The following is a 239815-nucleotide window of genomic DNA, read 5'->3' as shown; positions in this document are numbered from 1 at the left end:
CATTCAGCCAGCTCAGGAGAAGGCTGCTGCTTAATGAACTTCTGTAATAGGAACTTCAGCCTTTAGTAAGCAGCGTCAGCTAAATGTAGTTTCAAAACTCAGATGTAAATGAGAAAGCTTCCTACCCTGCAGTAGTCACCCTCAGGAGAAATAAGAGCATCATCCTGAACCAACAGCTGTAGGGCCATTGAAAAACAAACATTCAGGGAGTCACTGCAAGATTCCTCATAATGTTGCTCCCTCAAAATGAGTCTGAGCTCAGAAATCACAGAAGTGCTTCATAAGGTCTCCCAGTAGCTGAAATAACCTTGGATCCACCCACTGAAAAAAGATGAAAACCAAACTGTCCTAAGCTTATTGTTAATTTTCCATCATCCAGATTTTGTTTGCACAGCTTTAGTGCAGTCAGCCTGGAACACTTTTGCCCATAGGTCGTGATAGTGAGGCAAGTGCATTATTTTCTTTGCCATCTAAGTAAATACCACTTACTTTCTCACATGCTATTGCTGATCAACATCCATATGAACTGTCAATTGAAGCAGGGGCTCCTGCACTGCTCGACTATATCCTTCTGTCATCCTTGCCAACATCCTGGAAATACAAGTTTGTCAGCATAAACAAACAGCCAAGAAGAAATTACCCTGAGGTGGGCCCTTCTTAGCTCCTAACTGAGAGCTCACAGGAGATCAGTGAGCTATCGATGCACGTTTCTACACACTCTGTAAGTGCTATGTTACCAAATGTATATAAAAAAACAGAAATAGACCCAGGTAACAGACACGTGCCTTTAAGACAGTATTCACTAACATGTCTATTTAAACATTACAAATGAGAAATATGATAAAATATCAATTACAACTGGCTTTGTGTTATAACCCACCGCTGTTTCTACATGCAGCCAATTCAGTTCCTGAACAGCAAGAAGCACTGTGTCTTTTCCCAGCAGTTCCAGATGTGTTTCACCTGGACGTACTGCCCTCTATCCCACCTAGAGCTGCTCAGAACTTTAGATTTGATGCACACCCTTCAAGCACCAACCGACTTCATGCCGCCTCAGCTCTGCAGCTGTTTCCGTAGCATCAGAAGCAGAATTCAGCTGTCTTCATTTACTGCTTGCCTTGGGCTGCACACACTCCAGTGCTGGTAAAGCAAACAGAGCTGTATCTACCAGATACTTTCTAGATTCTTTCTTGTATGTAAGACCCACAATACATCACAGGCTGATATCTTCAGGGAGAGTACTGAGAAACAGCCCCAGCAATTGCTGTGGAAAACAGAGGGAAATAGGATCAGAGAGCAGAATTGCTTAACACGACTCATAGCAGGATTCAGAGCTGCCTCCTGTATATGAACAAACCACCAACCTGAGCCGGCAGCCACTGCCTCATAGCAACAAAAAACCTCACCTCCGAGACTATTTTTAAACCGCATTTAATAAAAGGGTTTCTTAGATATATAGAGGATATTAAGTAAATAAGTTACATAGTACATTACAATCACATCAGCAAGATTGCCTTTAGTGTATTAATATTTTATAAAAAAAAGCACACAAAAAATAAATTCAGTCCAGTCTATCACAACTGTACAGCAACAGGTAAATATATTTATATATGTACATTTCTAACATGTAACAGTCTTTTAAAAGGTGCCATAGGCAGCAAACACACAAAAGGAAGTGTCTGCTCACTTGCTAAAATAAAAGTAATATACTTTATTATAAAGCATTTGTACAGTAATTACAAAGGCCGACTGCTCCTGTACAGTACACCAAAGCTTTGACTACAAATTTAAAAACAACGTAAAAAGAATGAACTCAACAAAAAAAGTTCTTATCAAATCTGAGCTACAGGGGGAAAAATACACATGGAGAAGCTGCAGGAAACAGATCTTTAAAATACACATTTCTATAAAAATATACGTCGCTTTCGATTCTCGAGAAGTGTTTCTTGGGCTCAGCTGTCGGTGGAATTTTTTGCTCTCAGATAGAGAGCTCCTCACATGAAGCTCAGGGGCTGCCCCGACAACACTTGGCCTCACAGAGAACAAGGGCAAGAAAAGCAGCTGAACCCAAGTGAAGAATATACACAGAAACTCACCCCTGTGAAAATCAAACACAGTTTGTAGACACCGCTTCTTTGTCTCTTTAAAGCTTTATAAACTTCCAGACATACATTAGAAGATAGAACAGAGAATGCTCGCATGGGAAATGAGAAATGAGGTTTCTGGCAGAGGTAATCACTGGACTAAAAGTGCCTTTGTATGAAAGCAGATGAGACAAATACAGCTCTAGTCCTCCCCACTCACATTTCTTTTAGAACAGGATACAAATATACAGGAACTTTCCAAGACCGCTCCTTGAGAGAAAATTAAGTGGTACATAATAGCTAAGAGAGGGAGAGCTTGCTCCTCCTGGTTTAGGAAACACTTCTTCTTTTTTTTTTTTTTTTGGGATGATGCCTTTATGATAAGCTTGCTGCGAATATGAGAATCACCATGAAGTGTCAGGTTTGTGAAATGAGAAGTTTTGTAATAGCTAATCCAGATTCCATGAATTCCAAGACTAGGATGGGACTAAAAGATGAGTTACCTTTCAGTTTCAGAACGTCTCCCTTTTCCCTGCCTTCAAAGCAGCTGCCATCCTGCCTGGTCCAGCTGTCAGCGCAGCTGTTCTGGTGCCTCCAGCGTACAGAAGTGAGTTCTCCAGGATACTGCAGCCTGTTCAGTCAAGCTGCTCCGATTTTAAATGGGAAAGCATTCAATACGTTAAGATGCAGAGTTGCTCTTGCAGCCGGATAGCAAAACACCTGTAGCTATATCAGATATGCATCACGAGTGCATGCATTTTATCTAGCAATTATATACACATCATCTTATAAAATGGAGGTGCTATCCCCATGCAGAGCACAAATCTGAAAGGCTGAATTAATCTATCAGTAAAGAGCAGATGACACGGGCAGAAAGGCAAAAAACACACAACCAGGGCAAACGTGACCACTAGCCCATCTCTCACAGCATCTCTGCAACACCCAGAGCTGGCATCGAGATCCAGCTGGGCCATGGTTCGGAAATACAGCCACTACTACGTGTACAACCACCCCGCACTCTAAGGGACAAATACCAGCATGCAGCTACAGACCTGCAGCCTGTATCTTCTGTTTGTTCCCAGACAATGAACAGCTAACACAAAGAAACACCCTCCTTGTTCCAGCTCTGCCTGGGAGCGCACAGCACCTTTTAGACTAACAGCAAGAGTAGCGAGAATGAAGACCTGCGAAACTGCTTTCAAACAGAAAGTAATCTGCACGGGGCTTTCAAATGGACACACTGTCAGAACATCAGAACAGACTGATTAGTTTTTTAATCACAATTGGAGTAACACAGCCTTAAATTAACACTGCGCTGCAGTGAAGAGCCACTCAATTTTTCCCCTACACAGAATAATGTAATTAATTCCAGATCAGACAAATTCAGTTCAAATGCTTTGTCTACAGCAGATGGGTGTTTTGGTTTGGTTTTTTTTTCTGGCAGTTATATTCTGTGTTTGTTTGTTTAGTTTTGGAAACAACTCTGCCAAGCTTTGCTAGTTGGCATGATCCAATTCAGATGCCAGGTACACTCCATACTGCTTCTGTAAGCAGGTGAGCAGCAGGTTTAATGCTACTTTTATGTTTTTAACTAAGACACCTAGAGGAACATTTTCACTCATTACCATGACAAAAAAGGTTTTCTGCTGGCTACTAGCAATATGGAAACACATTTGTCGCCACTTACTTGGAATACGTAACTGCTTTTGGTCAGCCACGCTAGCTCATGTTTGTAGCAGCCATCCTATCCTCAGAAAAAGCTTTAGATTTCTTCTAGCAAAGGGTCTCTCTGTAATATCTTGCTGTTCTCTGCTACTGCAGTAGGGTGGGAGAGAAGTGATCAGTACTGGATTTGGTGCGTAATAAATACATAGTTTTAGTGCAATTAAAGACAATTCCTTATTTCTTCTTAGCACCTCAATTGCTTACACTTTGTGAGGCAAAACAACTCATTGACTTCCTAAAGCAGACAGAATCAGTGAAAGAGCTGCCTTTTTGGAACACACTAATAATGCTTACCTTAAAGCATTACCATGTCTAGCAAGATAAAACTGGTACCTAAAGCAGTAACACGATTTGCTTTAAATCTTTGTAGCTGATTTCACCTGTTAGTCATCTCCCATTGTAATCTGCTATGCAGTATCTAAAACTACAGCCAACTTGAAAACTGCTGGGGGCTGCAGCTGAGTGTGGGCTTGTTGTTACTCTGGCATACTTGAAGAAACTGAAAATACTGGGTGAAATGGAGGTGTTACACTGTTAAGGTAAAACAGAGACACGTATGGATTTCCTGCCCATACAGAGAACAGCCCACAGCTACTAATCTGTCTGTGTACTGTTTTCCTGGAGGACATCAAGGAGTTCTTCTAGCTCAGCATCCCACTTTCTAGCTGGGACTACACTGCTGTTCCACACTTCCCCTCACTTTTTGCTAAACAACTGCTCCTGATCCCTGTCTGAAACAAGACATGGAGGCAGCCATTGGTTTGTCCTGATATGAACAGTACGCTTTTTTTTTCCTTTTTCTTTTTTAAAAAGATTAAATAGTTGATTTTGCACTGTTTTACCAAGGACAGCAAAAGCATTTTCTGAAAATAGTTTCATTACCCTTATTTGAATTATCAGGTTTAGACAGATCTCTTTTCTCCAGCTTTAACAACCTTCATTTTGTTTCTCTCTGTGTGCCATTTCCACCTCTATCTCCATTTCTTCATTCTGTCCTCCCAGGACTTCCCAGCCTTGTAAGTGACTGCACACCATACTACAGCCGAGACCGCTACTCCAGGAAATCCATCCATCACAGCAGCATCTACATTGTTTTAAGCCCATTTTACATATATTCACAAGCCCTGCATGTTTCTGAGCTGATGCTCCACCCTGCAGGTCTCAGGATCTGGAAACCACTGGCAACTTCCCAGAAACATACTTCAGAATTTTAACTGCATCATCACTTTATACCGGAATTAATCCCAGCAGTAGAAGTGAGCCATGTATTCCAGCTGCTTCACTGACTGTGCTAGCACAGTGTGCTAAAGCTTATGTTCTCTCTGAAGGCCCCAGGATAGCAGCAGATGAGCTTTTTCTCTGATTTACAGGAGGAAAAAGATAATAACACTGAAAATCTTAGTAGGAAGACTGATACGCTCAAGCTTCTCTTTAATGATGAGTAGCTTTCAGTTCTTTGCAGTTTCTGAACGGATTGTAATGGTTTGTGACATGCCATCTGCTTCCACAGTCTTGTCTGCAAAACCCAGGGACATGCAGCAGTCATCCCAGCGCTGACAGGGTCACCTGGCTTCATTAGGAATGAACACACAGCATTGGTAGGAAATCAAATGCACACAGGCAGAACTGCCAACACTGAAAAAAGTGCAGTCTGTCTGATAACGCTACTGATTTTAAAAGTAGTAACTGTTTCTATTAAGTCTATACAAAGGCATATGTATGAAAAGAAAATATGGTACAATACACAGCCTCCCAGACTTGGACAGCGTGACCGTGGTTGCACAAAACTACCTGGGGCAGGAAAAGAGGAGCAGATGGCATGCTGAGTCAGATCATTTTCCATGGGCAACTTGACAAGTAGATACATTGCCTGACATTCATCCAGCAGCCCAAAGAGGCAAATTAAAATATAGTTTAAAAATATCAGCACACTTCATGTGCACTAACCCAGCCAGGATCCCCGCTTGGCCATGCACCACAGGAGCAGCATGCATGGGATGTGATGCACTGCTGGCACCCAGCAACTGCTGCCTCCACACACTGCGCTGAAGGAGCCAGAACAGGGAGCTGGGGCTGATCAACTGTGAGAGCAAGGAAGTGATCTAATTTTCTACATCTTTATGAAGTAAAGATGAAGAGGGCTATAAAGATGCACAAACCATTCCTGTGCAATCTATGTCACCCGGAATCCTTTTGCATCCTCTTAACTTCCATTTACCAGCAGGCTTTTGGTTGCTAGACCTTTTTTTGGCCATTAGCACGTGTCAGTTCTGAAGAGAAGTCAGCATTTCAGCCAACTAAGGGGGCGACAGAAGGACAGCCCAGCAGGCATGGCTGTCCAGCCACTTGCGTGGAGGTGAAAAGCCTCCTGCATATACAGTCACATACTGTTTGATAGGAAGTATTTGGAAAACAAGGGCTCAAAATGAGAACAGTTTCAAAAGATAAATCAGGGCTGCCACAGGAAATAAATGGATGTGTTGAGAGGTAAGAGCCATTCATTCACAGGAGGATTTAAGGAGCTTCATAGATATGAGAGTTCATTCCTCCCATCTCTGGGGTGCACACAGTCCAACACGCAGACAAGGTTCACATTCACTTTCACAAAACAAACTTGCTCCCCTTTAACCAAAGTCAAAACTGACAGCATTCATTTCAAATTGCACTTGTGAAACCCAGACTGCTTTCCAAGAAGTTTATCAAAGGCTAAATGCTTTGTTTTCCACCAGGAGACAACCCACAAGGCCTGTGACTACTTCTATCCCTTCAAGATACCTTACACCCATTGCTGCATTCTTAATAGCATGAAAGAAAACCACCTCAGGGTTCTCTGAAAAATAAAACTTCCTCTCAGAATGAGGAAGCAGATCTTTTCCATCCCACTTTTCTTTTTTGTGAAACAGAGGCCAAAACCACACACCGTCTTTCCACAAAACTTGCTGGCAGGCAGAATAAATGCTTAGAAAGGCAGGAAAGGGTAACAGGAAGAATAACTTCCTAAGAAAAAGAAACATCTAGAAATCACCGTTATCACAGTAACTGGATACAGTCACCACAGAGCAGAGCACCATTTTCTAACTCTGGTCTGGAAACCGTTGTATCCAAGAATCCTGTTGTCATGATTCCTGACAAGCACAAGAAGAAAGGTCTTACTGACCCCAGAGAACTTACTTCCACTGCAGGAGACATTGTTCAATTGTGTACCTCAGATTTGATTATAAATAGAATAGAAATCTTATTTGTTTTCTTTTTTAAATCCAAGCTGAAACAAATCTTCTTGTCTGCCACTCTGGCTTGGTCAGTACTGGCAAGGTGAAGTGGAACATGTGGCACGAGGAGGCTGCAGCACTGAAACTGAGACATGATGGCTCAGGTCAGAAAAGTGCAAGCAAAGAACGTGAACCACTGAGAGGGTATTAGGTCCAGCCTTGCTACTCCCTCCATTTCCAGCCTGCTGCTATATTTCTCCATCCTCATCTGAGCTCCCACTGCTGCTTCCACTGCTGTTGCTGCCACTCTCACTGCTCTCTTCCTGCTGGGCCTGGCTGTGGGCTGCTGCTGCTGCCTCCTCTGCTGCTGCTGCCGCCTCTCTCTCTTGCTGCTTCAGTGCGGCCGCCTTCTTCTCCTGCTCCGCATGGCTCTTCATGTGAGCACTGCGGCTCTTCACCTTGTAGAACACCCTGAGGAAATATAGGTGCATTAGCATTGGTCTCATTTACAGCTTCCTCCTCCATTAATTTACTGAAAGAGCTTTCCATAGCTACAGCCCCAAGTTCGCAAGCTTCAGCACAGGAACCAATGCTGGCACTGTAACAAAACATCTTCAGCAAACACCACTTCTGCCTCAGCGTGTGCCAGTGCACTGGTTGAAGTATTAGCAGGAGATCCTGAGCACTCTTGAGTTACTTGCTTTGATTCTTAATATATTTTTCAAATTTGGAGGGGCAACACTGGCATCTGAAACACACACATGCTGCTTAACACAACAGAACCCTGCTTTTTAGCCATTCCCCCTACACTGCAAAAATAAAATAAACATGGAAGTGGTCAGTTGCCATTCCAGAAAATTATCCACATAGCTGGAAACATTTGAGCTTTTTCTTCCCAATTCTGCACTACCATGATCTATCCCTCTATCTCTCACCAATAACTATTTTGACAAGTGTCACAAGACAAGTTTAGAGAGCATTATGAACCCTTCCCTGTTCCTTCTCTTCAAGCAGCCATCTGCCTTCTAACAGCTCTAACCTTTCCAGTACAACATGCTCTCTGAGGACACAGGGACAATATAGCTTTGCAGGGTCAGCCAAGTCTCAGGCATAGCAACAATTTGTTAACGGCCTTTGTGATTTAACTAGATGGAGATCTCATTTTCTTGCCATCCAAATACGACACACCACTGAAATGCAGGCAGCGTCTCATGCCATTTGAAGAACTGTCAGAAGGTAATTAGCCAAACTGAAGTACCTTAATATCAATATACCTGATATGAAAGACATCTCAAAGCTATAAGTTGTTAAAAACAAACAAATAAAAAAAAACGCAAACACTGTAAAAACCCCTAATCTGCAAGATTAAGTAGGGTAATGCCTTATTAAAATTATTGCCAGCCTCTCCAGCCTGCTGTACTGTAATTCCGTGACTACTGCTGGAAGCTGAGTTGCTCTTACCTGCCACACTTTTTACATGGAAACGTGTTTTCTGTGTTCTGGATTTTACTGGTAACATCTGATTTTATCTTCTGTTTTCGCCGCCTCCTCTGCACTGGAGCAGGAATAAGCTTTCGAGGCTTCATGGTCGTCTCCCTCGGCCTTCTTCCAATTCTGCCTGTAACAGTTGCCTCTCGACTCCTTATATTGGCATCACTGGCCTTCAGAGAGAGGGAAACATAAGGCAAACAAACCAAAACCCACTTCTCATTGTGGTCCCAAGTGTACATCAACTACAAATAATTAATTTGAGTTTCCTTGCCTTACTCATCTCAGTTCTTCCAGAACAGCACACTGTCTTGTTACCAGCAACACTCTAAGCTACCTCAGCCCAGCCCTTTCTCTGGAAGAAGACAGAAACTTCTACATCTTGAACTGTTGACCTGGTATTTTCTAAACAACTTACAGAGTGAAGATAGTATAAAAAGCACAATATGCACAATGCAGCACTTACTGTTAAATCATCATGTAGCATCTGTTCATCTTTGAAAAGGAGTGTGCTCTTCTTTCTATTATCCAACCCTTCCTCAGCCTCCTCTTCTTCCTCCTCTTCCTCTTCCAAGTGCCCCTGTTCTTCACTGAAAAAGTCCCTTCTGAGAGGAAGAACACGTGCAAACCTATGGGAACTCTTCACCAGAAAATAAGGGAACCGTTAATTTTGGTGTCTGCAAGTAAATGTCATTATGCAATACAGGACACAAGCTTGTCAGTCTGAACTCCACACTGGACAGATTGTTTTTGCTCTTGATTCTACTACCAAACAAGACAGCACATAAAATCAAACTTAGCCCAAGAGAGACGAGAGAAATTTAGGAAATTACCTTGATGTCAACTTCAGCTTCATCTCTCACAGTCTTCTCATTAGCGGCATCTATGTCCCCAAAAATTAAGGTCCCATTCCGACCAATTTTCACTTGTTTCTTATACGTGTAGTAGAATTCCACACACTGAGCCACTGTCTTGGTTTTTATCTGGTGTTCGGAAAACACAGAAGTTCAATGTATTGCATGGTTTTAAGAAAGTTTTTAAACAATCAGTAAGGGTGCAATAAATACACCCTGTGCTCTTCTTTCCCTAGCAGTCCCGATCTCACTACAACTGCTGTTAAACCCTTATTTACCATGTTCTCTTCTCCTGTGTGCCCCATCCCACAGCCCATTCCCTACTGCCAGTGCTATTCATTTTGAAGTCTACAAGACCAACTTCCCAAAGAAAAGCTGGTCAATGTAAAGGTGACAGAACCTGGCACTTTGTCTGCTTACTGCACCTCTTAGCATGTGAAACATTCCAACTGAGCTGTCAGGCTTGAGGGCAGCCTTTCAGTTTTATGGGAGAGTTTTATTTTACAGCAGCACTTCAGAGCAGACCAGAGCAGAATACCGTTCCAAAAATGGAAAGGAAGGTTTGCAGTACTTTCCTGTTTTGGCCACATGCATTTTACACACATACAGCAACAGACAATTATCAGTACAGGCCTATGACCGTCTACATATTCTTTATCGGGGATTATTTTGAAACTTGGGAGTATATTCTTAATTTCTAGACTATTATAACTTAAACGCATTTTGGATGTTTCATTCAGAGAAAACAAATACAGCTCCCGATTCTGTGTTTTAAGTCCTTCAAGTGCTTTCCTCTCACTGAGGTGTCATACCTCATGAAAAACACACAGGAACGATCATTTTAAATATCAGCGTCACAGCAAAAAGAACAAAATGATGCATCATTCACATATCCTTCTTTGGTCCTTTTCATCAGATTTGTTTCTGTTTAGTTTTATAAGCAAGCCCTTTAAGCTGTACTGGAACATTACCAGCATCTATAAATACACCCTGTGGAAGCGATATCTCTGCTATGTGGACTAATGGAAGAAATGCAGAAAGTACAAGGGTTGAGTAAACAACGACAGCAAAAAACAAACAAACAAGCCAACCCAACCCCTCCTGTTGTAGCTATCTCTGGTGGGATTTTGTGCTCATCTCTACAAAATCTTGTGTGCTCAATACTGACGTTTCAGAAATATCAGGATTTAATCTCCTGTGTTAAATGTTCAAACATGAGAAAATACCATTGCCATAAAAAACGACAGCAGTAAAACACTCACCAGTTTTTGGACCAAGAAAAAGTCTTTCTTGTAGATTGCAATGCCTTTGTTGAAAAGCTTCTTTTCAGCAACTTTCCAACTGTCTGATCCTGCAGATAAAAAAGTTGCAACTAAGTCCTTGCAATGTCAAACGTTAACTCTTCTAGCTAGTTTTTCTTAAAGAGTCCCTTTAAAAAAAAAAAAAAAAGGAATGCAGACATAGAAGGGTACAGTCTCACTTTGCACCTCATCCTACATAACTGCAGGCTGCTTTTAACCCTTCCCTTACTGTTTCACTTTGGCCCTCCTCTCACATCTTCATTTTAGATCTAGTACTCAGCCCTCCATGTTAACTCAGTTCAGCTCACTAAAACCAGCTACTTTGAAGAACTACAATATTTTTCAACTAAACAGCAAGCTTAACAGATGTGTTTTGTGGTGACTGAGTCATTAGATATGAGAAAAGGAAAATGGTAGGGGCAGGAGAACAGGATCTTCCCTTTCAGCAGCAATCCACGATACCAGATGAGACATAACAGCAAACAGTACTTGACAATTTATAACATCCTAAATATGTTAAGTATTCTAGCATCCTTGCTTCCAATAACAAACATTCTGGAATCTCCTCCTCCCTTATAGATATACCAAAGCAACAGCATTATAGCAGCAGTATGTAATAATGAATAAATGCAATTTCTGTACTTTGTGGCAGCAGCTATAAAATGTCTCTCTGTCACTTTGCATTAGGACTCTCAAGTGGCTACGGTCACTCTAGATCACTGAAATAGTGTCACACAGCCTAACAATTCCTAACTAGGTACGACACTAAAAAGACAGTTTATGGCTTATACATTTCACAGAAACAATGACAGGCATCAACAGCTGGCTGAGCTCTTCACCTCCTCCTAGCTTTCTTCAGCATGCTTCAGATCTCTTCCCTCATAACCCTTCTTAACTCCACTGCATGGAAATCCACGCCAGAGAAGCTGTGACCCTGAGGTTACCACAGTCTTTCCTTTAAGAACTAATTATTTTTCTGCATTCTCCATGGCTTAGTATAAGGGATCAGATTCCTTTTTCTCCAGCAAAGAAAACCAGAATTCACACATATGCAAAGTCATAGATGCACGTGTTCTAAGAGATGGAGTGTTTCTTACATTGTATCATGATTTGCACATGCAAAATTCCTGGCAAGTCATCATCTGACATACTTGGGAGAACTGTGGCCTTTAAATCTTATCATAACGTTACAGACTGTCCCAGGAGAAGAAGAAAATATGGAAGAAATCCCTTAAGACATACAGGCAGCACAGAGTTATTCTGGTTAGCAAACCTGTGTAGTGATAATCTGCCAGAGGATGGGTAGGTGATCGTACTGGCCCCTTCAATAGCAGCTTGGTCAGAGTTCCCTAAAATAAACAACACAAAAATTGAAAACAAAGATGTTGTAATTGTTAATCCACTCCTTTCTGGTAAGCTGATTGAAAAGAAGTTCTTCTCTTTTTCCTACATCAGAGTTAATACTTGTGACATGAAATGGGACAACTTTAAAATCACATTTTTGACTGTTGTAACAATCAGAAAGATCAATGTGATGGAATAGTGATACAAAAGATGTAATGAGAAAGGGACCGACACAATAGAAAGGTATTAGAAAAGAATAAGTTCACAGGGAGTGAACATAGTAGAGTAGTTCAAGAAGAATACTTTAGGGGCAGCAGCATCTCCAAGGGACATTAAGCAGTGTGAGCTAGAAGCAAGGGACAGAGTCTTCAAGGGGCTTCCATTCATTAAATAACAGGTCACCTGGCCTTCATTAAAATCTTTCACCACATCAAAGCAAAAAGGTGGGAAGACTCACCAGAACGCTTCCCTTTTCTTCATGTAAGAAATGCAGTGCCAGCTCCTGGTTGGTTCCACCCCCAGGAAAAATGCTTGAGCATGCAGCAGCTAGCAGGCTTTCCACTGTTCCCACAGAGATACCAAACAAATTCAGATTAGAAGATTAAAATCAAGTTTCCTAGAGAATTCACATGACTAATTATTTTTATTTTTTTTTGAAGCAGAATTACACATAACAGAAGATAAAACCAAGATGATGAGTGCATAAACCTTGCAGATTTATTTGGGTCAGATTTGGGCAAAGGAATTAATTAGACAGCAAGGTCACAGAGCAGAGTGCCACACACAGCACTATTTACATATGGAGATTTTTGCAACTCCTGTCTCCTTCACTGTTTTCCAATCTTCCTTCACCTCAGATTTTTTCAATCCCCTCTCAATTCTATGATCTATGCAAAGTTTCATTTCATAATACCCTTTTTATTATGAAAAAATTCTTCCAAGACCACCCACACTCCCTCTTCAGCATCTGTACATGCCACAGCCTGTGTGCACCAAAGGCAGACAGCTACTCTATCTGCTAACTAGCTGCCACGGCTCCTGCTTCCTCCTCCTGACTAGTGTCTACAACTTGATTTTCTCGAATTCTATTACACCTAGAGCATCTGTTTAAAAGCTAACTACACATGGCACTCAAATGTTAACCAAGACAAGGAAGTTTTGTTGAATGCAAGTCTATCTTTGACACAAAATAACGTTCTCATTTTATCTCAATAAAGAAAATCTTATCAACCATCGAGCCCCCACACACAATCCAGAAAAATAAGTTTTAGTCCTAAGATTGCTATTAAGACCATTTAAATATGTGTTGATAATTAGCAGCTCTATTTTAAGTTATGCCTACAGCAGACATGTGGTTACCTCTACTACAGCTGTAGTAGAGTGGCACTCAGACCTATGCATCAGCCTTCCCACATTCTTACCATTCTGTTGGGTGACTCTGTTGGTTTCCAGGTCGCCCCATGGCTGCCATACAAGCTCTGCTTTATGTTCATCAGCTGCTGCCAGAGATCTGTCTTGGAGTGAAGGGATTTCTGCTTGGAAGCGAGTTCCTACATTTATACGCCTGCAGAGAAGATAAGTCATGGTCAGGTAATTTCTACAATATCCAAACAGTCTACATCTCTTTTAAAAACACAAATTATGGAGAAACCAAAACTCAGCAAGCTCTGCAGTATAGCAAGAACAGGTACTGTACATTACAACTGAAAAGATAAGAGGTCTTATATTCACTATCAGTTTCCATTATCTTACCAATCAGTGGTTGGAATCATACTTAAAGTAGGGTCTCCTAATAACTGCTCAGAAAACTTCCTTGGCAGTAAGTAGGTGATGGTGAAATAACATTCAGATATAACTAACGTAACAGAGAAGCTTTATACAGAACACCACATACTGCCTGTCATCTTCCCCAAAACATCATCTCCAGTTCCAGTCAAAAGTGAAGTGCCAGGGATGCTGCCTAGTGGCATGGCATGGGGATAACAAAGGCAGCTGAAAATGTTCTACCTGTAACACCTGCAGTTTTAAGTGTTTCAGGGTGTCTAGAAAACTGATTCAACACAATAGATACTGCTTCTGAAAAATAATTCAATTTCATACATACTGAGAGTGGAAGCTGCATGGAGAATGAAGAACCCTAGAAAGAACTCAGTTTGGTTAGAGTATTTTACAGGTACAGAAGTCTATTAAAACTGTAGTTTTTCACTCATTCACCCTTTCTTGAACATCTACCTTCAGTCTTCTTGATTATTTTGTTGAAGAGAAAAATAAAATATACTGTCTGATTATCTTATTGGGGATATACAGCATGAGAGCAGAACAAAAAGCAAGAGATTTCATGCAATATTGATAAAATCTTGCTGAAAGAGAAAAAAAAAAAGCAAAATAAAAAACCCTCATACATCCTCATTTCAGCACACTGTGATGGACTACAAAATGATATTGGTATGGAATATTCTGCTCACTATTAGTCTCACCTGTTGGTATGGCATGCAGTTTTACAGCGGAGGAAAGGGCTATGGTTTCTGACCCACCCTAGAAGGCATAGCTACAAGTAACTGACTTTGCTGTCAAGTGGAAACAGACAAAAAGTCAGTTGATACTTAGGGAAATTTGGGAGATTTTATGTCCCCAGACAGCGACTCTTCTGGCCTCATTTGTGAGAGGGAGAGTAGCAGCTGGAAGAACCTGAGGAAAAGAATGCAAGCTAGGAGTGATATCTCAGAAATGACCTTTTATTCTAAAACTAAACATTGACTATTGTGTCCCTAAGCAGTAAGAGCCTATGTGTAGTAGTACCTGTAGTATCCAAATAAACCAAGATTTCCACCACAAAAGCTTAAGTAATCTGATTTAATATGGCCTGCTCCAAGTAGGAGCTTGGACCAAGTGACCTTCCAGGGTCCACCACAGCTAAGTTATTCCATGACTCCCTTTAACGTGGATGCCTAGATTTCAGTATAGCAAAAGCTATTGCTTATAATCAATGCTGCTGGGACACCTTGTGATACAGTTCCACGTGGCATAGTTCAGAATTGAGGCTAGATGAGGAGTGACTACAAGGAAGACTTAAAAGGAACTGAACTACAAGACTCCTAAGACACTCAGATGTGTGACACCAGCTGCCTATTAATCTACTTCACAGACTGAAGAATTAAGCTTCATTAGCACATTTCCTACTCCAAATCTCTGCAATCAAATAACCTTTTAAGAAGCATTAGCAGAAGGTCTGACAAAGCAAGCAATTAAAAACACAATATGTGGCAATCATAAGCTATAATCAGCTTCTAACAGGACCAAGGATGCAAACCAATGGATCAAATTGTGCTTTTTTTCCCCTTTTTCTTAAAATAATAATATTTTTTAAATGTTTCTGGACATCCTTCCTTTATAGAAGATGCACCCACATAACAGACCACAACACTACTGCACAAATTAGCACTGAAGCAGTAAACTAATTACTTTGACAACACAGAATGACATTACTTTGATTTTAATATCTAAAGTTTTCTAGTCTGCCTAAACATCTGTTCACTAAGACCCAAGATTACAAGATAGCTCTTTGCACACTAATGCAAGTTAATTTTCTTTTGCCAATAGGAAGTTCAAAGTCACGATGGCTTGAATTTTATAGTAACAAATTGGAAAAATTTCATCCACAGCTGAATCCACAGCCAATATTATGCCATTAACTTCAGCAATTTAAACCATCGGGGGCAACAACAAAACTTAGTAACATTATGCAAAGATGATCAAGATCTGCTGAGAAAACAAAAATGTCTGTTCAAGAAGAGGTTCACTTCAACCAACAACAAAACAATGAATTAAACTACTGTTAAAACAGATTAAAACCAAACCAAAATTAAATCATTAATAAGATATAAGATATAAAACATTAATAAGATATGCTGCAGTTAGAGCAGAGATTCCTGACTGCAGGAGGTCAGAAATGTAGAGTTACATGAATGTTATTCACATGACTATCGCTGTGCCATACATCTTTATGCTTAGATTTTGCAAGAGTTCAAGCAGAAATGGAACTATCTTGCAGTTCTGTAGGCCCTAATTCCAACTGATAACATTTCCAGAGTTTACAAGGGTTGTGCAGAGACACTCATAGCTCTGCTTTTCCTGACAGTTTTAGCAGAACTGGCACCAAGCCTAAAATTGTAACTGCAGTTTCAGTATTTTCAAATTGTTCTCTAGTGCCACTGGGTTTTAGTGTCTGAGCTTTCACAGCACACAAACAGCTAAAAAGATTAATTGAGCTTATTAGTTCAGGCCACACACTGCATGCAAGTGGCTACCATGCTTACAGACTGAGCTGGCCTAAGAGGGAACTAAACCACGTTCGCATTTGTGCTGAAGCTAATACGTACCACATGGGTAACTTGAAATCTGAGCAGCCAGTCTGAAATCTAACTATATTTGTCCTTATTCTTCTTTGACCTTTCACTAAAGGAGTATTATTTTCCCACTCTCAAACAATTATAGAGCTTCCAAATACATGTACATAAGAAAACGAGACACTGAATTCACTCAGCTAACCAATGCTATTTCAGCCCAGAGATGGCTCCATAGTAAAAGAAAGTAGGCAAAACCACCAGAATTTAAAAGTGCATTTGCCCAGATGTTATTTATTGCACAGAGTTGTTTTTTCTAAAAGGCCATTTATATTTTGAGTCACTAATAGGAATAGCTTTAATGTTTCTAAGAGGATATATCAACTATATATGGAGCAGGTCAAAGGTTTAGGAGTGGGAAGAGAAGCAGGTTTACTACCAGGCTAAGACTCTGCTGGGTACTTACGGTTCAATGCTGACTGGAGTGGCTTCTCCCACCACGGAAAGAACAGGAGGGGTCACCTCTGAACTGTCTGCAAGGCAAAGAAAGAACTGCTCAGACTCATCTCATGAGATATGTTCTTCACACAGCTTATAAATCTGTCAGAGGTATCCATATTTCAAAACAAGCACCCATATGCTAAACAATTTTAAAATGCCCAAGAAGAACTCACCTTTTACATCTTACAAATAACTACTTACTGCCCACTCAGCCCAAGATAATGACCGGCTGTTATAGAAAATGAACTGACTTTTCCATTCCTGAGAATGTCAGTAGGGGGTGTTGGAGATTACTTGTGAATGCATCTTAACATTTATGGACTGATGGAAGGAGTGCTGCAATCCCTTCATCCTAGCTACCCCAACTTCATCACCAATAAATCTTATTTTGACATACTCCAGAAGTCATGATTATCCTTCTATTGCTCCACAGTTCCTAAGCACAAATCAGACAAGGGAAGAAGGGAAAGAAAAAGTGGAACTTACTTGATCTAAGCAGAGTTCTGTGAGCACTTTTAGGAGTCATTGGAGGTGGAACCGGATGACCACTTGAAGAGAGGATAGCATTAAAATACAGCCCAGATCCTTCTCTCACTGGACTAAGAATTGGTGGAGGAGTGTAAGGAGGTAGTTCAAAGTTTCTATCAGAAGGATGGTCTGCCAGACGGACAGGTGACCGTAAGTGGCTCTGATATGGTGTAATATTAGAATAAACAGGTGGTGCAATAAAGGTGCCAGCTTTTGGTGGTATGAAGAGTGGCTCAGGTCTTGGGCGCTGCTTTGGTTTCCGGGCAAAGCCCTCTGCTTCATCCTTTGGAACAGCATGTTCGTGCTATTAGAAAAAGGTTACATAATTAATTTCATTATAAGCCCTTAAGTCACATGCAAAATTTCAGCAAGATTACAACATTCTTCCATATCAGCTCAAAATCTGGATAGGGATAGGGCAGCTGTGGAGGGTGGGTCTCAACAATTAGCAAAGGTAAAAGGCAGAAGACAGTGGGGAGCTATAAGGGAACTATTAGGTAGCAACACTATCTCTGAGTGTTTATGAAGCTATACTGCACAGGAATCACAGATGTATCTGCTTCAACCTTTGAAAAGATGGTGACAATTTGATGGTAGCTAGAAAAGAGCACACATAAGTGTGGCAGAATTCTGACACACATACAAAGTGGTATAAGATAGAGATAAGAGAATAGCAGAAAATATCAGTGTTCTCTTAAATGGTTGTGCATTAAATGCACAGAAACCTCCTTAGATGCCTGCCATTTATTTTTTGTATCAAAATACTATATTATACTTCTCAAGAGATGGATAAAAGAGTTTAGAAAACAAAAGCCCACCGACCACCAATACACTGAAAGGGAACACTCAAGTACTGATCTCCAAAACCTCAGAAAGAGATTTCAATTTCATAAGAATAAATCTTCAGCTTCCATTTTATTCATTCTTGGAGATATATACACACTACTCACAATTCATTACTAACTATACACATATGGAAAACGAATTCTTTTCTCAAGGAGACAAAATATTTCTTTTCAGTGTTATTGTCCATCTGGCTTTATTTACTCTACCGTTTAGCAGTAGAGCATTGGTTGAGTGTACTAGTAGTAGCAATAAAGTCACAAAAAGCCAGTGATACCTCAAATATATGGCAGCATTATGAAACAAAAAAAAAGAAACTAAACATTGTCCCATCCCAAGTTCAAACCATGAGACCAAACTACCTTAATAGAAAAGTTTGTGGGCAAAATAATACATAATTAGAACTAACAGCTATGGTTCTCTTTGGTTTCTTCACCTGCCCATACCTGATATGAGGTTTCCATGTTAGTATTACGATTAGATCGCCTCCGAGTGACTATCACAGAAGGCTTGCGTTCACAAGGAGTTCGATCGTTTGTTTGGCCTCTCTGGAGTTTCCCATCCTCAGACTTCTCTTTTTCAAGGTTTTGCAAGTCAATTTTTCTCACTGGCACAGATACAGGAATGATAAGAGGCACAAGGCTGCTGTCCTCCCGGGCTTTTTTGGGAGCTGGTGAAGAACTGGCAAATTCCACAACGCTTTTAGCAGCTGTAGGTCCTGGAGCTGCTATCAGCACACTTTTCTTCTCTTCTGGAGTATCCGATTCCTGAGAAGAAAGATAGATTACTTAAAAGTTCTGTAGTACTTGCATAATGAATCAGATGGTCTCTCACTTGCACAGTATATCAAATTTCTCAATGCAATTTGCAGGCTGAAAGGGATTTGAAAAGCATTATTGGAAGAAAAAGAATACTTGACAACAATATGATCAGCATTTGTTAGAATTAGTTGAGGATTCCCTCAAGTCTCAAACACTTTACCATATAACTTCCACAAAGGTTCTTCAGTTTTAGTAATGACTATAAGCTGCAAATTTTTAAGTTCAAATATTAGACTTCTGTACCAGAAAAGACTGAAACTTGGTAACATTAAATCTCTCATAAAGAAAGAAAGAAAAAAAGCTAGGTTTCTAGTGTATTTTTTTCCAATTTACTCAACAGAAGCAGCTTTCCTTATTTGTAAGCAGAGCCTTTGAGATTCGCATCCCAAACTGCCCAAAGAACTTTTGTTCAGTAGAATCAACAAAGCATAACTAGAAGTCAGCATGTTTTGCACTGGTGTTACAGCTTCCACATCTCTGATTACTTTTATTCATGGAAGTTCTAAAAAACTGAGCTTCCAGGATGTGAGAATGGATGATGAGTTACTGAACAGACACATGGGTACTGGAACACCAAGTAACTTCAGATACCATTAGATAAGCGATTTCTACTACTTCAAATGACTATCTGCACGTTCATTCCACTCTAGGACCACTCCTTCAAAGTAATTGCCAGTTCACTTGGAAGCCAGATGTCAAAGGACAAATTTCAACAACACCTCCCTTTGGGGATGCAAACGTCCTTCTCAAACTCCAGACAAGCATAATCTAGAAGCTGTAGAAAATGCTTCTTCAGGCACTTCAGAACATCTCTCAAACGTCATGCTCTGTTTGGAAAGCGATTATTATGCAAATTCATTCTCTATCAGAGTCACAACCTAATGAGGAATTTACGTGAACAGCTTTATGAAATGGAAACTAAGGCATATCATCTCTCAGGTACGATGAGAGATCATATGCCACTAAGAACACATAATCCTAATAAAAATCTTAGCATAAGAAGATTCTGTTGTAAGGTTTCAAAACCCTCCTGTTGTTTCAGTGTCGTTACAGATCAAGAGAGCTGGCTTTCACTGGAGAGTTAATGTACTAGCTTTAGCTGGTGCACAAATAACCAAACAGCTAGAAGGACTAGACTGAAGTCCCACTTCGATAATATATTTGTACTGAGAGAAGGGCAACCCCACTATCACAAGATGCCAGAGCTTGAAGCTGGAGCTCTAGACTCTCCAAGAGGCCTAAATCCAGGTGCTAAGCCTGGGCAAGTAAAATCAATCAGAACTAAGAGATTTAGGACTTCCTACCTGCAGGATATTTTATTAGAGTAGCACAGGAAGCTTTATCCCATAAATGGCACAGGAGTTTCAAAATTTGGCTGCTTCTTCACAGACTGGAGGTATCATCCCCCATTGTGTGACAATGAAACACAGAACTGATAAGTCACATTTGGCATCAGCTGGCACAGACTGTGCTGTAGAAGGAATTAATGAGCTTTGAGAACCTCCCTTCACTCCAGAACGGTAACTGGTAGCTTTGATTTTGGAGTAAAGCTGTTTATTTGAATAAAACTAAATTTTCTAAACAGTTTGCTTACACCCAGAGGTAGGCAAAAAGGAATCATCACACAAGGGACAGGACCATCATTTGTCAAATTGCTAGTGATTTTCAGCCAGTTCAGTATCCCTATTACAGAAGTGGTGGTAGGAGGGCTGCTGGACAACTCCAACAAGTGCAACCTGTTGCATTTCCATTTAGACTCTTGCATAAATACTGATGAATGCACTACTGGCCTAGAATCTTTCAGTAGATCTACAGAAACCCATCAGTCATTTTGGTACTGACCATGTGTACTCCTCAAGTCACCTCTAAAAGAAGTCACATGCAGCAGATATATTCAAAATGAAACAGTAATACTAAGAGTTGAGATTTCACTGCAATCTGTAAGCAGCAAAAAAAACAATTGAAAAAGGCAGACACTGTAGATGGGCAGCTCTGGTGCAAAGCATCATTTATGACACTGCACATATATTTTGATACTGCTGTCCAAAATAATGTTTTCACATATACATGCACCTTCTACACTGGAACATTCCAACAACTAATTGAAATTATGAATATATCTTCTTTCATCAATAATTTAATCCTATTGTCTTTGTCTTGCCACTGTGTAGGTCAGACTGAAGTTTGTATCACACCTGCTGGTGAACAGCTTGTTCAACTGGTACAAGAGCAAAAAGGATTCACGACAGTGACAGCCACTGGTCACTGTACAAGACCCCAGCTCTTTTATTCAAGAAGCATATATCTCTATGGAAAAACCAATCCCAGCCACAGGCAAACTAGGAAAAAAGAATATTGACAGAAGGGGGAAAAAAAGTAATAATTCCTTCCCTTTGTTGTCTGATTGGTCAGCAACTTGAGCAGCAAACCTGTAGGTAAAAGCAGCTCATGCTCTAACAGCTGTATTTCATCACTCCCTAGCAACAAAGCTCCCAAAGAAAAGTGTATCTTAACTTCTCCTAAGAGGGACCTGTTGAAAGATTAGTCTAACCACACCCAAAAGAAAACTGCAAAGCACACCTCATAGACAAACAACAAAAATGCTACCGCAACTTTCTCCTGTGCTAATGTTGAGCCTTGCCATCTTGCCAAACTGTATTCACACTGGACAGTTAGACTGATGGAACACTAAAAGGATAGTAGAGAATTACCTTGTCACTCAATACAATTTCTTCCCTGTTCAAGTCCTACAGAAAATCTACATGCAGACTTTGTCCTCAGATTTTCAAACTCTGAGCAGCTGCTGCTGGCCATTCTCATGAAAAAAAAGAAGGTACCCTTATGACCAGCACATCTTATTAAAGTAAATTAGGCTTCCTTAGGCTTTTAATTTATGTGAAATATTGAACAAGCAAATAGCATTAAGTCATTTTAGATAGTACAATTTAGAAACACCTCAACATCTAAAACTGAAAAATAGCAGGTAAGTAGTAGCCTTAACATAAAAGAGAATGGTCAAAAGATACTGAGCTGTTCATATTCGTCACCCTACATTCCTGATCAGCTTGAAGCCTAAGCAGAAAATATTTGGTTTTTTTAGTCCTGAACTAAAATTTCATTCAGTATTAGTGAAGTATAACTGCCCTTATGACTATACAGAGCTGTCCCTACTGCACTGCAGCACTTCTTGCATCAAGAGACAATCTGATCCTGCATAGCACATAAATTCATTTGCATTTCAGCCCTATTTTGTTGTCTAAAACAGCCCTCACACTACACTGGCTAGGAGATATGCCTTACCTTCTGAAGAGAAGCCAGCTCAACAGCTTTTTGGGCCAAAGTTAGCAAATTGGCTTCTTGAGAAACACGCCGTCTCCTTCGTGTACTCTGGATTACACCACCCCTAACACCCTGAAAGTCATTAGTTCTTGGAGTGTTTTCTTCTGCTGCTACTGGCTGTTTCTCTGCATCTCTGCCATTCTGAGCGATGGCATGCCTGTCCGTTTCCATCTGGCACAGTTCACTATTGGCTAGGACATCCTTCTGCCCCTGATCCATTCTCTTGGGATGTGAATAGCTACTTTTGTTATGGGTCAGTGATTCAAGTGGCTGCTGCAATGGGACTTCTTGCTGATGTGTTTGCCAGTGATGGAGAAATAAATTGCCAGATTGTTCTTCTGCCTGCTTGGAAGCTGTCACTTCTCCTGTAGATGTCATCAGGGCACCTTCTTTAGAGAGTCTCCGTGACCTTCTTGGAAAAGGAATCTGGGTCTGAGGTAGCACAGTCTGTTGGTTCTGCTCTGTTAGAGCCTTGAATAGTTCCTGGTTCCTCTCTGTTTGCTGAAACTGGTGTGCCATCATGTGATGCTGAGGTGCCGCAGCTGCCACATGAGGCTGTGCTATGGAAGTAGTTTGCTGTAGACCAAAAACTTGTGTGGCAGCCTGTTGTTGCTGCTGCTGCTGAGGATAGAAATTTTCAAACAGTTGTAGCTGGGGAAGAGCTTGCTGTTTTTGTTGAGCAGTAAATGCTGGAGTGGAAGAAGCTGGGGCTTCTTGAAAGACATGCAATAATTCAGGAAGACCTTGCTTCTGGCCTTGGTGACCAAATGCAAGCTGAAAAGGCTGTAATGGCAGACTTTGATTCTGCTGCTGCTGTTTCTGCATCTGATGAAAGGAATTCATTTGTGCTTGCTGTCTAACCAGAGCTTGCTGCTCCAGCTGAGCCTTCTGGGACATCATTTGTTGGACTGCATCTTCATACAAATCCATCTGAGACACAAATACTCCTTTCTCTTGATTTCTTTTAAGGGCTTCTGGGTGACCATAGAAGCCCGGGGCACCTGCATTGGCATGGGGTCCTTTTGGATTGCTCCCAAAAACCATACTGTGGTTCCACATTGCAGATGGAGACTGCCAGTGGGCATCGCCTCTCTCTGGCAACCTGTTTCCCATTAGTGAATTCTGCCATTTGACAGCTGTTACTGACTGGGACATCATCACTGATTCTCCCCTATCTTGACTGTAAACTGAGTTCATCAAAGCAACATTGCTGGGGGCACTTGTTAATCCTGCTGTGTGAGGAATCTCCATAGTTTGGGAGGCTGGAATATTCCCTCCGTGACCATAATACTGTCCTTCTTTAAGCTGCTGCTGCGGCTCTTTTGATGACGCAGTTATATCTTGCTCATTAAAATAATTAATTCGTTTCCCAGTCCTTTTGGTTGAAGACTTTTGCTGAGCCTGAAGATTCATGATTCAGTCTATTCTTCCAACTGCACACACCGTATTTATAATACACCCATCCCTGAGACTGGGGGAGAAAAGGCACATAAATCTCTCTTTTCCATTCAGTATTAGTAATAAGGGGCAGGAAAGAAGTCCAGATGAAAGTGCCTCCACTTCCTTTTTCTATGTGCGCTTCTCACGCTTCTTTTCACTTTTATCCTTTGTTGTTCACAGGTCAGTAGGGTCCACTTAGTTGTAGGTCCTGAAATAGAGAAGCAATTACAGTGAATCATTAACAGATAAATGGAATATAAAAACTCATGCAATAAGCAGTTATGTGCATATCTGTCCTATTTCTGACGGAAACAAAGATCTGGACAGTGTGTGTAAGAAATAATAGATATGACTTGCCAAGAGAATGTAAAACAATTTAGTTTTACAAAGTAGATATAATACATTTGCATGATGCAATACCCAATTGCACACAGGCTTCTGACTAATCAAACTCTAAATGCTTTTCTCTTAAACTCTCATCTGGACAATTAGCCAGGATAATCTGAACTCAAAAACACAAAACAAAACAAAACCTTCATGACTCACCAAAGAGAAAAATAATGTGTCAGGCCACATTTCCCAAAGACATTCAAACACACTAAGGCTGCAGCCAAACACACAGCAAGATGCTCCAGTGAATGTTTTGAAGAAAAGAATCAGGCAACAGCCCATCACCCCCTACTAACTCCCCATCATTATAGTTGCTTTCTGTCATGGTTTTGGCTGGGATAAAGTTAATTGTCTGTATGATGATGTGTTTTGGGTTTTTTGTGAAAACAGTGGTGATAGCACACTGATGTTTTACTTATGGCAGAGTAGTGCTTACACAGAGAGCCAAGGACTTCTCATGCTGACCTACACAGAGAAAGCTGGGGGAAACAGGAAGCTGGGAGGGGGCTCAGCATCAAACTGACTAGAGGGATTTTTCATATAACATGGCACTGTGCTCAACAGTAACTACTGGGGAAAAGAAAGAGGGAACATTCGCAGTGAAGTTTGTCTTCCCAATAAAGTAAAACATGCGATGAGCCCTAGTTTCCTGGGAGTGGCTGAACATCTGCCTGCAGATGGGAAGTTGTTAATGGATTCCTTGCTTTGTTTCACTTGTGCACCTGGTTTTTGCTTTATCTAGCAGATTGTCTTTATCTCAGCCTGCAAATTCTTCCACTTTTACTGTTCTGATTCTTTCCCATCCCACCTGGGGAGACTGAGCAAATAGCTGTGTGGTACTGAGCTGCCCACCAGGCAAGACAAACCACACTACTTTCCAATTCAGAACTACCTATCGGGCATCTACATGCTGCAGAAAAGGGCCTGCTCAAGCTTTAAGATGGTTTTTTTCAACAGCTGAAAGCAACTGCTCTTGCTCAGGTCACACTCGCGGCAAAGCAGTTCAGTTTTACATTTAGTGAAATTGTTAAACTGTGAACAAACAAGTAATGATAGGCAAGTCTCTGTTACTGTCTCTTCTTGATATACACTTCAAGACAGATTGTGCCAATATAATTCTGAAAGATTTGTAAGATATTTTAAGATGGATTTAAGATATTAAGACATTTATAGCATACTTTTTACCATAAAATCAAGCTTCCTTTGATGAATGAACTTAATTCTCAGGCATCAGAGGCGCAGGTACAAACAACAATTATAGCTCTGTACCCCTTCAGGGATTTTGCAAAACATTTGAGACTTTCCCACCTGAGCTCAGCTGGTCATCAGGAATTATGGGGAAAACCTTTAGTAAAGCATCACTTGTAAGTATCAACTAAATGGCCTTAAATCTCAGAGACCCGAAAGCATGAAAGAGAAACACTTTTTTTGACTGACGAAAACAGGTTTGCAAATTCCCTATTACTAAAATAATACACTTTATTCCAGAGTCACAAAGTGTTTTAGAAACAAACATGCAGTTTAGGGATCAACTGCAGGAGGCACCTCTTCTTCCTTTATATGAAAAGGCAGTTTTCCTATTTGTACTGTACGTACTGGAAGGAATTTTCAAAAAAGAACAAGGCTACTGCTCAGAAAAACTGTCCTTGAATTTCACAAATCTGCACAAAGCTGCTAAGATTAACACACACACTCCATCAAAACCTGAAATAAATCCTTTAGTCTCTCTGTATAAGATGAAAAATAATAAGAAAGAACTATACAGCACACTAAAGTTCAGTAACTTGAGTTTCCTCAAAATGGATACGGCTACAGTGCAGGTTTTATTACTATGGCAGAGTTGGTAGTGTGTCAAGGAGGAAAAGACAAAGGGTTTAAATTAACTTATGCAATTTCCACCTTGGAGGCCAGGCTTGGCTCTGGTTCTAGTGGAACCATAGGCCTGTGTTTCACAGAGCAGTGACTCACTTCCTCAGTCTGTTACATAGCTGTTCCCTCTGCTCCCTCCCCCTTCACCCTGGCTACAAACCATGGATCTCTGCCACCGCATATCACAGAGCCAGGGCGTTCCTTCCTTTTCTAAGTGCAACTTCTCAGCTCATTTTCCAGTCCTCTTTCAACAAGACTAAAGGAACTCTAGGAGAATTTATGGACGTGTGATAGAAAAATATACCTTTTGAATTGTAACTAGTACATCAATGAGTGAAAACTTACTTGATGAAATCCCATTTCAAAATGTCATGGTGAAAAGAAAAAATATTCCACAACAGGAAACTGGTTGCATGATAGCAAAAACGTGGAGGTGGAAATGTTGGTATATGCCTCCCAGGAGTGTTAATGTTATTCTTTCTCCTTGCTTTTTGTATCTCTGCTAGAAATTTATCAGAGCTAACAGCTTAATCACAGTACATGATTAATAACTACAATAGTGGATTACTATCTTACTTTCTGAGATTATTACGAAGTATTTTCCCCCCAACCCAATCTTATACCAGTTTTGTATCCACTGATGTTTGTGTGCTTTTCTATTGATCAGTCACATAATTATGATAGAAACAACAGCACTTTTTGTGTGTATCAGAACAATATCACTAGCTCAAATTTAAACCTGTAACACATTTAGAAGCTCTGCTGAAACACATTTTCTACTCTTTGAGGAAGAATATGAAGATAATTACCCAAAAGCAGGTATGCAACTTCAACTCTTATTTAACCCTTAAAAAAAGAAACAAACAAATCAACCAACCAAACCACCCACCACACCCCTGATGCACATCCTAGTAGAGATGGCTGAAGTTTGCAACCACCACCTTTAAAACTATCCAGAAGACCTTTAGCAACAGAGTTCTCTATTGATGCATCTCTGTGTTGCACAAAGAGACTTCTAAAAACATGGCTTGCCACTTACAGAAGTTACCTTGTTGCTCTAGAAGATCGTAGCAATTGAAGAACTGAAGTTACAGCAGTACAAAAACTGAGATAATGAAGCTGACACTACCAGAGAAGAAAAGTGTTACAGGTACTTTAAACTAAAGGAAGTGAAAATTCCAACTCTCCCAGCTGTGTGCAAAAATAAAGAAATTGTAACTGAGAGGTCTCCAACAGGAAGGGACTTAGTGCATTTAGTGTTAGATGATAATATATCACAACATTAATTTTTATGATTTCTTGTAAGTCATCTTAATAACAATAGTCCATAGTTTAAGCTGAAGTGATAATGTTCAAGATGCAGCATGACTGTTCTGCAGGAAAGCTCACATTTGGCAGCTTGATTGGCTGAGCACAGCTAGCTCTATGACTAAGCAGGCTTCCCTCCCTGAGTTCAAGGGATGAGCTCATATTATCATCATCCGAACCAATTACCTGCTCTGAGGTTTCGTTTTACTCTAATTTCAGCACAAGACTCAGACTGAAGTAGCAAAGTGACAGCACACTTCCAGGCTTAAGTGTGCTTTGGAGCAGTGAATCTCTGACAAGTTCTTACCTTCAAACAAAGCACAGTGCCAGTTCTGATACCATAATTCCCAGAAGATCATGTGTCTTGTCTCCAGAAATACTGAGTTGTTATGATACTCTGCATTGCTTTTACACTGCACAGAGAGAAAGCAAAACCTAATATCAGTACACTTAGTTTTAATAACTGTAAAATCTGGCACACAGTGTCACCAGTTACTTTCACTTCCAGGAACTCCTGGCATGTAAGAACAACTTCCAACTTTTCTTCAGAAAAATGCCAACTGGATGTCACCTTCCTTAGTACTGCAGATATTTTTAGATTTCTAAGGGTTGTGGGCTGGTTTTTTGTTTGTTTTGTTTTTTTGGTGTGTGTGTGTGTGTGTTGTTAAGCTTTTTCTTCTAGATTAACAGGAATGTCAGATTAGATAAACATATTCAATGGATACTAATGCAGTATTTCATGGAATGAAAGAACATACAGTAAGTTACCTGTGGCACATTACTGAGAGAAGTTAGAGTTAGCATTTTTGGCTAAAATTTCTCCAGCATATCTGCACTAGAGCACTATTAAAGAAAACAGAAAGCATAGAAAATCCGTCTCCAGTTTAGGAAACGTCATCTGGAAGATTTAAATATATAATGGGACTGAAGAGGTCTCTCAGTTAAATAATTTTAAGATGCATAGATCTGAGGAGTGCAGGACCTAGGCATTCAGAGCCACTCACTAGGCAAGCAACAGCCATCAGGTTCCAGTAATAGATTTCACTTAACAGAAAGCAGCTTCTGAAGAATTATTTAGGCATCCTATCCATTGCAACCATGCAATCACTATTTATCTTTGGCCTGGAGAGCTTATTATAAAAACTTTTTAGTTCCATGCATTTTTCTTAAACTAACATTAAGAGGTTATTAATTTGATGGACAAGCAGAAAATATCCCATTGTCATCACTTCTTATTACAAGTCTTTCTTTACATCTCTATTTAACACTTTTTCTCTGTATGTGTAACAAACACTCATCATTACTTCCTTTCTTTACATGCTATCTTCCATTAAGTACAAACATACTTCACAATTTCACATACCAACTTTGTGACTTCACACACTGAAGTAACATGAAACACTACTCTTCAATCTATCTGTTGAGGGCCGTGCAGTCCTGTGCTTTGCTCAGTTATCTGCCACACCTCCTACATTTGGCACGATAAGCAGGTTAACACTGTGCAGATTCCTCATGTCTTTTGGGATTGTTTGCAGGCAATGTTCTCTGACAGAGAATGGTAGAAATGACTTTGGAAAGACTGATTTCACCTTAAACCTTGGAAAAGCTAAGGAAGCAGAAAATTATAATAAATAGTAGAAAGCATCTTCTGTTTCACCACTATAATCCTAGCTTTTATGTATTTCTTTTTTCTTTTTTTTTTTTTTTAATGTGATAAACAAAAAATGTTCAGCCTCACAACCTCAGATCCTTGCAGGGAATCTGTCAAATTAGAGAAATGAGATCATTTCCCCTAAACAAAACCCTCCTGCTGCCAGCAACTCAAATTACTGATCTCCCCTTAGAAAGCTCAATTACTTAATGTTAATTAACAGATTCCAAGAATAACTGTTGCATTTAAGTCAAATGAAGAAAGCTAACCAGTGTCCTGAGAGAGCAATCTAGTAGTCCTGCTTGAACTTGCTCATCACATCATCAAATCCAGTATGTATTAAACTGGTAAAAATCATGACACACATTTTTTACTCATGAGGAACAGAGGGGAAGGAACTCACTTCTGAGATCATGCAACAAATCAGGACAAAAAAAAAAAAGAGAGATCAAGAACAAAATATTGAATACTAGTTATCAGTCCTCCTCCATACCAAGAAGGGTAAGAATAGGATGAGCTACTTACATTCACATAGTAAAGGCAAAGAAAATTGAACTCCTGCAGTGCAGTAGCAGGACAGAGATAATTCAGTGGGTGGGTTTTGTTTCTGGTTTTGTTTGTTTTGTTGGTTTTTAATATTTTTAAATGACTGGAGATTTATGGCATTTCACAAACGAGGTATTTTTCCAGTGAACAGAAATTGGTCTCTTATCAAACTGCCACAAATTGCAACAGTCTTGGGTTAAGACCCAAGGCAGTGATGAAAATATGGGACAATTTTTGTGTTTGGTAGAGGATTTGCAAAGCTTTTGCACAGCTTGTCCATGTCCTATGCATATGAAAACAGCTTCAGTCTCTCCCTCAGAAGCCTCTCCCACACACGTACTTTGACACATTTTGTTTCAGACAGCAGCATCAGAATTCCTACAGATTGTTTGCAGCCTCCCACTCACCACCTTCAGACACCTTCAGCAGGAAGGTTAACAGCACAGCTTTCCCACAGGTTGCCCTAGGAGGGAGCAAGGGAAACTAGAAAATAGACATTGCTTGTAACCTCAATAGAGGGCAAAGCACAACAATCTACCTGATAGATACAGGAAGGAGAAGGCTGAAAGCATCTGAGTAACAAGAAAGCCAAGTTCACGAAAGCCAAAAAGGTAATGGAGAATGATGGTTTAATGGCCCTTTCAGTGTGCTTTATGCAGTAGGGCATCTTCCACAGATGATTAGAAAGCCTGTCTCTGTAGTGAAAGGCGTGTTTTCCAGGAGTCTAGCACAACAGAAGAGCAGCAACAGAAGCTCAAAGTGAACAAGAAAAAATTGAATGGTCTCCAGTTTAAAAGATGACAGAAATAAGCCAGGTATCAGCTACTCCACCCTTCCTAAAAAGAGACTAATATTGAGAATTGTATCAGATGGAAGCCTTACAAATCAATGCCCCAGGAAATGGGAAGGCTAATTGTTTAAACAGCATAGCAAAAAAAATGAATGTTTTACAGCTTGCCCTTAATTGGAACTAAAGGATCAAAGGAAAATGGCTTCACAGGCAATGACAAGAAGCAAAAAAACAATCCAGAGAACTTGAAAACTTTCACCATTGCTTGAAGGGTGCCTGCCTGGGACTAGAACACACACGTCCAAGTGAACAGACATACTAAAGCCTTCTCTGGACAATGAAAGTTTTCACATAACTGGTCTATTTCTATTGCAGAGGAAGGCAGAAGCGCTGACTGACTTCCTCAGGCACAGCACAGTTAAGATGACTTTGCTAGCACTTCCACTTTCCCATTTTCAGAGGCTGGGAACTGATAAATATGTATTAAATCACTCAGCGTGCATTCAGATGTGAAATCCATTCCATTAGCTTTGTGACATGAAGCAGAGGAGAGAATGGCTGTGCTGAAGGAAGATCAGGTATCAGGTATTACACCACCTTGTGTGATGAACTGCTGATGCTATTTACGTCATTCCAGACACACAGCATTATCTGCTGATTATCTACAATGAGCAAAACAACACAGAATGTATAATTGACACATTGCTTGGGACAAATATGTGCACTCAAGAAGAAGGTACTAACTATACCAAACCAAGGAGAAATACAAACCCTACTGAAGTAAAATATTCTGGTCTACTGAACTGAAGGATGGTAGAGATTTGGAGCGGCAGCGAAAACAAGTCCTCAGGTATGTTATTTAATTGAGCAGTTTTCCTTTACATTTGAATGGTCCTAAAGATCACCCAAGCATGCACTTTGATTATATTTTGGCCTACTGCTTACACCTAAGGACATAATTTTTCCATTCTCCAACTAAGCATATTGATGTGTTTGACTACAAGGTATGTTACAGAGAGAAAGGCTATTTATTTTAATATCAATGTTTGGAAGCACCATGGATGTGTCTCAAAAGAAAATTTCCAGGTAACAGTTATATAAAGAAGGGAGTTCTGCATCTTCAAGGAACCTGACAAAATTAACCTATGGTTTGGGCTGCCCTCCTCAGTTCAAGCTGTAAGCTCAGCACAAGTCTTGGAGGATTGCTTTTCAATCTCTGTTATTTTCCACTTAGTTTTAAGAAGATGAAAAAGACACAAAAATCATCACAAAGAAAATATCTATTAAGAGCTGATTATTATTTTGTCCTTACTGGCATACACAAACATATCCACCAGAACAAAATCACACAGATGAGGAAAGACAGCTATTAAAGAAACAGAGTGGAATTCTAACGCTTAATAGACATAAAAAACTTAAACTATGAAGGGGGGAAAAAAACAACAAAAAATGAATCCATTTTTGAAGGAATTGACAATGTTGTTCCTAGCAGCTCTTAAAAAGGAACTACACTGAATACAAATTAGTTTCTTAGTTTAATTTATCCAAGCAAAAGTTTGACTGGTATTTCCAAAATAACTGAAGTTTTGCCTAGTGCTCATCCTGAGATAACAAAAGATCCATGATTTGCAGCAGATCCTTAGTTGTCGTCTTGCACTGTAGCAACATACAGTTCTCGGAGAGAACAATGAGAAAGAGACAGCTACGTAAACCAGACTTTTGTAAACAAAAATGCAGGAAAGCCCTTCTTGACAAATGGCTTTAAAACACAGGGCAGAATTACACTTTAACAAAATATATACAGAGAACATTCTAAAATTAGTTAATGTTTATAAACTGTGCTGAAGTTTGGAATATTAATTATAATCCATCATCGTGACAAATACCGTGAACTGAAATACTTTAAGCAGCCTTAGAGAGCAGAGAGAGCAATTAAGGAATATGAACCACTGCTTCCAGTCTTTGTAAAGTTACTCGAATGTCCTATGCCTTCCCACTGGAAACGGGTTAATAGTTCTTCTAATTGTAAGCTCCTAGATAGCTATTTTAAGCTTTTTTTTTCTGTTATGTTTGGAGCTGTCAGGGAAGGCAGTTGCTAGCAACAAAGAGAGCAATAGTCACTGCAACATACAGGAATTACGGAAGGCTCTCTAAAGTCAGAATGGCAGAGAGCAAGCCAAAAACTGCTCGTTCTCACATAGCTGACATAGCCACAGTGCATCCTTCACTCTACATACCTCTCCCACCACAAACACACCAGCTGCAGAACTGGATGGATACACCCCAGAGACAGACTAAATCCCTCTGCACTTTTGCCCTGGGTAGAAAATGCATGTGACCGCATTAGACTATAGCAAGAAAGACTGCTGCAGATTCAGTTATTTCCATCTTGATTTCTCTAGTACTCCAACACAAAGCCAGACAGACATCTAGGTGGCCCAGTATACAGAGACTGGGTACTTCACCCATTCCTTCAAGAGTTTGTAAGAGGTAAGAGCCTAGATATTATAGTAGAAGAGGAAAGGGAAGGTCAGAGAGATGGTACTTTCCATTCCCTTAAGCTTCTTCATGAGAAATACAAATGCACTTAACAGTTTGACTATAGCTCCTGGAAGACACGCACTATACCATCCAGCAGTCATCATCAGCTTCACATGGCTGGCTGGATGAAAAGCACAGGGAGAACTTGAGAGGATATGGGATCAAATTCCAGCTCTGCTACAGACATACATCTCAAGCAAACCACTTCAGATTCATTCATAACATGAGAATAATACCTGAAACCAAATACCTTGATATTCATTAGGTACTTTGAGGTAATAAAAGTGATATTATCTTTAACAGTACCTGCTAATACACCAGACAAAGATTCTTCCACAAAAAACTTAAGTGTAATTTGAGACATGATGCAATAGCATAACAATAACCGAAGAAGAGAGAGGAAGCCAAAAATATGAAGGCAAAAAGGTCACACGAATATTAACACACAGTTGTTCTTTTGTTATATGCCTCTCTCTGCACTACTCTGCTTAGAAATATACTTACCCAAGCTGGAGCAGTGCTGGTGACAGTTTGTCCACATCCACATCTGCAGCCAAACAGAAGCCAAAGACTACAAAGACTACTAAGAGCAGAGATAGAACTTCAGATTTCTAAAATAATGTATTTTAAGAAGTCTTGTCACTTTTGAGTACAAGAGAATCTCCTTATTGCACTGGTATGTTATGCTATGATCAACTGTGCAGCCAAGCAAATGGACATTAAGGAAAGACATGAGTAAATAAAGCCATCACAGAACTTTAAAGAATGAGGGGCCTTGAAAACACTCAGATGTTGTCTTCCTTAGTTGAAGAATCAGAGCATCATTCAGGCCCCTGGATTCAGAGCTCCCTGCCAGTCACCTGTCCAAAACCAGACCCTCCTCCATTTACAGTAAGGGATTTCAGTGGAGGAAAGAACAGATGGTTGGCACCAATGCTGGATTTAATCCAAAGTAAGATTCATCCATTCCTACAGTGTACTTACTGACCAAACCAGTGCTGTAAAGCACTTTGACAACCAGGCACAAGTGACACCAGTCTCAAACTTACTCAAGAGCAAAATCAGAAACTTCCAGAAATAAGCAGCTCTACAGCCTTAGTTGAAACAAAATGATCTGCCCTGCACTTAATAACTGGCATGGAAAAAAAACTGTTCAGTATCAGCACAAGGAAAAGCATCCTTTACTAAGAATCATTGCCAAAGTATTTTAAATTGAGCAAAGAACTCAATTGTTAGAAAAAGACAAAATTAAAGTCACAATGATTAAGTTAAACATGAAATGAAAAACAAAAGCTTTTGTGTTTATCCACCTGCACATGGAATTTTGTGAGAGTTAAGCAGATTAGAAATATAACACACATTTACATTTCCTTCTACATGTATATAGTTCACTTTGTAAACACATTCTAAATGAAGTTACAATATTCTGGGTCACCCACTCAATATTATGCTTTACAAACTATATTTGCTGAGGATATGACTGCCAATAAAACCAACAGTTAAGTCCCTTCTACTTGTGAAAAAACAGGCCATAAGTGAGACACATCTTACTGGAAAAGCAGGTAAGAGGATCAGTTCTAAGCAGTTGTCCTTTCCAAAATAAAATGCTAAATATTTAAAAATAATCATAATAAATTTCAGAACAACAACAACAAAGGGCTAAATATGTAATCAACTATTAAAGTGCATGGATTCTATCAACTTGATCCTCCTACACTGAAAAAAAAAGAAACTGTGAGACCAGTGCTCCTTTATAATCATACCACATCTGGCTTTTTTTCACCAGCAGGATAACACTCATCTCAAACAGATCACTAGTGCAACCTCCATCCCACAGCTCCTGATGACTTTACTATTTTTAACAGGTCTCCAAACAATAAGAAACAATGTCCAGCCTTCTGCCAGCAGGCTGGTGATTGTTACACAGAAACGGTTTGTTTTTCCAGTTGGAAAAGCATTTAGGATCCATGGACCAACTGAGGCAGGAAAGCATTCTACCAGATTTTACACTGAATATAATTTCAGTTTGAAGAAAGCAGTAAAAGGAACTTACACACAAACAACTTGCAGTTATTGGACCTACTTAATGTTTACATGACACTATGACAGAGCTAAAGCAATAGATTAACACCAATCATCCAACCTCGTCCTGTACCTAATGTGCAACATTCTGTATGTTTAGTAGGTACACACAGAGAGACAAAGTGACTTGCTGTGCACTAAAGAGTAAACATGTAGCCAGAAAGACCCCTCCGTTCAAGGCCAGGCTGGATGGGGCTTTGTGCAACCTGGTCTGGAAGGGGGTGTTCCTGCCTACAGCAGGGGGCTGGAACTACATGACCTTAAGGGTCCCTCCCAACCCAAACCATTCTATGATTCTAAGATTTTAAGACATTATTCTCCTGGAATTCCCTGATTTTCATTTGTTCCTCTGTTTAATCCTTCACATAGTGCAACTAAAGACAGCATCCACAAGATGTTAGATTAAGTGTCTTCATTTAGGGGAAGAAGTATAAAACACTACCAATTTATACATCCTCTAGAACTTTCCCCTTCTTTATGTCAATACTAAGGCTACTTTAATATCAAATTACAGTGAAGTACATAAAGGTTTGCCCACCCATATCTGTGGAAAACAGCATTTATGGCAGTATCATAGCAGAGACCTCTAACCAACCCTCAGTACAGATACAGTGCTCTGCAGTGCCTTTGTACAGCTCACAAGCTCTGCAGGGGGAGGACTCTGCCATTTCTGTGAGCATAATTGAATTGGTGGGGTTGTAGCTTTTTAAAAAACATAATTTTTTTTAATGACAACAATAGCCAAGGATACCCCCTCTTGTTATCAACAGCTTCATTTCTTGTGCTGTAGTACAGAAACTGGATTACAGAATGTTCTATTTTTTGGAGGTACATGGCCCCATAATCACAGAATAATAGCATCATATACTCTTTAATACACTTACTCTGGCAACACCTCAGTAAGGGAGGGAATTGCAATTATTCCCTTTTATAGAAGAGGACAAAGTCAGAGAGGGGCTAAGAAATGGTTTGTCTGAAGAGGTCTATGATAGAATATGGACTGCAGCTCAGGACACCTTTTAATCATCTCTAGTTTCTCATTCAGTTTGACATCCCATTCTTAGGTTGGCTAAAAGGTAAATGAAACTTACCTGAAACTTCTATTTCCATTTCAGTCTGCCCACGAGATACTACAAAATGCCATGATTAACAATACATTCAGGAATATAGCAATCAGTGCAGGTTTACTGTGGATCTAAGAATATTCTTCTGGCTTTTAATAGAGTTGCTACCTAGGAGCCATATATGCACAGTGATACACCAGTTTTGGCTATATTAGTGCCTAGCACTCACATGACCTATTCAGGTGCAAGTATGATATTAAGAATAATTTTGCCTAGGGATTAGGTAATAGTACTGAATAACCACATCACATGTCTGCATGCTGTAAAAAGTTAAAATGAGGAAAGAAGGGAATAAACTGATTTCTACCATGAATAATTTCTTTTTGATACATATTTTAATCTATTTTTACTATTATGATCATCACTGGCATAAAAACACATGCTTTGAATTCTGAGAAAGAAAAATTGAAGGGGAGCCCTCAAACCCTGTAAGGCCACAGTTCTAGTAATTAAATGACACATATAATCCTTTCTTCACAACCTCGTTCCCAAAAACCACTCCAAGGAGACAGAAGTTTCTTCTTTTCCCAAAGCCACCACATCCCAGGCAACACAGACAAGCAGTAGCTTTCAGGCACACAGGAAGCTCACACATATGGATTGCTCCTGCCCAGAGGGTACCCTAGAGGAGGTGAGCGCCCACCCCCCTGCATTCTCCGAATGTTTTGGTTAATCCCATCTCCGGGGAAGTTAAGACCACAACCGATGGTGTTTTTTTAGAATGAGCAGCAGCAGCAGCTCAGCCTGCCCGGAACTCACAAGGAGCTGAGGGGCTCTGAGGGGCCTGAGCTGTGCCATGGCACAAACAGCTACCTTCTGGCAAATGAAAGGGAGAAAGCTAAACCAGTGCTTTTGTAGGCACTTGGTTGTGAAATATAATGAAGCGTCATGGAGAAAAAAATAGGGGCATGGGTTTAAACACAACACACAAGAGATGAAAGTGTGTCTTGTTTTTCCCCTTTCCATAAAAAGCTAAGTATTTATAGCAGCTGCTCACTAAAATAAAAAGCCTTGAGAGTTATGTGTGAGGAATGTTAAGTCACAGCATTACATAGAAAGAACAAGTAATAATTTGGACATAAGTGTGATGAAATTCACCTATTACAGTAGATTAAGATGTTATGTCAACTCTGTTCTTAAATCTCTCACTACTCATATTCCTGGCTTTGTTCTCTCTCTTTGTTAAATATCTTGAATAATCAGCATGAAATTTTCCCTTGCGGATGAAACATGCTAAATCAGAGTAACCAAAGTACTGTCAGCCAGAAAAGCGAACAACAGAAAGAAACAAAAAACAAACAAAAATCACACTCATAGCCATCCGCATATTTTAAGACCATCTGGAAAATAAGTTCAGATGACAGAGCGACTTCTAAATTTACATCGTTTCTGAATCATGATCATGCAACCTTACAGCTTTGCTTAAGCCAACAAAGTTTCTACTCCTCAGGTATCTTGAGCTCACCTCCTCCAAGATGTATAACCCCGCATTTGGCACAAAGCTTCCCACCTGCCTCTGCACAGGAAACCCCCCTCATTGTGAAGCAGCTTCGGAGGCCCGGGGTTTCTGGCATTTTTCAAAGCTGAAGAATTTACTTATTCCAATTTTAACAGAGACCAATTACAAAGCTTTATTTCCATTCTTATTGTATCACAGAAGAAGCTAATGGGAGGACAACTATGAAGAAGAATAAAATACCACTATTCTGAAGCCACAAGTGTATTCCTCCCTGCAGATGCTCCGCCTCCTGCTCCTACATTCCCAGCACATTCTGTCCACTTTCTGGAAGGTCTGTCCACTTAAATATACCTACTTAGTTCCAAAAAGATATCACTGTTTCAGAAGATGTGAATCATCCAACTAAGCACCTGTAAGAACTATTTACTGTGGTTTCTAATTAAATTCTCTAAGTTTTAATTCCTCTCATTTATTTATTTAGTTCTATCTCACCTAAATGCAATAGGACAGTTTAGGTCAGCTGCAATCCTTAAAATAAAATAAAATAAGTTATTCAACACTATAATTACACTCCTCATCTAACTTTTAAAGAAATAAAGGGTTTTCCCACACCTTCCACTTATATTAATACATAAACTTAATTTTTACATGTAGATATTTGCACTGTGAAGAGGAGCAAACATTTATTTTCTTGTTGTGATAAGAACACTGGGTATCAAATTCCACCACTACATTGTAGGGGCTGCTTATAGCTTGAAAGATTTATTATGAATTCTTGAAAATCTGCTTTAATTTTTCATACACGTACCTCTCCCTAACATTCATTACATTTAGAGATGTGGGTTTTTAAGAGCAGCAGCAGGGAGAATAAAATAAAATAAAAAAAGCACAAAACATTTGTCTGTTGCTCAACTTCCAGTATCACTTCAGTACCACCCCAGTCAAATTCTAAAGTAAGCAGATCTGCAAGTCTAATGTTAAAAAAGGAAACTGGTTACCACATTTCAGCTTCTGAAGCTTTTTATACCTTAAGTAAGTAAAGTAACACTTCTGGTGGTTCTTGAATAAATAGTTTAAAATTAAAGCCATAGCAATAAAGATATTTTGCTTGCTTAGCTGCAGTAGTAAAACTTCCATCAGCAGAATACGAAAGCATTCTTTTCCTGTTCATTGCAAATAAGTAACTCTTCCATAATAATATCCACCTACTCTTTTTCTATCTATTTGGTGTACTTACAACGATTTCTACTACTGACTGAGATTTATCTGCTTCACTAAAACTGCCTAGGAATAATTTCTGCAGTCATTCTGGGGAGGAGTAAGAGGGGATGTGTATTTGTAAATAACACTAACATTTTCCTTCCTATCCCAACCAACAAACCCAGACAAACTGTATACATACCCAAAAATGATCAGCTTTCCAATTCCAGAATGCTGGCTTCAATTCCCTGGAGCAGTTTTGCGCATTAAATCAACATACTGTAAGAATAATCACTGGAGACCAACTTGCTACAGGCTGTAGAAGGCTGGCCTGCGGAGCGCAGAAAGCTCATGCTCCCATTTACTTCTGTAGCCATCTGTGGATTAATTGTAACAGACCTAAAGTTCCTCCCTTACTTCATGACTTGTCTCTCCCTAGATCCTTCAGCCTTTCAGACTCCCTAAGATGTCTATCTCATTCCTATTAGGCATCTTACAGAGTAGCGTTCTCAAATTGCTGATGCAAAACACTAGGGTAAGAATGAATTTTCATTTATAGCTCTCCACAGAGAAGTTTTTTCCCTTGTTGAGGCAAGCGCTGGCCTCAGTATGATTACAACCCATCTGTGCACATATCTGGTAGAAAAGTTATTTCCTTTTACAGTGGGTTATATTTATTTAGCTGTAGCACAGCTGCTCCAAAGCCACTTGGAGTCTAAAAGCATGCTTTTTCGACGTTGTGCTTCCCCATGAAATGCATCAGCTGCTGAACAAGAACCCAAGCCCCAGCCTAAAGAAACAGTATCTCTGAAAGGAGTTGTGTTCACCCCGCAGCTGAACTCACCAGTCCCAGGGGTCAGGAAGCACAGGCTGCCCTCAGAACCAGGCACCTGGCAGCCCCCCAGCCTTCTTAGGCTGCTGGCGTGACACGACCTGTGGCTGCTGTGACATGCAGGGCCCTTTCCACACATTTAGTCTCCCCCACCTGCCCCTGCCAGGCACTAAACATCCTGCAAAGACAAGCAAGGCGACAGACAGAGATCAGCAGCAAAAGCATGGAGTCCTGCATGTAGAGGCATCCTGGGATATCGTCATTTCATTTTGGTCCTAATTATGACTACTTGTTTTGCATTGCCATGAGTAATGAATTGTTTTTTTCAACTTCTGCATCAGAAAGGAAGTAAGCTTGCTAGAACAATAAATTAGACACAAGAGCCTCGTTACAACAGACTGTTCAGACTTTGCAGAAAGTGAATGATTTAGTTTTGTTTTGTTCTTCACAGATTAACTACTCATACATTACTACTCACAACCTTCAAGGAAAAAAAGCAGCAACAAAAAGTATCTCTCTCTACTGTCTCAGTCCTCAACTTCCAAGGCATGCAATGTATGTAAAGAAATTAAGACCTTAACATAATTGCAGCCTGATCAAAGGTGTTCTCCCTAACACTATCAGGACATTTTTGTCCCGCCATTGACTTTTTGTCAGGCAAGAAAGCAAGAATACTACTTGCAAAGCACTTTTTGAAGTCACAACAGTAAGGATCTGTGATCATTAATTAGCTTTAGTTTACTGTTTACTGTTTTCTCATAATGTTTCATACATAATGAAGTATTATCCCCCCAAATAAATAAGCCCTACACAAGCAGTCTGATCAAATTACACAGGCTTCAGCTTATTCATAGAATCCTTGCAGTAAATAGCAATTGTAGCACTCATTCATTTACATTTGGGAATGCAAATCACGTAAGTGAAGCATCCAGGGCTTCGTAGATTTTCTCACTTCCAGAAATTTAAGTTATCAAAAAAGCTATTAAGCAACATGAAAGTGTAACTACGTACATACATTTATATATACACACTATATATGTTTAACTAATAAGCTATTTGTTGTAATTCAGATCTTTGTGTAAAGTGATCTACAAAGGGGAGAAAACAGCAAAAAATTTTTCAGCATAACTTTAAAAATTATTTTTTAGAGTAACTGTGACAAAGAAAGCTTTAATTCCTATTTCTAGCAACAACTAAACCAAAATGCTGTGCAAATAAGTTATATGTTTACTAAAATTAAACTTAAAAATAGTACCGAGGATATGGGGAAGAAAAATCAACTCAAATACATAACATATTCTTCAGGAAAAAAAAGGTCATACCAAAACAATATCATCACTGCCTTCAATTCAGATTTGAGAATGAAGACATTTTTTTCCAGCAGCTGCACTTAAGAATAGTAAAGAACTGTTGCTGAACAGAGAAGCTGTCAGCTGACATCGTTCTGCACATCATGTTGAACTTTTCAGATCTCCCTTATTAAAAGAGATTATTCATATAATTGCTTGAAAGCAAAATAGACCACGGAAGTCCACCCAGCAGGCCAAATGGTAACCCCTGCTTTATTTCTTCAGCTGCTGCCATTTCTAAAAACTTTTTGCAGTAACACAGGAAAATTTCATCAGTGGCTCTTCCCATCAAAGCAATTGCTAAGTCATCTCTTCTCAAAATTCAGCATTTGCAAGAAAATCTGAACTGCTGCTGTGAGACCACGGTGAGTTGTATCAGCAAGGGGAGACAGAGTGATTACGAGGAACGAAAAGTTAAAGCTGCATTCATTACAACAGCTGTGAATAACGCTATCCGCAACGCACCTTCAAATAACTTATTTCAAATACTAAAGAAATTTTCAGTTAAACTGATGGCATAGTTGAGAATTTCTGACAAGATAAGAGCACAGAATACTGGAGGCCAGAAGAAAGCCAATTTTTATCCAACATAAACTCCGCATGACCTTGTATCAGTCCTCCATGCAAGGACTGCAGCAGCAGCACAGCTGGGAGGAACACACCGCAAGGAAGCTTTCTTGTTCATAGCCTTTCTTATGTTTTTCACCAAGTGGTAATTGCTCTGTGCAAGCCAGTCATGGGACAAGAACTTATAATAGGAAGGGCAATGTTTCTGCAACACTTCACAGTTGTTACTGTCAGTTTTTGATCCTGTTTGCAATGGTCTGTATAGCTGCTGTGATAAAGCTGTGCCAAAGTCGTACAAAATACAACCATGCTTTCCTGCATAGCCAGTACTTCTCTTACTCTTTGCAATCCAAGAGTATTTGTGTGCAAGACAGCTCTGCCTTTTCCACTTTGCAGCGGTTTGTACCCAGGACCAATTTCATACCCATGCTACAGCCATTCCCCAGGGAGGATCCAACGATAGTAAGGGGTTACAAAATAGCAGTCTACAGCCTAAAAGGGTTTTTTTTCACCCCTCTTTCAAACAAGACAGCCTACCTGCCTTCAATTTCTTGTTTGCAGAATGGTATCACATTTTCATAAAAATTTATCAACATTTATCATACACACATACACACACACAAAAAAAAAAAACAACCAAAAACAGTGGGAAAGCAGAGTTAAAATCTTCATTAAAGCTGCCACAGAGATATAGTAGAAAGAAACCTGATAAAATATTCACCAAGTTTCCTGCATTCAAAGTCACTTCTCCCCTTCACGCAGGGTCACTATGTCCTGCCAATTCATCAGCTCCCAAAAATAAACTAGTTGAGTAACTGAAGATATCAATAGGTTTCCTCATTCCCTCCATGCATCTAAACTGTACGGCACAGGCGACTATTTGAAAACAGTCAGGCATTCCACACTTCAACTAGAGCGATTCTCCCAGGCAAATTCTGTCACTTGCAATAACTCAGTTATAGCTGTCACTAAACACAGAACACCATTCCACATCCAAACACTGCTTTTCTCTCACAAATCAAGTCACACAGAAAGAACAGCTTTCTTAAGAATACTTTTTAAACACACTGCAAAACTGAGTTCTGTTGATGTTCACAATGAAAACTTAACACAGCAGCTGATAGGTCTAAATTAATCTTTGAAAAACATCCCAGAACCAAGCACCAAATGACAAAGCTCATCAACCTCTTCCATTTCTTCTATCTTTAGCATTTTTGATCACGCTGCCAAAGTTACACAGCTGAGAAACAAGAGAAAACCTCAGCATAGGAGCCAGACAAATCATTTAAGTGCACAGAACCATGGAGGTAACAGCTCTGTTCACTGACTGCCTGATTTACAGCCATGCGAGTAATCTGGCTAGAAAAAATCTCTATTCAGTCTGCTCCATACAGAAATTGGTGCCTCACTTTCAGAGAGGAAACCAGAAGTCTCAGTTCCACATTGCAGATTTCCTTAACACGTGTAGCGAAGGGACTAAGATTCTCTCAGGGAACAGAAAACCAGCCTTTTAACCAGGGTGTACAGAGATAGTTCAGTCAAAAGGGCCCATGTGTAAACTATGTGCAAACTCTCACGTGAATGAAAACGAGTTGCCATGCTATCTAAAGATTAGGTGTCACTGTCTGCTGGCAGCACACAGCACACACTCCTGGATTTAAAAGAGTGCCTATAGCCTTTTCTGAGCAACACAACCTCTTCTCTGTGACCCTCGGCACAAAAGTAGTTGACAACATTAACAGCCATGGCAGCTGTGAATTCAGACTCCCAAATCACACCTTGCCCTCAAAAGGACCCCAGCAAAGCAATTAGCTCCTCTGGGTGCAGCAGAGCCTCCTCCCCAGCCCCACTCTCCTCCCCGGTTATGCCCTTAAGTGCAATATCAAAGCATGGCTCTGTAGCCCCTTTGTTAGCAGATTAGGAAGACAATTACCTGCCTTGAAAGAAGGACGATAACAAGGCACAAATAATGTAAACTACAGTCAGTTTTAATGCATATTCTATAATACCAGTCAGCGTGTCCTCATTGCAAGGAGGGTTGTTTTTTCCTTGATTGTTGTTTTGGGGTTTTTTTGTTTGTTTGTTTTTGTTGTTTGCCTTCTCCTTCAACTCTGTCTCTGCTCATTGTTGCCTAACAGCTTGTAAATGTGTAGACTCACGTATTAGAAACAGCATATTCTGTGACTGGAAGACCTGATGACACTCTAGGTCAGGGCAAAGAGCGTGCTTGTCTAGGTTCCAAGTACATGTTCCTTACTGCTGACTATTTCAGTTTCAGTATAGGCGCCTTGTTGCATCTACAGACAGATAAAAGTCTCAATGGAATGACAAACGCAAACACTTCCCCCTCCCTCCAGCTACCTGTTGTTAACACTGTTTAAACCAGGAGATAAAATACTACAGGCACTCTGGGCTGATAAGAGACCAAGAGAAAGATTTTAGTCAAGATTTTTAAAGTCTAAACAATAGCTACAGGATTTCTACCAAGAAGCACGGCTTCTACCAAGCGTATGGTTGTTGTTTCTTAAACATTTTAACCCAATTAATACAATAGAAAGCACTCTCTAACTTCAATTTCCAGGCTGTGTCCCTGCAAACAGGTCTCCATAAGAAGTACCTGTGCAGTCACAGATCGTAACCTTCACTAGCAGATCAGATCCTCAAATTTGCTTTCAACAAAAGGGTTATCTAGATCACCTAAAGGTCTAAGAGTAGTCCACACCTTTGTTACATATTACTCAACTAAAATGGCACAAAGCTGCAGTGAAGCCATATAGGCACAGAACCAGAAAGAAAAATAGCATAACTGCGAATTTATCTGTCATAAAGCCTGAGAATTAGGAGCAGTCTCAATTAGCTCTCATGATGTAAAGAGCAGGAGAAGCAGCCTGTCTCAGAAAGATCTGAATCACTCTCACAAACATTCAACAGCAGATTTCTGCTCAGATTTTCAGCAGGAGACTAGAGAAAGCCTGAACATTTTATTCCTTAGCAAATTATTTTTCTGCATTAGACAACAAAGAGCTGCTGAAAACTTCTATGGTGTCTCTGCCTTTTGGTGAACTCGCATGTGAACCGGTTTGAATGCTGGAGTTTTCTTCTTTGCTGCTACACGTCATCCAACCCAGTGACAATCGGCACAAAAGAAGCAGCACCTTGCCAACACAGCTGTTTTACTGCCAGCTCCAAAGATCAGATTAGCTGTCTGTCTCTTAAAGCAACTATTCCCATCCATGTGGCCAAGGAATTGTTGATGTTGGCATGTATTTGGGCCACTGCCTTTTGCCCCCATACTTGCCTAATGACATCTCTGTCAGAGATGCCTTGTGGAGATATCCACACACTTGTTAAAAATCATCAGTACAGCCTGCAGGCCAATGAAAAGCCTCTGAACCATGCTCTTTTGTCTTTTTTGGAGGATGCTTTGCTCCTTCATGACAAACATGCCTGAGTTTTTTTCATTTGTTTGCCTCCTGTGCATGTAACTTCATATATATATTCTTACGTCACTCTTAGGCAAACAAACAGAAAACCATGCATCCTTGAACACATGTGCAAGCAGGCAGGTTAGCCTGTATTACAATGCCAGGACAGGCTACCTCAATGAGGAAATCCAGTCTTTTAGTGTGCAACTTATTAACAGTAGCAGCCGTTACTGAAGTGTTCGTCCAGCTGTAGAAGAATTCTGCACAAGAATTCAAATCAACATTTTGTTTATTTTCTGAACAAAGCTCTCTGTATCTTGATTCCCTGTTTGTAAAGGTAAGATAGCTATGTTAATTTCTGCAAATGAGAAACTTCAAATCTTCTTCAGATCGTATTTGTTCATTTTTTAAAGAAAGAATTATGAATGAAGCAATGATTTCAATTAAGTTGGTTGTGAGGCAGCCCATTATTTGCTTAAGTGTATAATCTAAGAGCAAGTATCACACATTCCAATCTCCCCAGGTTTTTATTACCTCAGTATGTCAAATGTTTACTCTTTTTGCAGCACGAATTCAGATTTAAAACGAATCGCTCATAAGGAGTTTCACATTCCTCAGCAGTAAAGGAGTATTTTACTACAGAACAACATTTTCTAAAGAAGAAGACTGCAGCAACAGCAAAAAAGTCAGCTAGTGTCATAGCTGAAATATTTCACTTTCACCAAACAACAAATAGTGCTAAGGCAAAAAAGGTAAAGAGTCAAAACAACTCTCATGCTTCAGTAGGAAAGAAGTTTCTAAACGTGTTTTGTATACTTGCATATATTTATTAAAAAATCATAGTAATAAAGATAATTTAAATACTGAAATTGAATTGGAAGAAATGAAGCCCATAAGCAAATGCAACACTTTTGCAGACACCCTTTATGTGCAAACGACTTTCCAAACACCCAAGGAGGATAATTTAAACTCTAATAATAAGAACGCAGTAATGCATTTTGATTCCTAGCTTTCATTCACAGTATATTCATACATTCCTCGCCCAGCATTTCAACATCCATTAAAACATACTTATTGTACAAATTTTGATGGAGAAAGACTACGTGATTTATCCACACATGTATTTGAAATAGGTATTTTCTAAAAATTTGGGAAATAAATCAACATCAACAGTTTTCCAAAAAACAGACATTTTAGTTCAATGTAACGAAGATTGTGTTACAAACATTCCCAATGTTTAGCATGTCACACGTAGGATAACATCTAGAGTTTGACAAAAAAAAGGTTCAACAACAGTAGTTCAACTTGGAATTTTCTAAGCCATGAAATGAAACTAAACAATAGGGGCAGGCAGTTTTCAGTGCCAGTTTCACACATTATGAACATCTCTGGCATCTTAAATTGTCATCATGGCAACCAGAATGCCTTAGGGCTGTGGCTCTCTTTCTTAGTAGGGATTTAATAGTGCTAGGACTTTGTTCTGAAATGATATAAAACCAATTACAAAACAGGAAAATGCTCCATAAATTCTTCACCACCCAAGCTCAGTAATTTCCCACAAACAAAGCAAACTTCACTTCCAGGAAGTGCTTGAAAGAATGAAGAATACATTGCCTAGGTAGAAACAAAACCTGAAAACATGACATTCTTAACAGCAAAAAGTCAAGTAAAATCATAGCGATATTTTTTATGGCACTTTGTTTTACTTTTCAATATCTGAAGTTACCTATTCACCACATCCCAACTGCAAAGCCAAAGCGGTATTTTAAAGTCTTCTCATTTAAACACTCTCAATAAAAAGACAAGAACAATCCTTGCAGTCAAAACTAATGCCTGTCTTGGCCACTAGAGCAGTAACAATACCAAACACAAATAAACACCAAATCAAGATGAACAAGAAAGATATTCAAGCTTGAAAGAACAGCTTTTCTTTACAAAAGGAACTGGGAACCAATTTTCATGTGCAAATATAGTATATAGCAGAGAAGAAGTAAGGTCTGAATGCTGACTTGATTCCAATTGCTTTCTCTTCGTATGCTAGTGCTGAACATGTAACAAATCAGTAAAATAAAGTCAGAAAATGTGCCACAACTGTTTTCTCAGCTCACTGCTTTATTAATAGCATTTAACTTGTTTCAGTCTTCATCAACACTGAAGTCAAACAATACAGAAAATTGCATTTCTCAAATTCTAAAGACTACAAGGAAAGTGTTTTTCCATGTTTTGCTGCAGACCTTTCAAGATGCTGTTAAATAAATAAAAATACTGACCACTTTCCTCCACCCTTCAAATTTTGCTTTTTCCCAGTTTTTATCTTCTTAATCAACAGCAGCTATCAATGCAACACGATGCATTCATGTAGTTAATGCTTAAAACGAACAACCATTTTAAAGATGTGAATTGCAAAGAATATCTATCTGTACATATTCCATACCGTAATATAGTGGATTATATTAATTTGGGCCTGGAAATGAAGTGGTTTTAAGTTGCATCAAACTCAATAAAAAGCATCGGTATAGAAAAGCACATAATTAAATTGCAACATTTATTTCTGCATCCCCACTTGCTCATTTGCTCCTGAATACTTGAATGTTGGCTCCAGGCCAAAAGCTTGCACTCACATTTTTTTCCAGTGAGGAGAATACAGCTTTTTCTCATAACAGTTTGTGTATTTTTCATCTGCTTGAGCTGATCAGCAGAGCACTCTAGAAGGGTACAGTTGGAGATCATTTGAAGCAGAAGTTAAGCAAAATGTTGCATAGCACCCATTGAGCGTCCTCGTGCTGGAAACACATGCCATTTGTGCACTGGGAGCTGCTGTAGCTGCCAAGGATCTTTCACACGGCATGCAAGCTGCTGGCATGCAATGCAAAGACTTAAATTATTGCTTGAGCAATCGCCTCTTTCATGGATCTACACATCGCACGACATGGGTTTGTTGGTCTGAATGCTGAAATCGCACCAGAGAGAACACATGATTCAAGCACAAACAACTCCCCTCTGACAGATAGTTCTGTGCCACTCTATCCCAGTTATTAGGGGAGGAGTTAAGGATGATATTTCCTTGAATTAGCAGCACGTCCTTCCCATTTACAAATTGCTCAGTGACAAGTCTTCCATTTGGAAGCTGACTCATTAACCTTGGCTTGCCCATGCCAGAATATGCCAGCTTTCTGGACATGTGTTGCAAAACTTGAATGCTTGCCTTCTGCCCCCACCAGTGTTTTGTATGATGAACACTGAGTAGTTTCTCTCTCCTTTTATGTCACTTGGCATACAACTAACTGCACTGGAAAAAATATGCACACTTACAGCACTTGATTTTAGCATACGCTGTAATTTAATGTAACCAATACTAAGATGTCATGCAATGCCTTATTTTTTTCTTCCCTCAACAAAAACTAGCAATGTCTTATCCCTAATAGGAGCCCACTGAACATCCTAAATCCATGGTTTGATCAGTAGGTCACAAGAGCAGCTGCTGAATATTTATCTAAGCTGAAGAGAATAACAGATGAATTTCCTGAGTAGAAAATCCCCAAGAATTTCTGAAATACATAGTAACCCCTCTTACCTTTGAAGACAGGAGCACAGACTAGTCAGATTGCCACTCAGAATTACAGCAGCCATTTGTCTCCCTTCTCTCCTGAGCCCCCACCCTTTCCCCACACCTGCTGCTCCCACCCCCAAGATGGCTGCTTCCAACAAGAGGTAGAGGCCCTCTGCTGAGGCGCCTTGAAGCTTGACAGAATAGCACAACAGGCTTGAAAACATCTGCAGTTCTGCAGCTACCACTTTTAGATGACGATAAGAATGAAAATGCAAAAGCATAAATTCACTTCTGGAAGGAGTATGTAGGATCTTGGAAGGCTCTTACTGCGCTATAGACTTCATCATTTCATATCATCACTATTCTCATGCACCTTGGTGGGGTAAAGGCTAGCATGGCCAAGCTCCCTTTTGCAAACAGGCAATAAACACATGCCTATGACTAATTCCCCTGAGTACCACAGGACAACTCACAGATGTAAAAGTTATCTCCTCACTTGTGTTCAAGTCCAAAGAACCCCAGCCGGAAATATTTTCTCAAACCACTTATACTGCGGAAAGCAAAAGCTAACATAAGGAATGACTGAACTGCACCACTACCACAAATGATGTAAGGAATACTTAAGCACAATTCTGGGTTTTCCCCAGAACAAAGAAAAAAAATCTACAAACAGAACTCCAGAACTCCACAGTATTGCAAAGATGGAAAGATATTTGATATTTGCTTGGTTTGTATTAAAATGTTCCATTAGAGTTACAGAAAGATCACTATGAAACTAAATTCGTTGAATGATAAGTCCGATGTTGTGGTTAATTAGCTCCATGCTAGAGAGAAGAAAAAAAGAAAAAGACAACAAAGCAAAACAAACAGATTTGGCACATCATTATTTTCTTCATTAGCAAAGTTACATATGCACAAAGCATTTAGATGGCAGTGTGAAGAAACTACCAACAGTAAGACAGTCTGTGCGTTTAACCAAAATAGTATGTTCTAATGGAATACCAAGAACTTCTAAAGCAACTTTCCATTTTTTATAGCAGTTTCCATTGCAGTGCTCAAGACAAGCCTTCCCAGCATCCATCACCTCCTCAGCAATGACAGCTAAAAACAATGTTTGCAGAAAATCTTCTCTAATTCTGGAAAGGCAAATTTCTGAATACCAGATCTGAAATCTTTTGCATCACACATTTCATAAATTCCAAGGACTTCCAAACAAAATTAAACTGATGGAAATTACAGGTAACCATTATCTTTGAAAATCCAATCTTAGGCACTCTCATTTGTATCTACAATGACTTTGCCCATCATTTTGATCACCTTTCAAAGTCTCAGTCAAAACCATCCTTCTGCAGAGTTTGTGGCACACTCCCAACACCTCATCCTATCTATCAGTTTCACTGCCAGCAAGATCACTAAGCAATATGAAACTCTTCATAAAAACCACTTAAGTTGAAACATCACGTTCAGAACTTATGTTCAGCCTTGCTTTGCTTTCAACCTCGTGATTTTCTGTGGTCTGACACAGAAACTCTCCTCAGTGCTCTTCTCTCCATTTCCACACAAGGCAGCTGAACTCAGCACAGAGATTTTTTTCCCCCACACCAGCAAACAAGAAAAAAGATGACATCAGAAATTACATGAAACCTGCAGGACTACGAGCAAACCTGACTGATTTTCACTTTCTGCACGATCACTTCAGAAAAGCAAACCCACAGATTCAACCAGCTTGCTGTGTCCCCTGAGATTGCAGGCACTACAGGTGGCATTTCTGCTGAGTATTTCAGAGCTGTGTCTTCTACAACCAGCCTCACTCCACTTCTTTTTCCCCACTTCTAATTCTTCAGCGAAGTCTATGAGGAACGTGGCAGTTCAATACAAAATAAATTCTCATTTTAGCATTTGCAATGCAAATCTACGTTTTGTTCAGCACAGAAATCTTGCACAATGGCCCATGCATACGTATTCGTTCCAACAATGCTGTCCTATGCAATCACTCTGTAATTACACACAGTCATAAAGCTGCTGCTGTTGCTGCCTGGAACTGCAGTCTCGCCCTCCAAACAACCTAATACCAGTCTCTGCATTAGGACATTTCTTTTCGCTCTTTCCCTCCCTTGACTGCCTGCAGCTCGCTCCACACAGCCCCTTCTACCGCACTCCAACTCAGGATGAAAACAGCTTCTTTCTGGTAACAGCCATGATGATTTATTTGTTTTAAAGAGGCTGCCAAGTTCAATCTCTGTCGAGCAGAAGGAATATTTCTTGCATTCTGAAGGCTGCAATCACACAAGACTTTAGAAACCAAAAATAAACCTCGCCTGGTAAAAAAACCATAAGTATTATATAAGACACTCACATATGTGCGTGGGTGTATTGTCAGCTCTGACTGGTAAACTGCAAAGAATCAGTCCTTCCCAGTTGCTGACAGAGAAAAAGCTGTACATTTAGGGGCACGGGATTTGCACAAATTATCTAATCAATTCCTCCCCACCCCCTCCGTTGCGTAAATCCCGGCAGAGAAACACAATCCGCGCACACGGCGAGCACCGCGCCCTACCGAGCGCCCCGAGTCACGGTGCTGCACCCGCAGCCCCCAGAGCCGCCCCAGCTCCGACACGGAGCCAGAAAGGGAAGCCCGGAGCCACCCGCCCTCCCGAGCAGCCCCACACACACGGACGGTCTTACCCAGCCGCAGCCGCATCCTCTGCGCGTCGCTGCAGCCGGGCGGCACAGCGGCCCCCCGAGCGCCCGCGGAGCTCCCGTAAGGGAAACACGAGCAGCTCAGCGCCCCAGCGCGGCCCCCAGCAGCGGGCGGCCCGGCACAGCTCGCCCGGCTGTCCCGGCCTCGGCCCCGCGGAGCTGCGCGGCCCCGGCGGCTGCACAGGTACTAGTGCAGCTCATCCTGCAGCCACAGCTCGCACCCCTAAATTAAAGCCCCGGGAGAAGCACCCCCGCTCCAAAATGGCAGGAGAACGGAAGCAACTCGTGCGAAGAAAATAAACCCGCGGAAAGCAGGAGAGGGAACAAAACGTGCTTCCTCACCTGCGCTGCGAGGTACGGCGGGCGCCTCCGGGGCTGCAGATTGCAACGAGAAAACACAGAAGGAAAGACCACCGAGAAAGAATAAAAGCGGAAAGAAAAAAAAAATCCACCAAAAAACTTTTTTTTTTGTTTCTTTCTCTCCGGGACTCAGGGAAAGCGTCACTTCCTAGTGCGGTAAGCGGGGAGGCTCCCGGGCCCGGGCTCCTCAACTCCTCCTCCTCCCGCCCTCCTCCTCCTCCTCCTCCCTCGCAGCCGCAGCGCGGCTCCCGCCGGCATTTCGCGTCGGTTGTGGCAGCTGCGGGGCCCTGCCCCTCCTGCGAGCGGGGAACAGGGGGAATCCCCGACAGCGACGAGAGCACGCAGCACCGAGTCGGAAGCGCAGCGCTGCCGTGCTCACAGCTGGCACAGCGTGCAGGCTCCGTGCCCTGAGCTCAGCGCCAGCACGACCCGCTGCCACCCTGCTCCGCGGCCCTGCTCCCGGAGCTAAGTACGAGCAAGCACAAATCCTTAAAAGGGCTTTGTTCTTAAGAAACCATTTATAGCAGAAATAACACGTTATTCCGTTTCCCCTTTTTAGGTCGTTTGCTTTTTCTTCAGAAGGAGCTGTAAGAGGGGAAAAACAAGGAAGGCAGAACGGACTCGCCGCTAATGCAAACCCTTAGGTCACATCGCTGCTGTTTGTAGCGCATTCCTGAAAATTAGCTTTACTAAAAATAAAAAGGGAATGTTATTTCCAAGTCGAACGTTTCCTGCAGTACTGCTGAGCTTTCTAAAAGCGTTCAGCTCGTCTGCTGGAATATGGCTTCCTCTGTTGCGTTGGGCTGAAAATAAACAGCAAGCTGGCAAATGCAGACACGCTGCTCCTCTTAAGGCAGGAAATAAAGCAGCTGCTTCGTCATTGCTCCCCCTGTAGACTGCCACCAATACTTGAGTTCAGAAGCAACCGAGAAAACTTGCAGAATTGAAAATAACACTTAGGCAGCAAAGATTCAAAGATTAGACTCTTGCTCGGTGAAATGTGCCAAGCAGTGTGAAAATGGCAAAGCTTTCCCTCCCAACGTGCACGTAGCCGTGTTTGCCATGTTTACCTTCCTCCAGGCTGGGATCATTGAGCACGTGCAGGCTGGCGTAGCGTTTTTTCAGGCCAGCAGGGCAATCTCATTTCTACCACCCACTGCTTTACAGAGCGAAATACACAACCAGTTTGTGTAGAGGACACTAGTTGGCATTTCTTTCACAATAATTCCTGGCTGCTGTGCAGAACTTTTCACCAGATGCATGGAAAGGGGAGAGCAGAGAAGCAACTTACCCATAGCTTATGAAGCATATCTGATGCATAGCTGGGTTTGTGCGATGAGTCCCAGGTCAGAAGTCTAATTACCACGCCCAATCTTTTCCTGCCACAGAACAGAGAACAACAGTGGGATGTGGAAGTGAGGAGCAAAACAGCAGCCAGAGGTACTTTCAGTAAAGCATTTTTCTTTCTTTCACAACTGAAGACATCATTTGACATAACACTGGCTTAATAAAACATTCCAGGAAAACTCTGCTGCCCTTAATGCATTTACTCTTCAAAAACCATCAACAATGACAGGCTTCGATTTGTTAATACAACCAACTGGTTTAATTTGCCCTAATACAGACTAAAAAGACAAATCCCATAATATGGAGTCATCTCCTTCTCTGTTACAAAATATTGGGCAATCTGTTTTCACCACAAGGCACATCATATATTGATAACATTGAAACCACTTAGCTTCTGCCGTGTGTGTGTGGGGAAAGTCTGCTATGACTATAAATCACAGTGTTGTAACAGTGAAATGTAGCCCTTCCTTCCGGCCAGAACACATACGTCTCATACTTCACCTGTTTAGGGTTTGGGAAGTGAAATGATGAGCAGTGTCCCATGTTTCACAATACATAATCACATAAGACCAGCAGACAATGCCAGGATCGTCACCATCTGGCTACAGATGCTAAGGTTGCACAAAGTACGGAGCGTGCTTCCTATGGTGGTATCTTAACACTGTTGTCCTTTGTCTACTGAATTGTATATATGGTAGCTAGCAATCTATTCCTTACTGCTCCAAAGGCAACGAAGTAACAGCAAGGTCAAAGCTGAAAGACACAGTAAGGTGCAAAACCTAAAGGAAGAGATTGTGCTTCTTCCTTAACATTCCAAGAAGGTTAAGAATAGACCAGCTTGTAGGGGCACCAGCCAGCTTATATGTCCAAAGTAGAAGAATCACATTTCAAAGACACTATGGAACAAAGAGTGCCTATAGAGTGGTCATTTCTGAGCAATAAACAGTATTATGAAGCGTTCTGTAAAGATTCTACTAATATACACTCTTCATTATTTTCCTCTGTTCCTTGTACTGTGTAGTCTTCACATCTCCAGAACCTGCCACTGTTTCTTCCTTGCATTAGCAGCTTTTGCTTTATGTCTCTTTTCCCCCCCTTATCTCTTTTACCTGCATATGCTGAAACTGTTTGCAGGCCGCACTTCTACCAATTTTACAGTGACAAAATTTAATACAAACATATTTCCTGGTATGTCATTATTTTATTACTACATTAAATCAGGAGATTAGACGGCTTCTTTGTCTTGTATGGACACATCTCATGCTGTAACAACATCGACTCGTATCATTAAAAAACTACATTGCAGTGAGTCAGAATTTGGATTAAAGGCTGCTTTAGGTACTTGTGTTTGCACAACTGGCTCATCCGCTCAGCAGGTGGCGCTCTTTCCACCAAGTCAGAGCAGGGACCGAGTCCTGTCCGCTTTCTGTTTAGTCCAGTTTAGACGTGCTCCAGCACTAAAGGAGCTATCAGTTCCCTCTGTAAACCGTCACTATAAGCTAATTAGAAGATGATTACACACAAATGCACTTTGGCCAGACTAAACCTTTGCTGTTGCACAGGCTGGGAAAGACAGGTCACTCAGCTCTACTGAAGACCATCTGGGGTTCCTGGCAGACACTGAAGTAAAAACAAGCCTGCAGTGAAGGCTAACAGCAACCTAAGCAGAAAAAGAAGCAGCCCAGAGCAGAGCTAGAACAAGGGAAATGATTATTCCCTTTAATTGATACGTGCATCTGGAATACTGATTCCAGTTTTGAGCACGCCAGTTTAAGAAATATGCTGCTCAAATTTATCAACAGTAAAGAGCCAGGACAGTCATGTGCTGCAGCAGGAGTCCCATGTGGCTGAGAGAACTGAGCATGTAAAGCGTGGAAAGAAAGCAGGCAGATAAGACTTAACACCAGCCTTCCAACATTGCCAAGCCTAGATCCTTTCATACACAATGTAGAGGAGTAGGCAAAGATTTGGCCTTTTTTTTTTTTCTTTTTGAGTTTGCAAAAAGGGAAGGATACTCTTGCATATCTATTTTACACTCCATATCAGAGTTTAAAATTAAAACTCTGGGCTTGCTTTGCAAAGCTTTGATTTGCTTAGTGAAAAAACATGTGTTTACAGAGTGTTTGTGTAAACATGAGGGAAAAGGAGGGACACTGTGGTTTAGAAAAGAGACCACATGCAAAGAAGTTCTTCACATTGCTAGAACACTTCTTTTAGAAGCTCAGACACCAGAGCAAGAAATACAATTCAATAATTTATCAAGTTTGAACCTATATGACAAGCTGAGAACCAGAATCAACAAAACCTCCTTCCTGGCTTTACTGGGTTATGTAGCCTTAAACATTTTGCAGTCCTTTCTATATTTATTACCATTTTCCCCAGAATCTCACATTCTCTCTCTTAAAAACAATAAGGTGTGGTAACATTATTCACTGTTAACAACTGAGAAAAAAAACATTTGGAGAAGAGCTGTGTGCTTCAGGGTCAGGTTCCAGGGCCAGGCATGTCTGCAATGCAGATGCAGTGTCACTCAGGCAGGGCCGCATACAAGAACATAAAGCAGATCTCGAGCAAATATGACAGAAGCCAACCCCAAGGCTTCATTTTGTGGGTAATTTCCACTAAGGCTTCTACCCTTTTCCTCTCAAGATGACTAGATGAGCTATTACAATTGGCTTGGAATACAGGCAGACAAACCCTTAGAAGCACTCAGGGTCCAAGAAGATGAGCTAGGAACCCACCAACAAAGCATGGAGAAAAGAAATGCTGAGAACTAATATTCACAGCTTGACTGAGCTCAGGGTAACAACAGAAATAAAGACTGGAATTAGTAATTACAAGGTAGACTTTCCTTTACAAAAACAAAATTCTATGCCCACAAAAGCAAGTATTATCAGCACTACTGACATTATTAAAAACAAAACTCATTGTTAAGTTTGCATAGCACACAGTCTTCCTGTTATGTATACTCCTAATGTACAATTCAGAATCACATATGTTGGTGTAAATACGTGTGTGTGTGTGTGTGTGTGTATACATATATATATGCACCATTAAAGTCAGCTCTTATGGAGAACATGAGTAGGGAACTTCTGAGCTTCAGCAGCTGATATATGGCACAGACTCAAAGCTCACTTCAAATGATTTGACACTGATAACTGTTCAAGCTCACATCCCAAACAAACTGTAGTGTCACTGTAGCTGTAATAACTCAGTGCCATTGCAATTTAACAGAAACACATGCAATATAAATACAGGAGCAAGGTGGAAATAAGAAAGCAATCTTGTACATGTAGCATACAGTACACTGTTCAACAGGGATTCCATTCCTATTTCATCCCATAAGGAAATTATATAAGGAGAAGAGGCTCTAAATCCATCACAATGGCAGATATCAACACGTTTAAGACTTCTGCAACAGATATATACAAAATAGAGAGGGTAATGTGGAACCATGTGATTACGCACCTTGATGACCCAGCCTACTCCTCTGCTTATTAATCCCTATTTTCTGACCCTGCATGTTTGCTTGTGCTGGCAGCAAACATCTGTGCTAATCAGATGTGCAGAGGTTTTCTGCCACCACAGTTACCCTGCAGTATAGCTGGCAGATTGCTGCACAGCTTTTATTCTTTTCAAATTCAGAAGCAAGTTGGATCACCGACTGTCACACCTGCATGCCAGATTCATTTTGTCACTACTCCAAACTGCATTCCAATGCCAAATTGTGCTCCCCTGTACTTTTAACTCTGTTATAAAGTACAGTGTGTTTGATAATACAGAAAACTTGCAGGTCCTTCTCCAGCTCCTTAAAGCCACAGAGGACTGAGAGAATAGGGGCAACTGCAAGGAGCTAATGTAAGAGATCTGTGGTAGAACAGAGAGGAAAACATGTGATCTGTGAAGGCAACAACTAGAAAAAGGTATTGAAATACCAAGCAGGACCACTCACTCTAGCTAAATGTACTCGTTTGATTTACAGCAGAATTAGTTTCTTTGCTCTTTCTTCACACACAGTGAGGTGTCTTTGAGTACCACAAGAAGTAATGGTGGTACTCGGAATGTAGGTTTGTTTAGTTTTATTAAGATGCATGAAAAACATAGGGTGACTGAGCAGTAGGTTGTCTGACACAGAGCTCTGATACTCAGACAGCATCTTAATTGCTGCCAACCAGATGCACCAAATAAAACATGTTATGCAAGTATCGCTTAATTGACTCAGACTTGTCAGTTACCAATACCTCTAAAAGAAAAACCCCATTGTTATTCTGCAGTTTCTTAGCTGAGAGTCAAACAGTTGTCACCTGAGTGTCAAACATCCAACAAAATACTACCCATAATAACAGGAGGCAAGCAAGGCTTCATAGAATAGTCATTGACACCATTAATTCCTCCTAGGCCACCTGCGCTTACTGATCACTCTTCCTCAGAGGAAACAGATGAAAAACTTTGCAAATGTCTATTTCCAGGTCAATGGAATAAAACAGCTGATTTGCTGATATCCAAGTTGCTAATAATTGAGCGATAACAACCAGATGACATTCCAGAAGGGAATGTTCTTTCATTGAATGGGTGAGAAGCATTCTGCAAATATTCAGCAGCCCAAAGGAAGCTGTGTTCAGAGATTTGGTTATCTTAAGAATGTGTCTTCTGTTACCTCAAGGCTTCAAAAATCTGTAGTCCTCTTTCACAAGACAGTACTTGTTATTGATTTATTTTACTAACAGAAGAACTTACCTTAAAGCAAATGCTATTCTTCAAGACGCTCTGCAGATGGTCTCCTGCATGAACACAAATAAAAAACAGTAGTTTTGAATAATGAAGTCTGTTTATATATCAAAGCCTTCCTAGCATCATAAAAATTGTAAGCAACAGAGCAAATCCAGATCCTACCTATGCCTCTTGGCCTATCAGAACCCATGTGAAAAAATCTGAGATGAAGACAAAGAAAGATGAGTTGTGGCATCAGTTACCGCTAACACTGGCAATCACTTATCTGTATATTTCCCTGAACAGGTGGAGCCCACTTAGTGATTAGAAGACACTATCCTCATAAGGCAGCTGTAAAGAATCCCCACAAATGTCTCTGCCTTAAGCTAATGCTCAGTTCACCTGTGGCCCACTGTGAACTTTGTTTCTTACTGCTAAATGGGACTTGCATAGCAAAAACTACAATAGCAGAGACAATCAATAAGCAGACAACCTGAGGATGATAGCTTGCTTTCCCCAGCCGTCCTACCTTTCCTGACATTTTTTGTAGCCAATAGTTCTCACAAATCACCTTTAAACTGCATTGTACAACATAATATATCACTGATATAAAATCAGATAAAGAGCTGTCTGACCTCAGATTAATTTCTTTCTTTTTAGCTCACATGTGAGATTATTACACAGACAGTCACTACAAATGGCTGTAATGGCCTAAGATAAGACATATTTCTTACGCAGCCCTTGCTCCCCTCCTGTCTTCCCAGGCAGGCCTGTTTAGCTGATAGATGCTCTAGCAAGAACACATATCCATTTGCTTTGGAGAGTCTGCTCTGGTGATGCAACTCCTATTTCTCACCACCACATCACAGTCTTGACTCACTTTCTGCAACACTGTGTCAGTGATGCTGTAACACTTTTTTTTGGCAGAATTGTTATAATTTATCCATTAATGGTTATTACAAACAAACAATCAGTACCAGCAACTAAGGAGCTGTCCTCTAAACAAGTCAGGAAATGGAATGCTATAGCAACATGGTATCAAAGATGGTAAGAAGAAACCAAAGACTTCCTAGGCAGCTCTGCTGCCCGCAGTCAGGCTGAGGAGTCTGGTGTCATTCAGATCTTATGCATATCCCAGGGAATTTTGATAGCCAAAACTTCCCTTACATAATCAACATCTGTATTAATCATCTTCTACCTACTTTAGTGACACTAATTAACAAGAACATTATGAATTACCTGTGAACAATGAAGCGTGTAAAAGCAAATTATTTCTACATGCTCTTGCCAGTATGATCCAAGAGCCCAGCAAATCTTGGGAAATTAACAGAATTACCTGGTGCTTAAAAAGCAATTAAGTTCACAGTTTGGGTGGAATATATAAGATTTTCTATGTTAAGGGCAGACAAAAAGACTATTCACAGTCGGATGGTTTTGAAGAAAGAACAAAAAGCCTCTATAGCTTGATGTTTTGAGTTCTGCTTCAACTGTTAACACTAACTTCAACAAAACCAATAGGAATATTGTCTTAACCATTCTGAAACAGATAGCTGTCTATAAAAACAGGCAACAGCTGGGATTTTTGGAGCTAAATAGTCTTCTTTCCTTTTTTTGTACAGAGAAAACCTTGAATCTGGAAGAACATCTGTGCAATGAAGGAAGGGCCAAACTCAGATGAATGACATTGCTGATCTGGGTGCTCAGCAATAGCTTGTCAGCAAGGACCATAGCTATCTTCCAGCTTAACCATGTCCCCAGTTTCACCTCTGCCCCATCTCTGATTGAATTTAAAACAGTGACACCTAGGTTGATTTAGCCTTGTTTGTATGTGGTAATATATGTATTATGTAATAGCTATTCCACAATGGCCTGCCTTCATTGACAGTTTTATTTGACACTAAAGGTGACTCTCTGAGGTTTAGCTTAGTCTGAGGTAGGTGAAGCCAAACCACAAAAAGGCATTCCTAACATAGAACACATATCCACAAGGCAAGTCAGTGCAGAATGGCTACTGCACTTTAAATTCACACCTAAGATTATTTCCCAACTTCACTTCCAAGCAAGCAGCAGTCAGTGAAGAAGAGGGAGTATAAGGGTTCAGCCAAAACTGCAGGTGACTGCTGTAACACCTTTCACAATAACCTTGTTTAGAGAGGATACAAAGCCACTGCAGGCCAGGCAAGACAAAGTGGGCTTGTCCAGAGATTTTCACTGCTCACTTAAATACTTCATGTAAACACAGAAGTCATTAAAGAAGTATTGCCATTGTATAATATATAGGGAAAAAAAATGCACCTATGACCATATGAAGTGGTTTTCATCAGTATTCTTTCAACTATCAATAGTCATCAAGTTACAGTACAATAACACGTAACATGTAATCTTTTCCTGTTTGTTCCTTAAATGACACACAACATTACAGGAGTAACTATTACAGAAGCCAACGCTACTTTCTTGCATGTACGAGGCAGGTGAGTAGTCATCATTAGTAAAGGCCATCCCTGTACAAGATACATCCCATCAAAAGCACAGAAAAAACTTCAGCCTTGAAAACTTACTTTGAGAGTTAGTGCTAGCGATGGTGTTGGTCTCTCATTAGTCCAACTGATGTTACTGAGAAAATAATATGGAGGTGTAAGTCTTCTTGTTACTCCAGTACCAAGTACATTACTTCACATCACGGAGAACATGTTGTTATGTTGGCACAAATGAGATGGTTCTCTTGGACATACTGAAACACCATGGCTGATGCTATAGCAGAAAGGCCTTGCCTTCACGCACGAGGCAGAGCAGTCACCAAGACCATTAGCTGGAAGAGCTCTCCAAGCCCTTTTAGTGGTAGGTTTGCACAACACAGCAGCTTCCAGGGACACAGTGCCCACTTCACAGAGCAGGTTGCCTTTCCCACAGAGCAAGTCATCCCCACAGCTGTGTGGGACAGGCCTGGGGACGTGCAATGAGAGCCCTGCTTCCTCACGGCTCATCCTCTTACTCGGGCCCTTTAAGTAGAGGCACGCGGCGCGCAGGCTCTGTGCGCATGCGCAGGGGGCGTGTGGCTCGGCCTGCTCTTCACGCGGTGTTTCCGCCCTTCAATCGGTGTTTTCCTTTGTAGGAGTCCAGTGTGAAATCGCTGCAAAAGCAGGGATGATTATACAAAGAGTAGTGCTGAACTCACGCCCCGGTATGTATTTTATTGCAATAAGGGAGCAGTGTGTATGTCATGGTTGCCTAATAGTCTGAAGTGGTGAGAGTAGAAGCAGAAACTAACTTCAGATTTGCGTATCTTAATACAGTATGCAACAATAAACAAAGTTTGTTATGAAGTGTATTTATCTAATCTCCACATACAGACTTCTGAATTCTTGGTTGAGAAAAATAATGTATAATGTATGGGAAAACCCTGGGAGTAGAGACTCAGTGTCTCTTCATTAGCCTTTGGAGATAATTCTTGTAGAAATTAGTCCTCAATAGTCAGGAGGGTTTAACTGAGCATTCTGGAATGTCTGTTCTGGCTGTGTCTTCAGTTTGGGTGGTGGGAGTATACCTGCTTAAATCTCAGTCTGCTGTGTTAGCTGATAGTTTTATACCTGTGAACAGAGACAAGCTAATGTATTGTAAAAGGGACTACTGTAATTAAAAATGCCTTCCCTATTGATTAAAGGAAGCTTTGCATTGATTCGCTTATTTTGCTAATTCTAGGTAAGAATGGAGTGCCAGTGGCTGAAAACTTCAGACTGGAGCAAAGTACAATACCAGACACAGTGCAAGAGGGACAAGTACGTGTTAGAACCCTGTATCTCTCTGTGGATCCATACATGGTAGGTGATGAGCTTACAACGAAGCCAGAAACTGGTTAAAAATTACCTTAAATTCTGTACCTGTTATGATATTTAACACAGAAGTTAATGGTTGTTAAATCTCTAGTATAACATGGGGAAATAGAGAGAAAATATTTCCAATGCCAAGTGGTTTTGTAAAGCATCTCTTTGTGAGGGATGCTGTAAATTTGTTTTGCTGTTCTCCAGTGCATAGAGATGGACTAAATGACTTCTGGCTGTTTTTCACAATCCTACATTTCTGTGATTTGTGCAGTTGTGTGTATGTATGTGGGAACCTTGCCAGCTCCAAGCCAGTTGTCTTTGTTATGAGGCTGACTTTCAGGCAGTGTTTGTAGAATGTGTTAACTTTGGTAACACTGGTGAAGGAGATTAAAATGACCCTTCCCTTTTGTACTGAGTGAATAAGCAGGGGAAGAAAGATCTAAGAGAAAATTGTGAATATTTGGGGGTTACTGAGAGATTTTTGAGTAGCCCATTGTGTCTGGTGTTTTNACACATCTCATCCCCAGCTTCATTTGAACTTCTTATAACCAAGTGATGTGTTCCACCAGAGCTTCTCATTAAAGTCTTGTCTTTCAGCGCTGCCGAATGAATGAAGATACGGGTTCAGATTACCTCCTGCCTTGGCAGCTGTCTGAAGTTGCCGATGGTGGGGGCATTGGGGTTGTGGAGGAGAGCAAGCATAATAACTTTGCTAAAGGAGACATCGTCACTTCCTTCAATTGGCCCTGGCAGACAGTGGCCATTCTGGATGGAAGCTTGCTACAAAAGGTACAGAAAACCCAGATTGTCACCATTTTATTTTCATAAATCTGTATATTTTTAAAAGAGTAATTAATGATACTATTTCTGAGTCAAAACCAAGTTGGTATTAATGAAGAAACCCATTCTCAAATGGCAGATGAACTCACAGTCTGAAAAATCTGCAACAGTTTTCTCTGCTTTTAACAAAGAAAAAGGCGAATTCTTTTGCTGGCTGTCAGGCGTTCCCGTATTATTTCATTTGCTGTGTTTTTAATAAGCTTCCCCAAGGTTGCTTCTGTTAATTAATTCTGTTATCCTAATTCTAGGCAGATCTACTCCTGATATATGGAAGTGTAGTCACGAAAGGTTTTTGGCACATTTAATTCAATTTATTTACCAACGTGTTATTGAAAGCTTGTACTTCTTCCATAGAAGGTAGGGTATTTGATATTAACTTGGATGTGGAGAGGTAAAAGTACATTAGTTATGTTGTGTTGATCACATAAAAGAGAAAATTACTGTATTTTAAGCATGTACATTTTCCAAGAAATTTCCATTAAGATCCTTTTGTGCCACTGATCTGCAATCCTAATGTTTGATAACGCTGCTATTCTGTCCTTTGTGCTAACAGAGGGATAGTTTGCCATTGCCTGAGACTTCTCATCTCCTGGGCACTTTTTGATATTTCCATCACTGAAGCTCTTGTGAGTGATTTTGCTCACAACCTTTTTATAAAACTCTGGATGTATAATCTTTGTCTCATTTCATATAAACTTGTTGTTAAGGTAGAACTAGTTTATAGCTAGCTTATCTCTGTCTGTTGTACCCTGCCTTGTAAATATCCTGAATTAGTCTCGTATCATCAATGAAATAACAAACAGCAAAACCTCACCTTAGAAGAAATGAACAACACGTGATTTTGCTTTGTAGGTTGTTCCTCAACTTGTGAATGGACGCCTTTCCTACTTTCTTGGTGCAGCTGGATTGACAGGACTGACAGCCTTGCTAGGTATAAGAGAGAAAGGCCATGTGGCTGCGGGTGCCAATCAGACCATGGTGGTGAGTGGAGCAGCCGGTGCCTGCGGTTCTCTGGCTGGCCAGGTAGGTTGGCTGAAGACACAAAGGGCATGCAGTTATACTAAAACTGTGTTCTGGAACACGATGATTAGTAAACATACAGATAAAACCATTACAAATGCAAACAAGTATAACTTCATGGGAAGGTTCACAGATTTGTCTCACACTCTCACTAAGAGATTTTAGGTATAAAACTCAGGTTTCCTGAAACTGGGATAGCAGAAAATGGTCCAAGTTGAATGAAGTGGATACTATAAAAACATACACTCAGTGTACATTTTTTATAGTAGTCTGCCAATTGGAGACAGTCTTTGAGTTGACTGGCAACTTCCTTTTTTCCTATATTATCAGTTGCAGTAAATATTTCTTCACATTGTCTCTCCAGTACTGCTAAGTGTTGGTAATTCTACAGTCAGTGATTTGGAAAGACAGCATAATTCTGTTGGGAACTGCCCTTTCTCTACATGTGAGGGACAAACAACAAAAGGCACTTTTGCTGCAGTTATGTCACATGGGATGGGAATGTACACTACACTTTACTGTCTTGAGTTTAGTGGGATGAGACATTCCTAATGTTTATGTGTGGGGAAGATGATCAACTTATCTTCAATGCTTTGTTTTGTTTTGTTTTAACAATAGATTGGCCATCTGGAGGGATGCTCTAGAGTAGTGGGTATTGCTGGCACAGACGAAAAGTGCTCCATTTTGGTCTCAGAAATGGGGTTTGATGGTGCTATCAATTACAAGAAAGGGAATGTGGCACAGCAGCTCCGTGAACTCTGCCCAGGTGGTGTGGATGTTTACTTCGACAATGTTGGTGGAGACATCAGTGATACAGTTATAAGCCAGGTGATTATGCCGACTATCAGCTTTATACTCATCCTTCTCCAAAGTCTGTGTGCCCAGCTTTGAATTAAGCTTGCAGTGCAGCAGAATAGGCTTTCCACTTTGTTGATCTAATTTTGGTACTGATCCTGATAAGAAATCAAACATTTGACATCAGTGCCTGTTCCTTGGGTTAGCAGTACAGTACACTAGTGAAAATAGTGTTTCTACTTCTGATCACTTGCTTCTTTGGCCAGGAGACAGAAACATTCTTAAAACATTCTCTGTTAGTGGAGTAATCTTTTAGTACTGCTTTACTGTCAGCTCTGCTGGACCTCTGTAAGTGCTCTTGACCAGCCCTCTTTCATGTTAACATGAAACAAGTTTGTGTTCCATGGCAGAGAGGTACAGACTGCAGTGCTGTCTTTGGGATCTCTAAATCACAGCCTGTATCCAGCTTCCTTTGCCTTATTACTCCCCCTCCTGACAAAAAAAAGGCACATGGTAAAAGAAAACTACTTATTATATTCCTCCTAGTTAATGCTACATATACTGCATAGCATGTTTTTCCACTCTTTGTCTGCATTTCTCTATTTAATGGTTGTCATGGGTGACTGGGACTGAAATTCTCTTTTCTAGGAGAGGTGACTAAGGACACGCGTGAAAATTTTGTGATGTATTCTAGCACATCTCTAGAAAACGTTGGTTATGAGACCAATATAATTTGTCTCACTTTGTGCTGTCCCAAATAGATGAATCAGAACAGCCATATCATCCTGTGTGGACAGATTTCTCAGTATAACAAAGATGTGCCTTATCCTCCTCCATTGCCTCCTGAAACAGAAAAAATACAGAAAGAAAGAAACATTACAAGGTACATTTCTCCTTTGGAACTTGTGACCGGGCTCTAAGTGGATTGCTTACAGATTTTGTGAGCCTGATGTTCAGAAGATAGACTCTAGATCCACGCCAGACACGCGTAATTGCAACAGAATGTTGCAATACTAAAAAAACTAAAACCATAGCATTGTTAAATTCTTTCTTTTACATTTGTCCGCAATGGCATAAAAATGGGAAAGGATAATGTTACATGTTAACATAGATTTGTGATTGCTTAATTTAGTCTTGGAGTCTCTGAAAGATTCTTCAAAATAAGGGAATGTGTTACCATGGTTCTGTTCTCAGATGTTTTGCAACACGCTCTCTCTCCAAGTGTAGTGGTTCAGGCAGAGAGAAAATTAAGTATTTTTTTAAATGAAAGGATGCAGCTGGATGCCGTGATTGTGTTTAAATTTCAGTTTTAGTATTTGGGTTTTCATCAGATATTGGGAGCCATGGGTGTGACTGATACATACAGGAAAAACACTGAGCTGTTCTTATGACTCTGAGAATAGCTGAATCTTCCATAAGGGAGACTCAGGTGGAGCAAAGGCAGAGATTAGGAGCAAAGTCCTAAAAGTTTTCCCATTCAGTGCATTCCAGAACATTGGGGAGACATTTGGTTCCTGTTCAAATGGACTGAACTCTAATTAAAATTATTGTATTTCCCTGGTATTGTGGTTCACGCTTTAAAAAAATTGCCAAGAATACTAAAATCCACAATATTTAGTAGAAGGCAGGGGAGATTTTGATCAGTGCCTTGCTACAACTATCATTTTTTAATGATCATTTCAGTTCCCCTTCATTGCTGTAAGCAGCTGTGACAGCACCATACGCAAAATTTTGGGGAGCTAAAAATTTAATTTATTCTTATCATCTTGTTTCAGGCCTGTTGTTCATTCTATTACTGAAAAAAAGTCTGCATTTTGTGGACATTTGCTTGTTCAAGGCTCATTCTTTTCTTTCACAGAGAAAGATTCTTGGTGTTGAACTACATGGACAAACAAGAAGCTAGCGTAATACAGCTTTGTCAGTGGATCCAAGAAGGCAAACTGAAGGTAGGAATTTCTACATTTAATCTGTGGCCTTTGATGTTATGTCCTCAGATCAGGCTCCCTATACTCATACCACCATTTCTTTGTTTTACTGTGATCCAGGATCAAAGAGAGATCTTCTTAAGAATGCTTAAGTACACTTGAAAGCTTATTAAGTAGTACCCATAGTGAGTACCTCCCACAAGTGGTAGAGCTGCAGTATGACAGGTTCTTGGTATCTTTCTCCCTGTAAAGTCTTTCTAAATTAGTTTTGGATTCTACAGATGATCAGTAGAAAAATTCCAAAATACAAAATGTTGGCATGAGCACAAATCTTCCAGTCCTGATTGAAGAACTATACTAGCTGTAGCCTTATCAAGGTATTCACTTCTATCTTGATATTGGAATGCAGGTAGCTGAAACAGAGCACGGTCCATTGTAGCAAGAGAATCTGTAACATTGCTGTGGCAGTTCATAAGAGATGTTAATCTTGTTTGACAAAAACTAAAAGGACTTTTTTGTACTGACAGGTCAGAGAGACGGTGGTAGAAGGCTTAGCAAATATCGGTGGTAAGCTTTTACAACACTTTCTAAAAACATCGAGTTCAACAATAGTAGAAGCCATTTGTCAGTTGAGATTCTTCTTTATCATAAAGCTAAAAATCATATTTTAGATATTAAAAATCACAAGTTATTACAGTGTTCTGTAAGAAATTCACTGTATGTTTAAAAATTTATTGCATATAAATTTTGCAGGTTTTCTTTCCTCAGATTTAGAATCTGGGGAGGTGGGAGTTGGGTTAAAGTGTTTAAACCGTTACCTCAGCAGTTCACAGTCATCCTGGTCTTACTGACTTAAGGTGCTGCCTATTTCTTGGATCTTGTATACAGAAGGGTCTTTTGGAAGCTTTGAACTTACATTTTAAAAACCAAAAAAGTCAGTCTCTAACAGTACTTGTTACTGGATCTGCTAACAACAAATAAACTGAAAGCTATGCACAAGGAAAGGGAAAACATACTAACCATGGCAAAGCAACCAGAATTAATATTTTGGGAGAAACAGGCCTATAGCCTCTTCCAAAATTCTAAAATGAATATAAAAACCACGGGGTCTTATGACTTCAGTGAGACAAAGGTAAAGAGACAAGTGACTCAAGACACATTGTAAGAATGCAGCCCTAATGAGTAACAGGAAAGAATATGATGTAGCCCATTTATTTCTCTAAGACTGAAAATCAGTAGAAATAGGCATTGGCCCAAACATAACAATAGACATTTTCATAGTTTCATAGTTTCGTGCTGGTTGGAAGGGACCTTACAGATCATCAAGTCCAGCCCCCGGGATTCGAGCCTCTGTGTAGCAGAGCGGCACTTCTACCACTTGCGCCATAGGGGGGATTCGAACTACGGGCCCCAGTGTTGCAAGGCGGCGTCTTTAACCACTGCGCCACTGGGGCACACTATTTATTTCTACATTTTCATTTATTGTTGATACTTTCAAGCACAGTACTTATATGTCCGTTCATTTCACAAAGGTTTGTGAAACTGATAGCATTTGTGGGCTCTTCAGTCATGCTTCATTATTTTGTTTGGCATTTGTGTGCCCATAACAAAAGCAAAAATATCATCATTAACTTGATTGGGTGAAATAGGTACTTAAAAATTGATTAAAAAAACACACACACACAAAGTGTGGCAGTTTACTTCACTAGTTTGGTTTGTTTTTTTCCTCCATTAATTTGGCATATCATTAATAATAAATACATAGTTGCTCCTGTTTGGGGAACTACTTCATCAGATTGCCTCTATCATTTACTTTAAAAGAAGTTACATGGCATATTTTATTTGGAACTAACTCACTTCATTATTTCTCTTGAAGCTGCTTTCCAGTCCATGATGAGCGGAGGCAATATTGGAAAACAGATCGTCTTAGTTTCTAAGTAAAAGTCATTGCTTGGGGAAAAGTAACTTGATTCTATAAAAATTCCATAGGAATAAGCAAATTTTACTTATAGTAATATCCACTTTAAATAAGCTATTAAGTTGTTCAGTATATACTGAAAGAAGGCATTCTAGGATGCTAGGGCAGAACCGATGCTAATAAACTGAACAGAAATGAAAACAGGAATGCAGTAATTTATACTAAAAATGGTAAAATATTTGACGTGATTTGACAGCTGCCAATTAGCACACTAGCAAATAATTCATGGGTATGGTTTGAAAGTTAGATCAGCTCAGGAACAATTTCCAATAAGCAATTTGTATGCAGCCACCTGGTTTGGGATGTTGGAAGCATTTACTTATGTACATGTGTGTTATTCCTATGCTGATTTGTCTCAGAGCCCAGGAACTTCTCTAGGAATTTTTCATTTACCACTACAAGCTTAGCTTGACAGTCCAATCAATCTGCCTATCATCTTAAAACTGTAAGTGTTCAAACCTTTTTTTCGGATAAGAGCAATCAAAAAATCCATTTCTACAACTAAAGTTCAATAATATCAAAGAAACTTGTATTTTGCCATCTGGAACAAGCTTCCACTGATTGCATTTCCCATTTCTCTGTATTGTATCATTATATACCCTACTTTCAGGGTACCTTCAACCTAGTTCATTTAGAATTCCATTTGCATGCCACCTGAGACTTTCATCAGAGGAAGGTCCAGCTATAAGGGCTAGCTTGTTTTGGTGTAACAGCGCTCTTTTACCATTTTGGAAGCTTGAAAAGTGAGCCAGCATTTCAAAGTCTGACTAATATAACCTCAAGCCATGTGAGACTGATGCAATTTAAATGCGTCTTCAAAATAGAACAGCTGCAAAGAGAACAGGTAATTACCTTAAAGTCATTAGAATTCCATCATTATGTACATCTAGAACCATTGACACATTTGTTTAGTGATTAGGATAATTTATGACATTCTAACTTATAATCTATTGGTTTTAAATATTTGCCTTTAAGAGGAGTGCTTCCACGCAGTAGGGTAGGCTGAAAATAGATCCTCTAGATCCATCTAGGCTTGAACTAAATGGAATCCAAGAACTAGGAGTGAAACACTATTCATGAAATCCGGCATTTAAATCTTCTTGCACACTGTAGAAAGAGAACAGATATCAGAACCACCTAATGTCATTGTGAGTGATGCGAAAAACAGTCCCTTGATTTCATACTACTGAAGCTGACCCTGAAAGGAAGCATACAGTGACTAATGCTGCAGGCTTTGAAGAGAATGACACCTGCATTATAGGATTACATTCAAATCCAGCTAAATTCTCAATCCAATATCAACATCACTAACTCACTAGTAACAACATCATGCTGGGAGGGATGTCAAAATTGTTGTGGAATAAAAATCAGTATCATTGTAACTGGCAAATGGAGATGGAAAGTATCAGATGAAAGAAATTCCATGAATTCTTGCTTATTGACTGTTTATAGATGATACTCATTCTGAAATGCCCAAATTTCAGCACTTAAAGACTTGATAATCTGTACTCAGATGAGAGAGAGAGAGGAGGGAGCTAATGGGAATACAGCCTTTCCAAACAGAACCAGATACTCTACTGAGTGTGGTGGTATGTTGAATCATGTGGTTTAATTATTGCCTTTCCTTTTCTTCTCCCACATGCACCCACTCTAGATTGAAACAGCATCAGCCTGGAGGCTGTTATGCAATGCATGCCCTTTTCTGCAGTAAAACTTCCACCAGGCAGTAGGTTGGCCCTAATGCACTGTAACAATCTTCCTGAATCGACTTCTTCCTCCTCAAGTCCAGTTCAATCCTAAAATTCATCTCCAAATGTAAAAAAAAAAAAACAACAAAAAACCAAACAGCCCAGTTCTTCACACAAATTAAAACATTCTCTTGCTTACATTTCCCTATATTTGGCTTCCTCCAATTTACCACTTTTATCTAGTTTCAGCAATATTTTGAGAAAAAAAATGCCTTAAGATCTTGAAACTGAAGACCCTTTTGCTTTAATCCAAAGCATTCTGGTTACTTAACATGTGTATGTTCCAGAAGAGATTTCATCCACAACCTGTGGTAAGTTTGCATTGCAAGAACATAAGGAAAGTAGCATAACAATAATCACTGCTGAAAATGTGTTAAAACATTTTCACATGTTATGGGTGAAGGCAACCTACTTATACTTCCAGAGTTGCATTTGCTCGTCCAAAGTACAAATGTTGGACTTCTGAACACTGTTTGCTAAAGACCTACTCTAGAGTGAGCACATATGAGTGAGGACAATGAGCTGACACACCTTCCAGGAAGGGCAGCTCGAGAATCTTAATTTTCACAACTGAAAATATGATTAAATTTTAAAAATTCCCAACACTGTGATTTTTACAGCAATTGCTTAGTAATCCATGTGCACTGTAAGCCTATTAAAGTCTGATGATGAGAAAGGTGACCTAGAGTGAGGTCATGCTGAGAAATAAATTCCTTACTGTAATAAAGGCAACTTGATTGCTGCAGCATTCCAGCAGATGAGGTAACTAATGGAGAGGAATATTCTGTCAGCACAAGTCAGATGACTACAGGTGAAAAAAGTTGCAGACTTCATCATAGTGCTCTCAACATCCAGGAAACTTCTCTATATTTGTGAAACCTGGCTTAATGTTTTCTCCTCAGAATAAATAAAAATCAAAGGAAGAAAATCTTTTAAACAAAGTGCCTATACTTGTAAATAAAATATATATACATATCTTTTTTTGCAACCTTGTCTTTATTTCTTATTGTGATAGTGTGACTCTTAGGCAATCATACATTCTGCACCTTAGGGGGAGGTCTCACATAACAGAGAGTAACAAATAACTGCTAAGGAAAATCCAAGCCACTCTAGATGTATCACCATCACCAACTTTAGAGGACCAACATCTGTGCATGAAGGCTTACCATACAGAAACACTGCATGGTAGTTGAGATGAGCTTAAGCAAGGGCAGACACGAATGCTGGCAAGATGTAGTGTATTTCAGCAGTCTGAGTCCGTGATCTGCTACTTGCTTTGCTGACTTCATGTTTTGTCCTCTTACCAAACAGCTTAGCAAGGATACTCTTGCTTGTCTAGGCTCCTATGCTTACCCCCAACAGACACAGGATACTATTTTAAGAAGAGCTACATACTAGAATTAATAAATGCCAAGGTTGTTTTATTTATAAACTTTAAGATAAACAAAATCTTCCTAGGCTTGACTCATCCCTGAACTGGAAAAAGCAACACTGACATTTTGCTTAAAGTAATGCTAATTGACATAAGAGGAATGCATCCTGTTAGTGAGCAGAAGAGGTCAATTTTGAAAAAGGACCCAAACTAGGCAATTAATGAGGTCAGCACAGATCCTGCTATCACTAGAACATTTCACTTTACTCCATCACATTGATTCACGTCTTTTGGGTGCCACAGAACAACAGAAGAGAAAGGGCATATTTTTATAGGGTGGCTTTCAGATTTATCGTAATATCATCTGCATATTTATCCAAGCTTAGTCTATTTATTACCAGTTCTCTTAAGTGACCAGCGCTGTCTTCCCAGAGACAGGCTATATTTCATGTAACTTATATATACACACATTTCATTTTAAGGGAAAACTCACATACTTTGTGATTTTTGTTACCTGCAGTTAAATTGGGCAACCATGTGCTCATGTGTATAGGGACAGCTAAATTAGAAGCCATCTCCCAACGTGCTTTTGAAAACTTCCATTCTGCTGAGATAAACAATTTAAATAGATTTTCAAGCAAATATTGGTAAATAGTTTTCCCATGTTAAGTTGTATAGCTCTACTAAGAAAGTTAACATGTTATTACTAAAGTTCTAGAATACTGGAGATTAAGGAAAAAAATCTGAATTAACATGGAACAAGTTCAGTTTTGCTTTTCTATCAAACAACAAAGAATTGCAATAAGTGTACCTTTAGAATATGAGCTATGAGGTCCTCCCAGCATAGGGCAGGATTCCCAGTTTCTATACCATGCTCTTCACTGAGATCAGGACAGAAGGGGAGCCCCACTCATCCCACACTTAAGTTGCATTTCATCAGTCCCACACATGTACCTAATTCACACATCAACCACATGTCAACAGCATGTCATTCTTAGGGAGGTCCTCAGAGCCAGGGACAGCACATCTGCAAATAAAACACCTTTCCTTGCCACACTAAGACTAATATGAACAAGTTCTTAAAATAATCCCATCCATCTGCCAAACATCCAACAGAATCAAGAAATACAGTTGACTGTCATGTAAGAGAATGTGGTGGCAGATGACAGACAAGAAAGATCCATCTCCTTCTAGGAAAAAGTTCTTCCCACAGGCTATAAGGTATGAAGCATTTTATTGCCATTCATGTGCTCTCAGATCAAATAAAAGTACTTGCATTTCTAGCAACACTGTAAAATGTCACATTGGTCATTACATTTCCACCATTGTTTCTTACAAGTAAATGTTGAGCCCTGCCTTTCTGATTTTCTAACAGTTTTGGAAAACACTTTCATAGCAGCCAATGACATTGTGGTAAGCACAGCATTCTCTTAATAGGGTATTTAATTTACACAAATGAGGGCTGCTAATGTCTTTTTCCTGCTGTATTGTCAATCACAGAGGAATGGGAATTAAGGAATAGAAAGGCTCTTATTTTAGCGATAACAAGTTTTAGTTTTAAGTAGCATTTTCTTCTGATTCAATTTATTGTTTTCTCATATTTCTATAGTACAGTTACTATCTTTTCTAAGGTGACATAAGTTATTCTCCTTTTTCTGGACAAACCATAAATAAATTACTGTAAAAAACACATAACTACTTTGAACGTTCCACTTACAGCAGTCTTATGAAGCAGGCCAGTGTTCGCCTTACTTTAAAGATAGGGAAACTGAGGCAGGAAGCTTAGCAATCACCTTAAGGTATAACAAAGAACCATTACTAGAATTAAGGATCTCATGTTTTGCCATATTGTAGAAGAATACTCCTGTGTTTCCCAGAGGGGCTAAGAAGAAGGGCAGAACAGGTTTGTAATTAGTAAAGTCAACTCAGCTCCTTTGGCTCTCAAGTTTTTCCAAAAATACAACTATTTCATCATTTTTAGACATGGAAAAACAAAAATAATGAGTTTTCCAGGTCACTTGGTGGCACTGAGATCCAGAAACACAGCCCTGACTCCTTTCACTTAGTGAGGACACAGCCACTAGACCAAGAGATTCCTTTTGGATCTTCCAACCTGAGACAGTTTTCTCCATTCTTTGTTTTAAAGCTGAACTTTTGACTACAACTGTGAATTCCAGAGGTGATGATTCACTGTCCTTTCAATAGCTAACTGTGGGAAAATCAGCAACCTCAACAGTGGAAAACAACTATTTCCCTTCAGAGAAAGAGCACTTTAATTAACCAGCACTCGCAGAATAAGGTTAGGACCATGGCTCAGGTGAGCACACACACAAATATAGACTTAAACACCCAGCAACCTATAAAGAACTCCTATAGACTATTATGAACTGAAAAGTATGTGTAAGCACTGGACTCTTACAGTGAAGGCCATACAGAACTTTTGTAATAAATATTACTTTATCATGACATCTGGTCTAATCCTCTTAAAATTTATACAAATCTTGAAATAAAAAGCACAGTTACACACAAATCCTGGAGCTTGTTATCAAGATCTGGTCACATTTTTCCCCAGCATTATAAAAAAAATAAATAAAGAATTTATGAATTAAAAATATTTTCCATTTAAAGTAGTAACAAGTAAACATTTCCACTGGTGATCCATACAGACATACCTGCTTTGTATCATAAAAACATACTAGAGATTACTACACAATTTACTGCACACTGTATTAATGTATCATAGTATTATATAACGTGCTGTATTATACATATGCAGCATACTGTATAATACATGTATATAATACATACTGTTATACATTTACTACAGCTATGCAGCAATGGAGGTGCAGCTTCAGATCTTACCACTACATGGCTGGTCCGTACAGAATTCCAGCAACACAAAACAGTAGGTTGCATCTGAAGTTGAAGAACCTTTGACTATTGTATTGTATTTCAGAAGCTCTGACAGTTTTTCATTTCTATTATGTAAGTTCTGAGCTCAGATGATTGAAAGGTCCATGTTTTAAAAATCAGAAAGGAGGTCAGGGGCACCAACCATGTTCTCATGGGGGAGAGGACAAAAGCCAAGGTCCCATAGGTTCGCTGCAAGAAATAGCAAGAATAGACCTGCCAGGCCAGCAGGAGTGTCATTGCTAGATGAATAAGCACAACCAAGAGGCGTCGGACGTGATGTATATGAGAACAGAAACTGTGACCTTTGCACCGCAGGAAAAGGCACCAGCACAGATAGGCCATTAATGGCACATTGAAGAACAACATCTGAAAGAAAATAAAAGAGCAGAAAAAAAAGACAACAATGATCAAGCCAAATATTCTGGGCAAGAGGCAAAGCACACACACACACACAAAAAATAAGAGCCCACAGAAGTTTCCTGTTTCAAATGCTGAGTGCAATTCCCAAAGCTGGAAACGCAGGATGCTCCTTCTAAGACATTGCAGTTGAGAGAGCTGGGCTCACCTGAGCCTCAGTCCCCAGACAACTACTCCTGCCTGCTCCCTTGCAGTGTGTGGCACTAACATGCACCCAACTCTTTCTGGAGCTAGTTGAGGGAGCTAGACTTGGCAAAATAATACTGTAATGAAAAAAATGAAAGCCCTTGTGCCAATTTAGCTCTCTAACCCAGCCCACTGTGGTGTAAAACAATGTTAGCACTGACACAAGGGAGGGACGCTGATGAAGGCAACAATGAAGTGTGCAGACTTAGATTCTGAGGAAGTACACCCTGCCTTTCAGACAAAGGCAGCTGAGAAATGCTGAGGGCAGCCAGATCAGACTAGTGTGAAAACCAGACTCAGGTCTACTTGGAGAGTGACATCTACTGATCTGAAGAATATTCAGTGTGCAACAGCTACCCTGGCCATTCCTTCTGCTTACTTACTGCAACTTGCTTGTAAGGACAAACAAAAAATTCAGAGGGAAGGGTAAATTTGTAGATACTGGATGTCAGGATTAGAGGCAGAGTCCGAGACAACATCAAATAGGAGAAAAGCGTGAGGAGCATATGCTCAACTTCCTTCTGTCCTACATTTTAAGTTTGAAGAAAGGTTAGAAAGTTTGCCATAGTCTGGCATGGTTACTAAACTTCTTTATCATTCCAAAACTTTTCTTTATTAAATTGTATTAAAAAACATCAAAATATTCTCAGAAGAGTGCAGTTTGTCAACATTCACCTCTAAACACATACCTGTAAAATTCCAACCACGTATGTGAGACCACCCCGTAAGAAGGAACCACCAACAAACACCCCAAAGGAAAAACAGGCTCCCACTTGGCCATCAATCAGTTCACCTACAAACCACGGTCCTGAAAGAAAATAAACATACTTCTATATTGTATTTTCTGGTGGTGCTAGAACTCTTTCACTAATTCTTCGATCAAAATGCTTGACTGAGTACAAAGACTCCACTGTTTGTTTGTAGTATTAAACACATTTCATATTTAACAAACAGCAATATGATGAACACTCCTGATGTGAATGAATCCTGACCTTTTGCTATGGTCCATCAATGAGCTGTAGCATGCAATTAGAATACTTTTAAGTTGTTTTAATCTCACTGAGAATTTGTGACAACATAGGTAACATTTCCTTCATGAGAGAAGAGAAAACAAATAGATACTTTCAATTGCTGACCCTACCACAAACTTACAGTAAAATTTAGAGATACAGTCATACACTGAGCCAAGCTGGAATGCATAGCCTGCACCGTGTTACTTCCACAACAGTAGCTATTTTAGAAACATTTTATAAGTGAAAAGCTAAAATTCTTAATATCAGAGCTGACACATCTTAGTGATTTGTCATGTGAGATGTGCATTCTATGTGCTTGTTTTATGCCAAGGCACAGATCTTACTCAAAGAAAAGTGAAACCCAAACATTAAAATAGTCATTTTGCTTTCAAAATAAATGTCATAATCTGCTAAATACACTTGAGGATGTTTTAAGTCCAGCTCTTTATCAATAAACCTTTATTCTCCTTAGACTTCCAACTTTTAAACTGTAAAATTAATGCGAACATCAAGTATCTTTTCTCTGTTCCCCAAGATTTCTGAAGTCCATTTCTTCAACAGAATCTGATGTGTAATTTCAAAAAGTAACTTATGTCCTCTGGTACTCTATGTTACTCACCCAGAGCAGTGTATAAATTCAGAACCAGAACCGAGTAATAGAAGGTGTTTATTTTACTGAAGACATGAAGGGAAAACGAGGTCAGACCCAGCAGTCCTGGCTTTTCTAAATAGAGGCAACAATTCAGAAAAATAAACTTGACTCAGGCTGTACTGTGCATACATAAACCCTTCTGAAAGAAGTTTGTATGTTACTCAGTTAACTGAGAAATATATTTGGTATGTCTATAGAACAAATCAAAGGTAATGCATTTCTAGAATATGTGACAAATGAAAATAAGAAACTAACAAGTATTACAATGCTAATAACAGCAGGAAAAGACTACCATTCTAAACAAATGCACTTACTGTATCGCAAATAAAACTGAGTGACCATTCTATACCCAGAAAATGAAGCTGCTAGAATGAAAAAGATGGAGAAAGTTCATATTAAATGAAAAGTAAGAATTTGAAACAGTAACTGTGCAGGTCATGAAGGACTACGTTTACAGGACGCTCTGATTTGAAGAAGTCCTCCAGCAACTCAGATAAAATTAAGGCCAGATGTTAAAACAACATTATTCTGACAAGCATGTCATGCTAGCAAGAAAAAAAGTACCTACTATTCATTTCTTCTTTTAACTGCAGCAGTTAATTCATAGACTGAGATCCAAAGAGCCTTCCAAATGAAGTTAGCTTTTAGAAATCAGCCTTGTATGTGGCTGCCCATCTCACAAAGCACTAACTCCCAGACAGCAAGGCTGAAGTTTGAAAATCAAGAGCTCTAAAATTTGTTCACTAATCTGTGAAACACTTGTTCTCTACAGGGACCCAGCTGATCATGAAGCACTAGCTCTTTCTACTTTAACTGCCAAATTCCATCAAACTAACTGAAAATCTTCTCTTCCTATGTTGTAAGTTGCTGTAGTTGCCTCATGGTGCTACGTGATTACGGGTGTAAGGGAAGGAACATACACTGACATGAATAGGAAAGGAGGTGGCTTCTAAAATAATCTCATTAGTAAGGTGTGGTTCAAACAATTGTTTAAAGGATAAACACCACCAAGTAGAAAGTATTAATTTTAAATTACCAGATTTATCATGAACAAAATATCAAGTTAAAACTGATAATATCAGTTCTTTTATTATTAGCCAGTACATGTCATTTGCAAAGATCAACAAAAATTACTGTAGCAGGAAATCTGTTTCTCCACTCTGGTGACAGCAATAAAGACAGAATTGTGCACAAGCTGCAGTGAAACCAACACACACAGGACTGATACAAAATGAAATATTTCTTTCCCTATACATCAGATTTTCTCAGTGAAAAAATTAAGACAAAACCTTTAGACTTCAATTAATTGGTTTTGGGTTTTTTTCCTCCTTAAATTAAGATACCCAATTGAGTTTAAACTCTCAACTGACTTCATTTGATATAATGGAGATTTTCTGGCTCCTCTTAAAAATAAAGCAGAAGCTTTTGAGAACACCATCAAAATGCAAAGCGCTGGATGCAAAACATAATGGTGAATAACCACATTAACTTATGGTTAACATGAAGATAATACATGTAAATACATTACAGTAAATAAGTTTAGGCAAAATAAGATCCTCTTAAAAAAAACAACAACTAGATAAACATTGGTTCATACCTTTGAGTGCTGGTTTTTGGAGGTATCTGAAAACAACCAGCAATGCAACCTGAATCAGCACAATCAGTCCAAAGAGTGTACGAGCCTGAAAATAAACAGTTTTAAATTTATTGCGGCTCTGAAATATTAACAGCCTTTAAGCATCCCTTTTAGACACTGATAGAATTATATGAAGATTTCTAATCAAAACAGATACTCAATGTTTTTTGGCATAATAGCATCAACAAATTAAGAAACTTAAGTTACTGGATTCACATTCACTTGCATCTTACTGACTTCAATTCAGTTGATGTATGACCACAATATATTAGAATCTTTTAAAAGTGGTGTTTGTAAAACACATGTATTTGTATTCGATCAATACACTTCCTAAGTAAAGTGTATTTCTTCAGTACTGTCCTGTATAGAACTGTAGTTCAAGACACCATGGAGAGCAATAGTTATTAATTAAAAATTAATGTAATATTCTTAAGCCAATTACTATACTGCCTACAGCCATGTGGACATTAATGTGCTCTTCCAGAAATATGCCTTAACTATTATTACGTTCCTTCTTTCCATGTACTGAGTTGTAATGTTTGGATATAATCTGAAACTTACTGAAGTCAATGGGAATTCTGCCTTCCTTGCTACAGCTAGCTATAACACCAGCAGCTGATGGGAGACATTTTTGTCCAGTACCAACATTACAAAAGATCACAGTGAAGTTTTATCTGATTTAATGTTTCCTTTTTCTAATGTCTCCAGTAGCTTGTTTTCCATTTCTTGGTTACACAAAACGTGTATATACACACCTCAACACAGATAATTTAGACTAAACTTGTGCAGCAATAGTTCATGCAAACTTCATGTTTGAAATATGCACACAGAAAAAGGAAAACTGAAATACCTGTGAAGTACCAATGGAATTATAGTGCATTCAAGTCTACTGAGAACTAGGAAAATGCATCCTGCAGTCTCTGGGGATGTCAGCACAGAATGACAGCTGTTTACCGTGAGCACTTACTAGAACATAGTGATCGGTAAGAAGAATAACAGATGGCCAAAAGCCAAATCTAAGAGGACGGTTTTCTTCCATAGAAAATATATGGCTCTGTGTGATAATTCTTCCAGCAGCATCCTAGATTGAAATAAAATAAGAAACCAATTATTTATTAGTAGTGCCAATGTAACTCATTACAAATAAATGGGAAAAAAAAAATCAGGATAAAGTATAAGTTAATCCCTTCAGCTGACTGATATATGCATACTGCTCTATCAAAACACTTCTACCTACAGAATATTACTTACTGACAGTTTTTCAACTGCATTAAATTTGAGACTGTAAATTTAAAATCTGAAAGTCCTGCACATAGAGGAGATCCTTTCAGATCAGCAGTTTTACAGAGGACAGCAACTATTTACTGACTACCACCAACACTTGTTTCTTGAAAGCTCAATTCTAAATAATAGCTTGTCTTAAAAAAAAAAAAAAAAATTAAAAAATAAAGCTTTGTTGTACTTGGTTTCTGGCACATTTGCTAGTTGCACTGTAACTAATATAGGTACCCTGATGATCCAAGTAGGGCTTTTTCATTGCCACTTCTGCTGTATCTTTTCAACAGAATTCTTTGATATTCGTACAGATGTAATATTGATATCTTATCTCCCAGGACATAATCACAGAATCACAGAATGACCCGGGTTGGAAGGGACCTCAAGGATCATGTGGTTCCAACCCCACTGCCTGGCAGGGCCACCAAACATACACCTTTACTAGACCAGGTTACCCAGAGCCCTGTCCAACCTGGTCTTGAACACCTCCAAGGACGGGGCATCCACAACCTCCCTGGGCAGCCTGTTCCAGGACCTAACCACTCTCCTAGTAAAGAACTTCCCCCTAACATCCAACCTAAATCTTCCAACTCAGTACACTTACTGTGACACCCAAGACCATACAATTTAGACAACCCCAGAAACAATGTACAGAAATCAAGTATTTGTGTTCTCTAGACATCTAATAAAAGTTAAGGCTTCCATCTTCCTTTCCTCAAACTATTCAGTGACTAGATGCAATAGTGATTAATAACCAGGAAGGAATTCAGATTCTTTTTTTAATATTCTGTATTTGCAGAAAACCTCAGTATTCAAAAAGGAACATCACTACTGCTATACAGGTCTGTATAACCACCTTCAAACATTGTTCAGTTTTGTGCATATGTTTTCAGTAGTCAAACCAAAAATCAGTTATAAAACAGTCTCCCTAAAAAAGAGAAAAAAAAAATCAACAAAATCAGTAACAAGCCAGGGGTAGAACACTGACAGTACAAAAAAAGCCATTGGAGGGGGTGGGGGAACTGGGAGGAATTACGGAGCCTTATAGTCCTTGTCCTGTGAGAAAGAGTGCCCAGACTGATTCCACTGGGCAGGACAAAACTGAATTCCCTAGTCTGATTAGGCTCTTTGAATGCCATTTGAAGGGTCAGAAATAAAATACGTTTGCACTGAATAAGAAATATATTTTCCACCCAGCAATTCAGTGTGAGCTAAGTCTGATGTTCTGAGAAACAGAAATCATAGAACTTCAGACAAATAATGAAATACAGCATTCCCATCTCCAAAACCTTCCAGACCCAGTTCCTTTGCATTCTGAATAGGGCTGCTTTGTGTTTTCTCTAATCAATTCCAATCATCTTTATAAGGATAAAGTGTTCAAGATAGATGGTTTATGGTTTCTTTTGAGTAATAGGCAAAAATTATTTCTGAACAGTGACTTGCTCTTCTGTCCTTCCTTTAATATTTCTTGTGAAAAATAAGAAACCTTACACTTAATCCATATGCTTTATTAATCTTCCAGTGCCCAGTAATTTGTGTTTTTCTATTTAGCAAATATAACCCACCAATCAAGTATCAAAAGTCAGTTGTCATGTATTTTCCCTCTAGTTATGCAATGTGGAAGGCTCATGGCATGCAACTGTATGAAGATTCAGCACAAAGAATGCCAACAGGTATCTTACCTGGACGGTCACATCTATTTGATGGGCCCCTTCACTATAGTTCTTTGGGCTCCACTTTAGCACATAGAGAGGGCCAGATGCCTGATGAGCATTCCCCAAGTGAACTCCGTCTATGTAGACTGCGACAGAAGTAATGGCAGCAGGGGAGAAGGCCAGAATTCTAAGGATTGAATCAACAGCAAAATAAACAGATCTAATTAGAGGAGCTGCAGATTTGTCATCACCTTAAGATGTTTCCCTTTGCCACGTAAGACTTAACAGTTCAAAGGGTTACTCAGAAACAAAAAATGATAAAATATCTGTAGGCAAATGATTACAACTAACAAAGAAAGTCCCATACAGATTCACGCAAAATAACAGAACAGGGAATTGGGCTGTGGAGCTGATAGAAATTTAGATCTTCAAAGTCCAGGCAGAAATAATATTAGAATGAAAATCAGCCGAAGCATATATCCAGTGTATAATATTTAATATTTGATATTTGTAACATAACAGGGCTGTAATACTGAAAACAGAAGAAAAGGCTAAGATGTTTAGAGTAAACAGAGAAAACAGACAAAATCCTGAAGTCAGTGAAGGTGATGTGAACATGCAGGATTAACAACACAGTTTAAGAGTTGATCAAACTCTACCAGCTTTGGTCACACAAAAAAGGGTAAACTTGGCTTTGGTAGAAATTATTGCATATGCAAGACAAGTAAGAATTAGTGCTATAAAATCTGCTTTTTCTGCATAAACTATACAAAGTGAACACTCAGCAACAATCTTGCAGAGAAGAATGACTTTTCTTTAAGGTGTATGTTATATAATTAAATACACATATACACCATGAAATACTCCACTTATTAAAACATTGTGAAACACTGTAAAATCAAGAAATTATTATAGGGTACCTGATGTGAGTGGAATAAAGAATTTTCACTAGCGGTTCATGGAAAGAACTGCTGTAAAGGGAGGATTTGGGATTGGTGATGAGAACTGCTGGCCATTCTTCAAAGGTGAGATCCACAAAACTAAGGAGGTCATGATCAAATGCAAGGATCCGGTACCTAAGAAAAACAGAAGGATAGTTTTGCTGACACAACTTTTGCATGCCCAGGTGACACACATGCTTCTCAAGTTCCTACACAGAACTTGTTTGACTTAGTTTCTATTTCTTCTCTTTCGTACTCAATTGTACATCAACTGAGTGCTGTATTAACTGTACAGCTGGTTACCTCTCATCAGTTTCATTTGATTACAAACCACTGAAGCAATGCTCAAAAACTGAAATGTCAAGATCTGTTGAATCCTGCATATAAATGAGGGAGAGTTACATTATATTTGGATTCCCTGACACAATATTCATTTCTGTAGTGTCTGTGTAAGAACTCTAGCAATAGGCAAAGGCCAGCTTTCGCCAGTACATACACACACAAAGTATTTCTGTTGGCATTCCTGCAGAACAAAAGCTAATATAGTTCCATATATCCCATCACATTTTTTGACACGCTGCTAAGGTAACAACACAGGTAGATGCTTTATTTCTAGAATTCCTACAGCTGGCCCAGAGCATGGATCTTCAAGTACTGATGCTAAGTTTCATTACAGTGTTTTCTTACGTTAAATATTAAACACACATTACATAGACATTTAGATGCCATCTTTTTAGTTCTTAAATATCAGGAATGAGTCAAATAATCAGTCCACGTGATTTATTAGCATGCTGTTGGTATAGGGAGGAAAACATCAAAATGCATAAAGACATTTTTCAAAAACACTGATAGTAATGTTACCAGTCAGACAGATCTAATGCCTCTCTCAGATTCTCCAAATAGCATAAAAAGGTATTAAAGTAGAACTACTTAGAGTCCATACAATAAATTACTCACACAGTGTTTACTTACTTTCTATTATCCTTCCAGTCTCCTAATTCCAGTTCCAGAGTGCCACCGCGGTGTTGGCTATACAGTGCTGGCATCAGTCCACCCATTGTATGGAGATGCCCACATAAATAAGCTGTGGCAGAACTAATAAAAAAGCATAATAATTATGATTGTTTGCATAGGAAAGAAATGCCATTGCAGAAAACCCATGAAGTGACACACAAGTACATGAAGGCAAACTAGAAGTGTACTTCAGATCAAAGACACATGCAAACAAGACAAAAAGATCTTACCTCATTAACGCTCGTATCCCTGGGGCTGGGGATATGATTGTTGAGGTGGGATAATGGCCAAACCAGACAGTATGATTGCTGTGGAGACTTTCTGTGGCCATCACAGAGAGCTCTTGCATTTGATTCTGAAGTGGGCAGATGTTTGGGGAAAAACAAACAAAACTATTAAACAAAGCCAATAAAATTACTATTAACAATTTGCCATTTGGCTTATTCAGAAATAATAACAAAAAAAGCAGAAACTAATGAAGAATGCAATTCATCTGTTACCTACAGAGAACATTCACAGTTGCTTTAGGATAAACAAGCTGTACAGCTAAACATATCATAAAAATCCAATGTTTGAAAAGCCATGAATAATAAATTCCTTGCAACTTAGAGGAAAAGTGTACTGTAAAGTCAGACTTAAGTTGCATTTCTGACCTTTCTACCGCTTATACAAGTAAAGAAACATTTCAGTTGATTTACCTATGTACTTATTCTTGGCAGAGGATTAATCCTTAACACAGTTACAAGTGCCTACTGGCCCACAGCTACCTTTTTTTTCTTTACCTTAAGATTTATGCAAAAACCTGCAAGTGATGCTCTTCATACTCCTGGTGTTGGGTAATTACCAAGAAAGTTCTCACCTTACTGCAGCCCAGACAGGAGATCCAGGCTGAACTGCATTATTTTACTCCTTAAGAATCTGTATGCAAAACTACCCATGGATCTACAAACCTATGGATTACAGTAAACAATGAGAGGGTACTATACCTTGCACTCCTACGTCATCTTTCATCTAAGTATCATGAAGTGATTTAAAAACATTTAACAAAATGTTGAACATCCTTTGGATAAGATTTGAAGAACATATTACTTGTCATATTCTGTCTGTGGTAACATTCACAGTATGTAAAAGAAATTACCACTAAACGTTAGATAAATTTTAAGAATCTACTGACAGAACCCTGAAAAAAAAAATCTAATTTGACATTTTTGTATTGGATTATTTCTTGAGAGAAAACATATGATTTACAAGTTAAACAGATGTGCTCATTTTTCTTTACAAAATCTCCACATGCGTTAACTTAGAGATGTAGAGACTCTTTTTGACAAGCACGAATCTTTTAGATGATTCTTAATTATAAAAAAAGGAAAAAAAACACCCCAGATTAATACACCATAAAAAAGACAGCAAAATGAAACTCTAAGACTTCTAAAATACCGTATTTAAAATCCCAAAGAAATTATAGGGTCTCTTTGGGCCGGGGCTGAGTGTTGCATCCACACAGATGAATGAATAGCTCCCAAATGAGGTGGTGTGGACATAATGGAAAGAGCCATCTTTCTGCCAGGCAGAGTACTTCCTGTCAAAATAAAATTGAAATGTTATTAGGAAAACCTGCAGCAATGACCAAAATGACATGTATAGGATAAATGCAAAAGTTAGTGCATTAGATCTAGCTCCATATTGTTACTGTAATAAAATCCTTTAAAGATCAATGGCATTACAAAGCCTGTGCTTAAAAGAATGTATAGTATACTTCCAATGCCTTAAAGACTCTCTCAAAATCTTTACATTTTGAAATGAATGTTATTTTTATGAACGTAATGAACTTTAAAGAAAACTGGAAGCTCAGTACCACAAAGATTTCTGCCTCTATTCTCACTTAAATGATGTGCAACAGCAAGCAACATCTTACATCATGGATGTAAAATAAGGTGCATTTGTATAAAAACAGTATATTTCAATACAACTGCTGTCTTCTTTAATTTAATGCAGATTCAAATCTACGGAACAGTCAGTGAGAAATCATAACTGACAACTGAAAACAGAACGTTGCCCAGCAATTCCAACAGTGAATAAAATGGTGCCTGTGTAGAAAAAAATACCTGTAGTAATTCTGAATGCTATCCAGGCGTGGAATGTTGAATGAATCTATGAGAGAGGAAAAAAAAGCAAATGAATACATTTTCACACTGCATTGATTATTAGTCTGTATTTCTTAATTCTTCATGCTGAAATAAAGTGGTCTTAGTGAGCACTTGCATGCTGTATTTAAAATAATAATGAATATGCAATTTGTAAGCAGAGTGTCCAACTGCACATAGAAAACATATATACTTCATACAGTTAACCCAGTAGTAGGAATACTTATTTAAGTTTCATTTCAAAGGCAATGTTTCTGTAGACATGCAAATTGCATCTTAGTGGCTAAAAGCTAACAATGCTCAGTTTCACCACACAGCTTTACAGAACCTTTTGAGATTGGGTGAGTTATATAGAGACCTAAACTAACCTGGGGAAAATAAAGTAGCAATACCATCAAAGACTAGCATGTGTAAAACAGGAGGAACCTGGGAACATTTGTACTGCATTGTACTACTACTGTCCTACTACAAACCGAATGTTTGTACTAGGGCCCACACCTCTCCATCATGGGTGCTAACAGATGTCTTCTAAGAAAACGGGAGTAAGTGTCGCGGGCTGTATATACAACAGGATATACTTCTCCACCTCATTACTAGGCCTTTAGTTTTGCCCTTCCAGTAAGCTATGCAAGCCAGCTGTTACAAGGTTATTGATGAACACATACTACTTTTATAATATGAACCTGTTAGAAGAGACCTGTGAAAAGTAAAACCATTTCTTCAGTACAGTAAGGTCACAGCTTGCTATTCTATTAAAAGATGAGGTATATAAAACAACCTGGAAACTGACATCTGAATATACATTCTACCACTTGTCATGCAAAGTAGTAAATAAAGACTCTTATTTCCTTGTTACTAAAATTCCAGTAAGTGCCTGTAAACAAAATATGCCCTTAGTGGAACAAATACTTGGATGGCAAGCCTTTCTACTGACTTATAACCACCATTAATATGCTTGTAACTACTAACACACTATATTTTAACTTACTTAAATCATCTCCTTAAACAGAGGAAAGAAAAATGATGTTTCAGTTCCTTCTTACCATGGTTTCCTTTGATGTCTATCCACTTCGTTTTTTCCCTGACCCTTGATTGCTTCAGGACTGACTGGTAAATTTTCCACTCTTCTTCTACCTGCTCAGATCCCAATTTATCTCTTGTCTTAGCATCTGTCAAGTCACCTGCAAATGTATAAAAGTGAAATCTAACTAGATATCTATGAAGTTAATGCAAACACTTCATACAAATACAAAGGCAAGCGTGCAATCCAAGCTTCCTCATGTAAGTGGCAACAGGCCTCTTGGGTACTACCTGGACATTCCTTACTTCTGGTCTAAGAGGTTACTATAAGGGTATATATCTTCTAATGCAGAAAGCTAATCAAACATTTACCAAATACATCACTGCAATACTTTTACTAATGCCAGGCTAAAATTAAGTATTATGATTTTTTTATCCTTGATAATTCTAGTCATGGAGACTTTGATTTCACACCTTATGTAGCTCCTTAAGCCCTAACTGAAGTTCAAATCATTCTCATTTTTATTGTATGCTAACACTTTCCTGCAGTGTTAGTAAAAAGATGAATGCTAACTATATCTGAGCTCTGAACTTAAAAAGCAAGTAGCAGATAGGCACCTGTCTGTTGAGACAGAAATGGAGAATTAGCATGAACATTCTAAAACCTCATCCACAGTAAGAGCTCAAAATCCTTTCAATTTGCTTGCTAAAACTTACTCCAACAGTAGAAGAAAGGTATCAAATAAAATGATGAGACTCATTTTACCTGTCCCAGCATATAATAAGTTCAAACAGAAACCAGCAGAAAATAATAATAATAATAATCTGACATCAGGCCACAGCAGAATTTTATACAAATAAGCAGAGACTGTTCTAATGCAGAATAACTGAGGGAAGAATTGACTCCTAATTTCTTTCAGAGACACTGCCCTCCCCTGCAATTTCACACACATAACCTCAACAAGAAAAGAAAGTGGCTATTAATCACAATTAATGCATAGTGACAAATAAGGGGAAAAAAAAATAGCTACATCACATCATTATTTCTTAGTTATATGTAATATGCTGAATTCCCATCAAATTCAAGATATTAAACAAGAACTAATTCTCAAACTCAGCAGCTGGCCTCTTCTGCTTCCAGCAATCTATTTTCACCTGCAATTCTATTTCCACAGCTCAACAAACCTTAAAATACTAAGGCCCTACTTTGAGATCCTAGTATTTTGCTTATTTGCTCTTCATTTGACAGCACATCAACAGGAAATTCACACTTTTGAATTGTTTACCTGTTGCAAGAACAAATGCTGGTTTAATTATATCAATTGTTTCAGAGCAGAATTTTTCCAAGTCAGAAGCTCGCGTGGGATCCTGAAAGCTGCTTATATGGATATCTGACACCTGCAGAAGAGAGAAAAAATGAAACACTGCCCCAAACAAGTTGTTCTGCAAAGTCAAATATGCTAGAGGGCAGCATAAGGGCATTCATATTGATTCATACCAATATCAAGGATGGAAGTAAGTACAGAAACAGATGAATAGGGAAAAACAAGAGCAGAACAAGCATATCATATTGCATTGCCTCTGTAGCCCCTAAAATTGCTTATACATCAAATTTCCTTAATTCTAAGGCCATACAACAGCATGGGGAAATACTCAGCTATCTACAATAAGTTTTGATACTGTAAACAGCCTCTTGACTTCCAGATTCTGTGAGTTTCCACTGCAACACAATGGCCCTTCTGCAAGAGAAAATTAAGCAGTTCTGCAAAGCAAGAATAGGTTAAAGCCAGCACAGGACTTAAAGCATACTAAGAAGTCATCTCATACCTGGTACAAAATTTCCGATAGCTGGGCAGAAGAATTTCTAATATTCTCCCTATTCACTTTAATGGTAATCTGATGAGAACACTTAGATCCTATTCCACGTACCTTCATGAACCCAGAGGTTACCAAGAAATGAGGAGACTACTTGTACACAACCATGAAATATATTGTACATCTCGGAACCAATCAGTCAAAGCCTTCACAACAGTTAATTCATATTGAGCCTTGGAGGGAGAATGGGAAGGAAGGAAATTCATAACAAGAAAAGTATGTGGATATTTGCTTTATTAAATATAGTGACTTTCCAGACCCATCCAACCAAATCTTGGGTGACTGCTTTCAAACCATTCCACCTCAGTCAAATCAGTATTTTATCCTCCTTAACTTCAGCAAATAATATTTCACATGCAAAGGTAAGTGAGCACGTACTCATGGCCACTTGACCATAAGGACTGACGGTTGAACTAGATGATCTTAGAAGCCTTTACCAACCTTTATGATACCACTGATTGAAAAAACAACATGAACTTTTACATTCCACTGAATAAACCTAGCTCTTAAACTCTTTTGTCTTCAAGAAATCCTGGCAAAAGCCCACAGAAATAAAATGGCTTTGCTTCTATTCCATTATTTTAACATGCTTAAAAACAGCTTCTCCTAATTTAGTCTAGAAAAATCCCACATTTACTTCTACAGAACTCTTCCCTAAATCAGAATTGGATACTAAAAAAGCTAAAAGCTTTTAGACATAACCTTCAAGTTCATTAAGACATTCACAAAGCTATCACAAAAAGCACAGTAAAACTACTCACATGGCAAAAGAAGGCAACGACAGCAGTGCCTTTGAATGGAATACAGGCACTACAGAGCAATAGCAGTTAATAAAGAAGGAAAATTAGCTCACTCCTTCCAACCATCAATAATGACTCAAGAAACACACAACCTCAAGGAGCAGACAAACTCCTCCAGCTGCTAACCCTTAAATGAGGGTGAGGAGGGTGGATCCAGGCTCCACCCCTTCCAGTCACTCAGGTGCATTGCTTGCACCTGAGCTCCCTGGGTTAGCCACACCTTCTCACCTGGTGCTCAACCACTGGTTCAGGCTGTGACCTGGCAATTCCACTGCAAATTCCAATTCCACCTCAATGCATCAAATCTACTTTAATCACTTACAATGCTACAGCATCTTGTATCTTCTCTTAAGTCTGCGGATTTGCAATTTATTTATCTTAGCATTCTAACGGAGAATATGCAAACTTCTATCAGTGCTGTCCCCAGATCCTTGAGCAAAAGGTCTTACAAGAAACCTTTCTCCTGTTCTACCAACAACCACAGAGAATGTACATTTCCAATATGTTAAGTAGACAGTTGTCAAGAGGCCTGATTTTCTAGAAGGGCCTTCCCATTCTTTTTCCCTACTATGATACTAGCCTAAGATTTACAAAAGGCTTTTCTGGTAAGTTCCAAAAACTGCAGCACTGCAACACTTCTGCAGAACTGAAACTAACATTATTAAAAACCATGAAGTATGAAGGTCGTGGGACTTACAAAAAAGTGGAAATGAGCAGGCAAGGGGAAAGGTTTGTAATGCTCTTAGCAAACTGGGAAATCAATTTCACAAAAGGAAATACAAGTCCACCTGCCACGTTACTTTTCTCTTTTGCCTTCATGTGACTGATCTAGAAAGCAAGTCTCTCCCACTGAGACACAGGAAGTGGCTTTTATCAAAATGGGTTGGAAGAGCCTTAGGGGTTAGGAGAAACCACTGTCCACATCCCTTACCTAGATAAGCGGTTGTTTAGAAAAGGAAGGCGTTAAGAAGGGTGAATTATAAGCTTTACAGAAACAGGATATACAAGCTGAGAGAAACAGGAAAGAAAAACCACCCAAATGGTAAGCTTGTCAAATCATAGAATCACAGAACAGCCTGGGTTGAAAAGGACCTTGAAGATCATCTAGGGCATGGGCAAGGTCACCAAGCACTAGATCAGGATGCCCAGAACCACATCCAGCCTGGCCTTCAATATGTTCAGGGATAGGGTATCCACAACTTCCTTGGGCAAATATTGAATTTGGAAGCTACTAGTACTAAGAAAATAAGTTTTACGATAAGAAAGTTGAAAAAGCCCTTAATAGATGACTGTAGTAGAGAGATCATAATTTAATTTGGTTTCACAAGAGATGGTCCTGTGGATGAGAGGAAAAACACTGCAGAAGCTGCTGTGGGAGGGACAGCACCTCCCGAGCTCGATCCAGTGACCCAGGGTAGACATGGGGAGTCACCAGGGAGCTTGCAGCCCGTTTCCCATAACATCATTTGGCACAACGCTGGATTTAGTGCTTGATTCATTTCCAAGTTAGGTCAATGATAAAGCTGCTGTTAAAGGGCACATCTGAAAGAGAGCATAGCCCCGTGAAAGTAAAGCCAAGCCTCAAATTAGCTGTGCTGTGACCTATCCTTGGGAGAACCCCACTGGAAGTAACACAACCAAAGACAAGTACGGAGCTGTTCATGCTGCTTGCCAGCATGGCTCTGGAGCTACATACTGTTACAGATAGCTCTGAGATTAAAACCTCCAGATAGGGATGTAATCTACACTAAATCAAAGACATTCTGCATTTTGAAAACTGTTCTGCAGTGACAGCGTATTAAATAACAGAAAGGAAAAAACAAAGCAATTGGAAAGGACAATAGGACTCACAGTACGCCGGACTGCACGCTAAGAGCATTCACTGCCTGCAGCTAATACAGAAAGAAAGCGCCCGCAGGCTTCGGAACGAGCGGAACAGCAGGAGGAGCCCATTGGTTAGCAAGAGCGGTGCAGCCGCCCTGGTGCTCTCGCAGACCCTGGCGCCCACCCGGCACGTAGCGGGGAGCGCCGCGGCGTCTGGAGGCGCCCGGCCGGGCCGGCACACGGCCAGCACCGCGCAGAGCTGAGCCGGGATCAGAAACGAGGCCCAGGGAACGAAACCCAACCCGTGTCGCTCTCGTAGCGGCCCAGTACTTGGGACGCTAAAAAACAGGGTAGCGATTTTCTCTGTCACGTAAGTTTCCTGATCTTTGGAAGAGGAAAGGGGCAGCCGAGCCCGGTATCACACAGGACGGGCTATTGATACAGGTTAACGCAATAACTAGGCGAGCTTTAATTACCCCTCCCTTCTCGCACTTCGTCTCCCGGACACTCCGGCCAGACACCTGTCGCTTCTCACGGACAACACAGAGGAGCCGCTTACAGAGAAAACCACGCAGTCTCTCTCAACCCCACAGCCGGGCCCCGCGGCCCCGCACGACCCCCACCGTCACCGCGGACCCCTCGGCGGGGCCCCGCTCACCTGCACCGCCCACAGCAGGTTGGCGGCTTCCGCCCCGGGTGCAGGCCGCGGGGCCCGCTGCCGCCGCACACCCGCCGGCGCCGAAGACGCAGCCGGCGCGTACCAGTCCAGCAGCAGCGCCACGGCGGCCGCCAGCAGCAGCACCGCGGCCAGCTTCAGCATCCCGCGCCTCGCCGCCAGCACGGCCCGACACGGGGCGACCCCGCCGCCTCCAGCACTTCCGCCCGGCGGACCGCCCCCCTCGGGCCGCGCCTCTGCAGAGGGGCTGGGAGGAACGAGGGCCCGAGGTCGGCGTGTCGGGCCGCTGCGGGCACACGGCACGTGGGAGTCGGGCTGTCAGCTGCTATGGCAGGAGCCGGCTGCCGCCAGGGCTCGTGGAGGCACACGAGAGCCCGCCAAACTCGGCTGCTGTACCACAGCCCCGCTGTACCACAGCCCCGCTGCGAGCGGTCAGCCGTGCCGCCAAACGGGGAGACTGCGAGCCTGCAATGCGTTCAGATGAACATTTGTACTGACTCTGTAATTCTCTCGTTGTCTACCGCTAACACTGCTAAATTCTCGGTGTTTATTCTTATTCCTCTGCCTAAAGCTGTCGCGGTCGCCACACGCGCAGGGGAACTGATGGATTTGGGTGGGATAAATCGGCTTGCAGCCACTCATCGCAATTCTATCACAACACAAGGCTGCTGGCAGTTCTCATCGTGCCGCTTCAATGTGCCGCTAACTCCATCTGAGGGCGTTACAAAACAGAGTATGAAGGCAGGTGGTAGCTACCACTCCGTCATATATTCTCAAGGCGTAAGAACAACTGTGAGCATACCCCCAGCCAGACACACTGAGGAAAACCTGCTGACTATACCTGAAAACACACCTGCGGGATTTATCTACAGGTACAAGCAGCGCATGACACCCTCACAGCCGATGAGGTGGAGACCCCAGCGTCACCACAGGCTCCAGCCGCCTCCAAGGGGCGGGACGCGCTCACACCACCGCGCATGTGCAGACGGAGGGCGGCGCCTGCGCAGTGCAGCCGTGCCGCCGCTGGGTCGGGCCGTGGAGGCGGCCCGGTGTCGGTGGGAGCTGCTTCCGGGCGGCGGCGTAGGCCGGCTGTGTGACTCTCAAAATGGCGGACGGAGGCAGCAGAGGGTCCGGAGCGGCGGCACCGAGAGCGGCAGGAGGTCGGGTCCCGGCGCAGCCTCAGGAGCGGGCTATGGTGAGGCTGCCGCGCGGCGTGACGGCGCGGTTCCCTGCGGCTCCGCTCGGCAGCAGCCCGTGCTGTGTTATGCTGTGCTGTGTCGTGCCTGTGCCGCCGTTCTCCTGCTGGGCTGAGCGCCCCTGGCTGCCCGCGGCCTGAGGCACCGGCACGCAGCAGCAGGCCGGGCCGGGCCGCGTTGCGCCTTTGTGTGCCCGCCGGTCTCCGCGGCACCTGCTGAGGCACCGTCGCGCAGCGGGGCTGGAGGCACGGCCTGGGAGGCACAGAGCCGGCACGGCCCCGCGGGGAAGGCGGGCCTGTCTGGGGCGGCCCCGGGGAAGGGGTTTGTCGACTGCTGTGTGCGGCGGTGCCTCATCCGCGACGTCCCCGCCCAAGTCCCGTGTCGTAACTGGGCCTGTAGGTAATGATCCGAGGTCAGACTTCTAGGGAGCCTTGGGCTTCCTTACGTCCTTCAGTCGTTTCGCGTATGTGCATCTTACTCTGACTTTGTTCCTTCATTAAATGTAACATTGCTCTGGAAAAGATGGCAAAGTGATCGTTGTTCTGCCGTGTGTGAATAAGGTGGCAAGAAGTGAAGGTGTGAAGGGATAGGGTTGGAGGCAGCTCTCTGTTTCTCACCTGAACAAAACTATCTTCTTGAATTCGATAGCAGGTTTAATATCCATTCAGTGATCACTTTTTAGGGCTGATTTGTCCAGAGACAGCAGGTAACGGACCCTGCAGGCTTTCCTTCGTAAGCTTGCAAAGTGACTGTAATTGTGCTGCACGCTCTTCTACTGAAGTAGGTTAAAGCCCAGTGCTTATCTGTTAGCTAAAAGCATGTCTGAATGCCTTTTGGAAGTCTTACATTACATGTTACTGTTTCTTGCTCTAATAAGAGCATCCTGGGTATGTGATATGAAGTTGAACTTCTGAGTATGAGTATTTAGAAGTAGAGCATAGGGGTAGGCATGTAGAGGAGCTGCTCTTTGCATGGTATTACCCTGTGCAAGTAATAACAGGAAGTAGGTACTCGGGGGACTGCTCATGTGGGTAGCAGCACTAAGGCAGTGACTGTTATCTGTTATACTTTTCATCAAAATGGTGAGGGTCAAATCAGAGGGGTGCGTAGTCTGATACCAGAACCATTTCTCAGGACGACTGTATTTTTTCTGGCTGTAACTGATCTGTGTGTGGTTTTCCTTTTTCTAAATTAGGAAGAACTTGATTTTAAACTAATAAAAATGCAATTTGGTTGAGTCGCAATGTCAAAATAAATAAATAAATAATGCAACCAGAGTTAAGAGACTTGGTGAGTTTGAATGCAGCATACAGTCAGAGGGGTATTAAGGGCAGTTGTTGCCATCAGTTAGCAAAGCAATGTCATCCACTACTCATTACTTGGGGATATTGGAGGCTGAGTTAGCCCCAGCGATAGGTAAAACTGATAATGCTGTAAACAACACATGGAATGATGCTGAGGAGCATCGTTCCATTCAGTTGTCTTAGTTTTTATGTGGTTTCAGCCAGAATTACTATGATTTCAAGTTCCTAGAGAGTTTTGTTGTGGCAGGTGGCCATCTAGATTGCATTGCCTGGCATGTGTGCGAGCAAGCTGCAGGAGATTTTAGAGTTGAGTGTGGGGTTGAAAGCATTATCCTTAAGGGAGATGGAAAGAGATGGGCGTGAACTTAGATTGAGCCTGACAGAGTTCACAGAATCACAGAATGGCCGAGTTGGAAGGGACCTCAAGGGTCGTGAATATCCAACCCCCCGCCACAGGGCCAAGTTCATTATGTTAGATTGCAAATGGTATCAGAAACAGCTGCAATCTGAAAGCAGTACATCCAGTATGCTGCTATATTAAAGATGATACTAGTTAGGTGGAATTAACTTATCCCCTTTGACTTGTGTCTTTGTATGACGGACTGGTCTGAGTGTTCTTTTGCTGTGGTGGTTTGTGGAGTGTGGAACAGACAAGCAGCTGAATGGAATGGATTTAAGTCAGGCTAAACTTGTAAGTTTGTGTCAGGGTCAGCCCGGTCAGACTCGCTACTGCTCTTGTTTTTCATCTCTGGCTTCAAGGGGTGTGTTGCTTGCAGGGCTTGGTCGTGTTTGGCTGCGTGACACTTCAGCTTGTAAACCTTTTCAGAGTGTTGGCTGCTTGGTACTGAATTAGCGAATGCGTGCAGGAGCTGGGCTCATTCCAGCGTGGATGGGGATGACTCAGGTAACCAGCACTTCTGCACCCAGCCCAGCTCTGCAATTTTGTCTCCTCTTAACTCCAACTCTTCAGGTTGGACAACTGTAGTTGGGGATACCTGTGCTTCCTTTTCACTGCAGTAGTTACAGCCTTAAAGGTCCCATGTGCACTTTTTCTTTCTTCTCTGTTGTGTCTGTATTGCTTCCTGTCCCTGGAAAAGGTACAGTTGCCCTTGTCGACTTAATTCTGACCTAGTAATAAACCAGGTCATCCAGACTTCTGTTTCCTCTGTTTTCTTTCCCTAGCAGCACCTCCAGTTTGCTTGGCTGCCTGTTGGGCTGGACTTGGCTCATCTGGTAGTTGGCTCGCAGGCACTGCCAGCGGTCAAATAAAAGCCTGCTTAGCAGGCTGGGTCCAGCCCATTGGTTGGTTGTCCATCTGTATTCCTAATAAGTTCCAGTTTGAATCCTGCTTGCTTTGGTAGCTGCTATCTGGAATATACCAGCAGAATTTAGATATTAAAATACTTCAGAGGCTTTAATTCATGCTAAATCTTTGATTTTTGATGTGAGCGTATCTTCTCAACAGTACCCGTGAAGAGATTATTTTTTAGAATTCGGACCTTTTGTCACCTGTCAATACCTACACGTATAAGTATAGTTTTGAATGGAAGATAAAAGCTTTAATGATAGGATCCGTTTATGTAAGCTGAATTAGTTTAAAGTGTCAATGTTATATAAAGTGTCTTATCCCTGTATTGTGCATAGTCCAAGCTGGATGCAGTCTATTAGCGTGTCCATGGAATATGAAGTTGCAACTAGTAACTGGAGTGTTGCCAAAGTCTTGCTTATGTCCTTGAGTATTTAGCATTCTGTTGAGGTGCTTTTGTTTTGTTGTGGCATTGAGCAGTGCTGTACTTTTTCCTCTCATGTCTTCTTTCATGTTTACTGATGTTTCTTGGTCATTTTTGTGGTTTTAGTTAGTGCAGGAGTAAACTATGATTATGAAGGTATGTCAGCTTGACTGAAGTTGTGGTTGCTGTAATACTATTACAGTGTTGCAAGAAGTATGTGACTGGGGGAGGATGTAGCTGCCAGTGGATATTACTCTTTGAGGGCAGATGCTTAAGTGGCTTCTGGATCCCAGAGCTCTGGGGATGAACAGGTTGGTTTTGGAAAGTGCTGAGTTATTAGTACTGAACACGGATGGATTAGTCTGATTTCTGTGGTGCATTAATTCTCTGCAGAATTACGTATACAATACAGTGGATTTTAAAGTTCACAATATTGTGTGAGTACACAGGTCAGAGTATGTGTGAATGAATAGGAAAACTTAGTATGAACAAATGTCATTTCCCTCCCAGCGATACCAGATGAATTGTTTATAAACATCCACTGTGGCTGCAATTCTTGATGAAAAGTCTGGTGCTAAGAAATTAATTAGATGCATGGTCTCCTGCACTCCAGGGAACAAGACCTGAATGTTAGGAGAGGAACGGAGAGCAAACAAAGACTTTTCTTTGTTTCACTAGAAACAAAGGGATCTTCAATCTGTCAAAAGAATATTCAGAACTTAAAAGGTTATATTCTCAAGTCTCTTATGGAATACAACAAATAAATAGCAAATATTATTTCCTGGGGTAATTACTTCTTTTGAAATATTTATTTTGCGTGTTGGTATAACACCTGATTTTGAATTCCCGTTTCTCATAGCGTTGCCATGTCAGTTGCGCATCACTCTCTGCCTAACTCTGATTTGACCCAAAAATTGGAAACATGAAAGATGTTTAGATTGTGTCTCCTCGGGCACCTGTCTGCATCTAAGCAGTTATCTCTGTGCACTGAAGTTGCACTTGTGATTTTGGCAGTGAGTGTGATTGAAGACTGATAGCTGAGTGTCCACAAGGTCGAGCAACCTATAGCCTGGCCTTGCTTGCCCTGCAGGTAGCACTGGCTTTATCTGTCCAGCATTTGAGCCAGTAACCCATTGTCCCGGTGACTGCTGTTTCTCTGGTTGGCTGTGCTTCACAAAACTGGTAGCTATTGGAGACCACTGAGATCGCAGTAGGTTCTGCTGTAGACCATTCTTTAGTAGTTGGCACTGGTATTAAGAGCGTTGTTCCCAGTGGACAAACACCTGCATTACAGCATCTTTTAACGTGGATTGGCACAATGCTTTGGCTTAGGGGTCAAAGTTTAAATGCATGTAAACATCAAACAGTTGTTTTGTGTCTTCAGGTCAGTGTCGATCTGTTAGGATAATATGAATGTTATCCATGTTGTGCCAGAAGAAAATATCTTTAGACGCCAAACTTGCTACTTTCAGTGTAATTATTGATATCCAAGGCAGACCGAAGTTTGGTACGTGACTGGTTCCCAGCTGTGTCATATAAAGGAGTCATGCTATTGACAGGCCACAAAGCAGATGTTTTGTAACTGAATTGTAAGCTATATATATGTGTATATATATATGTGTGTGTGTGTATGTATATGTAAGTTTTTTCAGTCCCTGGACAGCATTGTTCCCCCACCCCGCAGTGTTTTCAGGAAATTCTTGTCATTTGAACAGCATGCTGTACTGAGTAAAATGTGTATGTACGGCATACTTAAGGAACAGGACATTCATTCGTTTCCAGCAATTAAATATAAAGGTTAAATGCAAATTGTTGAAAGTTGGCATGTATATAATCAGCTGAACAGTTTTGCATTAGACAGATGGTGTGGTAATTTGGACGAGTTTGTTCAGAATTGCTTCTTGGAATTATGTTGTTTATCCTGATCTCTTCACACAAAAATGAAGCCAGGAATAAATCTTTCATATGTTTATTGTATTCAGAGTTAATAGAACTTCTGCTCCTAATGACTTCTAATTTGATTTAGGGTAGGGTAGAACAAATGTGATAATGAGTTTATGACTTTTATTTGAAGCCTGTTTTTGGAGAAGAAATGTCTTTGAATCTCCTTGTTTTTAACTCAACTGACGCCTGATGTCCTGTACTGCAGTGGCTACTTTCAGTGCATTGGGAAACCGACCATTTTAAACTTAAAATAAAAATTATTAATAATAAAAAATAAATAAATAAAGTTGAACTACAAGTGTAGATCAGAACCTTACATGAAAATGTTATTGGAAGAACCTATTAGCTTTCTTTCAAAGGTAATTGGAAGTGGTCTGTGTGCTCACAAAAGAACTTCTCTATGTTTATCCTTACTTTAAGATGCCTTCCATGGTTGCTTAATTGGAGAGACTTGACCAGAATCTCCCAGTTTTCTGGGATCTGTTGTTTTGTTAATCTCTGTTTGGTACCAACTGTTCCATGTGTTGAAGAAGAGCAGCCTTTTGCATTTAGTATTTCTCTTGAATGTCACTGGCTCCAAATTGGTGTATTTACAACATTTTATACATTTATTCCTAGGATTTTGCTTATCCTTCCTGCCTTGACGGGCAGCTGATATTGCTATTTCATGCTTGGCAGATTTATGCCATGCACAAACTAAGCTCTTTTTTGTCTACTTCTTTAATCTGGAATACTGGGCTAGATGTGGTTTTTAGTTCACGCTGTTTGCATTGTCTGCTCTCTCCTAATTTGCTTTTCGATATTTATAAGTATCAATATTCCTTCTTTTCACTGATTACATTAATGTATATTTCTTAAAATAGTCTTGAAATTTATGCAGTCAGTTAAGCACCAAAGGACCAATGTGTCAATCAATGCAGTTCAAGGAGAGCTGCTTTTTTTATAGTGTTGCCAAGTGCAAATGATTTGTCTGAAAAGACTTGAGAATTCAAAGACTGCTTAGAATTCAAATGTGCTTAGAATGGAAACGTGTGTGGAGGCAATGGATACTGATAGTTAATAAATCTGTTGCAGTGATGGAGTTCTGTCATACTAGTGAGAAATCTCATTTGACTCTATAGGTGAAGAAGTTTAACGCACACACACATGCATATATATATATATATATATATATATATATATATATATATATATATATATATATATATATGGAGAGAGAGATGTGGCCGAAATAAAGGCTATTCTCTTTTCATAGGAGTATTTGTAGGGAAATGTGATGCTTCCTCTTGTGACCTTTTCTAACGTCACCCTTCTTTTTGGGAAAAGCTGACGTGCTCCCTTTTTAGATGTAGGACAAAACCAGATGTTTGGCTGGAATTAATTTTGGAAAGTTCTCTGTATGTTTATGCATGTGGAAGAAGTATTTGTAGTTTGTTCTCATGGGAGAGGACGTGTTTTAATACAAGATAAGGGATGATCTGGTAAAGCCTTTGTATGGTCTTGTGAGGTGCTGCTTTGCAGTGATGCTCACGTGGAGGGTCACGTAGGGTTGTAGGTTGCTGCTTGTGTTGCACAGAGCATGTACATTACTTGGGCAGAATGGATGTGAGCTCTGCTCTTTTGACAAAACTGCTCTGCATTGGGAAACATGGCTTTTCATCTCCTGCTGCACAGCATCTCCCTTTTTTCTGCAGTTCTATTTCCTCTTTACTGGCCAATATGTGGTCAGTAAGGAAATAATAGTTTACTTTTGGGAGATAGAAAAGAAATGGGTAGGTCTGAAGTGAGGGTGCAACTTCCAAAAATGAGAGTAAGAAAATTCTTATTTCCTTTTGTGAATATATTGATTATTTCCTGGGCGAGGCATGAGTTGAAGATAAATGTAATGCTTACCAGCAGGCTGCTGGCCTGCTTGGGAGAGTTCTGCCTTCCCTTCTTTCCTCTCTTCCAGTACTTCCTGCCCTCCATTCTCTGAATAACATTTAAGTGGAATTAAAAGCTTTCTGTAGGAATACTTGAAGTGGTTCTGAGTTAGACTGTGAGAACCCACTCTGTTTCTGGCAGCTTTTCAGGAAAGCTCAGCCCTGTGTTTCTTGGAGCTATTATGTGTTCAGTTCCAGCAATACAGAAGCTAAACTTACAGCATCTCTTGGGAATGTCACTAACAGAGAGAAGAGCTACAGGCTAGGATTCTTATTTGCTCTGGAAAAAGAGCACGTCAAGGGTCCCCATCCCTACCTCCAGCTTTGGTGAGATACAGTAACTGAGCAATACCATCATCAGTGCCTTTTCTCTTCCATCAAAGTCTGCTCTGCATTCTCTTCCCTAACTTTGCAGTTCAAGTATCACCACGGTAAATCAAGGATAATGTTAAGGTAGATGCACAGCCAAAATGTCAGTAGAAGCCTCAGGCTAATTTTAAACATATTGGAAGTACAGTGTTTATTATTCAAGGCATTAGGCAAGTGTTTTATGCGACTAGAGGACAGAACAAATACCTTATGGCAGATTAGCTTTGCGTACTGGATATTATTGTAAATCTGGGCAGGCTTAACCTGATGCACAATGGGGAAAATAGAAGCTATTTCTAAATAATGTGAATAATATGAAAGAATATTCAGACTTGGTGGACAAATAGAATATATGAAAAGTAGTATATGGGTAGCTCCACAGTGGTGTAGCACTTGCCAATTCTGCCTCGTAGTGTTTTAATAGAAGACATTAAAGGAACAGAGGTTGCTGTGGTGGGTACTGAAATACAATGATGCTTTCTGGGGATTTACTGTGCACAGAACTGACTTGTGATGTAAAAAAGAATTCTGGATTTGCAGTAGAAGTACTTAATCATACTTTCTATGAGTTCATTAATGCTTATCCATGGGTTTACTTCTCTTGTAGTGGTGTGATGAAAGATTCGACTTCCAAGCTACGTTTTTACAGTGCTTGGCAAAACATGTGCCAAATATTTACTCAGCTGAGATGGACCCCTTGCTGGAGAAACAAGAAGAAATGGTCCAGGCAGCAATATTTTACCCCCTGGAATGTTATTTATTTGGGGAAGACCCAGATACATTTCTAGAGAAGCTACAGCAAAGCGGAATCTCCCAGCTCTGTGGGAAGGTGTTCAAAGGAGGGGAGACAACATACTCTTGCAGGTAAGGGTAAAGCTGTGTTACCATGTTTCCTTGCAAGGTAGTGCACCAAAGTGGATTTTTGTAAAAGTAGTTACTCTTCTGATGATTCATACCTTGTGTCATGGTAGATCTTCCCTTAATGTAGAGTTACATTTACTTCAGATTCCAAACCACCTTAAAATGGGCAAAATATCCTATGAAAAGCAGACTCTGGCAGAGTAATGAGGAAGGAAATGAAAGGGATGATAAAGGTACCATTGGTTAAAAATACTGGTTAGAGTCATTGATTAAAAATATGGGATGGTAGGATATGATAGGGGTCTTTGCCCGGTCTTGGGAGATAACATGCATATAAATGTGTGCACTCCACAGGACTCAGCCTTTCAGAGTCTGAATCAGAATCCAGCATTTCTGATCATCCTCAATCCTCTGCTCAGGCAGTATCTGTGTAATCACTGGTTATTTTCCTCCTTGCTACTCGTTCTGGAACATGTTAAAGATGACAGTGTATTCATTTGGTATTATTCAGTCAATTCGTATATGAAAGGTATTTGCAGTGGGTTTGATGATGGCAACTGGGCTAGCAATTCATAAGCCTTAATATGATACAATTGGCATAGTTTGTATTTGTTTTCAATTTATTTTAAAAGCCCAGAAAATTGTACCTGAAGTGCCATAAAAAATATTAATAAGGAAGAATATTATTTTGGATTGAAAAATAAATAATGCTGACTTCAGAATTCAGGAAATGACAAAAATGAAAGCCTCTCTATAAATAAATAAAATGAAATATACTGTATGGTTTTAATTAGTCACATAGGACCTGTGTTCTGGAGCTGATTTTGTAAAGTTCTGCTGAGATTTTGACTTGAAACCACTGAAAAAGTTTTAAAGGTAACTTGACAGAAGTGTGCTTCAGCAAAGTGGCTACATTTGTTGCTGGAAACCATAATGAGGTGAACTCCACAATCAGTCTCGTTTCTTTTTAGTAACTGTTCGTTCTTGGCAGAATTAAAAATGTTAATAGCAGCTTTTGATAGTGGATATTAAGGATGTTTCTAGTGAATTTGAAATGTCAGGTTCAAGAATTTGATTCAAGCCTAAAAAGTCTCTTTCTTCCTTCCGTGATGTGGAATTGTCAGTGTCTTTATAAACTGAATCTGTTGTTACTCTGGGTTTTTCTGACTATTTTCTTCTGTGTGTGAAAATTCCTTTTGTTTGTTTTGGAAAATTCTCCAGTTACCATTTTTCTTGCAGAGACTGTGCAGTTGATCCGACTTGTGTGCTCTGTATGGACTGCTTCCAGAATAGCATTCATAGGAATCACCGGTACAAGGTAGAGATATCTTCTGTTAATAAATGGTACATGTAGGTTTAGAGAATTTTTGCTTGAAGATTCAGGAACCTTTTAAATCTGCAATTTCCTGATTAGTAAAATCTCTCACATTTTTAGCTATACAGAGCCATTGATAAGAGAAATTTCTAAGATATGAACCAAAGAGTAGAGTTATTTGACTGCGTCTGTTATTCTCTCTGACAGTTTTACCTAAGTATCCACTGTAGCAAAATGCTGTGATGGAAAATGGCAACTGTATCCTCAGTCACTTTCAATACTTTACATGAGAATACATTCTGTTTGGAAATACAAGAAGGGATGTTTATAAACAGAGACCTGTTGTTTCATCACTGCTGACACTGATGCAGTCTCCACATTTCCACTGTCTTTCCATTTAGATTTCCATAAACTACTTCGGACTATAAAAGTTAAAATAAATGTTAAGCAGCACATTTTTAAGGAGGTAGTTGTGTAGATCTGGATCATCACTTTCTGGTATCCTCTTGATTCTTTTTGGGCCAAATCTGTGTTGTTTTCAAAAGATTCCTGTAATTTAACTGCAGAAAGAATTTTAAAAATAGCTTTTAGCTAAATCTCCTACCTAGGCTGTTGTCTGCTCTGTACTTCCTAGGCCCCTTTTTTGTTTGCTCTTTTTACTTATACCCCTGTCATTTCAACAGTGTTGGAAGCAGGAATGGAAGGAGCAGGTCCGAGCAATCTCAAAAATAATGAGGAAATACAATATTCTGCTCTTATAAGTCTTAATATATTGTTCTGAAAATGTTTTGTAAGTATTGATTCAAAGTTGCATGAAGCTAATTTAGATAATGCAAATGTAAATTCTGTATACATAAATGTACGCCAGAACCCTTGTATTTTGTAAATAGGCATTAAATAGGTGTTTTACTTATATAAAGCATGTTTCTGTTTCCTTCTGCTGTTTATGTGCATACCTTGTGCCTGAAATACTTGCCCTTTACAGATGCATAGTTCCACTGGAGGTGGATTTTGTGACTGTGGGGATACAGAGGCATGGAAGGCTGGACCAGTGTGTACTAAACATGAGCCTGGAGCATCAGGTTCTCCAAAAGAAGTAAGGATGTTGCTTAAAGTGGAAAGAAAGAAGCTTTATCTAGAGCTGTTTTCATTTCTGTTTGTCTGCTTATATTAACATCTAGATTCTTGTAATATCCAGGGATTTAGGAACATGATCATTACCAAATGTTATGGAAACAACAGAATAAACTTTTAAATCTAATTAAACTCTGTCTCCACTAGCATTCCAAACTCAATGCGGTGTTTCTTTGTTCTTAGACGAATAATAATAATAAAATTCTGATTCCTAAATTCCAAAACATGGAATAAAATGAATGGGAGCTGATCAAGACCTGTATTAGTGCTTATCTACAACCAGAGCAGCTTCAAGCTCTTGCTGTTCTTACCAGTCTATCTTTGTGGTGGACATTGCAGTATGTGAGAATTTTGTCTCAAGCTAAGAGCCCCCTTGTCTGTCTGCTTCCAGCTGACAGGGTTGTTGGTATCTTTACACTAGCTGAACAAACATTAGTTGGTTATGAATGCTGCTATAAATTGCATCACTGTTAGAATGGAAGAAATGCCTGGTAAGAAAACTACAGAACTGGGAAAATGGAAATCTGATGTCAGATCTTGGTGGTTGGTCTGATAAATGCTAATGTAACAGTACTCCTCATAAACACAAAGCTGTAGTTATTCTGCTTTTATCTGTATTTTTTGCCCTATAACTCAGTCTTTGTAGGTTAAGTTCCTACTTGGGTATGACGACCATATGGTGTTTCCTGCTGTATGCTGGAAACCATCCTACCCACTTTTGAGGACTAGGTCTTAGTGTGTAGTAAGTTAGAAGCAGTAGTGTTGTGAGATGCGAACTCCCAGTAAGGGGCTGATGCAACTCTGTACAGTGTCATCTTCTCACCTTGTTATTCTAAATCTATTCGTGTTGATTTCTGATCCCAGGGGAGCTTAGTGGCTTTTAAAGTGAAATAGCAAGGAAGAGGAGCTTCCTACAATCAGCACAGGATTATGCTAGTAATAAGGCATTCTATCAACTCTTCTTAAAAATTTCTTTTCACAGAATTCTGAATATCAGTTAAATGAAGAAGTTATGGAGCACTCTAGGAGGGTGTTCCCCTCTGTGATAAAATACATCGTAGATATGCTTATATGGGAAGAAGAGAAGGAACTGCCTCCGGAGCTCACAATCAGGTAGGGAACATTCCTAGCTTTCTCTGTGGTGTTAAAGTTTTATACTATTTTACCTGTTGGCATTACTGCAGTCATGATAACTTATTAGTGTCAAAATCTCTGTAAGTAACTCTATGGAATCTTTGACCCACAATTATGCTAAGAAAAAACTATTAGTTTCTGAAAAAAAATCGCGTGTGATGGTACTCTAATCAAATAGAAAAAAAAACAACACCTTTCTTGGTCAACTTAATAAGTCAAGTGGGATCATAAAATGGCAGAGAGAAGGAATAAAAATGGAATATTCAAGAAACTTAAGCATCTCTTCCATATTTTGTACATGGTTTCTGTGGCTTATTCTGGTAGAGATGATGTGGTTTTGGATGTTTTTTTGACATGGAAAGAAAGCTTAATTTTGTTATGTAATTTGTATTTGATATTTGTCTGAAGCTTTGAAGTAAGGTGTTGTTTATGCTGAGTAGGGAATTATTTACCTTTTTAGTTTTGATTTGTATGTTGAAATGTTGGCTTTTTTCCAGTAGGGAGAAGGTAGACAGCTACTACTGCGTCCTTTTCAATGATGAACATCATTCTTATGATCATGTCATCTATAGCCTGCAAAGGGCACTTGGCTGTGAACTTGGTGAAGCCCAGTTGCATACTACTGCTATAGATAAAGAGGTTAGTGAATTTTGGATGTGGGGAAAAAAGTCATTTTTAATCGTTAAGAAGGGCTACTGTCATCTTCTGGTCATTGAATCTTAGTTTGTAGAATGCTGGAGATAGAAAAGCGAGAAAGGCTTATTGCAGAATAATGGTTAATTAGCTTTTAAGAGTGTCATACTTCAAGGAAGTTTTAAAATCTTTTTTTTTTTTCTTTGTGACAGAAATCAGTTTGTTGAGGTGAAGAGTTGATTTGTGTGAAGTTGCTCCTGTTCTGATGTATTTTACTTTTATTCATTTCTCAGAGTAGATACCTGTTTTTCAGACAAAAATAATGAAAGCATTAATAACAACAGTAATATACTTGGTTATATTTAATGAGAATTACAGTTTATGTTTTGCAAGCGTTAGTCTGAGCCAGAGCAAACACTTCTTTTGAAAATCACAAAGCCTCAAATTAAGCAGATAAAATTGGAGACTTCATGAGGGAGTATCAGTGAACCTGACATTTTTACTAACTTTTCTCAAACCGCAGTTCAAACCAGCATCTCAAAGCAATGGTTGGAGAACTTAATGTAGTTTTTTTTCTATTTGGGAGATGGGTTGTGGGGATAGAAAAGCAGTGGAGGGAAGAATGTTGAGTGTGTGATTTGCCTGAAATGCAACTCACAAAAATATAAAACCTAGGCATTTACACACAAACAGATGAGCTTCCTCTCATGAAATTCTCCTATTGAAAACTTGTTTTGGAAGTCTGATATCCTTTGAGTGAAATTTGAGAACTAAACTGATGCTATTCTTGGCTTTGTTGACAGGACTATCAATCCTACACTTTTAATATATTCTACCATTTCACATACAAGAGTAAGAAATAATAGGAATGGTTGTAGAAAAGCAATCCAGGAGGAGTGTATTTTTATGCTAGGAAGAAAGTTGATCTGGTTTCTACTTACAGCATTCTGTAGAAATTGATTTCTTCTGCATCACCCTGTACATTAATTTTCATTATTTACCAACACTGATGTACTGGAACTTTAATTAAAGCTATGCCATTTTAGTTTAAATCAAATAGTTTTTTCCTAAAGATAATTAGATTGATTTTGATTTGCTTTTAGATGTCTAAAGGCACTGTAAGTGATGTTGGTCCCAGTATATACAAGTAATAAAATAAAGCCTCAGTCAAGCTTCTGTGACACTTGGGTTTTATTTCAGATTGTTCACATTCAATATGTCTTTCAACAGGGTCGGAGAGCTGTTAAGGCAGGATATTATGCCTCTTGTCAGGAAGCAAAGGAGGAAATCAAGGTGACTTCCTAAAATGTTTTTCTTAAGGAAAAAAACAAAACAGATCAACCTCATTATTAATACTGAAGATGTGTGTGTTGAACAGTAAGTTAGCACTTACGTTCTTGTACAACCTGTTAGTGAACTTGACATGGAATTTATTCCACCACCTTTGCTATGAGTAGATATTTTCAGTAAAGAAACATCCTGCAAATTTATTTTTCATTGTGTTTGCTGTTAACGTGTGCTTGGGAGAGGAAATAGCTGGTGAAGACCAGTATGAAAATTAATGTTATCTTTATTCTATATCTCCTAATACTCACCTGACTCCTAGAGGCATTCTGAAAATGTTTCGCAGCGACCACTTCATGTGGAAGTTCTGCATGCTGACGTCATGGCTCACCAGAAGTTTGCCTTGCGCCTTGGTTCTTGGCTGAACAAACTCATGAGCTATTCAAGTAAGTGTAAATAGCTTAGTTACAGTAACACCTGTCAGTGAGTAATTCTCTCAAGAAAATGTCTTCAGTGCTGTTATATATGGTACTTCCTTATTAAAATACAGTTATGTTCCTCCTAAGTAGTAAATAAATTATATATGAACATGTGTACTGATATAATTATGAGTAGCGACTTTGGTGAAACACAGGTATAACAACTAAAGCCATTATCTAATTTGTTTTATAGTGAATTTTAATATATCCTGCTTCAGTGGATTGATTGAATAAGCTGAGTAGAATTAATAGGAGAAAATAAGTAAGGATAGATTATGGCAGTATGTCCACTGGGAAAGACAGTTAAGAACTGATTGATAATTAAATGCCTTCTTGTTGTTTTTTTTCCTTTTATTTTTTCAAGAACAGAATTCTGTAATTTTCATCTTATTGGTTCACAGTGTTTAATTATCAAAGTATTCTTGTACAAATTACTGGTTTTATATCCCTACAGGTGACTTTCGCAAGATCTTTTGTCAAATATGTCTTAAAGAAGAAGCTGGATCTGAAAAGCCGTGCTTCATAAGCCAGTTGATGCTTTGGGATGCAAAACTTCATAAAGGTTTGTGTTGCCACTTTCTTCTGAACTGAAGAACAAAATTTTTCTTTATATACGTACCAAATATTTTAAAGTTATTATTACACATTTTCATTGTTTGTATATTACACTTAATTTGATACAGTCTTTGTAGGGCTGTGATTTGTATTTGCCTTCTGAATTTCTCCTGCTTTATGTATTTTCAAGCAACTTCTCACAAAATGTAGCTTAAATATGAGTGACTTGATACTTGCTGTTTTAAATACATACCACAGAATGTCGAAAGTAAAAGAAATGATATGAATAACATTTTCTATACGCTTTATAACAATATCAAGGCTTGTAGTTATTATGAAGTATGTTTTTTATCTGTTCTTTTTTGCAAAAAGCTGTGCCTTATTAAACTGAAGTGAATTATTTGTTTTTCACAGGAGCAAGGAAGGTTCTTCATGAGCTTATCTTCAGTAGTTTTTTCATGGAAATGGATTACAAAAAACATTTTGCTGTGGAATTTGTAAAGGTAAATATTTAACTCTCATGCTGTTAATATTTAGTAGGTTTGTAAAATTTCCCCTCAACTTAAATATGATTTTAATAAAAATAAACATTGCTCAAGAGGAGTTTTAACAGCTTAATCAGTCTTTGTAGAGTGTATTAATCCCTTCGTCTTTACTTTCTTCCTTATGATCATGTAGGTATACGTGCTCATTATGAATATAGTACTGTTAGTGTTTTCTGTATAATTTGGAACAGCTGTTGAAGTGCATCTGAAACTGGTTGGTCTGCTTTAGAGGAAACATGCAATAGTTGTCTCTACAACATAAGGCCATTTTATTGAGAGATTTAATTTTTGATAAGGATGACTGACACTTCGTGGTTTCACCTGGAAATAAAGAGAATAAATGAAGGCTCATTTATTGTACACTTTTCTAAACAGGTATTGAGCAACTGTCAAAGCTTGTTTACTGGAGGAGCAGGAAGATGTGGTTTATAATATTCTACTGACTTATTGATTCTTTTTAAGTGCATAAGTTTGGTTGTAGGAGATAAAAATATGTTGTTGGTGCTTTGGGAGAGTGGTTTGTGCTCAACTTTAGTACTAGAGGCACGTGTTTTAAGTACAGTGGTACACTGAGAACATTGTGGCATTTTTGTTTGAGCTACTTCTGTTAGGAATCTGAAATATAGTTCTTGCTAGTAAATGAAACATTTAATTCAAGCTTGTCTTATTTAATTTCCAAATATTCTCTTTTCCCAGTATTACAAGACATTGCAAAAAGAATACATCAGTGATGATCATGACAGAGTTCTCTCTGTGACAGCACTCTCAGTTCAGATATTCACTGTTCCTACTCTGGTATGTACAGCCTGTGTACACTAGGAGTGTAAAACAAACATGAAAATTGCTAGCAGTACTACCTTCTTTACCTGGCAGTCTATTCATTGCTGAGTTGAAAATGAATCATTTTGTCTTTTAAACTCAATATGCAAGTAGAGGCATTGAGTATACTTGCAAATTTATTGCAGAAGATAATGGGAGTGTAAGTAAGCAGATATTTTGGGCAGCATCATTCTCTTCATTAGCCTGTGTTTAATTTACTGTTCATGTTAAAAATGCTGTCAAAAACTGGTTAAAGGCATTCTTGTTTAAGTGAAATATAAAGTTCTTTGGGGAAACTAGTATGTCATAAAAAACAAGCCAATCTGTTACAAATTTTTTTCATACCTAGTAAATATTATCAGAGCATTATTATAAGTGCTTAAATAACTTGTAGTTAAGATACATTTGAAGGAAAAATTTTGACAGTTCTCAAACAGAAATAGGGAAAATAAATTGTTTAATTTTCTTCAGGCTCGCCATCTTATTGAAGAGCGAAATGTAATCGCTACCATTACAGAGACACTCTTGGAAGTCCTTCCAGAGTATCTAGACAAAAACGACAAGTTCAACTTCCAAGGTTACAGCCAAGATAAACTGAATAGGGTATATGCTGTAATATATGACCTCAGGTAAGTATAAAGTTGACAAGCTTAAGCAATTCATGAAAGTGTGGAAGTAGGACGAGGTCTTGGTTTACTGTAGTGAATTAAGTAAGGTAAAAGCAAAATAACCATGTACCTTGGAATTCAACGTCTGTTAATTTCAAATAGAGTTGCACCAAGCACCTCTAATATTTGTTGAAAATTTCAAGGGTTTGAGATTGGTTGAGCAATGTAATGTGTTGATGATGTTGAACATTTTAATACAATGAATACTTTGAATACAAGCATAAGCAGAAGAGAATTCTGAGCAAAAGAAGATAATGTTTTCTTTGGGGACAGGTATATTTTAATCAGCAAGCCTACAGTATGGACAGTCCGTCTGAGGGAGCGCTTTTTAGAAGGATTTGTTTCTTTCCTAAGGATTTTAACTTGCATGCAGGTACGATACATTCACATAATTTATTTCCATTATGCTTATATGAAGACAGTATGGTGCTTTTGTTTGATGTAAATATGCAATTAAAATAAATACTTCTGTTTTGGATTGGTAACATGGTAATACTTAATTACATAAGTACTGTTCAGCAACTTTAGCTACTGCCAAACCACCTGTATTTTACCATTTGCTTATGAGATTTTCTGTTACTTTAAGCCCATGACCATTGATTTAGCTTGTTTTGTGGCATCTCTGTTTTAGGGAATGGAAGAAATAAAAAGACAGATTGGTCAGCACATTGAGGTGGACCCTGACTGGGAAGCGGCCATCGCTATACAGATGCAGCTGAAGAACATACTCTTGATGTTCCAAGAATGGTGTGCCTGTGATGTAAGGAAACTTGTTGTCTGGAGTTCATATATGCTTGACATCTGTGAATATTTCTGAGCACTTTTTGAATAGTAACTTTAAAAAAAAAAAAAAAGCAAATAAAAAACCAAGCTTACTGTTGTACAATACAGATCTCCACAAAAAGGAGTGTGAAAGAATTAATCTGTGGTTTGATATGGAGAAAGGGATCCCAGAATGTTATAATCCAGCTGATAGAATTGCATACACTATCTGACAAATAGTGAAGAAGTGTTTCTTAGCATTCATAGTGATCTATCAAGTTTTAAAAGTTTTGAAGCATATGGTGTTTATTTTTAACTGCAAAAGGGAACTGCAGAAACTTCATGCTAAGGTGTAATTAGCCCTTAAAATCTTATTTGGTTCAGGAGTTCATCCCTCTGCTGGGGGAAGGGAGGAAATTGTTTAAAAAAAAAAAAAAAGTTCTTTTGAGGCGGGTTTCTTTTTTAACTAGAGGAAACAAGAGTTAGAACAAATGAAAGTGGGATGTAATTTGGGATGCAAACTTTGCAAACACATAAAACAGTGCAGTTTAAGTAAGCCCATTCATTTCAGAGCGTTTGACAGAGTGGCTCTTGGAATACTCTTAGCTAGCTTCAGCTGGCTCCTTTGCTCCAGTCCAATGTTTTTCGCTGTTAGGTGACAGTAGTAATTATGGTGTGAATTTTGAGCAACTATTTGAAAAGAAACAGGTGAGGAAGTTTTGTGTGTGTGTATCAGTTTCGAATGTGAATGTCTGCATTTACTTGAAATTCCAGGAGGAGCTGTTGCTGAGAGCCTACAAAGAATGTCATAAAGCTGTGATGAGGTGCAGCACAAATGGCCGCTCACGGGAGAAGACAGTGTTTCACTTATGTGGCCATACTTTGGAAAGCAGACCTTACAGAGTGTCTTCAGATCCTGTCAGCATACATTTACCACTTTCTAGGACTCTGGCAGGTAGGTGTTGTGTTTTGCTAGCTTTTTGAAGTAAGTTTCTCATCCATCCCATTCCTTATTTTAGAAAATATTTAGATAAAATGCTTCACAGTTCAGTTGCTTTGTGACTTTCTCATGAGAGCATTTTTAAAGCAGGAGAGAGAGAAGAAGCAGAAAGGCAAGAGGGGAAACATTTTGTGCTTTCACAAACATAGAGGTTTTCAGTTCTATCTGCACTGTTTGAATTTCTGTTTTTCTGTTCCCATTTCTACCTTCTATACTGAAATGAATGTTCATTATTTCTATATGTCAGATTTATTTTCCAGCCACTTATCTCTTAGGACTGTTAAAATGTTCCTCCAAAAAGACATATGTTTTCAGCATGCCAGGACAGATTTCTAGTCAGAATTTGTAGGGACCACAGTGGTGGGTGATCAGCTCTTTCTCTAAAACACAAGTGAAATCATATGCTGTTATTAGGCTGTAGATATTTTATCACATCATTTGCTAATGAGATACCATCTGTTTGAAATTTATTAGTGACATGTGATTAAAATGTGATATTAAAATCTTGTTAATGATACTTATAATCTCTGTTTAAATGGTTTTAATGAATTCTTAAAAATGAATAGATTTATTCATAAAATAATGGATTGTAAAACTGGTTAAAACTGTTGTGACATTGTAACAGATCTTCAACCTTAAAGAGGAAAAAAAAAAATAAAAGCACTAAGATTTTTCTAAATTAGCCTCAACTGTTTCTTGTAATTCTGAATTGTAGATAATTTCACTAAAATTTTGAAGTGGTTGAAAAAGAAACTTGACTGATTCAGATTTATATTCTATTTTTTTTTTCTGTTTGTTCGTGTAGGTCTTCATGTACAACTAAGCAAGACCGGAGCCATCTCAAGATTGCATGAGTTTGTTTCTTCTGTAAGATTTTTGTTTTTAAAATGCTTTGTATGATTTATACTTGGGAAGGGAGAAGGCATTTGTGTTTTTGAAGTTACAGAATTTCAGACTATTTTACTGCTTTGGGTATGTCTCAGTTCATTAAGACTTTTTATAAAAAATCACTGACAAACACAACTCTTTTTTAATTCTAGGAGGAATTTCAAGTGGAACTGCTAGTTGAATATCCTTTGCGATGTCTTGTTTTGGTTGCTCAAGTTGCTGCAGAGATGTGGAGAAGGAATGGTCTCTCCTTGATTAGTCAGGTGGGCATCTTATGCTAAACAGTGTTGATCTTAATGATCTTGATCTTAATGGTGTATGCAAGTGTTTCTCAATAGCGTTCCTGATGGGTAGTTTGGTCCGGGGCAGAAATAGGTTATGGCTGTTACTTTTACAGAAATTCACAAAATAAAAAGATTTCTAAATGGGAATTTAGATGACGTGGTTTTACCATTGCTCAATTTGAAACAAACATAAAACTTCTGTTTCCTTTAATAAAGATGCTTTGCAATTTGGAAGTCTCAGACATTGACTGGTACAGATTTGATGGTGCATTTCTTCATTATATCTCTGCTTAAATTTTGTTTTCTTATTTCTCAGGTGTTCTATTATCAAGATGTTAAGTGCAGAGAAGAGATGTATGATAAAGACATCATCATGCTCCAGGTATAATGTCTAAATCATTGCTTACTTGACTCATAACATTTAATGGATTTGATTTTTATCTTAAATATGTATCATTTCAAAATATTTTCTTGGTAGAGGGGCTATTTTCATAATGCAGAATTGTATGATTTGGTATTCATACTGTTCTTATTCACAGATTGGAGCATCTCTTATGGATCCGAACCATTTCCTATTGCTTTTACTCCAGAGATACGAGCTTGCAGATGCTTTCAAAAAGATCAAGCTCACCAAAGATCAGGTAAGCATCAAGTATTTCTGCTAATTAATTTACTTACTTTGAATGTAAGGACACAATAGAAAAATACAGTGAGTTACTATTGCTCACTGTATTATTTTATTTTTTAAACTGCAGTAAGAGTCAGTCAACAGAGGATCCAGTGGTTAGATAAAACACACAGTCACAGAATGGTTTAGGTTAGAAGGGACCTCTGGAAGCCATCTGGTCCAACACCTGTCTTCAGTCAGGTCTACTGGGCAGTTAGGGAATACTGTCATGACTTGAGATTGAATGAATAGATTAGAACAATGACCATCCTATGTGCTTTTTCGACGTATGTTTCTTTAGCTTTTCATTACTTTTTGCTCTGAGTTCAGAAGGTGGAATGATTGCTTGTGCAAAATGATTTCTTTGTTAATTATTTCATTTGAGAGGTTGTCTACTAAAATACAGGAGAATTTCTGATCTACAGTATGTAGTGTCTATCCTTCTGTACTTGATGAAACTTCCCTCGATTATTGTTTAACCTTTTGAGTTTTGAAACTCTAATGTAACTCCTCATTTGGGGCACATTTGTGGGTTTGTTTTTTTTTTTTTTTCCTGAATGTGAGACTTGCACTTCAGTTGCAGAATAGGTGCAGGCATTTCGTCTGACACATTATAATGGAGAGATCTTTTCACAGTACTGTGCTTCAGTGATGTAGTGCATCTGAGGTCAATCTCATTTGATGGATTTCCAATAAAAAAGCCTCATTTCTCTCATTCTTATAGGATTTGATCAAGCAGTGTAATGTACTAATAGAAGAAATGTTACAGATCATCATCTATGTTGTGGGTAAGTTGTTTTTATTTCCTCTCTGGTATTATGATAGTGATGAATAACTACAGTTGGAAAGAACAGGCTTGATTTGCTTTATTTAAAGTACGGATTACATGGGAAGGATAGTGGAAAATGCTTTTTTTAATGTAGATTGTTCAGTAATTCAAGCATTTATCAACTGAAAGCAGTAGTTTTATATAATAAAAAAAGCTGATAAGTTTACTTAGTACCTGATACAAGGTATACATAAGAAGAAACTCAGCCCATTTTATTAGGAAGCTCGGCCAAAAAATCTTTCTCTCACACTTGGTGTAGTAGAAGTTTATGTTCCCCAGATACTATGAAATCTCAGCAATAGCTTTACTTCCTTGCAAACGTCAGAATTGCTTTGTAACTGTCATATTTGCAATTATCTTCCTTTTGATCAAACCTGATAGGAGAAAGATATGTGCCTGGTGTGAGTAATGTGACAAAGGAGGATGTTATCATGAGAGAAATCATCCATCTGCTGTGTATTGAGCCAATGGCTCACAGTGCAATTACCAAATCCTTGCCTGAAAATGTGAGTCCTTGTTTCTTATTTTAACTCAATTGAACTTCTCTATTTTTGTCATTTTTCTGTTAAACTTCCATAACATTATATGAAACTACTCTGTTTCTTAATATAAAAGTTTAAAGTTTGTTAGAGAAATAAAATACAACATTGCAAGCAATGTGCCGTACCTTACTGATGTGAAGGTAAACATTAATTAATTAGTGGTCTACTCAAAAGGTTTTGGGGGGAATAATTCATTTTGATGAAGAGGTGGATTTATTTTTTTTGTTTCTTTTTAAACTGTATTTAGGCACAGCTCTCTTCATTTCAAGAACAAAAATTTTGAAGTTATTTTTTGGCCATTTTACTATCAATAAACATGATTCTGTACTTCTGATCATGTTAACTGGTGCACTGAAAAATCGGATCTATCTGCAAGTGTATATTTCCCTAGAATTTATGGATTAAATTTTGCAGTTTGTGCAACTTTTCAGGGCCAAAAGTCAAAGTGGGGGGGAAAAAAAAGTTATTTTCAAGTGTAATACCCTGGAACCAGTGGTCCACACTCATGCTTTTTAGTGAGTAAGGTTCTGTTTTTCCACTCTGTTGAGCTTAGGAAAGTCACTGCTCTGTTTAGAAATCAAATCTGTTTTTATATAATTGGTGAAAGCATTTAATCTTCAGTAATTTTTTGCAGCATGTTAGTTATGAATATCTACTTTCTCAATAACACCTTGCAAAATCTATTAATGAATTATAGAATTGCTCTGAATTTTTGTTTTTTTTCAATTAGACATAATATTGAAGTGATTTGAATCATTATATGCCAAAATAATTATTCTTTTTTCTTACCAGGAGAACAATGAAACTGGCTTGGAAAGTGTAATTGATAAAGTAGCAACTTTCAAGTAAGTTCTTTTTTTTTTATAACTACCTTGAAAATAAAATACTGTATTTTTGTTTTATATGGGTTAAACAAGCTGCGCTACACTCTTTGTTCAGCTAATATTTTACTGTCTTGAACTACATACATTTTCAGGAAAGCAAAGCGTATTGCCTATCTGAAGCTGCTGTTTCTTTCCTTCAGTCCCAGTCTGAGGGGCTTTACAAGTTTAGTGATGTTAAGTGGGAAAATATTCCAAAGCTCATTTAATTTCAAAAATAGCTGGGAGCCATAACAACTGTTTATATCTTTGATCACCCAGTCATTAATTGAAATGTTATTTATTTGCTAGCTTTCTGTAGCTGTGTCAGATGAGGGACACGTTTTGGAAAATACAGATGCAGAAAAAAAGTTGCATCAGTTGATGAAAAACTACTTCAAATGTCTGCTGTGTTTTTGTCACAGGAATATATTTTTATTTTAATTGGTTTAGTGTACATTGTTTTCAGTTTTGTGTGGCTTGCTTATATTTAGTCAATGGCAACGGTACGTGTACCTAGGAATTTTGCTGTGGGAATTATAAGGAGGATTAAAAAATGCTGTTTTGGCTCATACAGATGGGAAATAGCTCTTTGTATTGCTTATTTTGTACCTTGGTTAAAGAAGTAGTGAATTTTAGATATTCAGTGTCTAAAATTGTAAGCCATACAGTTAAAATGAATTTACCTGTCCTTGTGGTGTGCTGTAGATTATGGAGACATAAATATTTTAGTACTAGGTGGAATTTAGGGTAGTCAACAGTCTTTAAAGACTTTAAAACTGTACCCAGTCTATCACTACTGTACCCATCACTATTTCCTTTCTTAATAGCTTTTTCTTGGAAAACAAATCCTGTGTCTTGTTATTTACTTACCGAACTTAAATTACTAATCTCTCATGAAATATTTCTTTTTAAGGAAACCAGGTGTGTCCGGACATGGAGTTTATGAACTGAAAGATGAATGCTTGAAAGAATTCAACATGTTCTTTTATCATTATACTAAGACCCAGCATAGCAAGGTAAGCTGATGTAAGATTTGTTTTCAAAGGTAAAAATTGTGCATGCTTATCAATGGCTGAAGGATCTTGCTGAACTAAAGGGGTTAATGGAGTTTAAATTATATGTATATATGTATGTTAATGTAAGTTGCTTTACAAATTGTTTCAGTGTGGCTTGTGTTAATATTTTTCCTGTGGTGACTTATTATCTCTGTTAACTGTTAAAGCTAAGAACAGAAAGTACTGAGAATTATCTTTGAACTGGAAGAACATAAACATTGCTATTTTAAATCTTACTGTGGAAAAAACATATGTTATCTCTCAAATGTCTTACAAGAAAATGAAATGCAAAATTAAGAATCAATAAGCAGATTTCATACAGAATTCTAGTTACGTGACCGAGTATTGACTGTGTTTCTTGCCACATGCCTTTTCTGTAGGCTGAACATACACAGAAGAAAAGAAGAAAACAGGAAAACAAAGATGAAGGTAAAAAAAATTTAGAACTAATGTCTCAATAAATGGGATAATACAGTGCTACATGTAGTTATGTGTAAAATGAGCTTTGATAGATGACTTGTGACTTTCAGTGGGTAGCTGAGTTCACAATAAATGTGTTGTTACATTAGAAATTGTAATTGAATAATGCTTGCTTCTTTTTCCTATTGTAATTTAGGAATTTTGGAAATTTTAGTTGAGCGTGCATGTAGATAAATCAACATGGCATAATCCTTAACTGTTCTGTTTATCAGTGGGTCTTTTATTGTGAAGTAAATAGATGTGAAAAGTTATTTTTGTGAGTGATTTCTCTAACAGAGACTTGAGATGTAGTAGTGCTGTCTAGAGAAGTGTTATGCAGGAACCAATTTGCATGTTAGCTTAGTTTGCATGTGTTTTATGTAAGAGCTTTGTAAAAGTACTTAGTTTATCTACAGACAGAAGCTGATTTAAACATTTGAGCATGTTTTCACTGTGTAAGTGTGGTTGTTCTCTTGCTGGTAATAGTGTGCTTGCTTCCTCTCCCTTTTGCTGCAATAGTTGAGATGTCAGTACGTGTATGATATATTTGCATCCCTCTGTTTCCTAGCATTGCCGCCGCCGCCTCCTCCTGACTTCTGTCCTGCGTTCAGTAATGTGGTGAGGATTCTGAACTGTGATGTTATGATGCACATATTGCGAACCATCCTTCAGAGAGCAGTAGAACTGGAAACCCACATGTGGACTGAAGCTATGATTCAGATGGTATGGTTAGCTTTGGTCATCTTCCCTCTGTGGTTGCTGTGTTGTTTCATAACCTGACAAGGTCAAAATGTGTAAAGATAAAGTTGGAATGATTAGAAGTGATTTCATGGCCTTTTTTTATGAATCATAAATGAAGAAAATATTTATCTCTACCATAAATTAGAAATGCAGAACAAAAATGTTATTTGCAAATGTTTTTTTTTTGCTTCCCCACCTTCATAGCATTCTTACTGTGTTTCAGCATGTAGTTCTCCTTGCCTCATCCTTGTCATGAAATAACCAACCTTTTGATCATGTTAAAGACATAAGGGTTGTGTCATCCTGTAAACTGTAGGAGGCAAAGTTAGAAATTTCTCTAGGACATCAGTCGCAAAATAATTTTGTGAGCATTTATGCATTTGGTTTTACTGCAGTTGACTTCATGCTTTAAAAAATTTGCTGACTCTGTTGAGATATTTTTCTGTACTAATAATTTCAGAACCTGAATTTATAGATTTACTGAATTAATTTTGTCAATTAGAGTACATGGTTTGTGGGGTTTTTGTTTGTTTGTTTGTTGTTTTAATGGCCTTGCCTATTAAGCTTTGGATTTGGGACAAAATAAGACAGTAATGATTTCTGTATGTATGTAAAATTATGTGATTCTTATTTCACTAATGTGAAGTGTGCAAAAATTATTTATGATTCTATTTTAGCGCAAGAGATGTGTGGGATACTTTATTATATTGTACATTACTATTTGTTCTTTCATGTATGGTTTTTGCACCTTTTCTTATTTCTGTTTTATCTTGGGTATAATAAGCCTATAGCAGAGCACTATATTAGACATTCTTATTTGATATACTGGTTTTTCAGACCACTAGTGGGAATAATAAATATCATTTTTATCTTTTCAGGTGCTTCATCTCCTTTCTTTAGGATTATTGGAAGAGAAGCAGCAGTTACAGAAGTCCCCAGAAGAAGAAGTAACATTTGATTTTTATCACAAAGCAACAAGTATGTTAAGCTTTCTTGGAAAGAGTAGAGCAAATTAGTGTAACTTGATTTTATGAGAATAGGAACAAGATCAAAAAAACCCAAACCTCATTTATGCATTTCTATGAGGTATATAAAAGTAATCACTGTTTCATAATAAAACTGCACTAACAAATAATTTACAAAAGTCTTCCTATCTTCTTTTTTATGTTCTTGTCTTTCTCCTAGAAACGTGAAATAGTTCTAAATGGAAACTGTTGCAAAAGAAATCTAATTGAGGAGAATGTTCCCATTTCTGAAGTACGTTGGGTTTTTTTTAAGGCCAAAAAAGTTCTTAGGAACCCAACTCTGAAGAAGACCATTAGTAGACCTCTGTTGTTATGGCAATAAAATGCAAGGGATCCATTCATTCTCTTTGTAGCTGAAGGCATTGCTGTTTATGTTTTTTTGTCTCTAATTCTCTGCCCCCAGAAGTAGAACAAACTACTTATCTACAGTTGGGAAAGATTATATTACATTTAGATGAATGAGTAGACTTAAGACAGAACTATTGCTATACAGATTGTGATTTCATAAGGGTGTGCTATATAATCAACAATATTTTAAGGCATATCCATGGCTGAAAGTACGTTGGCTTTTTCTCCCACTGAATGCATTTGCTTTCTTTGTTAAAGGAATGGGAAGCTCAGCCTTGAATGCTGTAAATGTATTGATGCTTCTGGAAAAATTAAAAAGAGTTCCTCAGTTGGAAGCACAGAAGGACACGGTCATTTGGATACTGCAGGTATGCAATGGGGAGATAAGTATGATTGGATTGTAGTAATTTGGTAAAAGCTGTCCTGAAAGATGTTACTGTGTGTGTGTATTTATATTTATATATAAAACCCACTAGGGTAGTGTTTGCAGTTGCAGTCATTTTTCTAGAAGCTGAAAAATGTTGGAATGTTCCTTGTCTGTACATAAATTTAATACATAATTTTATAAATTAAATTTTATAAATTAAATTTTATACATAAATTTAGTTCCTCATGTTTCTGTTCCAAAATACGTAGGTCACTCTGAAAATAATGCTTCCTGTTTATTTCCATGGAAACTACATTGGGTGCCAAGAGTGCAGTAGTACTGCTTGATAGAGCAAATTCTCAACAGTCACCCCTCTAGCTATGCATTTTTACTGGTGATGATCAAGAGCCTTCATGCTGCCCTTGTGAAAATCAACACCTGTGGAAGTGACCTGCTGTCCACTGCTGCTGAAGTGCACCACCAGCTGCCTCACTGTACTCATATCCACTGTTCTGCCATCATAAACGTTCATCGAGCATCAGTGAATGGCAATAGGTGCATTTTTTTTCTGCATGGGGGAATTAAACTGCAAATATTCGCTTCATATGCACTTACATGTCAGGTGCTATTTTGTCAGGCTGCCCCTCTGCTGTCATCTGTTCACAGCAATAAATATAACTGAATATTGGCAGGAAGATTAAGCCTCTGCTACCATACCGTCAGCATCCACCTCTGATGTTGTGGGCCAGTGTTATAAAAAGGAGGCATTACTTTTGGAGCAGCACTCTTTAATTGTAATTGAGCAAAGGTGTATAAATTGGGAGAGCATTTTAGAGACTGTTTATATCAAGACTTCAATCAGACTTACGTAATGGCTGTGCTGTACATTTGATTTGGAGTGTTTTTCTGTCTATCTCATTGTCTTTTCCCAGCCAAAAAGAAAAACCTCTAGAGTTGTGATGCCTTGCCCAGTGTAGAAAAATTGGGTGCAGCTTCTGCTTAGCAGGAGTTCTGCTGTCAAATTTTGAGCCTCAGTGGCCTTTGGTTTAGGTGGCAGACAGAATTCAAGTGCTCCTAGAAAGGAGTAGCAAAAAAGACAAGAATCATAGTGAGGTTCCAAAGCTATGCTTAGGTACTGAAATTTGACTATGCTGGTACATGCTGTAGCGGTAAGTTTGAAAGGTTTTTGAAGAAATTATTCTTTTAAAATTCTAAGGGCAAAGGTAAAAAAAAAAGATACTTAACATATAATTTGCTTTTTTAATAATATGTAAATGTGTTTAAAAGTATCAGAGTTGGAAGTTTCTTAGAGTAGACAGCTGGAGGAAGTAATGAAAATGTAAATTTAAGTCTTGATTTTAACCAATCAGACATAAGCTGCAAAACTTTCTCTTCCACACATTGGTATTAGTGACTACAGACTTTCCATGGATTATTCAGTCTCTCTCCTCCCTGAAGTCAGCTAACATCTGATACACAGGTTTCATTCTGATGAAAGAGCTTTAGCTCTTTAGGAATGTCGGTGTTGGGAAGGACTGGAAAACTTGGAATAGTTCTGCCTTCCTTTATAGTCAGTAGTATTCTTCAACTGCTGGGTTGTTTTTGTAAGAGAAGTGCAGTTGATTTCATCCATTTGAAAATCTGAAAACAATGAAAGTAAATATCAACAAGCTTGATCTTATGTTGTTACAACAGCCAGTTTGCATTTCATTTTTAACCTGTAACTCTCTCCTTATAGATGTTTGACACAGTGAAAAGAATGAGAGAAAAATCTAGTTTGACAGCAGTAGTGGCTCCGTCAGGCTCAGAAACTGCAAAAGGTGATGAGGTAATAATAATACTAATGAAGTTCAATAGAAACTGTAATGTTTTTAATCTTATTCCATAGGAGGTGCATGATTTTGTTATGCAAAAAGAGTCATTTCAGGTAATATTTCTAATATTGCCTATAAATGACATTTAGATTTCAGTTCTTGTATTCATTAAAAAGAAGTGTGCTAAGCATGTCTCTGTACAACTTAAGTGATTGCTCTCTCTGTGCATCAATGTCTACCCACCTCTCTAAGAGTAGCTCCTGAATCCAGTGATGAAGTGACACAGTAGAGTGGAGTTATTAAAATTACTGCAGTCCTAAAGTTTATTTTAACAATAGGCAGCTGAATGGGAGAATCTAATTACTCTTAGCGTGTAAAGGCAGGCCAGTTTAATCTGACACATTCTGTTTGGCAATAAATTGCTGTTGAACAACTCCATGGGCAGTCATTGTATGCGTAACTGTGAACTTAGCATATGCCATGTTTCCTTTTTGCCAAAGGTGTAATGTGATAGCTAGTAAGATGCAAGATAAATGCAAGAAATCATAAGAAACCAGTTGATTAGTTCTGCTGCTTAGAGAGTATTTTTTTCCTGATTTTTCTGGAAAAGTAATGGCATCCTGGAGGAAAACTATGTGTATGACATTAAATTTGAGCATAAAGTTGTTGAATAAGGATTTCGTTTTGTGTATCTTATCTACCTGTGTTTTCGAATTCTACGTTTTTCAAGTTATCTGAATCCTTTATAGTTCTTGAGAACATGATAGATGGGAAAATAAGGAGGAATAGTTGTTCAGTCTACACTAAAGAAGAATGGGGGGAATGTACAGTCCACAGATGCATATTGACAGTGTCTTTCACAGGCAGTTCATGACAAAAGTACCTTTTAAGTTTCTTAAAGGGATATGTAGGATATATAGGGGATGGCACTTAAAATTTCCACTTATGTGAGAATAACAACACTAGATGCAGCTTTTGTGTTTGCTAAAGTCTCCTAAGAATAGACAGTGTTGGCACTTAAATAAAATAGTCAGGTGTTGATAGTGTTTTTTCTGCTTGAGGTGGTACAAGTGACATCTTCTGTATTTATATTTGTTTTTTTTCAGTGTTTGTAGTCAACATTTTGATTATAGCAATTAACTTAATATATATGTTAAAGAGAAGTCAGTTAAGATTGATGTCAATACATAAATGCATATAATCACAAAACAAATCTACTCATGTTCTGATGTTCTCTGTTTCTTGTGATTTCTTTTACTCTAAGGCACAGAGCACTCAGGATAAAGAGAAAGCTGAGCGAAAGAGAAAGGCAGAAGCAGCTAGGTTGCATCGTCAGAAGATAATGGCTCAGATGTCTGCTTTGCAGAGGAATTTCATTGAAACCCACAAACTCCTTTATGAAAATACATTGGAGGCACAGGGGAAAGAAGATGCTATGATGGAGGAAGAAAGGTAAGAAAAAGCAGATGTAGTGTTCTGGTGAGGAAATGTTAGTTACCTAAATTGGATTCTGCCATGAAAAAATCCTGAGAGTGGAGTCAAATTAGTTTCTCAAATTTCCCATCTGCCATGCTTGTTTATTCTGTTAAATAATTACATAAGGTAGGTTACTTGTTGGTGCTAGAACAGCAGATTTGCTTTATGGAGGAGCATAAATTAAACTGTAAGGAAGTTATTTTTTCAAATGGCAAGTAATTATCTGGAAAATGTCATTGGAAAGCTGCTCAGCTAACATGACTGTACTTCAGGAAATGACTGTCTACCTTGTATGAGGAATTAAGTATCTAATTTGGAAAGATTTTGGAAGCCTTTATGTGTTATGGTTAAGTTGCAGTGAAGAAAATAAGGATTCATATGTTTCTTTGTTTTGCCATTGTTTGGTTTTGTAAAGCACTTACGTATAAAACAAGTGATGCTGGCAGTGTGCCTTGAAGTCTGTTTCTTCAGGAAAAAACCCACCACATTATTTTTATCTGTTATCTATGTTGTTTCAGCATGTCTTCAGCAATCGATTACTCCAGAATTGCTTTGGGTCCCAAACGAGGTCCAACCATTGCTGAGAAAGAAATTCTGACCTGTATTCTTTGTCAGGAGGAGCAAGAAGTGAAGCTGGAAAGTGCTGCTATGGTATTATCTGCTTGTGTCCAGAAATCAACTGCCTTAACTCAGAATAGAAGCAGAATTCTTGACCTCTCAGGGGGTATGCAGTTTTCTTCTTTCAGAGTGCCAACAATTCTGTACCTAGCACTGTGTCCTTTGAACCAAATTAAACTCTGTGTTCAGATTGCTAAATGACCCACTTTGATTAAAAAAGTGTGAAAAATTTTAAACTGCTCTAAAATCTGTGCTTAAAAATTTAAAAATTACAAGTGTGTGAAGATACAGACTTTCCCCTGGAAAATAAGCAAATGCTTTAGTTATTCTCACGAGGAGTTCAGATGAACTTGAAGATTTGGTGGGAGTAGTTTTTCAGAGGAGAAGCAAGCAGTAATTGTTACCTTTTTTTTATTCAAATACACCAGCAAACTTTCACAACATTTTCAGATTCCTGGTATGGTAATCATGGGAGTTCTTTCATGTTCAGGAAGTGTGTTTTTGTGTTCAGTTGTTCTTTTCTTAGGTTTGTAAATTCAGGTGCATTTATTAGGTTTAGAGATCTGTTGTTAAGCTCAGCATTATTTTTAGGTGTGTTTAAGTGGAAGATTGTATCTCAGTTTGAGTTCATATGCAGTGCAGAGAGATCAGTATGTTGTCATTAAGATGTTGCTATAAAGATTTAGGCAGATTCAGTTAAAAGCAGGTTTGCCTGTGTTACTCACTCATGCTGTTCATTTTAGTGGTTTGTGAAAGTACAGCAGTCTCATTGAAGAAATGCATTAAAGATTAGAAAAGTATTTTGTTCACTTAAAACCCAACAAACTCCATTTTTAACCAGTTCACTCTTGCTTTTAGATTTTCTTGCTGGCTTGTGGAAAGTATTTACTATTTTGTGAGCTCTGGGTTGGGATTTTGTTACAATATTGATCTGGAAAGGCTCATGAAATCCACTTAATTTGACTATGCAAACTGTGGGGAAAAAAAAATCTAATGGCTTATATATGCAGATGTGCTTTTGTGTTCATATTGATTAAGAATTGTTGCTGTTTTAAAATATTTTGTTTCTGCTCTGTTGTTGGTTTGTTTTTTTTTCCATAGATACCGTAGATCCTCTGTTCATGCATCCTGACTTACCATGTGGAACCCACACAGGAAGCTGTGGCCATGTGATGCATGCAGCCTGCTGGCAGAAGTAAGGAGATGTCATGGCAGTTTTTCATGTTAATTTATCTATTTTCTGAAAAAATCTAAACACAAATTGAAAACTCAGTCCAGTAAGTGGATACTGAATTGAAAACTAACTACTCTTCTAAAAATGAGATACGGCACAAAAGAATTTTTTAACTAATGAGAAAATGCATCATCAAAAAGTTTCAGTCGCCTTTTATGACCCAGAGAAGAATCTGTAAGGACGTTAGATAAAACCAATGGGGAAAAATAGTCAAGAATAAGGAATTTTATCTGATAGATTTTATTTTTTCTCAGTCCAATGAGAACTGGTAGGAATCTTCTAGATGGATGTTCTACAATAGTCCTTAAACACGTGAAGTGTGTTATCTCCTCAGTGCTTAAAGGTAGAAACTGCTTAATCCCAGTGAACCCAGGAGAAAACCTGGCATTTAGAATAGAATACGAATAGTTTAATGTAGGAATACAGATTGAACAAGCTTAATAAAAGTAAGACAGAAGAACTGATACGTTGATAAAAGCGTATAATAGATGTTTATTGTTTGAGGGAACCAGGGATTTATACCAAAGGTGCTGGATTAAAACACAGACTGAAACATTAATAGACCAGGTTGGTCATTTTCCAGTTTATAGTCACCCTGTTTGCCTGTAGCTATGTGTGTAGGTCACAGGGATTGAAGCTAATGTTGTATGTGTTTTGAGTCTGTATAGGGGTCAGTAACTCTAAACAAGATAGATACTGTGAAATAATACTAGAACTTTGGTCCCACTGAGGTGTTACCAGCAGGTAGTGTTGGGTCATGCAAATACAAGTTATTTTACATTGTCAAATGATTTAATTTTCTTGATGATTGTTTGCATTTATGCCATTTTACTTTAAGAAGCCTGACTAAACTTCTGGTGTTTATCACTTATTTTTCTATTCTTATATTTTTATTAAAAAAGAAATGGTACAAGAAAGATAGGTGCACACACTTAAAATGATACAGAAATATGTTCCTTGAGTATAATACATCTGCTCTTGGCAGATCGATCCACATCTACGTAGATCTAAGTAGTACAACACTGGAGCTCAATTCCCTTGCTCTTTTTAAGAAAAGATGACTTGCTGTGTGGGTAAATGGGATTAAAATGGACAACAGGCTCTTCTCATACGGGATGGCACAGAAGGTTTGAGTATAGTCTTTTACTTATTATGTAACAGACATTCTAACTTACTAATATTCGTCCAAATTTTCCCTGCCCTCCTTCTAAAGTATCTGTGCAGGCAAAAATACTGCACGATACTCTGAAACAGTACAGGTTCAGGTGAACGTAATATCTTTGTAGTTGATACATACAAAGAAGAGACATTTATTGCAGTAACAGTTGTCTAAATGTGGGAGGGCAGATGTATGTTTTTGTTGATTGCAACAGATTGCTTTCATAAATACTCCCTAATCCTTAGGACCTCTGTCAATCAACTCTGCATAAAACCTTTTCCTTATTAGATGAATTATATACTTTTTTCTGAAGATATTGTACTTCAAAGCAAAATAATAATTAGCTATTACCCTAGTGTGGAAGTTAAATAATTTCATATGATTTAAAGATCCTACATGTCCAGCCTGAGTGTTAGTACTGAATTTACTTGCCTGTATTCAGATTTGAGTGTTGGGTTGTTTTGTTCCTAATAATGTCAAAGCCACTGTGACATTAATGAGATCTGAAGACTTACTGCGTTCACTAAGGGGTCAAATTTAGTTAAGAAGAACTGTAAAAATGTTAGTTATTTCTCAGTTTGCTTTTGAGTTTAAAATGTTATATGCTATAATACAAATTTACTCTTTCTTCCTTTTAAAAAAGGCTACAGATTTTTTTTTTAATGAAACGTTAAATAGGTTTTCCTAAAATTAAATACAACTGTGTACAAATCCTATTTTGATATTATGGATGACTTTCTTACGAGATTTTACATATGGCGTTCAAATATTTTGAAGATGGGAGAGAAGAGAGAATATAAGGATTGTTTGTGTGTAAAAATGTCATTTAAAATAAACCTAAAAGGAGCTTAAAAGCAAGGAAAAGTTGACATTACATTGACTGAGAGGTATACAATGCATCTTTGCCAGAGTTCGTATAAGCATTCAAAGGTTCAATTATATTTTCATGTCCAAGCACAAGAAGTAGTTATCAAAGGGAAGGTATTAGGAAAAGAATTAATTGATAATAAGACTTAAATTCGTGAAATTTTGTTTTCAGGTCACATTTGAGCAATTCTGTTTTTAAGTAATTCTCTTTTCAACGTTCTAGGTACTTTGAAGCCATGCAACTGAACTTCCGACAGCGCCTGCATGTTGAACAGATATTTGACTTAGAGAATGGAGAGTATCTTTGTCCACTTTGCAAGTCTTTGTGCAATACTGTGATTCCTATTGTTCCATTGCAGGCTCAAAAAATAAACAGGTGAATTAATAGACTGCATAGTGTTTTTTAAGTATGATTTTTGGGGTGGGTTGACTTTTCAGATTTTGGGCGGGTAGTTTTGAGTGGACCTTTTCAGTCTGTGTAAATGGCTGACCACTGACTTTGCTGACCACTCCTCAAACATGCTGCTTTTGGTAGCCAAAATCATTTTTGAAAGCATTTCTAGGCTATTTTCTGGAGAATATACCATATAAGGAAATATTTAGGCCTAGTACTTAAACTAATACTGCATTTTGTTGTTGTTTGCTCACTACATTGCCTGTGAAAGTATGCGGCTACTGAGTTAATGTAATTTGATTTGTATGTTCTTTGTTCTTAAAGACTTTATAAAGATTATTTCAGTGTTAAAGTAACAACTGATTTCCATATCTTTTCTCAGTGAGGATGCAGAGGCAGTAGCTCAAATTCTCTCTCTGGCCAGGTGGCTAGAAACTGTCATAGTCAGGATATCAGGCTACAATCTGAAAAATGCAAAAGGTTAGTTATCTTCTTTTCATCCTCATTGTGGAGCTTGTTTGTGGGATCTTCAAATATGCCAGTTCTAAGTTTAATACATTTGTTTTAAGTAATGTCAAAAGAAAACTTAAAATTTAGGATAATTTTGCTCTCAATCAAGACAGGGTAAAAATAAAGCTGGGGTTAAAGTTATACATCTCTCAGAGCTTGATAGCTTTATTTTGGGGTGTTTTCACCAGTTTTTTGTTTTGTTTTAACCATTTGTGCCTTCCCTGAATAAACTCCATAACTTGGGAGGATAGATGCTTATTAACACTCAGAGTTAAGTTTTTGCTTGAAAATTAGAATGGAATGTTTAGGAAACATAAGATAGAGAGAATCGATATATTCCTTGCACTCCTGTGATGTAGGAAAGTTTTCATCTGCCTTGCTATAATTTCCTCAATAAAACAAAGAAAAAGTAGTAACAAAGCACTGCTTTAATCCTCACATATTGGTAAATAGTGAGAAATGTTAGGAGGATTAGTAAAGTGTCTTGGCTGGTGAGGTCTGTTTATAATTATTTTCAAATCAGTTATAAAGGAGCTCTTCTGTTAGACTGCTGTAAAAATGATAACTTATTTGTGTTTTAATTTGAATCTGATTTCTTCTGGAAGGAGATCAACAAAATGCTCCAGCTTTTGTCAAGAAGGGATTGGGGAACTCTGCTTTGGAATTCCATTCCATCCTTAGTTTTGGAGTTCAGTCCTCGTAAGTGCTTTTTTGTCTATATTAATTATCCATGAAATAAGCTAAAAATCTTCAGGATTTATACTGAAGGAAGACATTCACGTTTTCATTCTCAATATAATCTTATTTGTAGGTTTCTCTAAGCATTCATTGAATATCAGCTCTATACAGACCTAGATGAACCTCTTGGTCAAACCTATCCTGGTTTATACTTTATACTTACACTTTATACTCAGTTTTGTACTAATAGTTTTATAATTCAGTATTTCCATTGTTTTGGCCACTTTCTGTGCTACTAGGCAAGTAACTTAGTGTCTGTTTACCTTATTTTTCCTGCTGTATGTTTGTTTCAAGAGTAGCTTTCCCTTGTTTTAGATAGAATAATTTAATAGAGATAACTCAGATCTGTCTTGTCTACTTGTGTTCCAGTGACAAGAGCTCTCTGCCATCAAAACAAAGCAAGTAGGTAGGGATTCTGAAGTGTACTTAGCTACCTTCTTTTAAAATAATGTTACTCTTAAATCAAGTACTCTACTGCTATTACTTCTGCCTGACATTATTGTTTTGTGAAACACTTACACATCTGCTATTGTAAAAAATGTAATTGGAGGGTTAAATCAAGATCTCTTGCAGATATAAACAGGGAGAAAACTGACTTTTACGCAGTCTGATAATGATAGGACAAGGGGGAAAAGTTTTAACCTGTAAGAAGGGAGATTTAGATTAAAGAAGTTGTGAATGCCCCCCACCCCCTCCAACCCCTGGATATGCTCAAGGCCGGGTTGGATGGAGTTGGATTTCTTCATTCTTCCAGGCTGGCTCCAGCCCGGTAGCTCTTATTCTACCAAGTTTACCCTATCCGTTTTTCCAGTTTATTGCTATTTTATCAAGGTTCGTATTATTTGCAGTAAGAAAGAGGAAAAAATAAAGAGGTAAAAAATTTTGAGTACTTAGAAAACAGAAGTCAGTGAGAACCAAATGCATCCATTTCACTGCTATAGTGCAGGAAGGTTCTTTTTTTGCTGCTTCTGCTATTTTTATCTTGCCAAAACAGGAAGAAAGTAATACTGGAAACCAGTCATTTTCTTTCCCCCCTTTTTATAAAGGGACTTTGTATTTAAGAATTCTTTCATAAGTAATCTTGACTTTATTAGGAAACAATTGACGTATAAATAACAAGCGCTATTTATAGTACAGGCTTAAGTTTTCTTGGTTTTCTTTTGCAGAGCCAAATACTCGAGCAGTATCAAGGAGATGCTTATTCTATTTGCAACCACCATTTATAGAGTTGGACTAAAAGTTGCTCCAAATGAAGCTGATGATCGGATTCCTATGATGACCTGGAGCACGTGTGCTTTTACCATCCAGTGTATAGGTAAAGCATCATTTGGGCTTACTTCTTTTTATGGCTCAAAACTCTTAAGGCTGTTCAATTTGTAACAGTGTATACAGTCTTGATGTATATACAATAATAGTTCCACATAAATAAGAAAAATATAGGTTGATCTTATTACATGTAATACATGATCTTTAATCCGGTATAAACAGTAGAATGTTTTTGTTAGATGGTACTGTGTAAAATGCACTATTAACATATGTAATGGCAACACTGTGAGTTTAATCTTTTAGAGCTCTGTTATGAACTGTAACATTTAGCATCATCTGCTGAACAGAATCAAAATGCAATGCAATTTCTGTGCAGCCAAATATCTATTTTTTGAATGCAAAATAATAACTTACTAGCCTAGAAATACTTGCCTTTTCTGTCTGATGTACCTGCTCTAGTAGTCAGTGTTGCTTCATTTCTTCACACATCTTCACAGAATGGACAAAGAAAACAGCACTGTAGACATGGAGCTGTAACTAAATCAGTAGTGGCTTTCAGGCAAGGAGAGGGCCAAGAGATAAGTCTTCAACTGTGTGTTCCAGGAATTGAAAATGTAGCTGTATGTTTCCATAAGAATGATTTGCCAAGTATACCATTTTTCTTTCTGATGAAGCTGTTCAATTGCAAGTGTAGTCTACTGTAATTTTATAGTGCACTTGATCCAACTAGAGTGTCAGGAGTTCAGAAGGTTTGTAGGAACACTAGGAATGAGACAGGACTAATCAGAAAAGCTGATTACAGCTATTTTGTTTTGGATTTTATCAAATATTCAAGTGGTTAGGAAGGAACTGGAAGCCACCCACCTGTCTTTACATGTACCTGATGCCATGTAGGTTGTTTTTTATTCCATCTCAAAAAAAAATAATAATAATAATAATAAAAAAAATCTAAAAACCAAATTATGCTGTGCTTTTAAGAAGGGTATATACTAAGAAATGTTTTTACACTTGACTGTATTTATATGTGTAGCTCAAACAGCAATGTTACTTTCCTGTAGAACAGCGTAATGTAATTTTTTTCTGTGCTTAATTTTAAGAAAACCTCTTGGAAACAGAGGGGAAGCCTTTATTTGGATCTCTACAAAATAGACAGGTATGGGCAAGTAGATATGCAGTAAAATTACTTATATGAAAATATGCTATTGAAAAATATACAGTTGAAACTGCTTGTGTCCTCTATTGAAGATTATCTCTGAAAATATGGTTCAGACTGGTAACAAAAATATTCTGGAAAATGTTTCTGCTTTACATGGAAGTTCATATTTAATTCACTTGTCAGTGTATTTTCTGTTTGTAGGGGGTTGTTCTCACTGATTTATTTTGCTACTGTCATTTTCCTGTCCAACCATTTTCTCTTGTGCTCTAGCACAGTGGCCTTAAAGCATTAGTGCAGTTTGCGGCTGCTCAGAGAACAACATCGCCACAGGTCCTGATTCAGAAACATCTGATTCGTCTTCTAGGAGGTAGTGTATTCATTTTGTATTGCAGAAGTTTCTGATGAAAGGTGGAACACACTGTTAAAACAACATAGATAGGAAGGATAGATACTAAAAACAGTGCTAACTTCAGTTTCTTTGTTTCCTTGCATCGCAAAGTTTTGCTTGAACTAATCAGTAATTCTGTTGACCCAGCCCTGTATTATTTGAAGTTCTGAAAAATCCTCTAATGCAGTTTATGTAGGCCTTGTTGCTACTCAGATCATTAATGTTTACAGATGTGTTTAGAAATACTCTAAAGCTGAAGGCCAAACAGGTAGATAAAGCCACAAATCAGATATTTCTCTCTCAATTGTTAGACTTAATTTTTTTTACTATTTTTGAAAGGCTACTTGCATCCTTGTTTAAGATACCTGAGACTCTGAGAACTGTTTTTTGTATTTCTTACCAGTCTGCTGAATGTGGTGGCCTTTGTGAATACTGTTTCTTAACTAGCCTTTAACTAGAACAGGATGCTGATGTGTATAAGCTTTTGGATTCTGCTAGATTGCGAGGCATCTAGTGTGGATGGTGAGATGCATAATTAATATCTTTATTTTGTAGTTCTTCTACCACACTTTAAAGTGGAAGACACTCCATCCCTCTTAGAAGTAGATATGTTCCACGTTTTGGTAAGGAGGTTCATTTTATTCTGCAGTAATAATGTTTTTTTTAAAACCTAGATTTTTGTGAATTGACCCTGTGTTAATTTTCACTTGCATGAATTAAATGATTACGTGTGAGAATTGCGTACAAGCAAATTATTATATAGTTCTGCAACATGGAAGTGTTTACTCTTAGTTCTGCTGTTTCTAATTTTCATGTCATGCACAGCTAATGGTGATAACTGCGTTGAAAAAGTATTTTGTAGCTGAGAACTTATTCTATCAAGTAGTGTTAGTGACTCTTTTTTCCCTTTGTTGTAGTTTCCTGGGAAATAAATAATAAAGCGATAAGTTACAGTAATTTACCCATTTGATTAATAAATTTCTGTTATATTAATATTTACTGCTTCCTTTCCACTGTAGGTGGGAGTTGTATTATCATTTCCGTCTTTATACTGGGAGGATGCTGTAGACTTGCAACCTTCATCAATTAGTTCGGCCTATAACCACCTCTACCTCTTCCATCTGGCAACACTAGCACACATAACACAAATTGTTATCTCTTCAGCTACAGGTAGGGATGTATTTAGGTTGTATCATTTCAGCATTTCACAGAATTTCTTAACTGTGTTGGACGAATGTTTTGCTAGTAATTATTAACGTTTTCCAGATAGGAACTTTCTTTTAATAAATGGCTTTTAGTGTTGGGTAGAAGTAAATGTTGTTTGGTTTAAAACACACAGTAAATAGTACTAGATCATTTTTAGATCATTTTATTTTATCATTTCTGTTTTGTATAAGAAAATGACGTAGTTACTGATCAAGTCCATCATTGCAGTGTTGCAACATCATACGTTCCTTGTAGGAAGAGCAAAGCACAGCCCAGCAGCAGTACTCTGAGCAGTACAGTGAGAATTAGTATGGATTTTGGAAATACGCTTTCCTTTACCCATCAAACTATTAAATAACCAAGATGTGGAATCTTATTGACTGCTTAGGAGGAATTTTACTTTTCCTGATATTTTGTGCTACTGTTGAAAACTCTCAGTAACCTACAGGCTTTCAGGCTACTGCTTCCTGTTTTCTGGAGCATGACAGAAGGATAACAAAAAGTGAAAAATCCTTTAACTTAATCCATACTGAACAAGAACTTGTTTATGCAGAGAAAGCAGTTTTCACATGAGTTTGAGCAGTGGGACAGTAAACGTTATTACCTGCTGTAGCACGCAGTTTAGGAGGGCGTTCATTAGGTTAAAAATGAGAAATAGAAAAGAAGCAAAATGAAGTGGAAATGTTTCTTTAATGTGTTTTAGAAAAAAGCTCAGTTTACTTAAAAAAAAAAAAAGTCACAAGTGAAGTGCATTTTACATTAGGATTCATGTTTATGTGTGCAGAATCCCCTACTGCTCCATCTTACGACAACAGTGAGGAGGCATGCTCTGCGCAGGCTTTCTGCAGAGAAGTTTGTCAGTACACCAGTGGGTAAGTAACAGTTCAGTTACAGCGCTGCCTCTTCGTAGAAACATTGTAATCCTCAGAGAGCGATTTGAGCAACAAAGAAAATGAGGGAAAAAAGCCCAAACAATGTTTTATTTGGGGAGTTCAGCACAGGGCCTTGTGCACTGCTTGCAATACTACTGAAACTTAGAAAGAAGAGGGAACTAGAGAAAGGAACAGGAGTTGTTAAAACACCTGCTACTTGGAGGCAACAGGGCAAATTCTTACACAAAGGATGAAAAGTTACCTGTATTTATCCTGGAGGGAAATGTAGGCACAAACTGTAAGATGAAGAAATGTGAGGCTATTTAGAATTTTATTAGATCTGTTACACTTCTTCCTTCCAAACAGAAGGATACATTTCTATTATAAAAGAGGAGGTGAAAAATGTAAAGCTAATTACAATTAATTTGTTTGATCATTAATACTGTTTTGGACTTCTTCATTGGCTATTATCTCTGTATAGCAAAGCTCTTAAGTGCCTCAGTATCTATATGAGCTAGAAAATGTGGATGCAGTCTCCACAAATCCTGCTGTGATTTATCTTCACCAAGGCTAGTTGCAATTATATATATATTTTTTTCAAGGGTTGAAATTGCTGCCCATGTGTCTGAAAGTTTCTAGGCATTTAAAATTTGGGGTTGAAATAATAGGAGTAATTTTAATTTTTTTATGCATGAGGTAGAGCCATAGTTGCTGATTATTTTGGAATGTTCAAATGTAGGATTAGAGGTCAGAATTTAGGCTGAAACTGTTAGTGCTCTAACTTCTGTACGCGCAGTGTCTTCATTCAACTCTGATCCCACTGTGCTTTAACAGCACGTTCTGAATAGTAATTCTGAAATGGTCTGTGATGTTTTTGTCCCTTTTGGGTTGCATTTGGAGCTCTGAATGTGTGGGGAGATAGATGCTGTTGTTAATTCCAAGAATTGCTGGTTTACTGTAATGGCAGATATGCATCAGTTGCTTTACATGTGATGCTGTATTGCACAGTTTGATTAGAGTTGCCTGAATTTGGGCAGCTTTATAATTTTGAAAAATGTTAATTGATACAATTTGAATGTGTAAAGTGTTTTGTGTAAGCTCAGCGCTCATTCTTTGGCTAAAAGAGGGAAGTCTGACATCGGGTTCTGGTGACTGTTTCACAGAATTTGGGGTTCAGCAGTGTGTGTTGTTTGTACATAGCTGGTGTTGTACCAGTTCTAGCCAAAATGCGAAAGTACTTTGAAGATATGCACTGTGAACTATTGCAAGTATTTCTGATTTGTGTATTTCAGTTGCTTTAGTCAGGATGTTCCAGGCTGGCTGGTGTGGGATTGCGTTAAGAAAGGCATCATGCCTTACCTTCGTTGTGCTGCTTTATTTTTTCACTATTTGCTGGGAGTTTCTCCACCTGAGGAGCTACTACAAGGTAAACATGGGAAAGCAAATATATCTTTGTTGAAATTGTTTATTTTAGAGGCTTAGATTATAAGATCTGAGAAATAGCCTGGAGTGCATTAAAAATGAGAAAACGCACCATAAAACTCAAAGAGCACATCAGATTTCTTGTGCAATTGCTGATGGCAAATGCTGGCAAAATAGCACTTATTAGAAATAAAGGATGTTATAAAACTGGAGACCTATTCCTTAAAGGATTCTAACACGTTGCAGATACTAAAACCAAAGTAAGTGCTTTGCTTTTTGTCAAAATGCAGGGGAAAGCCAAATTATTAACTATTTGACAAAGAGAACCAAAGCTTCAGTGCATAACAGAGACATAGTTTAGTCTTACATTTATTTATGTAAACTCTGAGCTAAGATTGAATGTTATTAGATCGCAAGTCCACAACTTGGCACTATACTGTTGTTGCCAACAGTAGAAAAGTACTATTGGTACCATTTGTAGAAAGGGGTCTCCTGCTAAAGCAGCAGTGCTGTTTTCTGCAGGCCCTGGGAGTCAATATGTGACCACTTAGCAAACTAGTAACCTAGCACAACTCTGTTGCATGTTAGCACTGACTTGATCGTAGAAGAGCTATCATCACATGCCCAAAGAATAGTAAAAAGCTGAAATATGATAGGTAAGGAAATCTGCTGCACCAGTGTGTTAGATACTATGCAGTGAAATTAACTTTAAGCAATAAAAAACATTTTTATACTGTCTTACACATGATAAATCTGATGTTATTTTGTTATTATAAAACCTAAAGCAGATCTTGATATAATTGTCGTAGCCCCAGTTACATCCATGGAGCTATAGTCAGTTATACTATCTATGAAGCTGTGTTCTAGCTGGAAGAACTGTATTATTAAATGGAGGAAGAATCAGGAGAATTCTAGTTTTGAGTGAATTATTCAGCAACACTGAAACATCTTAACAGTCCCTCTTTTCTTTTTCTTCTGCAGTTTCTGAAGAAGGGCAGTTCAAGGCACTTTGTAGTTACCTCTCTCTACCCACCAATTTATTCCTGCTCTTCCAGGAGTATTGGGACACTGTAAATCCACTCCTTCAAAGGTACTAATTGGACAGGACATGTTTTTGTGTTGTGATGACCCTGTGGGAATTGCATTGAATTTGTTAAAACAGGGGTCAAGTTCGTGCCAGAGCTGTAAATGTTCATTTGATGTGCATAAATATAGTGAATCTTTTAAAGCAAAACTTAAAGCACAACAATTGTAGCGTAAGGAACTGGTGTCTGCAGACTTACAGGATCCTGTAGGCAAAAGGTATTGTAAATTGTTGCATGCATGCATGGTTTGCCATCTGCTGCTGATTGGCCTGTTTTTAATGTCAGTAGCAGAAGTGTTGATTATATAAGCTATGAAATGAGAACACAAAATTTTATAGCTTGCCAGATGAGGCTTTGTACTGTATCTTCTCTGTATTTCCAGAATAGACTGATGAACGTAGAAGACAGCTGAATTGTGCAATATAAATATTATGTGCATTGCAATCTGACAGTAAGGAAATAATTGGTAAAATTCTTTCAAAAATGAAGGTTCAAATAAACAACTCCTCACTACAGCCAGCCCTCATCTATGAGAATAGTCAAATAATTCTGTTCTGTTGTGTTGGAAAATGTATCCATGTATTTTCTGTGACTGTTTTGGCTCATGATGACATTAATTATTGTTCCTGATTCTTGGCAGAATTCTCTGGATCTCACTAGCTTTTCAGGTTTTTTTTTTCTGCCTGTTTTGTTATCTAGCTACCTTCAGTGTAGGGGACATTTTGAGCTGCTGACTCGAGCTTATAGTCTGTATGGCTGACTTAACAGTCTGTTATGTAGAAGTTTGCTATAATTGCATTTGTAGTATAGACCATTACTTACAAATCAATAGCGTTCTCGCAAGTATATTTATATATGTTTGCATTTTGATTTTCTAAATGTGTGAGCTCAAAGAACTTATAAGAGAGGCCAAGTCTTGCAGGTGCTTGTGAACTTCAGAAAGTAATTGGTAAAGGCAGATCTAAGAAATCCATTGTAGGCTTCCCAGCAAAAACAGAAGTGTTAAGTGAGATGCTGCCTTTTTTGGGCAGTGGTAACAGTTGATAAGCCATCATATGAGCTCAGTATTTTGTCTGTGTATCTATTTGCTTATTTCTTATTAGTTGAACTTGGAAATACTTGAAGGTATATTCTCAAACACCATCTTCTGCAAATCTTTGTTTTAAATAGGTGGTGTGCTGATCCAGTGGTGCTAAGTTGCTTGAAGGGCAAGAGCACTGCAGTAAGGTTAGTAGGCTGGGATTTGTTGGTTTTCAATTGTTGTAGGGTTTTTTTTTGTTGTTGTCTTTTGCCTTAAAAAACCGTTCAAGGAATGAAGTGGTTGTTAGGTTTAAGTTAGCAGTGCTTGTATATATATATTTTTTTTCCTGTTGATGTACTACCATAAATTCGTTTCTCTTTGGCTCAGTGATTCTTTGTTGAGAAGGCATGGCATCCTGCTAACCACTTAATGTAGCTTTCTCTAGGGAAAACAAAAGCGAACTGAAACATGAGATATCTTGGTGCATATATGTCAGATACGCAATTTAATTTCGTGAACTTTGTTGGAATGTAGAAATACTAAAGCTTCCATCTGGACTTCTAGGACTGAGGAGCTGGTCAGGAATTGCAAAAGTTTATAGAAGGGACCAAAAACTTACCAGGATAATGATTTTTATCTGCCCATTATGGTTTTTTCTGCTTTTTGTAACATTTCTTTCACTTACACAGGTATCCTAGGAAAAGAAATAGCTTAATAGAGCTTCCTGAAGACTACAGCTGCCTTCTGAACCAAGCATCTCAGTTCAGGTAATGTATGTGATGTATTTAGATGTCTTGCTGAGTGTTTTGTCATTTTGATATTCTTTCAGTCACTGTAGCTACTGTTAGAACTGAGATCAGAAATGGTTTTGCAGAAGCAAAAGCACTTCTGTAGTTATGGAAGGAAATACTAGCAGCTGTTCATTTTAAGCCTGCAACGCAGCACCTTGCTCAGTGTATTCACCTCTGTTTGATAGCATTGCACTTTAATCTGCTGGTTATTTTCACCACTGTAATGTGGGTTTGATGTGACTCTCAGCCTGAGTATTTTTGCACAGAACCTGAGAAGCCTGTGAGGTTAGCACTGTTTTATGCCAGGGAGTGTGGGTTATAGGGTAATTTGGATGAGAAGTGACTTCAGCACATCATCTAGTCCAATCTCCTGCTTGAGGGGGGGAGTATCTTGCAGCTGAAATCTTTAAAGTGATGTAAAAACAGAACCAAAGGAAACAAGTATGTGATGCAAGGTTATCACAACTGTATGTATCTTAGGTGTGACTTTCCTTTTAGGAACGTTATTGGTAGTTAGCTTTCTTCCAAAGTTTCATTCTTAAATAACAATCTAATTACACTTTTTCTAGATGCCCACGGTCTTCTGATGATGAACAGAAACATCCAGTATTATGCTTATTTTGTGGGGCTATGTTGTGTTCCCAGAATACTTGCTGTCAGGAACTTGTGAATGGTGAGGAGCTGGGAGCCTGTACTTCTCACGCTCTTCAGTGTGGAGCTGGAGTCTGTATGTTTCTCAAGTAAGTACCGAGCCAGAATGAGTAGTTCCATTTAGATGTATTGGAATTACACGTACCATACCCTTAAGCTGTGATTTTTTTCAAGTGAACTTTACCAAGGATTTAGCATCTAGGGAATTATCTTCTATGATTAAAACTTCCCTGTATTTCTGCTGTACCACTTAGAAATGTGAAGGAAAGAACTGATCTTGGGTTTTTTTTTTTGTTTTTTTTTTTTTGTTCCTACTTCACAAAATGTTTGTATTTTTACTTCAGTGTAGGATTTTAGTGGAAGCTGTGTGGGTCTTCTGTGTATTTAGAGGATCGTGTATTGTAGTATTTCTAATAATGAGGTTAAAGGGAAACCTGGAGACTTAGAACATTTTATGTCTTGTGTAAAGAATATCAGACATGACTCTGTAGACCATGTCTGTTCTGCATGTCTGCCTCAGTTTACATGACACTGTAAACCCAGGCTCAGAGTTCTGGGATTGATATTTTTTCAGCATATCTGTCTAGACTACTCAGTTCTTATTTTTATTAAGGTGTCAGTGGCAAAACAGCTGTGACTCATACTAATCTTTCCTCACACTTAAAGAGCCTCGATAGTAATAGCAACCCAGAGGCCTGTGAGTTGGCAAAAGCAGAGTGTCACAAAACAAGTTTCATCTTTCCTTCTGTTTCTGAACTCTTAAAAGCTATCAAGGATTATACTTAAAACAATCTTTAAAGTTGACTTATGGTGTGACATAAGTCTTCTTGCTGCTGATACTGAGACTCTAGTTTACATCTGGTCAATCTCTTTCTAAGCTAAATGCAGTTCATGCTGTTGAATGTATCATAATTCATGCTATGTAACTATTAGTTAAATCTGTTCAAAATAGCCCTACTAGGGATTGTATACAACAGAATGTGTGCTGCAGAGTGATTATGGTACTAACTCCATGCTTATGTCTATAAATTGGAAAGTTAATACGCAGTATGTATTTGACCAGGAGCTGATGCAAAGTAACCTGTATAAATCCTAGTTAAGTGTATCTGATATTATGTACAAAATCATACTTAAGCTATCAAAAGGTGTAGCTTATGAAAAATAATTTTATAGTGATAATATAGAAGATATGTTTAAATGCCACTATTTTTCTTTAAGAATCAGGGAATGCAAAGTTGTCCTCATAGAAGGTAAAACCAGGGGCTGCTTGTATCCTGCTCCATACCTGGATGAATATGGAGAAACGGATCCAGGTCTGAAGTAAGTAAATTTTAACTTATTTGCTTTCCATGTTTCTGTTTTGGTGCTTTTGTTTCTTAAGCACATTAGACATGACCTTTCTGCTGGTGTGTACAGCACTGTAATATGCATCTTTGCTTGGCATACTTGTTTAACTTCAGATTCCGAATGATGGTTTCCAATCACGAATGGGTCATTAGTAGTGAGAAAATCCACTTTTTGGGTTCTGTTAAATACTCTTAATTTTCTGATGAAAAGCATACAGCAACTGCCATTGCTGAAGTGCCATCTTGGAAACAACATTCATTGGTCGTTATGTAAGGAATTCTTTCATTTCCCACAGAGTTGTTGGAGTTGCTGTTCATTCAGTATTTACTGGCTATCGTTAAGACTTCTAACGCTAGACTATTAATTAAATAACTTCTGGGTTGATTCTGTTATGCTTAGTTGAGTATTCTCCTTTTTCCCTCTATGAAGAAGAGGCAATCCCCTGCACTTATGTCGGGAGCGTTACCGGAAGCTGCATCTGCTGTGGCAGCAACACTGCATCATAGAGGAGATTGCCAGGAGTCAAGAAACCAACCAGATCTTCTTTGGATTCAATTGGCAACTGCTCTGAGTCCCTTTATTTTAGTGAAATCTTCTGCATTTAGCAGTGCTTTGGAAATGGAATGGAGAGTGGCAGTAAATGCTCTAAAGTGGGTTCTGTAGTTCAGATGCAACTGATGGATTCTCTAGGTTGGATGTAGTGCTGATACATTGAAACACAATTTCAAGTCAATTGTCTTGCTTTTTTTCTTTATTTCTCGAAAGGAAAACTATGACAACTACCGTGTATAATTATTGCTGAATGTTCAGATCCAGAAATAGTTCTACTTTTTTTTTGAGAAGTTGTATTCGTCTCACACGTTTGCCGAGGACAGCTTTCCAAATCTAGTGCTTCAGGGCACGTATATTTGTTTCTTCTTTGCCTTCAGAATATACTTAACTGGCGTTGCTAAGTAAAAAAACAACTTTATTTGCTTTCTTTTCCCAGGGTTAGTGTGACTTTTGAATAGGTTGAGATCTGTGGGTTGGAAGTGGTACCAAACCTGTAGAAATCTGTAGTACCAGGAACGGCAAACATTAATTGGTATGAAAAAAGCCTGCATTCTGCTATGAGCTGGAATTTAATGGAGAGTTTTTATCAATAAACCCTTTAAAGGAGAAATATGCATAGAAAGTGGAATTACCATCTTGTTTGTTCCATTAAAAAAATAGTCTGTGCTTTTCGCACTGCCAGAACCGCACTTTATCTAATGAATTTGTCCTCTATTATTGCTGTATCTCTGGAGAGGTCGAGGACTACAGCGTTTGGTTAGGTTTGGGTTAGTTTCACTTCTTTCAGTTTTTTACATGAATTTTTCCTTTAAAGCCAAACAGGAAAATAACTGCTGTAGTATATCTCTGCAAGTTACATAGGAGCCAGAGACTTCAATAAAGTAGGCAACCTTCAACGCTATCACTGGACTGAAATCAAGGCCCTAAACCAGTCAGCCTTGGAATTAGAAATAAATTTCTTTGCCCATGTTTGGGAAACTTTCCACTCTTCATCCTCTGTCACAATTGTTTGGAGCCCTGCCTGCATAAGTGAAAATGTGTTTTGGGGTCATGTTCAGCGCTAGGAGCAGAAAAGTGCAAGAAGGGTGAATATGTAAGTCTCTTTGCCCTTCACAAGTTAATGGTACACTGTGGTTGAGCTCTCTCTTAACGCTGTAGGATTGTGCTTCAGTTCTAAATGTCTTTTGCTTTGTTTTCTGAATTGCAACTATAACATACATGAGAGAATTTGTAATGGGTGAAAATGCTTTCCAAGGAAATCACGTTGGTATCAAAGCTGGAAGTTTTCAATATTCTAAATTTCCCCTCCCTTTGCTCTTTGGATTATTTTCATGTCATTTTAATAAGGCTCACAAGGGAAAGTTGTCAAAATAATATCTGATAATGTATTTCTAAACCGGAGCGTCCAACCCTTCAAAGAGGAGCATAATTCTATTAGTCTTATCTAAGATGTGTTTGAAACACATAAAGAATTTAGAAGAGGAATTGTGATGAAAACTTGCATTCACTGGTGATATCTAAGGACATAAAAACATTTTTTACCAAGAAAAACACATGTTCAGGCTGGTAAATTATGGCTTATTGATCCCAAAACTATATTCAGATTGGTTTGGTATTTTTGCTCAGAGTTTTACCTTTCCGTTTATCAGAAACCTTCAGTTACCTTGCACTTCAGTGATAAACTCTGTTATCAACAACGACGTGAGGTCACTGTTATATTTTCTGGCTGAACTGTAATATATATATAAGAACAGGAGCTGGATTGAACAGGTGAGCTCTTGTTTGAAGCTGTAGAAATGCCTTTATAGCTGCAAAAATGAGAGAGAGAGTGAGAGAAAGGGCAAAGCTGCATCTCCCTGTATGTCTGCACATACTAATTAGCAAATGGGCTCCCATATCATTCACTGACTGGTGTGGTCATCTTTCATTTCATAAATTACTATGCAGTTTTGTTCACTGTGAGTATGATCTGTATTTAGTGATCACAAGACGCTTATGCCACCGATTTTCATTCCATCTGGGCCGACAGAAGAAATTTAATAATGCACATATTGGTTTCTTTAATTGCAAAATTGTAAATTTGAAACTTGTATAATGTTCTTGTGCTTTTGAAATAAAATATCTTGTATATGTATATTTAAAAAAGGAAATAAAGTAACTTCTCATAGATTATTCTACTTTTATTTGGAGGCACTTTCACACTTCTCCTGCCGTGTATTACAGGAGGTCTGTCAGTACGGAAAACAGGGAAGGATTATTAAACTCTTGGTAAACTGTGGTCCCCATCATCATTGTACCAGTGAGTACCAGCGTAGGAAATAATCTGGAGGATGCTGATGGCCATGATATGTTTTCTTCCAAAAACGTTGTTTCATTTCTGCGGCACAATCTTGTATTTTTTTAATCCATGTTTTGCAGATGGAGGCTAAATTTATTTCTTGATAGAGAAAACAAATGAACAATGAATACCGACTGCTCTGCAAGTCCCTAAAATCCAATTAGTCCCAGCTCCGTTTCTGGAAGCTTCCATTGTGTGGTTGGAAGTGCAGATTAAAGAGGAGCTGTTTAAGAAATGTGCTTGAGAGAAAGACCTGAAGTTGTATGTATTGCTTTTTGCAATGATGACTAAGGTGAGAGACCAGGTATGAAGTTAAACATGAAGCACTAAAAGTTGAGCTTGAGCTTTCTTTATTTTTGTATTGCTTGTTTGAGGTCACTGCCAAGAAACAGGATTGTATTTTAAGCAGTTTAATTACTGGCTGTCACAATTAAGAATCAGACTGACCTCCAAAATTTGCCCGCACACTGTGTGAAGCAGGTGCTGGCACTGTGCTATTGATGGCCATGGAGCCTGAACTGCTGCCACAGTGGGAAGCTGATAAAATGTGCACCAAATGATCTGTCAGGTTTAGACGTTGTTTGTTGTGTTGGAGAGAACTGTATGATCACACACCAGTTAAACCAGTTTGCATAAGGGAGGTTTCCAGCTTCTAAGGGAAAACAAACGAAATTCTTAATGTGCAGTGTTCAAATATGATTCATTATATTTTTCTTTACGATCAGTGTAAAGCAAGAATCTTCTTTGGTAGTCTGAGTGCTTTAAAGGAAGAGCACTGTAAGCACAGCTTCTGCAGGAGAGCCAAACATTGAAATGTTTCTGTTATTTTATGAAGAGCTCCATAAAAAGATGGTTTTATTTAGAGGTGAATTCCTTGCTCTGGAAGTTGCAGGGATTTGTTGCACAAATGTATTGTTATTAATTCTGACTGGATTAGGCATTAATAACAAATAGGATAAGAAGTGTCCCACAAATCGTATTTATTTCTGTATCTGAGCAGATGCTACGGATTATAGGCTTGGCTTGCTAATGCCATCTTTGTCTTTATAAGTTACAGAGAATTAAACGCAGGCTGTGCTGCTACCTGAGTTTTTCTTGATGCACTGGCTATAACATTAAATACTCAGAGTATTTTTATACTCCGTGTTCAGTATTTAAAGTGTGCTTTCAGTGTCTGAGCAAACTAATAAATGCAAAGCAAAGCAGAGAACAGTTCATTTCCAAGTATCAGTTGTCAGAGTGTTGCTAGGATTTTCCAATTGATAAGTAGCATTTGTCCTCAGTACGGTGAAATCTGTTGTCCTTTCACAGTATATCTGCATTGGTGGAGACTAAATGTCTATGTGGGATGGAAATGTGTGATGGAATCATCCAAATAACTACTGGTAGGAGCTGAGACAGCAGCCGTTCCCTGCGTATTGGATACTTGGTTAATTTCACAAGTTTTCACATAGACAGAGGTTTCTGCGTCTTTCCAGCAGTCTTCTGAGATTGACAAACCAAACATTGCTTACGTTTCTATGGTAAAACATGTCTTAATGTGAAAGTGATCCTTGTGAACTATGGGAAAGCTGTTAGCTGGATCTTTATGCCACTGCTCTTCATGCTGATGTGGCATAGCACTGCTTGCTGCTTTAAAATTTGTGTCGTTATAGATGCTGGGTCTGGGTGGTCATTTTAGTTCACTCTTCTGCTGAACCTATTTTTTCAGAGCAGGTTCCTGACAAACAGGGACTTCTGACAGACAACTGGACTAAGCTGTGGCAATTCTGTAGCTCAATAAATGGTCTAGAGAGACTGTATGTGGCATGGGATTGTATTTCCCGGGTTCACTGAACTTTGTTCTGTCTCCTAGTCTAAAAAGTGGGTGCACTTTCTCTTAGTTCCATGAGGCATAAAAGCTGGACATTTTTCAGTCTAATAATAAAGCTCTTTGAAATGGTGTCAGGATTGTGCCTGAGGGCATCAGGTGGGCTTAGACACAGCATAACAAGCTGTGATGCAGAAATGATATTTTTGGCTGTCAGAAGGAATGACACAACAGTTCATGCCTTGGTATTTTTATGGGTGGCTTTGTGAAAATGTTGCCCAAATTCTCAAGTTGTCAGAAAAGCAAGAAATGACAGGAGGTCTTAGGAAAAAGAGGGAAAGATGGTTTAATTCATAACATCCTCAGCGCTGCACTTAATGAGTTCTTCATTTAAAAATCATGAATAGAGAAGAGTTGTAAAAACTGTCAAAGATGAGCAATAGTTTCCAGAGGCAAAAAGATTAAACAGCAGCTTCTTCAACTTGGGAAGATGGGACAGATTGTAACAGAGGACAGTAAGATCAGGAACGGCATGAAGAGAATAAACAAGGAGTGACCATCAGCTGCATCTTGGAGCAGAGACTGAGGAATACATACTGAGGTCATGGAGTCCAAAAGCAAAGTGATCTTCCAAGAAATGCAGAACTGAATTGTGAGAAATTAAAATGTGAAGCTGATCAGTGAAAGCTTTTTGGATGTGAAAAACATGAATGGATTAAAGAAAAAAAAATCTGTACAAATTCATAGGGGGAAAAAAAAAGGTTCTGTGGAGAGTTATTAATACACGTTACTTCATGTACAGTCAGACCAAGTCCACAACCTGCTGTTTCTGGAAGCTTTGAGTATCACAGTGATGGGATTATTCCTTTCTGTTGATTATATACAAAGAATGCACAGACTGTTCAGAGTTATATTCAATAATGTGTTATTCACACGTTAACAAGCAATATATTTTGGTTTTTTTTCATCCTCTGTTCTGTATCTGTATGTTTTACTACTTAAAACCATGTTCTTACTGATGAATTAGTCATAGGCATCCTGCTACTGCGAGCACAGGAAGGCTTTTGTGCCGTATGCTGACATACAAACTTCATGAGCACTGTGCTGGGAGCATGATAGCAGAGATGACGGTCAATCTTGGTTGTTGTTGGTTGCAAATAATTTCTTGCTTATTCAGCCTATGGATCTGTATAACTACTCATGAAATTACAAGCAAATTTAACATCTGGGACCATCAGTATTTGTTTTATTGGAAGTATTTGCTTATTTTTACCCTTGTGCTACCACATGCTATTTGGAGTTTTAATATCCCGCATGAGTCATCAATTAGTGTTCTTGAGCAGAGAACTCCTTTTAATAGCACTCATTAACTTCCAGGGCAGCTGGCTTTCTTTAAGCCTTCAGATTGTTTAAAAAACAAATGAACAAACACAAGTCAAATCCAACATACAAACCAACTTTTGTTGCCTTCAGTTTGATTTGATTGAAGATGTGACAGTAATCACACACTAGACCAATCCTATCTAGGACGCAGTGATACCCAATCTGATAGCCCTGGTATGTATAATCATTATCCTGGTCTATGTATACCAGGACAGAAATGTGCAAGCAGGGGAGACAAAGTGGGAAAAATTCAAAAGACTGTTTTGTACACATGCAAAAATCAAGAATTTCATGGGAACGGGTAAAGAAAAAACATCCTGCCAAAGAAGCACTGATATCTTGTTGTTGCAACCAGGCTATTTCTTGTTCAATTACCATATTACTTTCCTTTTTCCCCACCAGTGAAAAGCCAGTATCTAAGATTGTAGTGTGTCAAAACCACCCTCGAGCCATCATTTTGCTGGAGCCTTGTCTAGCTAGCTGCGGGGATAGATTTTGCTGTAATGTTGCTTTTGCCACAGTTTGTGTTTTGAACGTTAATGTTGGGGTCATTCATGCCTGAGACAGTGGAGATCTGGTTGGCTTTGCCAAGGTTCTTGATAATATTGATGTTGTATTTGGCAGTTTCCACAAAACTGTTTTCTAGTAACCAACCATCTGATTCACCCTGCAGATCTCCTCGCAGCAGAACGTTCTTCATTGCTGTTTGTAGGTACCGGACACCAATAAGTACAGAGAGCTGTAAGGAAAGGTTAGTGCTTAAACAGAGCTTAAATTGCAATCTAAGTCCTACCATTAAGTCAGCTTTCTAACTTGATTATTTGCACACCTAACAGGTTTTTATCCCAGTGATGTATCTAAACAATCTCCCAATTAATTACATGTTTTTGAATACCAAGGAGAAATTCTTTTCTCCTATTCTTCAGTTGCATTCCCAGTTAATGTGATTAGTCAGTAATACCTGGAATTACCTGGGAACGCTGCAGCCTCAGACCACAGCAAAGGTGTTTCATTCATTAGGTAAGCTGTATGCATCCTATGTGCCAGTGCACTAAAAATGAAGAAGGATGGTCTACAGAGGTTCAAGTGTGAGTTTAGGAGTCATGCTGGAGCCAGATCAGCGTGCCAAGCTTGTTTGTCACATTGAAGTGAGCAGCTTTTTCATGAGCTGCCAAAGGTCTGCTGTTTCACCACCTGATCTCGCAATGCCTGAGGTCTGTTGTGTTGAATTATTGTAATAGTGCTCATATTTATGCAATAGAGTAATAATAAGAAAAATCAAGCTACTATTACTATTATGCCTTTGTGATCTTTGGCAAGAAGATGGCAATACTGACAACCTTCTTTACAGGCACTAATAGAATATACTAACATAATCATTGCAGACAGTATATACTTGCCAATGAAGTTCTTATTTTGACTGCACAGTAAGTAGTCTAGTCTATTCCTAAAATGTATTGCATGTTTATGTGGTAAAGCTATGCATTCTAGAAGGGAGGTTTTGAGCTATTAATATTTATGCTCATTTTTTGCTGTAGATGGCATTTATACATTCACAATAGGTCTGACTCACGTTTTTTATACTCTCTTAAAACTGCCTTGAAGCAGCCTCATGCCTTCCACCTATTAATTGTGTTAGTGCATGTGTTTTCCTGCATCCTATCATGTAAATGTTCCAGTGAAGTGAATATACCATAATCTGTTGAAAAAGCTCTATGAATATCCAGAATTATGTTCGTAATTTCTAGCAGTTCTCATCTTCAAGATGTCAAGGTACTTCTTACACTCCTCATATGTTACAGCATATTTACTTCCCCGTCCTTGAGAGCAGGAAGTCTCTGATATACCAGACACAGACCATTTTTATGAGGCTTACCTCAAACAACCAGATAAGCAATGCTGCAATACCGATAGATCTCATTATGGCTGTGTAGTAGTCCAGCAAGGCCTCTCTGCACCCCTTCAGCCAGATATTGAGTTCCTCTGTCAGGAAGTCATAATTGTAGTGGGCGCTGTTGTTTGTCAGCTGGTACTGGATACAGGGCCGTGGGGAACTCGGGTTGCAACAGCTGAAGGGCACTCCGTCCACTAAGAACTTCCCATCAACATTACTCTTGAAACGGCTGCAAAAAGACAAAGTCTGCATTACAAATGTTGTATCGGCAGCAGGATGCATCCATAATTTTTCTAAAAGGATGTAGTTTGTCTGCTGCAAGGCTGGTCCCGTGGATTGACTCTTGTGTTTCTTGTGATACAGTGGCATTGGTAATGAAGTGATAGAGGGAAGAGGATTATGAAGGAAGGTGAAAAGTTCAGTTCTGTAGACATTAAGTCAAGTATGTCAGTTCTCAACTGCTTTGCCTCTTAATCTACTGAGTACCAACTGACACACACTACAAGGTAAAACTAAGAGGAGTATTTGATTCCTTCTTTACCCTTTCTAAACAATACAAGGTGGACTTTGGTCCTAGTGACTTCTTATCAAATGTTATCAAATGTTTTGAAAATCGTAGTATAATTTGCTTATACCCTACCAACTTTGATTCTCACAATTGAGATGAGATTATCTGTTTTATATGCTGTAGAGGTACTACACTTCATTTATCTTCTTCATGCATTATACCATCTTTCTGCACAGGGATAGAAAAATTAACCATGCTTCCAGAATGCTGGAAGAGCAGAGCACAGATGACTTTGCAGATGAAAACTGAGTTTAGTTAAGCCAGGACAAAACATTACTCTTAGTACATATGGCTCACAGAAATAAAAGGTAGTATGTTTCACCTTTATCCATACAGTAGGATGCTACTGTAAGTTCCCGCAGACTATCTTTGTCTTATGACTTTCTATATTCTGGCTTTGTTCCTCCAGAGTTCAACAAAGCTGAATATTCCTTAAATGCCATTTAAACTTATTGTATTGTTTTTCTTAAGAACATATAACTACCTGGCTCTCATCAGTGAATACTTTGTTCAGCTTTTGAAGATTTATATTGGATTATCTGCTACCTTTACTGTTGTCTATAGAAATTATCACTCTTTGTTTTGAGAGTATCGTTTCACAATTGCTGTGTTCTGTGAGGCACCAAAATAAGAACAAATACCAAGGGTTTTTCTCCTTTTTTTTTTTTTTTTACTGCAAGGAACATGGTGTTGACAGTTTCTCACATGTGAACATGTGAGTGATTTGAACCTGATTTCTAATATTCTAATATGTGAAGGGAAAAAAGATTTTTCAGTGTTTAGAATTGACTGCATGTTGTATTGGTAGGACAATCCTTTTTATTTTTTCTTACTTTTAACAGCTCTTTATGGCTGAAATGTTGAGGTTGTTAATTTACCACATTAAAAAAGGAAGGTGCCTCAATGTGTTGCCTCATGTCCCTAAAAAGTTATCAAAAGATGACTTTTCATTATGTGTATGGTTAGCTTAAAGAGTAACATTGTCAGTCTACAGTTTTCTGATCGAGACAGTGATCCAGCAGAAATTATCTACTTGGCCCTGTGAGGCGTATACTAGAAACTCAGAATGATTAATTACAAGCAGAAGGATCTTCTTGGCCTGATCACTTCTGTATTTGTGTTTTTAGAGGAAACAAGTAGTCTTGAAAAAGTGTTGTTTATTGCTATTATTTACTAGAAATTTACATTAAGGTACCAGAGTGTTTGTAAATATGTGCATGATGACACTGTATCTTGAGGTAGACTTGTTAGCAATTATTCAGGTGGATCTTTGAGAGAAACCTTCTAGCCACAAGTTGTCATGTAAGGAAGAAATACTGCTAGCATTTTGGGCAGGAAAAAATCAGTCCTTATATGTTCTCTTTAGTGTCAATATGTCTCAAAATCTTTTGACACTACTGTTACTGATCAATTCTATTTCTTCTTGGAGGAGTTTTTTTCCCTAGAATTTTCCATTATAACTAGTAAATACTTACTCCATAACTTCCTTAGAAGCCATGTTCAGGTAACGAGCAGATACCCACTGAACTTCAAACCAGTCTCTAAAGCCATTGTTTCCACAGCACTGGAATCCAATTTGTAACATATCCACTGTCTTTTTTAAGAAACATCTTCCAGGTATGTCTGTGTCCTTGTAGAACTTAATAGCATCCCTCAGTCCCAGGTACAGTGATTCTTCCAGCTCATTCCTCATGGTGTAGCACATGAGAGCACCCAGCAGGATGCAGAAGGTAAAACAGAAGGTACATATTATGTATGGGAGCATAATCAGCTTCCATCGGGAGAACTTGTTGGCATCTGAGCAGTCATAGCAGATTTTGCCCCCCAGAAAGTTGACGACACATGCTATGACTCCTACAGAGATCAGCATGTTGGGAACAGAGTTAATATCCCCTTTTGCCATCACTTCATTGCGCTTCTTGATCTCTATTTTCAGAAAGAGGCCAAGACTGAAGAGAACGATCCCACTCACTACAGAAACCCAGTTGAGGATCCATAGGATCTGAGCCAGTTTGTCCCTCTTAGTTTTGGTGAATTTTACTTTGAGGACAGCCATAGTCAGATCAGCATTAGGAGAAGAAGCGTAGGTCAAGAAAAGCCCATAAGCTGCTTAGAAGCATGTATCCAAGGCATGCAGTAGAAATCTGAAGAGAGAAAGAGATTAATGTCTGTGTGACTGGCTATTTATAGAGCCTACCAAGAATCCCCTGTACTGCCTCACACACCCTGAGATTTGATAAGGGGGCGCTCCCTTCATACAATATGAATTGCTATCACAAAATTAGACTAGATCAATTAAAAACAAGTGATGGTTAGAAACAATGAATGCTGGATTCCTATGGATTTTCATCTTGAGAGCAATTTTCTGTCTGGATTTTCTGATATCTAATAGTGAGCTGATCTGTTGTCTTTCCTTTCAGAAGCCTAATGATGCCTTCTTGTTCTACTCATTCCTGTCATTTACTTGATGATTCTAGAAATCTATAATTCTTAAATTACTGCGTCATGACCATATGTAGGTTTAAAAGCTGGACAAATAAGCAGATATGTACAGCATAACCACATAAGCCTTTTTTCCCGTGCAGGAAAAGAATTACTGCTGAAATTTGTTAATGGTTGCACTTCCTGCAGCAGCCTTGACTTTTTCACAGTCCATTGGAACAATGTCCATTCTCTTGTCTAAAGATTCCAGAGTCCAGGGATGCCAAAGGGAGTTTATCAGCTCATTTTAGATGCACCTGCTGTATTACATACTGATAGGTAAGAACAGAACTGTCCTTTCCTAAATTTCCCAGGTAATCTATGGGTGCTTATATTTTTCTTTCAAAAGACCCCAGTGATGGGCATAAAATAAATTCAGGGAGACTTCTCACAACCACCCATACACACCTAGTTTCAAGTTTAATATTTTCACAGCTAAAGGATGGCTTTTGTGTTTCAAGGTCTTTTCCGCAGCAATTAGCCATCTAAGAAACTATCTTTCACATCACATTTTACCTTGCTTCTCTGTATGGTTATGGTTCCTATAAGACTAGTGCTAACATTTTTGTACCTCTGCAGTTATATCAAAATCACAGTCAGGAAGCAGCCCAAGACACAAACCTGTTAGAACTGGAGACAATATGTTTTCAGTGTATGTGACATGAATGTAGAACTATGCTGCAGTACCTCAGGATTAAATGGTGATCTTTTGCCATCCTTTACAGCACCTGATGCTTTGTGATTGCTTTTCTGCAACACGTGCAAGAACTTCTTTCCTCCTCACAAAGCCTGCTCTCAGCATGGTTATGTTCTAATACAAATATGTATTTATATGATTATATGTCATCCTTTTGCATTCTGCTACTACAATGGCATTTATAAACAGTAGAACATAATCCTATAATTTGGGGAAAGAAGGAAGTATAAGCAGCTTTATTCATGCATATTTGCTTTTAAGCTTACTACTTAAGATAAAACAGCATGAAAACCACCTGCAGACAAACCTTCCAGAAGTAAGGGCGATATGCTGCCCACCAAAGGATCCACAGCTGCAATGAAGCTTAACATTAGGCAAGTAGATTGCTGCAGAGTGCAGTTAAAAGAGGTAATGATACCCTGGTGTTTTCATGTGTGTGTGTTAGAATGAATCAGTTCTGTTTGTACCGGTGAGGAATAGGTTCTTCCTTTCATATTAGGATGTGATTTGAATATTAAAACATTTGAATGGCTATGAGATCTAAATTATTCGCGTTGCATTTATTTTTGCTGCATTTAGAGAGGAAATTGTTTTCCTTTAAAACTATTCATCTCTGAGTGTCTCCTGCACAATACACAGAATACTGTGCAAAATGGAAATAAAGCCACTAAAGAAAAATACTAAAGAGGTTTTTAGGCTATTGTCACCTCTTGATTTTTAAAAACAGGTGCCTAGTTTAATGATTGTTAAGGCAGATAATCAATTACTATTGAATATTGGTTGTGGTAATATCGTGATAATTATTTGGATTATCATGGTGAAATGCTATTTTGTAATAAATATCTCTGTGCAAAGAAGTCCAGAGAATATTCATAAAGTAACAATACCTTTTTCACACTATTCTTCCATGATATGTTTCAGCCCTCTTTCAAAAGGATCGTGCTTTGCTGGAACAGAATCAAGCCACCATAGGAATTCAGCTGACAGCCTGTCTGCTAAGCCTGCAGACAGTAGCCTTAACTGCTTCACCAGTTAAGCAGTTCATGACTTAAACTGAAATAGCTGTAAATGGCTGCTGCAAATAGTCTTTGCTTTGGATACTTGGGTCTCTGAGCATGTAATAGAGGGAATCTGTAGTTATGAAATTGCTGATGTACCATTCACATTCAGTGGTGGGGGTTTGTCAGTGCATCACTCTTCATTTCTGTACAACGCATCTATTTGCAAAATACTTCTAAATTGTTAGGCACACATTCAGTTAACAGTGTCACACCAAATGGTAGTGACTTGGTAAAACGTGTTTTGCTTTAACGTTTATACAAGGTTTGTGAACAGTTCTGTCTTCATTTAATCTGTAAAGGAGGTGTTTCACATCACAGAAGAACACCAATAAATGTGGAGATCTTTCCCTCATCACCAATCCTGTTCTTGAGCTTTTCTCCTCTAACTTTGAACACAAATATTCCCTCAGCATGATGTAGCTGTTTGCTTTCCAGGTACCACTTACCTGTTCCTTTGATATCAAATTCCCCAGCTACATACAGCAACACCCATTACAGCTTTTTATTTGCTTATGAAATTTACTTATTAGATGCAAATTGTCTCTAAAAATTTAGCTTGCAGTTTTGTCACAAAGAAACTACATTTTCTCTCACTAACATTGCTAAAACTGGCCCTTTTAGCCTGGCACACGTTTAATATTTGTAACTTATTGTGAAAGAAACAACTAACCTGCTCCGCAGGACCGAGTGAGGTCACAAAACTGGCACCTTGCTGAGTTCAGGGGAGAAAATATCTGGATCCAGCATCTTGAAGAAGGGTGAAGTGCTGCTTTCCTGACGTCTGCGTAGTTCTGCCTTTATGCTGACACACCAATGGAGATGGCGAAAGACTTCAACTATCTTGCCCGTGCTAATCTCCCTTACATCTCTAATCGTATTTCAGAGTTCTTATGCCACTGGATTCAATCCTGCAAAACAGGCCGATTAACTGAGTGTGAACTGAGACCTCAGTGAGTTTATCATAATGTGTGGGGTTTTTTTTATTCCTCATGGGTTTGGGTTAGTAAGAAACAAAGATTTCTATAGTATCTGCTGATGTCTTCAGTAGTTCTTAATTGCAATAAATTATCAACAAGTTATCAACAAATATGAGTCTGAGAGAATAATAAAACTCTGTGGTTCTGTGAGAGAAAATCTTGGGCAACCATCATTTGCATTAATTATAATATAACTTATTCATGATTCCAGGGTTGTTGCTTTGTATGGAATTTGTCACCTCTCACTGTGTATTGGCTGACTATGAAACAAATTCAAGTACCCAGGAACGACTGGATCATTGTATGTGACTGACAGTAGATTCTGGCTTTGGAAACTGTGCAGATTCAAGAGCAATCCAACAGAAACCTCTCTCCTAGATTCTTAGAAGCTTTAGCCAAGGCAGAAGCAAATGCATATTGTCCTCCTCTGGCAGTCCTGAGCTCTGCTCTGAGTTCATCTGTTGAATGGACTTGGCTGAGTTGAACTGGCTGCAGAAGTAGCAACAGGCTGAGTTTGCAGCAGGGCTCGATTGGGGTAGTGCTGATGTTAGGACCTGGATGGAGCCATTAAGCAGGTCCTGTTTTGTTCTCTAGGGTTTATAGTGCCTTCAGTACGACAAGCAACTACATGTTTTTAAGAAAAGTCACATCTCTGGAACTGCAGACTTATTATCTCTGAGTATTAGAAATGGCATTAATGTCTAAGACCCCTACTAGTAGAAAAATGAATCCAGCCTGTTGCTTTACAATATGAGCCCAGTTCTCACATGCATGAATAAAAGCAAGCAGAAGGTGGCAGTGCTGCTGTACGTAGGATTTTTTCTACAATGCAAAGCAAGTAACTGAGCTAGAGGGCTGAGAACAGAGGCCACTCAGTCAGCTAATGGGAGCTCAGGAATGCATCATTTGGAAAAATAACTTCAGTCTGCATGAAATTAGACATCAGTGCTACCTGTGCCTTTTGTTCTGTCTCACTGGGCAATTGTTTCAGCTGCCGGGTTAATATTCAAAGTTGAATTATTCAGAAATAAGTTGTCATATAGTCATCTATAAATGGTTGTGATGTGCTAAGGAAGATTTCTGTGCTGTGGCTTCAGATCTGAAAGAGGTATTAAGTGTTTGTCCAATCTGTTTAGTGCTATTCATACATAAGTCTGTAAGGGCAGCTCTGTTATGAGTTAGACCAATGAACTACCTAGGAGTGGTGTTGCATCTCTCGTTTTCAAAAATTAATGTTTATATTTTGTATTTGAATGACTTTCACTTTCTTCTTCTAGTGAATGCAAATGGCATTTCACGACAAAGAGACTGTGGAGCAATGGACTAAAACTCAGTTTGACACAAGCCAAGTATTATACAACTTATCCTCAACATGTCAGTGCTCCAGAGGGAGAATTCATGTTCAGGAAGAGATTCTCAACAGTGCGTATTAACACAGAGGGGGGCTCGAAAAATGAAATTCGGACCATTATCTGCTTCTTTTTTGCTTTTGTAAAGTGTGAATGACCTGGTAGATCTATTGGGCAAATAAAAGCAATCGGGACAGAACATTCATCTCCCGGTGACATTTTGGAACTTTTCGGAAGTATAGCGGTATTTAGATGTGCCTATGATTACTGCAGTTAGACAAAGGTATCTAAAATATCTAAATTTATCATACTTTTAATTCATTTCATTGCCTGAAAAGCTTCACAGATGAAATGAATCGGAAAAGAAACACTATAATTTTAACTTTCAGATGTTTAAAGTTCACAGCTATATGGACACAGAAGCCAATTGCAGACTTGCATGAACTGCATTGCGCTTTACTTTGAGGCTCCTGCATGTTCCAGGAAATGCCAAATATGTATCTGTGAAGCTGGCTCTGATTTCAGACCACTGTAGCTGCACTGTCCATAACCTCTGAGTCATCCACTTCAGACTCACGGTGAGTCATTACAAATAGAAAACTAAGGCAGAGAAGTAGCATATTCACCTTAGAAACAGGCTGGCAGCCTATGGTAAAGCCAGAACATGGATCTGTGTTTTAGGCTGGTAACCTAAAACTCCTATCTTGACTATAACTATTTTTTGAAGACTAGAATTTTTACAGCTTTATTCATAATAAGACCATACAGCAATTTTGTGGGTTTTTTTTTTTACCTTCATTCCCAAGCCCTCAGGAAGCTTTTTGTAAAATGGAATTATAGGCGTATTATGAGGGCTTAAGACAAAATTCCCTTTACATAATGAGGTAAAATTTCCTCTTTCTATTCCATAACTCATAGCATCAGTACTTTTGGTGCCCTACATTGCCAATTACCCCTTTGTTTCCTAGCAAAATATTCAGATTTATAGTTCTAAATTCCTCTTCAAAGACCCTGCACCTCCTATACTAACCATGAATCCTCCCTGTTCTCACTTTAATATAAAACTGACGCTGATGTCATTTCTCATTTCTTCAAAGTGAAATTCTCTTGGAAGTATCTGAATCCTTGTTGATGCAAATTGTGAGCTGCCCCTTCCTCTGTTTTTCACCATTCATCTATAAAAGTGATATTTTCAGCATGATTTATGATAGAAACGTTAACTTAATTTCACTGTGTTTCTTGGAAATAATGGAAGTGATGTAATAGTTTTGAAGATAAATACGTAGGTATACTGTTTACAGGCACAGACAGAGATAAAATGTACATATGAAAATTTACCCTCCTAAGAGTATTCATTGTAGAAATAGACTCCAAGATCTGCAATGGCTTGAAGCCTGTTCTATTTCCCCTTTTCCTTCTATATAAGTACCACTATACAGAAATGACTAGATGAATTCACAGCTACATCAGAGCTAAATGTTTATCTCTGTTAAGCTGCTGCACTTGAGTATGTTTTTAAGAGCTTTCTTTTCTATGAGGGTCTAGGACATGCATTACCATCCCATGCAGGTACAGAGGTGGCTCTCTGCTCACATATACCCAAAGACTGCATGACAAACTCCCATACGAAAGTACAGTTACATCAGAACATACGAGGTATCCTGTGGGTCAGGCTGGTTATACACATACCTCATCATCTAGTCTGTGTCTTAGAGGAGCAATAACAGATCCTATTTGGATACGCTCTTTACTATTAATTCCTCTTTTGGTCCTCCAGCTTCCAAAATTATTGTTACAGGGATGGTGCAGAATATCAGATAGTTACTATTCAAAGCCTGGTACACCAAGATAATAGAAGGGTGTGTTGGAAAGAACAAGGTTGGAGTTGAACTGCAAAAAGCTACACACCTTTACACTGAAAGAGCCAATTAGAACTAACAACGTAAAACTCAACTAGAGGGCATGGTACAGTTTTTGGCTCAGGGCAGCCTTTTCTGAGTCCAACCAACACCGTGCATCTAAGCTTAACTAACAGTACAACAGCACCAATCTAGAGTAGCTTAATTCCATTGTAACACAGAGAGCTTATTTCTCTATTATGGCTAAGATAGTCGGCAAGATTGCACTGGCAGAGGAGATGCTGTTATCTGTTATATTTATCATCAACTTTGTACCAAAAATAGAAGAACTTCAAGAACCTCTTTGGTATATTTATGGAGCAGTAAATTCAAGATTATGCTCCTTATGTAAAGGCCTCCTGCACTTAAGTGGAAATAGATCTTCCTGTTGAGAAGATTCAGTTTTAGCTCATTTTCCCCTGACTTTGATTTGAACCATGCAGGCTTTGTCTGCTTAAGATTCCATGGGAAACTGAAAACAAGTGACACAATTCATTGCTAGAACCTGAAAAAGGAAAAAAAAGGTTTCATCTTCTACAGCTTGCAGTGCACATGCTGACTAATGGTATGGGATGATGTGTGCTGATGGTGTGATCTTGTGCATGGCAATGCAATTATATTAGAACCTTTGAAATTACAGATTGATGAGGAAAACAATGCCCCTTGGATTAGCAATAGATACATAGGTAAACCAACAAACCAGATAGACCAGGTTGTTGAGGCCTTTCCCTTCTGTTTAATGGAATTAAAAAAAAATTTCCTGAAGAATTGTACACCTTAGGCAGCTCAGTTAATTAGGGAACAGTAAAACATTCCTCACATATGGATTCATATTCATGAGCTCCCTATGTTTTAATGCTTAGCTGCTGGGCAATGGATAAGAACATCAGTACCATCTACTGTTACTGTTTCAGTAGTAAAAAGAGAATGTATGTGCTGAACGTGAACTCAGCATCCAGAAAATCTGGAAACCTTTTTCATTGTAAGATTAGACCCGGAATGTTGCATGCAAAGAGCTGGGGTCTAGCCAAAGGATTAGGATTGAGCCTTATGCCTATTAAGACTTCAACCAGCGTAGCTCAGAACCAGCATGAGCTGCAGCTGCGATCTCAAGTGCAGTAACATTTGCAAGGACACGCATTACGTGCACTATATATATAGACACATATATAGGAATACATCCTCATCACCAGTGCTTTATGTGGCTGCTGCTCAAGTTGGTTCCCTCATAATGAAGCACCACCCGTGTGAAGCTGTCTGAGCAGTGGTGAGGGCAGCCAGGCTTTGATGTTACGTTGGGGTCACAGCCCCCCTGCTGGGGACTCATTGGTGTGCAGTACGAGCACCAAGATCCCGCTCACTCATAAAGCGGCGGTAGGAGACGCTGCTTTCTAATCCTGCTCCCTGACTAAGCTCTCCTTGCAGTGAGTGAAGAGAGCTTCAATTACGCACGCTGTTATCGCCCTCACTGCCTGGCACAAGGGAAATAGAAACTATTTTTTTCCTCCTTTCAAAGCAAACTGCTGCCGAACCCTTTACCGAACATACCGCCCGGTGTCCAAGCCGTCCCGGTGCCGTCCCGCCGCCTCAGCACTGAGGGCGGCAGCGGCCCCTCCCGTTCCTGCATTGCCCACAGCGCCCCAAGGCCCCGCGGCGGCTCCGGGGCTCAGCCAACCCGGGGCGCAGCGCCGCCTCAGCTGTGCCCGCCTCCGCCGCCGTGACTGACGTGGCCGGGAGCCAATCGGCGGGCGGCGATATCGGCGGTCGCCCAATCGGCGCTCCGGGAGCATGGCGGCGGGCGGGCGCCGTTGCACGGGGGGCTCGGTGGCGCCGCGGCAGGGGAAGGGCGTCCGCGGCGGCGGTGCCGGTGTCGGTGCCGTTGTGGTTGTGGCGGCGCTGGGAGCGGCGCTGCCGCAGGGATGGCGGCGGCTGGCGGGTTGACGCCCGCGGGACGTGCAGCTGGCAGCACGTAACACTCCGAGCGGCCCTCGGCGCCGCGCGCGGCGGTTACCCCTCCCGGCCGGCACTGCAGTCGCTATAGAGACCGCGCCGCACGCCATGGGGCGGAGGCTGGGCCGGGGGCCTCCTCTTTAGTCCCCCCGCCCCGCTCGGTTGCCCGTAGGCCACATCCCCGCAGCGCCGGGCGGCACCGCGCTCCGCACGGACCGGCAGGACACGGCGCCCCGAGGGACCGCGGGCACCTCGGCTCCGATCCAGGTGAGGAGACGCGGCGCCGCCTCGCGCCCGCACCGGGACCGAGGGCGGCTCGGGGATCGCGGCCCGGGGGAGCTGGGGGTCGAGGAGCGGGCCCGGCGGATCCCGGCCTCCCCCCGGGGCTGCGATTGACGGGCGGAGCGCGTCTCCTCCCTCCCGCTTGCAGCGAGGAGAACGGCGCCCTGCGGGCGGCTCGCGGCCCCGGGCAGCCGCACCGCCGGCCACGCGTTGTGCGGGGCGGGCAGGGCGCCGTGCGGTGCGGTGCGGCTGTGCCGGCCCGAGCATTGGAGCTATTAGTGACGGCAGCTGTACGGGAACGCCGCTCCGCCTGGCTAGGCCGCGGGTGTGATCACTACGGGTAATAGTAAACATACGGGCTGCGTAGGGGCGGCATCTGGGAGCGCGTTGTTGTGTGTTCTTCTCCTGGAGGAAGCGAGAGAGGAATGTCTCCCTATGAAGGATGCTGGGGTCCCCGGGCCTGTGGCTGCATCCCTCGGCACCGCGGAGGGGATAAAGATCGGAGCGGGGCTGGTAACCGAGTTAGGATGGGGGGGGTGAAGGGGGGAGGGGGAAGAACCAACACTATTCATAATTAATATGGATAGTGTGTGGCAAATGGATTATAAAATAGCTCGTAATAGCTCTCTTTGTCTGGGTGTGCAGAACCAGTTGAATTTCAGGTGAATTACTCAGAACTGGTGTGGTGTATTGATGGAAGGTTGAGAACACCCAGACAAATATACTTGTATTCTGGAATCATGTTGGCCTTAACGTCTAGAATTAGTTTCCATGTTGTGGTTCTGGAGGTAAAAAACTACCACTAGCAAGAATTCTTATGCATTTTCTATAGTTAATGCCTTGCCTCTGTGTACGTCAGATGGTTTCAGCTGCTACAGCAAACAAAAGATGAAAGCCTGCTTCACTGCTTGGTTAGTTTTGGAAATGTTTGGGGTGTCTCTTAATGGTATAAACTTGTGGCACAAATGTATCTACCACTTCTGTTCTGTGTTAATGTCACAGAATACTTCCTTGTGATGATCCCTCTGCTTTACAAAATGAACTGTGTTTACTAAGTATTAAAACTTTCTTAACTTTATGAATGAGAAGTTGACGTTGATTTAGTCTGTAAGACGATCTGACTGCAGTAGTGCATTTCCCCATCTGTGAAAAGCTGTTCTGAAACGGAAGATACTGCAGTTATAAAAATACAGAGATGGATTTGATTCTGTCTGAGAAATACTTTGTTCTTTGATATATTTCAATGTACTGTTGTGCTCTTGAAATCCAGCATCCTTTTCTATGTGTTACTTTAGAAGTGTGAGGGGTTAAGAGTGGGCAGAGCTGTGTGTGAGGATGGAGCATCAAGATGCTGGTCAGGCTTGGCGTGGTTGTGGCACTACTTCTGCATGCGGCAGTTTCTCTGTCATCTCAAATTCATCTCAAAAGAGGGTTTTCCAGAGTATCTGAGTAAATCAAGGAAGATTTTTAGGGTGTAATTAAGAGAGAAGGATGTGTGATGTTTTCCCAGTTAGGAACTGATTTCTCACTGACAAGCTTCTGCTGACTGTGTATGGATACCTAAGGTTAAACACTTGCTTAGTGTGTGAATTTGTGCTATATAATGTGTTAATATACTCCTGTGCTTTCTCTTTCAGCTGAGACTCATTAATCTAGTGGGAATGAATTGATGCTCAGTATCAGGAGATGTGCAGTTCCTGTGTTTCTGTGTTTTGTGTTGTGCCTCTCCTGCTCTGTTAAACCCTGACACAAAGCCTTTGTGTTTGCCTAGAGGGGAGGAGAAACAGCTGCCTCCTCTGCATAAGACACCGACTGGGGTCCTTCCCTGTCTCTCAGGGATGCATCAAATGCAGTCCAGCCACTGTCTTTCCTCTGCCTACCTCGTAAGGCACTCTGCTCTTGGCAGGGAAACCTGAGCTTTGTTGCATTGATCTCACAGATCAATGTGTTGTGCCATGCATTGAGGAGAAAGGTCTGGCAGGCTAATTGCTCAGGTAGAGATGTGAATGGCTTTAAACATGCAAAATTGACTAAATGTGAGCTGTATGTCAAGGGGTCCAATGGATCGTGTTTTGTTTAAAAATTACTTACTGTCAGCTTGGTTACTTGTCAGTGATGGGGATGGAAGCAGCTTTTTCAAATGCATGATCTGCTTGCTATATTTTTCTCGAACAAGCTCGTGTTTAGGCCGCTTGAATGGGAATTAACACAGTAATACATAAAAACATAACTTGAAATTATCTTGGGCAGTTGTGAGAGTACAAGTCAATGGAGCAGTTTAACTTTCTGCTTTTTCATGCTAAAAGAGTGCTCTAATGGTAGTGCTGTATTCCACCTCAAGATGTGCTGGAGTACAAGTGGATTTCCCCGCCTTTATTGGGCGCACCACCGTGTAATGTGTGATGTTAGCAGCCATATCCTTCACAGTTGCTTCTTTGAAAACATCATCCAAACTTCTACTTGTCATTTCTGTTACAACTTCAGTATATTATCGGTGTCTTCCTTTTTATTTTTTCCCCTACAGTGATATCTGTTATTTCCTATATTGCTATTACACATCACTTATTTTGAAGCATAAGTAGTAGAAAATAAGAAGAATGTAATGTGACCTTTTGGCTCTTGATTTGGTTGAATATTTTTTCCTTGGTTTTGAGAAGCCCTGCAAGCCATGACTTGAAGAACTTACTCTTCAAATCTATTTTTCAGTTAATAGAGAGTAATCTTTGTAAGCTTGAAGGAGCTTTTTGGGGAGAAGGGAAGGATTGAATTTGGGAGAGGAGATGGGAAGGAGGACAGACTGTGAGACTTAAGATGTGTGAAGCATTTTTGTAAGTCTGTTGTGAAGACTTCATAAATTGGTTCGTTATTCAGGCGTGTTTTCTTTTTCCTGTGGGTCTTGTACTTCGTGGTTGATTCTGTGATGAAAAATGTTGCTCAAATGCTTTTCAAAGTGCTATTTTTATGCTGTTGCTTTGTCTCCAGAGAGATTAATCAGTTACTGAGGACTAAGTTATTTGCACTGATGAGGAATTCCATGTGATAATTCTTCCTTTTAGAGAAAGCATGTGCACATGTTACTTTGCCTCGAGTCTGGTTGCAGCTGAAGGAGAGGAGGCTGCCTGTTCTGTGTGAGTGAAGTTGACGAGCTTGCTAATACCATCAGGGATGGAAGTCAGATTCTGCAATATGCAGCCATCTGATTTATAAAGAAAAAGGGTAAAGTATGCTGAACTTGCTCTAAGAGCTTTTAAAAAGACGTGAAATTGTTTTAATGTGAAGCCTCTTTCTTATTCCTGAATGTTTTAGCAGGATTTGTTCTGGAGCTAAAATGGGGAGAAACTGAAGTGATCAAGGTGGACATCATCCCATCATCCTGACTTGCCTAAATGTAAACGATATTAGTACATTTTTTGATGCATTGCTCTCTTAGCTGGAGTTGCCAAATACTGTACCTGTGTTAATGGGGTGGCTTCAGTGGGCTTGTCTACAGTTAAGAGAAGATTTAGCCTTGTGTAGTTGGTGTGTCCTGAGTACTTGGGAACTGTCACTAGTCAGCAGCTGCTTATTGACTCTGTCACATCCCAAAGAATTTTCAGATACCGTTAGTTGCTTTTATCGTGCTGCCTCTCAGTATGTTCAGATTTTGCAACATTTCTAGCAAAAGTGATTTGATACCACGCTCTTCAGAAGAGTGGTAGAATTAGACTGCTTTGTTTTGGTGTATTATCAGGTTGTATTCTGTTGCAGTTGTTTACTGCTCCAGAAATAATGCTACTCTTGTCTGGCACTATGGCTTCTGAGCAAATTAAGTGCATCTGTTTAGCTTCTGTGTTGGCTATTTAAAAAGAGAAATTAAAAGAAATGAGGTGAGAGGTGATCTGTACATCTGTAAATACAGCGTGCTTCTCTTCAGCGTGCAGTGTTCTTCTTAGAAGATTGGTGTCATTATTTTGTTGTAAACAGCATTACGTCCAGTTATTTACAGTCTCAAAATGGTTTATTATTTCCCTGTCTTTCCATTTGTCAGCGTTCTCCACTAAATAGATCCAGAACCTGCATTACCAGGTAGCTGAAGCTGTATTAAAAGAGGAACGTCTGTGTTACTCCTTGAATTCAGTTGAATATTCTGCCTTTGCATGTGATGCTTTGACATTCTGTTTCCAGTAAAATCAAGAGATCACTCCTGAAGAAGAGTTGGCTTCAAGCAAACTGGCCTGTTGTACCCCCAGAGCTGAGGGAGCGGAACTGATATTAGATCAGGATTCTATTTTAGTATAACATTTATCTACTGTTGTGTAGGGCTCCGGGGATTGCTGTGATGGTCACGATGATTTGGGTGAAATGATATTTCTGCAGTTTTGAGTAAGACAGCGCTTCCACTGGGGAAAACTGTGGAACATTTCATCTGGATGGAGCAAACTCATGGAAGAATCATAAGCTGGATCAGTGTGAAGTGTTTATTGGCCTTGTGGGAGAAACGTGCTAGATAACCCAGGCAGTTTTTGTCTTGACTAGGCAAGAACTAAGAAATGCTGAAACTGAGGAGTAAACTTGAGTCTCTCACAGTGAAGCAGATGCACAGAGGAAAGAAACTCCATCATTTACTGTTTGGTGCTTGACGTTTATTTATAGACATGCATACACAGAAACATAATTTCCACATTTAAGCTTCTGCAGGTGAAATTGAAGGTTATTGTTGAACCAGACAACTGGTGTCTGTTTAAAAGGAGAAGAATCTTCTGCCTGTGCCTTTTCTAGCCCCCTGAGCTGTGCCTACGCAGTAGTAGGCACAGTAGTGAATGATTCCAAGAAGGGAGCTGTATAAACCTGAGATAGGATTATAATTCTTATTAGGTTCTGCTGTTTGGTGTCTTCACTCTGAATGGCTTAATGGGGGAAGCAGTCATAACCAGATCCTTTCTGGTGCAGCAGGCTGGGTGCTTGGTTGGTGGTTTCTGCCTACTGTCAACTCAGAGAGGAGGCAAGAATAGGAGGAACATTTCATGTAGAAGTCTCTTGTTAGGTCATGTTCTGCTTAATTCCCTATTGATAAGGTGTGGGAAACTTGGACTAGTTGTTTCATTTGGTCTGGATGCTTCTTAGTGTTGATACTGTTCTTAAATATTTAATTAAAATTATGATTCTAGAATACCTTGTTTATTTGGCTTTTCTTCTGTAATAATCTCCAATGATGGGACTCTTCTTTCCTTGATGAGTCAGTTTTCCCTTGTTTGCAAGACAATTGCATCAGAATAGTTTTGCATGCTTGGAAGCTAATTAAAATCTGAGCTTGCGCTTTAGCTCTCCTGATGTATAAGAAATTGATATCACTTTCTAAATTCTCTTGGTCCACATTTTCATAATACATAAACTTATTAATTCTTGTGCTTTTTCATTCTGTGATACTTTATTTTTTAACCTCTGTTGACTGTTAAAATATGCCTTCTTGACTTAGGGTGGACTCAGCATACTAAATTTACATAGGATAGTTATAGTTTTGATAGTTAAGTTTCAAAGATTAAGGACTCATTGGTCTGGCTGCTTTGAGGACAAGGGAGCTCTTGTGGTTACTGAGGCTGACTTTGTGAACAAGACCAGCTTCTCTAGGACTTCTCTGAATAGTGTTTGTTAACAGTAGTTGAATAGAAACATATAATTAAAAAAATAATAATAATTTGATTGTCTTTTAAGGGTCCTCAGTAATGTGGAATCCATTGAAATCATTCATGAAACCTTACAATAGTAGAATATCCTCACTGACTGAAATTAATGACCTCAGATCTTTTTGTTTGTGAGTGATCTAAATGTTTGACCTCTGATTTTTGTGTCAGAATGTGAGTCTCTTGTGATTCCTTAAGCTTAAGCAGCTTTTATTTGGTATTTATTTGGTAACTTAAAGGCATCGAGCTTTGTGATTTTTGCCACTCGATGCATATTGTTCAATGCTTTAATAGCTGTTTTCTGCCCCTTTTCTTGACATGAGGACACAGAATCTGGGTATAGTACTCCAGCAGCCATTCTAATGCTAGCAGCTAGAGACTCCCAAAGTATTTATTTGCCTACTCATTTGTGGCTGTCAGAGCCTTCCTGCTGCAGTAATGTATCTAATTAGGGGAGACTGATTATCTGTATCATGTCAGATGATGTTTCCGTGTGTTCTTTGCTCCCTGATGTACGTCCCCTTTTATCTGAGTTGGAACACGTGCAGTTTGATTGCAGTACATTAAATGGCTGACGTTTGTTCTATGCCACTTCCTCATCTCAGGATCAGCTACAGACCTTGTAAATTGTTTTTCCTAAACTTTTATTAAAGATTTATACTCGTTTCTACTCGGTTCCTCGTTTCATCCTGCAGCTGGTACCCGCGGCTCGCTGTAGCTCCCAGCCCTGGCAGGCCGTGCTGTTCCAGCAGCGCTGCCGCCGAGCTCCCGGAGCTGGCCGTGGTGCTGAGCGCTCCCCACACCACTCTTTTCTTTCTCATGTATTTCAAATGTGGTTGCTAATGGTGCTGTTTCCAGTACTTATTAAATATGCTACTCATAATCCTCCCCTCCCCCAGCACTCAAATAAAACTTAGGAAATTGCATCTGAGACTTTCCTTCCTTGTGTTGCTCCCATCACCGTCTTCTGCAGCTTGACAAACTTTCAGCAGACAAATTGTCCTTTGATCAGACTTGTCAGCTGATGGTGACTGAGAAATGGATTAAAGAAATGTACTTCTGCCCTGATCCTCCTGCCCCTGCATGTTAGCCTTGCAGGGTTTTTAATATTTAATAATGTGGTAAAAGCCTAGTCCTCCTAGGGCAAGAAGTTCTGTGTCAGCAGAAGCATCTGATTACTTACCTAGCAAATGCTGTAGAAATCTCTTCATCATTCTTACTTGTTAATAGGTAACGCCAGACCAAAATTAGGTGAACATGTACTGAATATAATCGGGGCAAAAATATTTTAATCCAGTGATAAGAACTGAATTTTAAAAAAGCTTGTCTTTGTACAGGATTTGCATTTAAACTGTTTCCTATGGAAAGGTAGCAAAATTAATATAGCAATTTAGCTAGAGTTCAGATAATACTTATTATTATATACTAATTATGTTGAGTATTAACCCACTGAATTTATTTAGAAAAGTGACAATAATGTTAAAAGATTTGACTATTATATCAATTCTGGCAGCAGAAATATCGGTTTTACATTGTAACATGTTTGTAGACAGCATCATATGGCTTCTACATTTTATGGCAATTGTTTCTTGCTGTTCATGAGAGGTATTTTTTTGTTGTTGTTGCTATGTAATGTTTTATTTTTTTCTTTTCCCCACTGAATTAAACACATCATTGGAAATGCCTTGAGTCAGCTTCAAGAAGATACAAATGTCACAGTTTCGTGGAGCTTTTTATGCTCTTGCTTCTCTTGATGCTCAGGTTTTCAGCAGCTTAAAATTTTTTAGTTGTATCACTTGTATAAAAATGGTTATTTATGCAGCTGCTACCTGAGGTAACAAACTTTCATTCAGAAGTTGATTTCTTTGAACTCCAAGTGTGGAGTTCAACCTTCAATGGGAGCAAATACATTGTATGAATTTTCATTGCTAAGAATCTGACCTAGAATCCCTGCTCTAAGTAAACTTGAGGATAAGAGACCTTTATTAATGTGTTAGTTCTCTGCATCCAACTAGTGGAATTAATCAAATGAAATGATGAGAAACATTTCCTTATCTGAAGCCAGATACTGGAATGAAAAAAAACCCCTTGTCTAATCAATATCTTTCTGCAACCATCTGTAATCTGTTTTTTTCATATTGAACTTTGTGCATAACAAGTCATGTGCTAAAATGATAAGCAGAGATGATTGCCCTCTTAGGGTTGGCATAAGATCCACTTGGCTTGAACACTTTGGCATCTGATCTAAGATAAAGTAATGGAAAAAATGCAGGTAATAACAATCTCATGGATAAGACAGATTTTCTGTTTTCAAGTAAGTGATGCGTGGAAATCATCGGTGATCCTCACAGCTATGGGAAATTCATACATCTGCAATAACCAGTACTGAACCTCACCATACTTAGAAACTCAATCAGCTCAATCTCGTGCATGCATAATTTTCCCAACTGAGGAGCACTTAGTTTCATTGGAAATAACCACTGGGTGTGTGAAAAGTAGACAAAGCATTAAAAATAAATATCGACTGTAATATGATTGTTATTTAAAAGATTACCATGCTTATGTGCTTTTAGCATGATTTTTGTTTAAAGCTAAACCTAATTGAAGATTCCATAAAGCAACAAAAAATTAAAGATGATTCTAGATATTCAGATTAATATCTTGGCATGAATATTCGAGTGGAGGAGAAATAAATGCATTGCATAAAGCGAGGGTTTTATGTGGGATAGAGAGAAGGAAAATAAGCTGCTGGCAGCTAATTTTAACACCCAACATTGCCTTTCTTAACTTGTAAACGTAGGTCCTTTAAACTAGCACTTCCAGCTTGAAAGCAGTTCCACCCAATTCCTGCCTCTAGAAGGATTTGTACTGCCACATTGTAATTTAAAATTAGGGAACTATTCTATCTGAAGACTAAAATTTTCTGTGAATCTCCGATTTTAAGAAAGTTTTAGAAAACTGCTGCCAAAATTTGTGATTAGAACCTCTCTGCTGTGTAGTATAACTTGCAAGGACAACATACGTAGGAAAAAATAGTGCTTCCAAGACTGATTCTGTCTTTTTATTAATCTAAAGAGCTGTTGTAATTCAAGGAGCAGTGCTTATCATTAGAGGATGATATCATATGAAGATTATGTGATGTTCAGTGGTTTTGATAGAGCTGCAGGTTTTTAACATTTGAGAATCTTTTCCTGTAACTGCTTATTCTGCGAATAGCCTAAATTTATAGCATTAAGTATAATATAAAATTTTATTTCAAAGGATTTTAATAAAAACAGTATTGTAAAAGAATACCTGGTATTTTTTTAAAGAATGTAAAAGTGCTTATAACTGCATATCCTAAGGAGCATTAATGAATGAATGTAACCAAAAGTGAGATGCATTTAATAGCCCATGAAGTGTTTGATCTCTGCTATGTTTAAAAATGCTCCAAGCTATACTTTCTTTGATCTCTGTTTGTTTTTTGTTGAAAGTTAATATTTAGTAAAAGACACATGGAAATTTGCTTTCAGGAGTTATTACTCATTATTTTCTACAATACATAATGTAGTAGATAGTGATACTTCAGCTGGGGTGTGTGTTTCTGATTTAAATGAATCCCAAAATTGCTCCTTGTGAAGGGTAACAAATCTGAATAGGCCGATTGCTCTTCAGCTGTTAGTGGGGAAAAAAACATGAGCAAATACGAACATTGTTGAATGTCACGGGGATATGCTATAGGCGCAAGGTATTAAATCAACATAATTTCATCACTGAAATGGTCTGCAACATGATTGATGCACCTTGATTAGAGGTAGAATTCAAGCCTATAATATTAGTGATCAGTATTAGTTTTTAATGTGTATATGAAAAATCTGAATTTGAATGAGAAGCATGACGATAGAGGGCATGGGAAGTGTGTCAACTGATGGAAAGAGTACTATAAATAGATATGTTGAGATTATTACAAGCGAAACTCAGTATAAAAAGGGAAGGTGAAATGATGGAACTAATTGTGCTTGGAGCTCCTGAGTGTTTCTCGCATAGATTTTTTTTCTTTTCCTCCAAATAATTGCCCGATGAAAGAGCTAAAGAGTTTACTTGAGTTGTAATTGCTTGCCTTCTGTCATCATTCCAATAACAGCTAGCTAGCCAGTATGTTTAGGGTGGGAACTTCTTTGAAGCAAATGACAGAATATTAGTGGCAAGTATTTAATTCACACTGCAGCTTGTCAATTCAGATAATTAGAATTTATGATATTATAGGGAACAGAATTTCTTTGTCCTCTCTCCATCTTCCCAGACATAACGTATGATCGTATAGTTGTTTGTTTTTTGATAGGAAGTGCTTGAATGGTATACAATACTCAAGGTACCAGTGAACCAGGGATATATAAAAAGCAGAGATGAACTTTGTGTTGTCCCCTGTTTCATCTGAATTGCTAACATTTGTTTTTATTGCTTTTTGACTGCTATTTATCATTCAGCTGCAATCACCTGTAACTGTGTATCATAATAAACAATGTCTTATTTTTGGTTGCTAGTAATCTGTTGCGTTTTTAAGGAGAAGTTATATTAGAAAAAATAATCATAATTTTACATATATCTACACAGATCCTCAACTGATATTTAATTCCCAAGTTATTTGGTGCTGTAAAGTCACTTAGCAGTTCCTCATTTTTGTCTCTTTTCTTTCTTTCTTTTTTTAAAAAACACAAGCAAAACAAAACAAAAAACCCACTAAATGACATATTGTCAACCAGCTTCTGTTATTTCAGTTCTAATTCTGCTTTCCAGGTTATCTGTGAAAGTGTAGGTATGTGCTGATTGTTTCTTGCTCCTTGCAGAACTTGTGACCTCTTTCCTTAGTCTGAAGAGACAACCTAGTCCAGTTTAATGCCTTTTGACCAATTACTGCGTAAAGTACTTGTCCCTTCATGCCATAGCTGTTTAGTTTCTTTAAAAAGACTTTGACTTTTTAGAAGGTATTTTATTTATTCCTTAGTCTATTTGGCTTTGTCCCAGTTGCTGTTTTGCACCTCCAGTACCTTATTGGTTTTAAAAATTACTTACCTTTTTGTTGCAGTTCTCTTAATCTACTGTTCATTTATGTGGGATTTTATTGTTCATTTATCTTCATTTATTTGGGATTTTTATTTTTATTTTTTATTTTTTTACTTCTTTTTTAATTGCTATTTTTTTGCTTTGCTCTGTGCTTCCTACTTGGTCTATGTTAGAGAGACTGCTTGGTTTGCAAGACTAAAGTGGGAGTTAAGTTCAGTCAGTCTTTACAGAATGTGACTGTGAATTATGTCACATGCTAAATAATGATCGTCTTGAAGAAAAATTGTATTTAAATATCCAAGAAATCCATTCCAAAATTTGAAAGCAGTGCTATTAGTGATCCAGATGGAAGATCGTGAGTCAGGTTTTCTATATATGAATAATTTGTGCAATAATATATTTTTCAGTGGAACTTGAATTAAAAATGTAAATATTGATCTTGATAAGTGATGACTCGTCGGTCTAAAAATAATAGCTCTCTGTGCTGTACTGTGTATTCACAGATGATCTAGAAAAAGTGATAATAGTGAAGTGACAGTGATGATAAAAGGGCTTTGAGAATAGTAAAGCTGTAGACAGGCATGGAAGAACTGCAGAAAGACACTGAAACTCTGTCTGAGGTAATTATAGATGAAAATTATTGTAAAGGAGTGCATAGATGGAAATAGTTTTGAAATGTACACAGTGATGGGCTAACCTCTATGGAGTGAAGCCTTGCAGACCTTCTGGAACTAGTGGGCAAATGCCTAAGAATGTCTCATAGGGGTTGTGATAGATCAGGGAAGAGTACACAGAAAGGGGAAAAACAAATAAATGGGTAAAGGAATAAATAAATGAAGAGACATGAGGGGGATATGAGAGCAAGCTATTCCCTGCATGGGTCTGAGAAGTGAACAGGGAACAACTGCCAACTTTACCTTAGTGAACCTCAGATGTAAGTAATAGAAGATAAATTGAAAACAAATACAATCTTCCCACAGCATGGAAATAAATTGCAGTTTACTTGCAGTGGTGTTACGGATTATAAAAGCTTTTGTGGGTTCAGAAAATATATGATGAATTCAGAGCTGGACAGTCTTAAATATCATCTTTGGCTCAAAGAGAGTTTTTTGTCCCAGCTTTTTATGTCCTCGGAAAGTATCCTGGGAAAGTACGATAATATGCTTTCTGCATCCTATTTTTCCTTCCCTCTGCATATGCTGTTGGCAGCAGTCACGGACAGGAGATTGGGCTGAATAGATCTTTGATCTAACTCATCTGTCTGCTCTCATGATTAGCTGCCCATGGCATCCACTTTTCCACTGTCTAAACTAATTTTAGGTTAAGTGTCAACTACAAACTAAATTCTTTTTTTTTCCTTTTGGATTTCTCCCAACTTGTAAGTACTGTTGCCAAAGTTCCATTTGAGTTTCTTAATACCTGTCACCCATTTCAAACCAGTCATTACTGCTTGAATACATGGTGAAATCCTCCTTCATACCAAATCATGTTGTTGGCACTTAACACTTTTTCCTTGGAAGATTCTGGCCTGAGTGGTTTTCACAAGCAGATTCGTGATTCTATCCGGTCTGAGCTACTCCTTTGTTTTTCTGGACTGTGCTTTCTGATGCAGATAGTGCCTGAGCCTATGTGATCTTAGTGGTCTGTCCTGTCAATGAGGTGCTCCATGGCACTACAGGGAGTCTCCAGAGCCTCTTTAAACTGAGGATAAAGTGAGACCTTGTGCTGTTCCACTGGCAGTATGCTATTGTGTGCATATTTTAGTGACTTTAGTTCTACCTTCTGCCGGCATAGCCAAGAACCAAGCCATTTCCAACCTCTCATGTCCTTCAGCAGTGCATTCCTTCATTGAGGAGGTCAAAGCCCTAAGATTTTGGTAGATCTCCTGCAGTGCATGTGTGCACTCAGATGCCATCATCCTGACAGCTAGGATCTTTTGGAGTAGTTTTGCATGGTTTGGCAGTTACTGACCTGATTTCATGCATTCTTAAAAAGGAGAGATGCTCTCTTCAGGTGTATCTATGTGTGTGTGCAGCCAATGCCCTCTTTTTATCACAATAGAGCAACAGATTCAGAAGTAAGCACCCCTAAAGTAAGGATGCTAAGGAATTAGATGTGACAGATAAAAAATAGTTTGTTGGGTTTTTTCTTTTTTTTTTTTTAGCATGTTTTTTGCTAGAAAATAGTGTGGGAACTTGAAATACTTGTTTTTAAATAAGGCTGTTATCTTGAAACAAGATACTATATATTTAATTTGTCTTCAAACTGAAGAAAATATTGCCACTTCTCTAATAACAACATAGCTGAATGTGCTGAAGTTGCCAGAAGGAGATCTAGGCTATTTGGCAGCAGATCACAAGGCAGTTGGGAGCTTTTCACACCTGGAATCTGCAAATGGTGATGAGAGTTTTGGTACCCTAAAGCTTGAGATAGGAAAACTTAAAATAGCATTGGTTAAGTATAGTTTTGTTTTATTTTATTTTTTCTAAGGATTTCTTCACAACCAATATGGTTGGAAATTTAAGTTGGGGTCTTAAATTAGTTCTCTTGTTGACCTGCTGGGTAATGATTTTCAGTTATGTTAAAGACCCCAACTTTCAATGGAGGTATTTAGAAAATACGTAGTTTGTAAGAGTAGAATAGTTCTCAAGTTTGAGTATACAAATACACACTTACATTGTTTACCACCATTGTAAAGTCTTCAGCTGCTTTGCTGAAAGCAATAGCTGGCTGTATTTCAGTAACATAAATGCAACTATCTGTGTTTTTATGCACTTCTTAGTCATCTGTGGCATTTAGAATGTGTCTGAACAATCTGAATTTGAGTCCTCCAAAATTCAGAGCCTTTCCAGTTTCGTCCTGAAGGCCACCTCCAAAGAATGTGTATATAATATGTCTGTCCAGAAAGTCCTTTAAAGGTAAACCTCTCCAAAAGTGTCTTTCTGTATGAATTTTAAGAGGGCTGTAATCTGAACTGCATGAGTGTGTGTTCTTTGTCATGATGTTTACCCACAGGAATGCGTTAATAATTCTTAACAAATTTCCAGTTTCACACAGAATCACAGAATCACAGAATTACCCGGGTTGGAAGGGACCTCAAGGATCATGTAGTTTCCAACCCCTGCCTAGCAGGGCCACCAAACATACCACTTTAGCTAGATCAGGTTGCCAGGGCCCTGTCCAACTGGTTCTTGAACACTCAAGGACGGGCATCCACACCTCACCTGGGCAGCCTGTTCCAGGACCTAACACTCTTCTAGTAAAACTTTCCCCTAACATCCAACCTATAATCTTCCCTCTTCAACTTAAACCATTTCCCTATCCTGCTATTATCAGCCCTTTCGAAGAGTTTACTCCCTCCTGGGAGTAAGTTCCCTTCAGGTATTAAAGGCTGCAATGAGGTCACCTCGCAACCTTCTCTTCTCCAGGCTGAACAACCCAACTCCCTCAGCCTGTCCTCATAGGGAGGTGCTCCAGCCCCCTGATCATCTTTGTGGCCCTCCTCTGGACCCTTTCCAAAATTTCCAATATCTTTTTTGTACTGAGGGCTCCACACCTGGACACAGTACTCCAGATGGGGCCTACAAGAGCAGAGTAGAGAAGGTACGATCACTCCCTATCCTGCTGACCACCCTCTCCTGATGGAGCCCAGGATCCCATTTGCTTTCCCGGGGCTGCCAGAGGCACTGCTGGCTCATGTTAAGTTTCTCATCTATCAGGAACCCTAGGTCTTTTTTCAGCCGAGCTGCTCTCAGGACAACTCCTCCAGCTTCTCTTGTACCTATGCTGTCTCTTGTGCGCGTCTTGGGCTCTTTTCATTTGCCTCTGTGTTCTCTCTCACATCTGTCGTGCCATATAACCGTCTTGGCTGCCATTCTACTGTTCCGTCGGTTTCGTCTGATACCTTCTTTCGCCCTCTTGTTCTTAGCGGTTTTCTCTTACGATCCCTCTTCGTTCGGCTCTGCCACTGACTCGCTCCCGGAGAGGTCTTTGGCTCCCAGCCTGTCAAGGGGTGTTTTTCATGACCTTTGCTGACAATCGGCATCTGTGTTTCCTTCCACCCCGTTTGGCTTTCTTCATTTTTGACAGGTGTTTAGTCTTTATTGTGGACTCTTCTGTCCGGATTGTATCGACTGCACCACTCACGCTTGGTGTATCAGCAAACTGCTGAGGGTGCACTCCATTCCCTCATCGATGTCAAAATTAATAAAAGATGTTAAGAGCACCGGTCCCATAGACAGACTCCTTGAGGGACGCCGTCGTTTAACCGGCCTCGCTACCTGGACATAGAGCCATTGACATTCACAACCTCTGTCTGGCGGCTCTTTTCATACCAAATTGCTTATCCATCAGTATTGTCCACCCATCAAATCCACCTCCCTTCCTTGAAGCGGCAATTTGGAGTATGAGGATGTGATGGCGGCGTACATGTCAATGGTGCCTTTGCTTCAGGTCTCCCAGTAGAATGACATCTCGCGGGATCTTTTCGCCTTATTTCACGGTTCGTCAGATTTTCTACAAGTAGCAGCGCCGTTCACTTTCTCCGGTCTTCCATCATAGAAGGCCACAGGATTAGTTAAGCTTGACATTCCTGGTGAAGCCATGCTGGCAGTGCTCGCGGATCACCAATGCACTTGTTTCTTGTAATGTGATCAACGCATCGTTTCAGGAGGATTCTTGTTCTAATCTTTCCCAGGCACAGAGGTGAGCTCCAAATCGGCCTGTAGTTACCGGCGTCGTCCCTGCTCCCCTTCCTTGTAAAGTTGGGGAGTGACTTCGTGACCTCTTCCTCCAACGTCAGTTTTCTGGTTCTCGCTTGCGGGACATCGACCTGACAGCCACCTCTGATTTCTCAAATATGATGGAGGACGGCTCACGAGCAACGTCACGTTTCAAGTGCCAGTGCCTGCGTTGCGGACGGACTCTTTCTCTCGGTTAGTGGCACTGTCGTTTGACGCCATCGGGTGGCCCTTTTCATCATACAGTAACTTATACTCAGTTCAGCTTGTAGAGGAGTGACACTTTCTCTTGGACTTGCTCTACCTGCCTGTTCAGTTACGTATGTTCCGCTTTCCGCCCGGACGGGATTTCGTCTCCCCTCGCGTTGCACGCGGTGTGTTCTGTCCATTAGCGTTCCAGCTTTCTGCGGCAGACGGCCTGGTCTGATGGTGGGGTGACTCTCAGGCTCTAGAGGAGTTGAGGGACGTAGAAAAGATATAATCCTGGCCGACCATGTGAAGACCCGAGGGTGAAGAATCATTGTTCTTTTGATGCCTCCGGCTTCATGCTCCATGTCCTTGTGTCCGTTCAACTCTCCTCTCGGCTCTCTCCGCTCGTTATTTTCTACTCTGCTCGGTGGCCTCTCCGGTGGCGCCCTCTTGTCCGCCCGTTGTAGCTTTCTCTTCATCTGTTTTGAAGCCATTTTCTCCTTTTAAATTTACCAGAGTAGGCACGCCCATTTTGGCCTGTCTCTCTGGCCAATGTATACCTGTAGAAGGTTTTCTTGTGTTTTTCGACATCCCTTGCTCGCTGCTTACACGTTTCTTCAGGGTTCGCTTCTTACCCGTGGTCACTGCGTCTGGCTTTTCCGCTGCATCCATCCCATCGCACAATTTCTTCTGCTGCGCAAAGTTTAGCGCGCGCCACTCTCCTCTCTGATCGCTGTGCATTCCTGTGAACTCTTTCGCTCGATAGAAGCGGTGAATTCTCACAGGCGTCTGCCATTAGGTTTCTGGTCCGCGGACGGAGGATTATTGTAACCTTCCTCTTTTTCTGGTTTGCTGACTGCTGTTCTGGTGCTCCCCTGGACCTGGTGAGGTCGGCCGGTGATTGTCTGAAGCCCGTATTAGCGATTTGAGAATAGCGCAGTCGATAGACGGAATTGTGTTAAAGTTTATAATTTATATAAATTATGTTACTATAATAGCTACAGAGGTTAATAGGCTGTCACCTAGGAATTGTCTATTTTCTCATTGACTCTGTGCATGGGCTTATATATCATTTCATCAATCATTTAATAACATTTGCGCTGTGTTATGCGCTGCTCTGGTTTTTTTTTTTTATTTAAAGCGTATATTGACCTGTTAACCACGACTTCACCCTGTACTCTCACAGGGCAGTGCTATCGTAGATAGCGAGAGCGTATATGCGAGTGAAAGACTACGCATTTGCGCATGTGTTAATACTATACAAATGCGATCTCGTGTCATACACAGTGTGTGATACGTGAGAGTAGAGTGTGAGAATGATATGATGATGATTCGCGGGTTATTGGCGAATGTCATCTCTATGGAACCAGTGTTCCAAGCAGTCGTCGCGTGCAGAGTCTTGTTGATGATTCTAGAGAGGCTAAGCTTGCTTCCTATATTATACTCTTGAGTCGGCTATATTTGTGGAGGTGAGAGTGGGTGAAACTAGTATGCAGATAGTAGAGGTGCAGTGCTCTTCTAACAGTTGACTGTCACTGACATCCTGTGATAAGTTTGCGTTCAAGGAACCCATTCGACGACTCGCTGTGAGCATGCCCAAAATCACACCTATGGAGGAGAGTAGTGGAAAGACCACCAGGCGACAGCATACGAAACTCTTGACAGCTATTGAGATGAGTCTACCTCAGCGTGGTGAGCGACACAGGTCCAGCAGACAGCTCTGACCGTCTGTGCGTCTTGGCACCATACCTGAAACCAGAAAGCTATAAATACAATGGATCCAGAGATACTGGAGGTGTGTGCTCACGACAGAGTGGTTCGTTCAGCAAGATGATCAAGGCAGTAGGTTTGTAGAGTCAACCCCGACCACAGGAATGCGCACGACAAAGAGCCCGTGAGCAGACGCCTCAGCGCATCTGGAGCAAGAAAAAGCCTCATCAGCAGCTCCGCCTTGATCAGGTGGCGTGTAGTATACCCTAATACCGCTGACCTTTTTTAACTCCCCTACCACGCACTCGATCAGAAGATCCTATATAACTAAACAGCATGCGCCACAGGCGCTCATGCCAAAGCCTGTTCTTGAATGTTTTTCTCATGGGAGCTTCCTCACAGTTTATCCAAGTCTGCTGACATAAGGCGATCCCAACGACTTCCTACCTCGCCTATTCTCCTAAAGAGCCTATAGCCATCGATGGTAAGTATCCCACATTGTGGGAGCATCACCATGTTTCTGTGATAGCAACAAACTGTCATAAGTTTTTCAGAGTGCATCACAGTTTTCAGTTCTCCCTGCTTGTGTTACGTCAGCTCCCTGCATTAGTATAAAGGCAACTTCAGCCGGGCTGTCCGTCTACCACCTTCATAAGCAATCAGGATCCACTAGAAAGTGGCATCCCCAGCATCCCCCTGCCCTACTCCCTCCTTTTGCACTCTGCAATCTTTGCCCACAGAGTTTGGTACAATCCCTCGAATGCACCGTTCAACCCCAGTAGCCCTTATTTTGCCCCCTTCCCCCTTCGTTCCTAGTTTAAAGACCTATCAATGAGTCCCGCTAATTCTTCAGCTAATACCCTCTTACCCCTCAGGGACAGAGGGGTTTCATTGAGTTAAGGTCATTATGGCACACAGCAGAGCAGTGGAAATCAGTCTATATCAGAGTGTGAATAAAAGCTTTAAAGAAACTCTGTTCTTTCAGCAGTGCAGGCATGTAAGTGTCTGATACAGCTGTGGTTTAGCAGAAATGTAAATCAGCTTTGGACTTAAATTAGGGAAATAAGACTATTAGCATAAACAAACTGAAAATTCATCTTTTGTCCATCATAAGCATCAGAATAGTTGAGTGTAATTCAGTGTGAGTGTCTGACTGGGAGCTGCTGCCCATACCACAGGAAGAATGTGGAGCAAGGAGAAGCTTCTCAAAGGAGGACCATAGAGAAGACCCATGGGATAGGAAAGAAGGCTTAATTTAGAGGAGGTTAAAAATGATTTGATCTCTGTGTTTAGATGCTTAAATGAGGTAAAATTAACAGGACTGGAACTCAGTTTCCAAAAGTGTGACAAAGTCCTGTAGTAAGAAACTAAAATTAGACAGGTGAAACCTTGAAAGAAAACCAAGTCCTGTGAGGGAAGGGACTTGACGGAACACTTTATAGAGGTGAGCAGTGACCTTGTTGCTTGGAGTCTGATGACCAAGTATTTGTGCGCATACAATGTGAAAGGTGAAGAGCTGCTGGAACAGGTAGAGGTTCGGACTAATTTCAAGCTCTTGAGCTCTTGAAATTCAAGTACTTAAAGACTTCTACATTTGGGGTCTTGAACAACACAAAGTTGTCCAAATTAACCACAACATGTTTGTAAAATTTGTCTTTCTTAGGTGAAACAGTGCTTGGCTATTTTTTATGAGCACCAAAGTGTAGTGCTGGGTTCTTAAGCTTCAGGAGGTGATTAGCACCTTACCTCTAGGGGTCAGGAGAGAACTGCCTCCTGTCTGTGATTCCCTAATGTGTCCTCAGTTTTTGGTGTTTTAAATACCAGAGAATGATGAGGTAGAATAAATTTTCTTACTTTGTAATGATATAGAATGGCAAGAAATTTAATGAGTCCATTGGAATAGAGAAGAAGAGGCGAAGGTAGGCCTCATGGTGGCCTACAGCTCCTCAGGAGGGGAGTGGGTGGGCAGTGCTGATCTCTGCTTTCTGGCGATGCTGACAGGACCCAAGGGAACAGCATACAGTGGGCTGGGTATTAGGAAAGGGTTCTTTCTTCACTGGCTCCCCAGGGCAGTGGACACAGCCTTAAGTGCCAGAGTTCAAGGAGTGTTTGGACAGTACTCTCAGACATAGGGGTTGGATTTTGGGTGGTGCTTTGTGGGGCCTGAAGCTCGGCTCCGTGATCCTTGTGGGTATTCCAGGATATTCTGATTCTTTATGCGTAAGACTGAGGAATTGTGCGTAAATGAAGGTTTTTATCCTGGCCATGCAGATGTTATCTACAGCACTGTGGTACATTTAAGGTAATTATTAATAGTATGGTGTGTTTTGATTGGTGTATATCTGTATGGTAACACTGCACTCTGGGCTAGTTACTGGTGCTCTCATAACATGCTGAAGACTTCAGGAGTTGAGAGATGTCAGAAATATTATCAGAGCTGTGACTATAAATCGTGATTAGAAATATATTTTAACAAGGTGTCTAATCAGATCAAGGCTGATAAGAATACCAGCACAAAACTCTGAAACCATTGCGCACGTATTTAACAAAACATTTACTTTTTCTACAGATGATGAATTTTTCTTGTGAGAAAGCTTTAGCAAAATTCATAGTTGTCAATTTTTTATCTCATTATAACCATATAAATTGAATACTTTCTGCACTGCTTTTTTTAAAAAACAAACAAAAATAAGCTCCATGCCAGGGAAAAAAAAAAAAAAGTAGGAAAATAAAGAAAAATATAGGAGTGAACAGAGTACTTAGTGAAAAACACCACATAATTGGAAGGGGGTGGAAGGGTAAACAAAGGATGGAGCAAATGGAAAAATTATGGAGCATGCTATAAACATGTAATTTTAGAAGTGTTTAGTAGACCTTTATCAATTTGTTACTGCTGTTTAGTTTTCTCTTTAGCTTACTTAGTTCTTGTCTGTGTTCTGATAACTCCAACCAAAAAGGCCAGTAATTATAATCAGCAGTTCAGTAATGCTAGGTGTGTTAACTTAAATTACTACAACTTGCTTTATAATTTTGACCTTATCTACAGGGAGAACTTACCAGCACCAGTAGAATGGAAATTGGTTTAGTTCAACTTGATTAAATTCCAGGGTGGACACTTAGACGCAGAATATACAATCTTAATTTGGTTTCCCTTCATTTGTTTGAATTAAACCAGTTCAAGCTGCATATTCTTAATAAGTGTTCTTTCACAGATATCTAATCCACTCTAACTAATTACGTATAAATTTAAATCTTCTACTAATTCAGATTAATTTTCCTCCAGAGGTTTTGGTTTTGTTTGCCTCAAATGTCAGAATTTACAATTGAAGTGAGAAAGGCATAAATGAATTAGGAAAAAATGAGTATGAAAGAGAATAAATATAGAATAAAAACACACAACCAAATGTAATTACTGTTGTGTTAAATCTGTCTTTGATTGATTAAGCAGTACAGTTTTGTTAGCTTTATTGTGGTTTTTAGGTATAACTTAGGCATGGTGTTAGACTGAGCATTTCTATATGTGAAATGACATAGAATATGAATTTTACATGAAAGTAGTTGGTAGGCATCACAATAAATTAGGAATGAATTGCAATTCCATTCTAAGTATCTTATTTTAATTGTGTAATTTTTAGGCTAATATCTTTTTCTAAGTTTTTATTATATATTACTATTATTTCTCAATTATCTATTGAAGTGTTAATTATTTAGTTGAGCAAAAGCTTTTGTTATTAAAATTAGAAAAAAATATGCTTAATTTACAGCAGTTTGAAATTACCCTCATATTCTTATCAATAGACTTAAAAATATATATATAAGGAACAGTATACTTGGATTTCTTTTTGTACTGGAAGTTGCTATGTAAGTCTAATACAAGACACTGTTGGATACAAGAAACCTAGTTAACATGCTATGCGAGAAACATAACTGCTTCTGTGTTTTATGCCAGTGTTACCTTATGTTCTGCTCTTATTCTGCAGCCAGTGGTTAAATGGAAGCCACTCCTGGGTTCTGGATGGTTTTTGCTGACGCAGACCTGGCATAGCAGCTCCATCACATCAGGAGGTTGCAATGAGTGGAGGTGGGGAGCAGCCTGACATCCTCACTGTGGGAATCTTGGTCAAAGAAAGATGGAAGGTGGTAAGTATGTCTTCCTGCAATTCTTTTTCATTTTAAAAAATCCTCCTGTTAGGATGTTGAGTCCAATTAGCTAGTGATTATGTCAACCATTTTGGTAATCAATCAAGCATCCTATTGAAACTAATCAGATTGTGCGGCTGATTACTACTTATAGGATGTAGGTACTCTTCATGATGATTCTAGTTTGGGAAGTAAGCATAGGAAAGATGTTATAAAAGCATTTTTTCCCCTCAGTTTCACTCTCTCTACCAGTTTCAGCTTGTGCTGGCTCCCTTTTCTAGATCTTCCCTTTTCTGTGCCTTTGGAGCTAGAGAAATTGGAATGTAATAATAGTTGTTTATAGGTAGGATTAAGACCGTTGTTTGGTGTGCAGTGTAACAAAAAGCCAAAGGGGGAAAAAAAAAAAGTTGGAAAAGGTGTGCTTTAGGCTTGAAGTGTAGAAAGAGAGCAGTGGAGAATAGCATGGAGACAATGAGACAAGATGCTGAATGCAAAGATGAGATGTGTGAAACTTATGTGCAGAGTGGAAGACTGTGTTGTAGGTGTGAAAGAGTGCAACAGCGCCCTTGTCGAGGTAGAAGACATAGGGTAGATACAGCAGGATACCAACATGACTGAAGAGACAACTTCTGTCGTAAAAGCAAAAGAAGGTGGAAAAGGGGCTGGGATGACTGAGCGGAGAATGGAATTAAGCAAACTAGAGCTCAGCTTGCAGCTGAAACTTAGAAGGCATATGAAAAGCAAATGTTGGCAACGAAAAGAAGACCAAGGAAAGCGTGAGCTCATTGCTGAATTTCATGTGTGACCTAGTGACAAAGAAGGTGTAAAATGATTTTTCTGCCATCAAAGAGAAATTCATTTGTGCCTGGAATCATTGTGTTCCATGATTATTGGATGCATGCTAATGATTATGATGTACTTCATCTGAGGACAGAAATTGATCTGTTTATTAATATGGTTGCTTGTTTGTTTATTTTAGCCCACAAGCAGGAAAAAAACAAAGCCTTTCAGGGGCAGTCTTGCTCAGTCTGGCCATGTTTGAAAGCTGATAAATTGAAATTACATGATTAACTGCTTTAAGTCTGTTGAAGTGTCAAGGGTAGCTGTGTCATCTCTATCCTTTTCCGTCTTTCTAACATGAGTTTTCAGTGTCCCCACTGTACTTAAATTGGTGCGTACACTGAAAACTACAGTCATGTAGACACCTGTGTTTAGCTGTTTAAGCCTGAGCAGATAGGTAGGTGGATTTCTTACGAAGTCTTAATGTAGTGTGCTGTCCACACATGCATGTTTTTAAAGGTGTTGATGAGAGGCTACAAGTGAAAATTGTTCAGTGTTGTCTTAGTCTGTTTTCCTCATTTAAAAAATATTGAAATGAGACCTGCTTACGATGGTTAAAAAATCTTGAAATCAGAAAATGCACAATGAATTACTGAGTGTTGTTGTAGTCATACAGAATAAAAATTTCACGTGGTCTGATTTGGGTTGAAAAATGCAAGAAAGTGAGTAGGCTATTTTTTTGTTTTTCTAAGTGCTTTTTCCTTTTTGGACACATGGTTGGTTGTCTGGATTAGGAGACAATGTTCAGAATTAGCAGAATTAGCGTGTTGCTGCTTTCCAGATCTCTAGAATGTTTAGACAACATTTAATATGCTGTAGTCATATAACCTGAGCAAATCTACGTTTTCAAATGACATTTAGAAAACCGTGTCATACATTTCAAGGTAAAATATATTAAAAAATTAAAATGAAAAGTAAGTATATTCCCTAGGGTAAGTTCGCCTTGTCTCCTTTTCTCCTGTACCAGTTGAAGAATGGTAGCTGCAGGAGAGTTCACAATATGAAAATATCATATGAAATAACACTGATGTTTTGATACTGAAAGAGTCTGGTCCTTGTCTGCTATGAGCAGAGTGAAAACACAACTATCAGGATTTACTCTGAATGTAGTGTATGCCAGGAGCATTCTATTTACGTCCTCCTCAAACAGATGAATTTTGTAGTGGTATCTGTTCCTTTAGTATGTATGATAATAAGAACTACGAGTTACTAAGTAACATTTAATATACATACTTGAAGATAATCTTTTTTTTCTGTCATGCGTAAATCACTGCACAGAATAGAAAATTCGGTCTTTTTGTAGTAACCCCCAAGAGCTTTTGTACCTTTATTATTCAGTACTTATATTTCTGAGGGGAAGATTATTTTAAGAAACAAACGTACGGTGACATTTTGAAGGTCTCTGGGTAGCATATGGCTATTTGAGGAAAGCATATATTCAGCATGCTGACTTTGGTCAGATTCGTGCTGGGAGTTGTACTATTACACTGTATGAAACTGAGAAAGTTTAGTGCAGATGGATACCGTGTATTAACTCATTTTCCTAGAATTCCAAATTTTGTGCAATTAACCATATATTTATGGATTTTTTTTCAATAGGTCTTTACTTAGCAAAGGGTACAATTAGATGAATCTAAAATCTGTTACAACAGTGTTGGCAGTTTGGAAGACAGTTTGAAGAAGTATTGATGTTTTGTTTCCTTCCTTCTCCTCCTTTTCTAATTTTTTTTTTTTTTGTGTGTGTGTGTGTTTTTGTTTTTTCAATGTAGTTAAGAAAAATAGGAGGCGGAGGATTTGGAGAAATCTACGATGCGTTGGACTTGCTTACTCGGGAGAATGTGGCGCTGAAGGTCGAGTCAGCTCAGCAACCAAAGCAAGTGCTGAAAATGGAAGTAGCTGTGTTGAAGAAACTGCAAGGTAGGACTATAGCCTGGCTATGCAGGAAGTAGCATGTCAGTGTATCTTAAAAAATAATAATAATAACAATCGTAACACAGTCATAGTTTGAGTAAGTACTCTCCATATTCTCTTTTTGCTCATTTGGCCACTGAAAGTTTTACTACAATTAACCTTTTCTTTGAAACAGGATGAAATGAAGGGAAAAAAAAAATTGCAATTGCTTGCAGAGCCTGTGTTCAGCTGTACTTTATTCTGGATATGTTTGTGCTCTTTACCTTTTTCTCTAGATTTTTTTTTTTTTTTTTGTACAGAAAAAGGAGGCGGTTAAAAAACAGAAACAAAAAAGCTGATCTAGCATTGAATTGCTGGTCCTTCATGTAGCACCAGTAATAAGGATACTTCTATTTCTTTTTCTCTTGTCAGTAACTGTAAAGAGGTTTCTAAGCTTGAAATTGGAAGCATAATTAAAAAAAAAAACAACAAAAAACAACACTATACCAGAAACAGAACAAACAACAACAGTAACAAACAACCACCCCAAAACCACAAAATTTAAATCCTGTAACTTGAAGAAAAAGTGATTATTAGTATCTGGAATACTCTTAGGGTTCAGTTCCTCGACTATTGAGAATTGTAGCTTTGGGTACCCACTTTCGATGTACGTTTAATACTTTAAGGTCTGAAGCAGGTAATATAGATATGCATGCACAGGTATCTCTTCACTGCTTTTCACAACATGTGAACAGAAAGAGTGTTTGAAAAGTGTCTTTTCTCTTTAAACAATTTATTCTGAATCTGGAAGACTGTGACTAATTTATTGGTCTCTGTCAGCAGCCAGATTTTTTCTGAACTCTGAGTTCGAATAAAACAAAATGCGCATGACATATGGTGCTGCCTAATCAGCTGCAAAGGTCACATTGCTACAGAAATTGACAGCCTCTATAGATTTAAGAGGGCAAGTATGTCACATGTGATAGTGTTAACAAACTGTTCCTATGTTCATATCTTTTTAAGGAATTTTACAAAAACATCTATTAATACACAGCTGAGAAAGAAGACTCAGGGAGTCTGTTTTCTTTGTGTATTAGCATTGGTCTAGAAATGTAACATTTAGAGATGTGTAACTTTTAATGCTGGAAGTGACCGTTAGATATTGCTGTTCAGATGGCACAGTACAGTGCAACTGCACTGACTTTAGGTGATGAATGTTGTGGATAATCAGGGAAGTGACTTTGGTAACTGATGAGACAAAGATGAACTTTATGGATATGTCGAGACCTGTAGTTCACAGAGATATGTAACTTGATTTCTGTGTGTGTATTTTTATCTGTACTTGACGAATTTTTATCTAATAAGATGTTGGATTATGTTAGAGCAAAATAGTTTGCATAAGATCTTGACACACAGGAACTATTTCCATTAACTTCTCTACCTTCGTAAGTTTTCAGTGAGTAAGAGCTAAAAATCTGTTGGAAAAAAGAAACCAATAAAAATAAATAACATGGGGAGTAGAGAAAAACTTTGTCATTGCTTCCCAAAGAATATAGTTTTATTAAATGCTTCGTTTCTTATATTTTTTTCTTATTTTTGACTTTTTTTTTTTTCTTTGGTAGACTTAAAGATTTTCAAAATATGAAATTATAGACAATTCTTTTAGGATACTTTTGTTACTACCTTCTAATAGCAAGTCTCTAGTAATAGCAACTTTTGTCTTGCTCTATCCCTTTTTGGCACATTTCAATATAGGTATGTATGTATTTGCATATAATTATTATTTTGTTCTCAAGGGGCTCACGCTGTCTTACTTTCAGGGTGTTGTAGATGTTTTGAACATAAATCAGATGGAATGTAATCATCATGAAAATCCTTTTCTTGCTTATATTTGGAAGGTTTGCTCTGTGACTAGTGGGTAATGAAAGGCGTGGTGTTTGCCTCACTGCTAGTGTCAGGTGACTGCATTGTTCAGAATTCTCACTAAGTATGAGGCTGATTTATTTAAAAATACACAGAATCTCATATATTTTCTGGGAAAGTTAGGAAGAAATAGGTTTAAAGAAACAAGTAGGTGTAATGTGTCCCAGTCTAGCCTTTACTAGATCTGTGCACATTTTCATGGCTATGATGATGCTTTAGAGCATTTCTGTACTAGAATATTATTTCACAGCAACAGTGAAACTGAAATGAGCGTAGATGTTGGCAGAAGTGCAGGGCTGTAGTATTTTTCTATTATTTTTGCACTGAGAAATTTTGAAAATTAGAGCAGTGTGGTCTTTCATTGCATGAGTGAAATGAGTCATAACTTTGTAGGTATGCAGTGAAGTGAATAAAGAAAAGCTTCCAAGAAGCTCTTTTAGGACTCTGGACTATCAAAACATGCTTAAATATATGAGGAGGTATATGACTTATCACATAGTTATGAGGGAGGATTATGTTGACTGATATGGCCATCTATTATAGTTCAATTACCAATAGTTCCCTTTATTTTTCATGCCTATGATGCTGTCACCTAATTCTTGTTGGCAGAGTACTGTTTAACTCTTTAAACGCTGTTTTTTGAAAGAAATCTGCTGCAACAGATGGTTGTTCTATTTAATCATGTTGTTAGGCCATCTGTTCACACAGTCACATCAGAGAAGACAGATTTGTCGTATCTCACTCAGCGAGAGTGAGACTCCCTCAGCTGGTTTCTGTCTCACAACCTCACCAACTCTTATCTTCCTCATTTACATCTCTGCAGCATAATTTGATGATGGGTTCCCTCTGGTGTGGTCCACAAAACTAGCTGTAGTGATACAGCGCAACTTATGGAATGGTTGTTGGTCCTCTCTGGCTAGAAGTCTTTCCAAGGCCATAGCCATTTGCTGCAGCCTACTCATGTTTTATTTCTCCTCACTCCTCCCCATTCACAGGCTTACAGATGTTATACACTTAGAGAAAAGGATCTCAAGGTATCTGCAAAGGTGTAATAGGTACACGGTGTTACACTGGAGTTTAAGAGGGTTAGGTTATTTGAATAATGTGTTTAGGCCCTATATAAAAAAAAAAAAAGTGTCCCTTTGCCACTTTTTCAGTTTCTTAATGAAAATTAGTTTTGAAAGAATTTATCACACAGTTAGAATTGAGGCTTCAGGTAAAAGGGATTTACTTGGACAAACCAAGTTTTGAATGCTTATTGGAGTTCTTAGATGAGTTTAACAGTGAAAAAGTGGACTGATGTGTTTCTCTGAACTTGTTACTTCAGCATACCCACAGTGACTGTGAGTCATAAATGTTTGAGATGTTAATTCATTAACTGGAAATGGCAGCAATGAATATACAAAACTTCATCTTGAGAAATTTGCTATAGATCTTTCATAAAACAATGTTGTCTGTATTACTTTCCATTTCACTTAAATGAGTGGAAGGAGGAAATGGAAAAAGCAATGTTAGTTATTGTTTGGCACTTATGTATTTGCAGAAATTATAGAGATTTCTTTAAAGGTTTAAAAAACACATATTTTCATTGCTATGGGCTTATTTGTTTCTTCTTATTCTTCCTTCAGGAAAGGATCATGTCTGTAGATTTATTGGATGTGGAAGGAATGACAGATTTAACTATGTGGTCATGCAGTTGCAGGTAAGTGTACCAAACAGAGCACAAATGTTTGCTTGTGTGTTTTGTTTTATTATCCAATTGTGAAAATAGTATGAAAACAGTGAAATTTCAAGAAAGGATAGAATCTGTGATTAACACTTAAAATTATGGTATTATTGTCCTCTATGACCTTGGTTAATAGGAATGCAGGATGAAGAAGTGGGTGGTCCTGGTGGATATAGCGCTGGATAAAGAATTGAGCTGTTAGTCATATTGTTGACTGTTGGTTATTTTGATAGACCAGCGGTTCTGTGATGCCATGGGAGTGTATTTACTGCATTATGTGAATATTTTTTCATCTGTTTTGTTAAATCATCTAAGATATAGTCACTCATTAAATAAATTGTGTACTAAAAAAAAAAAAGAGTGTAAAGTAGTTGTGGGTATTTTCTGTCTGACTTTTTTTCAAGCATCCATGATGGAGAAACGTGTGTTGTTTTATAGAGATTATTTTGGTCCATATTATTTAGCTGTAGAAAGATACTAAAATAATATTTTTAAAAATAATTCATATATGTAATATCGGAGATATTTGGGAACATCTACTCATTAGCTGTGCTAGCCTTAAATATGAAAAAAAGTAATAAGAATATTCTGTGGTCAACCACCATAGCTAAAGATGTGATAGGAAGACCTTATGCTATCAGTGAATGTTGATAGTAGGGTGGATTTTTTTATTTTTTTATTTTTATATTTGTTTTTTTAAATGTTGTTTTAATTTGACAGGGTCGAAATTTGGCAGATCTGCGCCGGAGCCAGTCTCGGGGAACATTCACAATTAGTACCACTCTACGGCTTGGGAGGCAGATTTTGGAATCTATTGAAAGTATTCACTCTGTAGGATTTCTGCACAGGGACATAAAACCGGTAAGTCTGATTGTTAAAACAAAACAGCCAAATATGTGGGCATTGGATGGCTGCAGAAATAAGAATTCTATGTGTTGGGTTCTGTGAGGGCTGCTGCAAAAGTAATGCCTCCCATATTATAATACTGGCCCATGACATCAGAGGTGAACATCAGTCACGTGGCAGTAGGGGCTGAACCTTCCCACAAATACTCCATTACATTTTGTTGCTATGCTACAGATGGTAGTAGAAGGGGCAGTTTGACAAAATGGCAGCTGACATGGAAGTGTGTGTGAAGCAAAGCGTGTAATTGAATTCTTCCATGTAGAAGAAATTAGACCCGTTGACATTCATTGATGTTTGCTGAATGTTTATGGAGACCAGACAGCGGATGTTATCACAGTGGTGCATTTCAGCAGTGGCAACAGTGACATGAAGGAGAAGTCATATTCCGGATGGCCATGTGTGGCTTTCACGCCATGAAATGAAGAAAACCTCAATCAGGTCGCCCACACAAATCTATGGATTTTGACAAGGGAACTGTACAGAGCTGAACATCAGCTTTGATGTATTGGAAATGATGTTAGCAACCTTGGAATACTGTAAAGTTTATGCCATGTGAGCCCAATGAATGCTCATGTGGGACCAGAAAGTACACGGCAAGTTTGTCATGAACTACTAAACCAATAAGAAGGTGAAGGTGACAGTTTCCTGGATAGCATCATTACTGATGATGAGGCACAGCATCACCACTATGAGCTGGAATCGAAACAGCAGTCCATGGAGTGGCAACGTAATTTCCTGTCGAGAAAAGGTTCAAGATACAGCTCTCAGCAGATAGAATGATAGGTACTGTATTTTAGGATAGGAAAGGGGTGATCCTTCTGCATTTCCTGGAACCCAGACAAACCATCAATTCTGAACACTATGTCAGGATGCTGACTGAGCTGAAGGATTCTTCTGGCCAGAGAAGATGACAGTATTTCTCTTGAAGCATGAAAATGCCAGGCTCCATGCCACTTTGAAGACTTCGGAGCATGTTGCCTTTCTTGACTGGACTCTCCTACCCCAGCTACTGCATAGTGAGGATTTGGCACCTTTTGACTATAATCTGTTGGGGCAGATGAACAATGGACTCCATGGGCAACCTTTTTGTAGCAACAACGATGTCATCGCAGCTGTGAAACAGTGGTTCATCTCCATTGGGGCAGATTTTTACAAGCCTGGGATGCAGGCTCTAGATCATTCATAGCTAGAGAAATAAACATAGCAAATGGTGATGACTGTGTTGAAAAATAGCGTTTTGTAACTGAGAATTTGCTTTATCTAATAGTGTAATTGTGAAGCATGTATCTGTTGTCATTTTCACTGAAGTAAATGAGGCATTACTTTTGGAATGATCTGTGTGTGATAAAAGGAAAAAATGAAAATAGAAAACCGGATTTTTATTCATCAGTGTAGAATTTTCCTATTAATTAGTGTTGGTTTGTAATTACAGTCACCTTGTTCTTTTTCGTCATTGCTTTGAGAACTTAGCCCTCCTTGCAGTTTACCACAGTTAACACTTCAGCTCTTATCTGTAGCGTCTTGCGAGTAAGAGCGTATGTGTGTTGATCACACCTGTGTCAATACACAGTTTTGATTGATTTTTACTGTCCATCTCTGAAATGAAGCAATGCATGTATGTAAATGTAAATATATAATCTGGTAGATTTTGGGGGGGTAACGCCAAACGCTTGGATTTACTATTGTAGCTTTGTGTTTTTCATCAGAGTGGTTTTCTGTTCTTGAAGCTTTGCTTCAAGATTTCTATCTTGCAGTTTACTAAAATGGTCAAGCTTTTGGAGGTAGCATATTGTATAATTGCATACTTCAAATGAGAAGCAAGGAACAAGCACTTCAATTTTTTGGAATGTTGCAATGATGAGTCTTCTGGTGTGAATCTTATCTATTATAACCTTTCAAGTTCGTCAAAGTGAAGCTTGAACATGATTGAAATGTTCCTTTTATCTTGTTACAGTTCTTAATGTATATTTTTTGGCTTCTCATATGTATTAGTGGCTGGTACTGTTAAGGTGGAATCGATGCATTCTTCAACAAGATTTTCCATCAATCAATGATATTACTTGATGTACGTTCTTCCCTGCAATTTCTCATTGCAATCTCCTGCTGTTTATTGTTGATTCTTTACTTGGTACACATTTGTCATCTAGTACAGCTACATTTATGAACACTTTAAATATTGTCCAGATTATGTTTGTTGTCTATAGTGAGAAATGGATCAGTAAGGGTTGTTTAGCATGTCTAGCTTGTCTCTGACTCCATCTGTGATTTTCTATCTAGTTAGAAATTAGAAAGTGTTTTGAAAAGAGCTCCCTTGTCCAAAGGTGTATTTTTATTTCAGATTTTCAGCTCTGAGTGGTTATCCCAATCAGCAAGTAATCACTCTCCTGTTTAGTTTGTTTTCTTTCCCTTGTAGAAGTTACTGGTTACTGACAAAAAGTGTTCAGGAAAGTAGCACATGTATCATTAATACTCAACTAGGAAGTTGTGCTCTATGCTGTAGCTGTGGAATCTGATACAAATGATTCATATTGAAGTGTATATTGCCTATGTGCTATTTGGTGGAATCTCTGCTTTTTCTTTTGCAAAAAGGTCAGATTAAGGTTTGAATATTTGCTGCTGCCTTGTGATATTTTGCAGCAAATTGTGAAAACTGAACTTATAAGAGTGCAATGAAGCTACTCAAACTTTTTTCTTCCTCTGGTCCAGACATAGGTTTGTGACCTCTTTCAGGTATTACTCTTTTCAGATTTGCATGAGATGCATTGTTCTTCAAGGCTCTGATTTTCCCAAAGATAAGTGAAATCCGGAATAACGGACTTTGAGTACTGTGAGCTCCCTTAGCACAAAAGCAGAAGTAGGTTTTCCAGAGTTATTTTGGTGTAAGTTCCATCTTGCTCGGATGTCTAGTTGCAATTTCATGTCGCAGAACCATTTCAATCTTTTTATGTTATGTAACACATTTTGAAGGGATTTGATAGGAGATAGACTTGAAACAATTCAGCCAATGTGTTTTGTTTTGTTTTACAGGTTTAATGTGGAATGTTAATCCACAGAGGCAAATAAAAAATTACATCAGAATGAATTTTCACAGTAAATTTTCTCCATAAATCCTCACTAACTTTCCAGCTCCTACTGTTTTTTGTTGTTTTTTTTTTTTTATAGTCTTATTTTTCCTCACTCATGTAAAATAAGTTTGCACTCTCTCTTCTGTATTCTTTGTATATGTTATTAGTGCATTTGTTTAGATGACTTTGTTAACCCATAGGTCAGTAGTTTTTGTTTTTAATGCCCAGATCCAAAAATATGAACTAGTGAGGTGGATGGAGAATTCTTGCTAAAAATTTGTTGACTCTAAGTAATAAGGTCAGGTAGCAATCAATTTTTGTTTCAGATATGGCAAGCTGAGTGTTTGATCTTAATGTTTTCTTCTAATTCAGTGGAAAATTAAATGGACTGAAAGTATGGAAGGAAAGGTAGAGAAGTAGAATGTGGATTTTATGTGTTGGTGTAACTGTGTTACTATGTACGCGTATTATAACATATCTACACACACACACATGTATTTTATGTTGTGAATATACATATTGTATACAAAAATGTATATCTGTATTTGTTTTTCTTCCTAGTCTAACTTTGCAATGGGACGTTTTCCTAGCACCTGTAGGAAGTGTTATATGCTGGATTTTGGCTTGGCACGACAATTTACGAACTCATGTGGGGATGTCCGACCAGTAAGATTCTTTTCTAAATTATCAATTGTCAGTGTGGTTAATTAAATGTGGTAATACATCATTTCTTTTTGTTTGTTTTTCTTTTTTTTTTCTGGAGAAGTGTATGAATGGCATTGAACTGGTAACTTACATAAACTTGACAAGCATGATCCCAGATCAGAAATGCCAGTTGATGTATTGGTTATATTAAAAGTCTGGCAGTTAGAGATGAATCTTGTTTCTGGCTTGAAGCACAGGTCTACTCCATGATTTTTATGGGTACTGGATCATTTGATTTGTGAAAGCAAATCTGTATCAGAGTACTTTATCAGCACTGAGTTTCACTTGGTAATGCGTATTCTTTATTACACAAAAAAAATGTGAGCAGAAAAAAAACCCAACAGTAAACTGAATAGCCTTCTGAAAGGGAAGGTCTAAATAGTTAAAGCAGTGATAGGACATTAATTATAATATTAGTAGGATGTAGCTAAGTGTAGTTGGTATTTGTCCATGTGTTGCAATTGGGAGAAAATTGTTGAGAAAAGAATATCAATGAGGACAGTTTAAGTACAGTAGAGCCTCCCTAATTCACTGGTGCGAGTCCCTTCCAAAATCTCCAAGTTTCAGTTCAGTACCATGATACTTGGTAATGTTTAAATGAAAAGCATAGTCTTCATTGATTTATGTTTTTATAATAACGAATACTGTACTGTTGAATGATTCATTGACTAATGAATAGTCAATATTGTGTATTGTATTTATTAATGTAAAACCATGTGACTGATAGAATCTACCTGTCCAGGATTTTCAATTTGATTTTTTTCCTAAGGAGTTGGGAAAGTGGCAAACTTTTGTGTGCAAATTATGAGGTGTGTGAATTAGTAAGGTAAATTAGCGAGGTTCTGCTGTACTCTATTCCTTCAGCCATAATGCTGGACATTGCAATGAAAGCAAAGAGCAGGGGAGACCAACAGAGTGGCTGCTGCTGTTGGAAAGGTGAGCTAAACAATTTAAGTAGTTTAAACTTCTTTTTTCTAATTATCAGTGTTCTTGTCTTCTATATGTTTGTCTGCCTCTAATGTTTCTTTTTAAACAGACCTTAATTTTGAAAAGAAAGCAATTCTCAAGATTCTGTAATTCAGTATGTACATGTTAGCACGCACAATGGTACTAGTTTCAGAAAACATGAGTAATAACAGTAATATTCTATTATAGCTTTGTTTTGTATCAACACAACTCTTGCCTTTTGTTTTTCATTGCAGTGCCCTACAATGTAACTGAAGTAATTATTCATCTTAATCTATCTATAATTTTGACACTGTAATCTCTTATAACTAGAGCAGCACTGAGGGGGGAAGGAAAAAGATAGGTGTTCCCTTTGTACTTACCAGAGACGTATCTGACTAGTAGAGATACATAGGCTTCTGAAAGAAAACTTTTCATATTGAGCCAGTACTAGGATGCAAGTATTTTGTGTAGATGTAGAACGAAATTCTAGAATGTAGGTCAATAAGGCAACATGGGATTGGTGGCAGGAACCTTTTTTGGTAACTGAGAAGATTCAAAGAGTGAAAAACACATATGGGAAGTAGAATAAGAATTGCTGGAGATGATATAGGCTGTTAAGGAAGGAGCAAATGGTGTGGGGAATAAATTGCTGGCCTGCTTCTTGGGTCAAAGGAAGAGTTACTCTATGACTGTTTTCCTCAACTTCCTCCTGTTCTCCCAGTGAATAGATTTTGGGTTGTTAACTACTTCAGCAGAGTCCTCATTCTCATTTAGCATGATCTTAATATCAAGTGTGTAAACTTCCCAGTAATTATTTAAAATATATTTAAAAAATACATTAACGTTATATTCAGATCTAAATATTTTAGATCTAAATTGCCATGTTTTATTTGGAAATTTGAAATCTTCAACCTTGCCGAGCTAGAAGTTGTGACCTGTTTGAACAGCTAGGAAATGTAGTACAGTTTCTCTGTTAGGCTTTGCATTAAAGAAGTCACAAGATTCTTACTTTGAACGTTAACAGAAGTATTTAAATCCAAAGGAAATAAGAGTCCACCAGTATTTTCTGAGGAGTTATCTGTGCTTTTTACTGATACTGTGAAGCACTGAGTAAGCAGACAGTAGCAGAATTGTGAGACCTGCTGAAGCAGAAGATACAGCAGTAGTGGTGCAGCCTGACCAATAGAAAAAAAACCAACACTGAAGGCAGCTGTGAATGCAAATGCCTAGATCTTTTTATTCTCTAGGCAAATGGTTACAAAACTACTCACGTCAAAAGACAAGCACATTAGTCTATTCAGATGTTTTTGTACAAGTTCAGTTAAAGGCTGATTGCCTTTCCTTTGCACTCTCAGTTTCTGAGGGTTTTCCAGCAAGTTAATTTTTATCTTGAAATTTCACTTTTGGACAATAACAGATGGTGTCCTTGGAAATTACTTTAAGAAACTGAATTCTACACAAAACAAACAAAAAAACGCAAAACCGAACAACAACCCTTCTGGAATGCTGCACAGGAATGTATTGGTAAATATCAAAACCTATCATATTTAGATTAAATACATTTTGAAAGCTTTCGAAGTCTGTCTTAATTCAGTTAAATACAGAGAATACAGAGAGAGAATATACATAAGAGAGAGAATATATATATGAGTATATGCATACTCTTATTCGTATGGATTTTTTGTTTGTTTTTTCTACTTTATGAAGATTTTGAAGTGTTACGTATTTGAATTACATGGCATTTCCTGTAATATTCTGAATGATTTTGATTGCTGAGGAGGACTAGAGAATACTTCCATCTTACTCTACCTTAACTTCTTGTCTTCTTGGCATAAGAAGGTAGAGTTATGGATCGTTTATTTCTGTGGTAAGAATGGGACATAGTTCTCATGGTAATGAAGGATTAGGCAGTGCATTGATTAAATGCTTTTTAAGATGGGCAAGAAAGTGGGATGATTTAGAGAATTAAAGAAGCAGTGATGAAGTCGTAGTGCTGCAAGAAAAACGATTGCTGTGAATGTTTTGTTCTCTCTGAAGGCTGATTGGACCCACAGACATTAAAGATTGATACTCATACATGCTTCTCAATATTCTTTTCAAGTAAATGCTGTTATAGTTTGATCTGCAAACAGTGTCATTACTTAGAAAAATAAAAAAAGCCAGAGAGGTGGCCTGTAGACAGTGCCAACTAAAACTGGTGGTCTTCTCTATGTTTGCCTCAGTGTCTATTAAGAATTTGTGTCAACAGCTTTTCCTTGGTAGTACTTTGACTGCTTGCTTCTATAGTAAATAAGAGACTACACACGTGAAGTTTTCAAGAATAGCTACTGAACTTTGCTTAGGGTGAAAGTTCAGATTAAGCTAAGGCACGCTTACCTCCCCCCCCACCCCCATTAAGTTTAAAGAATAGGCAGCACTGCAGTCAGCTTCAAGAGTTGTAAAATTTATCATTTTATGTAAAGGGTAAGAAGATGCATTATATATTCAGCAGTCCTTGATACATTCTCTACTTTCAGTGACACCAACTGAAGCAAGATTCAAGAACAACTTGGACATCTTTTAGAAATACAGTATTAAATGGCAGTGGATTGCATGAAAAATACGCCAAATAATACCAAAATGTTACTGGGAGTTGTGTCATATAAAGTATATAGCAAATAATTGGCTAAATATGTTAAAATATTAAATGTGTTGAAATATGTTAACTGGTTGAAAAAGCCATTCTTCCAAACCTGTCCAAATCTATTGAACGCCAGATTGCAGCAGGGTAATGGTCCGCATCATTTTGTTAAATATGCTGTTCAGTGGTTGTTTCATCCCATCAAGAAGCACTTTGTTGCTGGCATTTACCTTATGCTATCTTTTCCCACTGATGTTCTTTCAGTCTGTAACACTACATTACACAGTGATGTGATTAGTTCGAGATGGATTTTTTTCATCGAAACAAGTTAAAAGATATTTATTTTTCTTAAAATCTTTTCATACTCCTCAGTTCACTTTCCTGTCTTTAACATCTGTTGTGACTTATATTTGCAATAAACTGTTGAATTCCCCTTCTTCACTTCATTTTACCTTCAAGTTGTCAGTAAAACATAGTTTACTCATTGAAGCTTCTGTAAACTTCTCTAAAACTCATCCACGTGCCTTCTCTCTTCTGATAACATTTTCAGCAATCACTTGATTATTTCTTTATCATTTACTACAGTTTCTTCTATTTTACCCTTCTATTTTGGTTGTCATTATTGTGTGATGCTACTGGAGTCCTGTTTCACTAGTTTCACTAGTGATTGCGCTGCTGTGTTATTAGGCTGCAAGTGAGGAAGGTGACAAAGGAGTGTCCTGGTAGTTAGTTGTAGGTGCTACGTACACGCTGAGCATAGCAGGAAGCATCTCTTGGCGTGGAGCAGGAGCTATGCAGCTCCTCAGGCAAGGCACCGCAGGGCTTTGCAACACTCCTATAGGGTTCATTTGCTTAGGCTCAGCAAAGGTTCTGTTTATTACTTTTGTACCTAACTAATGATACTGTTGCACAATCCTCCTTATTATCATAGAAATAATCTGGTTGCAGGGAAGCTGATGAAAGAAATAAACCATGTTAATAAGTTATTATCTATAAAATATTCCTTTCTAGCTTTCGTATGCAGTATATATTTAGGCTGTTGGCAGATAAATCATTTAGGGAAAAAATACATGGTGAAATGATGCAGAGTGAAGAAGTAGTAATAAAGAAAATAAAGGAAAATATAATATCTGTATGCTATGAATCTTAGTTTATTGGAATGATATTCTGATCGTGTGTTTCTACAGCAATTAGCAACAATCAGTTCAGCTCTTGTGGCTCAAATAAAAACAGAAGAAGGAACAGTAGAGATTAATGTGATGTAATTCAGCTGCCAAATAGAACTGTGGTAAGAGTGAAAAACTCTTTACTGTATGTTCATTGTTTCTAAAATAAATATTTTTATTAATAAGTAATGATTCAGAGGCAGTGTTGGAAGAGAGCATTATTTTCTGGAAACCTGACAGTCCCTTCCTGTTACACTCGCTTCTGCTTTTTTTATGTCTGTAACATTATGTTTTCTACATTTTGCTACTGTAGAACAAAGGAAATGTTTGAAGAATAAATAATCTAAAACTATGCTTTTAGTCTTCACTAAATCTGCATCACTTAGACTACATTATGTGAATTTTTGGAAACAGATGAAGTTTGCAAGGTTTCCTTTTAAGTTTTGATGTAAGTATTTAATGGTTAAGAACTTAGAAAAAAAATGTAGTACTTTAAAGAAAACCAGCTTTGTTTCAGTAAATGGAGTTCTAAGAGTCTGAACTGAATTATTACAGCTTTGTATATCTTTATAGTTTAAGTCATATAGTAAAGGAATTCCTATTTTAAATCAGAGATATCATATGGAAAGGAGTAAACATGCAGCCTCATTCTTAATCTCCTATGTACTCCTTAATTGTTCTCTTCATGGTCTTTGAGCTGATAAGAGTGGAAGGTCGTTAATTTTTATTTTTTTTCTTGAATCTCAGGAGAAACTGAAGAAACCTTAAATTTTTATGTCAAAATGTCCTAAATGGAAATGTTGCCTAATGGTTATTCACTGGAGAGACTAAGTGAAGAGCCGTTTGTTTTGTTGTTGTTGTGTGGTTGTGTCATTGCTTTCTGTAAGCAGAAATCTGCATTAGTTGGAAGAACTGTAACACTAAACCTTTGAGGCTGCATGTCTGAGTTAGTGCTAATTTACAGGAAAGACAAGGGATTTAGTTTGTAGAGTTTTGTGCAGGCATTATTTTCTTTTAGACTGTTAGGTTTCAAAAGTTTCTGAAGTAGCACATTATATATAGTGCTGTTATATCTACCAGTGTAATGCTATTTACTCTGCCATAACTTCCTTCAGAAATGAAGACGACAGCTCCTTAAGACACAGTCTTTAAATGTATATGTTGAAATTTTAGTAACCACTGAGCAGGATTCTTGTGAGTTTGATTGAATCAGTGTCAAAGAAGAAATGAAGGAAATCATCCAGCTGGTGTTGTGTGTGAAAAAGGCAGGCAGTGAGTTAATGTAAGAGTTGAAAAAAAAAAAATTAGCACTGTGAGTCAAGTTAAAGGGTAACACAAGTAGAGTGAATAGATTAATTTCATGCAGTGTGATATTATTTTGCAACATCTCTGTGGAATATTCTTGCAATGATGAAACGAGAAATGAAAAACAAAACAAAAAAATCCACACACGCACAAAATAAATAAATAAATAAAACACAAAAAAGCCAAACACCTAAAGATGGGAATTTCATTGAGAGGAAGAGTCTTTGTGGTTTGGGTGAAAAATAGCATTTATAATCTATTAATATTCTGCCGGAAGGAAAAGGCTGATAAATTGCTGCATTATGGAAAAGGTTTAATGCTTGTAGTACAATACTTTTTTTATTTAAGAGGTATATTGTTCTTTTTTCTTTATTTTCAGTGGTGCATGGATCGTGCATATCATATCCTAGCAATCAGAACAATTTAATTTAGAAATTCAGAAGTGTGGTGTAACTGTTCAATATTCAAATCTAGCGTTTTCTTTATTTTCCTTAGGGTGCTTAAATGCTTTGGGGAAGAATAAGCTACAACTGTCCATTTCCTACTAGGATTTGATATTTGAAAAAATCTTAAGATATTCCATAAATGGTGAAATTGACTATTTTCCTGTGGTTTTATGTACTCCTTCCTTTGTACCCTCTAAATCTTACTGTTTTCAGCTCTGTATTACACCCCGCCTTTTTCATCAGGATCCTAGTAGCTGATGCTAACAATTCTAGGGATAGCCATGTGCTTACTTGCCACCTAAAATGCTGATTGACCAACTGATGGTTGTCGAGATGGATATGAGCCATGTCTATTGAATGTTAATTGCCTGCCTGTTTGTCACGGTACTAATTTAGGTTTTCTAATCACCAATTTTCATTAAAAATACACTTGCAGGAACTGAAAGTCTTTGAGAGCTGCCCTATTTGCTGGAAATTAAAAGCTATTATCATGGAAAGACAGATGGCTTGATCCAGTAGAATTCCTTTCCTGGTGAAAAGCAAACCAAAATGAAAACAGAATCTCTAGTCTTTAATTCTTTCAGAGCTGTGAACTTCTCTGATCTATGAAAATATATTATGAATGGTTTAAAAAGGAAACGGATTTTTTTTTTTTTTAATATACATTAACTTGTCAGCCTTTTTTTTTTTTCTTTTTTTTTTTCTTCAGTCTTTAAATAAGTCTACTACTGGATTAAAGCAACTTTGTAATGTAATTTACAAACAAGTAAAAATTAGTTCCTGAGTTCTCAAGTCTGCTAAGAACATGGGGATTAAGATAATATTAAAAAAGCTTTTTTTTTTTTTTTTTTTTTTTCTTCTTCTGGAGATGAGAAAAACATTATTTCTTCTGTCTGGAGAAATCCTCTTCTAGTGCACTAGCTTGTTAAATAAAGTAGTTCGTCTTCCTCTTAACAGTAATCTCTCCTCCAATTCCTGGTATAAGAGGAAGAAGAGGAATTGCATGCAGCAAAGTAAATAAGCACATGGAAGATGTATCCTGTGTGATTTTTTTTCTCTGGAATGAATTCAGGTTTGTGATAGACATATAGTAGGTTGTTACCACTTCCAGCCTCCGATCTGTCTGCTTATGCATCAGTTTTGAAAGCTCTGCTGTTTTCAGCTAGTGCATCTCATTACCTAAGTAAATACTCCAGATTAAAAATGCTTGGGAGCTTATGCACCAAGTATTGCTGTGATGCTTTTTATACCACAGGCAGTTGGTGCTAAATTTTGATTTGTTACCACATGCCTGTTAGAATCCACAATAACGAAATTAAATTGTACTTCTAGATGTTAACTCAGCTCTTTACACAGCACTTACTGAAACTCTGTAGCAGTTTGGAAATCACAGCTTTTGTTTAGGTATAATGGAGACCAAGCAGAATACCTACTGACCGTTGGTAGGAGATGGTTTAATAAGGGCTGTGAGTACTCTGTTACTAGTAGCTTAAATGGTTTTTATAGAGAGCTAGAAGTATGGCTTTGAAAAGCTGTACATAGAGTGATAAGTACTTGTGATTTATTACTTGTTGTAAAGGCAATTGTGTTTCAGCTATCTGATATTTGCTTACCCAGGATGGTTCATTTTCTTTAAACTGATGCTAATGCATGCTAAGCAGTGAATTAAATTGCAAAGCTTATATCCACCAAAAAGGGGGGTGATGAGAACGTGCCATTTGGTATAAAGAAAGGTAAATCCTTAAATTGTATCCCCAATGGATGAACAGAAAAGAGCATTCTTTACAGAGGGAAACAGAGTGGCTGCTTCTCTTCATCCTCATATATTAGCTTTACAATTCAGCTTTATAGACAGTCTTGAGAAGGTAATGTTCATTGCCTGAGCTGATTTCTCAATCTAAAAACCTAAAGGTACTTAAGAATGATCGCTCATTGACTGGTAGGAAGGTATTTGTAGTGTGTCAGATAAAATAAGAAGGAAGCCGTTATTGTTCTATTTTTTTTCGTGTTTATTATATCATTTCTGTGACTAGTGTAAAACTACCTTCTATTCCATGTAACATTTTCAACACTGCCCAGAGCATTTCTAGAGTTACTGAACTGTGTTAAAGGAGTATGATTTGCTTCCACTGTTGACCCACCAAAGAACCAGCAGATGTGGGCAGCTTTGTAAGCTTAGTGTCCCTCATGAATCTGCAGAAATTGTGCTTAGGGGCAGTAGCTCCCTTTTCTAGTAACTCCTGAGTTCCTTCATAATGTTTCTGGGACAGAGCTACATCCAGGGAGAACTGGTGTTACGTGAAAAAGTAGACTTAAAAAAAGCCACTAAAACCCACTAATTTTCAAGGGTGGGAAAGGGAAGGGAGGGAACGAGTTTGGGGAAAAAAAACAACAACAAACCCACACACAAAAAAAATTTAAGAGTTAATTACTTAATTTGTCCTGGGAAGGAACATAATGTGATCCATTTAATCAAGGATGTCAGTGGAATTCACAGATGCACTGAAACGTGAAATTCATCATATCTTTACTGCAAATGCATTTTGCAGCCACGTGCTCCAAATATTCAATGATAAAAATGCCACCAACCTCTTTTTTTTCCTTTTCCTCTTTTGTTGCTGTTGTTTTTTTCCCCCTCAACAAGGACATTTTCCTTTGCTTTGGTAACGAGTTTCTTGGATATGGGATCTGATAGATGTGGCTATAAAAGTGGTTCTACAAGAATATTTTTCAGTTTTTACTTGGAACTTTTGGGAAAAACAAATCAACATGAGTAGCAGCAGAGAGGCCACTAAATTAGAAAAAGGTAGTGAATCATTCAGGAAGTTACTATTGTTATCTTGAATGCTTCTCATTCTCTATGTGAAATGGAAGGTGTGTGGGGAGCTATGAAGGAGTTTGAGAAGTTTTGCAGATACTTAGAAGTCTATAAATTCTCTTGTGAACGAGTGAACATGCTTTGGGCTACCAGACCCATAATTCTTGTAAATAACACAGTATAATTAATTTAATGTTGAATAGCATTGTAATACCACTTCTAAACAGCGGTCAACTGCATTACTACAATGTATTTAAATGTGTCTTAAAATGTAACACAGTTACAAATCCTTTTAGATCGGGTTTATGGCTACTCTTCAGGACAGTAGCTCTTCAGGTTGGGAAAGGATTTAGATATCCTCAATGAAGTAAAGAATTCAGAATTCATTTCACAAATTAATATATAGAAATATATATCATGCATTTTCCCTGGCAGGTGATCCTGAGATAATATAATAGAAAGCACTGGAACTCTCCCTCTTTCTAGGGCAAATTATTTCATGGGTATAATTAAGAATGGCAGCGAGATCAACGTTCAAAAGTAATGGATCCTGGTTGTACAAAAAATGTCCTAGAAAATACTTTCCACTTTAACTAATACTAATATATTTCTCATTGTATCGCTGTAACAGACATTGATTATATGAGCTGTTAGATCACTATAAAGCACCTTGCTGCAGGATTTAATTGATAGGGTTACTGACAATAATGACAGCTCCTGATATACTTAAATGACAGCTCTCAATATTACTGGTATTTTATTAATAGGGCAATGATTTCGTATTGTGATTATCTTTCTGTGTATATCAAGATTTTTCAATGTATTGTACAGAATTTTGTAATTTTTAAAGAATTGACATAGAGGTCAAGTTTGTCAGGTTCAGTGTTGTAAGAGACAAAAAGAATTATTGATTGGGAAGAAAAGAGTACAACGGAAAGTAAACTTCACAGTTCCAGCAGTTCTCTTTATTCTATACAGAATGATTGATCAAGAGGGATAGAATGGATTACATACCTGGCTTAGGCAAAATAATAATACTACTTTGTAATTTTTTCATTGTTTAGAATATATTTTATTATCATTTAGATAATAGATAGATGGTTCTTTAAATTATTTAATTATTATTTTTAATTAGTGCCAGTTGTGAAACCCTTGCTGTTTGTTGTTCAGCCTCAGCTTTCCGTGCTGTGGCTGGGAGATGCACCTGTGGCTGTACTTAATCTTGGAATTTCTCAGAATTTATTTGTTTGCTGATTCAGCAAATAGTATGGGAAAATATTGCTTGTACACTTGGATAAGCACCTACTTGCGCCAAGTATATATTGGTGCATTGAGCAAACTGGAAGTAATTGTTACGTTTTAGATCCTGTCAAAATTTTGAGACTCAGACTTTTACTATTTAATACCTGGTGATATTTCATTATTGGAAAAGAAAAAGAGAAATATTTCTCTCATACAGATTATTTTCTTTTGATGCATGTCCTAAACAGGACACGATGCATCTGGAGAACAAATACTGATGGATGTATGATTTAAGAAATGATGATATGTTGCTTTCTGATGTAATTTCCACTGTTAACTTGGAGATAACACAGCAAATTGAAATATAACAGTCTTAAAATGGTATTTGTTGTGGCTCCACACCCACTTGATAGATACATATTTAACTGTTCAGAGGACTTCTTTCTGACAGTCATTTTTTTTATTGTTTTTCTTTAATAGCCACGAGCTGTTGCTGGTTTTCGGGGAACAGTACGATATGCATCAATCAATGCTCATAGAAACAGGGTGAGTATCTAAAACTGTATCATATTCATCTGACGTAACTGAAAGCAGAAATGTATTTGCTATTGATTTTGTTTTGTATCCTGGTCCATTGGTACATTGTCTTGTATTTATACTATATATATATGTGTGTGTGTGTGTGTGTGTACATATATATATATATATATATATAAAATTTGGGGAAAATGTGATGTAATTTACAGTAATTGAGAGTAAAAAGATTTCTGTAAAAATAGCATAAGTGATATTAATGATTATCTTTGCTTAGTTGTATTGCAAGTTTTATAGTGTTGAGTTCTGTAAAATACATAATCTCTACTATCTCTACTATGTTTTCTTAATATTAGACAGCTCTTCTAGTGTAATTAACATACTTCAACTTTTATCTGTATCTTTTATGGAAATAAAATTGTCCATTCCTACTTATAATTAAACCAGTCTATTTTAACAGCTTATTTACAGTGTTGATTATTTGAATTTTTATGTATAGTAATATAAATTCAACAGTGAAGAATCGTTCTTCTCTTCTGTCTTGTGTCTGTAAGATGCATTAGAGTAATTCTTTTTCATAGGAAATGGGTCGACATGACGATCTGTGGTCCCTGTTTTACATGTTGGTGGAGTTTGTGGTTGGGCAACTACCTTGGCGAAAAATAAAAGATAAGGTAACCTGGAAGTGAAACCAAAGAGCATGAGTGAAATTAGTTATGAATTGCAAGCAAGTGCCACAATAAAGATTCCACAAAGAATCACTGCTTTGTTATTTTAAACATTATTATTTTGAGTGTTTTCTGGTATTCTTTTTCCTGATCTCATGGTAGAAAGTACAACCAAGCCCTATGAAATGGTTTAGTGGGGAAGTAGGCATTTCTTGTTTGCTGATGAACAAACATCAATTAATATGCAGTACTCTTTTGTCACTTATCCTAGGTGAGATATTCCAGGAAACAATGGTATTTAATTAGCATATTACTATTACTTTTTTCAATTTCTCCTGAAATTGTACTGAAACAAGGTTACTCCTGTAGTGTGCTCTATAGGTAGCTTTTTTTGGTTTTGATTTGCTCATCTTACAGTATGCAAGATTTACTGCTCTTCTATGATGTACTGCAGTGACAAATTGCAGACCACCAGAAAGCGATTGGGCTTCAGATGGTGCAACAAGATATTTTAACCTTTAAAGCAGGCCCTTTAGAAGGATTGAAATGTCTAAAGACATCAGGTAGCATTCAAGCACAGAAGAAAAGTGAACAGCTTTTCATATTCAGTTTGAAGTTAGTATGTTACTTTTGTGTATGTACTGATGGCAATCTCTTATCTTGCTATCTGATTAAGAACTGCCTTCCTGTCTTCCTGGTTAGTATTGTTTTGAATGGCTGAAAGATGGCAATGAGGGTGTGCAGCAGAGAACAAAGGTATGCTAATGTTTTTTGTTATTTGCTCCTAGGAGCAAGTGGGGTCCATTAAAGAGAGGTATGAGCACAGACTTATGTTGAAACACCTTCCTCAAGAATTCAACATCTTTCTGGATCACATTTCTAATTTAGATTACTTTACAAAACCTGATTACCAGGTAAACATTTTCTACTGTTATGAATCTCTGATTTTAAATAGCAGAATTTTATGCAGTTGCAAGTTCAGTTTCCTTTTATGTCATTGTCTTGAGTGTGGCAGTCTCACTTCAGTGCCTGGCAAAATTATGGAGAAGATTATTCTGGGAGTTACTGGAAAACATCTGAAAGGCAATGCAGTCATTGGTTATAGCCAACATGAGTTCATCTTTTATGACAAGGTTACCAACATAGACACAGGAAGCCAGTTGTGGATTTCAACTAAACTTTCTGTTTCTCACAGAATCCTTCTGGACAGACTATCCAGCATGTATCTAGACAAGACATAATGTGGTGGGTGAAGAGGGAGACCTTTTGGTGGTTTACAGCTTCTCTCAGGAAGCGGATGGACAGTGCTGAGTTCTGCTCTATGGTGGCAGCGGCAGAACCTGAGGAAGCTGTGTCAGAGCAGGCTCAGGCTGGGTGCTAGGAGAAAGTTCCTCACTTAAGGGTGGTTGGGCCCTGGTACAGGCTCTCTGGGGCAGTAGTCACAGCACCAGGCTTGCCAGAATTCAAGAAGCATTTGGAGAGTGCTCTGAGAAATATAGTTTGAATTCTGGGGGGCCTGTGTGGAGCCAGGAGTTGGAATCGGTGCCCCTTGAGTGTCCTCTCCACCTCAGACTTTTCTGTGCTTCTAGTGACTATGGATACGTTTCAAAGATGTTATTTTTTTCCCCCATTTTGGAGCTGTGAGGCAGTTAGGTTTCTAAAAATAATTGCTAGTTGCTTTGCAGTCAGTAATCTGTTAGGTTTGGATGCTATGCTCATATTCTAGGCTCCACTGAGTGCTTTGTAAGTTAAATTGATGAGATTGTTTTATAGTGATAATCACTCAGGCAATTTTCAGAAATCTTGAGCTCAGCACCCTTGATACTTACAGCTGAATCATGACATGAATCCATGCTTATTTTTTTTTTCCTCCTACACTTAAGTGTTGCCTACAGAGGTCACTAGAAAACTAAATAGTCATTTTTCTTCGTTGAAGAGAGTACTGCTTGCTGAGATCATGTATCTTAAATTTGAAATATTGCAGAAATGATAAATAGTAAATATATGTTCCTGGAAAATTGTTACTCAGAATCATGAAGAAGGAATATGCTAAATTATTATTGGATGATATTTCTAAATTGTTTGCTCTCTGTGACAAAAATGAAGCTCATTAACTTTTTCCTTCATTTTTAGCTTCTCATGTCTGTGTTTGATAACAGCATGAAAACCTTTGGGGTTATTGAAAGTGATCCTTTTGACTGGGAGAAAAGTGGAACTGATGGCTCTCTGACAACAACAACAACTTCAACCACACCTCAGTTACACACTCGTCTTACTCCAGCTGCAATTGGGTATGTATGCACATTGTGTATGGTCACTGAAATTAATTCTGATGGAATGGAAACAATTACTGAATCTGAGAAAAGAAAAAACTTACATCAGTAGTTTTTTAGTAAAAAGCTGAAATTGTCTTATCTTTATGCTGTGTTAGATAAAGCTATTCTAGCTACATAAACACATCGATTGCACCAGGCATGGTTTTTAAACCACACTTAAAACAAACAAACAAAAAAGCAACACAATATTTGATTAGAACCTATAGAGTTACTTTTGACTGGTCTATGGTTAAAAAGGAGTTTATTACTTTCATACATGTGAATTATTTGTATATGTAAGATATTTTCAAACTTTAATGTTTGTTCCTATTCCAGAAGGTACTAAGAGGAGAATGTTATTCTAGTTACTGTGACTTGTTCTATGCAGATACTAAGCAACTTTTGAATTCCATGAATTCCATTTGGAAAAAAAAAAAAACAACCAAATAAAACAAACAAAACCAGACATTTACCAACTGAACTGTATTTATAGAGGATTTTAATCCAGTGATAGAGGAAATCGTATTTATCCAGTGCTCTGTAACAGATAAGATCTCTAACACTTTTTCTTCAGAAATTACTTTAAAAACCAAGATGCAGCTTTTTAAGTGTTTTTCACATAATTAAGTTTTTTCACTTTTCCAATATTTTTTCTATTTTTGCAGAATTGCCAATGCCACTCCTATCCCAGGAGATTTGCTGCGAGAAAACACAGATGAAGTATTTCCTGATGAACAGCTCAGTGATGGAGAGAATGGTATTCCAGTTGGTGTGTCACCAGAGAAGCTGCCTGGGTCCCCTGGGCATCAGCGTTCTCAGGAAAAAGATGTTTGGGAAGAAATGGATGCAAACAGGAACAAAATAAAACTAGGGATTTGTAAGGTATTTGCAAATCTGTATGTTGAAGATTTACAAACAGTTTCCTGTCCTCATGGTACACAGTAGAATATCGTTAGTAATAAAGTCATGCTAGTATGTATTACACAGAGTGGTCTAAGAAAACAAGACATTATGGTAGAGTTCACACGTTTTATTAGACCAATCTATATACTATAAAAAGTAGACAAGCTTTTGGGCTTTTTCAGTCTTTATGATGAATAATTTGCTGATGTTTTTGAACTTGAGACTCTTTCTAACTTATTCTGAGAATGTAGTTTACTATGAGAGTGACATAATTCACGATGTTATTGGTATAATTTCTTAATGTGATCATCATATTCATGTTCTTCAGACATCATTTCAATTCTTGCTTGATGTGAGAAACCAAAGCAGATTTTCTGTATTTTGCATAAGTAGAGTTTAGATACAGAAAATACAAGAAATGTTTTTGTGTTATTTATTATTTTTCAAGTTACAAATTAAGATCAAGCATGATTAGTGGTATCCTTTTAACCTTATGTGGTGTTTTTTGTTTCCACAAGATATGGTACCTTTCTACTGATGCGAAGAGATTAGTGGGCTAATCTTTTGGAGATGAAGTTTCTTAAGTTTGACATGTGGTCTCTCAGAAGTGGTTCCTATCTCCTTTGTTCACAATCACAGCATTTCTTGTTTTCAGACACTCTTACTAGACTTCATATTCAGAAAATATAGCTCTTTATCTTGATATAAAAATGTTTTAAACAGCTCTATAGGCATGTGTTACTCAAATGCTCTTTAGATAGAGAGATCTCTAGTTTTCAGGCTGCTGCTGCTTGTTTCTAGAAAAAAATGCATTGTGGTAGACCAGAAGACATGGTGCCTATTTTCAGAGTTGCTGTGTTTATTGTTTTTTTCTTTGTTTTTATTATTCTTTATTTTTACTGAAGAGGGAGAGAGCCAGTTGCTTTGATTTAAACAAATGCAATTTTTGTTAGTTGCATCTGTTGAAATTAAGGATAATAATGATTCCCATGCTTCAAGCTGTGTCCAGCTTGTATACAAGATGGAATGCAGTTGAGCTAAAATACTGTTCTAGGTTGAGCGTCATAAGGGCAGCTTTGGAAACTAATTTTTCTGTATTAAAAACTGTTGGCTCTGAAGCAGACTGAAGATGCTTCTAAGTGACTGGTTTCAAACTTCTATTGAGGAAGATTTTAGAGATGGGTATGAAAAATCAATGTAAATTTAAATATATTACTGTTTGTTTGTTTTTTATTTAGACTCTTGTTTTTAGACATGCCCAGAGCTGTTGCAGTACTACTGGTATATTACTAGACCTTTTTTTGGCTGTTGTGGTTTCATGCTGAAGAGCCCGTTTAAACTATCTTAAATGTGGTGCAAGCTTAAGGACCATTCCATATACAAATTGGCTTACCAATGGATAAAATCCTGGATGGTATTCACCTTATAATTCTGTGCCTTCTTCTATTTTGCCATTCCTAGTGTTTTATGCTTTTGTTTTTACTTTTTGCCCAGGCTGCCACAGAAGAGGAAAATAGCCATGGACCTGTGAATGGAATGCTTAATGCACCAAGTCAAGGTTCTCCAGTTCGTGTCCGCTCAGAGACTACCCAGCTGGACAGAGATGTCCCACTGGTTCGAAAGCTACGTTCAATTCACAGCTTTGAACTTGAAAAGCGTCTGACGTTGGAGTCAAAGCCAGACACTGATAAATTTCTTGAGAACTGGTAAATAAATTATTTCTATTTTATCCTTACTTTTTACAGAATATGTTGCCAAGACAGTATAGTCTCTCTACTATTTATTTTAAAAAGAAAAGAAAAAGAAAAAAAAGATTAATGCTAGTATAGAGCTAAGGTCTTTTTTTTAGAAAAAAAATCTTTCATTTCAGGATGATGTTTATTATCTTTTCTTCACTGGAATGGTCTTGACATTTGACAGTCATTTCAGCTCATCTGAAATAGGAGTGATGACGTCAAGTGCTCAGTAGAGCTAACGTGGGGCTGGTTGCTAGGAGATGAGAAGGACAGCTTACAAGAAGCTGAGGGTTTTTTGTTTTGTTTTGTTTTTTAATTTTAACAACATTAAGCTAGAAGTCTACTTTCATGTTCCAGATTTGGTTATACTAAAAAACGTTGAGCCAACACTAAAAAAAAAAACCCACAAAACTGTTAGAAAACAATAGTATTAAAATGGAATTTGAAGGCAGAGAAAGGAAAGCCATATCAGAGCTGATTAAATCAATTAGCCCTCACATAGAAAAAATAAAGGAAAATACAGATGCATTGCAGTCTGTCTGAGAGGCAGTGGCTGAGGTGGGACACAGTAGAAGATAGATGAGATGTTGGCAGTGGCAAAATCCTGCTAATATACCATTGAGGATTAGGAATTTGAATTTGTTTGAAGCAAGTTAAGCAAAGCATAAGTTTTCAATCAATCTGAAAAACAGAAATATCAATTTTGAAAGCATCTTCTAACTTGTTGGAGAATTCTGCTTATTCTGTTCCACTTGGATTCTTTGCACTGTAGCTTAAATGCAGGTGGAAACCAGAACACTGAGCTGTCAATTGCTCATGATCCTCTCTGCCATTCTCTCAGGCTAATTGCCCTGATATGTGTGCAAATTCCTAAGACCATCTAACAATTTTTGCTTGCCAACAGGGTTATTTTTTTTTGAAGAAGTGGATAATAAACATCACAGTGAAATAATTGTTTTCTTCTCTATATTTGTTTCTCTTTTCTTTAACTTAAGTTATTCAATTTCCTCAGGTTGTGGCTCTTTCATTATAGATTTTTCTAAAATACAACAACAGTTTTTTACATGTCTGGTTCTCATTAACTGAAAAACTATAAAATGTAGCCTACATCATTAGTAACTAATTCAAATATTAATTTCTTTTCTTAAGTTTGGAGAAGAGGCAGAAAGACTTGAATGCTGCAGCAGAGACTGCAGTTGCTGCTGTTCCTCCTCTTCCTCAGAAATCACTTATCCCTGCTCCTGTGACTTCCCGCATGGACCATGTTTGGCACTATGATGAAGAATATCTTCCAGATGTTTCAAAACCTTTGTCAGCTGGTTCTCCAGAACAAGTTGATGGTGTTGTTGGCAATGGATTTGTAGCTGTCAACTTAAGCTCCTGCAGGCAGGAGATTGATTCTAAGGAATGGGTGATAATAGATAAGGAACGGGACTTGCAGGATTTCAGGACAAATGAAGTTTTGGGGCACAAAATGACTGGAAGTCCCTCAGATGAAGAGCCAGAGGTACTACAAGTTCTAGAGGAGTCCCCTCCAGAAGAGCAGCCCAGGCAGGGAGGCTGGGCAGGAAACAGTGTCCATGCCAAGAATCAAACCTCAGGGGGGGAGCTTCTTCTAGCCATGGAAAGTCATCCTGCTTCTGAGCAGCTTACAGACAAATTGGAACTTCTGACAGGAGCTGCGGGACAGCTCCTTGCAGCCACCCCTACAAGTCCCATGGAAGCTCAAGCAGAAGGAGCACTCACTCCGGTAAGACACTCTCTGTTTTATTAAACTTCTCTTTGTTGGCAATTATGTGAGGTGATAATAAGTGAAAATCAATTCATACATGAACATAAAATCACAATGAATGTGCTACAGTTTTTGTTGCAAAGCTAAGTTGGAAATGAAATCCCTAGAACAACACCTGTTCTAGAAGTTAGCCAAGTTATGTGAAAGACTGTGCTTTCCTCAAGGATCTGTTCTTATGACCTTCTGTGTGGAGGCAGCATGACATGCTATTTGAGACAGGTAGGACAGACTACCCTAATCTTCAAAACGCTTGTTATGCGATGTTTGAAAGGTGCTGTGGATTATTATTGTTGTTTTTTTTTTTTTAAAGCATTTTTGTGGTTGAACTAATCTTACCTTTCTTAAAAAGAGTAATCTCCTTAACCTGACATCCCCTATGGTAGTAAATTAAAGTTGACTAAAAATGATAGTTCAAGGTAAAAATATCATGTTGATGCTGTATTTTTTTTCTGTAATACCATCTTCTTTTTTTTTTTTTTTTTTTTTTTTTTTTTTTTTACCACAAACTTATCTGTCCACCATTTATTTCTTACAGCTATACTTGCTACTGCCAGTGCAGTTCAAAGCAAGAGACACAATTATGGGAGAAGGCAATAGCCTGAAGAGGCTATACTGTGCCTGCTGGTTGGTTTTATTACCTCTCATTGTGTACAGCAACTGCTGCCAAAGCTGTAATATTGAGACAAGAGCGTCTCCTTTGAACTGATATAAAGATAACAGTGACAAATACCACAACCCCTTAGGCATGCTGTTATAACCCCCAAAAATTTATGTATCTCATGCTGTATGATTTAGCTTAGCATATGCTTCTTATTGTATTTTGGACCACAAAACCAAACTGGGGAGCAGAGTACAGTTACGTGAAACTAATGTAAAATGTTCAAGATATTGTTGGAATCATACTAAAAATGAGTTGAAAGACTTTGTGTAATTTTAATAGTGAAGTTGATGCTGTGTTTATGAAGCAATAACTACCTTAATAAGATTCAAATATTTTTGTTTAATGTTTTAATGTTTTTCTGCTAATTTTAGTTATGTTACCTGTTACTAAGAGATTGGATCCTGGAATATAAGTTTGGGACTATATATAAATGATTTAAAATAAGTGTTACTAAAAGGGGTTAAAGATGGATGTTCAAATTTCAGTAGTGTAGTACCTTAGCGTAATTTCTAAAGAGATTACCCATTTCAAATGGCTTGAAACCATAGAATGTCAGTCTTTGTAATCTTTGTAATACACCTCCCATTTGGATTTCTAGTGACATTATCACTTAGGAGAAGGTATAATGAGTTATGATCTTCGAGCTTATTCTGAGTTTGAAAATTTGGATAGGTTTTTGTTTGTTTGTTTGTTTCAAATATGCAAGTATTTACTTTAACGTTATAATAAGGGAATGAATGAAAAAGGTTTTAGTAGTAGCAAGGGTGTTTCTGTGTAGGAAACTGAAGGTGTCTTCACACACACACACACACACACACACAATTTTAATTTCCTCTGAGGGAAAGAAATAGCTGATCTGTAGTCCTTCCATTTGCAGGTAATTGTTTTTCAGGATATCGTGTGTAGACAAGTTTTTGTGTTTTTTTTTTTTTTAATTTGTGATAATATCAGTTACATACAGCATCAGTGCTCCTATTAAGAATGTGAGATTGTAGAAGTTCAAGAGGGAAATCTGAGCTCAAAGAGTAAGAGAAAAAATATGTGGAGTACAGTCAAGGATTAAAGGATTAAATGTGATTTCTGTGGGGACCTCCAGAGATCGAGTCCAACCCCCCCCAAAGTTATTATATAAGTTACTGGTTTGGTGATTAGCAAGTTTTGGGCTTAAAAAAACCCTACATGTCCACAAATGATAGCATAATTTACTACGTGTATGTAAAGAGGTAATTTTCTTGTTATCAGACATGGTTTTGCAGTCATACAGAATAGATTACCCAGTAAGTGCCAATTTGATCTGGCTTGGTCATGGGCAGTCAGTTTCTGCTGAATTTCTCATAGAATGCTGGTATGTATGTACTGACTGTATGATTTCATGTTGGCTTTCTGTAGAGTTTGGCTTCAGCAGGACAAGCAGTTCCTGATTTACAGTAATGTCTGCTGGCGTTGAGTTAATTTGTCAAAAGAATTAGAAGTGATATAGACTATTCAGAAAATTATATTGGAGCAGCACTTTGCATTCTATTGCTTTTTTCTTGTTCTTTATCTGGTTTTATGAGTTTAATGCTGAACTTGCTGTGTTGTTGAACCGTGGCCTCTTTAATTTACTATCTTTATATTTAATTGCAGTGACCTCCATATGGTAGATACACAAAACTGTTTGCAACGTAGGATATTTGTCAAGCAGTTATTTCAGGAAAAAAAACAACAATGATGTTAAAGTAATCCAATATTTATCAGCTAATGCCCATTTCAGCTTCTTTAAGTTAGACAACAGTTTGCTCTGGTCACATTTTATTGGCAACCTAGTACCAAATATATATATACATGGTTACAGAAGTTGTTTAATTCTATGAATCTGCTTATTTTTATTACTTAGCAATATCGTTCAAATTAGTATTTTATACATCGAGTTATGTTGTATCAATAAAACTGCTCTTAAATTTTCATTTATTGGAGGGTTTTTAGTTCTGTAGTGTTCATGTGCTTTGTAGTCTCAGTTTCTGTTTTTATGAGGCACTGGAAATAGTTGGTTTTTTCTTCAGTTAAAAGATAGATATGTAGTAAGGGAACTTAAGCTTTAGGATTGACACAAGTGGAAAAATACTTTTTCCTTTGAAAACAAAATCCTGACAGGTGTGCTCTGTTTCCAAGGAATACAGGTTAGAATTGAAAATATCACAACAGGAAATGGAAAGTCATGTCTGGACTTTCCATATTGCTACTGTTAGTTTCCATATCCCTACTGTTCGTGGATTTTCCAAACATAATTGGAACAAAACCCTGTAAGCCATAAACAGTAATCTCACTGACAGGTATTTAGATGGGTTGCCACTTATTCAGCATAGGTAAAGGCCTTAGAAGGGATCAGTTGGCTTCAGAACTGTTCATCAAGTCTATAGGTTTTATTAGAGTCAATAACCAACTTGAAAATGTACTTTAAAATTACTTTATAACACATCGGCTTTACCATTCCTGTTGGTTTTGCTCTTTTCTAAATGTTTGCTTGATATGACACAAGGTGAAGCAGTTGTTGATGGATTTTCCAGGCCTGCAGTATCCTGCAAATTCAGTTCCATGTTTGGAAAATCTCAGCAGAATTGTTTAGTGCTAATCTTACTGATTAATCCCATCAGCTATGGTTCTATACACTGCTATAGTCATAGTTACACAGTCACGTTTGTAAAGCGTGCAGTGGGTGTATCTGCTAAAACCATACTTATCATTGAAAACAGCACTGTTGAATGGATATGCTGAGCGTTTGTGAGGACCAGCCAACAATCAGCCAGCCTCTCTACATGGTGTTCTTGGAACAGACTGTGTTAGTTCATTAAATCTGTCCTAGGTTCAGGAGCCAGCAGGAGAAAGGATGCTCTCTTCTGACTTGGATGTTAGATTTGTTGTTTTTTTTTAAATTGATGGAAAATATGATAATTAGACTTTAAAACAACAACAACGAAAACCCTCTTAAATTATGAGCTTTTACCATATGAGGGAGATTGTAATGCAGTCTTCTAAGAAAATGCAGGACAGTAACAAGAATTACTACAGTATTGATTTCTGAACCTTACTTTTTCCCTGCCATGTTCTCACAGCTCAACTCATCTCATATGCTGCATTTCTCCACTCCAAGAATTTCAAGTCCCATCCTCCGCACCATGAGCCCTATAGCCTATCTGTCCATCTACCCGGACCCTCTGAAAGAGGCTGGTTTACCAAGGAGTCAATCAGCTGAGAGCCACTCCTCTTCTTCCCGCTCAACTGGTCGTAGGCAGCTTCCTGTCATTCCCTGTGGCAACAAGTTTCCCCCTGTCATTCGCATCTCAAAAGCACAACTTCAGCAGGTGAATAAGTCTTGTCTTCATCGAAATGACTGCATTATAGCAGTCACCTGCAAAGTTTTTTAGTTGCTCTGCTGAGTTTGGTACCAGGTGCATATGCTAGACATACTGCTACGCACATCTTACAGAAAACTTCAGAAGATAAGATGAATTAAGAGAACGAGAATCAATTTATTGAGGAATTGAGCCAGCAGTTCTGTTACAAAGATATATGTAATTCCATTTAGAAGTGGTTACTGTGGATCACAGATTACTGTGATCTGGAGCATCAAATATTTCTGGAAGACAGATTCCCATGCACAGAGGGATTTTCTCTTGGAAAAGGTAGGATTAATAAATCTAAGAAATGTATACATATTTTTTTCTTTCAAAATGGAAATTAAAATCCCTCTTTTTTATTTAAAAATGTTCCTGTAATCTATCAATAATAGCAGATGGATTTTGAATTGGGAATGCTTATTAAAATTTGGACTTCTGTAAATTATCCTTACATGAAGGAGTAGGATATAGTCAAAGTTCTACTTAGTTCTACAAAGTTCTGCTTCTAATTCCTCAACAATTCAGGGATTGTTCTACTGCTTACAATATATGTAAAGCAAAGATGACAACTGCTGGATTAATACCTAATGGAAATGTCAATAGAGAAAGCAGAATTTTCATAACTTTGTATTTCCAATTTATTTACACTATGAAAATGAAAAAGACTTGAAATCAAATTAAAGTTTAGCGTAATTTGTCTATTATTAACAAAATTGTTAAGATTGACTTGCAAAGCAGTATGGCATGGCATTAATGCACAAGGCCATAACATATCATCATCATTTTACCATTAATTTTTCATTTGGATTATATTTTATGTTGTCATTTATTTCCAACTTATTTTTCAGTATAAATTTAACTATGTGAATTTATTTTTCTCCATGAAGTGTGCACAGAAGTGTTGATTTAGAAAGTTAACCATCATCATTAGGTACTTTCAAACTTGAGTAGGATCAGTGGTGAGCAATAACAGAGGTGAGTGGCTATTGACTAGGGAAAAGGACTTTGGAGAAATTAATTCATTTAAAATTAAGCTTTGGTGTTAGTTTGTATCCCAGAATATGAAATGGATGGGTATTTTTTTGCTTGTACATCTGCAATTTAAATTTTTCAATTAGGATATATTGCAGTTGTAATTACCAAACTCCTCGTAATACTCGAAGTAGGTTTTCATACAGAATCTTCTCTGGCTTCCTTAGTACCCAACAGCTGCAATATTAAGAGTGGCTCTGAAGCGGTATATTCTTGTCATGTGAAAAAGAATAGGTATTGTGCCAGGTGCTGCTACTGAGTAGTGTGAAAAAGGGAAGGGATGAAGATTATATGCAGGATTCTCAGCCGTCCCTTTCTTCTTATCTGGTAAGTCCATAACTGCTTTGTTTCTTTTCCTTGATTTTTGACACTCCTGGCTTTACTGAGGGTGTCATTTCCAGAGTTTCATTTGCTGTGGAAGCTACAAGCATGTGAATCTTCAGTTTATTTCAACAATGAAAGCCTTATGTACTTTATGGCTCACTGAAGTACTGAAATAATTTTACAGATCCTCTTCTCTTTTACATTTCAGTGGTGTTAGGTACTTAGCAAGTTGGAAACTCCAGCAGCATGAAAGATAAATATGCATGTTAGTAACCTGAAGCTTTTATCCAATTAAATACTAAAAAATATTTTAATACTATTATGTATTATTCTGGATAAATATTTGGTACTGAATATATTTTCATGTATTTACTGCTGCTTGCCATTTAGTTTAGTATCCATACCTAATGAATTGCAGCTCAGAGATCTTCACCATTGAATTTAGTTTCAGGTACTAAGAAGTAAACAGTGATACATTTGTTCCTGAAATAAGGCAAAGGTGTTTTCTTTCCTGATTGTTGATGAGTGAGGGTTCAGAAACTGTGTTGCAGCCTTGTTTGGTTTGATGTCAGATAGATGGGGGGTAATTAAATGTATGTATATTCCTCATTCACTAGAGGAATGAAAATTTTCTAGTTTTCTAGCTATGGTAGTCTTCTATTGTACAGCAGCCAATTTATAATTATTCTAGAATCCAGCTTTTAATGAACGTAGATTCCATATTTGTATGTCATTCTGATGTTTCTTCTTCTTTTCTTTCTTTCTTTTTTAAGTGTTTGGTGAGACATGCCTGGATGTGTTTAAGAGCCATTTTGATGTTGTGCTCAGAGATATGATTTAGCAGAGGGCTGTCATAGTTAGGGTTCTTGGTTAGGCTGTGGCTGAACTTGATGACCTTTGAGGTCTTTTCCTACCTGAGTAATTCTATGATTCTATGTACAAACAGGGCTAATTTTAAATTCATGATTTTATTGCTGTTCATTCTGTTAGGGAATGGTTAATTTGTGTCTCATGTGTAAAGTAGTTGAAATTGGTTAGCACTTTCACATGTATTTTTTTGCAGGTCTTATTTTTCCCAGTAAGGTACCTTACTGCAATGCTTTTAAAACTATGTTATAGGCATATAGTTACATTATTAGCTTCAGAGTACTTGGAAATCTTCCTACACAAAATGCTGTGGAAATGCAAGCCACTGTGTACATATTTATATCCAAGATGAGAAATAATACACTAATCCGAGTTGGAAAATTTACCTTAATTTATTGAGCATCTCACTGGAATTCAGGGGCCTGTGGAGTAATAGTAAGGCAAGACTTGTTGATACATTCAGGGAATAGTTAGAGCAAGTAGGTATTTCCCTTGTATAGTTGGTTTTTTATTTTTTGTTTTTGTTTTGGATGTTGTATCAGCCAGGGATGCACATTAATCTAATTAGATTGACAGAGGGAAAAACAAAAATCCTTCCTTAAAGTTTGTGAATTTACTATTATCTTAGCATTTTCTTTTGGTTGGATAGGTTATTTATATGGGGAAAAAAAGGAATAGAACTTTTTAGAAAAGGATAATGTATGGACTACTAAAATTAGGACAGGTAGAAAAGAGTTCTTCAGTGTTTCTATGTTAACACTGTATAGATTTTGAGAAGTGATTCAATTCCAAATAATTATTACAATTTCTAGTATAACTTGATGTGTTTGCTTATTTCTTACAGCTATAGTTGTTGTAAGCAGTTTCTAAACAGGGAATATGATACATGTAAAGAGTTCTAAGGTTGGTTAAAGCGATGCTGTCTTATTGTCACATTTCATCTTACTGTTACTGTGCTTGAAACCAAAACAGAGTTGAATATACTGACTTCACACTTATATGTAACCTTTAAATCTCTTACTGGCAACATGTAGCCTGTAGATCATCTGAGTGCTTGAGTGAAATCAGCTGTGTTGTGACTACTATATGGAGCTGTGCTTTATATTTGTCATCACACCTGTGCACAGAGGCAAAGCTAGGTAACATAACAGACTGCCAAATGATTAATGGATTTTGCTTTTAGAAGATAAGCTGGGTTCTGGTTACATCTTTGTCTGCGCACTGTACAACTGTAATGCTTTGCTTATAGAGAAAAAGAGTATTTATTAAAATATTGAAAGAGGAAAAAAAGGCTGCTATCTCTGGGTCTGCTTCTGTGGAGAATATCTGTAAAGCACACTTATAAGCAGATTGAGAGCAGCTCGTTTTTTATACGAATCATAACTACTATTGGTGGTGAAGCACTATGGACGTAAGAAACCTGTAATGCTTTCAAACAGATCTTAACTATTATGAGGAGAGATTTTTAAAAAGTGTTTATCTAGGTTTCAGATTTTAAAATGAAATTTCATGTGTACAGTATTGTTATGACTGCATAAATTACTGTTTGTATTGAAGTCATATTAGCACAGTTTGAGTTTCATAATTTCTTCTGACATGTTTGATTTCCCAATGGAAAGTATAATATTCATGGATTGTTTCCCTCGCAAGCGTAACACAAACTTTGGGCAATGCATGCAAATACAGTGCCAATTTTATAATTGGATAGAACAGGATTCAAGTTATTACAACACACACGGGTGGATTCACCATCTCACTGAAAAATCAGAAGGGAGACTCTGAACTTTGTTTCTTGTTGTTGTGTTAGATTTTTTTTTCTTTTTTGAATGCTGCTGTTTGAATTTGAATGATATTTTTGCCTTTACAGAAATCAATTATATAAAGCAGACAGCAAAACTGAAGCACAAATATAGCATAGCAGTAACATGATTTTATGTATTGATTCATAGGAATCATGTTTAAAAATCAGAAATACAGATGCTTAAAATCTGCTTGCTGAAATAAAGGTAGATCTTATGTATGAATTATATGGTATTTCGTGATGTCTCTTTATTGAAAGTGATATCTGGAGAGGAATGTTCAGAATTTATCTCAACAGCAGTGGCTGGACTCCACTGCTGTTGTGAAGAAGAGTATGTTCGTGTGATTGATGGTGTCTGTGTTTCTCATTTTCATGACAAAGGAAGACTGTTGTGTTTTTTTGTTTGTTTTTTTAAAAAAAGAGAGAGAAACCAGCACTGACTCTTACTAACAATATATATATATTACTTTGAAAAGGAGATCTGGTTTTGGTTGTTGTTGTTTTTTTTTTCTTCTTTTGTTTTTTTCTGACGAAATATTACTCTACAGTTTTATTGTTTCTGAAAGTTTTAGGTATTTTCTCTATGGGAACAGACATTAATGTAGAACTTAGCTTCAAATAGATCATTCTGAAGTAGAAAAAATATTCTAAAGTTAGAAAAAATACGTTTTAATGTATTTTTGATAGCTTGATGCTGAACTAAGCTACATTTGGTTAAAGGTTCTTGTATCATTATTATCCTTTTGTGCCTAGTAGCTCCAAAAACATTTTAAGTGCATTTTATATATCAAATATCTGTACCAGTAATTGAATAGAAATGCAACATTTTCTTTACGATCCTCTGTTATCAGAAGGAACCTCTCTAATTTGTAGTGTTTTGCTTTGTTTCTTAACTGAAAAAGCAGGATATCTTAAGTATGCTTGGGCATGACCTCTCACGGCGATCTAATTACCATCCTACTGAAGGTAGTAAAATCTCAATTTAGAAATGCTGATTGAATTGTGTTCCTTAGAGCCATTTGTATTCACTAGCTTTGATACATAAGTCACAGTCCTCATGAAATCTGTAGTTTCCAACTTTCCACAGGAAAATATCATGAAGTGGCCATGCTTCTTCAATGGTTTTTAATCTCTGCATATTTTACACCATGAAAAAATAACCGTGATGGAGTAGAAAATTGGTTTCTGTGAAGACAGAAATGAAAGCATGAGATAAGTGTGATATCAGTTGCTGTGTTTTTACATCTCTGAAGTGTGTGTTAAAGCAAACTGATGCTTTGTTAGAAAAAGACTTTCTCTATGAAACTGAAGAACAGTGTTATGATACTAGCCCATTTTTAATTGCAGTATATATGACAGGAGTATTGTATGAGAGCTATGAAATAATTATTTGGAATTGCAGCTGCTCACCAGTTACCCAACAATTCCAGCAGTTCTATACAACTTAAGTAAGTTTGAAGAATATTCTTTAATTGATGTACATGTTGTTTGGAAGTTTGAAATTAAATGAGTACTTGCTTTGGTACACAGAATGACCAAACTAATTAACCAGTTATTACAAGGACAAACATTGTCTGAAAACAATTGAAGATGCTTCTTTTAGAGTAGTCAGGATTAGCCCCGTGGATGTGTGAGTATAGGGGTTTTTGTTAGAAAAGAACTTCTTTTACCTGTTAAGTGCTATAGGAGTAACTGAAAAGGGGAGATATTTAAAGAATATTGGAATTAGGACATGAGTAACAGATGCACTTAAATAAAGAATGTACACACTGTGTGTTCTCTATCCTCAGAAGATACCCATCACCTTAGAGGATATGAACACACAGTGTGGAAGAGAAATTAAGGAACAGGGAAAGAATTATGAACTAAGAGGAAGGTGGTGAACTGGAAAGATTCAAGGGACTGGTATTGCAGAAGCTACAGGCCTGTATTAACATTGATCGTATTGCTTCCAGGCTGTAGAGCTAAAAATGGATGAAAAGGAGAAGGGAAAAGAGAAAAGACAAGTGAAGTTTGATCTCATAGATACTTGAACTTATATAAGGTAGGAAAGAAGTTCTGAAGATTAAACTGATGAGTTGGGGGAAGCTGCTGCTGCTGTAAGGTCAGATTTCTACCCGCTAGTATTTTACAGTAATCCATATTTATACCTTTAGATCTTTCAGACCAAAAGTCTGACCAACCAAAGACCATTATTTCATTGCTCTTCAATTTGCTGTTCATAGAGGATTTGATCCAAGCATGTCACTTGCTGTTGCAGCCTGTCAGAAGTTTAAAGGAAGGAAAGACTGTCAGATATTATAGAGGATGTCTAAGAGATATTTGTTGTTCTTGTTTTTGTTCATTTTCCTTCTTAACATTCCACTCAGTATATTGTAATGCTACTTGGAGAAAATGCAATCTGATGTACTGCCTCAGAAAACAGAATAAAATTAAGAAATGATTTAGGGAAGACCAAAGGATTCAAGGCTGTGGTGGTGATAATTTCATTTAAGTATTTCAGAATAAAAGGATACATATATATTTTTTGTCAGAATAAAAGGTACATTGTGTGTAAGAAGAAAATTGCAGAGAACAGATTTTAAATGCTGACTTCCAGCTTTCTGGTGCAATCAGTTTATAATGTTATCTTCCTGATTGTCACATATTCCAGGGCTTTAAAAGAAGGCATATGATACAGCAGATTACCGAAAAGGACTAAGACAATATATAGAACAACATTTTCTTCTTAGTTGTGGTGCTCACACCACGTAATAATCTTTGTTCCTCAGGTTCAGTGTTGTGCAAAATTGATGTAATTAGACACTGAAATATTAGAGGGAAAGATTATAGTTTGTAGCAGAAGAAAACAGAGTACAGACGTTACCTTATGATGATGTCAGAGTTTTAGTTTTGCATACTAGGCCAGAAACCTGCTGCAGTGAGAGAATTTGCTAGCTCAAAAGAGAAGTAATGTATCTTCCAGAAGTAAGACCTGGACTTGGGAAGAAGAGTATGTGAAGAGGACTGTTTTGCTGAATGAAGCTAAACAATTTCTATTTGTTTGTCAAGGTAGAACATAAACTCAGCAAATATTAGACAAGCTTGCATAGGGAAGGAAGTAGCTAAAATTTGTGTACTCAGGAATATTTATGAACAGTAGGTATTAGAGGTACTGATGCATTCAATTAGGTAGATAGAGCTTTTTCATTAGTTCTTTTGTGAACAAAGGGTCTGAATTCTGCTTAAATTGAAATTTAAGTCTATTCCTGAATCTGGACCTCAGTGTGTTCTTTGTCTTCTGTATTTGTCTAGAAAGTATTCTGGTTTATTTGTACACTGAAAGTATTCAAACTAATGTAAAATAGTAAAGTGCTTACCTCTTAATCTGGGTCTCTTCCAGGATGTTCCTTGGGAACTGCAGCATTTTCCACTGAGGATGTTCTTGTGTTATGCGATTCTGTCTTGGGATGATAGCATATTTAATTTCCTAATAACTTATATGTATTTTATGAAGTTCAGCAATTATTTGATCATCATGATTCATAGGAATCATTAAATAATGTATTTTGAAGACACGGAGTCACAAATTCAATATAAAGATTGCTTCCTATGATGTTACTGAATTTTTCACTTTTCCTTCTCAAATTTTTTAAGGTAACAATACCCAGGCCTTCTGTGGCATCCACACAGTCTGCTTCAGAGAGCTTTCATTATGGCCACCAGCTAGAGAAAAGAGAGCGGGATGCACAGTCTATGGAACTTTTGTCTCCAAGGGAAACTTTGCCAGGTTTGGTTGTGACAGAAGATGCCACAGTTAGTGGCAGCAGACCAGATTTGGTACTTCATATCAGCCAAGAAGTGCTTGAAAGAGAAGGGTGTATCAAAGAACATGCCAGTGTCCTGAGCAGTGGCCAAGAGGACCTGCCTGAAAAACAGAGTGGGAAACAGGAAGAGAAGGAACTTAAAAAACTTCCTGGAGAAACTGAGGAAGAACTACTTCCAGTGGCTTCTGATGATGCTGTTGTAATGGTGAGCAAAGAACAGAATTCTTTGCCAGGAAGCTCAAAATCTGCAGATGAAGATCCTCTAACTAATACTGATGCTGCTGAAGAATCAAAGCCAAGGCCTGTCTGCTTGGTGCCAAATCAAGATGAGCTTCAGAAGTCAACAGCACTTGAAACACCAGAATTTTCTCCGTCAAGACGGATCAACTCATATGCTGATAGACAAGCAAGCAAAATTGTTCAGGAAAATGGCTTTCATTCTAATAAGGAAGAAGTCCATGCCCAAGATTTGCAATGCCACCAAGTGGCACTTGCTAGTTTTTTGCACCAGGAGGACAAGAAGGAGAAAAATGCTCCCAGAAACGGAGAGTTATTCCACTGCATTTCAGTAAATGAGAATTCTCATCGATCTAAAAAGGACTTAGTTAAATCTCCTTTTGTATTCAGGCAGAGCCGAATCCCGGTTTTAGCGCAAGAGATAGACTCAACATCAGAATCCTCTTCTCCTGTTTCAGCAAAGGAAAAGCTTCTTTTAAAAAAGGCCCATCAGACAGACTTGGTTAGACTACTTGTGGAAAAGAGACAGCTCAAAACTTTTCTTGGTGACCTCTCAAGTGCCTCTGATAAGTCACTGGAGGAAAAAATGTCTGCTGCTCCAGTACCATTTTCTGAGGATGATGTATTATCCTCATTTTCTAAATTGACACTGGACTCTCATTTCAGCAAGCAGACGGAAGATAGTTCTTTATCGCCAAGCAGCCCTCAGTCCAGAAAAAGCAAGATACCTAGACCTGTGTCCTGGGCCACTACTGATCAAGTCAGCGGTTCAAGTTCAACTCAGTTCCTTCCTCGGCCACCACCTGGAAAACCACCTACTAGGCCTGGGGTAGAAGCAAGGTAACACAGTGAAAATAGAGATTGGTTTTCAGGTTGAAAATGGATTTGAGCTAGGCTGCAGTTACTATGCAGCATGTAAATGTGTGGAAGTCCCGTCCTTATTATTTTTTAATTTCTGACCTTCACTTCTCTAAAAAAAATCTTGCTTTATTGGAGAATGAATGAGGAAAGACTGCTAGTCTGCTTCACCAGTCAGTTTTATACATCAATAGATGTGCAGTCAAAAATTCTAAATCTGTCAATCTATAACTAAATCCTTGCCCTTTTTTTCTAATTCAAATGGGATCACTTATTCAGAACTTCAATTATTCACAAACTTATGGAAAACAGTAGAATTTATCATATGCAGCCCCTTTTAACATTGAACCGTCCTTATTGTAGAAGCTTTAATTATTCTTCTTTGGAGAATCCACCCATCAGTATGAATTTAATTAACAGTGCTCTGATCACGGCTAAGTAAAAACAACCAATGGATGACAGAGTGAACTGTAGAAATGCTCCTTTGGAGGTTCTGAATAGAGATAACCATAATCTAGTTTATTCAGTGCCTAAATTACCAGGATAAGGAGAATTATGATTTAATCAATAGTGTGAAATCCTATGAAGGAAGCTGTGGTTTGCTTTGTCATCCTTTGTTTATAGGAGTGTACTGATGGTGGACAGGAATGGATACATCCCACAGAAACAGATATTGTAAGCATTGCTTTTCTGTGCACGTCAGCATCACTAGGAAATTTCACTTTTCTTGTAGATGTTTAGACTGTTTATGTCAGTTTATACAACTGTAATTATTGGGTTGATTAGAATAACATGGAGGCCAAAACCTAGATGTGACCATCTCTACCTTCTTTCTTGTAAAGTTCACATTCAGATGTCTGTTCTTCCATGTAAACTCATCCTTAGTTTCCAATGATACTGTGTCTATTTGAATGTTAGTGGATAGATTGAAACAGAAATATTTTTTCTTCATTTCTTCTTAAGGTTACGCAGATACAGAGTCCTGGGGAGCAGCAGCTCGGACTCGGATCTTATCTCTCGTCTGGCTCAAATTCTGCAGAATGGATCTCAAAGACCAAGGAGTTCTACACAGTGTAAGAGTCCAGGATCTCCACATAGTCCAAAAACACCACCCAAAAGCCCTGTCAACCCCCGGCGCAGTCCCAGTGCCTCCCCTAGGAGCTCTTCCTTACCCCGTACTGCTAGTTCTTCCCCATCACGGGCGGGGAGAACCCACCATGATCAGAGGAGTTCATCCCCACATCTTGGGAGGAGTAAATCACCTCCTAGCCATTCAGGCTCCTCATCTTCTAGGAGATCCTGCCAGCAAGAGCACTGCTACAACAAACCAAGCAAGAATGGCCTGAAAGGATCTGGGAGTTCCTTGTACCATTCCCCAAACACTAAGACTCCCACAGGAAAGAGCAAATCAGCCACTAAGCTTAGCAGATAGGAACTGGGCCTTGACAGGTATAAATCCGCCTCTTAAGTCTGATGCATGTTGTGTCTGTGTACTGTGTATTTAAAAAAAAATAATCAAAAAAGTATATTTAAAAAAAAAAGTGTTGAATCTGCGCTTTTTAAGAACGTAAGCTTCATAAACTATTCATGAGGAAGCATACTTTGTAAATGAGTGGCCAGGCATTGCTTAAGAGCAGGCAGCAAGCTGATCTGGGGGGAGGAGGGATAAAGGATAGGAAAAGAATGACTGGGTAGTCAAAGAGGTGCAATCTATTTAAAGTTAAAAAAAAAAAAAAAAAAGAAAAAGAAAAAAAAGTATTTCCAAGGTGAGTGTTTTGAAAGGGTATTTATTTCTATGTTTTCAGTTTACGTAACTAGAAGATTTGGCCTAATTATTTCAGGCTTGCCTCAAGAATTATTTAAGAAATCCAAAACTACTATTCCCAAAACAACGTCACCACTTAGGAGATAAGTACGGCTCAAGCACGTCTCTACAGTTTAAAAAAGCACAGTTTATAAGACAATGATATTTCTACCTTATCAATCTCTTTCATTTTGAGTTTCGCACATCCAAGTCCCTTAGTGCTCATCTTGTCCCCTGTCTACTAGAGCATGGGTTTGCTTACATGAAGTATCATGTATATCTTGTCCCTTCTTTACTCTGGTGACATTTAAAATATGAATATTAAGAGTTTCTAAGACATTTTTGTAGTGATAATTTGTAGGAATTCGCTTAGTACTAATTAGGATCCAATAAGCTAATTGTTGGTTCCATATCATACACTTCTTTGGGAATCATAAGAGGTTCTACCTTATTAGGTAGGATTTGGAAGAGCATCCTCATCTTAGGAGATGAGAGAAAGAAGTCTGCAGTTCACTGAATGTTGCAGATATACAGTGAATTGCAGTGAATCTTCAAAAAGGAGTGCCTGATCTTTTCCTAAGCAAAATGCAAAAGAATCTTTTTTACTGCTGGCTTTTGTTTTTTCTGTTAGTTATGGATCAGTGAAATCACATTACGTTGGAGAATGGATTATAACCAAGATTTTTAAAAATTATTTTAATAAAAAATGAAAGATAAACTCATTGGGAGGATTCAGGTGACAGAAATACAGCCAATACCTTGAAAAAATCTGAGTAAGAATCACTAGAGCAAAATACATAGAAAACAATCTGAGATATTTTTAATGTTGGGTTTTTGTTATTCTTCCCGAATCATTCTTTGATAGCCAAGCTTTGTTATCTGCCAGTGAAGACCATGGTGTCTAATTCTTCTGTTACGGCTTTTTTGTTGTTGTTTTCTTTTTTCCTTGTTACTTAATAATCTCTTGTGCTCTACAGAATCTCTGTAGAGAACATTGTGATACAGCACTTCTTGCTACATTCGGAAGAGAATACTGGCTAAGAATAGTAACGAGCATGAATGCAGTCCTTAAAAAAGATGCAGCCAGTTCTCCTTGGTCATAACTGTTGTGGAGATACTGGATGTGTAGGAGATTTGTCAGTTGCTGATCTGCTTGCTGTAGTCATATGCCTCTCCAGCCAGCATCTGTGCTTTTTTTATTTAACCTCTGCCAAATGAGTACCTTTGGATTAAAAGGGAATAAATATTTTGTCTCTGAGCTAACACATTCTAATGCTGCATTAAAGCTGCCCTGAAGCTGCACTGAATTTCACTTGCTCTGTCAGACTATGTTGATTTTTCTGTTTCTTACTGTTAATATGTATATTGTTTCTCATACGTAATGTAGCACAGTGTGGAACCTTAATTTCATTCAGGTTTCAATCACTACAGATGAATGCAATAGGTAGGATATACCTGCTTTTTCTGAAAAAAAAACAAAAACAAAACCTGTACCATTGGAAAGTCTTATTCCTTTGTATTATATTGTATAATAGGTGCTATACCAATAATTGCATGTCCTCATGGTAAATTATATGATATAAATATTTATATATACATATATGTATATGCTTATATAAATTCACATTCTTGTTTTTCACTTGTAATTTATGGACCACACATAATGCATTTCCCCCTGTTAGTTCTGAATACTCTCGGCATTGCATCTCCTATTTCCTGGAGGAAAAAAAAAAAATCTGGAGTGCACAAAATCTGATAACCTTTATACCTTGGAACAAGATTGAAGGACTACTGATTTTTCAACCAGCCAGTGTTTTGTCTTGCAGCTCTGTGTCTTTCTTTAGAATTGTGTGTGCATTTGCATATGAACAGGACCAGAACCTGAAAGGTATTTTTATTTCTTATTACGAATAGGGCTTGTTGATTATTCATTTTTATTTTATAGTGTATGTTCTTAATTGTTATGAATACTCACGATATAGGTACAGTGGCAGTCAATGAATACCTGATAGACGAATGTGACAATTCCATCTTTCCTTCCTGTTTTCCTCATGTCATAAAAAAAAAAAAACAAAAAAAAAAAAGCGAGAGAATATTGATTTCCATTTGTGAAAGTTCTACTCTGGGCACTGCTGGAACTATTTGTTAAGGTGGTATATGGCAGCCTAAGGTTATTTTTTCTCCAGTCTCCCTTATTTTCCATTTTGTTAAGGCCCTTTGAGCTAACTCCTACATTAAAAGGATTTAATAGGTACCAACTTCATGCAAGCTCTCCTGAAATGCTGAAGTTGAGGTGTTTGTATTTTCTCCCTAGTACAACAGAATCTAGAAACAGCTAATTGTTTTACAGATTGGAAAGGATATTAACGCCTAAGGATTTTTTGTGCTCTATCCAAAAATACAGACTTGTCCATTACTGCACTTTACTATGTATGGCAGGGGAGTTAGACTACTTGATCTTTAAACGTCCCTTCCAACCCTAACCATTCTGTGATTCTCTATAAAATAAGCCAATGTTCTACACATTCACCTGTACTTGAACTAATTGCCAATGTAACAGCAGTGAACTATGCCAAAATAGGATAAGAGATCAGTCATGATTGTTAATCCAGGCTTCTTTCTGTGCAATACAAGTTTAAAGGCCTCTATATCACCGAATGCTTCTTGCTGGGAATTCCAAAGGAACTAGTGAGAAAACAGTGAAAATACAAATGGGGGGTGGTTATGAGTAATATGACTTGAATTACCTGCTCTTCTAGACATTTTTATTGCTTGTTGCCTTCTGCCAAAAACGTACAGAATTGCATACTATAGACTAATGTAGCAACTGATTAATGTAGTTAGATAGTGGTCAGCTGATCACCTCATCTATATATTTGTTACTGTAATATTTCTAGGAGGTCTGTTTAGTCATGATGAGATCTGTAAGCTCCAACACTTGCATATGCAACTGACTACCTAAAACCATCAATGTATGTGTGTGACCCTTGTGCAGAGGGGGAATGAAGGATCTATGGAGTGTATCTGCAACAAATTTTCAGGAGTGGGAAGATTTTTCTCCATTGTATACAACATCTACAGTCATTTGCTTAAGCATTCAGCAGCTTGTACAGTAATTTTTAGCTGAAAAACAATGTAATTCAAGGAGCTGTTGCTTTGTGCTCTACAAGTATCCATTTCTTTGGAGTGCAACAGAGCTATGGCATGTTCTGGATGCAAATGCTGCATGTGCATTTCCTCTTCACAGTGTTACTGTGATGGTTCAGCCCTTTCAGCATTTTTAGAGAAATTGAGGCAGGAGGCCTGTAAAATAAGACAGAACTTGAAAAGGCTGACCACATCACAAATACTTTTGTCCTGCAATTTTGAATGATATACTGAATTTGAGTGATGGCCTCAAAAATCAATACTAATATCAACAAAATTTATTATTAATTGCAAATCCTAATTGCTAAGTAAAACTCTGTTTAAAAATACTAGGAGGTGTCATACAGTATGATGATGGTGGCAAGTCATATGATGGTAGGCACCTATCTATTTGAGTAGGATCAGTAAGCATGAACAATTTTAGTGTTCAAAGGCAATAGCAACATGAGGTTTTAACTGCTAGTACGTACAGTTATGCAGGAGGTGCAGACCTCTGGGGGGTTGTAGCCACTGGCTGTAACTTGGAAAATCTGGACATATTCTTGCTCTGAAGTCTGAATGCTTGAGAACAAGCTTTCTATCACACCTCACTAAACAGTCTTGGCATAGAAGGAATGGTCTGGTGCTGTATATTTCAGAGGTTTTTCATCTGAAAAAGACTTGCAGGAGCTCAACCAGTTAGAAATTACAATTATTATGACATTGATTATCACTGGCAAAACACAGAATTTTTATTTTTTTTAATATATATATAAATGTTTGTACATGTGTGAATATACACATTTACCTAGGTATACTATATAGAAACATGTTATTTATATACATATATATATATACACATGCTATGTGTGTATATAGGTAGAAACAGTCTCAGCTATTGCATCCTGATTACTTAAATTCATTTACCAGAGTGAGCTGAGGTCTGTGGTGCTTTGATTGGTCTGATCTCTGCTTTATCTGCCATAATGTTGCTATGCCCTGATGCCGATTCTCTTCCCTTTTACAAGGCCTGATCTTGCCGTCCTCTTTTGGCAAAACTCCCATAAGTCTTTTTTGTCGCAGCAGCAATTATGCAATGGTTAATTGCAGTGCTCCTAAATATGTATTATTTTTCTCTTTGATGCGAATGTACACAGTGCCAGTTGAATGGTGTGGACTCTCCTGTAAACAGATTTTTCCATAATGAAATAGAGATTTCTGTAAAACACTAAGAAGCAGAAATTCTGCTTAGGAGATGGTTATTTCAATGTTTTATAAAGGTCTAGTTGCAGAACAGGAATACTTGCCTCCAGTTTTTGTATGTATGTTAAAAATGAGAGAGGAATCTTCCAGAAAGGAATAAGAGAATAGAAGGGAGCTTAAACTCACTAATGAACTCAATAACTAACTCATGGAATATACTGATAGTAGGCTGTTCTTTTTTTAATGCAGGAAGGATTCTGCGAGGTGGTGAGAGCCATGCCTGTCTGTACAATGCCAGTGAGCGAGAGGGATCTCAGGTGTCTAGGTTAAAACCGTGATCCCATATAGTGCATTCTCCATATGCTTGTCTACCCTAAAGGGTTGTTAGAGAACCACCAACTGTATAAATAAAAGCCTTGACAATTACCTATGATTCCCATCTTTAACTGTTGAAAGCTTTGGATGCTCATTCATTTCTGCAACTAGCCGAATATTTTTATTCAATTTTTTGAGCAAACCAAGTAGGCAGCAAACTGAAGGATTTTGTTTGTTGTTTTGATTTGGCTGATATGTCTTGTTCACAATTTGCAGTTGCTTGTTACTTTGGTAAAAGGAAGCAAGGTTCAGTGTTTTGGCTCTGTGCAGTCCATAGGTGTGGATTATGATGTTTGTAGCCAATATGTGCAACCATGTAAACACGCTCACCTCACACAAGGATACCTCAGCTATCCACTTGAAGCCAGTCTTCCTCTCCCCAACATGTAACATTTATGAAGGAGAAATGTTATAAAATTCAGCTAAGATTCTATAATAACTACCTGGAATCATCTTAGGATGTTGCAAAATGCTGAAAAGTTTATTTAATCGCAGTAGCAACAAGCTTCATTTGACGATGGTTTAAGTAACTAGATTTTTAATATTAACCTCTGAGCGTTTATAAGGAAGAATTGAAGAAGAATGTATTATTTTAAAGTCTACAATATTAACTTGGCAATTTTTCCAGCCTTTCAGGATTGAGCATGTAGGCTGATTTTACTCCCCATTGCTGGTAACACATCCTCTCTTATAACAGGAGCAGTGACAACACTTCAAGAACTTTATACTTTTGTGGGATTAACAGATGTTGCTTTTCTAACTTTCTACAACAGCTGGCATTTATGTGAGCTGTCTCTAGGAGTCATGTATTTTCCTTTTGGGTGATTTCTTTAATAGAAACAACCATGTAGCTGACACAACAAATTTAGCACAAAGGAAATTGCGACCCACAGAGTCCAGCGGGGAAGCTGAACCTGGGCTGCAGGGGGTACCCAGAGCTTCCAGGGACTTGCTGGTTTTCTCTACTGTTGTGATAGAGAAATTGTCTTTCAGGGAACGGGAATTTAGTTGCAGTGCTATGCAACAAGACCTCTATACCCTGTTCCTTCCTATGAAGAGAGTTCCAGCTGAGTGGTTAATTTAGATGCCAAAAGCCTGGGTGAAATTCTCTCTGGTTTTGTTTCAAGTATGTCAGGATTCCCACTAGTGCAATGCAAAATTTAAACGCACAAATTTGTACGTACAAATAATGAATGTGGATTTGAAGTTTCTGCTCTAAGTGTTGAGCAATGCCTTTTTTTTTTTTTTGTAGTGCAAATGTTAGCCTGTGTTTTGCTCTTGTTTCTCCCCGGTTCACATAAACAACTTGGATCCTTTCTGTTCCTGTGCAAGTGAAACTTTCATTAAAATAGAGACTAGTTTTCTTTAGCTTTTTTTTTTTTTTTCCTGCTTAGGAAAGGAATAAATTCACTCTACATCTTGCGTTTGTGGTTACTCTTAAATTGGAAAATGCATAATTTTAGTAAAGTTTGTGACATGACTTGCTTTTTGATCCCTTATTTTCTGTAAGAATTGCTGCTGTTAGTCAGCTTAGGCCAAGAGCACTGAGTCCACCATTTCTTCTGAAAACATTACTGCAGGTGGGCTACTCGTACAGGATTCTTATAGTCCCCAACTGGCTTTGGGAATTCAGCTAGTATTAATTGGTTACAGATGCTTATTTTATTTTGAGATCACTTGATCTGTGACCTAATTTTTACGTAAGGGAGCTCTAGTAGCAGTAAACCAGCTCGCTCCCTAAGGTACATAATGTTGGCCAGCTTGCTTACATGGCTTCAGATTCTTTCAAGTCCTTATCTGCATTGTGGCAGGCAAGGTCACAAAGGTTTAACACAGGGTGCAGTAAGGGATTTGGGGCCATTTCACATCTTTTCCTTCTCTCTGGTATGACTGGATATCTGGAATGATTGCCCTGCAGCCTTTTCTGCATCCTCTGCTTTCTTAGGTTGGAATGCAACACTTGATTCTTGAACCTCTAACTGATTTTCTGTAGAATCAACCTAGAGATGACTTGCACTGTGTATGAGAGAGAGAGAGAGAGAGAGAGAGAAAACAGGTGTAAATTTTCTAATGCTTTCCTATGAATATCCAAACTGCTAAAATAAGAAAATCACCAGCAATGCCTTCATACAAGTACTGACTTTTTGAAGCTGCAAACCAATGGCTGCTAATTGAAAATCTCTAGGCAATACCACGAAGATGAAATTGGTGTATTAGCTAAAAATACAATGTTGTCACTCCATAAGGAATTAAGTACTTGATCTGTATCATGATTAAATTAAGTGCAAAGCAGTTCTGAGGTTGTTCGTTACCACTGAACATGACAAACGAGTCCTTCAAAATTCTTTTGCTCAATAATTGCAATTCTCTTTCCCCTCCTAGGAAATTTTAAGCCATTCTTTTTCTTTTAAGTTTGCTCAGGCACCCAAAAACAGTAAAGAGTTGATGTGCTTGTAATGGTCATTTGTACATAAAGGTGTAATTATTTATTTTCTCATTTGTACCATATCAAGGCTTTGTACAATGTTTTAAGTTTTGTTTTCAAATTATTTTGTATTTTATTTTTATAAACTGGTTATAAATAAAATATTCATTCAGCATGCAAAACCTCAATCCTTGACTGTGTTTGTACGGTGACTTTGCTGTTCAAAGTATACTGTATGAAACTGATTTTTTTTTCAGTTGTTTTTTGTTGTTGTACATTAGATGGAGAAAAACTTTGTTTTCTGTAGTAAGAAAGCAAAAAGCAAGTGTTGGTACTACTGCAAAAGAAGCTGATGCTCATACTGCAAGAGTGATTGGGTCAATGGGAGTTCTACTGTTTAGTATATTGATGTATTGTGTAATAAGTAACATTAGGAACAACTCAACCCTCCACCTTAAATATCTCCTTCTCTGTTTTCTCTTGTTCTTTGTTTATTCTCTCAGCATTCACCCAAACAACAAATGCCATGGCAGATCAGATCAATTTAGTAATATGATATGGTGGATCCTAGCCTTGTTTGTGTAGCAAGCAAGCTATGCTTATGGATTCTTAAACAGGCTAAATTATAATTTCTTCTTTAGCCAGAGGCCACTGTAATAAGTTTATTTGTCCAGCTGTCTGGACATTCACACCAAGCTTTTACAGCCTCTTGTAAAGTCTCATTCTCTGTGCAGTACAATTTAGCTGCAGATAGCAAAAAAGTTACTGAAGTTATTGAATCTGGACAGTTTGTGCTATGTGTGGAGATGCAGTATTAACCAGTTGCTCTAGTTCCCTCCAAGATCCTTTCATTCCTCTTTCTAGAAAAACGAGATAAAAGTACAGTGTCATCACAGTTATATATTTGCAGTCTACATGCATGCTTGTCTTAGTCCTTGTGTGCTGTGGAAAACACTGCTTGCTTGTTGCACAGCAGAACAAGGTTACTAGGGAGGTCTAGAAGAATTGGAGAAAGTTCCTGGATCTCTTTCTTGGCATTGCCACTGTTATGACCTGTATGTGAAGCAAATTAAAGGGCAGCTCTGTCCTTGTTCTGTTAAGAGCAGCCAGAAAAGTACTGTTGTTCTTCTGGAGGGTGTGTGCTCTTTGTGTTCCCAGTGAAGCCACCATTTGATAACAGAAAAAGCACACAAAGAAACAGAAAGCCAGCTGTATTAATTGGAAGTTGAAAATAAAAAACATACATGCTCTGTACTGGAGGTGAGATAGATATCTCAGTATCTTAAGTCATCTAGAACATTTCAATGAACAATTGGATGTTGTGTTGAGGGACATGGTTTAGTGGGAGCTATTGGTCATAGGTGAATGGTTGGACTGGATGATCTTTTAGGTCTTTTCCAACCTTGGTGATTCTATGGTAAGTAGTGATCATAACCAAGATGGGAGAGTGGTCTCGAATTGGCTTCAACATACCTAGGCTGTACAGTTGACAGACTGAAGAAGATCCAAGGCTGGAACAAAAGAAACAGCACAGGAGATCAGTGCTGAGCTCTCATTTCTGAAGCACCTTTTGTGTTGTTTTTTTTTGCCATCTGCACAACCACAGGAGACACAGCCCACTGGCTCTGCTCTTGAAATCTTGCAGCACTTCTCTGCACCTGGACTATAGCCTGCTCTCATGTAAACATAAACGTGAGACAGCTGTGTAGCACACACAAGCTAGCTTTCCCTAGAAAGGCTGGAGTAAATGAAATTCAGGAATCAACAACTGAAGAAAGAACTGAAATACAGAAAGAACATTGGGCAGGAAAGAACTGGCCGCTGCACCCTGGACGAGCTCAAACAGCTGCCCAAAAAGACCAGGTAAACTTGACTCATTTTTTCTAACCCAACCTGGGATATCACAACTGTATTAAGAGGCTGCTTTGTGTATGAGAACAGAAATGAAGGGTACCAGAAAACACTGCTTGACAGATCCCATCTGTGCTGAGGAGTAGAAATATAAATGCTTCTAAGAAGCTAACTCTATCCTGGTTTTGATGCCAGCAGTTTATGAGTAAGGTAGTGGTAGCTGTCATTCACACCATCTCCTTTTATAAGGGAAACAAGGAGCTAAGAACCTCCTCCAGAGCAACGCCCTTGTGCTGATTCCATGTGGTGGCTGCAATTGAACTGCACCTGGCTCAGCGTTAGGATTTGTCACCCTCTTCCACTGTTTTTGTTTGTTTTTGTTGGTTTTGTTTTGTTTTTAGATAGTTCTTTAAGGCCTCTTTAAGAAATTTGTTTCCATTCTTGGCTCAGCAGTGCCTCAGAAGAAACCTGTTAAAACCCAGCTATCCTGAGCTCAAACAGACTCCTGCACAGGCTTGCTTTGAGGTAACTATTCTAATGGTGTATGACTGGCGATAGGGGCATTCCTTGCATTATCCCCTCCTGCTCGCAGCTACTGTTAGCACTCAGATTTATAACATTTCAATACAAACAGCCATAATTCCACCCTAGAGTTTAAAGAAATTAGTCCTGTATTTTTGTGTAGCATAGTGCTCTATCAAAGTTGACCATAAAAATGATATGCCTTGCCTGATGTTTACATGTTCTTACGCTGCTAAAAGTTCTTGCAACAGAAACATCTGTATCTCTCTGATAGGCAAAGATAAAAGCATCTCTTCATAGGCTATGCAAGAGCATTTTGCTATCCAGAATCAGCCTCTGTAATTTATTTAACAGCGAGTCTAAGTTCTACTTCATGTAAAAGAACGCAGAAACATTTTTTGTTCTTAGTATTTCAAGTGACGTGATACCAACTCCAAAATAAGAAGATAGAGCTTGTTTATAAGCCATAAGAAAGGTTATTCCATATCAAAACCAGGCATCACTCATCAGTTACTGGTTTTGCTCTATGTCTCTATTTTAATAATATGACAATAAATAGCCTGCTCTGCTAGTGAAGTAAAACAAAATGCCTCTGAGAGGGTGCATTTGGCAAGCTGGGAATGAACAGCAGCCAAATGGAGCGATGCTGTATGAATTTAGAGAAGCACATTCAGCAGCAGCAGCTCAATCCTAAAACCTCAGGGAGGCAGGTGTATCCGACCCTTCCTGCCATACCTTCCTTGCACAGCTGAGACTTAGAAAAACAAAACCCCAAACCAACAGCAAACAAGCAAACAGCCCTGATGTTATAAGTATTAGAAAAAGCAACTACTTAAAAGCACCAGCTCATTTTGCCATTCCTTTAATTAAAAAAAACAAACAAACACCTAAGCAACCTGTGTAAGTCAGCTCCTGCTGGTCAGTAACCATAACGTTACTTTTGCACCCAAATTTCATGCCTTTTATTTTCCAAAAGGTCACATTAAACAAAGGAGAATACAGACAAGAGTCTTAGTCAAAATAAATCTGTTTTGTTTTTAAGAGAGTAAGAGGATAAAGAGAACAGCAGAAAAACATTAGCCAGTTGAAACTGAATTAACAGAACTGGTATTTAGTGTTTAATGCCACCTCCTATAGAGAAATGTTTCCCACTGGGAAAAATGTGGGGGGCGAGTCCACTTTGCTCCTTCAAGTCACAGGCTGGAGCAGAACAAACAACAGCACCTAACACAACAGTCACTGTACATATATTCAAGTTTTACATGTCTGCAAAGCAGAAGTAGTAGCAGCCATTTGGATGTTCTTTCTTAATGGTTCTCAGGGGGGGCCTGGGGAACTCCGAAGGACCTGGTTCCTGGGATGTAGAGCTGGAACTGCAGCTGCTGCTCCTGCTGCTGCCCCCAGCCATCTGCACCTGGCCTCTGTCCTCAGTGGGGGAAACCTGGGGAGAGCCTGGGCTCAGGTACCCGGCTGTGGTCTGTGTAGAGGCGGTGGTGTACGTAGTTGGGCCAGTGTTGTTTTTTACGTAGACGTTTTTGATAGCAACAAGTGTATGCGCCATGATGCTGAGGCTGTTACTCAGATCCTGCATGCCTTGCTGCAGCAGCCGAAGGTTGTGGTTGACGCTGTCAAAGCCAGACTGGATCACCTGCATCTGGGTCTGCTGAATCTGCACTAGGTCTGCTTCAGTTATTCCAACTGGGTCTGCCTGGGATCTGCCTTTTGATTTGGCTTTTACCTTCCCTGAGGAAGCACCACCCGATGTCCCCAGATAAGGCAGCTGCTCCTGGCTAGGTGGGACCACTGCCATGTCCTCAGAGCTTTCCTCCGGCTCTACCACTTTCACCACTATCTCTTCTTTTAGGTTCATCTTCTCAAGACCAGGTTGATGAGATGGGCCAGGATCATCATTAAACCCTAGAAACGAGGTGAGAGGAAAAGCAGAGGACAGTCAGTGAGGAACTTCACAGTCAGTCAGGTGTGTTTTTACCCCTCAGCGCACTCATCAGCCCTTGAACCGAGACCCCACCACAGCAGCTTGTGCTGCACTTTCTGGTGCTTTTAGAACACACATCACCCCTATACGGGGGGAAGAAAACCCTAAAGATCCATTTATTGAATAGCTGTTTATTGTAATCCCCGTACTGTCCCCACTGCGGACGCTAAGCCGCAGGTCCCCAAAGACACATTTACTGTGCGTTGCGTCTGTGCACGGCAACGCCGATTGCAGGGAGTCCCTGGGTACTGCAGCTGCTGTTTCAGCGCATTGACGCCCCCTCTCTCTGGGACACAAAACCGTACGTAGTCACAGCACTCGGGGCAGCCTAGGATTGCGTGTTGGCATTTTATTTTTGCAATTGCAAGCACGGAATCTACAAAGGTGGACAGGAGGGGCTGCCTTAGCGCCGCCGGGACGGGAGGTTCGCTGCCATGTACTGTCACGGGCCGCCGGCGGTGCCCCGCACTCACCCATCTCCCCCACGGCGGCGCCGGGCAGCTCCAGCGTGTCGATGCCGCCCACGATGGGCACGGCCTCGGCGTGCAGCAGGGAGCCGTAGGCGCGGGGGGGCAGGTGGTGATGGTGGTGGTGGCGGCGGGCGGGCGCGGCGCCGGGCGGCAGCTCGTCGGGGGCCAGGAGGAGACCGAGGCCGAGGGCGGCGTTGGGGCCCGGCGGCCCGCCGCCCTGAGACAGGCGGCACAGCTTGCTACGGTCGCGGCGCTTCAGGTCCCGCCAGCGCTTCTTCAGGTCCTCCACGTCGCGGGGGCAGGCGGCCACCGGGTTCACCTTGTGCCGGATCAGCTCCCACACCTTCCGCTTCTGGCCCGGGGAGGCGCGGCCCGGCCCCGCCGCGAACAGCAGCCGCTCGTGCTTCAGCACCTGCTCGATCAGCACCTCCGTCTCCGCCTCGTTAAAATTGGCCTTGCGCCGCTTGGGCGAGTCCTCGGCCATCCTCCGCCGCCGGGGGGCCGGGGGGGGGGGGCGGCGGCGGACCGCGCCTCCGGTGGGCTCGCCGTGGAGAGGGGCGGAGGGGGCGCGCCGCCGCCCCTTCCCCCGGCCCGGCCCGCGGGCGCCGCCGCCGCCGCTAGGCCGGGCCCCGCGCCCCGCCGGGGAAGGGAACACCGCGCATGAGAGGAAAGGACGAGCCAGGCCGGCGCAGGCGCCCCGTGCCCCGCGTGTTGACACGGGGAGGGGGCCCGGCCCCGGGCCCGGCCCGAGCCCGCCCCGCCCCCGCCCGCCCCCTCCCCGCCGGGATTCCCCGCCGTCCCGCCCCGCCCGGCCCCGCCGCGGGTTGTGCGCCTGCTCGGCGGCCGCGGCCGAGGCGCCCGGGAATGGCGGCGGTTTTGGAGCTGCTGCTGAGCGAGGAGCTGCCGCTGGGCGCCGTGCTGCGATGGCTGCGGCGCGACCCGGGGCAGCGCCCGGCAGAGGTAACGCGGCACCGCCACGCTCTGGGCGGGCAACGCGGCCGAGCGGGAAACTTGGAGCGCGGGGGAGGCCCGTGGGGGAACGGGGCGGCCCGTGGGGGCAGAGCTCCGCCGAGCGGGACGTGGGAAGGCGGGGCCGGGGCCGCAGGACCGCTACTGCCCGCCGGGCCATAGGGCGGAGGTGGAATGGCGGAATGGCGGCGAGAGCGGCGCGGAGCGCGGGGTCCCGACGTATCGGTGGGGAAGCGGCGCCGTGAGTCCGCACGGCCGGCACGGGTACAGCCAGACAGCGGGGATGGCGCCGGGTCTCAATGCGCGTCGGGAGCTTCTCGTGTCCCTGTGTGCACGCTGTGCTGTGCCCAGACCTGTTGCTGGTCCGAGCAGACGGAGCTCTGTAACGCACCGTGTGCCGAGCATTGGGGTTCCCGTGGTTGTACAAATCTTTATAACCACGCGTTGACCAGGAGTGCTTATGCCGAAGTGATACTCGCAGAACAAGATCTATAGATGAAGCATTTTCAGCCCGAGTTCCTTAGAACGCCTCTAAGATCGGAACTTACTGCTGTCACCTCAAACTTCTGTCGGAAGGAGGGAGCAGCGTCCCCGGCGTGCAGCACTTCATAACCTACGGGCGGCAGGCACGGGCCTGCAGTTGACACGCAATTGGAGGCGCTGACCGCTCCGAGCTGCAGGCTGTGGGCTGGGCACATGCGGGGGTTCGCCTTGCCGGGCCCTGCAGGTGGTGTGTGCGGTGAGAAGGCCAGCAGGCAGGGAGCTGGTGGCATGCAGCAGGGCTGTGCACCTGTGTTAATTCGCACAGTGAGAGAGGAGTAAAGATGTGCTGTGCTCTGAAAGGTTTGAGGAGCTGACTGGCTACACGTGCAGACTGTAAGCTGTCTCTTCTCTAAACACAGATTAGAAACCAAAGAATGGTAGAGTACATCTTGCCCTGGCTTTCATGAGGCAATTTGTGCAGCTGGCCCTGGTCTGCACAAATTAGCCTGCTAATTCTGCCCTGTACCAAGGCTGTGCCAGCCTCAGGCTTCACTAAGGAGATGTGGTGCTGTCATGCTTATTTTCATGTTACTAAGGAGCAGACTGCTTCCTGTGAGCGCTGCTTCTACTGTTGTTGAAGTGGCACAGAGTACCATGGAGAGGAAACAGGGATGTGTATGTTGTTAGGAACAAAACACGCTTTTCCTAGCGTACAAAGCTTTGAGCTGTGCACGGGGTATGAAGTCTGTCTCGTGTTACCCTGGGAAGATCATCACCTGTTTGGGTTTGTAATGTATTGATTCTATGAGTGTCTTTTTAATTGTCTGTGGGGTCTCAAGTGAGAGGAAATATTTAATTGAAGTCATCTGATATTTAGCACTGCAGGACTCAAAGTACTTCAACACTTGTTCTCATAGCACCCCTCTGTGGACGTAGGTGGCATTTGTGGATAAGTAGGGTATGGGGAAGTTGTAGGCTTTAGTTTTTCACGTTCGAATTAGCTGCTTGAATATCTGTGCCCTACTTTGAAACATTGGACGCAGAGGTGCCAGTTGCTCCAGGCTCTTGCTGGCCGCAGCTCCAGTGTCACTGCTGTTTCCAGGGGACAGCTCTGCTGCTTCTCAGCTGGAGGCCAAAGTGAATGACTCCACTGGGAATCTGCTGCCAAAATGACTGTGTGGAGGCTGGCTTTCGGGCTTATGACTTGTGCTGAGGTCAGTTGGGTTGTATTGGCCTACTTTGACATACCGTGTTGTTTTTTATTGTGTATTGCAATACTAGATGAGTCTAGACAAGTGAAAAGAAAGAATGAGGAAACAATTTTATATTAAAGCTTTGTCCTCTTTTTTGTAGGAGAACCACATCCACGACAAGCTGGTATCACTCAGTTTGCTTCAGAAAGATTTTGTGCCTTTTCTGCTGAATTTCTTAAGAGAGCAGACCAGCCAGATACTGACTAATGGACCCTCCACTCCTGCTAAAACTCCCAATTCCAAGGCCCACAGGAGCCAAAGGACGGGACCAGAAAGGAGAGCAGGCCATGCAACTAGCAGCCGAGTGCAGCTCTTTTCCCAAAGGACTTCAGTGACCTCCTGTGCCACAGACACCAGCTTTTCTCCTGCTGCTGCATCCAGCAGCTCCTCTTCCTTTTCTGAGTCAAACCTGTCGAGCCCTTGCAGTGACTTCCCCAGCTTGGTGTCCAGTAGCAGCCCGAGCTTTGGGTACAGCCCTGTGCTCACCCACAGTGAGAAGCGCTCGGCTCAGAAGGCCAACCTGGGGAGCTTCCTCACTGCTGCACCAGAGGCCTTGCCAGCAAGGCGGGGCAGGAGAAAGGGCGGCAGCTCTGTCAGTGCCTCTGGCCGGCAGGTTGCTCGGGATCTGGGGCGGTCTGTGGCCGAAGAGGAAGATGGAAAGAGTGAAAGTGCATCGTGGAGTGGAGGGAGAAGGAAGCGGATTGAAGTGCCTCTTGTTACTGCTAGATCCCCTCCCAGCCAGCTAAACCTTAACAACCTAGAGGAGTTCCCACCCATGGGTACTGCCTCTGGCTGGACAAAGTAAGAGTGTGTCTGCCTCGCTGTCTTATTTGGATCGCGCTGCATGTTGCTGTTCCATGACTGGCTCATTCTATTGTGCACTTCCAGATACAAAAAAAGCTGTCACAGACAATACTGTGGGGCTGACTTCTCATTCTCCTTGGCCAAAACAGCCTTGTAACTGCTGCCGCACAGGGGAATATTGCTATTACGGGCAGTCAGCTTCCGACCCTCTGTGCCCCTTGTGTTGTGCCTGCAGCTTGCCGGTGCACAGGCCAGCTGCTGTAAAGCTGAACGCATCTTTGTCCTTCTATTTGCTAACAAGTCAGCATTATCTAAGCTCCTCATGTTTCTTGCTTAACACAATAGCAATTGCTGATCAAGTGCAGCCCTGGAAGGCTCTTCAGCTTTACTGATGCAAGGAAAAAA

At 38.8% G+C, this 239815-nt stretch overlaps 8 protein-coding genes and 1 long non-coding RNA gene across 26 annotated transcripts in view; 5 read left to right on the top strand and 4 right to left on the bottom strand.

Annotated features, from left to right (window-relative positions):
* Positions 1-1415: 1415 nt before the first annotated feature.
* On the bottom strand, positions 1416-60606 carry MIDEAS (mitotic deacetylase associated SANT domain protein). 7 transcript variants are annotated; one of them, XM_015864589.2, is made up of 16 exons: positions 60179-60606; positions 57648-57691; positions 52855-52942; positions 27695-27800; positions 22342-24028; positions 18667-18987; positions 17336-17681; positions 16815-16881; positions 13427-13569; positions 12463-12566; positions 11935-12010; positions 10623-10711; positions 9340-9489; positions 8973-9146; positions 8480-8679; positions 1416-7489 (listed from the first exon to the last, which is right to left on the bottom strand). In XM_015864589.2, the coding sequence occupies exons 5-16, from the start codon at positions 23791-23793 to the stop codon at positions 7267-7269; spliced, it is 3345 nt and encodes a 1114-aa protein (XP_015720075.1). In that variant the 5' UTR covers positions 23794-24028; positions 27695-27800; positions 52855-52942; positions 57648-57691; positions 60179-60606; the 3' UTR covers positions 1416-7266. The 7 variants fall into 7 exon arrangements, with proteins under 7 accessions (XP_015720075.1, XP_015720074.1, XP_015720077.1 ...); XM_015864588.2 differs by lacking the exons at positions 52855-52942; positions 57648-57691; positions 60179-60606 and adding an exon at positions 51546-51737; XM_015864591.2 differs by lacking the exons at positions 52855-52942; positions 57648-57691; positions 60179-60606 and adding an exon at positions 50860-50981.
* On the top strand, positions 51755-52444 carry LOC107314876. Its single transcript, XR_001555651.1, has 2 exons — positions 51755-52032; positions 52123-52444. It is a non-coding gene; the product is annotated as an uncharacterized LOC107314876 (long non-coding RNA).
* A 51-nt stretch (positions 60607-60657) lies between the features above and the next one.
* PTGR2 (prostaglandin reductase 2) lies at positions 60658-70718 on the top strand. Of its 2 annotated transcripts, XM_015864635.2 has the most exons (9): positions 60658-60801; positions 61320-61438; positions 62039-62230; positions 63134-63304; positions 63920-64129; positions 64858-64979; positions 65955-66042; positions 66549-66588; positions 67898-70718. In XM_015864635.2, the coding sequence occupies exons 1-9, from the start codon at positions 60765-60767 to the stop codon at positions 67960-67962; spliced, it is 1044 nt and encodes a 347-aa protein (XP_015720121.1). In that variant the 5' UTR covers positions 60658-60764; the 3' UTR covers positions 67963-70718. The 2 variants fall into 2 exon arrangements, 1 of the variants encoding a protein (XP_015720121.1); XR_004307379.1 differs by lacking the exon at positions 64858-64979 and having other exon boundaries at positions 60661-60801; positions 67898-67974.
* On the bottom strand, positions 64129-91354 carry TMEM62 (transmembrane protein 62). 3 transcript variants are annotated; one of them, XM_015864621.2, is made up of 14 exons: positions 91143-91354; positions 87272-87383; positions 86009-86146; positions 84927-84972; positions 84259-84400; positions 83052-83176; positions 82780-82902; positions 81787-81942; positions 80894-81053; positions 78904-79017; positions 77898-77982; positions 76268-76372; positions 75325-75443; positions 64129-64254 (listed from the first exon to the last, which is right to left on the bottom strand). In XM_015864621.2, exons 1-14 carry the CDS (start codon positions 91302-91304, stop codon positions 64237-64239), a joined length of 1605 nt encoding a protein of 534 aa, XP_015720107.1. In that variant the 5' UTR covers positions 91305-91354; the 3' UTR covers positions 64129-64236. The 3 variants fall into 3 exon arrangements, with proteins under 3 accessions (XP_015720107.1, XP_015720105.1, XP_015720106.1); XM_015864619.2 differs by lacking the exon at positions 64129-64254 and adding an exon at positions 72335-74398 and having other exon boundaries at positions 91143-91353; XM_015864620.2 differs by lacking the exons at positions 64129-64254; positions 91143-91354 and adding exons at positions 72335-74398; positions 87813-87935.
* Positions 91355-92122: 768 nt separating this feature from the next.
* UBR1 (ubiquitin protein ligase E3 component n-recognin 1) lies at positions 92123-141616 on the top strand. Its single transcript, XM_015864582.2, is given in 49 exon segments — positions 92123-92193; positions 92195-92251; positions 92253-92355; positions 100233-100489; positions 101726-101804; positions 102787-102897; positions 103918-104048; positions 104567-104708; positions 105933-105995; positions 106309-106432; positions 106920-107027; positions 107435-107523; positions 108262-108360; positions 108856-109013; positions 109326-109425; positions 109684-109812; positions 110589-110769; positions 111620-111681; positions 111855-111965; positions 112303-112368; positions 112526-112627; positions 113378-113441; positions 113864-113988; positions 114817-114869; positions 115801-115903; positions 116323-116371; positions 116970-117124; positions 118021-118120; positions 118774-118883; positions 120621-120710; positions 121961-122148; positions 122691-122896; positions 123892-123985; positions 126274-126426; positions 126827-126924; positions 127560-127653; positions 128859-129007; positions 130056-130111; positions 130385-130481; positions 131058-131125; positions 131522-131672; positions 132493-132580; positions 133873-134006; positions 134984-135092; positions 136258-136314; positions 136798-136875; positions 137469-137639; positions 138769-138870; positions 139327-141616. Coding segments are annotated over 49 exon segments (5412 nt in total). The 5' UTR covers positions 92123-92137; the 3' UTR covers positions 139469-141616.
* Positions 140237-157605, bottom strand: LOC107314871 (photoreceptor outer segment membrane glycoprotein 2). Its single transcript, XM_015864634.2, has 5 exons — positions 157454-157605; positions 152352-152589; positions 148918-149586; positions 146857-147103; positions 140237-145719 (listed from the first exon to the last, which is right to left on the bottom strand). The coding sequence occupies exons 3-5, from the start codon at positions 149496-149498 to the stop codon at positions 145453-145455; spliced, it is 1095 nt and encodes a 364-aa protein (XP_015720120.1). The 5' UTR covers positions 149499-149586; positions 152352-152589; positions 157454-157605; the 3' UTR covers positions 140237-145452.
* Positions 157606-157716: 111 nt separating this feature from the next.
* On the top strand, positions 157717-226017 carry TTBK2 (tau tubulin kinase 2). Of its 3 annotated transcripts, XM_015864699.2 has the most exons (16): positions 157718-158122; positions 179459-179618; positions 182228-182375; positions 185900-185973; positions 186718-186858; positions 190530-190634; positions 201699-201764; positions 202334-202426; positions 203209-203334; positions 204554-204711; positions 205401-205617; positions 207133-207344; positions 208524-209124; positions 212920-213168; positions 220865-222111; positions 223093-226017. In XM_015864699.2, exons 2-16 carry the CDS (start codon positions 179550-179552, stop codon positions 223559-223561), a joined length of 3975 nt encoding a protein of 1324 aa, XP_015720185.1. In that variant the 5' UTR covers positions 157718-158122; positions 179459-179549; the 3' UTR covers positions 223562-226017. The 3 variants fall into 3 exon arrangements, with proteins under 3 accessions (XP_015720186.1, XP_015720185.1, XP_015720187.1); XM_015864700.2 differs by lacking the exon at positions 190530-190634 and having other exon boundaries at positions 157717-158122; XM_015864701.2 differs by lacking the exon at positions 212920-213168 and having other exon boundaries at positions 157719-158122.
* Positions 226018-229853: 3836 nt separating this feature from the next.
* On the bottom strand, positions 229854-236405 carry LOC107314900 (myb-related transcription factor, partner of profilin-like). The gene is made up of 2 exons (XM_015864702.2): positions 235905-236405; positions 229854-235352 (listed from the first exon to the last, which is right to left on the bottom strand). The coding sequence occupies exons 1-2, from the start codon at positions 236383-236385 to the stop codon at positions 234694-234696; spliced, it is 1140 nt and encodes a 379-aa protein (XP_015720188.1). The 5' UTR covers positions 236386-236405; the 3' UTR covers positions 229854-234693.
* Positions 236406-236710: 305 nt separating this feature from the next.
* The window catches only part of CDAN1 (codanin 1), a 53407-nt gene continuing 50302 nt past the window's right edge, over positions 236711-239815 (top strand). For 6 of the 7 annotated variants that reach the window (XM_032445059.1, XM_015864683.2, XM_032445058.1 and 3 more), the window contains exons 1-2: positions 236711-236861; positions 238707-239407. In XM_032445059.1, the coding sequence (XP_032300950.1) occupies positions 236766-236861; positions 238707-239407 (797 nt within the window). In that variant the 5' untranslated portion in view covers positions 236711-236765. Of the gene's footprint in view, positions 236862-237011; positions 237135-238706; positions 239408-239815 lie in introns of those variants that run through there. The other variant, XM_032445060.1, reaches the window with a different exon arrangement.

This window comes from Coturnix japonica, chromosome 5 (assembly GCF_001577835.2).
Source record: "Coturnix japonica isolate 7356 chromosome 5, Coturnix japonica 2.1, whole genome shotgun sequence".
Taxonomy (NCBI): domain Eukaryota; kingdom Metazoa; phylum Chordata; class Aves; order Galliformes; family Phasianidae; genus Coturnix; species Coturnix japonica.
Note: the sequence above shows the minus strand (reverse complement) of the source record. Positions and strands in the feature narration are given on the sequence as shown.

Bases quoted from the DNA above. Each gene is read 5' to 3' on its own strand.
- MIDEAS (XM_015864589.2), bottom strand. From the start codon at position 23,793: ATGAATCTTCAGGCTCAGCAAAAGTCTTCAACCAAAAGGACTGGGAAA. The intron at 18,988-22,341 runs GTAAGGCATATC...CTTTCTTCTCAG, and splicing joins AGCTGGCTTCTCTTCAGAAG to GAATCGGATACTCCAGAAGA. The intron at 10,712-11,934 runs GTTTGCTAACCA...TTTTATCTGCAG, and splicing joins GGCAGATTATCACTACACAG to GATCAGACAGTTGGAAAGTT.
- PTGR2 (XM_015864635.2), top strand. From the start codon at position 60,765: ATGATTATACAAAGAGTAGTGCTGAACTCACGCCCCG. The intron at 61,439-62,038 runs GTAGGTGATGAG...CTTGTCTTTCAG, and splicing joins TCTCTGTGGATCCATACATG to CGCTGCCGAATGAATGAAGA. The intron at 64,980-65,954 runs GTACATTTCTCC...TTTCTTTCACAG, and splicing joins AAAGAAAGAAACATTACAAG to AGAAAGATTCTTGGTGTTGA.
- TMEM62 (XM_015864619.2), bottom strand. From the start codon at position 91,304: ATGCTGAAGCTGGCCGCGGTGCTGCTGCTGGCGGCCGCCGTGGCGCTG. The intron at 84,401-84,926 runs GTATTTTTTTCT...TTATTTTGACAG, and splicing joins AGCATTCAGAATTACTACAG to GAAGTACTCTGCCTGGCAGA. The intron at 77,983-78,903 runs GTAAGTGCTCAC...GTTTATTTTCAG, and splicing joins TTACCGATCACTATGTTCTA to GCTCGTACACTCTTTGGACT.
- LOC107314871 (XM_015864634.2), bottom strand. From the start codon at position 149,498: ATGGCTGTCCTCAAAGTAAAATTCACCAAAACTAAGAGGGACAAACTG. The intron at 147,104-148,917 runs GTAAGTATTTAC...GTCTTTTTGCAG, and splicing joins GCTTCTAAGGAAGTTATGGA to CCGTTTCAAGAGTAATGTTG. The intron at 145,720-146,856 runs GTAAGCCTCATA...CTTTCCTTACAG, and splicing joins TGCTTATCTGGTTGTTTGAG to CTCTCTGTACTTATTGGTGT.
- TTBK2 (XM_015864699.2), top strand. From the start codon at position 179,550: ATGAGTGGAGGTGGGGAGCAGCCTGACATCCTCACTGTGGGAATCTTG. The intron at 179,619-182,227 runs GTAAGTATGTCT...TTTTCAATGTAG, and splicing joins TCAAAGAAAGATGGAAGGTG to TTAAGAAAAATAGGAGGCGG. The intron at 185,974-186,717 runs GTAAGTGTACCA...TTAATTTGACAG, and splicing joins ATGTGGTCATGCAGTTGCAG to GGTCGAAATTTGGCAGATCT.
- LOC107314900 (XM_015864702.2), bottom strand. From the start codon at position 236,385: ATGGCCGAGGACTCGCCCAAGCGGCGCAAGGCCAATTTTAACGAGGCG. The intron at 235,353-235,904 runs GTGAGTGCGGGG...CCTCGTTTCTAG, and splicing joins CGCCGCCGTGGGGGAGATGG to GGTTTAATGATGATCCTGGC.